The 288,358-nt window shown below is 44.6% G+C and overlaps 1 protein-coding gene and 1 long non-coding RNA gene across 2 annotated transcripts; one reads left to right on the forward strand and one right to left on the reverse strand.

Moving 5' to 3' along the window:
* Nucleotides 1-370: 370 nt before the first annotated feature.
* ELOVL6 (ELOVL fatty acid elongase 6) lies at nucleotides 371-148,238 on the reverse strand. Its single transcript, XM_040418372.1, has 4 exons — nucleotides 148,025-148,238; nucleotides 20,372-20,503; nucleotides 15,060-15,211; nucleotides 371-1,139 (listed from the first exon to the last, which is right to left on the reverse strand). Exons 1-4 carry the CDS (start codon nucleotides 148,111-148,113, stop codon nucleotides 715-717), a joined length of 798 nt encoding a protein of 265 aa, XP_040274306.1. The 5' UTR covers nucleotides 148,114-148,238; the 3' UTR covers nucleotides 371-714.
* A 99,957-nt stretch (nucleotides 148,239-248,195) lies between these two features.
* On the forward strand, nucleotides 248,196-268,485 carry LOC120991708. The gene is made up of 3 exons (XR_005776773.1): nucleotides 248,196-248,329; nucleotides 252,940-252,943; nucleotides 268,474-268,485. It is a non-coding gene; the product is annotated as an uncharacterized LOC120991708 (long non-coding RNA).
* The last annotated feature ends 19,873 nt before the right edge of the window (nucleotides 268,486-288,358 follow it).

Genomic DNA, 288,358 nt, shown 5'->3' on the forward strand with positions numbered 1-288,358 from the left:
GAGACTGATGAGGCTTTGATATGTGTATTCTCCATGCCAGCTGTCAATATGCAGCAGCTGTCCGATGGCAATCGAGCTAGACACAAAATCTAGCGGATATGTACAACAATAAAAGTCTAGTATTAATACTGTAGCAACCATCTTGGGAGAGTGGTTTGTTTGCATATCAATAAGAACTGCAGCTGCACACGACACACAACATTGGGCAAGCATCCTAAATGTTCCAATTAATGTTCTTACATAAGTTTGCTTTTAACTCGTTGACTTTCTAACATTATGAACAATATATTAATCCCGAGCCAAAAAAACACATGTTTTATCCTTTCTATCCTACTTTACTCAACCTCTTGCTCACCCTCATGTAACCTTGAAATAAATACCACTTTATGCAGAAAAACTTGTTTTTTGGGCAGTAGTAGCAACAGAGGTTATGATGGGAAACATAGTATGTCTCCTATATGACCTGTACTTATCACAGACCAGTATTCATCACATGGTTCCTTGAAATACCTGTAGTGCAGAATGCACAGATCAGCTTCATTTTTAAGACAATAATTAAATAGATCTTTATACATATTTCGTCTCTAGGATCTAAGTGCTTGAGATAAGGTTTTCTTTGTGCCTTTATATTATTTGCTTACTCCCAATTCTTTTTTTTAATTTTATTTCATTTTTGATGACCCTGAGGTAATGACTTGGCATTAGGTTCCACGGTTAGTCAGCCTTGGCAGCTTTCCTGGTTTTGGTGATATACGCTTCAAAGAAGAAGTGGCAGAAGAGCACAAAGTAGCTGAGGTACATGATGGAGGACCACACAATGTTTTGTACGTGAGATGGACACTGTCCTTGCTGCATCCATGAGAAGACCAGATAATTCACCACACAGCCAATGAGCATTTGAGTGATCTGGGATAACGTGATCAACATGGCAAATTTTCGTGATACCCTAAAGCCAGCGGCACGCAAGGCATAGTATGAATACATTACAGCGTGCACTCCGTAGTTCATGGTCATGAACCAGCCTCCACCAGCTACCATGTCCTTGTATGAGTACCATGAATAAAGTAATACTGTTATATGGTGATACCAGTGAAGAAAGATGAGCTTCTGTTTTCTAAGGATAATGAATATAGTGTCTCCTAAAAAAAAACAAACACAAAATGAAGGGTTAGTGTATAAACATTTGCCATGTCAATCATAAAAAATGTAAAGGGGATGAACAATTTCTGGCTACTGTTGACCAATGTATATGTAAGATGACTATATGGCACTTACTAATATAAACTTTTATGATATTCTGGGCTGTCTGCTATATCTTATAAGCTATGTCCCATTGCTGGGCAAATCTTCCGTGCTGCCCACATAGAGGTCTTGTCCTAGATGGCAGCTGATGGGAGGTCAGACACATCACTCAGCCCCCTCCATTATAAGACACTGAACCTGCAATAAACTCCCAACAGATGTATATGGCAGGTGCAGTGTATTTGAATGGAGGAGACATCACATGGGGGTGATTTGCCTGGTCACATGACCCTTCATCAGCAGCCATTTTATGGACAGAACCTCCATGTGAACAAAAGACAGCCAACAAGGGAGAACACCTTATGGAAATGGCACAGAATATCAACTATGGCTATTAGGCTTGAGCGAATTGCGCTTCGGATCATAGATCCGAATTCGATTCGTTCAAAAACTTCGCTTTTTTTTTTTGGTTCAATAGTTTTTATTGAGTGTTTCAAAGTACCATACACATAAAGCCTCGGGCATTCCCGATTGGCAAACAATAAAAGTATCAGTACACATACACCAAACGAAAAAAAAGCCTGTTATCAGCAGATGAATTATGACTTGGAATAGTTGGCTACCTAAGACTGAGAAATCACACCAATGGCTAGGTTAAAAACTTCGCTTTTAATGCTGTTTAATGGAGTTGAAGTATTAAAATATTCAATACCCTAAAGAGATCACCAGAGATTTAGGAATTAATCCCTTCACTGTCCAGGGCCACTAGGGATTTTAGTATTTATACCTTGACTACCCTAGACAACCAGGGTACTCTTGACCCAATACCTACCCTGGGTCACAGAGCTATTCTAACCACCCACTCACCCTCAGACCACCAGGCAGGTAACAATTAGGTGTGTGGTGAGGCATAGCAATACTAACGGTTAGGCCTAGTGCACACGATTGTTTTTTTGCGAGTGTACGGGCCGTTTTTTTGTGTTCCGTATACGGTCCGTTTACGGAACCATTCATTTCAATGGTTCCGCATTAAAAACGGAATGTGTTCCGTAAGCATTCCGTTTCTGTATTTCCGTTTTTCCGTTCAATTGAAAGATAGAACATGTCCTATTATTGCCCGCTAATCACGTTCCGTGGCTCCATTCAAGTCAAAGGGTCCGCAAAAAAAAGGAATGCATCCGTATGTCTTCCGTATCCGTTCCGTTTTTGCGGAACCATCTATTGAAAATATTATGCCCAGCCCAATTTTTTCTATGGAACGGAAACGGAAACACAACGGAACTCAAAAACGGAACAATGGATCCGTGAAAAACGGACAGCAAAAAACTATAAAAGCCATACGTTCGTGTGAACTAGGCCTTAGCCTAAATGATCTGGACGTTGTATGCAGTATTTACCTGAAAATATTTTTTTGACGCTGTACAAAATGATCTATCTGGACATTTATATCTGCCTGCTGAACGGCTAACTACTTTGGTCAATATTTTTCTGGTGTTATTTTCACTCTGCTTGGTGAGTACAGTGCCTAGGGACAGTGGGGTTTGAAAACACAATGAGTAAGGGTTATAGCAAATTGAAAATGATGTCATCAACAGCTAGGCATGTCTACATGTTGCTCATGGCCAGAACGGTGTTGCTTCATACTGCTGAATTTCAATGACCGGAGTTAAGAGAAACTATAGAATTACTACTTAAGGCCTCATGCACACGAACGTATTTTGTTTCCGTGTCCGTTCCGTTTTTTTTGCGGATTGGATGCGGACCCATTTATTTCAATGGGTCCACAAAAAATGCGGACAGCACACCATGTGCTGTCCGCATCTATATGTCCGTTTCGTAGCCCTGCAAAAAAAAAAAAACATGTCCTATTCTTGTCAGTTTTAGGCATTGTTACAATGGATCCGCAAAAAAAAAAAATGGATGGCATACGGATGTCATCCGTTTTATTTGTGGATCCGCAATTTGCAGACCGCAAAACACATACGGTCGTGTGCATGTAGCCTAAGTGGGAATAGTGGCTGGAATACTATATGATCAATTTTAGAACACTGTTGAGGAAGGGTTGAGACGTATGCATATATACCCATGCATGCATGAAAAGACGTGTGGGCATGTATGGTATATAGGCATACATTGACCACCATATCCTGGGATGATGTGCACAGCATCTGTGCACGTTTGCCCATGGGTGCCCACAGGGACTCATGGTGGCCCTTGTGGGAAATATGTGCCCCCTTAGTATATAGACTGTGGCCCCTTGTTCTATATATATGTCTATAATCCCCCTTTATAATATGTATAGGGCTGTGGCCCCTTGTATACATGTGTATACATATTAGGATGTATATACATGTATATAACTGTGCTCCTTATGCCCCCTGATGTGTATATATATATATATATATATATATATATGTTTATATATATCTATGTCCCTTATATTGGTGTATACATGTGTATGGATGTGCCCCATGCATCCATACACATATATATATTATACAATACCCCCCCCCCCCTCCTCCATACACCTGAAACCAGATGCATCGGTGTGAATGTCCCCCAAGCATTCACACAGATGCAATCTGGCTGATTGCATCAGAATGACCGGACTAAGGTCCGGTCATCCTGATAACTACAAAGCACTCGGATTCCACAGAATCTGAGCCCTTTGATATAATTGTCGCCAGCACCGCTGGAGACAATTATACATGATAGAAGAAGGGGAGAAGCCTCCCCTCCTTCTATTATGCGCATTCCGGCAGCGAAATTAACATCTCGCTGGCCGGAATGCAGAGTGCCACAGGCGGGAGATCAAAGGCTTCCCCCGCCTGTTGGCATGTAAGCGCGGTCCCGATGCACTCGTTCAGAAGACGCATTGGCCGGCACAGTGACATCATCTCACTGCGCCGGCCCACGTGTCTCCAATGGTGGTGCACGCGCGCGCGCCACCCTGTGGGCGGTGCGGCAGTGTGGGCCGCCGGAGATAAATATCCGGCGGACCCAGCACTAGGGAGAAGAGCCGTGCCGCCCCCCCACTGAAGGAAACAACCCCCTGGACGAACGAGCAACCCCTGGACGAACGAGCAATATATTAAGTATCACCCCCTTTATTATTCCCTATCCCACCAACGATCCTGATCCCCCTTTATTATCCCCTATCACGTTTATACATCTCCCCCCTTGTTAACCCTGCAAATCCCTGACACTATACCCCTACTCCCTGAATAACCCTATAGTGTCCTTGTTCGTGCCCCTGATTTACCCTTGCCCCTGGTTAACCCCCATCCGTGTCCCTGATTAACCCTTGACTGTACCTTGTTTGTACCCCTGATCCTGTGCCCCTGATATTCTACCTTTGTCCCTGATTACCCTTATATTGTGTTGTCCCTGATTCTGTACCCCTGATCTACCAACCCTTGTTGTGTTTGTGGTCTGCTTACACCCCTGTAAGATCACAGTTAACTCTTGTTGTACCCCATAGGGATAGTAAATAGAATCAGGTGGGTGGGCTGTTATTATTTGTGTGTGTATGGTATAGCTAGTTTATGGGTGGAATCCGGAATCGTGTAGTGTAGTTTAGTACTGTATATTTAGTGCTGTATTGTTAGTGCATTGCGTGCATAGTGTATTGTTTGATATTAATAAATACTATGTTTGGTTTATAACTATCTGTGTGGCGTGTAGTTATTGGTGATAGTTAGTCTAGTAAGGCGCATGCAGCTAGCTTAGTGATTAGTGTAAAGTATAGTGAAAATATTGTATTTATTATATAAAGGTATAAATAGGCGGAGTCATCAATAGACTGATATTTGCATAAATATTAGTAACGAATATTCTCCCTTTACAAGCACTAATTGCTCTGGGCGTCATCCTGTGACAATTTGTCCAAGGAGGCATATGCATTTGTCCTACAAAATGCCACTTACAGTGTTACAGTGGCACACTTGGGTGCTGACCTCATGACATCTGATTACACTGAGCATATGCCTTTCTGCTTTAACATTTTCAGCCCATATCAAGACAAAAATGGAGTAACTACAAAAGCAAATATAGTCAACAGTTTGTTGGCAGTGGCTAAGCTATTGCTATATACTCATATGCACATGACAACATTTCTGGCAAAATACTGTACATGTATGCAATTATGATATGCTTAACCTCTTCCATACAACACTATTAATATATTATCCCAATAATGAGAAGTTAGGCAAAATAAATGAAATACTAAAGCCACTAAAAACAAGCATCCTCATGACACTTCTCCATGATCTGATCCAAGCTAGATACAAGTCAGCCGAAGGTTTAAGCAGAGATTAAGTCATTTACAGCTTATAAAAGAACAGATTATGATTTGTCAGCATTATGATGGACATAATACAACCTCTAACTGTTCTTGTGGCAGTCTATGGCAGTTCTTGTGTACTACATGATTCAAAAAGCATACAGCATTTATGTAGATAATGTAAAATGAATGAAAAGGAAGTACATTTTCACAAGTGCCTTTTAAAGATCAGGAGGACTTTTCATTTTAAGTGCTATTATATACCGCACCTTAATAGCCTGGTTACTGGAAGATGGAGGAGCTTTACAGGACATGCCTGTACTACTTAGAAAGGTAGTTCTAAATATATAGATTTTACTCACAGCCACAGGACATCAGACCCTGTGATCATTATTATGCAGCAATATAGCCAGGAGAATAAGCAGTCAATTTCTAAAGGTGTTCTGTACAGTACTCCAATTTACTGCCAAGATATATAGTGCAAGCGACATATTCAGCATTCCACTTACTAGCGTGATATTTTACTAAATAATTGGTAAAGGGGCATCACAGCAGAAAACATTTATCCACTGGTGGTTCAGCATGTGTAGTGCTACGTCACATAACGATGAGCGCTACATAAGCAGCTGGGTGCTCTCCTAGTGGACTACCCCCACCAACCTAATATTTACACCATATCCCGTGGATAGGCGGTAAATAGTTTTCACTGGACTATCACTTTAAGGGAGTTGTTTCAGAGCACAGCAGTACAATGCAGAGCACAGCAGTACAAAAAAGGGAGTTGTTTCAGGAAGACATTTTCATCATATGCACTATTTGGACATATGGGTAAGGAAACTAGCTCATACTAAGTGCAACCATCTGTAGACTGTTTTGGAGCTTTGCCCTTCATCAGTACAGATCAGGGTACCGGTTAGCTGATGGGTATCACTGGTTTGCACACTTTTTCCAATGGAACATTGACTGAAAATAAGTATCTAGTCAGCTGCTGGCTTCAGTGAGAAACAGTATCTTCCCTTTAACTAGTACCTGCTATGTACTGATGAAGAACAAAAACCCAGAAACAGTGCTGTATGCAGAAGGATGTCTTTATGTTAACTGGTAATAGCTCATTTACATTCTTCTTTTGCCATGGAATATTGCCGGAAAAATAATCCTTTATACATCACTGTGTCTCGTCAATGAAAATGACACTCTCTCCCCCCAAAGTGGATATGGGTAACTGTAACGGGGTTCCGAAGGTGCACTCGGTCCCCCATTGCCCGCAGAACTGTTGCTTAGCTTTGGGAATGAGGATCTGTGTTTGACCTCATTCCCAGGGCGGCTTTACTAGCTGGGTGGCTCCCTGCTCCTAGTCTGCCTTGAGCGCCGAGCTGATCACTCGGTGCTCGACTGGTTGGTCTGTCGGTCATGTGACGCTGGCCACGCCACATGACCCTCACTCCCCACTATAAATACAGGCAGCCTGCTGGCCACAGGTTGCCTGTTAATTTAGGTTCCACCTGTGATTTGGTCTTTCCTGGCATACTTACCTCCTGCTGAATTCCTGACGATCCTCTGCCTGCTCCTTGCGTACTTTGCTACTCTCCTGGTATTTGACCCCGGCCTCCTCCTGACGATCCTCTGCTGACTCCTTTGGTACTTCACGTCTCTCCTGGTATTTATGACCCCGGCTTCTCCTGACAATTCTCTGCTTGCTCCTTTTGTACTTTGTAGCTTTCCTGGTATTGACTCGGTCCGTTCACGTCCTGTTGTTTGTCCGTCTGTCATCCCTGCACTTATTCCAAGTTAGGGATTGCCGTCCAGTTGTCCCCTGTCATTAGGACTCGCGAGGCAAGTAGGCAGGGCCAGGGGTAAGGGTGGAGGGCAGTGGTCACTTCCCTCCCCCCTGTGTGTGTGTGTACGCGACCGTTACAGTAACATAGACTAGGTTAGGACTTCTGAATAGGGATGAGCGGACCCGTGGATGTTTGGGTTCGGCCGAACTTCGGGTCAAAGTTTGGGTTCCGGACCTGAACTTGACCCCCATTCAATGGGGCCCTGAACTTTGGGGCACTAAAATGACTGTAAAATAGTCATAGTAAGGGCTAAATGGCTGCAAAGGAAGCAACATGGGGGTAAGAGCAGGACAGTTGCCCTGCAAACAAATGTGGATATGGAAATTACTTAAAATAACATAGAATAGAAAAAATATTAAAAAAAATATAATCTTGAACTAGGAGGCGGATGTCAAAGTGGAGTAGGAGGTTGAGGAAACGGTGGACGTGGCAGTGTAGGTGGAAGCGGCGGTGGAGGAGGAGGTAGCCAACACTGTTTTTTTGTTTTTTTTATAAATTTAAGCAGACCCCAAAACATTGGGAAATAGAAAAGAGAATGCAAAGAGAAAGTGCGCTGGAGTATAACAATGGCTGGGTGCGGCCGATTATACTTGTCTACTCAGCACAAGGTACGGACAAGTCCAGTGGGATCCATGCCTGGTTCATTTTAATGAACGTGAGCTTGTCTGTGATTACCCCCCTGCCGTGCTAAACACACGTTCGGACAATACACTGGCCGCAGGGCAGGCCAGCACCTCCAAGGCGTAAAGGGCAAGCTCAGGCCACGTGCCCAATTTTGAGACCCAGAAGTTGAATGGGACAGACCTATCAGTCAGTACGTGTAGCACACGTACTGTTCCACCATGTTGCTGAAATGCTGCCTCCTGCTAAGAAGTTCCATATCAGCTGATGGTGCTGGTTGTTGTGGCGTGCTGATAAAGCTTTTCCACATTTCGGCCATGCTAACACTCCCTTCTGAGGTGCTGGTGGTGCCCCAGCTGCGTTGGCGACTTCTTCCTCCTCTGCCTTCGCCTTGTGCTTCCACTGAGCCCCCGCTGTCAGGTGTGAATGCCATCAGCAGCGCGTCTACCAGCGTGCACTTGTACTCGCGCATCTTCTGATCATGCTCCAGTGACGGAATTAAGGACAGCACGTTGTCCTTGTAGTGGGGATCCAGCAGGGTGGCCACTCAGTAATCAGCACTGGTTAGAATGTGGGCAACTCGGCGGTCATTGCACAGGCACTGCAGCATTTTGTTGCTCATGTGTGCCAGGCTGCCCAGAGGCAACGACAGGCTGCCCAGAGGCAACGACAAGCTGTGGGAGGTGTACAGTCTGTGTCCTCTGAATCCCCTCAGCCACGCTCCATTGATGCCCATAAGCTGCTTTGGGTGCCACCCTGCTGTGAACACGGTTCCTTCTCCTCATAATCCTCCTCCTCCTCATCCTGCACAACTGTGCCCTGGCTGGACAGTTGTGTACCTGGCCTCTGTTGGTGCAGGAACCCACCCTCCGAGCCACTTGTGAATGACTGGCCTGATAACTGTGGAAATGATCCCTCTTCCTCATCCTCTTGTGCCACATCCTCTTCCATCATCACCCGAAGTGTTTTTTCATGGAGTCATAGAAGTGGGATAGTAACGCTGAGGACTACGTCATCGGCACTGGCCATGCTGGTGGAGTACTCGAAACAGCGCAACACGGCACACATGTCCCACATGGAGGCCCACTCGGTGGTGAAGTGGTGCCTTTCCGCAGAGCGACTCACCTGTGAGTGCTGCAGCTGAAACTCCACTATCGCCTGCTGCTGCTCGCACAGTCTCTCCAGCATGTGCAAGATGGAGTTCCACCTTGTGGGTACGTCGCATATGAGGCGGTGAGCAGGAAGGCCGAAGTTACGCTGCAGTGCAGACAGGCGAGCAGCAGCAGGGTGAGAAGTACGCACAGACGGCCCGCACTTTCTGCAGCAGCTCTGACATATCGGGGTAATTTTTCAGGAACCTCTGCACCACCAAATTCAGCACATGCGCCAGGCAAGGGATGTTTGTCAAACCGACTAGCCCCAGAGCTGCTACGAGATTTCGCCCATTATCGCACACCACCAGGCCAGGCTTGAGGCTCAGCGGCACCAACCACTCATCAGTCTGTTGTTCCATGCCCGTCCACAGCTCCTGCGCGGTGTGTTTTTTTCCCCTTAAACAGATGAGTTTCAAAACAGCCTGCTGTCGTTTCCCCCTGGCTGTGCTGAAGTTGGTGGTGAAGGTGTTATGCTGACCGGATGATGAGGCGGTAGAGGAACAAGAGGAGTAGGAGGAGGAGGCAATGAGAAATGTCCTGCAATCCTCGGTGGCGGTAGGAAATGTGCCAAACTGCTATCTTCCTCAGGCCCAGCCGCCACTGCATTTACCCAGTGTGCAGTTAGGGAGATATAACGTCTCTGTCCTCATCATCCTCCACATCATCTTCCACCCTCTCTACCCCTGCTCTCCTTGCCGGTCTGCACACGGCAGAAAGCTGCATCAGTTGGCACCTGTGTTTCCTCATCATCATCAGAGACGGTCCTCCCATGTCCACATCCTGAAAGATAAGTGGTTGGGCATCAGTGCACTCTATCTCTTCCACTTCTGGGGCAGGGCTATGTGGATGGCCCACGGAAACCCAGACAGCAGAGTCATCAAAAAGCATGAGACTACTGCATGACTTGGGGCTCAGACTGCTTGGCTGATTTGCAAGTGGGTGAGGTGAAAGACAGTTGCCCATGGGCTGCAGGTGCCAACTCTGCAGTTTCAGCAGAGGACCAGGTGGGAGATAATGTAAAGAAACTGGAGGCACTGTCAGCCATCCAATCTACTACCGCCTCTACTTGTTCTGGCCTCACCATTCATACACCGGTATTTGGGCCTACAAAATTACGCTGAACGTCCTGTCGCCTACATGCACCTGAGGAAGGTGTATCATTTGGACGTGTAGCTAGCACAGATAGACCACATCCTCTCCCTGCAACAGGAGCTTCACCAGCACCAGGACCAGGGCCACGTCCCTTATTTGATGCACTCCTCATTCTTTGAGGTCACCCACCGAACTAACAGACAGATTAACTATATTAATTTTCCTGTCGCGTATGCAGTGCAGGTGTGCCTCACACTAAAAATGGGAATATGTCACCCACCGAACTAACAGACGGATAAACTATATTAATTTCCCTGTCACGTATTCAGTGCAGGTGTACCTCACACCAAAAATAGGTATATGTCACCGACCAAACTAACAGTCAGATTAACTATATTAATTTCCCTGTCATGTATAAAATGCACGTGTACCTTACACCAAAAATGGGAATATGTCATCCACCGAACTAACAGGTGGATTAACTATATTAATTTCCCTATCACGTATGCAGTGCAGGTGTACCTCACACTAAAAATGGGTATATGTCACCCACCGTACTAACAGACAGATTAACTATATTCATTTCCCTGTCACATATGCAGTGCACGTGTATCTCACACCAAAAATGGGTATATTTCACCCGCCGAGCTAACAAACGGATTAACTATATTAACTTCCCTGTCACGTATGCAGTGCAGGTGTACCTCACACCAAAAATGGGAATATGTCACCCACCAAACTAACAGATGGATTAACTATATTAATTTCCCTGTCACATACAGTATGCAGTGCACGTGTATCTCACACCAAAAATGGGTATATGTCACCCATCGAACTAACAGACGGATTAACTATTATATTTTTGTTTAAAGTACAGAAATGGTGCATTGCACCTACAAAAAATCACTATACGTCACCCACAGAATTAACAGCCAGATTAATTATTATATTTCTGTGTCAGGGGTACAAAGATGGTTCATTGCACCCACAAAAAATCGCTATTGGTCACCCACACAATTAACAGCCAGATTTATTTTTATATTTCTGTGTCAGGGGTGCAAAGCTGCCTGCTTCCTGTCTCTGCACTACTCAGAGCTGATGGGCGGTGCTACACGTGATCCAGCTTGTATAGAGGCTGCGTCACATGATGCACCGGCCAATCACAGACATGCCATTACTAGGCATGGCTGTGATGGCTTCTAAGTGCCCACAGCTTAAAAGCTTGTTGATTGGCTGCCCTGCAGCCTTTCAAAAGCTTTATTAAAAGCCTGAACACCGAACTCGAACCTGAACTTTTCCGGCAAATTTCGGGTCCGGGTACCCAAACTCGCAAAGTTTGGTACGGACCCGAACTTTGCAGTTCGGTTCGCTCAACACTACTTCTGAATATTAGCCAGAGCAGAGCGCAGTTAAAGAGCAGCTTTTGCTCTAGCAAACTTGGACCAACCATAGCATCCATTAATTTGAATGTGTTCCATGTACATTTATATGTACGATGCATTCGGAAAGTCTTCAGACCCTTTCACTGTTTTTCACATTTTCTTATGTTGAGGCTAAAATAAAAAATATAGATTTTTCCCCATCAAAGAGCACTCAATACCCTATAATGAAAGTGAAGACAGGATTTTGAAATATTTGCTAATTTATTGAAAAGTAAAAAGTAAAATCTTGCATTGACCCTATACTCAGTTGAGTGCATACTTAGTTGAGGCACCTTTGGCAGCGATTACAGCCTCCAGTCTTCTTGAATATGATGCCACAAGGTTTGCACACATGGATTTAGGGATTTTCTGCCATTCTTCTCTTCAGATCCTCTCAAGCTCTGTCAGTTTGGATGGGGGATCGTCTGTGGACAGCCATTTTCAGGTCTCTCCAGATATATTTGATTGGGTTGAAGTTAGGGCTCTGGTTGGGCCACTGAAGGACATTCACAAATTTGTCCCTAAGCCTTTTTTGTGTTGTCTTAGCTCTGTACTTAGAGTGATTGTCTTGTTGGAAGGTGAATCTTTGGCCCAGTCTGAGGTCCACAGCAGTCTGGATCAGGTTTTCATTAAGAATATCTCTGTTCAGCTTTACTTCAACCCTGCCCAGTCTCCCTGTCCCAACCGCTGAAAAAAAAAAAAACACAGCATGATGCTGCCACTACCATGCTTCACTGTAGAGATGGTACTGTCCATGCTTGGTTTCCTCCACAAATAATGCTTAGAATTGAGGCCAAAAAAGTTAAATCTTGGTTTCATCAGACCAAAGAATTTTGTTTCTCAAAGTCTGAATGTCCTATAGTTGTCATTTTTGCAAACATCATACGGGCTTTCATGTGTCTTTTACTGTGAATAGTCTTCTTTCTATCCACTTTGCCATAAAATCCCATGTCCTATATTTGGCACTATGTTGCGGATCATGGACCTATTGAAGTCAATGAGTCCAAACAGCGATGCGGAGTGCACATGGCCGATGTCCGTGTTTTCTGGATCTGCAGTTTGTGGCCACTGTGCTCTTGGAAGCTTTCATAAATTGTACCTTTTTCTAGATCTGTGCCTCCACACAATCCTTTCTCTGAGCTCTACAGACAGTTTTTGTCTCCTCATTCCTTGATTTTTGCTCCGATTTGCATTGCAAGCTGTGAGACCTTATATAGACAGGAGTGCGCCTTCTTTACTAATCATGTCAAGTTAACTGAATTTATCACAGGTAGACTCCAGTGAAATGAATAAACATCTCAAAGATAATGCAAAATATTAGTTTTTCCTTTTTAATAAATTAGCAAACATTTTTAAAATTCTGTTTTCAGTTTGTCATTATGGGGTATTGAGTGCAGATTGATTGGGAAAAACTAGATTTTATTTTATTTTTATTTTTTATTTTAACACAAGACCACAACATAACGAAAAACTGAAGACTTTCCGAATGCTTTGTATAGTCATTTATGGCCAACAGTATATATGCAGAAATATGAGATGATTGGAGGTTCCAACAGCTAGTCGAGTGTTATGGTTGATCAACAGGGTCGCCATTCTATATTTAGAGAGACAACTGATTAAGGCTACTTTCACACTTACGGCAGAGAGATCCGGCAAGCAGTTCCGTCGCCGGAACTGCCTGCCGGATCAGGCAAAATGTATGCTAACTGATGGCATTAGTAAGACTGATCAGGATCCTGATCAGTCTTAAAAATGCCTGATCAGTCGAAAAAATGCATTGAAATGCCGGATCCGTCTTTCCGGTGTCATCCGGCAAAAACGGATCCGGCATTTATTTTTTCACCTTTTTTTCAGTCTGCGCATGCGCATACCGGAAGGACGGATCCGGCATTCCGGTATTCTGAATGCCGGATCCGGCACTAATACATTCCTATGGGAAAAAATGCCGGATCCGGCATTCAGGCAAGTCTTCAGTTTTTTTAGCCGGAGATAAAACCGTAGCATGCTACGGTTTTCTCTTTTGCCTGATCAGTCAAAACGACTGAACTGAAGACATCCTGATGCAAACTGAACGGATTACTCTCAATTCAGAATGCATGGGGACATACCTGATCAGTTATTTTCCGGTATAGAGCCCCTGTGACGAAACTCTATGCCGGAAAAGAAAAACGCAAGTGTGAAAGTAGCCTTAAAGGAAAGCTATGAGCTAAGTGCAAATGCAGTCATTGTTTAAAACAGTAGTATCCCTGGAAGACAGTAGCAGAAGCAGCAGTTACTCAAAGATGGCTGTTCCAGAATTATAGAATATTTTCCTGCCCCCTTCAATAATCTTCTATGTGGCAGGAATAGGAACATCCCAGGAGGAAAAACAGTTTAAATGGGTTCTCTGACTATAAAGAATGTCAGAAGTAACTGCACTAAGGCACTAAACCTATGGATACTTGAGCCAGAGAACTACACCTCTGAATGGTTAGGTAGATATGAAAATCACTATGGACTTCGTACCGAATGTTTGTAATCCTACCAATATCTTTGTTATACACCCAACATTAACATTTAAGATATTATTTATATTTAATGTAGCCTTAACCACCTAACTGTTTTGCCCGAGTCCAGCTCCGGCAGTGGAGAAAGTAGCTAAATGAAGGGGGAGGGTTGCTTTAGATGCTGCTATCTCCTGAATTGTAGCAGCTAGAAACAAGCTGACATACCAGGCTTTCATACAAGACCAAAATGACAGCTAAAGTCCAAGTAACAGAGGAGAAATCACTGTTAGAAATGGAGTCGGTAATAATAAAACCTCCTTTTACTTTCACTTTCAGCTGCATTCACAGCATCCCAATTTCTGTCAGTGATATCTTCTCATGTCCTGAACATATTGCTGTCATTCAAAAGATATCACCATCTAAAGCAGCCTTCCCTCCAGTTAGCTACTTTTCCCACTGCTGGAGCTGGACTCTGGCAAAACAGTTAGGTGTTTAAAGGGGTTGTCTCATCTCAGACAATGGAGGCATATCGCTAGGATATGCCAACATTGTCTGATAGGTGCTGGTCCCACCGCTGGAACCCGCACCTATCTCCTAAACTGAGCCCCGCAAAGTGGTGGCTGGAGGACTCCGGTACAGCCACCACCAAGCCCTCTCCCCATAGAAGTGAATGGTAGCACACAGCGCATGACTGGTCACCGCTCCCATTCACTTCTATGGGCCCAGGATTAACAAAATAAGATCTTTCTTCCTGCTTCATGTATCATGAATCAAAAACTGTGACCAGTGACCACTTCGCCAGTATGTATAGTGTGTAGGGATATGCATCATTTGGACAGCAGGGATAGCACTATTTTAGATGTGTAATATGGTGGAAACCCCCAAGCAGGCTCTGAATGTAGAAAATGATGAAAGTTTCTTACCCAACTCTGGTGCTTTGCTGAGTACAAATGCATAGGCCCAGAATTTGCTGACTGGTCCATAATAGAAACTCTGGTCACAAACTGACTGCTTAAGTCCTTTGGTCATCAAAATGTACAACATGTAAGCGCCTGTCCGGACAGCACCAAATATACTGAGGATACAAAAAAAGAATGATTCATATCTTACGGCTATTAGATTAAGTAGGTTACTAAATGAATTGTCAAACAAATAGGGAAAATATCTCCTATAAACACTTTTGGAGCCTGATTTCCTTGGATTTTTTTTTTTTACATTTTATCAAATATGAACCTAGTGGGCACTCACATAATGAAAATATGAAATGTCTTACACACCTTTCAGTGGTTCCGTACATTAGCATATAATAAGAAGATATAAATATATATATATATTGTAGGAAGGCACAAGGGTCCGTCATTGACGGAAGGTATGTGTCACCGAGGTTCCTGGCCTCGGTGAGGTAAGAGCCGGTAATTTCATGTGTCAGCGGCAGCTAGTGCTGGCTGACATGGTTTTGCTATTTAGTATAGCTGCAAAGCCGATCCGGGCCAACTCTTACTGGGAGCAGCCAAAGTGCAGGGTGGGTGGCTGCTCCCCATGTTCCAGGCCGGGTCTTAGTTTGGGCTATAAAAAACAGGCAGCACTGTCAGGTGGTAGGAATTTACTCCTCTCTGACAGTGAAGCTCTGTCAGTCTCTGTGTTGGGACCTGGGAGTTTGGGCCTGGGTAAAGGCCTGCTACCTTGTTGCCGTGAGAGCAGGTGGTTTCTGCTATGTCCAAGGACTTCTGCATTGCTGCATGGTGTGAACAAACACCAGACTCAAGGTGACTGCTTTCCTTGAAACTGACTTTTTGTTTTGCTTATCCTTATGTGTGAATAAACACCGAACTATTTAAGTTAAAGACGTTGTCGTTGCCTCTATACTGCGTCCGCAAGCCTGTCTACCAGAGCAAATCCCCACAATATATATACACACACATTCCAGTCAAAATACTTTTTATAAATACATTTTTAATAATTACATTTCAGATTAACATCTACCCTCAAAAGACATAATATATCTACACAAAGTAGTTATCAAATGACCATGTAGCTTTAACACATGCAAATATGGGACACTAAAGCATAAATATAATTAAATTAACTCTGTGGAAGTAATGATTTAGCTGCCGGCGCAAACACAGGAGATTCTGCTACTTGGATTTATTCATATGCAAAATGTAGCTTCCGCCATCTTGGTCAGCTATGGATATTCCGGTTGGTTTACATGCGTTGTCCAAGGGGGCTTTGGTATGAAGACTATGGTAAGACCTGAAGTGTTTCAGTGTTCCTTATGCCTTAGTGTGTCCAATATGTTTATCTTTGGAAGTGTGTCTACCAATGGTGTTAACTTTGGTTTGCAAGCTGAATACCCTACAACAGTTTTAGGAAGAGAAATCTCTTGCCCTGGGTTTCATTCAAGATTTTTGGTTTTAGGTAGAGATTCCATGGCTTTGCACAGTCCAGATCATGTAAAGTTGTAGGATGAATTTGGTATTAAAGGAGTTTTTCAGTTCTTCAGGATTTCACTATTGAGGACCTATCCCCCATGCTGGTCAGCTGTTTTGGGATAGCTTTGACACTGGAACTACACAGCTCCATCTACTGTGCAGTGGATGGAGTTGGTTTAAGGCAGGGCTGCTCCCACTCACTTCCCTCTACTACACAGTGCGTGGAGCTTTGTAGTTTTGGCACTGAACCTACCCTGAATCAGCGTATCAGCAGGGATGCGGGGTGACGGACTCTCGCCAATGATCAGGTAATGAAGACCTACAGTCATGTGAAAAAATTAGGACACCCTTTGAAAGCATGTGGTTTTTTGTAACATTTTTAATAAATGGTTATTTCATCTCCGTTTCAACAATACAGAGAGATTAAAGTAATCCAACTAAACAAAGAAAACTGAAGAAAAGTCTTTTCAAGATCTTCTGTAAATGTCATTCTACAAAAATGCCTATTCTAACTGAGGAAAAAGATAGGACACCCTCACATGTATTCCCTCTTAAATTGGCTCAGATCTCACACAGGTATATCACACCAGGTGCATATAATTAGTAGATCGTTACTCTGCATGTTGAATGAGGCTTGCCCTATTTAAACCTCAGACATTTAGTTTGGTGTGCTCCTGACTGTTGAAGTGAGAGTGAGCACCATGGTGAGAGCAAAAGAGCTGTCAGAGGACTTCAGAAAAAAGATTGTAGCAGCCTATGAGTCTGGGAAGGGATTTAAAAAGATCTCAAAAGATTTTGAAATCAGCCATTCCACTGTCCGGAAGATAGTCTACAAGTGGAGGGCTTTCAAAACAACTGCCAACATGCCCAGGACTGGTCGCCCCAGCAAGTTCACCCCAAGAGCAGACCGCAAGATGCTAAAAGAGGTATCCAAAAACCCTAAAGTGTCATCTCGAGAACTACAGCAGGCTCTGGCTACTGTTGATGTAGAAGTACATGCCTCTACAATCAGAAAGAGACTGTACAAGTTTAACTTGCATGGGAGGTGTGCAAGGAGGAAACCTTTGCTTTCCAAGAGAAACATCGAGGCCAGACTGACATTTGCCAGCGATAAAGTTGACAAAGACCAGGACTTCTGGAATAATGTTCTTTGGACAGATGAGTCCAAAATTGAATTATTTGGACACAACAGCAGAGGACATGTTTGGCGTAAACCAAACACAGCATTCCAAGAAAAGAACCTCATACCAACTGTGAAGCATGGAGGTGGAAGTGTCATGGTTTGGGGCTGCTTTGCTGCAGCAGGACCTGGTCAGCTCACCATCATAGAATCCACGATGAATTCTACTGTGTATCAGAAGGTGCTTGAAGAACATGTGAGACCATCAGTTAGAAAATTAAAGCTGAAGCGGAACTGGACCATGCAACATGACAATGACCCAAAACATACTAGTAAATCAACCAAAGATTGGCTGAAAAAGAAGAAATGGAGAGTCCTGGAATGGCCAAGTCAAAGTCCAGATTTGAATCCCATTGAGATGCTGTGGGGTGACTTGAAAAGGGCTGTACGTGCAAGAAACCCCTCAAACATCTCACAGCTGAAAAAGTTCTGCATTGAGGAGTGGGGTAAAATTTCCTCAGACCGATGTCGAAGACTGGTAGATGGCTACAAGAACCGTCTCACTGCAGTTATTTCAGCCAAAGGAGGTAACACTCGCTATTAGGGGCAAGGGTGTCCTATCTTTTTCCTCAGTTAGAATAGGCATTTTTGTAGAATGACATTTACAGAAGATCTTGAAAAGACTTTTCTTCAGTTTTCTTTGTTTAGTCGGATTACTTTAATCTCTCTGTATTGTTGAAACGGAGATGAAATAACCATTTATTAAAAATGTTACAAAAAACCACATGCTTTCAAAGGGTGTCCTAATTTTTTCACAAGACTGTTTCCTGAGCATAGATCATCATCAGTAATATTCTAAACAACCCCTTTAATAATCTAGAACCTATTGAATTACACTACCCAAAAACATAACTGTTTAATGGGTGGTCCAGTCCGGATGCAACTGAACAACACTGGTCTACTGCAAAGCTCCTTTACAAAGGAGACTTTAAACATCATAGAATTATCTAAGTAACTGAACTGTCTACTCTCTCACCATGACTTTTACACTTCTGGGAGGAGAAAGGGCAACTGTGATTTAAGAAGTTGGCCACTTTGTTGTAAAATATACAAAAAATCCATAAAGTATGGTGAAAAGTAACTTACTAAATAACATTTACAAACCATCTTCTGCTGTAAAATAAATAAAGCAAATCAGAAAGTGTCACTCCCTGTGTTATCAATTGAGACCCATGGCCCACAAAGTGCTCATATTATACACAATCGACATATCTGGTGCATACACAGGCATCATAAGCGACTATGTATATATGCACAGGGTTTGCCTACTGATAACACTGTTATGTCACGTGAATGAGAAAAACATGAACCTTTATTGTTCACATATGGAAGGGGACTTTTTGATTTACATTACATGATTTTTTCCAGTATATACATTTATCACCTAATGTACAGTATTTACAATATAAGTGATAAATGTATGATTGTTGGGGGAGTTTTTTAATGAACTGGCAGCAGACCTGCTCCACCACCGCTCCATTCAAACTCTTTCTCACTAAGGTTGTGTCAGTGAGGAGCAGGGGCGGGGTGCCCACAGACCCTAACATGAAACATCTTGATGGACATCAGCTCACAGGGCCATCCGAGCCCTTCTCACAGCAAATGACTGGGTACATACAGTAAGAACCTGATGCTCCCATCATTAATTAACACAGGGATCACTAGGTACTTGGCCTGAAGACTATAATGTAATGTATGAATGGTGCATGGTGTGGTGAAGCTATGACATCATCATGACCGCCTTTACCAGGACACATGTGGCATGATGATGTTAACATTACCCCCAGGAATTATTAATAACTGTCTATAGGAGCATTATTACTAATGGGGGCACTACGGGGGACTCTCCCCTCAATACTGTATAGGGTGTGCACAGTATGGCAGCAGGATGACACTGTTGGGGCACCAGGCTGGGAGTTTGTGTTGAGAAGGTGAGGAGAATGATGCAAGGAATCTAAGATGTCTGTGTGGCAAACACTGCAGAGACAAGAAATGACTGAAAGAAGTCATCAAGATTGGGAAGTCTGGACCAAATGGAGAAGATGAGAAAATAGAACGTCTGGATGTAATAGGTATCTAGTGCTGTAGTAAGTTTGGTAGCGCTGAAAGACCAGCCAACATGTTAAAGAGGGCTGGCTCGATGCTGTGGCTCATGTCTCACCTCCTGAACCCCCTACTCTATATTTTAATGAGAGACAACAAAAGGATGAGGAGGACAGAACGTGGTAGCTGGCATTAGCAACTACAGAGTCAGGGATATTTTACGCTTTATTCTACAGAGATATTTTGTGCTGCTAGTAGGTGCTGCTTGGGCAGTATTTTGTGCTGCACTGTTGTGTTTGGTTCTGCTGGGGCAGTATTTTGTATTGGCCTCTTCTGTCGATTTAGACTCACCTAGAACATGGGGCCACTTCTAGTTTTTTTTTTCGAGGGCCATTTTAGGGTTCATAGTCCATCCCAAATGAAGATTGTTGGGGCCCCAGCGGTCATAAAAATATAAGAAAAGCTAGTAATTAAGTTACATTTCTGTATACTTTATGCATTTTCAGCACATTTTACAAACTGACCAACCTCTTTAATATTCTGAAAAATGAGCCAATAATACTTTATGTACATGTTGTACCTAAAAACTGCAAGGCTGAGGGACCACAAGACAAGGGGTTTCCTTAGCTCAAACTTTTCTCGCTGTTTCATTAGGTGCCGGCCGCCAAATATAAAGGCAGCATACAATGCTGAAAATAGAAAGGATTTCTTCCTGAAACAGAAAACAAAAACACAAAATGCATTATATTTTACTTGTCACTTATCTCTGGTGCCAAGTTACAAAATTAAGAAATTCATTAAAAAACACATGTTCACATTTATAAATATGTAACAGTAGTACAGGGCAACTGTACATGGTATATTGTAGCAAGATATCCAACCATGGGAACCCTTTCAGGCCCAAAACTGATTCTTAAAACCAACAGCCCCAGCAAATTCGTCAGGCCTGAAGGTCAGCTAGTACATAGGACTAAATCTTTGTGTTTTTCACAACTGCTATTTATCTTGGTATTAGGAATATTAAATGGCCAGGACTGGAGTTTCCTCTGATCTTGGTCCCATTCACCGCGCAACAATGATTTTGCTACTGAGAGAAAAACATGTGATTTATACTAAAATGAGCGCACTGATTCCAAAGATGAACTCAGAATTTGCCTGACACATCTAGATTTTAAGTTATACATGCAAAGCCTATTCAGTTATAATATTAATGCATTATATTGGAGATATTCCAATGGACATGTCCAGACCTGTCCGGACGCACTCAGGCTGATGTCAGCAATAAGTATATAAGGCAAGCTGGACAGATTTTAATAAAGTGATCTGTTATAGTGCTATCAGTTTTGAAACTTAAGATGGATAAACACAAATGTGTTAATGATCCAGACAATTTCTGCTACATATGTGGCAAATACACTACTTATGATCAGCGCAAGAATCTGACAAAGTGAGTGCGTCTTACAAGTATTACTTTGACTGTAAAATTGGAGATCAAGATAAAAGCTGGGCACCTCATGTTTGTTGCACTGTGTGCTACTCTGGGTTAACGCAGTGGTTGAATGGTAAAAGGAAAGGAATGGCTTTTGCAGTGCCTATGGTTTGGCGTGAGCGGAAAAATCACCATTCAGACTGTTACTTTTGCATGACTAAAATCGCTGGATATTCAAAGAGACACAAGTCACAAATTGTGTATCCTGACTGTGAGTCTGCTCTTAAACCAGTACTACACGACGTTGAGAATCCAGTGCCTGCCCCTCCCACAGAAAGAATGGCAATTGAAACAGACAGTTCTGATCCTGATGAAGAACAAGATGTTGATTGTCACGATGTATTTCCTGATCCGGAACAACTGGAGGGTCAGCCGACACTTGCTGAGCCAATCAGATTTAGATGATCTAGTAAGAGATCTGTCATTATATAAAGAAAAATCAAAACTGCTAGCTTCTAGACTTCAGGAATAGAATTTGCTACAACGAGGCACCACAACTTCACACTTTCGTCATCGACACACCGAGTTAGCTGAATACTATGCAATGGAAAGTGATGTCTGTTTCTGTACTGATGTAAATGGTCTGATGATGGAGTTAGATGGTACACATGTTCTGATGAATAGAGGCTATTCATAGACTCTAGCAAAACAAGTTTGAAAGCTGTCTTGTTACACAATGGTAACGAAAAACCATCTGTTCCATTGGCTCATGCGGTTGGAGTTAATTTTGAAAATTATCAAATACTCAGAACATAAATGGAAAATTTGTGTTGACCTGAAAGTAGTAGCACTGCTGCTTGGCCTACAGTTAGGGTTCACAAAGCATATGTGTTTCTTCTGCCAATGGAACAGTCGTGATGACAACAATCATTACAAAATGAGACAGTGGCTTCTCAGAGTAGAGCACACAGTTGGTCAGTACAATGTACAACACAAATTACTGGTCGATCTACTTCAAGTTTATCTTCCACCACTTCACATTAAACTTGGTTTAATGAAAAAGTTTGTAATTGCACTTGATCGTGATGGAAATGGTTTCCAGTATTTGAAGGAGAATTTTAGCACACTGAAAACTGATGCTAAAATAAAGGCCGGAATTTTTATTGGCCCCGAAATCAACAAACTAATGCATCATGACACATTCAGAACAAAGCTCAACCCTCTGGAACTTGCAGCTTGGGATGCATTTGTGCTAGCAGTGCAGAACTTCCTTGGGAACAGACGAGTTGCAAATTATGCTGAATTAGTAGACAACATGCTTACAGCATTTGGCCAACTTGGCTGCCGAATGTCATTGAAAGTGCATTTCTTACATTCCCATCTTTTTCCCACCAAATTTGGGACACGTAAGTGACGAACATGGAGAGCGGTTCCATAAAGATATATCTACAATGGAGAACAGGTATCAAGGCCGCTGGAATCCCAACATTATGGGGGACTACTGCTGGTTTTTGCAATGGGATAATATGACCGTTCAGAAATGCAAAAGCAGATGTCTGAAGCACTTTTAACAGTACTGGTCCTTGCTCAAGTTAGACTTTTAAACTTAAAAACGAGACTTTTTGAAATTTTGTTATTCCTTTACATTTTCATACACTGTTTACTATGCAAACTTTGATGTTAGGTAATTGTTGGAGTAAAACTCGTTCTGTTCAAAATTATTCAATGCTTTCCAAGTGCTTTATTCATTTAGGCATACTTATGCATAGCAAAATTTTGTGACGTGTTACAACAATTCTGACTTTGGATTTGTAATCCGCACACTCGATTTAGTATAGGACAAATGTTTTTTGCCCAGTAGCAGACGAAAAGTTTTTTTTTGTTGCGTGGTGAATTGCAGTGCCATAAATATACAGCACTGAGGACCAATAGGCCCAATAGTAGAAATGTCTATTCTTGTCCCCAAAATGGACATGAATAGGACATGTTCTATAATATACTGTACAATATGGACACACAGATGATATCTGTGTGCTGTCCGCATTTTTTGCAGTCACCTAAAAATGAAAGGGTCCAAAAATAAGTTCTTGTGTGCCTTAGGAAGTTGTACTAAATGTATTATGAAATATTCTCGGTGTAAACTAATTCAGCACACAATATTATTGACAAATCTTCCCCATTTTCTCAAGATATTTTCACAATTTTTTCTAATAAGAATTCTAAAACATTTTCTCCTAAAAAACTGAAGCAATTAATTGAACCAACCATATGACTGCTTCTCCTTTTGCATATAGATGATATTCTATTTTATGCTTCCATTTACTAATATCCAATGTGGAATTGTTATTTAGTTGAGGGAAAATTACTTGTACCGAAGACAGTCTAATCATTGTTCAATTTCAGGGATCGGACATGTGAGAAAACCAAAAATACTGCAAACAAAAATCTAATAAATAGATTTAGGAGAATTAGAAGGAAAATTCTTCAAGCAGTATATATAGGGCACTGAAGATGTGAAGTTTAAGCCTCATTGCTAAATATTTGCAGTGTCAGTTTCTTGGCAGTTCTCCGCATGCAGCTGATTAGACACTTGGCATTAAGAGTAAGCGAAGTACAGTGCCAATAATGGTGTTTGTTGAACTGATAACAGCTGTGCACTTGGTTCATTAATAAAAGTGGAAATGGAGCTACCAAGCCAGACAACACTTTTATGCAAGAGTCTGAAACCACATTAATACCAGAGCAACATTTCCTAGAACGAAATGAAATCCAAATGTTAAGTGCAGATCAATAAGCATTACAAAACTATCCTACTTATATTTATAGCCCTGCAGTGATCTGCTCTACCTACGTCTCATTCCTGCACACCGTCATGGGGAATTCCCCATTGAAAAAGTAAACTTCCCATTCACATGAATCTTTGCAGTTACAACTGACAATATGCATGATCATGGGTCACAAGACCGCGGGGATATAATTATGTTTTTTTTCCTTCATATAGCATTTGATGTTTTTGAATCAGGTTAAAGCAATTGTTGGTGCAGGAACAAAAAAGGGTTTTTAACTGTAAAAATCTGTTAGAACAAGAAGCCCTGATTCCCCATTCTTGGCCTGACAGCAGATCAAGCAAATGCAGTCCCTCTCCATAAAGATGAGTGGCAAGTCAATAACAGCCTACTTGGCATATTTGACAGTTTCAGATATTCCCAATAATGTCAATGGATAGGGACGTACATGGCATGATCATCCTGCTCTCAAGTCGAGAACAGGCATTTTGGTTCCTTATTCTAGTAGGACCCCACGCCACCAGATTGACCGGTTCTTTGTACATACAGCGGTCTATACTGTCCAATATCTAAAGACTACAGAATAAAGAATCTTTTTGAGAGGCAACTGTATTTGCAAGAAAGAAAACACCCCACTTAGAAAAGATCCTCAAAGTTCTAGAAAACAATTCAGCATTTGACATCAGAAGATTTAGATTTTATCCTGTGGAGCCTCATCCCCATGGGACAGAAAGCTATATTCAGCAATGAGTGGAATAGCACCCCCTGTGCTGGCAAGATACATTATTATGCCTCATTCACACATCAGTGTTTTGGTCAGTGATTTCCATCAGTGATTTTGAGCCAAAACCAGGTGCGGCTCTAAACACAGAACAGGTGCAGATCTTTCCCTTATACCTTATGGCTGTTTAGCTCCACTCCCGTTTTTGGCTCACCATCACTGATGGAAATCACTGACAAACACTGAGGTGTGAAAGAGGTTTATAAGTATCCTTACAAGTAAGAGAAAGTTGGCCAAACCTGCCAATTTCGCCAGGGTTGGACAATTGTCTGATGTGTATGGGAGTGTCCTTTATCTCCTCCAACATCAGATGTCATTATCATAATCTTATACCAATCAATGTTGTCTTTAGGCAACAAACAAAATCTGAATTCAGATTTTTCAGAATGTCCTGTCCTTTTATTGCTTATTTTAATTTCTCATTGTTAGGCCTCATGCACACGACCGTTTTTTTTTTGAGGTCCGCAAAAACGGGGTCCGTTGGTCTGTGATCCGTGTCCGTTTTTTTCTTCCGTGGGTCTTCCTTGATTTTTGGAGGATCCACGGACATGAAGAAAAAGTCGTTTTGGTGTCCGCCTGGCCATGCGGAGCCAAACGGATCCGTCCTGACTTACAATGCAAGTCAATGGGGACAGATCCGTTTGACGTTGAAACAATATGGTGCAATTGCAAACGGATCCGTCCCCTATTGACTTTCAATGTAAAGTCAGGAGTCCCCATTATACCATCGGATCTGAGTTTTCTCCAATCCGATGGTATATTTTAACTTGAAGCGTCCGCATCACCATGGGAACGCCTCTATGTTAGAATATACCATCGGATTTGAGTTAGATCGTGAAAACTCATATCTGACAGTATAATTTAACACAGAGGCGTTCCCATAGTTATGGGGACGCTTCAAGTTAGAATATACTACGAACTGTGTACATGACTGCCCCCTGCTGACTGGCAGCACCCGATCTCTTACAGGGGGCTGTGATCCGCACAATTAACCCCTCAGGTGCCGCACCTGAGGGGTTAATTGTACGTATCATAGCCCCCTGTAAGAGATCAGGTGCTGCCAGGCAGCAGGGGGCAGTCATGTACACAGTTTGTAGTATATTCTAACTTGAAGCGTCCCCATCACTATGGGAACGCCTCTGTGTTAGAATATACTGTCGGATCTGAGTTTTCACGAAGTGAAAACTCAGCTCTGAAAAAGCTTTTATGCAGACGGATCTGCGATCCGTCTGTGTGAAAGTAGCCTACGGCCACGGATCACGGACGCGGATGCCAATCTTGTGTGCATCCGTGTTTTTTCACGGACCCATTGACTTGAATGGGTCCGTGAACCGTTGTCCGTCAAAAAAATAGGACAGGTCCTATTTTTGGGACGGACAGAAAACACGGACCACGGCCGCGGATGAACAACGGTGCATTTTCCGAGTTTTCAACGGACCCATTGAAAGTCAATGGGTCCGCAGAAAATCACGGAAAACGGAACAACGGCCACGGATGCACACAACGGTCGTGTGCATGAGGCCTTAAGGACAGTTGTAACACCCCAGAGTGGCATTACTACCTTTGCACCCCGCTACTGTCTCTATTGGTTAACCTCATGTAATCATGTGTATTTATTTCAGGTCCAAATGCTGTGTATTTCCTATTTTGTAACTGTTATGTTAACATGTAATGTGCCTGGTTCACCAGCAGGTGGCAGCAAGTATGGCAGAGCTACACTTAGGTAGAATTGAGCTTGACATTCCATTTTAACCCGCCTCTGTGGAGGAGTGGGCGAGTCCCACTTCCTGCAGGAAGGGTGGGGATTAGTTTCTAGGAGCAGTCTAGTGCACCCCCAGCTAGGGGAAGGGTGTGCGGCTGGGCACGTCTCTGCTGGACGTGCCCCAGCAAGCCAGCTAGAGCACCTTAAGCTCAGCTGGATCTGGAAGCCACAGCTTGGAGCCTCAGGAGCCAGAAGAAGAGTTCCCTGGCATGATCTAATTCAGAATCAGACTACAAGAGAGAAGTTGCAGCATACAAGAAGAAGCTTAGTTATACAGCTAGCCTGTCAGCACAGCAGAGCCAGAGAGCAACAGATGTAGCAGTGTTGAGTTTGCCTGCCAGAGTTTTAATGCTCAGGTTATTTCTTTCATCCCTTAATTACTACCCATTATTTGTCTGCTTCGGGGCCAAGGCTTGGGGCCGAGCATATCCAGGTAGGAGCACCGTGACACTCATACAACATAAAGGGAGCTTTTAGACCAGCCTATACCACTCGGCCATTCCTATACCTGGGTACCATCCCCATTACTAACAGGGGACCTGGGGACCAAGTCCGCTTCGTTGCAATGGATTTCTCAACCTAAAAGGGTTTAGATGAATTCTTGAAAGTAAATTACATTAATGCTTATAAAAATGTGTAGAAATCTGAGTCTCACTTCCTTCTGGGATTCGCTTCCCCACCTATCCCTTGGTTGAACTTGATGGACTTATGTCTTTTTTCAACCGTATTAACTATGTAACTATCCTCTCATAGCCTTGTGGCCTGTGAACTATAAGGCCATCCACTCCTTTGGTCCCCTCCCTACAGTATTTAACTGTATCGCCAGGATGGCAATATGTTTTAATGTGTCAGTGCGGGAACAACCAGCAATTAAATATTGCATAGACCCTGAAACACTAAGACAGTTCTGCATATCCCCTGTACCGCAGATTGAGAAGCACTGACTTAGACAATAAGTATCAGATTAAAAATGGTGTGTCTAGGCATTTTATCAAAGGTAGTTTTCAAAAACAGGCCAACTGCCAACAAGGAAAAACCACAGCCTTTGGATAATCAATCTCATTTACATGCTACTCTGAGCAATGGAATGGATTCAAGAACCACAGACTAAGAATTAGCAGAAGAATAAGATTACCTCTTTGATGCATTCTTAGAAAGCTAACATTTGTTTCGATTAAAGGCTTCAATTATAAAAAAAAATTGATTACCATGTTCATCTTCATAACATACCGTAACTCCAGCTTGTGGGGAGTAGTAGTTCTAAGAAATCTAAAGCGTGGAAAGGGTAAGTGCATTTTTCAATCATTTACTCTCAGGCCTAGGAGCCCCAAACCATATTTTAGACTGGAGCCCCAAAAATAATTTGCTATGCTTCATGCTTGCCGTGAATTTTACTATGGATTAACGGCAGGTTTCACCCTATACGCTGAAAGGGTGAAACCTGATGCTTCCACAACATGTGCATGATGTGGGTTTGAAAATCTGAAAAATGCTTATTTATCAGTGTGGAATTTTCCCTCTATATGTGGATGGGGTTTTGAAAACCCTAATCCACATGTACTGTGCCTTCAATTGCTGCAGATTTACATTGCGAAACTGCACAACAGAGCGGCTGCAGAACCTCATAGCACACACCTCACTTGCTGCAGAATACAAACACAGATACTTTAGGACCTTTCCTTGCGTACCACTATACATAAATGAACATACCTTACATTGCTCACTTTAATATCAATGCTTGACAAATTACATGAAGATTCAGAGTGGAAAGGTGATGTGAGCAATTTAATTGCTTGTAGAAGTTTTATTCCCACATCAAATAAGCATAGTCCTATACATTACACATTTAAACATGACTTACTCTTTTTTGGTATCTGCATTAAAGGGGCTATCCCATGACTAATGTAAAAATGAAAATCACATATCATATAGTGCATGACAATCTCTTTCTAACACAGCTAGAACTAGCCCTGTACCTCGCATGGATCCAGAAATCTCCACATTTATCGCTCTGCTAGATTTATAACAAGCTGACAGCTCAGGGGGCGTGTCTCAGCTCTCCCTATCACAGCTCAGGAGGTAGTTGAAGGATAAAACTGAGCATGTGCGGCCATCTGAGTGAGCAGGACAAAGAAATTAGAAAAAAACAAACAGCAGGTGGCGCTATACAGATACATTTTATAGAATACCTCAGTGGCTATGCTAAATTTTCAGTTACATGCAATTACAAAAGAATTCAGATCCATGTGCTGGTTTGAAAACTGTAGAATATTTTTCATGGGACAACCCTTTTAAGTACTTTTTGGTGCCTGAATTAAAGATAAAATATCTAGAACTCCTGCAGTTCATCCGATTTCGAGTTTGAACATCAAAACAGCACTCTCTGGAGGTCCGGGTGTTGTGTTTGTTATACAGACTTCAATAGGCACCTGTATTACAGCCACCTGAAAGTGGCTTTAATAGGATGCATAATCATTTAATTAACTGATCTGTGGAATGAGGCAGACGATTGTTGGAAAGTAAGCGTTCCTTCGCCGGCAATCACCTGCTTATCAGTGGAGGAGACCACTGCTATTACATACAGCAATCTCCTCCAAGGTACAGCTGCAGGATTGCGACTGCCTGATAAATGAGCATTTGCTTGTTCATCAGGCAGTTGGCAGCACTATTACACATTGCGGTTTATCGCTAACGAGTGTTACTACAAACGTGTGTCAGTGATGATCTGTCCGACAATCGCCTGGTGCAATACAGGCTTAAGGCTTCATTCACATCACAGCTAGATATTCTTTCTTTTTTTTTTCAGTTTTAGGTTTAGAACAACAGAAATAATGGCAATGCCAAATCCAGCATATTACTGACACTAAGGCCTCTTGCACACGAACGTTGTGTGCCCGTGTAGGGTTGCCACCTTTTCTTCAAGCCAAACCCGAACAGAAGGGAGGGAGGGCCCCCTTCCAGGCTCCACCCATGTCCCGCCTCCAGCCTCGCCCATGTCCCGCCTCCAGCCACACCCGTGTCCCGCCTCCACCCCTGGTCGCTGTCACACCGCGATCGTTACGCCCCTGAAGAGGCTCATTAGCATATTATAAGTCTTTATTTTAAGAGAACGGCGGCAGCGACAGGCAGGGAGTTATAAAACACACTGTTATGTACTGCTGACATCAGCCCATCGCTAATGTCAGTCAGCTACATAACGTAATGTTTTTTCTGATGATTGACAGATTCAGAAACCTGTTTAAAGGGTTTCTACCACCAGAAATACCGTTATGTAGCTGACTGATATAGCGATGCGCTAATGTCAGCACTACATAACAGTGTGTTTCTAACATTAGTCCCTGCAGCCGTTCTGATAAAATAAGCACTTGTATTATATGCTAATGAGCCTCGGGTGCTATGTGGGTGTAAAATCAGCACCTAGAGGCTCCGTCTACTCACGCTTTATCCCGCCCAGGTCCCCTGTTCTGCCCGCCCCGCTCCTCTTGATTGATGCCACTGTTCCCTGCATCGATGGCGAAATCCCGCGCCTGCGCCGTTCACTTCTGTCTTCGGTGCAGGCAGTGAATGATGCGCTCCTGGTGCCGGATTCCTCACTGTGCCTGCGCCGCCAAGCCACAGTGAGGAAGCCGGCATCCGGAGAGCGGCCTTCACTCACTGCGCCTGCGCCGAAGACATAGTGAATGGCACAGGCGCGGGATTTCGGCAATGCTGCTGCGAACCGTCACATCAATCAAGAGGAGCGGGGCGGGCAGAACAGGGGACCTGGGCGGGATAATGGGTGATTGGACGGAGCCTCTAGGTGCTGATTTTACGCCCACATGGCACCTAGAGGCTCATTAGTATATAATAAAAGTGCTTTTTTAGCAAAAACGGCTGCAGAGACTAATGTTAGAAACATACTGTTATGTAGTGCTGACATTAGCGCATCGCTATATCAGTCAGCTACATAACAGTATTTCTGGTGGTAGAAACCCTTTAAACACTGTTACATTTACACACTTCAAATGTTTTATATACCTTTTTAGAAGTGCCTAGGACAGGTGTCAGGACTGTCTTGGTCACACACAGGTTGAAAAACCACTCTGCAGGCAGGGCACAGTGGGCACTGGGCTGGGCACTACTTGGGCAGGCTGCTGGAGCTGGACTGGAGTCTGGAGAAGAAGAATGATTTCAATTCTTCCTCCCTGCCTCTCTCTCTGATGTCACTTCCTGTGTGGACTTCACTTCCTTATCAGAGAGAAGGAGGGAGGGACTGGGAGGCAGGGGAGGAGCGAGGAGGAGCGAGGAGTCCGGAGACTGAACAGTGAGTGAACACAGCGCTGCCTGGCATCACTGTAGTGTGCAGACTAGAGGAGGGAGGAGAGAGGCTCGGGAGGAGTGCTGGCTGCGCTCAGCTGATCACCCGCCGCAGTGAGTGACAGCAGCTAAGCCTATGCGATCGGAGTCTGTCTCACTCTCGGTCAGACTGTCTGCAGTTTGAATGAATAATCCTGTGCCGGGTTTAAGAAAGGCTTGTACCCGGGCACAGGATTACAAACCCGGACTGTCCGGGTCAATCCCGGACGGGTGGCAACCCTATGCCTGTGGCCGTATTGCGAGTCCACAGAACACAGGCACCGGCCCGTGTGCACTTCACGTCACGGATGCGGACCCATTTAATTGGATGGATCCGCAATCACAGAGATGCGGAACGGAAGCACGGATCGGAACCCCGCGGAAGCACTACGGAGTGCTTACGTGGTGTTTCTGTCCGTGCCTCCACACGGTGCAGACGGATCACGGACCCATTCAAGTTGAATGGGCCTCGATCCGTGCCGGCCGTGCAAATTGTGGTCCCCAATGCACGGAACGGATGCACAATGTTTGTGTGCAAGAGGCCTAATGGTGCCTAACAGAGGGTTTCTGTTAGGGAGTCATTTTGCAAGACCTTTGTACAATAGTTTTCATGGAAGCTGCGACAACAGTCTAAGAAGACTGTGGACAATGCTTGTCTCTGATGTATGCAGATGAGGGATCCATCAGAGGCGCCGCTCCTGCAGGCAGCCTATTTCATCAGCTCTCCATTCATTCTTGAGTTTTTCCTTTTTTTATTCTTTTTTAGACCTGTTGTGTATTTGTTTACTTGTTACTTAGTTTTTGCTTAGTGACAAGATGCAGTGGACTACATTTTGGTCAACCCGGTTTTTATTTTTAACTTTTTTAATGGTTTTTGCGTCCGGCGAGAGAGTGATTGATCAAGCTGCTATTGTTTACAGCAGGGATCAGCTGTTAGCGCTCCGTAGCTCTGCTGGTTAGTTTACCACACAACAAGACGATATTCCCCGCGAGTTAAGGAGAAAGAGACGCGGGACCCGGACTGGAAGAGGACGTTGGGACCGGAGGAATAGAAACGGACCCGCCATCTCTTCCATCATCATGGGAAATGTGAGATCGCCTCAAAACAAAGCGGATGAACGAAGCATCAGCGCGTCTATAGAGAGAGTAGTTTACTCATTCAGACTGAGACATGGCTGACAGGATTAACTCCGGACATGCATGTATACATGCAAGGGTTTCATCTGCTCTGGGCTGACAGAAGGAGAGAGCGGTAAGAAGAGAGGAGGAGGTCTGGCTGTGTTTGTGAATTATGGATGGTGTAACTCTGGGCATCTAAGTATCAAAGAGACACTTTGCTGTGAAGACATTGAGCTGCTAGCATGAGACCTCACTATCTACCACGTGAGTTTACACAGGTTATTGTGTTAGCAGTCTACGTGCCCCCCTCTGCCAATGCTTCAGCTGCCTGTGACATTATTCACACTGTGACCAGCAGACTCCAGACAAAACACCCCCAGGCTCTCTTTTTGATCTCTGGAGACTTTAATCACGTGTCCCTGTCTTCCACTCTTCCCACCTTCACCCAGTATGTTAACTGCCACACCAGAGACAATAGAACACTCGACCTACTGTATGCTAATACTAAACGGGCATACAGCTCCTCACCTCTCCCTCCCCTGGGGGGCTCGGACCACAATCTGCTTTATCTTCAACCTGTGTACAGACCCCTTCTATGCAGAGAACCAGCTGTGAGGCGCACAGTGAGAGGATGGTGGAGACTGAAGACACTCTGAGGGACTGTTTCAGCTGCACTGTCTGGGATGAGCTCTGTGCTCCTCATGGGGAGGACACCGACAACATTACTCAATGCATCACAGACTACATCAACTTCTGTGTGGAGAACACTGTGCCAGTCATGAAGGTACAGTGTTTTTCTAATAATAAGCCTTGGATTAACCCAGAAATAAAGGCTCTCCTCAAGGAAAAGAAAAGAGCCTTTAAATCTGGAAACAAGCAGGAGCTTAAAACTGTGCAGAAGGAGCTGAGAAGGAAGATCAGAGAGGGGAAAACCATCTACAGGAAGAAGATGGAGGACCAGCTGCAGCAGAATAACACACGCAGGGTCTGAAAAGGCCTGAAAACCATCTCAGGTCACAAACCGGGTCAAATCCACACTGCAGGTGACTTGGGGTGGGTTAATGAGTTGAACAAGTTCTTCAATAGGTTTGACAAGATACCCACCCCTCCCCTGACCCAATCCACCATGCTGCTACAAACATCCCCCCCATCTTCTTCCCCCACCACTACCATCACTGCCTGTTCACCTCTTAGCAACCTACCACTACTCTCCTCCTTTACACTAGAGGACTCCATCGTTCATCCCCCTCCCCACATGCCCACCTTGTCCATCACCACACTCCAGGTAAGGAAGGAACTACAGAAAATCAAGGTGCGTAAAGCTGCAGGACCAGACGGCATCAGCTCCAGGCTCCTGAAGTGCTGCTCAGACCAACTGTGTGGCATCATGGGTCACATGTTCAATATGAGCCTGAGGCTGGGGAAGGTTCCACAGCTGTGGAAGACCTTTTGTGTGGTACCAGTGCCAAAAAACTCACACCCGAAAGACCTCAGCAGCTACAGGCCGGTAGCACTGACCCACACTTGATGAAGACCCTCCCTCGAGAGGCTGGTTCTCAACCATCTTCGCCCCCTGTTGAGGTCTTCATTGGATCCACTGCAGTTTGCCTACAAGCCTGGTATCGGGGTGGATGATGCCATCATCTACCTCCTACACCGAGCTCTAACTCACCTGGAGAGGCCTGGAAGCACTGTGAGGATCATGTTTTTTGATTTCTGCAGTGCTTTTAACACCATCGAACCTGGACTTCTGAGGGACAAGCTGGAGATGGCAGGAGTGGACCACCACATGTTACATTGGATACTTGACTACCTCACAGAACGCCCATAGTTTGTTAAATCTCAGGGTTGTGTCTCTGACAAGCTGATCTGCAGTACGGGGGCACCACAGGGAACTGTGCTGGCACCGTTCCTCTTCACCCTCTACACTGCAGACTTCTCCATCAACTCCCCAGGCTGCCACCTACAAAAGTTCTCTGATGACTCTGCCATAGTTGGCCTTATCACAGGTAAGGACGACCCAGAGTACAGACAGGGGACACAGGATTTTGTGGACTGGTGTCAGCGGAACCATCTCCAGATCAACGCGGGCAAAACCAAGTTGGTGGTGGATTTTCACAGACACAGGCCCTCTGCTTTGGTTCCGGTGAACATACAGGGAACGGACATTGAGGTGGTGGACTCTTATAAGTACCTGGGTGTTCACCTGAACAACAAACTGGACTGGAGCCATAACACTAATGCTCTTTTCAAAAAGGGTCAGAGCAGTCTATCTGTTGAGGAGACTGAGGTCCTTTGGAGTGCAGGGGATGCTCCAAAAGACCTTCTTTGACTCAACGGTGGCATCAGCCATATTCTATGGTGTGGTTTGTTGGGGGAGCAGCTTATCTGTGGCTAAGAGACAGAGATTAGATAAGCTCATTAAGAAGGCCAGCTCTGTCCTAGGTTGTCCCCTTGATCCAGTGCAGGAGGTGGGTGACAGAAGAACTCTAACAAAATTAACATCACTGTTAGACAATGTCTCCCACCCTATGCACGCAGCTGTTGTGGAGCTGGAGAGCTCCTTCAGTGAAAGACTGCTGCATCCTAGGTGCACGAAGGAATGTTATCGGAGGTCCTTCCTCCCAGCAGCGGTTAGGATTTATAACCACCACTGTTCCCAGAAACCCAGTAGTTAATTTTTAAAGTAAATTCTGTGTTATGTTTTTCTTGTATTTTACGCTTTAATTTCTAATTACTCTTATTTTTGCTCCTGTTGTGAATGTGATTGCTGCCGTTATGCCAAAATTTCCCCACTGAGGGACAATAAAGGGATTTTCTTCTTCTTCTTAATAAAAAAAATATATTAAAAAAAAACATTCATATCAGACATTGGAGCCAACAATAAAGACTTGCTCCCCATCGTTGGTTAGAGAAGTGTAGAACCTAAAGTATGGTAAAAAGGAAATGTGGCAACTAGTATTGAAGGAATGCCACAATGCCAAAGTTCCTCGCGCTTTGTGGTAACAAATCATTTTTTCTAAATGGCGGCTAGAGTTGTCTTAGAAAGAACGGAAAAAAAACATCACCTCATCCACTTGCTCGTGCAGAGGTAGTCTGCTCCTCTCTTGAGTGGAAATGATCTGCCGAAGGACCTGCATTGAGCCTAATTACATCACGCTGGGAGCACAGTGACGTCATCACGTTCAGGTCCTTCGACAGGTCTTTTCCACTCAAGCAGACTGCCTCTGTGCGAGCAAGTGGATGTTTTTTTTTTTTTTACTCAAAAGGCCATATTGTACCAGCACAGGGATCAGCAACCTCCGGCACTCCAGACTGTTCTGAAACTACAGGGTGGGCCATTTATATGGATACACCTTAATAAAATGGGAATGGTTGGTGATATTAACTTCCTGTTTGTGGCACATTAGTATATGTGAGGGGGGAAACTTTTCAGGATGGGTGGTGACCATGGCGGCCATTTTGAAGTCAGCCATTTTGAATCCAACTTTAGTTTTTTCAATAGGAAGAGGGTCATGTGACACATCAAACTTATTGGGAATTTCACAAGAAAAACAATGGTGTGCTTGGTTTTAATGTAACTTTATTATTTGATGAGTTATTTACAAGTTTCTGACCACTTATAAAATGTGTTCAATGTGCTGCCCATTGTGTTGGATTGTCAATGCAACCCTCTTCTCCCACTCTTCACACACTGATAGCAACACCGCAGGAGAAATGCTAGCACAAGCTTCCAGTTTCCGTAGTTTCAGGTGCTGCACATCTCGTATCTTCACAGCATAGACAATTGCCTTCAGATGACCCCAAAGATAAAAGTCTAAGGGGGTCAGATCGGGAGACCTTGGGGGCCATTCAACTGGCCCACGACGACCAATCCACTTTCCAGGAAACTGTTCATCTAGGAATGCTCGGACCTGACACCCATAATGTGGTGGTGCACTATCTTGAAAAGTTTCCCCAACCATTCCCATTTTATTAAAGTGTATCAATATAAATGGCCCACCCTGTACAATTCCCAGAATCCTCCTTTAACTTCTGTGGGTGTTACAAGAAGAGCCGAGTAAGTTTTCATGCTGGGAGTTGTAGTTTCAAAGCAGCTGGAGTGCCAAAGGTTGCTGATCCCTGTACTAGAATATTAACGTTTTAACGGCTGTTAGATGGGTGCACTTCTGTCTAAGTGGCTGTTAAAAACAGCCCCATTGATTGATAGGCTGAATAGGGTTTTAACATAGTGATTTGTGCCGAATTAATTTGTAACAAATCAAATTTCTTGTCAAACTTTGGAGAAGCTGCCGAATCAAATTTTTAAAAACTTCGCTTATCTCTAGTGGTAACAATACTAATTCATACAACATTTTGAGCATTCTCTAAAGCAGTTTCTTTATGGAAATTAGTGGTGGTCAAAGATTACGGATTTTACCAGTGTGATTTCCACACATGTATCCCTTACATAGCAAAAGATTTGTCTTCCCTTTTAGGAATCATGTGAGTTGACAACCATGTATACGTATACCAACTGTATATACTGTACTATGTAATATTATGTATACTAGTATTATGCCTCATTCACACGTTAGTGTTTTGGTCAGTCATTTCAATATGTGATTTTGAGCCAAAACCAGGTGCGGTACTAAACACAGAACAGGTGCATATCTTTCTCTATACCTTATATCTGTGGAGGCTCTGATCCTGGTTTTGGCTCACAATCAATGATGGAAATCACTGACTAAAACACTGACGTGTGAATAAGGCTTTACTGCGTAATAATATTGTGTATGTCCACCCTTGGTCCACCAAAACAGTTCCGAACAGTCAAGGCATAAACTTCACAAATTCTCTGAAGGTGACCTGTCACCAAAACGTTAGCAGCAGGTTATTTAAGCCCTGTAAGGTTGGGGACTGGGCTTATTTTTGATGCACACCACACAAATGCTCGATTGGACTGAGATGGGGAATGGATATCTGGAGGGCAACGAAATACCATGAACTCTTGATCATGTTCCTCAAACAATTTCTGAACATTTTTTCATTGTGGTAAGTCACATTGGCCTGCTGAAAGGGGCCACTGCCATTAGGAAATAATATTGTCATGATGAGGGATGATCGAATCGACTTCGGATCTTTCATCCAAAGTCGATTCGCATAAAACTTCATTAGAATACTGTACGGAGTGAGCGCTCTGTACAGAATTAGAATGTATTGGCTCCTATATCACTTTGCGAAGTCTCATGGTACTTCAGATAATAACCACTTGGAACCGAAACCGAGTTTTGGCCTGTCTGTGCACTGTCTTTAAAGGCTGATTTTGCCTACTGAAATCTGCTATTGTCAAGACGGGCCTCCTTTTTTAATAGGCAATCAATGGGTAACTAGTGGAGATAGTGCTAGTGTTTCTGAATGAATATTAAAGGGGCTGCATCACTCCAGCCTCTTTAGTTTCATTGACCTGTAATTGATAGCAGTGCAGATAAGCGCTGTGAAAGATACTGCCCCTACTGTCCTAGTATGTACATAACAATATTATAATTAGACAATTAATAATCGAGGTATAAATATATCGCTCACTCCTCCTTTTTTTTTCTCTCTCTCTCCTCGTGCTCTCCCCCTTCCTTCTCTGGTCTCCCCGTCCCCTTCTCGCCCCCCTCGGGTCGCCCTCTCTCCCTCTGTGGTTCTCCCTTCGCCACCCTGATGTGTTTTGCCCACTGTGGATATGGGGAATAGAACACCACTTAATAATATGGAGAATAGATGCAGGTAGTTTCATGGAATGTTAGAGGTCTGAGGAAAGGAGTAACGAGAATAGCTGTGTTTGGCGTGATTAACAAATTCTTGCCTGCTATAGTATGCCTACAAGAGACCCATTTAACAAAAGAAAACTGTGGGTATATAAGGAAAACATGGATTCATAAGGCATATCACTCGGTATTCTCTTCATACTCTAGAGGGGTGAGTATACTGTGGCATAAGGATATTAGAATGCAGGTTAAGGAGGAGTTGGTAGATCCCGAAGGGTGTTTTGTGGTATTGGATTGTATAATTGCCAATAAGCCCTGGATTATAGCAAATGTTTATATACCTCCCCCATTTAAAATGGATGCCCTATTAAAAATATATGAGTTTTCACTAAACCGAGCTGATAGAGCATTACTAATAGTGGGTGATTTTAATATGGTAATGGATGAAACAATGGATAGGTGTAGGGAAAAAAATGGGAAGTAGCTCTAAAACCACTCTTAAAATCATTACAGAAGAAATGAATTTGGTAGATATATGAAGGTTGCATAACCCTATGGGGAAAAGATTCTCATGTTTTTCAAAAACACATAACAGTTTGTCACGGATAGATATGGCACCTATAGATTACAGTACAATTCACGAAATCACTAAGGTTAAGTATACACAGTGTGGTATTTCAGACCACAGTCCAATGGTGGTAAATATAAGGGATACAGGTGAAAAGAAAGAAGTTAGGATTAGAATTAAAGTAGGTTGGATGGATATTAATGGGAATCACGAAAAAATAAAAAATGAACTCAGAGAATATTTTGACACTAACGTAGGTACGGAGACACTAAGATTGTATGGGAGGCAGGAAAAGCTTATATGAGAGGGATACTTATGAAACACATAGCTATCTGTAAAAAAGAAAAAAGGCAACAGATACGAAAATTAGAACAGGAGCTAGATACAACAGAAAGGGAATATACCGCTAACCCAATAGAGGGAAACTTCCAGACATGGAGAGATAAACAAGCGGAATACTCAGATACAATGTTTCACAAAGAGTGAATCATATCCATGACTATTATACCCAGGGGCATACACCAGGAAAGAAGTTTGCCGCTATTGTAGCAGCTCAACGTAAACCTAATTATATCCAAGGATTGGTAAACAGATCAGGGTGTATAGTAGAAAAACAGGTAGAGAAAAAAGAGATAATAAGAGAATACTTTAAAGATATGTATAAGAGTAGATTAGAGGCCGATGTAAGGGAAATAGAGGAGTTTTTGGATAATATAAAATTGAACGTCCTGGAGACAGAAAAGAAAGGTAATCTTGAAAAAGAGATAAATATATTAACGAGATAAATAAGATAATGCAAAATGTAGGGAAAAATTCCTTTTGAGGGATATCAAGAATATAAAGAGATATATACACCTAAACTCCTGGATATGTGGAATGCTGCAAGGATAAGTAAAAGACTACCCGATTCCCTGCGGGAGGCCCTGATCACTCTTATTTTAAAACCAGGGAAGGATCCAACGTTGTTGGAATCATATCGTCCAATATCATTAATAAACACTGATTATAAAATCCTTGCAAAGTCTTAGCAGGTAGACTAAGAAGTATAATTAATATGATCATACATGATGATCAAACCGGATTTATCCCAGGTAAGACGACGTCCAAAAACATTCTGAGATGTTTTATGAACATGCAGATAATACCCAATAATAGAGGGGAACGGATAATAGTTTCAATCGATGCATCAAAAGCGTTCGATACTGTGGAGTGGCCCTTTTTATCAGCCACACTGAGGAGAATGGGGTTCGGAGACTATTTTGTCTCCTGGATTGAACTCCTGTATACTCAAATTAGTGCCAGAATAATAATAAATGATGAGCTGACAGACTCATTTCAAATAGGCAGAGGGGTCAGACAGGGTTGCCCCCTTTCTCCACTATTGTTTGCGATAGCACTTGAACCCCTCGCAGCAATAATAAGGCAGCATGACAGTATTAAAGGATTCGGATATGGGAACCATGAGGAAAAAATCTCAATGTATGCGGACGATATAATGTTGTTCGTAGGATCACATGATTCTCTGACGGATATATTGGCTCAGTTTGAATAATATGGTAAATTGGCAGGTTTGAAGATTAATTGGGAAAAATCCGCGTGTATACCGCTGGATCCCCTGGGTAGTTTTATACCTGGACCATTAGAGATAAAAAATGAAGGAGAGTGTATAAAATACCTAGGTATAAATATCACCGCAAACATACTGGATTATATTCGATTAAATGTTACTCCCCTTATAACCAAAGTTAAAAGTAAGAATAAGGTATGGAAAGGAATTTCTCTCTCTATGGCTGGGAGGATTACCTGATTAAAATGTGTTTATTACCTATGATAAATTATGTTCTCTAGAACTCCCTAATAGAAATCCCAAGAAGAGTCTTTAAAGGGAACCTGTCACCTGGATTTTGGGTATAGAGCTGAGGACATGGGTTGCTAGATGGCCGCTAGCACCTCCGCAATACCCAGACCCCATAGCTCTGTGTGCTTTTATTGTGTAAAAAAACAATTTGATACATATGCAAATTACCATAAAAGAGTCATATCTTACTTGTGTGACCAGAGAAGAGTCATATTTTCAAGCTCTGACTCATCTCAGGTTAATTTGCATATGTATCATATTGTTTTTTATACACAATAAAAGCACACAGAGCTATGGGGACTGGATATTGCAGATGCGCTAGCGGCCATCTAGCAACCCATGTCCTCAGCTCTATACCCAAAATCCCGGTGACAGGTTCCCTTTAACATTTTAGAAAATCTGTTGAGTGAATTAATATGGAGGGGACGAAAACCCAGAATTAAGAAACAAATATTGCAGTGTCAGGAAGAAAAAGGGGAAATGTCAGTCCCAGATTTAAGAATGTATTATTTGGCAGCACAGATAAAGAAGATCCAGATCCTTAATACCCTCCAGATTTATAGATCAAATATGATAAAGATAAATAAAAAACTACTGGAACCCAAAATGTGCCTAATATTGGAGTCAGGAATATTACAAAAGCAACAGTTCTCAGAAGTTCTAACAACAAAAGTAATGGGGAAATGTTGGCAGGAGATAAAATTCCTATGGCAAGAGAGTGCGATACATGATGACTCATTAATATGGTACAACTCTAGATTGGGTCAATTAGAAAAAATAGAAAAACAGATTTGGATGAAACGGGGTGTTCTAAGGTTAGGTCAGGTTTGGAGAAATGGAGAGATGATAAGTTATCAAGAAATCAAAGAAAGGTATGGATTTTTGGATAGGGAAAGTATTTATTATTTCCAGTTTAGACATGCTCTGGAAAAGTCAATAGGAAAGGGGAAAATAGAAAGGCTCCCCCAAATACTAACGAGAATAATAAATTTAACAATAGAAAGAAACCAGATATCAACAGTGTATAACATATTAATAGCCCAAAGATCGAAAGAAATAGGGATCTTAAATGCAAAGCGTAACTGGGAGGGAATAGGGGTTCAAATGACCGAAGAGAAATGGGGTCTGTTAATAGGGGCTAGAAGGAGAATCTCAAGAAACCCATCCTACAGAACGGCCCAGTTTTTCGTGCTGCACCAAAAAAGCTTATGCGGTTTTATACAAACAAAGAATTTAAATGTCAAAAATGAGGTGAAATCGGAGTAGATGATGTACATATTTTATGGGACTGCACTCGAATACAGGCATTCTGGGAGAAGGTACTCTTGTGGATAGAGAAAGAGTACCCGGTTAAAATCCCCAGAAATTTAGAATCTTGTATCTTGTGAGAGATAGGAGGGCAGGGAGATAGCACCACTCAGGAAACAGTGGCCAAATTATTATTTCAAGCCAGGCGTTCTATAATTAAATACTGGGTAAATAAAAGAGTTCCATCAATAAAAGAATGGGAGAATCAAGTCAAATGCGTGGTTAAGAGTGAACTATACAGTATTGGATCCTGCAGAAAAAAAGAGATTTTTGCTAGGCAATGGAGGAGGTAGCTGGAGTAGTTAGTGGCGGGGGGGGGGGGGGGGGGGGGGGGGATGGGGATGGGGAGATAGGTGACACTGCGCGAGGTGGGGAGGGAGGAATGAGGTGGGGAATGGATATCTGGAGGGCTACGAAAAACCATGAACTCTTGATTATGTTCCTCTAACAATTTCTGAACATTTTTTCATAGTGGTAAGTCACATTGGCCTGCTGAAAGGGGCCACTGCCATTTGGAAATAATATTGTCATGATGAGGGATGATCGAATCGACTTCGGATGTTTCATCCGAAGTCGATTTGCATAAAACTTCATTAGAATACTGTACGGAGTGAGCGCTCTGTACAGAATTAGAATGTATTGGCTCCTATATCACTTCGCGAAGTCTCATGGTACTTCAGATAATAACCACTTGGAACCGAAACCGAGTTTTGGCCTGTCTGTGCACTGTCTTTAAAGGCTGATTTTGCCTACTGAAATCTGCTATTGTCAAGACGGGCCTCCTTTTTTAATAGGCAATCAATGGGTAACATTTTTGAGGAGTATTTTTAGGCGAGGAGGAGTACGACACTTGAAGTAATAGAAATAACTAATAGTAGGCCTACATAATGTTAAAGGGTTTCTGTCACCAGAATTAACCCTATTAAACTAGCTGACATTAGCACATCGCTAATGTCAGCTGAACCTAACTAGTCTATTCCTATTTTTATGTACGCCCCCATTACTCCAGAAATATAACTTTTATAATATGCTAATTCGCCTCTAGGAGCAGGGGGGGGGCCTTGCCCCTGCTCCTAGAGGCTCCGTTCTCCCACCTCTGGCTACGGCCTGCTACACTAGATTGACAGGGCCAGGCAGCGTTGGTCTCCTACTGCCGGCCCTGTCTGCAGTGTAAATCTTGCGCCTGCGCAGTCCCGTTCAGTATTCGGCGCAGGCGCAGTGAGTGAAGGGCGACTGCCGGCTTCCTCACCGCGCCTGCGCCGGATACTGAACGGCGCGAGATTTCCCCAGCGCACAGGGCTGGCAGTTGGAAGTGAAGGCTGCCTGGCCCTGTCAATCTAGTGTAACAGGGTGTGGCCAGAGGTGGGAGAACGGAGCCTCTAGGAGCAACGCGCCCCCCCCTGCACCGAGAGGCTAATTATCATATTATAAATGTTACTTTTATGGAGTAACGGGGGCATAGATAAAAGTAGGAATAGGCTAGTTAGGTTCAGCTGACATTAGCACATCGCTAATGTCAGCTAGTTTAATAGGGTTAATTCTGGTGACAGAAACCCTGTCTTGTTCATAATTGCGTTTGAGGCTCTGTCGCAGATTCTGTCAAACACCGGACAAAAAAAACTTACATGCAGGACTTTTTTGTCTGGTAAAAAGACAGGAACAGAAACTGAATAGACTCCATAACAATAAATGGAGTCTGTTCATCTCAGTTATGTGCCTGATCCAGGACTTCTGTTATTTTCATTGTTCTGATCATCTAACGGAGCAGAACAACAGAAATAAATAGTGGTGATGTGAACAGGGCCTAAGAGGTGGGTATGCAGGGAACCGTTACTTGTCTTAATAACAGCAGGCAATTATAGCAAAGTGATAAAGTAAAGTCCAGTATAGTGGATCTTCTCTGTACTTTATGACAAGTCAGACAGGTCAGTCATAAAACTGACCGCTCCCCTGACAGAATCAGTAGGCCGCAACAGCCCTCTGGTTTTAGGTGGCATATAGCTGCACGTAGGTCTATGGGAGCTCCAGGCAGGGTCCCATTAGCACTGGGACCCTGTCCTTGTCACACCAGTGGATCCTATGACATGTTACATGGGAGTGAAGTACTGCAGTGCCACAGCTCTGTGCCCATACACCATGGATTAATACGTGGTGCCCCCCTCCCCACAGCACCTCTCACCACAACAGAAGAGGAGCTAACTTACTGGGCTCATCCTGAGCAGGAAATCGGCCCAGGTTTTGACTGAGACAGAACAATACCTTTATGTCGCCCAATTGCAGGAGGAAAAAGGGAAATGCAAAGTTTCATTTGTGTGGGTCCTTCTTTCTTCTGAAGGAACAGAGCTTGGTGCATGTGTGCAGATCAACAAGCTGAAGCTACCCAAGCTGTACCCACAATGCCCACACCACCTGTAATGAGAACGGAAGGAAAAGGAAGCGGGATGTAAGATCTTACAGTAGGACGGGATTAGATCGACTGAAGGGGTTAACAATGGGGAATGCTTTGCAGACAGCTCGGCACAGTCCGGTACTATACAAGTTCACGGCATCAGGTAAACCTCAGAACATTCCTTTGGCGCATTATCAGTGGCACACATTGTAGAGATGATACCTGGTGCCCCCCTACCCACAGCGCCCCTCACCACAGTAGAAGAGGAGCTAACTTACTGGGCTCATCCTGAGCAGCAGCTGGGACCGGAGGGCGAGCCCTGCTCTAGTTCCTGCACATGGTACTTCGGTTGCTGCAGAGTGTGGGCAGCACCCACTGCGAGCTCTGCCCTGTGCAGATGGTGTGTGCACATATAGTTAGATCGCAAGCTGCAGCTTCAGAGCGGCGTGCCGAATGGTCGGCAGCCCGCTCAAACCAACCAATAACAAAGCCTTTGCTGTAAGAAGCTTTGTTATTGGTTACTTCAGGCAGAAGCAGCATCCCTGCGCTGCCCGTGCTGTTCACAGTGCGGCCTTCACTGACGAATCATAGGGAAAAGTCTAAGGCGTACTGGTACGCCTTAGGGCACTTTCACACTTGCGTTAAACTTTTCCGGTATTGAGTTTCGTCCTAGGGGCTCAATACCGGAAAAAAACTGATCAGTTTTATCCCCATGCATTCTGAATGGAGAGAAATCCGTTCAGGATGCATCAGGATGTCTTCAGTTCAGTCACTGTACGGTTTTTGGACGGAGAAAATACTGCCGCATGCTGCGATATTTTCTCCATCCAAAATTCCGGAACACTTGCCGGAATGCCAGATTATTTTCTATTGAAATGCATTAATGCCGGTGTTCTGCCACTTTTCTATACCCAGACAAATGTCTATACCCGGAAGTGATGTAGCTGCACCGGAAGTCACATGGACGCATTGGAATCAGCTGGAGGAGGGTGTGTGTGCGCTGCGCAAGCGCATCTGGCTAAAGTATGTTAATCTGGCAGAACGCCCTTGCATTTTCCCAGCCCTCCATTTCTTTACTATCCATCTCTTTCTTTACTATCAATGGCGGTATAGAGATAGTTTTAGCAAATGCCGAGCAGATGCGTGGCGAGCGTACAAATTAATGTAGATTACGGGCTTGCGGCGTTCTGCCAGATTACTATACTTTATCCGAATGCGCTTGCGCAGCGCGCACACCCCCTCCTCCAGCTGATTCCAACGCGTCCACGTGACTTCCGGTGCAGCTACATCACTTCCGGGTATAGACTTTTGTCCGGGTATAGAAAAGTGGCAGAACACCGGATCAAGTGTTCTGGAAAAACGGATCCTGTTTTGGTGGTTTGCGCATGCGTAGACCTTTAAAACTGTAAAAAAAATGACAACCGGAGAGACGGATCCGCATCCGGATTCCTCTACAAATGGTATCCGTTTGCATACAGATTGCGACGGAACTGCCTGCCAGAATCCAACAACGCAAGTGTGAAAGTACCCTTAGACTTTTTCCAGGGAATAAAATGGCCTGAATAAGAGTCTATGACGCTTGTACAGGCGCTATTGCGACCTCTGGCTATACTCCATATAGTATGGGTATAGCTCAGATTGACACACCCCCAAGAGGAAGTGAGGCGAAATGTACGTGGGGGTTTCTAACCCTTCCTGGCTCTCGATCTGTATGTTTGACTCACCTAATGCTCTTTTGTTATTACTCGTTTCATTGTGTTTGGTTCATATGCCTTGATATTGTAATAGCTATATCACTGCTGGACCACATCTCTATATAATTTTAGGTAATGGCAAAGTACCGTGCACTTACTATATTTGATGATGTGGCCACAACAGGGAGACTACCTAAGGCAGGCATCCTCAAACTGCGGCCCTCCAGCTGTTGCAAAACTACAACTCCCAGTATGCCCGAACAGCCTACAGGTATCAGCCTACAGCAGGGCATTGTGGGAGTTGAAGTTTTACAACAGCTAGAGGGCCGCAGTTTGAGGATGCCTGACCTAAGGTGTAGCACTTGAAGGAGTGAGCGATATATTTATACCTCGATTATTAATTGTCTAATTATAATACTGTTATATACATACTTTATTTATGACTTTATTTATGAGGTTATGCAGACCTGGAGTCCGGTAGGGGCAGTATCTTTCACAACGTTTGGCCTCCTGCACACGACCGTATTTTTTTGCGGTCGTGGAGGATCCACGGACATGAAAAAAAAGTCGTTTTGGTGTCCGCCTGGCCGTGCGGAGCCAAACGGATCCGTCCTGAATTACAATGCAAGTCAATGGGGACGGATCCGTTTGACGTTGACACAATATGGTGCAATTTCAAACGGATCCGTCCCCATTGACTTTCAATGTAAAGTCAGGAGTTAATATACCATAGGATCTGAGTTTTCTCCAATCCGATGGTATATTTTAACTTGAAGCGTCCCCATCACCATAGGAACGCCTCTATGTTAGAATATACCGTCGGATTTGAGTTACATCGTGAAACTCAAATCCGACAGTATATTCTAACACAGAGGCGTTCCCATGGTGATGGGGACGCTTCAGGTTAGAATATACTAAAATAACTGTGTACATGACTGCCCCCTGCTGCCTGGCAGGTGCTGCCAGGCAGCAGGGGGCAGCCCCCCCCCTGTAGTTAACACATTGGTGGCCAGTGCGGCCGCCCCCCCCCCCTCCCCTGTAGTTAACTCATTGGTGGCCAGTGGGCCCCCCCCCCTGTAGTTAACACATTTGTGGCCAGTGCGGCCGCCCCCCCCTCCCCTGTAGTTAACTCGTTGGTGGCCAGTGGGCCCCCCTCCCTCCCCTGTAGTTAACTCGTTGGTGGCCAGTGGGACCCCCTCCCTCCCCTGTAGTTAACTCGTTGGTGGCCAGTGGGCCCCCCTCCCTCTCCTGTAGTTAACTCGTTGGTGGTAAGTGGGCCCTCTCCCCTCCCTCCCCCTCCTAATTAAAATCTCCCCCCCTATCATTGGTGGCAGCGGAGAGTACCGATCGGAGTCCCAGTTTAATCGCTGGGGCTCCGATCGGTAACCATGGCAACCAGGACGCTACTGCTGTCCCGGTTGCCATGGTTACTTAGCAATTTGTAGAACCATTATACTTACCTGCGAGCTGCGATCTCTGCGTCCGGCCGGGAGCTCCTCCTACTGGTAAGTGACATGACCTGTCACTTACCAGTAGGAGGAGCTTCCGGCCGGACGCAGAGATCGCAGCTCGCAGGTAAGTATAATGGTTCTACAAATTGCTAAGTAACCATGGCAACCGGGACAGCAGTAGCGTCCTGGTTGCCATGGTTACCGATCGGAACCCCAGCGATTAAACTGGGACTCCGATCGGTACTCTCCGCTGCCACCAATGATAGGGGGGGAGATTTTAATTAGGAGGGGGAGGGAGGGGAGAGGGCCCACTTACCACCAACGAGTTAACTACAGGGGAGGGAGGGGGGCCGGCCGCACTGGCCACCAACGAGTTAACTACAGGGGAGGGAGGGGGGCCCACTGGCCACCAACGAGTTAACTACGAGGGGGGGGGGCGGCCGCACTGGCCACCAATGTGTTAACTACAGGGGGGGGGGCCCACTGGCCACCAATGTGTTAACTACAGGGGGGGGGCAGTCATGTACACAGTTCTCAGTATATTCTAACTAGAAGCGTCCCCATCACCATGGGGACGCCTCTGTGTTAGAATAGACTGTCGGTTCTGAGTTTTCACGAAGTGAAAACTCAGCTATGAAAAAGCTTTTATGCAGATGGATCTTCGGATCCGTCTGTATAAAAAGTAACCTACGGCCACGGATCACGGACACGGATGCCAATCTTGTGTGCATCCGTGTTCTTTCACGGACCCATTGACTTGAATAGGTCCGTGAACCGTTGGCCGTGAAAAAAATAGGACAGGTCATATTTTTTTCACGGCCAAGAAACACGGATCACGGATGCGGCTGCAAAACGGTGCATTTTCCGATTTTTCCACGGACCCATTGAAAGTCAATGGGTCCGCGAAAAAAAAAACAGAAAACGGCACAACGGCCACGGGTGCACACAACGGTCGTGTGCAGGAGGCCTTATTCAGGGGCAGATTGGCCATAGACCTTACAGGGAAATTTCCAGGTGGGCTGATGCCCAGGGGCCGCCCAAGCCCCAATCTCTGCCGCTGGCTGGGTGCCTAAAAAATTATCAGTGGTAATTAAGGCCTCCTGCACACGACCGTATTTTTTTGCGGTCCGCAAAACGGGGTTCCGTTTTTCCGTGATCCGCGACAGTTTTTTCGTCCGTGGGTCTTCCTTGATTTTTGGAGGATCCACGGACATGAAAAAATAGTCGTTTTGGTGTCCGCCTGGCCGTGCGGAGCCAAACGGATCCGTCCTGAATTACAATGCAAGTCAATGGGGACGGATCCGTTTGACGTTGACACAATATGGTGCAATTTCAAACGGATCCGTCCCCCATTGACTTTCAATGTAAAGTCAGGAGTTAATATACCATAGGATCTGAGTTTTCTCCAATCCGATGGTATATTTTAACTTGAAGCGTCCCCATCACCATGGGAACGCCTCTATGTTAGAATATACAGTCGGATTTGAGTTACATCGTGAAACTCAAATCCGACAGTATATTCTAACACAGAGGCGTTCCCATGGTGATGGGGACGCTTCAGGTTAGAATATACTAAAATAACTGTGTACATGACTGCCCCCTGCTGCCTGGCAGGTGCTGCCAGGCAGCAGGGGGCAGCCCCCCCCCTGTAGTTAACACATTGGTGGCCAGTGCGGCCGCCCCCTCCCCCCTGTAGTTAACTCATTGGTGGCCAGTGGGCCCCCTCCCTCCCCTGTAGTTAACTCATTGGTGGCCAGTGGGCCCCCCTCCCTCCCCTGTAGTTAACTGCGATCTCTGCGTCCGGCCGGGAGCTCCTCCTACTGGTAAGTGACAGGTCATGTCACTTACCAGTAGGAGGAGCTCCCAGCCGGACGCAGAGATCGCAGCTCGCAGGTAAGTATAATGGTTCTACAAATTGCTAAGTGACCATGGCAACCGGGACAGCAGTAGCGTCCTGGTTGCCATGGTTACCGATCGGAGCCCCAGCGATTAAACTGGGACTCCGATCGGTACTCTCCGCTGCCACCAATGATAGGGGGGGAGATTTTAATTAGGAGGGGGAGGGAGGGCCCACTTACCACCAACGAGTTAACTACAGGGGAGGGAGGGGGGCCGGCCGCACTGGCCACCAACGAGTTAACTACAGGGGAGGGAGGGGGGCCCACTGGCCACCAACGAGTTAACTACAGGGGAGGGAGGGGGGCCCACTGGCCACCAAGGAGTTAACTACAGGGGGGGGGCCCACTGGCCACCAATGAGTTAACTACAAAGGAGGGAGGGGGGGGCCGGCCGCACTGGCCACCAATGTGTAAACTACAGGGGGGGGGACCACTGGCCACCAATGTGTTAACTACAGGGGGGGGGCTGCCCCCTGCTGCCTGGCAGCACCTGCCAGGCAGCAGGGGGCAGTCATGTACATAGTTCTTTTAGTATATTCTAACCTGAAGCGTCCCCATCACCATGGAAACTCAGCTATGAAAAAGCTTTTATGCAGACGGATCTTCGGATCCGTCTGTATAAAAAGTAACCTACGGCCACGGATCACGGCCACGGATGCCAATCTTGTGTGCATCCGTGTTCTTTCACGGACCAATTGACTTGAATGGGTCCGTGAACCGTTGGCCGTGAAAAAAATAGGACAGGTCATATTTTTTTCACGGCCAGGAAACACGAATCACGGATGCGGCTGCAAAACGATGCATTTTCCGATTTTTCCACGGACCCATTGAAAGTCAATGGGTCCGGGGAAAAAAATGGAAAACGGCACAACGGCCACGGGTGCACACAACGGTCGTGTGCAGGAGGCCTTACGCTGTGAAAATCAGGTACCCAGACATGCCCTCCTGAATTCAACTACTGTATTTTCCGCCCTATAAGACGCACCGGCCCATAAGATGAACCTAGGTTTTAGAGGAGGACAATAAGAAAAAAATATTTTTCATTAGACCTCAGCTAACAGCCCCAATCAGACCCCCAATGTTAATAAGACCCTAACAAAACCTCAGATCAGACCCACAATCAGACCTTAGCTCAGACCCCAATGTGAATGACCCCCAATCAGACCTCAGACCCCAATCAGACCTCATATCAGCCTCCAGCAGCCCCCACTGCCTCTCATATTAGCCCCCTGCAGCCCCCATAGCCTCATATCAGCCCTCAGTAGCCCCCATTGCAGGGCTCCAGACAAAAAAAAATATCAAGGAGCCATTGGCTCCTAACCTGAAAAATTTAGGAGCCAAATTAAAATTTTTAGTTGCCAAATTTAAAATACATATAATTACGGTTTAATAAAAAAACATAAAATAAAACACACATGTCCTACCTAGGGTTGTCACGATACCAAAATTTTGACTCGATCTCGATACCATAAAAAAGTATTGCGATACTCGATACCACGTGAAAAAAATAAAACACCAAAAAAGCCGCGTACATTCCAGATTTTATGGAACGTCTGGACCATAATAGAACAGTCCTAACCTAATTTTTGTCGGGGGAAGGTGACCAATAAAAAGGCAAATTGCAAGTTTTTTGTTTTGTTTTTTTTTCTGTTACGGCGTTCACCGCATAGGAGATATTTTTTAATATTTTAATAGTTCGCACTTTTTCAGGCGTGGCGATATGTAATTTTTTTTATTGTTTATATATTTTATATGTAAAATTAGGCAAGGGGGTGATTTATACTTAATATTTTGGTGTTTGTTTTTTTTAACCTTTTTTTTTTACTTTTTATTTAATAACTATTTCCCCCCTTAGGGACTAGAACCTGGGATCTTTCATCCCTTGTCCTATTCACCCTGATAGAGCTCTATCAGGGTGAATAGGACTTCAAACTCTCCCTGCTGCCCTGTGCTTTGTGCACACAGCAGCAGGGAGTCGACTATGGCAGCCAGGGCTTCAGTAGCGTCCTGGCTGCCATGGTAACCGATCGTAGCCCCAGGCTTACACTGCTGGGGCTCCAATCGGAACTGCCACTGTCACCAATGATTATAACACTGGGGGGGGGGGGGGGGGTTCGGTGCACTGTGCCACCAATGAATATAGTTTATGCTTAATACAAACGCAGGAAGTGCTGCGGGTGCCGGCCATATCCCATACCCGGCACCTGAGGGGTTAATAGAGGCGGATCGCAGCGCGCAGTCATAGAGGCTGGGTGCCGGGTATGGGATATGGCCGGCACCCACAGCGCAGCCTGCATTTGTATTAAGCATAAACTATATTCATTGGTGGCGCAGTGGCCACAGCCCCTCCCCTCCTCCTCGCTTCTATCAGCCCAGTTTAATGTAAAAAAAGCGGCAGAGCAGCGGAGGGTCTAGGCGCAAATGGCAACAAGACTAAAAAGTCTTGTCGCCATTTAGTAATTCTAAGGCGCATTGGCGACCATTTTGGTCTCCATCTGGAGTCCTGCATTGCCTCTCATATTGGCCCCCAGCAGCCCCCATTGCCTCATATCAGCCCTCTGTAGCCCTCATTGCCTCTCATATTGGCCCCCAGCAGCCCCCATTACCTCATATCAGCCCTCTGTAGCCACTGCACAGCCGACAGCCGAGGACCAGGAAGTAGTGAGTACAGAGCCTTCACCGCTTCCTGGTCCTCCGGTACTAAGGAGCGCTTCCATAATGGAAGCGCTCATTAGTATTCGCCCCATTAGATGCAGGGGCATTTTCCCCCACTTTTGGGGGAAAAATGCCTCTTATGGGGAGAAAAATACAGTATGTCCCACATCTCACCTCTTAAGCCCCCTGCTCCATATCCTAATCAGAGACAACTGGAAGAAGAGGAGAGAAAATGATCCTCTATTGATGGCCACCACAGAGGGACAGCTTTTGGGGCAATATATTGTGCAGCACTGTGGCGTGTGGTATTGTGCGCTATGGTATTGCTGGCTCGCCTACTTTTGTTGCCCCTCCTCCTGTCAATTTAGACTCTCCTACAATATGGGGGCACTTTTAGGTATTTTTTTTTCCAGGGCCACTTTATTGATATAATGTAATAACGAATGTATTTGTGGTCTTGTTGGTTTGGTGAGTTGTACATTCTTCCCACACATCTTTTTTTTAATTATTTTTCTTGTTGGGTTTTCATTGACCTGTGAAGATTATTTTGGTTGATCTGCAAACCCACACTGTTTGCACACCAAACGAAAATCCTGAGGTTAGACTATGCATAACTTGCATATTTAAGTCTTTGGATACACTGATGTATATGCCGAATGTATATCTCAGACAGGTGAATAGATCTTAAAGAGGACCTGTCACAACTCCTGAGAATCCTGTTTTAATAGCTTCATGCATTCCCCATGTAATAACAATTCTGGAGCATCCATTCTTATGTCTGTATGTTGTGCCATTCCTCTATTATTTATACTACAAGTTATGAATGAATTGCTATTAGCCTTCAGTAAGGGTACAGAGGGGAGGTAACCATTTGGGAGGGTGTACCTACACAGACTCACTCTATCCAATCAGTGCTGACATTTTCAGACTGTACAGGTACAGCCCCCCCAAAACTGGTTACCTCCCCTCTGTACCCTTACTGAAGGCTAATAGCAATTCATTCATAACTTCTAGTATAAATAATAGAGGAATGGCACAACATAGAGCCATAAGAATAGATGTTCCAGAATTGGTATTACATGGGGAATGCATGTAGCTATTAAAACAGGCATGTCAGGAGCGGTGACAGGTCCTCTTTAAGAAAAGTTTACAGCAGGGATGATTTGAAGACGTTCCTCTTGTGCTAGTTCTGGGGTCCCCAACACCTTGTTTTATGGTTTATACAACACTGCGACAGCCCATCATCAGCTCACTGCCACAGCATCTGATTTGACATTGCCGCAGCCAATCACTGGCTGTGGCAAAGACCGGAACACCAACACGTCCAGTGATTGGCTGTAGAGGGAGCCCAGAGGAGCATCACAGGGCTGAAAGAGAAGGAGTGTGGATCTGGCTGCAGAAAGCAGGGAAATCATGTTTGCTTTACAGGGTTCGGCTAAGTGGGGGGTTAGGGGGTTGCAAAAAATGTATATATGATTGTTGTGATATCCAAAATTTCTATGCAACTACACACACCCTGTTTTACTTCACAATAACTTGGAGACTTCACAACTGATGCAGTAATGTCTAAATAACAAACTAAGGGCTCTTTCACACCTGCGTTATTGTCTTCCGGCATAGAGTTCCGTCGTCGGGGCTCTATGCCGGAAGAATCCTGATCAGGATTATCCTAATGCATTCTGAATGGAGAGAAATCCGTTCAGGATGCATCAGGATGTCTTCAGTTCCGGAACGGAACGTTTTTTGGCCGGAGAAAATACCGCAGCATGCTGCGCTTTTTGCTCCGGCCAAAAATCCGGAACACTTGCCGCAAGGCCGGATCCGGAATTAATGCCCATTGAAAGGCATTGATCCGGATCCGGCCTTAAGCTAAACGTCGTTTCGGCGCATTGCCGCATCCGACATTTAGCTTTTTCAGAGTGGTTACCATGGCTGCCGGGACGCTAAAGTCCTGGCAGCCATGGTAAAGTGTAGTGGGGAGCGGGGAGCAGTGTACTTACCGTCCGTGCGGCTCCCCGGGCGCTCCAGAGTGACGTCAGGGCGCCCCAAGCTCATGGATCATGTGATCACATGGATCATGTCATCCATGCGCATGGGGCGCTCTGACGTCATTCTGGAGCGCCCGGGGAGCCGCACGGACGGTAAGTATACTGCTCCCCCGCTCCCCGCTCCTACTATGGCAGCCAGGACTTTAATAGCGTCCTGGGTGCCATAGTAACACTGAACGCATTTGGAAGACGGTTCCGTCTTCAAATGCTTTCAGTACACTTGCGTTTTTCCGGATCCGGAGTGTAATTCCGGCAAGTGGAGTACACGCCGGATCCGGACAACGCAAGTGTGAAAGAGGCCTTAAGTCAGTTACAGAGTAGTGATATAAAAAAAAGAATGATTCAGTGTAACATCACCAGCAATTCAATGAGCATCTCCAAGAGATATCCTTTCCAGTCATTAATAATAGATTACTAGGGAGAATGTTTGCTAAAACATGTAGTTACTGTAAGATGCGATAGACCAACAGCAACAGCTTTGTTAATTGCAATTAACACAGCATTAACAAGCAAAACTGATGTCAGACTTAAAGGGGTTATTCAACCCCTATAATGCCCCCCAAAATGCCCTTGCTCCTCACACAGGTTATACTTACCCCGCTCCCCGGCACTCGTGTCATTCCTGATGCCTGCACAGCAACTGCTGCATCGCGGGTGACGCTAGGGAGGCTTGTTCCCGTCATGGCCTGCTATTGGCTAATAGACCCCCCCCGTCGTTGGATGTTTTGAACCGCGCGACAGGGAGATATGACGGGCCTCAAAAGGGACGCGGGTGCCGCAGAGCAGGGTAAGTGTAACCTGTATGAGGGGCCTGGGCATTTTGTGGGGCATTAGAGGGGTTTGATAACTTCTTTAAAGGACATTTGTCATTAGAAAATGACCTATTCTTAATTTAAATAAAATTTTCATGTTTAAAATATTTGTAAGAAATTTTTGGTGATGCTATTTTAAATTTTTCATGTCAGTATCCATATTTTAAAAAAAACATTGAATCCTGCAATTTTCACAATGGTCACTAAGCCTAATAATTGGAGCCACTGAAAAATAATTACATGCACTTCATACGTTTAAAAGGCTTTTATCGACAATTACATGACATTTATGCAAAGAGTCATTATTTGCAGTGTTGGCCCTTCTTTTTCAGGACCTCTGCAATTCGACTGGGCATGCTCTCAATCAACTTCTGGGCCAATTCCTGACTGATAGCAACCCATTCTTTCATAATCACTTCTTGGAGTTTGTCAGAATTAGTGGGTTTTTGTTTGTCCACCCGCTGTCACGGATGGTGTTGCAGAAAGCTGGAACTTATAAATAAACATCCGACTGGCTTGATCCCAAACTAAGGAGCATATGGGTGAGCCCTATAAAACCCCTAGAGCTCTCCCTGACTGCTATGCCCATGCAAAGATCTTTATGGTAGAGGATTGCATGTCCACGTACCTTATACTATCTGACACCTGAAAACCCTATAATAGTGAGGGGACACGACCACCGGCTCCCTGCACTTAATACGGACGTAGTCAGGGTCACCTACAATCAAGCCAGCAAGTAAACACAAATAAAGGAAACAGACTTATCTGAGGAATCAGGAGAAGGAGCATCCAGCAGTAAACAACTCTCCAGGAAGAAGTATAAACCGCAAAGTGAGGCAGTATGGGAGGGAGTATAAAGGGAGACAATCAGTGCAAATAGATGACAGCTGGGAGAAGGAAAGGAGATGACAAAGTGAAACCAAAACAAAGAACTTCATGCAAGAGGTAGAGAAGAACGTCTAACAGACCTTCTCACAGAGCAGGCGGTGACAGTACCCCTCCCTCTACGGGTGGACTCCGGACACTCAGAGCCCACCTTCTCAGGATGAGACCTATGGAAAGCCCTGATGAGACGAGTGGCCTTAATGTCCGCCACTGGGACCCACATCCTCTCCTCAGGACCATAACCCTCCCAATGAACGAGGTACTGGAGAGAACCGCGGATAATGCAAGAATCCACAATCCTAGAGACCTGAAATTCAAGATTACCATCAACAACAATCGGAGGAGGAGGCAAAGAGGAGGGTACCGTGGGTTGGACATAAGGTTTTAATAGGGACCTGTGAAAAACATTATGGATCTTCCAAGTCTGAGGAAGATCAAGACGGAAGGCAACGGCATTGATGACGGACAAGATCTTGTAAGGCCCAATAAACCTAGGACCCAACTTCCAGGAGGGAACCTTCAGTTTGATATTCTTTGTAGACAACCACACCAGATCCCCCACATTCAGGTCCGGACCAGGCACACGTCTCTTATCCGCCACACGCTTATATCTCTCACTCATCCTTTTCAGATTACCCTGAATCTTTTGCCAAATAAATGACAAAGACGAGGAAAGTCTCTCCTCATCAGGTAAACCAGAAGACCCCTCTCCAGAGAATGTCCCAAACTGCGGATGAAACTAATATGCACCAAAAAATGGTGACTTATCAGAGGACTCCTGGCGACGGTTATTTAAAGCAAACTCAGCAAGGGACAAAAAAGAACACCAATCCTCCTGATTCTCCGCCACAAAACAGCGCAGATATGTCTCCAGATTCTGATTGACGCGTTCGGTCTGACTATTCGACTGCGGGTGAAAAGCAGAAGAGAACGACAACCGAACCCCCAAGCGAGAACAGAAGGCCTTCCAGAATCTGGAAACAAATTGCGTGCCCGTATCAGAAACGATGTCTGAAGGAATGCCATGCAATTTAACAATGTGATCAACACCAGCGTCTTAGCATTGCGCCAGCGTCTTAGCATTGGGTAACCCAGGAAAGGGAATGAAATGCGCCATTTTGCTAAAACGGTCCACTACTACCAGAATCACAGTCTTCCCCGAGGAACGAGGCAGGTCCGTAATGAAGTCCATGGACAGATGCGTCCAAGGACAGGAAGGAATGGGTAACGGGAGGAGAGAACCCGATGGCCGTGAATGAGGGACCTTGGCACGAGCGCAGGTCTCGCAGGCTGCCACAAAACCCTCAACCGTCTTACGAAGAGCCGGCCACCAGAATCTCTGAGCAATGAGATCCACTGTGGCTCTACTCCCCGGGTGCCCAGCAAGGACAGTATCGTGGTGCTCCTTAAAAACCTTGTGTCGTAAAGCGAGAGGCACAAACAACCTCCCAGGGGGACAAAGATCAGGAGCCTCTGCCTGGGCTGCCTAAACCTCTGCCTCCAAATCAGGATAAAGAGCAGAGACGACCACCCCTTCAGCCAAAATGGGACCCGGGTCTTCAAAGTTCCCCCCTCCCGGAAAACAACGTGACAGGGCATCCGCCTTCACATTTTTAACCCCAGGGCGGAACGTAACAACAAAATTAAATCTAGAAAAGAACAAAGACCATCTGGCCTGTCTTTGGTTCAGACGCTTGGCCGATTCCAAGTAGGTCAGATTCTTATGGTCTGTAAACACGGTAATAGGGTGTCTGGCTCCCTCTAACCAATGGCGCCATTCCTCAAAAGCTAATTTGATGGCCAACAACTCCCTATCTCCCACATCGTAATTTCTCTCTGCAGAGGAGAGTTTCCTTGAGAAAAAGGCACATGGTCGCCATTTGGCAGGAGAGGGACCCTGAGATAAGACCGCACCCACACCCACCTCAGAAGCGTCCACCTCAACAATAAAAGGTAGAGAGACATCAGGTTGTACCAAAATGGGAGCGGAAGAAAAACTCTTTGATACTAGAAAAGCGCATCTACCGACCATGAAGAAAAATCGACCCCCTTTTAGTCATATCAGTGAGTGGCTTAACAGAGGAATAATTCAAAATGAACTTTCTGTAGTAATTGGCAAAACCCAAAAACCGCATCAGCGCCTTCTGGAAGCTCCCAATCAAGCACAGCGCTGACCTTCTCAGGGTCAATGCGAAAACCAGAAGCGGAGAGAAGAAAACCAAGAAATTGAATCTCCCGAGCCGCAAACACACATTTTTCCAGTTTAACGTACAATTTATTATCCCGCAGAATCAGCAAGACCTGACGTAGGTGGTCTCGATGAGTCTTGAAATCAGGAGAAAAGATCAAAATGTCATCCAGATACACCAGTACAAATTTCCCCATTAAATGATGAAAAATGCTGTTCACAAAATGTTGGAAAACGGCCGGAGCATTCATCAAACCAAAGGGCATAACCAAATTCTCGAAATGACCCTCAGGGGTATTGAAGGCCGTCTTCCATTCGTCCCCTTCCCTGACCCTGACTAGGTTGTATGCCCCTCTTAAAGAGGACCTTTCACCTTGAAAAACATTGTGAACTAAGTATACAGACATGTACAGCGGCGCCCAGGGATCCCCCTGCACTTACTATTATCCCCGGGCGCCGCTCCGTTCTCCCGTTATAGGCTCCGGTATCTTCTCTCACTAAGTTATAGTAGGCGGGTCTTCCCTTGTCCTGTGGGCGTCTCCTTCTCCTAGGCTGTAGCGCTGGCCAATCGCAGTGCAGAGCTCACAGCCTGGGAGGTTTTTTTCTCCCAGGCTGTGAGCTGTGCACTGCGATTGGCCAGCGCTGCAGCCTAGGAGAAGGAGACGCCCACAGGACAAGGGAAGACCCGCCTACTATAACTTAGTGAGAGAAGATACCGGAGCCTATAACGGGAGAACGGAGCGGCGCCCAGGGATAATAGTAAGTGCAGGGGGATCCCTGGGCGCCGCTTTCCATGTCAGCATACTTAGTTCACATTGTTTTTCAAGGTGAAAGGTCCTCTTTAATTCCAACTTAGAAAAAACTTTAGCCCTAACAATCTGGTTAAACAGGTCAGGGATCAGAGGAAGCGGATATGGGTCACGAATCGTGATACGGTTCAGCTCCCTGAAATCCAGACAAGGACTTAAAGAACCATCTTTTTTCTTAACAAAAAAAAAACTCAGCGGCAACAGGTGACTTCGAGGGTCGGATGTGTCCCTTTCTCAGGCTCTCAGAGATATAAGTACGCATAGCGACTCTTTCAGGTTGGGACAGATTGTATAAATGTGATTTTGGCAGTTTGGCGCCTGGGATGAGATTAATAGGGCAGTCATACTCCCGGTGCGGGGGCAACTACTGGACACCACTCTCGGAAAACACATTCGAAAATTCAGAGAGAAAAGATGGCACAGTCTTGGTAGAAACCTCTGAAAGAGACGCCATGAGGCAATTCTCTCTGCAAAACTCACTCCAACCATTTATTTGCCTTGCTTGCCAATCAATGGTGGGGTTATGTTTAGTGAGCCAGAATAGCCCCAACACTAGAGGAGTAGGTAATCCGCTTAAGACGAAACATGACATATCCTCAACATGAGAGTCACCCACAGTCAAACGGATATTGTGAACTATGCCCTTTAACGATCTTTGAGAAAGTGGAGCGGAATCGATAGCAAAAACAGGTATATCCTTTTCCAAAATGCATACCTGGAAACCATGCGTTATTGCAAATTGATTATCAATGAGATTGACAGCTGCTCCACTATCTACAAAAATCTCACAAATAATGTTCTTGCTGTCTAGCGCCACCCTGGCAGGTAGGAGAAAACGGGAACTACAAGTAAATGGCAAACCTTCAATTTCCGCATCAACCTTGCCAATAGTAGCAAATGGAAAGTTTTTAGAGGGTTTTTTTCTTTTTGTTTTATTACCCTCAGAAAACTCCATGAATCTCCTAGAGGGGCAAACATTAGCCAAATAATTTATACCCCCACAACAGAAACAAACCCTCTTCTGAAAGCTGAATCCTCTACTATAAGAGGCAAGCAAACCCAGTTGCATGGCCTCCTCTTCAGAGGGGATTGAGAGAGACTGAGACCCCTTCGCACTGAATGAGACAGCCCCACTGTCCTTGGACTGAATATGACAGGAAGGAGTAGTCTCCTCTCTCTCTCTAAGACGCCTGTCAATACGAACAGCTAGAGACATAGCAGATTCTAATGAGGCTGGTCTCTCATGAAAAGCAAATGCATCTTTCAATCTTTCCGAAAGACCATGGCAAAATTGACTTCGGAGTGCTGCATCATTCCAACCAGTATCAGCTGCCCATCTCCGAAATTCTGAACAATATATCTCTGCGGACTGTTTACCCTGGCATAAAAGACGCAGTTTTGATTCAGCCAGAGCAATATGATCCGGGTCATCATATATCTGCCCCAGGGCTCCAAAAAATTCATCCACCGATCGGAGGGGCCGTGCCCCGGCCAGCAGCGAAAAGGCCCAAGACTGAGCGTTATCCCTGAGCAGCGAGATGATGATCCCCACCCTCTGCTCCTCATCACCAGAGGAATGGGGAAGTAGGCGAAAATGGAGTTTGCAAGCCTCTCTAAAGCGAACTAAAGTCTCACTACCCCCGGAGAACGTATCCGGGAGCGAGATCTTAGGCTCTGAACAAACTCCATGAACGCAAGCAGAACCGGTCACCTGAAACTGAGACACAGTTTTAGAGATCTTCTACCTCCAGTGAAAGACCTTGCATGCGGTCAATCAAGGCTGAAACCGGATCCATGCTTAAGACGGTTATGGCGGTTTATAATGTCACGGATGGTGTTGCAGAAAGCTGGAACTTATAAATAAACATCCGACTGTCTTGATCCCAAACTAAGGAGCATATGGGTGAGCCCTATAAAACCCCTAGAGCTCTCCCTGACGGCTATGCCCATGCAAAGATCTTTATGGTAGAGGATTGCATGTCCACGTACCTTATACTATCTGACACCTGAAAACCCTATAATAGTGAGGGGACACAACCACCGGCTCCCTGCACTTAATACAGACGGAGTCAGGGTCACCTACAATCAAGTCAGCAAGTAAACACAAATAAAGGAAACAGACTTATCTGAGGAATCAGAAGTAGGAGCATCCAGCAGTGAACAACTCATCCAGGAAGAAGTATAAACCGTAAAGTGAGGCAGTATGGGAGGGAATATAAAGGGAGACAATCAGTGCAAATAGATGACAGCTGGGAGAAGGAAAGGAGATGACAAAGTGAAACCAAAACAAAGAACTTCATGCAAGAGGTAGAGAAGAACGTCTAACAGACCTTCTCACAGAGCTGGCGGTGACACCCGCCTCTTGAGGATTGACCACAAGTTCGCAATGGGATTAAGATCTGGGGAGTTTCCAGGCCATGGACCCAAAATGTCAACGTTTTGGTCCCCGAGCCACTTAGTTATCACTTTTGCCTTATGGCACGGTAAAATGCATTGTTCTTCACCAAACTGTTGTTGGATTGTTGGAAGAAGTTGTTGTTGGAGGGTGTTTTGGTACCATTCTTTATTCATGGCTGTGTTTTTGGGCAAAATTGTGAGTGAGCCCACTCCTTGGATGAGAAGCAACCCCACACATGAATGGTCTCAGGATGCTTTACTGTTGGCATGACACAGGACTGATGGTAGCGCTCACCTTTTCTTCTCCGGACAAGCCTTTTTCCAGATGCCCTAAACAATCGGAAAGAGGCTTCATCGGAGAATATGTCTTTGCCCCAGTCCTCAGCAGTCCATTCACCATACTTTCTGCAGAAGATTAATCTGTCCCTGATGTTTTTTTTGGAGAGAAGTGGCTTCTTTGCTGCCCTTCTACACACCAGGCCATCTTCCAAAAGTCTTTGCCTCCCTGTGCGTGCAGATGCGCTCACACCTGCCTGCTGCCATGTAAGCTCTGCACTGGTGGCACTCCGATCCCGCAGCTGAACCCTTGTTAGGAGACGATCCTGGCACTTGCTGGACTTTCTTGGACGCCCTGAAGCCTTCTTAACAAGAATTGAACCTCTTTCCTTGAAGTTCTTGATGAGGTGCAATCTTAGTAGCCACAATATCCTTGCCTGTGAAGCCATTTTTATGCAATGCAATGATGGCTGCACGCGTTTCTTTGCAGGTCACCATGGTTAACAATGGAAGACCAATGATTTCAAGCATCACCCTCCTTTTAACATGTCAAGTCTGCCATTTTAACCCAATCAGCCTGACATAATGATCTCCAGCCTTGTGCTCGTCAACATTCTCACCTGAGTTAACAAGACGATTACTGAAATGATCTCAGCAGGTCCTTTAATGACAGCAATGAAATGCAGTAGAAAGTTTTTTTTTTGGGATTAAGTTAATTTTCATGGCAAAGAAGGACTATGCAATTCATCTGATCACTCTTCATAACATTCTGGAGTATATGCAAATTGCTATTATAAAAACTTAAAGGGTTTCTATCACTTCGTTTCACCTATTGAGCTTTCAGACACTAGCGATCCGCTAGTGTCTGCTTTATCTAACCATCCTAATATAAGAGCTTATTGTCCTGCCGTTTAGCTAAAAAAATAACTTATATAGATATGCAAATGAGCCTCTAGGTGCTATGGGGGCGTGATTAGCACCTAGAGGCTCCGTCTACCTTAACAAACTGCCGCCGCCCAGCGCGTCCCTCCAGCCCGCCCATCTCCTCCGGAATGCGATGCTCCTCGTATTCGGCGCATGCGCAGTGAATGTCTGATCGCTTCCCTGCTCAGACATCTCCACTGCGCCTGTTCCTCGGAGCACTATGACGTCATCGGCGCAGGCGCAGTGGAGATGTCTGAGCAGGGAAGCGATCAGACATTCACTGCGCATGCGCCGAATACGAGGAGCATCGCATTCCGGAGGAGATGGGCGGGCTGGAGGGACGCGCTGGGCGGCGGCAGTTTGTTAAGGTAGACGGAGCCTCTAGGTGCTAATCACGCCCCCATAGCACCTAGAGGCTCATTTGCATATCTATATAAGTTATTTTTTTAGCTAAACGGCAGGACAATAAGCTCTTATATTAGGATGGTTAGATAAAGCAGACACTAGCGGATCGCTAGTGTCTGAAAGCTCAATAGGTGAAACGAAGTGATAGAAACCCTTTAAGTAGCAACTTTTCCAATTTACAATATTTATGTAATTCTCAAAACTTTTGGCCACGACTGTACAATGACCTCTGCACAGGTCACAGAGCATGCCTAGAAAACTCTCCCATAGAAGTCAATGAGGTCCCTCCTGACCATTGTGTCTATGGCCCATGGGGCTGCCGTAAAGCAATTTTCTTAATGCTTTCTAAATGCTGTTAAAAACATCTCAGACAAGATCATGATCAGGAAATAGAATTTGGTTTGTCTTATCTCAGACAATGGGGCATATCGCTAGGACTGATAGGTGTGGGAATGGAGCCCCGCAAAGTGGTGGCTGGAGGACTCCGGTCCGGCCACCACCAAACGCTCTGCCCATAGAAGTGAATGGGAGTGATGAGTGAATTGATTTCGGATGAAACATCCAAAGTCGATTCGCCTAAAACTTTGTTCCAATACTGTACGGAGCAGGAGCTCCCTACAGTATTAGAACGGATTGGCTCCCATGAGCCGAAGTTATTACTTCGTGAAGTCTCGCGACACTTCGCATAATAACTTCATAAATTAATTTGTACTGTAAAAAACCTCGGGTTCAAGTTTCATCCGAAGACGATTCGCTAATTCCTAATTATAACTTATCTTCTATTTGTAGGCTTTCATTTTCTACACTGCACTGAAAAAAAAATCTCCAAGAGTTTTCATATATGGAACCCCTTTGTGCTTCAAATCCACCCCCCCACCCCAAAAAAAAAAAAAAAACTGATATTGGAAAACATCACTACAGGTGTTGTGACATAGATTAATAGTTTGGCTGCTACCTCCTGGAGTAGTCCTGGTGTAATTGGAAGCTAACTCACGGGGTCAGAAACACTAGTGGAAAGCACCAAAGTGGTCAGACAATACTGGTATTTAGTAAACTAGTCAAGGGTTAGGACAGGAAGGGTCCATGCGTATCCGTAAAAATGGTCCACTGTCGAGGCAGGCAGCAATTATAGAAAATGGTAAACAGAAAAGGCTCAGGACAGGAGGCATGGAACGAAATCAGTAGGTAGGAATTCGGTACACAGGTTGTCAGACTGATAATAACACCTTCACTTGGCAGACCAGCAACCTAAAGCTTAGGCACCCTCACCTTGGGGAGGCTGCCTCATATACCTAGGGATGTCCAGCTGTGCCTTCAGGACACATTTGGCTTCGTGCTGGCCCTTTAAGAGGCAGAGGGAGAGCGCGTGCGCCCAATAGAGCAGGCTATGTGATCTATAATACAAATGCAGGCTGCAGTAGAACTTAAAGGGGGGTTTCCGAAATTTAAATACTGATGACCAGATATGGATCATCAGTATCTGATCAGTAGGGGTCTTCTTGCAGCTTTTTCTAGGCCAGTGATGACACATTCTTCTGTCACGTGGCCTAGGCGCAACTCAGCCCCATAGAAGGGAATGGGGCTGAGCACAATACCAAGCAGGTGATGACCTGAGGATAGGTCATCAGTATTAAAATCTCGGAAAAACTTTTTAACAAGGACGCTGGTTGCCAGGAGCATCGGCGGCGGGAGCAGAGGTAAGCCAGTCAGACAATTATCCCCTATCCTGTGTATACGTTTTTGCACTAGGAAAACCCCTATAATTGCAATAATTTCATGTATCATGCATAAATATATATGATATTTGTCCACTGAACACCACTGCAAACTACCATGGAAATGCTACTCATCTACATTACAGCCCCTGTAGTCATGTTTTCCAAGATCAGAATTGGGGGGCAAATTAAAGCACAAAGAGGGCCTTATGTATGAAAGGTCTTGGAGAATTTCTTTTCAGTGCCTAGTAAGAAATGAAAGCTAGCCTTGTCCATACTAAGTACGATCAACAAGGCCACATTTTTCAGTTTTGATATGAGCTCTAAAGTACATCATAACCTTCAAGTGTGTCCTGTGCTCTGATACAGAGAGCCACTATAAGGATTTGGCTGGTCTGATGCATTCTGAATGATGAAACTCTACACCTGAACCTTCCTATGTTTTATCTAGACCAATGCAGATATGCAATAAGATCTGTTTTACTGTTCTCCAATGAACTTTGCTGAAAATCTACATACAGAAGACAAAGGCTCTTCTGCAAAAGAGGATGTAGGCACCAGGCCATTGTAAATCTATAAGCTTTACGTATAGGCATTAGAAGAAACGATATGTCAAATACAGAAGTATGGTTTATTCAGTATGTGGATTTTGTAAAAACTGTGCTAAAACTTTGTTGACCAAATGTACACTTCAGACACTTATAAAGCACATCTACTTTACCGTCATATGTTGTTTAGAGCTGTCTAACTTTGTCTTACAAGCACTGTCATTTTCCTGTCACATTAAAGTCATTGTCCCATCTTGGACACTGGGGGGGAATATCTCTAGGATATGCCTGCAATGTCTAATATACTTAAAAAGGGAGCCAAAAAGTGCCGGAGGGCGAACCGTGCATGCACAGCCACACACCATTCCTTTCTATGGGACTGCCGAAATGATTACTTCGTATATAGCCATTATTAAAGGGGTTTTCCGGGATTTTAATATTGATGACCTGTCCTCAGGATAGGTCATCAATATCAGATCGGTGGGGATCCAGCACCCAGGACCCTCGCTGATCAGCTGGTTGAAGGGAAGGCCGCTATCCATGCGAGCGTAGCCTTCCCTTCCTTGTTTACCTCCACACCGTCAATAGCACAGCGGTGAGCAAGTATAACTACAAGCCATACCATTCAGTTCAATGGGACGGGTCATTCCTATACAAGTGTATAGGAATGAGCCGTCTCATAGAAGTGAATCGGACGACTTGTAATTACACCTGCTCACCGCTGTGCTGTCGAGAATAAGCAGGTAAACTAGGGAAGGCTGAACTCGCACAGAGCGTGGCTTTTCTTCAACCAGCTGGGTGTCAGACCCCCATCTGATATTGATGACTTATCCTGAGGATAGGTCATCCCCTATCTGATATTGATGACCTATAGCAGTGATGCCCAACCTACGGCCCGCGCTGCAAACGACACAGGCAGCAAAGCGATGCTGCCTGTGCCTGCAATCTCCCCGCCCAGCGCCGCCTCCTAGCTAATTTATTCACTGCACTTGCCTCTGTGAAATTGAAGAGAAGCGCCGTAATCTCTCACAGGCGCACTGGCAGAGGCATCGAAGTGCGCATGCACCGTCTTCCTGGCCTCTGCCAGTACGCCTGTGCGAGATTACGGCGCTTCTCTTCAATTATACAGAGGCAAGTGCAGTTAATAAATTATTTAGGAAGCGGCTCTGGGTGGGGGGGGGGATATCTGTGGATGACACTGGGGGGGATATCTGTGGATGACACTGAGGGGGGATATTTGTGGATGACACTGAGGGGGGATATCTGTGGATAACACTGAGGGGGGATATCTGTGGATGACACTGAGGGGGGATATCTGTGGATGACACTGAGGAGGGATATCTGTGGATGACACTGAGGGGGGATATCTGTGGATGACACTGAGGGGGGATATCTGTGGATGACACTGAGGGGGGATATCTGTGGATGACACTGAGGGGGGATATCTGTGGATGACACTGAGGGGGGATATCTGTGGATGACACTGAGGGGGGATATCTGTGGATGACACTGAGGGGGGATATCTGTGGATGACACTGAGGGGGGATATCTGTGGATGACACTGAGGGGGGATATCTGTGGATGACACTGAGGGGGGATATCTGTGGATGACACTGAGGGGGGATATCTGTGGATGACACTGAGGGGGGATATCTGTGGATGACACTGAGGGGGGATATCTGTGGATGACACTGAGGGGGAGATCTGTGGATGACACTGAGGGGAGATCTGTGGATGACACTGAGGGGGGGATCTGTGGATGACACTTACAGGGGGGATCTAGGGAGGGGTGTGGGGATGTTGGGGTGGAAGGTCCTGGAGGGGTGTTTGGGTGGGAGTTCTGGAAGGGGTGGGAGGTCCGATAGGTATGTGGGGGTGGGAGATCCGGGAGGGGGGGCCCATACATTTTTGGGCGGGCACTGGAGCGATAGAGCGCCCTGCTGTAGGAGAAGCCGGCAGGAGACGAAAGGAGAAGGGGCCAGCTCCTGGTGGTGTCGGGCACACGGCGCAAGCATGGCGGTGGAGGATCTGACTGAAGCCTAAAGACCAGACATCAAGGTAGACCTGCAGAAGAAGGTGACATTTTCACAATGGTTACTAAGCCTAATAATTGGAGCCACTTATTGGTCTGTACAGATCACTTTACTGCAGTTATCTGCTTATCTATACACAGAGGTGATATCATTACAGGCAGGATTCAAATCACAGATAAGACAGGGTCCACCATTCACAATAGGTGATTGTCAAAGCTTATGTATGCTTTCCTTGTACAATGACCTCTGCACAGGTCACAGAGCATGCCTAGAAAACTATCCCATAGAAGTCAATGAGGTCCCTCCTCACAGTAGTTATACCCTGATATGTGCCCCCTCACAGTAGTTATGCCCAGATATGTGCCCCCTTACAGTAGTAATGCCAGATACGTGCCCTCTTCACAGTAGTAATGCTCACACGTGCCCCCTCACAGCGTTTGCATTTCTTTCTGGCAAAGCTAAATGGTTCCGGCCCGGGAAATTTTTACCAAGTCTAGTGCGGCCCTCAGACGAAAAATGGTTGGGCACCACTGACCTATAGGATAGGTCATCAATATTAAAAACCCGAAAAACCCTTTAATTTCCCTCAAATAAGTTTATTGTTTATGAAAATCTCAAGACAGCCAGTACATATGCAACACAGTCATGTTTGTCATGATTGCCTATCCCACAACACTGTATTCTTAGCAATGGTTAGTAATTTTCGTAAAGAAGCACTCCCACAAAAAGTTGTACTCTCTGACCTGTTAGGAAGGTACCTGATGTAAACTGTAGTGAAGGTAATCTTCTTACCAGTCACTGTATTGCGAGCTAGCATCTCCCTTCTGATCCTCAGCTGTGTCATGTGACCAGCGCTCTGGTCAACTGAAATACGACAGGAAGTCAGTTACTTCTCTATTCATTCCTTGGAGACTGACATTGAGGCTCCCATAGGAATACATAGAGAAAATGGATTCCTGTCCACACATAAGAGGCTGCGTTACTTTGAGGGTTAGAGTGACACAGCTAAGGATCAGAAGGGAGGTTATAACACAAATACAGTCACTGGTAAGAAAATTACATTCACTACAGTTAACATCATGTAACTTTCTAACAGGCCACAGAATAAAAATTTTTTAAACTTGCAAGACTTAAATGTAAAAAGACAAAAAACAACAACAACGTGGTTGAGGAAACAAAAGCCAGTTGCATGAATATAGCCTTGTTCCATACAAATGCTCATAATAAAAAGTGACAATAAATATGTATGATGCCAAATGCCAAAATGTTAATAGGATTCCACTATCCTGAGGATAGGTCATCAATATCTATTGCCGGACAATCCCTTTAGCTATTTTGAGGTGGAGCTGAGTAGAGTTGTTGCAAAACCAAATTTTTGATTCGATTTCAATACCATAAAAAAGTATTGCGATACCATTTGATACCACGCAAAAAAAATAAAACACCAAAAAAGCCGCGTGCATTCCTCATTTTTAAAAATGGCGAATTGCAGTTTTTATTTTTTATTTTTTTTCTGTTCCGGCATTAACTGCATAGATTTTTTTTATATTTTAATAGTCTGGACTTTTCGGACGTGGCGATATGTGATATGTTTATTTATTTATTGTTTATATATTTTATATGTAAAATTGGGAAAGGGGGTGATTTATACTTGGTGTGGGGTTTTTTTTTTACATTTTTTTTTTATAGTTTATTTAATAACTATTGTCCCCCTTAGGGGCTAGAACCTGGGATCTTTTGATCCCTTGTCCTATTCACCCTAACAGATCTCTATCAGGGTGAATAGGACATCACACTGTTCCTGCTGCGCTGTGCATAGTGCACACAGCAGCAGGGAGATTACCATGGCAGCCAGGGCTTCAGTAGCGTCCTGGCTGCCATGGTAACCGATCAGAGCCCCAGGCTTACACTGCTGGGGCTCCGATCAGAAGCTGCCACTGCCACCAATGAGAAGGGGAGGGGACCTTGTGGCCACTGCCACCAATGATTTTAATACTGGGGGGGGTTGAGGGGGGCGCATTGCGCCACCAATGATAATTAACCTTTAATACAGGAGGCGGGTGACGGCAACAGATCAGCGGCAGTTAACCCCTCAGGTGCCGCACCTAAGGGGTTAACTGCTGCTGATCGCAGCTCCCTGTCAGAGGCAGGGTGCCGGTGTTCTGCCAGATTCCTATACCTGGCAGAATGCTATACCCAGAAGTGACGCGGCCGCACCGCAATCAGCTGGAGGAGGGTGTGTGTGGATCTGCGCAAGCAGGATATTGGGGTCACCCTGAGTGCGCATGCGCGGAGTATGGTTTCGAGCATGCAAATGAAGTAGGTGCTTCTCCCGCGGCGGTGCAATTATTTTTACAAATCCAGTGGATCTGCACTTGCGCAGATCCACACACACGTTTTATTCCGGGTATAGCATTCTGCCAATGTATAGAAATCTGGCTGAACACCGGCTATGCGATTCTGCTGCCGGCACCTGCCTCCTGTATTAAAAGTTAAAGATGACCTTTCATGAGCGGGCTACATAGATCGCTGTCACGTTTCACACAGGCCAATGATCGGGAACGAGTGTTTATACAAACACTCATCCCCGATAATCTGCCAGATCATCAGTCAGTGTAAAAAGGACCTTTAGTCTGTGGGGGTAATGCACATCCTTGGGTGGCTCACTGCTTCTTGCAGCCTTTCTCTACTTGTGTGACAGCTTATAGCGCTGCACCTTGCAGCCAGGAACTGCAGACATAGCTATGGTTGGCTTATGGTGCACCCTTCAGCTGAGCTGAAATGTGAGGCTTAGAGATGTAGAAGGGTACAGCCACACAGTCAGGTTTCTTGAGGCAGTTTAGAAAGCCAAAATCAGGAGTGCATCATAAAAGGAGAGAAAGTTTAAAGAACAGATACGACTTCTCTTTTCTGAATTTACTCCTGGTTTTGGCTTCCAGCTGATTCAGGAAACCTGAACGTGTGGCCAGGCCATCAGACTACGACCACAGGGCGCACTGCAGTCTGGCACCGTGTGGCCGTACAGGCCCTAATTACACTAGGACTTCACTGTTCAGTCAGTCTACATTGTTAATGGCTGTGTGGTATTGTGGGTGCCGATGGCCATTAACAGTGCAGACAGACTAAACCGTACGGTTCTCGTTCGTTTAATTAGGGCCTGTACCCGACTGTGTCACAACAGTGACACTACCAGTTCATGTGATCATACCCTAAGACTTATATAATTTTGGAAGGCTGCACTTCATCCCACAGTTAAGGTTACTTTCACACTAGTGGCAGCCTTCTCGAACAGCCTGCCAGATCCGTGCTGCCGCTAGTGCACGCGTGCCGCCGTAGGTCCACTCCGGGCCCCATTGACTATAATGGGGGCGGGCTGGAGTTACGGCGGCAGCACGGCAAACATGCTGAGAGGCGGCCGGAATAAAACTACGACATGGAGAAGGCTGACGCTAGTGTGAAAGGAGCCTAAAGCAAGCCACAGATCAAAAGAATATTAAAATTTCGAAAAGATAAAAAAAGGGACCAGATCAGCAGCAGTGGATGAAGCAGAAACTTGTTCTTTTTTTAGCTGCACTGCAGTTTTTAAATGACTTGGGTACAGACATCCTCTAACAGCATGTCCATTCTTATAGTGGTTCACATCCTCAGCACAGCAGCATGGAACAAGAACACCTATTCATCATAAGGGGGCCTGAACTACAGTAGTGTCCATAGGGACTAATTAGTGAACCAAAAGAGGAATAAAATCAGGAGTAAAGAAAAGTTTCAACTTGTACAGCTTTAAAGGGCACAGCCATGGAGAAAATCAAATCAAAGATATCAACTCGTATACATGCTGATAATGATAGGGTATACCTCTTGTCAAATGCAACAGTATATAACTGTAAAATACTGTTTGTAATAGTAAGGGATAAAAACTCAGAAAATCGCTCCATCCTCAGGGCGTTAAAGGGCATCAGATGTAAAAGCACTGTCAAAAATAAAACAATAGGTTTTTTTTTGGTTTTGTTTTTTACTTTCTCTAATGTGTCTTTCAAACTATGTGTGCAGATGCGACCCCCATCTGAAATGTAAATGTGACAGATACAATCAGGAGACTTGGTGTGTCCGGTTTCCGAGGAGCTTTAATTGCCTCGGCATCAGGGCCACCCGACTTTCAATCATCCCACTTGGTGAGAAATGTGCACATACTTGTGGCTAGAACTATCCTATACAGCTTGGTCACTGAGTTTTGTTGTAATCATCCTTCAGCAGTCATCTCATTATCACAGCCAGGATTACAATGGAAGTTAACACTTCTATTAAAAGATGGAAACAGGATCCACCATTCATAATAGGTGATGTCACAGCTCACCTTCTCCCCATCCCTGCACAACGACCACTGCATAGGTCATAGAAGGTGCAAGAAAAACTATCCCATAGAGGTAAGTCAGTCATCTTTAGAGCATTATTTCCTATGTCCAGGTGTCTGCTTTAAAGCTAATCTCTGGAACTGTTGTTGCAGCAGCTCAGGTAAGATGTATGTAAAGAAATACAAAGCATGTAAAGAAATACAAAGCATGTACAGTTGTGTTCAAAATAATAGCAGTGTGTTTAAAAAAGTGAATAAAGCTCAAAATCCTTCTAATAGCTTTTATTTCCATACACAAAAATGCTATGGGAACACTACACATTCTATTCCAAATCAAAACATGAAGAAAAATATATCAAATGTGTGTTTGAAGAAAAGTGAATATTAGACTGTTCAAAAAAATAACAGTGTTTGTATTCTTCTTTACAAACTCAAACATTCACTATATAAACTGAAAAATGTTTGAATATTTTGCTTTCCTTTAAATCACTTAACTAATATTTAGTTGTATAACCAGTGTTTCTGAGAACTGCTGTACATCTGTGCTGCATGGAGTCAACCAACTTCTGGCCCCTGTGAACAGGTATTCCAGCCCAGGATGATTGGACTACATTCCACAGTTTTTCTCTATTTCTTGGTTTTGCCTCAGAAACTGCATTTTTGATGTCACCCCACAAGTTTTCTATTGGATTGAGATCCGGGGATTGGGATGGTCACTCCATAACGTCAATCTTGCTGGTCTGGAACCAAGATGTTGCACTTACTGGAGTGTTTGGGGTCGTTGTCTTGTTGGAACACCCATTTCAAGGGCATTTCCTCTTCAGCATAAGGCAGCATGACCTCTTCAAGTATTCTGATATATTCAAACTGATCCATGATCCCTGGTATGTGATAAATAGGCCCAACACCGTAGTATGAGAAACATCCCCATATCATGATGCTTGTGCCACCATGTTTCACTGTCTTCAGAGTGTACTGTGGCTTGAATTCAGTGTTTGGGGGTCATCTGACAAACTGTCTCCGGCCACTAGACCCAAAAAGAACAATCTTACTTTCATTAGTCCACAAAATGTCTCTTTAGGCCAGTCAATCTGCTCTTTGGCAAATTGTAACCTCTTCCGCACATGTCTTTTTTTCAACAGTTGGACTTTGCGGGGGCTTCTTGCAGATAGCTTGGCTTCACATAGGCGTCTTCTAATTGTAACAGTACTCACAGGTAACTTTAGACCTTCTTTCATCTTCCTGGAGCTGATTGTTGGCTGAGTCCTTGCCATTTTGGCTATTCTTCTATCCTTTTGAATGGTAGTTTTTCGCTTTATTTCACATCTTTCAGGTTTTGGTTGCCCTTTTAAAGAATTTTAGCTGAGCAGCCTATCATTTTCTGCACTTCTTTATATGTTTTCCCCTCTCCAATCAACTTTTTAATCAAGGTACGCTGTTCTTCTGAACAATGTCTGGAACGACCCATTTTCCTCAGAATTTCAGAGAAATGCACTGTAACCAGCATGTACAACATTTGCTGCCTTCCTTCCTTAAATAAGGGCAATACTTGCCACCTGTTTTTCAAAGAATGAATGACCTCACTCATTGAACTCCACACTGCTATTATTTTGAACATGCCCCTTTCAATAAGTTATTGAATTACAGAGAATCAGCAGCATGCATATGATGACTGTTGGGTCTGTTGGGTTTCTATTACTCTCCTACACCTGCTCGTAAATTATTTGCCATGTATAAATATAATTTCTACCAAAAACTGTGACAGATCAGGTTAGTGATGTCTGACTGCTATTATTTTGAACACAACTGTATATATATACACACACATAGAGTGTCTTGAAAAAAATATTCATACTCCTTGAACATTTCCACAATAGGACATTTTAGTTCACTGGTGCTGCGGCTGGGCACTGATGGCTAGGAGGGGGAGTGGGGGAACTGATGGAAGTGGGGGCAGCTGGTGGCATTGGGGGAGGAGCTGGTGGCACTGGGAGGGGGAGCAACTGATGACATGGGGGAGCTGGTGGCAATGGGGGAGGAGTTGGTGGCATTGGAGGGGGAGCTGATGGCACTGAGTGGGGGAGAGCTGAAGGAACTGGGGGAGTGGAGCTGATGGCACTGGGGGAGTGGAGCTGATGGCACGGGTGTGGGGGAGAGCTGATGGCACTAGGAGGGGGAGAGCTGAAGGCACTGGGGGAGTGGAGCTGATGGCAATGGGGGAGTGGAGCTGATGGCACTGGGGTGGGGGAGAGATGATGGCACTGGGGTGGGGGAGAGCTGATGGCACTGGGGGAACGGAGCTGATGGCACGGGAGGAGCTGATGGCAATGGGGCATAGTGGAGCTGATGGCACTGGAGAGAAGGGAGCTGATGGCACTGGGGTGAAGGGAGCTGATGGCACTTGGGGGGAACTGATGCACTTGGGCCGATCGCACAGGGAGAACGAAGGGTGTTAGGGACTGAAGGCAGGGGGTCTGATTAGTTTTTATAAAGGAAAACAGTCTAGTAATTAATTTTTTCTTATTAGAGTACTCAATTAATGGTAAAAATAATTGGTAGAATACTCGATTTCTAAAATAACCGTTTACTGCAGCCCGAGGCTGCACCTCAATGGGGAAGGAGCAGCTGTATTGGGGGAGAAGATGGCTAGAAGGTTGGAGGAGTGTTTAAACTAGGGACTGGGGGAGGGTAATTACGTTATAGGATGGGAATATAGTGCAGATAGAGACCGGGGGCAAGGAAATGGGACTGGGGGAAGAATGGAAGGAAGGACTAGAACAGCTCAAAAGGAAAGATGTAGGGTAAAAAATATACAGAAACCTCTTAAATGTATGTATACTAATGCCAAAAGCCTGACTAATAAAACTGGGGAACTGGAATTAGTGATGTGTGAGGAGGACTATGACATAGTGGGAATAACTGAGACATGGCTGGATGATAACTATGACTGGGCGGTTAATGTACAAGGTTACAGTCTGTTTAGAAAGGATCGCCAAAAACGGAGAGGGGGAGGGATCTGCCTTTATGTAAAGTCCTGTCTAAAGCCCACAGTCCGAGAAGATATAAGTGAGGGACATGAACATGTGGAGTTACTGTGGGTAGAAATACATGGAGGCAAAAATAATAATAAATTACTAATAGGAGTTTATTATAAACCACCTAATATACCAGAGTCCACAGAAAATCTACTACTAAACGAGATAGACGAGGCGGCAAATCATAATGAGGTGGTTATTATGGGGGACTTCAACTACCCAGATATAGACTAGGAAACTGAAAGCTGTACATCTCATAAAGGAAACAGGTTCTTGGCAATAACCAAAGACAATTACCTTTCCCAACTGGTTCAGGACCCGACTAGAGGAACGTCCATACTGGACTTAGTATTAACCAATAGACCTGACAGAACAACAGATGTGCAGATCGGGTGACACCTTGGAAATAGTGACTATAAAGTAATAACCTTCCAATTGTCATTCAAAAAAGTGTTTCTTCAGGGAGGAACAAAAATACCAAACTTCAAAAAAGCAAAATTTAGCCAACTAAGAGAGGCCATAGGTCTAACTAACTGGGACAAAGTCCTCCAAAATAAAAATACAGCCACAAAGTGGGATATTTTTAAAAGCATCCTAAAATCTAATTGTGAGAGGTACATACCTTATGGGAATAAAAGGTTAAGGAACAAAAAAAAAAAACAATGTGGATAAATAGAACTGTAAAGAAAGCAATAAAAACATACAACAAACAAAAATAAATAATTTAAATCACTAAAACAGGAGGATAGCGAGGAAGCACTGAAAAACTATAAGGAAAAAAATTAAATATGTAAAAAACAAAATAAAAGCAGCCAAACTAGAGACCGAGAGATTAATTGCAAAACTAACCCTAAAATGGTAAAAAGAGTAATGAGAGGGGCGAGAGGGGTTCATGTGGGCCCTTGGGCGATAAATCCCAGTGGGCCCCCTTGAGGCATTTTTTAACATTTACATGTCCCCCTGTGGCTCCCACATGGTATAATGTCCCCCAGTGGCCCTTCACACAGTATAATGACCCCCGCAATACCCCCCCCCCACACTGTATAATGACTCCCAGTGGCCCCACACACAGTATAATGACTCCACAGCGGCCCTCTATTCAGAATAATAAACCCCAGTCGTCCCCATTCAGAATAATGACCAATATACTGTATGGTGGTCACTGCGGGTCATTATATTGAATGGGGGCTCTAGGGGTCATTATACTGAATGGAGGGTCATTGGAGATCATTATACTAAATGGGGGACACTGGGGGTCATTATACAAACCGGATTCCAAAAAAGTTGGGACACTAAACAAATTGTTAATAAAAACTGAATGCAATGATGTGGAGATGGCAAATGTCAATATTTTATTTGTAATAGAACGTAGATGACAGATCAAACGTTTAATCCGAGTAAATGTATAATTTTAAAGGAAAAATACATTGATTCAAAATTTCACGGTGTCAACAAATCCCCAAAAAGTTGGGACAAGTAGCAATAAGAGGCTGGAAAAAGTAAATTTGAGCATAACGAAGAGCTGGAAGACCAATTAACACTAATTAGGTCAATTGGCAACATTATTGGGTATAAATTCTCAGAGTGGCAGTGTCTCTCAGAAGCCAAGATGGGTAGAGGATCACCAATCCCCACAATGTTGCGCAGAAAGATAGTGGAGCAATATCAGAAAGGTGTTACCCAGCGAAAAATTGCAAAGACTTTGCATCTATCATCATCAACTGTGCATAACATCATCCGAAGATTCAGAGAATCTGGAACAATCTCTGTGCGTAAGGGTCAAGGCCGTAAAACCATACTGGATGCCTGTGATCTCCGGGCCCTTAAACGACACTGCACCACAAACAGGAATGCTACTGTAAAGGAAATCACAGAATGGGCTCAGGAATACTTCCAGAAACCATTGTCAGTGAACACAATCCACCGTGCCATCCGCCGTTGCCAGCTGAAACTCTACAGTGCAAAGAAGAAGCCATTTCTAAGCAAGATCCACAAGCTCAGGCGTTTTCACTGGGCCAGGGATCATTTAAAATGGAGTGTGGCAAAATGGAAGACTGTTCTGTGGTCAGACGAGTCACGATTCGAAGTTCTTTTTGGAAATCTGGGACGCCATGTCATCCGGACCAAAGAGGACAAGGACAACCCAAGTTGTTATCAACGCTCAGTTCAGAAGCCTGCATCTCTGATGGTATGGGTTTGCATGAGTGCGTGTGGCATGGGCAGCTTGCATGTCTGGAAAGGCACCATCAATGCAGAAAAATATATTCAGGTTCTAGAACAACATATGCTCCCATCCAGACGTCATCTCTTTCAGGGAAGACCCTGCATTTTTCAACAAGATAATGCCAGACCACATTCTGCATCAATCACAACATCATGGCTGTGTAGGAGAAGGATCCGGGTACTGAAATGGCCAGTCTGCAGTCCAGATCTTTCACCTATAGAAAACATTTGGCGCATCATAAAGAGGAAGGTGCAACAAAGAAGGCCCAAGACGATTGAACAGTTAGAGGCCTGTATTAGACAAGAATGGGAGAGCATTCCTATTTCTAAACTTGAGAAACTGGTCTCCTCGGTCCCCAGACGTCTGTTGAGTGTTGTAAGAAGAAGGGGAGATGCCACACAGTGGTGAAAATGGCCTTGTCCCAACTTTTTTGGGATTTGTTGACACCATGAAATTCTGATTCAACATATTTTTCCCTTAAAATGGTACATTTTCTCAGTTTAAACTTTTGTTCCGTGATTTATGTTCTATTCTGAATAAAATACTAGAAGTTGGCACCTCCACATCATTGCATTCAGTTTTTATTCACGATTTGTATAGTGTCTCAACTTTTTTGGAATCTGGTTTGTACTATGTAAAGGGCCCTCACAGTATAATGACCCCACAGTGGCCCTCCATTGAGAATAAGGACCCCCAGTCACCCCCACACTGGGGGTTATACTGTATAGAGGGGGCACTGGGGGTCATTATATTGAATGGGGTTCTGGTGGTCATTATACTAAATGGAGGGTCAATAGGGATCATTATACTAAATGGGGGGCACTGGGGGTAATTATATTGTGTAAGGGGCCGTCACAGTGTAATGCCCCCCCAGTGGCCCCCTCACATACCAATCATTGATGGAGTGCAGGGGAGCCGGTGGCCCTGTCTTTCACTAACCGCAGCTCCCTGCGCTCCTTCTCTCCTCAGGCCCGCTGCAGCAGTGAGACACACGTCATGAAGTCACCCCTGGGCCGGGCCTGGAGGAGAGAAGGAGATGTGCAGTGATGTAGCTAGAACTGACTGGGCCCCACAGCAAATTTTAGTACCCCCCCCCCCCCCCCCCCACACACACACACACACCCAGTGGGTTCACATCACGTTTTTCCTATCGGTTTGATGTATACAAATGTGCAGCACGTTTTTGTATCCTGCAGAGTCCAGTAAAAAATGCATACGTTAACGTATATGTTTTTTTACAATGGAACTGTCTGGTGAACGGGCGCCACTGTACGGCATCAGTCTGAGGCATCTGTTAATGTATACATTTTTGGTATACATTAAATGGATGGCACAAATGGGATGTGAACCCAGCCCTAGAGTCAGAATAAGCACCCGTGCACAGCGGAGCAGCGTGGCGGAGAGGGGAGGCCACCATGTACTGAGAGAGCGCTACCTGGTCCTGGTGGTCAGGGATGAGGACTGTGCTTCCCAAGGATCATTTATCTATTGGGAAATACAGGGCACAGTATAATACACTAGAACCTATATAATATAAAGATATTAGCCCTACCCCTGAATAATATTACAATTAGGGGGTAATTTATTATATAAAAATACATCTATATTAGGCGTATTTCTGACACAGATGTGGCGCAAAGGTCCTTAGCACCGCAATCTGTATCTTTTCCCGCTCATGCCAGGTCTAAAAAAAGTGGCGTGTGCAGGAAAGGGGATACAGTTATGGCCATAAAGTTATTGGATACCACCGCCATACATTGACCGGATAACACCTCTGCACAGTGACCGGAAAACACAGCCATACAGTGATAACACCGCCATACAGTGACCGGATACAAGGGTATAAGAGGGCACAGTACAGGGAATCACTAGGGGCACTGTACAGGGTGTGGTAAGAGGGCACAATGCAGGGTATAAAGGAGCACAGTACGGGGTGAGGGGCACAGTACTCGGCAGTGCTCCAGACAAAAAAAAATACCTAGTAGCCATTGGCTCCTGAACTGAAAAATTTAGGAGCCAAATAAAAAGAATTGTCGCCAAATCGAAACCGAATGAAAATTTTGGTACCGTGACAACGCTACGCCAATCAGATCGGCGTAGGGTTGTTTCAATACCAAAATTTTGATTCGCTTTCGTCACCATAAAAAAGTATTGGGATACACCATAAAAAAGCCGCGTGCATTTCGCATTTTATGAAACGTTCGGCCCATAAGCTGGCTCTGTTGTTGTTGGGACTCGATGATCTGCCAAACAATTTCAGGTCAATAGTCGCACATATTGTTATGGCGGCAAAACTAGTCATAACGAGACATTGGAAATCGGTGGACACTCCCCATATAAAAGAAGTCTGGCAGGTTGTGAATAACACTTGTTCATTCGAACAAACTATTGCAAGGGTCCAGGACAAACTTCATACATACCACTATAGATGGGATGAGTGGTTGAACAGTACCTACTATTGCTCTCAGTCTTGAGGGCTGTTTCTGCATTGTTTTGATGTGTTATTTGTCTTTATATTATTGTTAGACTTTTCTATGTTACTATTCAACTCACTTATCATTTTTGTTAACTTCGGCGATATAAGTTTATTATGCGACTGTAATCAAGTCTGAACTCCTATATTTGATATTTTCTCTGTATCATGGAAAAGTATTTTTTGTTTTATTTGTTTTAAAAAACTTTAATAAAAAGAATTTTACAAGAACAGTCCTATCCTATTTTTTGGGGTGAAAAGGTGACAAAAAAATGGCAAATCGCATGGTTTTTATTTATTTATGTCTGTTACGGCGCTCACCGCATAGGAGATATTTTTTAATAATTTTATAGTTTGGACTTTTCGGACGCAGCGCTATGTAATATGTTTATTTATTGTTTATATATTTTATATGTAAAATTGGGAAAGGGGGGATTTAAACTTAATATTTTAGGGTACTTTCACACTAGCATTTTTCTTTTCCGGCACTGAGTTCCGTCACAGGGGCTCTATACCGGAAAAGAACTGATCAGGCATATCCCCATGCATTCTGAATGGAGAGTAATCCGTTCAGGATGCATCAGGATGTCTTCAGTTCAGTCATTTTGACTGATCAGGCAAAAGATAAAACCGTAGCATGCTACGGTTTTATCTCCGGCGAAAAAAACTGAAGACTTGCCTGAATGCCGGATCCGGCAGTTTTCCCTATAGGAATGTATTAGTGCCAGATCCGGAATGCCAGATCCAAAAAAATATATACAAGACAGATCCGTCTGTCCGCATGACAAGCGGAGAGACGGATCCGTCCTTGCAATGCATCTCACAAATGCTTTCAGTCACATCCAGATCGACCGACGACTAAACTGCTTGCCGGATCACACTGCCGCAAGTGTGAAAGTAGCCTTAGTGTTTGTGTTTTTATTTTTTTTACTTACTATTAGCCCCCTCCTATTCACCCTTAGGCCCCTTGCACATGGGCGAGATTTCTAAGCGGATGCAATGTGTGAGGTGAACGCATTGCACCCGCACTAAATCCGGACCCATTTACTTCTATGGGACTGTGCACATGAGCGGTGATTTTCACGCATCACTTGTGCGCTGCGTGAAAATCGCAGCATGCTCTATGTTGTGCGTTTTTCACGCAACGCAGGCCCCATAGAGGTTAATGGGGCTGCGTGAAAATCGCAAGCATCCGCAAGCAAGTGAGGATGCAGTGTGATATTCACGCATGGTTGCTAGGATGAAAGTCTATTCACTGTATTATTTTCCCTTATAACATGGTTATAAGGGAAAATAATAGATTCTTTAATACAGAATGCATAGTAGAAGGTCAATTGAGGGTTAAAAAATAAAAATAAATTAACTCTCCTCCAATTGATCGCGTAGCTGCCGGTCTCCTGTTCTTTCTTCAGGACCTGTCAAAGGACCTGTGGTGACATCACTGTGTTCATCACATGGTACATCACATGATCCATCACCATGGTAATGGACCATGTGATGAGCTCAGTGACGTCACCACAGGTCCTGAAGAAAGAACAGGAGATCGGCAGCTGCGCGATCAATTGGAGGAGGTGAGTTAATTTTATTTATTTATTTTTAACCCTCATTGGCACTGCGCCACCAATGTTTATTATACTGGGGTGTTGGGGGGGCGCACTGCGCCACCAATGTTTATTATACTGGGGTGTTCGGGGGGGGGGCACTGCGCCACCAATGTTTATTATACTGGGGTGTTGGGGGGGGAGCACTGCGCCACCAATGAAGATAACTGACCTGTTATGGACAGGAGGGGTGGACCCAGCAAGTAGGTGGAAGGGGCTCTGAGGGGGATTCATACAAGTAGTGGAAGGAGGTCTGTGCAGGGCAGCAATAGGAGATAGGAGGGTGGAATAGGAGCTCTGGATACATGAGGGAGGAAAGGAGTCAGCAGGGGCTCCAAGAGGATGAGATAGGACAGGATATGGGGGGGGGACAGGTGTCACGGAGGCAAACTGCTTAATGAAACAGTAAAACAACTAAATAGCAAGAAGCAGCATCCAGCAGCAGATCGAAGAGTCCACCCCCCCCCTCCTGTCCCAAAGAGAAGAGACAGTAACAGTGCAGATTCACTGACAACCTGTGTTCACACTTCTGCTCCAGCCCTTCACAGTGCAGACTCACTAACAGCCTGTGTTCACACTTCTGCTCCAGCCCTTCGCAGCCCTTCACAGTGCAGACTCACTAACAGCCTGTGTTCACACTTCTGCTCCAGCCCTTCACAGTGCAGACTCACTGACAACCTGTGTTCACACTTCTGCTCCAGCCCTTCACAGTGCAGACTCACTGACAACCTGTGTTCACACTTCTGCTCCAGCCCTTCACAGTGCAGACTCACTGACAACCTGTGTTCACACTTCTGCTCCAGCCCTTCACAGTGCAGACTCACTGAAAACCTGTGTTCACACTTCTGTTCCAGCCCTTCACAGTGCAGACTCACTGGCAACCAGTGTTCACACTTCTGCTCCAGCCCTTCACAGTGCAGACTCACTGACAACCTGTGTTCACACTTCTGCTCCAGCCCTTCCCAGTGCAGACTCACTGGCAACCTGTGTTCACACTTCTGCTCCAGCCCTGCCAGGCTCTCTCCTCAGGCAGCATGTCCTGTCTAGAAGGGACGTGTCTGAGTCTCTGCAGCAGCCGGCCTCATGTGACTCAGAGGGCCCACCAAAGGGGTACTGCATAAGTGAAATGACAGCAATGAGAGCTTCCATCTGTATTGATGGAAGTGCTCATAGCCTCTCAGTGGGCCCCCCCAGGAGCACTGGGCCCCGTCACTTGCCCAGGTTTGGCGGGTTATGACGTTGGCCCTGCAGAGAGTGATGAGGAGAAAGCAAAGCTATTAAATATTTTTTTCTCCACTGTATTCAGGAAAATAAACTGTCAGATGAAATGCAGAATGTAAAAGTAAATTCCCCATTAAAATTGCCCTGTCTCACCCAGGAAGAAGTACAACAGCGACTTAAAAATATTAAAATAAACAAATCGCCAGGACCGGATGGCATACATCCCTGTATTCTAAGAGAATTAGGTAATGTCATTGCCAGACCCTTATTTCTGATACTTAAGGACTCTATACTGACGGGGAGTGTTCCACAGGATTGTCGCATAGCAAATGTGGTGCCAATGTTCAAAAAGGGTCCAAGAGCCCGAAAACTATAGGCCGGTAAGTTTAACATCTGTCATGGGTAAACTGTTTGAAGGTTTTCTAAGAGATGCTATCTTGGAGTACCTCAATGAAAATAAGCAAATAACTCCATATCAGCGTGGCTTCATGAGGATCGGTCATGTTAAACTAATTTAATCAGTTTCTATGAGGAGGTAAGTTCTAGACTTGACAGCGGTGAATCAATGGATGTCGTATATCTGGACTTCTCCAAAGCATTTGATACTGTACCACATAAAAGGTTAGCGTAATGAGAATGCTTGGACTGGGAGAAAATGTCTGTATGTTGGTAAGTAACTGTCTCAGTGATAGAAAACAGAGGGTGGTTATTATTGGTACACACTCAGATTGGGTCACTGTCACTAGTGGATACCTCAGGGGTCAGTATTGGGCCTTATTCTCTTCAATATATTTATAAATGATCTTGCACAGTAAAATATCAATTTTTGCAGATCACTAAACTGTGTAAAGTGATTGACACAGAAGAGGACAGTATACTGCTACAGAGGGATCTGGATAGATTGGAGGCTTGGGCAGAGACGTGGCAGATGAGGTTTAACACTGACAAATGTAAGGTTATGCACATTGGAAGGAATAATGCAAGTCACCCGTACATACTAAATGGTAAAACACTGGGTAACACTGACATGGAAAAGGACCTAGGAATTAAGGTGAACAGCAAACTAAGCTGTAGAAACCAGTGTCAGGCAGCTGCTGCCAAGGCCAATAAGATAATGGGTTGCATCAAAAGGGGCATAGATGCCCGTGATGAGAACATAGTGCAACCACTTTACAAATCATTAGTCAGACCACACATGGAGTACTGTTTACAGTTCTGGGCTCCTGTGAACAAGGAAGACATAGCAGAGCTGGAGAGGGTTCAGAGGAGGGCAACTAAAGTAATAACTGGAATGGGGCAACTACAGTACCCTGAAAGATTATCAAAATTATGGTTATTCACTTTAGAAAAGGACAACTGAGGGGAGATATAATACGTATGTATAAATATATCAGGGGTCAGTACAGAGATCTCTCCCATCATCTATTTATCCCCAGGACTGTGACGAGGGGACATCCTCTGCTTCTGGAGGAAAGAAGGTTTGTACACAAACATAGAAGAGGATTCTTATCTGTAAGAGCAGTGAGACTATGAAACTCTTTGCCTGAGGAGGTGGTGATGGTGAGTTCACTAAAACTAGATGGTGCATTAAGGGTGTTGTGCAGTGTTAGTTTTCCAGCACACATAGCTTTTTGCAGTGAGGATATAAAGTTCTACTTTGGTCTCATCTGACCAGAGCACTTTCTTACAAGTTTTCGGTGTCCTCTACATGGCTTGTGACAAGCTGCAAATGGGATTTCTTATGGCTTGCTTTCAAAAACGGCTTTCTTCTTCACACTTCCATAAAGGCCAGATTTGTGGAGTACACGACTAATAGGTTTCCTGTGGGCAGATTCTCCCACCTGAGCTGTGGATCTCTGCAGCTCCTCCAGAGTGACATGGGCCTCTTGGCTGCTTCTCTAATTAGTGCTCTCCTCGCCTGGGCTGTCAGTTTAGGTGGACGGCCATATCTTGGTAGGTTTGCAGTTGGGCCATACTCCTATTTTCAGATGATGTATTGAACAGTTCCCTGTGAGATATTCAGAGCTTAGGATAATTTTTTATAACCCAACCCTGCTCTACACTTCTCTACAACTTTATCCCTGACCTGTCTGGTGTGGTCCTTGGTTGTCATGATGCTGTTTCATCACTAATGTTCTACTGAGAATAAATTACACACAGGTGGACTCTTATTTACTAATTATGTGACTTCTGAGGGCAATTGGTCACACTGGATTTTATTTAGGGGTATCAGAGTACAGGGAGCTGAATATAAATGCATGCCACACTTTTCAGATTTTTATTTGTAAAAATTTTGAAAACCACGTATCATTTTCTTTTCACTTCACACATACTTGCTACGTTGTGCGGGTCTATCACAAATAATCAAATGAAATGCATTTAAGTTTGTGGGTGTAACGTGAAAAAATTTGGAAAAGCCAGATAATACAGTAAGACCTCCACAAACGCTATACAAGAGAAGGGAGAGACTGCTGAAATCAGCCTCTGTCACTACTTTACTTTATGTTGCCCTCACTGGGCAAAGTGGACATCAGATTACATTTAAATTAATTTTTACATAAAATATTAAATTAAAGAAAACATTAAAATCCCTGAGTTCAGCAACACCCCCTCTATTCAATACAATGTAGATTGAGTAGCATAGGACATCTGACAGAGTCACTTCAAGACGTATTATGAGTGGAATCATTAGGCTCTCCCTAAGATATGCCATAAATGTTCAGTCACTGGTGGTCCAACTGCTTTGACCACCACTGATCTGTAGAATAAAGCGGTAGACATACTAGAAGCACACCATGTCAATTTGGAGGCTACAAGATTATCTCTTTATAGTCAATGGTTGACCATGTGGCCTCTGAAAAAAAAGAAAGCAAAAAGCTGGAAAAAAAAGGTAGCATAGTGCTTTCCTAGTGCTGCTGCTAGTTAGTTCTATCGATCACACATCGATCACTAAACTCAAAATTGCTCCGACAGGAGTTACAACAGCACAAAACTTTGATGTTTATGTGGTGCTCAAAAGGGTAAAATAAAAAAAAAAATTTTTTTTGTTTCTGATATCAGCAATACTGTCGAAGTGCAGCTGTAAAGCCCGCCACAAGTAAAATATCTGAGAACACTGAATAACCTAATTTCTTACATAAATGTAATAAAGAGTGAAGAACTTGGAGGTGAGGGGGAATATCTCCATAATACAGCATCCGACAGAACATAGCATGAAACTGGGGGAAACTCATAGTACTATGGCTCTATAAAAACCTTGGGCCAGATTTATCATTACTCTGACAGCTCACTCCCCTTTCACATATGGCTAAAGTCAGTTTTAGCCAAGTCAGATTTATGATCGGCCCTTTAAGACTGTAATAAATGTGGTTTGACGGTAGCAGTTTATCCGTCAGTAAGCAGCTTTACAAAAGTCGCACATCTTTACGAAAAAGTCGCACGTTTTATGAAAAAGTCGCATGTTCTATTAAAAAGTCTCATAAGATAAGCATGGTCCTCACTGGAGTGAAATTGGGACTTTTTTGCGACTTTTTAAATAGTCCCAATAGTAAATCTGTCTAGAGATTCATTTACATAAGAAAACACGCCCACTTTCAGAAAACTGGCGAGCCTAGTGCAGAGCAGAAAAAAGTCACAAATTTATGCGCAGTTTTAGCGTTTGGGACTTTTTTGGGACTTTTTCACTCCATTATTCTGATCTGAGCTAATGATAAATCTGGCCCCTTGTGTACTCTCAGAAACCAATTATGGATTGCCTATGTGCTGACACAGACCAGGTCGTAAAGACCAGTGAGGACTCAGGAAGTTTTGGAATGGGAGCAGCAGGGGATAGTTGATACGAGAATCACTTTTTTTTTATGCCATTCTCAACTTTTTTTTATATAAATAAATAAAAATGCTACTGGCCAAACAAACCCTTTCAATTCGTTTTACTCTCTAGTGATAGGTGTAAAGAGGTTGTTCAGCTTTGTGCACTTGTTTTAAATTCCATGCTTAGCCTGCTGAAAACCGTACTCACCTGCTCTCCGCTGCTCTGTTCCGGCTCCCTGACCCTCTTCACCCAACGTAGGAGCCCTGTCTTGGAAACTTCCAGACAGACGTGGTCACATCACCGCACGTCACACTATCCACCTGCAAGTTTACAGGATCAGGGCTACAAGACTGCAAAAGGGAATCGGAGACCCATTGAGCTGTTATTTCAACAGCTAGAGCAGGCTGGGCTTCACATTTTAAAAAATGTCACAATGCTGGAAAACCCCTTTAAGATAGTCTTTTGTAATGTAATCTAACATATCAATTTTACTTAATAGTGAAACCTTTAAGCAGAGTGTCATTACACTGTCTACAGTTAGCATCGCTTTTGGGAAGTAACGTTATTTGTGCCCTTCTGCGCTAGAAATGACAAAAATAAATGCTGACTTTCTCATCTTTTGAAAAGTACATCATGCTCCAATAATGTCAGAGTCAGCCTCTGGGTCACCTACTGGTAGGAACACAAATTTCTGCACTGTAATGAGACCATTCTTGCGGCTGTAGATTCAGCAAGCAGTACAGAAAAAGCTTAAACAAGCCATTGCATAACACAATGCTCCTACATTCCAGTTCCTGCAAGCACAAGTTTTTTCTTCTGCTGTGTTAATTATTGTTTTGCTATAGTTGTCATAATTTTAAAGAGGAATTTTATTGTACACTGTATAAGAAATGCTCAATTCTACTGTCCCATTAAATAGGACATCTGAGAGTTTTGAAAATCTTCAGAGGAGCAGATAAGCTTATAAAACAAAGAAAAAGAGCTTTACTTGCAGCACCTGATAAAGGTCCCTCCTTTCTAGCAGTAGTCCAGTCCCAATCGGACAGAAAGTGATAACTTTCCATCCATTGTTCTTGTGACCAGTCACCGGTCTAAGCAGTCACCTCATGCACATGTGACTACTGGCCCAGTGATTGGCTTAGTAGTGGACCCTCCAAGTAGTAATCCCATTTGTGCTGGCTAAACAGAGGTGCAGAGTCTAAAGGATGCCCTGGTGTTCACCCTTATACAAGGATATAGACTTCACTGCAGGAAATCTCCTTGCCACAGCACTTGGAGTAGTCTTGGATTGGTGGTGGTAGTGTAGCAGTATCGGAAACATAGACAAGAACCAACAGCAGGTAGTTAACAAGAAAATGTAAAGAGAGAATGTGGTCTAGAATAAAACCAAGATCAAAAACCTGTATAAGAACAAGTACCAAGTGAGAGTATAAAGAATAACAAAAGAGGAAAGTCAGTAGTGAAGCTGTGGTCAGCAACAAGAATAATACAGCTAGAAAGTCAGACAGCAAAACTTGCAAAGAATATACCAGTTTAAATAGTCCACTGGTGACGTAATCTTCTGGTAATGGTTGCCCTGGCAATCTGACACAACTGTGCAGGACAGTCAGTATGGAGCTCCTGGGCACATGGAGAGGAGGCAGGTACTGAAGGTTTCTCAGCAACCATCCATCTGAGATGGCCAGGGACAGGATTGTCCACAGGGATGTGGCGCTGGAACCTGTGAAATGTGAGTACTATACTGGTCAGAGCAGGGTTTATGTGAGAAAGTCTAAAATTCTGGAGGGTACTTTCATCCTTTTATATTGCTACAGCAGTTAATAAAATGAATAGCCACTAAATAACAACTAGCATCATTTCCAACTTCTGCATGTTCATATTACAAAAGGTTCCTAAAACTTGAATTAGATATTCCATCTGAAAATGACTAGAGAACAGTAATCAGATACATGATCATCCTTGCCAAGCTGTATTCATGTTGTACTTTGTTTTTGCTTGCTTGAAAATGTCCAATCAATAATGTAAACGAGCATGCCGAGGAACAAATTTGCCATGTTCACTCCAAGTACTGCGTGCATCAGCTGAAGCCTGATCTACATGAAAACTAGTCTCACCCTGACACGCTATACTTTCACTCTGGAGAGCAATGAGCATGGAACAGGAGTGCAATTATTTAAGACCCATTCTATGTATTACATGTTTTACAGTGCTATGTACAATGGACAACATCTATTTATGGGTCTCAAGAAGTGTTGCTGTTTGGATGCATGCATGTTGGATTTTAAGTTTTTAGTATGGATGAGCTTCCTGCATTGTTCTTCTTCAGATGTCAAAGTACACTCACAATAAAGATGCCACTACCTTCAGCCATACTTTATTTCTCTAGGTCCCTGATATTCCTCCCCTCAGTTTTCAGATCTATCGATCTGTCGACTTTATTTTCATGACTATGAAGGCATCAAAACTATTAATTAACACATGTGGAATTATATACATAACAAACAAGTGTGAAACAACTGAAAATATGTCATATTCTAGGTTCTTCAAAGTAGCCACCTTTTTCTTTGATTACTGCTTTGCACACTCTTGGCATTCTCTTGATGAGCTTCAAGAGGTAGTCCCCTGAAATGGTTTTCACTTCACAGGTGTGCCCTGTCAGGTTTAATAAGTGGGATTTCTTGCCTTATAAATGGGTTTGGGACCATCAGTTGCGTTGAGAAGTCAGGTGGATACACAGCTGATAGTCCTACTGAATAGACTGTTAGAATTTGTATTATAGCAAGAAAAAAAGCAGCTAAGTAAAGAAAAATGAGTGGCCATCATTACTTTAAGAAATAAAGGTCAGTCAGTCAACCGAAAAATTGGGAAAACTTTGAAAGTAAGGGCTATTTGACCATAAAGGAGAGTGATGGGGTGCTGCGCCAGATGACCTGGCCTCCACAGTCACCAGACCTGAACCCAATTGAGATGGTTTGGGGTAAGCTGGACCGCAGAGTGAAGGCAAAAGGGCCAACAAGTGCTAAGCATCTCTGGGAACTCCTTCAAGACTGTTGGAAGACCATTTCAGGGGACTACTTCTTGAAGCTCATCAAGAGAATGCCAAGAGTGTGCAAAGCAGTAATCAAAGCAAAAGGTGGCTACTTTGAAGAACCTAGAATATGACATATTTTCAGTTGTTTCACACTTGTTTGTTATGTATATAATTCCACATGTGTTAATTCATAGTTTTGATGCCTTCATAGTCATGAAAATAAAGAAAACTCTTTGAATGAGAAGGTGTCTCCAAACTTTTGGTCTGTACTGTAAGTCTAACCCCTGTCCACCTTATGAATACAGCAAACTGATGTTTTATAACCTGACGTAATCGGTCTTCTTTCTGCCCAAGGGGCGGCGTTTCAGCTTCACTTCTGCCCAGCCAGCCCCAACCGCCGTTTTGAAGCACCGCCCAGCTCATCAATAGTCACTTCACTGGGCGGCTTCTGCTGCCCCCGATGTCTTTGAGAGCAGCGCTCGCCCAATAGAAAGCTATGAGCTTCTGCGCATGCGCCCGGCACCCTCACTCGCCGGGATCACATCGCGCCTGCGTCCCCTCTGCTTCTTTGAGGCCGCTTCAGCCTCTCCGTTCTGCGCCTGCGCCGGCCACTCTTCTGAGCAGCGCTTCAGAGCGCTGCTCTCAAAGACATCGGGGACAGCAGAAGCCGCCCAGCGAAGTGAATATTGATGAGCTGGGCGGCGCTTCAAAACGGCGGTTGGGGCTGGCTGGGCAGAAGTGAAGCTGAAACGCCGCCCCTTGGGCAGAAAGAAGACCGGTTACATCAGATTATAAAACATCAGTTTGCAGTATTCATAAGGTGGACAGGGGTTAGACTTATATGTTTTTAATGCACATTAGAAGACCTGTGCATGCATATATATAGATAATTATGCTTATTGGGCCTGTCAGTGTCCCTTTAAATACACATTTTATCATTGCCCATAGTGGTAGTACAATCTACTTATAGAAGTAAATAGAACCTGATGTAGCAGATATGTAGGCATTCAGTTTTTTGCTGCACATTTCACTCTATGCAATGTGTGAATTACACAGCTAATTTCAAATGTAACACATTTCATTGGAGATTTTGGTGTGGATTTTCAAGCTTGCACCATGGCGTATTTGTGATGCTGCAGAAATGTGGCCTTGATGAACATACAGTATAAAACAATGACCAGAAATTAAGACCCAGTCATATTTTTTTTTACCCCACTAGTGGTCTCTCTAAAAAGACACAGTGAGGTCATTTATCAAGACTCCCTAAGCTAGTTTTTGCCATAAAAAAGTTGCATGGGCCGATTATGTGGCTTTTTAAACGGCCGTGCACCTAAATTTAGGTTTAACTGAGACGGCGGTAGTGTTTTGCGGTTTGCAAATTGTGGATCTGAAAAACATGGATACTGGCCCATGTGCGTTCCGCATTTTGTGGATTGCACATGGCCGGCACTATGATAGAAAATGCCTATTTTTGTCCACAATTGTGGGCAAGAATAGGACATACTCTATCTTTTTTGCAGGGTCGTGGAACGGAACTACGGATGCGGACAGCACACATTGACATTAATGGGTCTGCACCCGTTCCGCAAAATTGCAGAACGGATGCGGAACCATTCAGACAGTCGTCTGAATGAGCCCTAAGGCACATGCAGCATTTTTACACTGGCAGGGGAGGAGCGATCAGCCCTGGCAAATTCATATTTAATCTAATTAGTCAATCTGGGTGCACGGACTGGTGAAGGATGCACCTAATTTATGACAAGGCATGCTCCTCGCCATACATTAGGGGCATCCTCTTGCAGCACATGAGGTATCAAAGACTGGCGTAAAACGCTGATACGGGTGTTTTATTCTACTGACAAACAAACGTGTTCTCAGTTTAGAAAACAGATGGCAATGATAGTGGCAACGGCTGGTGATTAACGCCATGTTGAAATTCTGCTGATGTTAATAAATCCATATACTACTGGCAGAATTCCACTGAAGGCCGGATAATACAATTTGTAGCATCTGATCATTTGATTAATCATTCACATTTACTGCTAAACTTGGAAAAATGGGAGTCTTTATAGGATCAGAAGTGCAGTCAAACTCTCGTGTGCCATAGTAGCACAGGAGGCATCACAAGTAACGTTGTAAGAAAAAGAAAGGACAATGAAAACTTGATGCATCCTCTTCATGGTAAAGACTAAGCATTTCACACTAACATAAAATTACCAGGAAAGCTTTGAAAACTCTATGAAGCCTTTGGTCATTTAATTTTCTGGAAGAGATGGGAGATCCACCGTAAGAAAGTGGTCTTGAAGATCGAATGCGGCATGCAGAGGGGGGAACAGCTCTTTCCTTATAAAAATCAAGACTGGGTTGTATGAAGAAATTAAGCAAACTAAGGACTCACTTACATGGACAGATTATCAGGAACGAGAGCTTTTTCCTGATACCTGCCCTGTGTAGATGTGTGGCGCTAATCACATGGCAGATGAGCAAAACACTTGCTTGTTGGGTGATCCAATAACTTAAGCAGCACATTAAATCATTGTGGACAAAAGCTCACCCTGTATAAACGGGGATCTACTGCCGACAATGAATCTGTTCAAAGGATGTACATGTAGTTTTAAAAAGTGGGCAATGATCGAGTATGAATGGTTCCTTCCCAATTATTGCCTTGTGCATTGGCCTCTGTGTACAATGCTTCTTAATAAATAGACAGAGGTTAAAGGGGTATTCCGGTTATAACAAGTTATCCCCTAGTAACCACTCCATTCACTTCTATGGAGCGCTGGAGATAGCCGCACGCTGTACTACGACCAGCTGCTTTGTCCGGTTCAGGGAAGGAAGAGGGAGAGACACTAGTATACTATTACTATTGTGAGTTTCTCAACAATGTATATGCATTGTCTGGGGTTACAATACTCCTCATGCATATTTTTGTGCCCTCCATAAGAAGAAATAGGACTCCAAAAAAGGCCTCTTAGGCAGCCAAGCAAAGTTTCTTGGCTCAAAATTATTAAAGCGTAGTTACCCAGAAAGATCTTGATTCCTAGCATAAGAGAGTGTTCCTTTCCTTTTGGAAAGAAGACTAGCTTGCATGTCTCTTTTCCACAGAAGCATTATTTGGAGATGCAAGCACAGCAATAGATAAAAATCACAGTTTGAGACTACCATCGGGGGAAATCATATGAAAAAGTACTGATTGAACAGTTTGAAGCTACCACCGAAATAAAATACAAGAACATTGATCTATGAAACACAAGGACATATGTATAAATAAACATCCGAGAAACCTTGAGGGGCCTACAATACCCCACACATGTACTAGCCATACTAGGCTCTCTCTCTCTCTACAGTTTGCTCAAAACTAATCAGAAAAAAATTGTGTTAGTTACAATCTGAACTTTTTGGGAAATTAGGGATGAATTCCAAACAGGTAGAATCGATTTGCTCATTCTTAGTGCCAAAGTATGTCCCTGTATAGCCATAGAATGGAATACATGATCCATTGGCAACAATGTTAAAGAAGCACTCCCACAAAACACTTTATTCTCTGGACCGTACATGGTAAATCTTTCTGGAGGCTGTATTTTTGAGTTATCCACTTTCTTCTGGCCCTCAGGTGTGTCATGTGGCCAACAGACTGACTCGCCCTCTGCCACAGTGCCTTATGTGTGGACAGGAAGTCAGTTTCTCTGTTCATTCCTATGGGACTCACATTCAGGCTTCCATAAGAGTCAATAGAGAACTGACTTCCTGTCCACACATAAAATACTGTGGCAGTTGTGTTGGTGACATCATACAGCTGAGGACCAGGAGGGAGTGGATAACTCACAAATACAGCCACTGGTAAATATTGCCTTCACTACAACCTATATCATGTACCTTTCTAACGGGCCAGATAATGAACATTTTTTGTGGGAGTGCTCCTTTGAAAAAAGAAATATACTGCACGGTATACTTTTTTTTTGTAGAAATATACTGCACAGTATACTTTTTTTTTGTAGTGGCCCACTGTTTAAGAAAGCACAGTCAGTGCACTTTACTAAACAGTTGAAAGAATGTATATCCATGTACTGTATAACAGCTTGACGAGGCCAAAGGGGCGCAGAGAGTTCTAGATACATCTGATGTATATGAAGAGAGCTTTTCACAGTGCATGCGCCAAAGGTAGGGGGCTCAGGTGCAGTAATAACAAAATGACAAATTTTATCCATGGTTTTATCCATAGCACAATGATCCATCTTGCTAACTAATGAGAGATCCTGCTGACTGGTCATATGCTTATCCAGCCATCCGTGACACTGGACAAACGTCTTCAGTGAGCTACAGAATAAGAAAAAATGTGCACATTTGCCAGAACGAGTATTATAATGTATGCAAAAAAACATGGAAAGGCTTGTCATATATTGGCCATGTAATTGTGTGGAGCACACAGGATGTATCACTGCATTACGGGGAGTTCATAGGCATGCTCTATCCTCTGTACATACAGCTAGAATTACCAGCCTCCTTATTCAATGACTGCTAAACCTACAGGCTGGAATGACCTCCTGATTATACGGACTGAACTCCTTACATGCTTCTGCTGACCAGAAACTGCATTGCTTATGTGCTTCTGGTTTGGATTAGTTACGGTGACAAAGCAGATGGCTTTACAGCACGCATTACATCAGGTTATATATGCATGTAATTCCTGTGCTGCTCATCAGAGTGTGGAACTCAATCTTAAAAGGTTCTATCACTTAAAAAAACTTTTGTTGTCCTCAATTAAGCCTGTTTCTGGGAAAGTTGATATCTACCAATACTGCTGTCTTTATAGCATGAACAAGTCAGGCTACTTTCACACTGGCGTTTTGGTTTCCGTTTGTGAGATCCGTTCAGGGCTCTCAGAAGAGGTCCAAAACGGATCAGTTTTGCCCTTAATGCATTCTGAATGGAAAAGGATCCGCTCAGAATGCATCAGTTTGCCTCCGATCAGTCACCATTCCGCTCTGGAGGCGGACACCAAAACCCTGCCTGCAGCGTTTGCTGTCCGCCTGACGAAGCGGAGCTAAACGCATCTGTCCTGGCACACAATGTAAGTCAATACTGATACAGGTAGTGTAGAAAGAAAGGTTGTTCAGAAGCAGCACATCAAACGGCTAGTGTAGAGCGGTAATGGAGATCATGCAGCAGCTGGGCAAGGGACCACAGATCCAGAGTGATCCAAAGAACGTGTAGAAAGAGTAGAGGGCCACAGCAGCATATCCAAAAAATTCTTCTTTATTGATCAATTACCGCATGCCACGGCATAAAAAGTAGCAGCAACGTTTCGGCTAAGGTTAGCCTTTGTCAAGCATATCTTACAATTAAAACAACAGGTATATAACCAACATGTCAATGCCACCCACAATGTCAATAATCCAATCAACAGACGTTTCACTATGTTACACCCACCTAGTTAATATTCACCAAGCTGTTGTATCACATTCATTAACAATACCAACATACATGAACAAAGATCACACATTCACATAGTCACCTGCGTTGCCTGTCGGTGTATACACATCCTCATGGTGGCTGGCGTCTCAGAATGGAAAGTGCGCATGTCCGCGAGCGTCATCAAGAGGCGACTCACCCAGGGCAGCACCGCAACTGTTGATGACGAACTTCACAACGTGGTTGTTGGCGTCCCAATGTGCACACTGCGCATGTCCGCGAACGTCATCAGAGGGCGGCCGGCTAGCGTCACGACGCCGCACCATCAATAGACATGACAGGCAGTGCGGCAGGGGAGGCAACCTAGTTGTGTGACGGTAGAGGCAACGCAGCTACAGAAATCGAGCATGTCAGCGTTGCCTAGAGACCGAACAACGCGCACTGTAAAGGATACAATGACACATGGTATGAATACAATGCGTCACGTATCATCGTGAACACAGAGATCGCCCTACAAGAGGATGGATACAATGCCAACACAGGTGTATATACGTATAAAACGTCAGTATAAAGTATGGCACAGATATAACACATCACATATCATGGTTGGGACAAAGTTCACCTAGTGGCTGGATAGACACACAACCATCACAGGTATACACATGCGATGATGTGTATCCACACAGCAATGTACAACAAGTGTGCCAGTATAAAGTAACATAATAAAGAAAGAACATCCTAGTTAATAACTTGTCTGTTGAAAAGCAGTAATATGGTGGTTATCGATCATTAATCATACGGTATGGCATGGTCATGTATTAGATTGGTTTTCATATATAAAATGTAAAATCAAAGCTAAGTATACAGAGAAGAGTCTAACTAATTCCAGCCACATTGAACTCAAGATTGAGTCCCAGTGGCTGCAAGGACTTCAATGTAAAGATCCATTTGAGTTCCTTTTTTCTCAGTATCGCATCTTTGTCGCCACCTCTCCGAAGAAAACCCACACTGTCTATAACTCTGAAGCGAAGCTGGTTGACAGAGTGCCCAGCCTCAACAAAGTGTTTGGCAACAGGCTTATCCATGTTTTTATTGCGTATAGTGCTCTTGTGCTTATTGATGCATTCCCTCACCTCCATGGTGGTCTCTCCCACATAGGTGAGGCTACATGGGCATTGGATCGCATATACCACATCCCGTGACCTGCAGGTATAATAACCTTTGATTTTATATTTTTTGCCACTGTATGGATGGAAAAAATGATCTCCTTTAAGCACATTACCACAATTACAGCAAGACAAACACGGATAGGTACCATTCTTGCGTGGGGCAAGTAATTTCTGTGTAGCCATTGTTTGGTCACAAACATCAGTTTTAACCAACCTATCGCGTAGGCTAGGGTTCCTCCTGTATGCCATCATCGGCGGGAACTTAAATTCTTCTATATCTGGCAACCCCCGTTGGAGTATATGCCATTCCTTCCTGAGGACATGCGCAATATCGCCACTGTCCTTGCCGAAGATGGAAACAAAAGGAACCCTAGCCTTAGGTCTGGTCTTGGTGGATTGTCGAAGTGTGGAACCTCTGTCAACCAACTTCACCCTACGTCTAGTTCTGTCTAGAAGATGTTTAGGATAGCCACGTTCCACAAAACGTGTACACATGGCATCCACCCTTTGTGTACAAACATCTTCATCAGAAACTATGCGTCTAACCCTTAAAAACTGACTCCAGGGTATGGAATTAAGCATTTTGCGTGGGTGATAGCTATCATGCATAAGGAGGGTGTTTCTATCAGTGGGTTTCTGATAGAGGTCCGTTGCTAAAAGACCCTCCATCACATAAACCCGTACATCAAGGAACTGCAATTCACTTGTTGAAACAGTAGCTGTGAATTGCAGTCCTGGGACACCCGCATTCAAATGTGAGTGGAAACTGTCCAACTCATCAGTTGTCCCTGTCCAGATCATGAAGATGTCGTCGATGTAGCGCCACCAACATAGGAACCTCCCAACAAAGGAGGAGCGATACACCAGCTTGTCCTCAACCTCGGCCATAAAGATGTTAGCATAAGTTGGGGCCATATTGGACCCCATGGCCACACCCCGTTGTTGCTGGTAGAAGGTATCCCTGAAGAGGAAGTAACTCCTCCTCAGGACAACCTCCAAGAGGCTGAGGACAAACCGGCGCACCTCCGGGGAGAGTCCCATGTCGGCAAGGGCCACATCGACGACACCTAAACCATAAGTATGGTCGATAGATGTGTACAGGGACACTACATCAAAGCTTACCAATAAAAATTGGGAAGGTAACTGCAACTCATATAGCTTGGAAAGAAAGTGCCCTGTATCCTTGATATAGGATGGGGCGGAGGTCGCCCGGACCTGCAGCAACCTGTCAAGAAAGACAGACAATGGGTTAAATACAGAGCCCCTACCGGAGACAATCGGTCGACCCGGAGGGTTGTCCAATCGCTTATGGATTTTGGGGAGTATGTATAACATCGGGGTGATAGGGTGTGGCACCGTTAGATATTGAAGTAAACCATCATCGATGATTAAGTTAAGTCTTGCCTCACCTAATATCACCCCGATGTCCCGCATAATATCCCACTTGGGGTCCCCTGGCAACCGTTTGTATACTTCAAGATCACCCAATTGTCTGTCTATCTCGCAGGTATACATTGCAGTGTCCATAACGACCACCGCCCCACCCTTATCGGCAGGTTTGATGGTAATGCGGGTGTCACGTTCTAGTGATATGATAGCCTCCCGTTCTGATTTAGAGAGGTTATTCCTATCTGGAAAAGTGGTTTTCAAGGCATTGATCTGTCTGTGCACTATGTGTATATAGGACTCCACCACGTGGTTTGAATGAGGTGGTGAGAAAGTGCTAGGTTTCCTGAGCTGCAGCTCATTACATGTTAGCAGAGAATCACTAGCTTTGTCAGGTAACAATACTCTGCCATCAACATTTTTGGATGCAAAAAAACTTTTTAAACGTAAATTTCTAAAGAAACGCTGTAAATCAAGCTCTAAGGAAAAAAGGTCCCTCTCAGTGGTGGGAGAGAAGCTGAGACCCCGACTTAGTACTTGGATCTGTACAGGTGTAAGTGTCGTTGACGAGATATTCACAACGAGTTGTATTATCTCCTCGGATTGCGCCTGGTTGGCCTTCCAGGCATCGCCTGTTTCGTTGGTGGTTTCCCTTTTGTATGACCGGTGATGCTTCCTTCCGCCCCGGCGGCATCCCCATCGCCTTGCTGACCTAAAAAAGGAGCTGACGTGGAGGGTTCATCCGTAGAGTCGGAGTCAAAGGTGGAAAAGCCAAAGTGGCTGCGGTCAAATTTTCTATTGCGTCTTTTCCTGGGTCTACCTTGTGACTGTTGAGAGCGCCAGTTGTACACCTTGCCAGTTTGATAGTCCTCAAGGTCCCTGTGCCATTTCTCCCTTTTAACCCGTTCGGTTTCACTTCTATGGCGTTGGACCTGTTGTACAACTTTGTCAGTGTGCGCTGTAAAATCCTCTGTGCTGCTGAGGCCTTGGATTTGCACATTCAAATCAGTCACAATTCCTTTATTATTCTCGACCTCTCTGCACAGATAGTCAATATTAAGCAGGATCAGGTCAAAGGAGTATTTGTTACTCACTGCCTCAAATTTGGCACAAAAGTCCGTGTCATTTGGGAAAAGGTTCGGCCGCAAATGGGAGCGCAATCCCCTAGGAATGCGACGATTCCGATAGTACTCTCTCAAAGTACTAAGGTGTAGTTCCATGGTAGTCAGCCTCTTTGATTCCTGCTCACATTTGCGTCTGAGCAAATCAATGGAAGGAGTGCTGAGAAAGGAAACATCACTGGAATCTGTACCAATAAGTTTCTGTATCTCCTCGTCTGTATACATATAAGCCGTGTCATTTGGCAAATCAATGCTCTTACCGGAGCCTGAGAGGGGGTCCATGTTCACATATAGTGTAAGAAGGCAGGTCCACTCCCCGGTGCTCGCTCCCCAGATCAAGTTGTGTAGAAAGAAAGGTTGTTCAGAAGCAGCACATCAAACGGCTAGTGTAGAGCGGTAATGGAGATCATGCAGCAGCTGGGCAAGGGACCACAGATCCAGAGTGATCCAAAGAACGTGTAGAAAGAGTAGAGGGCCACAGCAGCATATCCAAAAAATTCTTCTTTATTGATCAATTACCGCATGCCACGGCATAAAAAGTAGCAGCAACGTTTCGGCTAAGGTTAGCCTTTGTCAACCATATCTTACAATTAAAACAACAGGTATATAACCAACATGTCAATGCCACCCACAATGTCAATAATCCAATCAACAGACGTTTCACTATGTTACACCCACCTAGTTAATATTCACCAAGCTGTTGTATCACATTCATTAACAATACCAACATACATGAACAAAGATCACACATTCACATAGTCACCTGCGTTGCCTGTCGGTGTATACACATCCTCATGGTGGCTGGCGTCTCAGAATGGAAAGTGCGCATGTCCGCGAGCGTCATCAAGAGGCGACTCACCCAGGGCAGCACCGCAACTGTTGATGACGAACTTCACAACGTGGTTGTTGGCGTCCCAATGTGCACACTGCGCATGTCCGCGAACGTCATCAGAGGGCGGCCGGCTAGCGTCACGACGCCGCACCATCAATAGACGTGACAGGCAGTGCGGCAGGGGAGGCAACCTAGTTGTGTGACGGTAGAGGCAACGCAGCTACAGAAATCGAGCATGTCAGCGTTGCCTAGAGACCGAACAACGCGCACTGTAAAGGATACAATGACACATGGTATGAATACAATGCGTCACGTATCATCGTGAACACAGAGATCGCCCTACAAGAGGATGGATACAATGCCAACACAGGTGTATATACGTATAAAACGTCAGTATAAAGTATGGCACAGATATAACACATCACATATCATGGTTGGGACAAAGTTCACCTAGTGGCTGGATAGACACACAACCATCACAGGTATACACATGCGATGATGTGTATCCACACAGCAATGTACAACAAGTGTGCCAGTATAAAGTAACATAATAAAGAAAGAACATCCTAGTTAATAACTTGTCTGTTGAAAAGCAGTAATATGGTGGTTATCGATCATTAATCATACGGTATGGCATGGTCATGTATTAGATTGGTTTTCATATATAAAATGTAAAATCAAAGCTAAGTATACAGAGAAGAGTCTAACTAATTCCAGCCACATTGAACTCAAGATTGGTTATTATACCTGCAGGTCACGGGATGTGGTATATGCGATCCAATGCCCATGTAGCCTCACCTATGTGGGAGAGACCACCATGGAGGTGAGGGAATGCATCAATAAGCACAAGAGCACCATACGCAATAAAAACATGGATAAGCCTGTTGCCAAACACTTTGTTGAGGCTGGGCACTCTGTCAACCAGCTTCGCTTCAGAGTTATAGACAGTGTGGGTTTTCTTCGGAGAGGTGGCGACAAAGATGCGATACTGAGAAAAAAGGAACTCAAATGGATCTTTACATTGAAGTCCTTGCAGCCACTGGGACTCAATCTTGAGTTCAATGTGGCTGGAATTAGTTAGACTCTTCTCTGTATACTTAGCTTTGATTTTACATTTTATATATGAAAACCAATCTAATACATGACCATGCCATACTGTATGATTAATGATCGATAACCACCATATTACTGCTTTTCAACAGACAAGTTATTAACTAGGATGTTCTTTCTTTATTATGTTACTTTATACTGGCACACTTGTTGTACATTGCTGTGTGGATACACATCATCGCATGTGTATACCTGTGATGGTTGTGTGTCTATCCAGCCACTAGGTGAACTTTGTCCCAACCATGATATGTGATGTGTTATATCTGTGCCATACTTTATACTGACGTTTTATACGTATATACACCTGTGTTGGCATTGTATCCATCCTCTTGTAGGGCGATCTCTGTGTTCACGATGATACGTGACGCATTGTATTCATACCATGTGTCATTGTATCCTTTACAGTGCGCGTTGTTCGGTCTCTAGGCAACGCTGACATGCTCGATTTCTGTAGCTGCGTTGCCTCTACCGTCACACAACTAGGTTGCCTCCCCTGCCGCACTGCCTGTCACGTCTATTGATGGTGCGGCGTCGTGACGCTAGCCGGCCGCCCTCTGATGACGTTCGCGGACATGCGCAGTGTGCACATTGGGACGCCAACAACCACGTTGTGAAGTTCGTCATCAACAGTTGCGGTGCTGCCCTGGGTGAGTCGCCTCTTGATGACGCTCGCGGACATGCGCACTTTCCATTCTGAGACGCCAGCCACCATGAGGATGTGTATACACCGACAGGCAACGCAGGTGACTATGTGAATGTGTGATCTTTGTTCATGTATGTTGGTATTGTTAATGAATGTGATACAACAGCTTGGTGAATATTAACTAGGTGGGTGTAACATAGTGAAACGTCTGTTGATTGGATTATTGACATTGTGGGTGGCATTGACATGTTGGTTATATACCTGTTGTTTTAATTGTAAGATATGCTTGACAAAGGCTAACCTTAGCCGAAACGTTGCTGCTACTTTTTATGCCGTGGCATGCGGTAATTGATCAATAAAGAAGAATTTTTTGGATATGCTGCTGTGGCCCTCTACTCTTTCTACTGATACAGGTAGTCACTGACTATAGCAAAGAGAAAGAGCTTGGAGTACAGTCACAAATAAGCAGCGGAACCCTTATCCAGGAGTAGGTTCAGTCTCCTTAAAACAGTCAAATCCACAAGCAATTTCAGGGACCGCGCTGATATCAGCAGTTTAGGACTCGGCACTCGATCCAACAGATGGTTGTTCCCATTCCACTCCTATGGACCTCTCCTGCAGCGTCTTGCCACCAACCGAAACTTTCAATACATAGCACCAATACCTTCACAAAGAAAAGAAGCACATGGCGCAATACCCAAGTGGTAAAGTAAGTATACAATTTATTGTACTTACAAAATTCAAGGAGTAAAAAGCATTTTATAACAACACGTCACTGACTATACTACTAGTGATAAATGGGGTCATAAAAGTCAGACCCCAGCAATTAGTCTTCGATCTAGGCTTGTGAAATTACAGACCAGCACCCACTATAGAATAATGCTTCATGAGAGCTGCACATACGTGAACAGATAAAATAATGGAGTTAAAGGTTTTCCAGGATTTTTGTACTGATGATCTATCCTTTGAATGGGGCTGAACTGCCCTAGGCCACGTGACACATTATTCTGAACGTGACATCACTCGGCCTAGGAAAAGGCCATGGCACTACTGCGAGAACAGTTGACAGTTCAAGAGAATATAGGTCATCAGTAAAAAAAAAAAAAAGAAAAAAAAAAAGTTCCCTTTAAAAAATAAAAATAATTTAAAAAAATCGCCCCTTTCTCCAGCACAGTTCTTTGGATGTATGTACAGTCATTCAGATAAATATAAGATCACTGGAAGTTGGACTCTCTCTGCACCGCCAGCTCTTTGAAAGGCCTCTTGCCAATGTTCGCCAGACACAACTCCATGGTTTTAGCAGTGGCTGCGCCTAGTCTTGCAGCTCATACTCATTCATTTGGGACTGAGGGAATCTATCCAAGCTGCAATATCAGACACATGCAATACTAAAAGTATGGTGATGTGCCTGGTAAACAATGAAGGAAATGCGGTGCTTGCTGGAGTACCGTGACCCCTTCACAGCGCTGATTAGCGGAGTGTCGAGAGTCAGACCCCACCTATCTTCTACTGATGGTCTATCCTAAGGATAGGCCATGAATTTTAAAGTCATGTTATAAGTTTCTAACCCCTTAGTGACCAAGCCTGATATTGGAAATCTGACATGTGTCACTTTTGCAGAGAATAACTTCGTAAAGGTTTTGCACATCAAAGTAATTCTGACAGTTTTCTCGTCACATATTGTACTTTACTTAGGTGGTAAAATTTTACCGATAAAATATGCGTATCTTTATTAAAAAACGTAAAATTCTATGAAAATTTGTAAAAATTGGCATATTTTCCTATTTTCAACTGCAATATTTCACATACATACATAAATACTAGTGGGTTGTAGTGGCTCACGTACAGGGTGGTGCTGCAAGCTCATATAGAGGGAATCACCCCACCCTCTGTTAAAAAGTAAATGTAACAATGAAAAATGGGCGAGCACTCATACACTTGGCAACTAAATTGACATATGCAGAAAATATTTATTATTAAATCCCCATAAAATTCAAGTAGTAAAAATAATAAAAACATGTATTATAGCAATGACATACAAAAACTACAATCACATAAACTATAGTAGATATAATAGTATAGTCGATATTGTATTGAATGCTAAAATATATGATAATAAAATATTCGATACTAGTCTATAGTCGATAAATTCACTGATATAAATCACACACCAAAAACTTCAAGTATTGTCCAGGTCTTATATATGCTGTTATTGTGAAGGGGGAGGTAATTCCTCTGTGAATCTATCTCAGATTGGGAAAATGAGTGTCACTTTAAATATTATAGGTGTATTTCCCCTGGAAACGTAATGTATTCATAAAATGTCCACAGGAATCCTGATAATGTTGGAATAAAAAGTCTCTTATGGTATTTCCTTTTAAAGTCGAGGTAAACTTTAAATCGGTATTTGGCTTACCGAAACGCGTATGGTGAAACAAGTGATGTACCTGTATTGAGAAGCCTCCGATAAAACTGTATGGCCATACAGAGAAAGAAAACATTTTTACAGTAAAGGAACAACTACTTTTATCGTCGAAAAGCTGTACCGAAAGAAATTGCGGAACAGAGTGTCAATTTCCGCAATCTTTGGAACTCCCGCGAAATTTGAACCAGCTTGTTGGAAGGAGCGATCAAATAAGCCGGCAGACATTTAAACCTCCACTCAAGCAACAGGGAGACAGCAGACACCAGACGGTAAGCCAAATACCGATTTAAAGTTTACCTCGACTTTAAAAGGAAATACCATAAGAGACTTTTTATTCCAACATTATCAGGATTCCTGTGGACATTTTATGAATACACTACGTTCCCAGGGGAAATACACCTATAATATTTAAAGTGACACTCATTTTCCCAATCTGAGATAGATTCACAGAGGAATTACCTCCCCCTTCACAATAACAGCATATATATGACCTGGACAATACTTGAAGTTTTTGGTGTGTGATTTATATCAGTGAATTTATCGACTATAGACTAGTATTGAATAGTTTATTATCATATATTTTAGCATTCAATACAATATCGACTATACTATTATATCTACTATAGTTTATGTGATTGTAGTTTTTGTATGTCATTGCTATAATACACTGTTTTTATTATTTTTATTACTTGAATTTTATGGGGATTTAATAATAAATATTTTCTGCATATGTCAATTTGGTTGCCAAGTGTATGAGTGCTCGCCCATTTTTCCATTGTTACACATACATAAATACTATTTAATATTTTTATTTTCACATCTTTATTTTGGCTGCAATTACAAAAAAGTTTCCTTTTTTTAATTTATTTAGGAGACTTGCCATTTTAACATTAATTTAAAAAAAATTTAAGTGAATTTTTATCTGCAACAAGCGCAGTTTAATATAATCCCCCCCCCCCCAAAAGTGACCCCATGTTGAAAACTAGAACCCTTAGGCCCCTTTCACACGAGCGAGTATTCCGCGCGGATGCGATGCGGGAGGTGAACGCATTGCACCCGCACTGAATACTGACCCATTCATTTCTATGGGGCTGTGCACACGAGCGGTGATTTTCACGCATCACTTGTGCGTTGCGTGAAAATCGCAGCATGCTCTATATTGTGCGTTTTTCACGCAACGCAGGCCCCATAGAAGTGAATGGGGTTGCGTGAAAATCGCAAGAATCCGCAAGCAAGTGCGGATGCGGTGCGATTTTCACGCATGGTTGCTAGGAGACAGTCTATTCATTGTATTATTTTCCCTTATAACATGGTTATAAGGGAAAATAATAGCATTCTGAATACAGAATGCATAGTAGGTGATCAATTGAGGGTTAAAAAAAAATAAAAAAATTAACTCACCTTCTCCTCTTGTTCGCGTAGCTCCCGGTCTATTCTTTACTTCTCAAAAGATGAACTATCGGCTAAATGACCTTTGGTGACGTCAGATCACATGCTCCAATCACATGGTACATCACCGTGGTGATGGACCATGTGATTGGAGCATGTGATCTGACGTCACCACAGGTCCTAGCCGATAGTTCATCTTTTGAGAAGTAAAGAATAGACCGGGAGCTACGCGAACAAGAGGAGAAGGTGAGTTAATTTTTTTATTTTTTTTTAACCCTCAATTGATCACCTACTATGCATTCTGTATTCAGAATGCTATTATTTTCCCTTATAACCATGGCATAAGGGAAAATAATACAATCTACAGAACACCGATCCCAAGCCCGAACTTCTGTGAAGAAGTTCAGGTTTGGGTACCAAACATGCGTGATTTTTCTCACGCGAGTGCAAAATGCATTACAATGTTTTGCACTCGCGCGGAAAAATCGTGGGTGTTCCCGCAACGCACCCGCACCTTTTCCCGCAACGCCCGTGTGAAAGAGGCCTTAGGCCCCTTTCACACGAGCGAGTTTTACGCACGGGTGCAATGCGTGACGTGAACTAATAGCACCCGCACTGAATCCTGACCCATTCATTTCAATGGGTCTGTGTACATGAGCGTTTTTTTTTCACGCATCAGTTCTGCGTTGCGTGAAAATCACAGCATGTTCTATATTCTGCGTTTTTCACACAGCCCTGGCCCCATAGAAGTGAATAGGGCTGCGTGAAAAACGCATTGTATCCGCAAGCAAGTGCAGGTGCGATGCGTTTTTCACTGATGGTTGCTAAGAGATGTTGTTTGTAAACCTTCAGTTTTTTATCACGCGTGTGAAAAACGCATCAAAACGCATCAAAACGCATTGCACCCGCGCGGAAAAAACTGAACAACTGAACGCAATCGGAGACAAAACTGACTGGACTTGCTTGCAAAATAGTGCGAGTTTCACTGAACGCACCCTGAACGCATCCGGACCTAATCCGTCACGCTCGTGTGAAAGAGGCCTTAACGTATTCATCTAAAGCCTCATGCACACACCCGTAAAACACAGACCATGTGATACCGGCCTGGATTTCTTCTGAGAGCAGGAGCGCACGGCGTCATTGGTTGCTATGACGCCGTGTGCTTCCTGCTGCCGCCGCAGTGCAGTAGTACACTGGTATGATCTATGAGCCATTTATTTTTATTTTTATGCTCTTCATTAAAATGTTTGGGGGCCATATGGCTCCGATCAGGGTGCTGGGGGACCCGATCGGGGCATAATTCATTACTCTCTCTCCTCAGAACTATTGTAAGAGCGGCAGCGGCCGGCATATAGTATGCGCATGTGCCGGGCCGCCATCTTAATTAAAGTACTGGGGGGGGGGTGAGGATCGGGACCCAGCTTTCCCTTATGGGAAGCTGGGGGACCCGATCCTCGCACCGGAGACTTTCCCCCTCCTCTCTTTCGGTGATTGCCTTGATACATTGTATCACGGCGATCACGTGATCAGAGACCGCTTGTCACGGTCTCTGATCACTTCCCCCAGCCCTCAGCTACCTCCAGTAGCTGTGCGCAGGGAGCTCCTGCGCTTTCTTATAGCGCTAGCTTGGGCTGAAGTGCCGTCGTAAACAGGGGGCGCTCCAGCTCAAGGCCCCTTAGTGATCGCGGTAAAAACACCTATGGGTGGTCACTAAGGGGTTAATCTTGAAACCATCACTACAAACTTTAAATTAGCAAGCATCACATTCTTCCCTAGTTAGAAGACAACATTTGGAAAGATAAAAAGGTGATAATTCACACTGGTTGAGTGGTGACAGAAAAGTAAGGCGAGAAACTAATTGCTGGGACAATAAACTGTGAAGAATATAATCAGAGAAAGCATGGGAACAAGTACAGAAAGAACTGAAATGCACAGCACATTACACTTTTTCTCAACTGTGAGTGAGGAAAAAAGTGAGGAGATAGTTGGATCCATAAGACAGGACAAGCCTCAACCAACCAATAAAAAAATAGGCCATTGTAGTCATTAAAAGGTGATCAACCCGGAGACACACCAAAGAGTGACGGAGCGCCACACCCAGAACAGTACAAGATCTTCTACTCCAGAGATCAGTTTTTCCCTCAACTTATGTGCAGCCACTCACTACATCATCTGATTTGTTTTAACCTTTTCTACCCCAGAGGTTTTTTTGTTTTTACATTTTCATTTTGCGCTCCCTGACATGCCAGAGCCATAACTTTTTTTTATTTTTCCATTCACATAGCCATACGAGGGCTTGTTTTTTGCAGAAAAAGTTGTACTTTCCAACGCCACCATTTAATATTGCATTTGATGTAGTGGGAAGCAGGAAAGAAAATCCAAATGGGGTGGAATTGGTAAAACAATTTATTTATATTTTTTTATTATTTACGTTCGATGTGCTTTAAAACTGATGAGTTAGGCCCCTTTCACATGAGCGAGTTGTCCGTGCAGGTGCAATGCGTGACATGAACGCATAACACCCGCACTGAATCCTGAACCATTCATTTCAATGGGTCTGTGTACATGAGCTTTTTTTCACACAGAACGCATTCGTGAAAAACGCAGCATGTTCTATATTCTGCGTTTTTCACGCAGCCCTATAGAAATGAATGGAGCTTCAGTAAAAAACGCATTGCATCCGCAAGCAAGTGCGAATGCAATGCGTTTTTCACTGATGATTGCTAGGAGATGTTTTTTGTAAACCTTCAGTTTTATATCACGAGCATGAAAAATGCATTGCACCCGCGAGGAAAGACCTGAACAACTGAACGCAATCGCAGACAAAACTGACTAAACTTGCTTGCAAAATGGTGCGAGTTTCAATGAACGCACCCTGAACGCATCTGGAGCCAATCCGTCATGCTCGTGTGAAAGGGGCCTTACTTTCATTCTAAAGATTAGTATGAATCTGGCAATACTCCATGGCCGCTTTCACACAAGCGAGTTTTCCGTGTGGGTGCAATGCGTGACGTGAACGCATAGCACCCGCACTGAATCCTGACCCATTCATTTCAATGGGTCTGTGTACATGAGCGTTTTTTTTCACCCATCAGTTCTGCGTTACGTGAAAAACGCAGCATGTTCTATATTCTGCGTTTTTCACGCAGCCTTGGCCCCATAGAAGTGAATAGGGGTTCAGTGAAAAACGCATTGCATCCGCAAGCAAGTGCGGGTGCAATGCGTTTTTCACTGATGGTTGCTAGGAGATGTTGTTTGTAAACCTTTAGTTTTTTTATAACACGCGTGAAAAACGCATCAAAACGCATTACACCCGCGCGGAAAAAGATGAACGCAATCGCAGACAAAACTGACTGAACTTGCTTGCAAAATGGTGCGAGTTTCACTGAACGCATCCGGAGCAAATCCATCACGCTCGTGTGAAAGAGGCCTATATGTATAGTTTTTCTTGCGTTTTGATACTGGTAAAATTATAAAAACCTTGGGGAAAAAAATCTGTTTTATTTTTTCGCATCCATATTCTTACTCCTATAACTTATGTCTTTTTTCCTTTTCACCGTTTTCCATATGGGGAACATATTTTTATAGTATGAGCATTTTCGCAAGTCGCAATACCTATGATGTATATTTTTTTACTTTATTTATATTTTGGGGAAAGGGGGGGTGATTGAATTTTTTGATTTTTAAAAAGTTCCCACAGACAAAGAAACACTACCCTGTTTCCCTGAAAATAAGACAGTGTCTTATATTAATTTTTGCTCCCAAAAATGCGCTAGGTCTTATTTTCAGGGGATGTCTTATTTTCCATGACACAGGGGGATCAGAGGGGGGAATCAAAATGGCACAAGAGAATCAGAGGGGAGGGGGATTACTATTTTACGGTAGTACCCCCTTCTGATCCTCCTGTGTCATTTTGATTCCCACCTCTGATCCCCCTGTGTCATTTTAAGTGATCCCACGCCCCTGTGCCAGTGGACAGTGGATTATTTAGTCTCTCTCCCCCCTCCCACCTTCACCAGACATCCCCCACTACTTTATCAAACATTTCCCCCCCACCACCTCAGTCACCCCTGTGTGTCTGTGCCAGCCAGATTCCACACAATGTGCCCAGCTCCTGCCCCGTGCGACTCACTGTCTAATCGCGAGTCAGCCAGATTCCGTCAGGGCAGAGCGAGCAGCAGGCGGCAGCTTGTCCTGGCAGCAGCGCAGGCTCTCTGATTTAAAGAGACCTCGCACCGCCTGAACAGCTCTGGATGCGCTGCGGCCAATCAGTGAGCTGCGCGGCGGCAGCCGCCGCTACAGTCCAGAGGATTCAGACGCCCTACGGTAGCCGTGATACAGGGGCCTTATATTCTGGCGGGGCCTTATTATCGGGGAGGCCTTATTTTCGGGGGGATGCCTTATATTACAGGGATAGGCAAAACTAGAGGTAGGTCTTATTTTCGGGGGATGTCTTATTTTCGGGGAAAGACGGTATGCAGCAGTCTCCTGTCATTCTCTATGACAGGGGCTGCTGCATACAAGCTCCGGCTCCTCCGAATGGCAGAATGGTAACACATGCACCCAGATATCGTGGTCAGGTTTGACCACGTTATCTGAAGTGTTAAAGAGAGTCTGTCAGCTACTTTGAGCGTTTTAGACCTCTCATATCACGATTTAGCATGCAAATTAGGGCCTGCAAATGCCCAGGGGTGGCGTAATGGTCGCAAGTGCCCAGGCCCCTCTATGATGTGCCCAGATAACCGCTCCCCTTGGATTCCTTTGGCCGACCCTCCTCTCCTTATTCATCCTCCTCCTCTGTTTTAGATCTCAAGTGAGCACCAGTCACCGCCGGGCCCGCGCATGCGCACTGTTAACATCAGCCAATAGTGGGCAGAGCAGTGTGCATCATTTTTTTCAGCAATGCGGGCACATATAAACATGGGACCAACACAGATGTCTTCAGCTGCCAAGCGCACAAGTACGAGGTTTGCCAGTTTCATAGGTACAAATCTGCTGACAGATATCCTTTAACCACCTAAGGCCCCTTGCAGACGAGCATGTCCGGATTAGGTCCGGATGCGTCCCGGTGCATTGCGGCAAACCCGCGCGAGTAGGTACGCAATTGCAGTCAGTTTTGACTGCGATTGCGTTCCGTTGTTCAGTTTTTATCGCGCGTGTGCAATGCATTTTGCACGTGCGTGATAAAAAACTGACTGTGGTACCCAGACCCGAACTTCTTCACAGAAGTTCAGGTTTGGGTTCAAGGTTGTGTAGATTGTATTATTTTCCCTTATAACATGGTTATAAGGGAAAATAATAGCATTCTGAATACAGAATGCATAGTAAAATAGGGCTGGAAGGGTTAAAAAAAATAATAATTTTTTTAACTCACCTTAATCCACTTGTTCGTGCAGCCGGCATCTCTTCTGTCTTGTTCTGTGAGGAATAGGACCTTTGATGACGTCACTATGCTCATCACATGGTCAGTCACACGATCCATCACCATAGTGATGGATCATGTGACGGACCATGTGATGAACGTAGTGACGTCATCAAAGGTCCTATTCCTCACAGAACAAGACAGAAGAGATGCCGGCTGCGCGAACAAGTGGACTAAGGTGAGTTAAATAAATAAAAATGTAACCCCTCCAGCCCTATTGTACTATGCATTCTGTATTCAGAATGCTATTATTTTCCCTTATAACCATGTTATAAGGGAAAACAATAATGATTGGGTTCCCCATCCCGATCATCACCTAGCAACCGTGCGTGAAAATCGCACTGCATCTGCACTTGCTTGCGGATGCTTGCGATTTTCACGCAACCCCATTAATTTCTATGGGGCCTGCGTTACGTGAAAAACGCACAAAGAGGAGCATGCTGCAATTTTCACGTGATGCGTGAAAATCAACGCTCATGTGCACAGCCCTATAGAAATGAATGGGTCCGGATTCAGTGCGGGTGCAATGCGTTCAACTCACGCACTGCACCCGCGCGGAAACCTCGCCCGTGTGAAAGGGGCCTAACTGTTTTGCCGGAGTCCAGCTCGGAAAAGAAGCTAACTGGAGGGGGGAGGGCTGCTTTAGATGCTGCTATCTCCTGAATGGTAGCAGCTAGAAACATGCAACTGGTCTTGTTTGAAAGCTGACAGTCCAGGCTTTCATACAAGACCAAAAGGCCAGCTAAAGAGGAAATCGAGTCGGGAATAATCGCGGGTAAAACCTCCTTTTACTTTCACTTTCAGCTGCATTCACAGCATCCCAATTTCTATCAGTGATATCTTCTCCTGTACTGAACATATTGCTGTCATTCTGGTATTGTCTGACAGCTTGTTGCATGTTTCTAGCTGCTACCATTCAGAAGATAGTAGCATCTAAAGCAGCCCTCCCCTCTCCAGTTAGCTACTTTTTCCACTACTGAAGCAAAACAGTTAGGGGGTTAAAACATTCCTGGAGATCCCCTTTAAGGACCCTTGCCATACATGTACGTCACAGCTGGACGTGACTTAAGGACCAGCGACGTACAAGTACGGCAGGCTGATCAGGCGGGTGCAGGAGCTGTGCCCGCCGGATCAGCAGCACGGACCCGGCAGTCACTGACAGCCGGGTCCCTGCTGCATATGCCGGCATTGGTGAAGATTGGAGCTTGCCTCCTACGGAAGCCTGTGAGATCCAGCCCTTAGACCTTTTCACATGACCGTATTTTGCAGTCCGTATTTCATGGATTCGTTGTTCCGTTTTTTGTTTCCGTTCCGTATTTGTGCAAAAATATCTCTGTATGGTTTCCGTATGCGTACGCGGATCGCAAATGGAAACAGGAATTTTGTAATCATCAATCTTGGACACATCTCCTTTTTCACTCCCCCTACTTAACTTGGTCATGTGATTGTTACTCCATTTTATGCAGCATGTTGCAGCATTGAGAGCTTAGTTGGAATCCTGTGTTTGGCAGACTTTGGTTTCTGGCTATAATTTTCTGTTGTATCATGGCTGACGATTCGGAGGAACTGGGTCTCTTGTGCTGGCTGCTTTTTCGGGAACAGGAACAGCAGCCAATTATGCTGAACGTGGAACCGAGGAGGAGGAGGTATTGGGTTCACCCAATTCTTTCTCAGCTGCGCAGGAAGGGTCATTTCCACACACTGTACATGGATCTGCGACAGCATCCTGTTAAATTTCATGGGTTTTGTCGTATGTCTGTGAACAGCTTTGACTTGTTGTTAGCGACTCTGCACCCTGGCCTCACATACCAGGACACAAATATGAGGCACTGCATTTCTCCTGAGGAACGGCTCATCGTGACATTGAGGTATGTATTTTTAACATTATTTTATATTTGTAGAATGTGCAAACTATGAAATCTTATATTTGTTTCTATTTTTCATATGTGTGTGTAGCTACAATGTGATAATGTGCATATGTATATTTGTTGTATTTTTTGGGTTTGAGAGTATATCTGTGTTGTATTATTGTTATTTTATTTGTTTTACAGATTTTTGGCAACTGGGAATTCATTTTCATCTCTGCATTTTGAGTTTCTGCTGGGAGTCTTGACGATTTCTCGGATAGTTCGTCAAACCTGTGATTTGATTTGGCAGCGGCACTCCGGGAAGCGGTGATGCCAGAGCCCAAGGCTGAGGATTGGATCCGAATTGCTAAGGGTTTTCATGTCGATGCGCAGTTTAACTGCATTGGGGCACTGGATGGCAAACACATATGTGTTAAGAAGCCGCCTCACTCAGGGTCCCGGTACTACAATTATAAACAATATTTTTCTGTAGTGCTTTTGGCCTTGGCTGACAGTACTTACAAGTTTATAATTGTGGATATCAGGGCCTATGGGAGCACTGCAGATGCGCACATTTTCAGTTCTTCTAGAATGTGTGAGAGACTTCGAGCCAACCAACTACCCTCCCAGAACCCAGAAGACTGCCAGGTTCTGCGGGACCACCGACTCCATTTGCAATTGTGGCTGATGAAGGGTTTGCTTTGGCACCACATGTCATGCGCCCCTTCCCCAGACGCAACGTGGATGACAGCAGACGTATCTTCAACTATCAGATGAGTAGAGCCCGTCGATATGTAGAGTGTGCGTTTGGAATACTCCACACACAAGTGGAGAGTATTACTGTCATCCTTACAGATGGCACCGGAGAATGCCACCTAGTTTATTCAAGCATGTGTGTTACTGCATAACTTTGTGAGGATTCATGATGCTCACACAGAATTTGATTTATTAGAAACTGGTACATCTTCTTGACCTGGAGGATTGGACCAGACCCTTCATGGACGACCTGGAACTGCAGGGCTGGCAGTTCGGGCCCTCTATGAAGAATATTTTTCAAGTCCTGAGGGTGCATTGCCGTGGCAGATGGATGTAGTTCATGGCAGACTATAAAGTGATCTGGACTCTGGTCATCATAGTTCTTTTAGTTTTCTAGTGAGTTTTGTTATTTTGGTGGGGGGTTATATGTAGATAGTGTAGGGACTCACAATACAAAAAGGACCCTTGATGTGGGCTTGGCCAAAAATAAAAAAAAATCTGTCTGTGTTAATTCATGTTCATTGTTGAAATGTGCATGAGTATGTTATTTTTTTTATTTTTTGTCTACATAAACCCTCTAATACCTCTTTATAATGATATGTTTCAGACCGAGGTTATGTTTAACCCTTTGGATACCCGAGGTTTTTTCGTTTTTGCGTTTTCATTTTTCTTCCCTATTTTCTGTGAGCCATAACTTTTTACATAGCTGTATGAGGGCTTACTTTTTTGAGGAACAGGTTGTACTTTCTAATGCCACCATTAATTATGGCATAAAATGTAGTGGGAAGTAGTAAAAAAATTCCAAATGGGGTGGAATTGGAAAAAAAAAACGCAATTCCTCCACCTGTTTACGGATTTTGTTCCCCCGGCGTTTCGTTTACAGCAAAACTGACCCATGCCCTTCATTCTCTGTGTCAGTACGATTACAACGAAAGCCGATATATGTAGGTTTTTTATGTCTAAATAGTGTAAAAATAAATTTAAACTTTAATTAAAAGAAAATTGTTTTTTACATCACCATATTCTGACCCACATATCTGTTTTATACTTATGTCTACTGAGCTGTAATTTTTTGCAGAACAATCTGTAGTTTTTATTAATACCATTTTGCAGTGTGCATTTTGATCACATTTTATTACATTTTTTTGTGTAAGAGAAGCAATGAAAAAAATGGCAAATTGGCTATTTTGACCCTTTTTTCCGTTACGCCATTCGCCGTATTAGAAATGTATTTTTATATTTTAATAGTATGGGCGTTTTCGGTCACGATGATATCCATGATGTTTATATTTATTGTTATTTAGGTATTTATTTTTTAATTATACGGAAAGGGGGGTGATTTAAACCCTTCTACCCCAGACCAGTTTTCACCTTCCTGCCCAGGCCATTTTTTGCAAATCTGACAAGTGTCACTTTATGTGGTAAAAACTTTGGAATGCTTTTATTTATCCAAGCCATTCTGAGACGGTTTTCTCGTGACACATTGTACTTCATGTACGTCATAAATTTGAGTCAATATACTTCACCTTTAGTTATGAAAAAATTCTAAATTTTTTAAATTTCTATTTTTCTGCTTTTAAAACACAAAGTGATACCTCATAAAATATTTATTACTTAACATTCCCCATATGTCTGTAAAATGCGCACCAGCGAAACGTACGTCGGGCTTCTGGCTCTCCCCAAACTGGTCAGTATTTTATTGTTTGCATTGTGCCACTTGTTGGCTTTGGTTGGTTATGCAGTGGGTTTCTGGCTTTTTATATTGTCAGCAACATCATTACTTGTATTTTGCCACTAATTGGCCCGGTGTGGGCTTGTAGTTATTCACTCTATGGGGTTTGATTATAATTGTTCTACAGCAACCATCTGGTCTCCTCCCATTACCTGATTTACTTATATCAGGCAATATTTTTATGATGGCAATAGCGGGTTTCTTCTATATAGGTCTACATTTAATAGATAGGGCGAGTTCACTAATTTGGGTGATCACCCTGTGGTAGCTCATAAATTTCATTGTCGCTACACCTTCCTTATTGGCATCATTTTGTCTGTAGAATAAACATATTATGTGATTTGGAGATCACATGGGTCACATTTGACTACCCCACGAATTTATATAGCTACTTATATTTTGTGGTTGTATACTTACCTATTGATTTATGACCATCTTCCTTTTTTTTGGGGGGGGCTCTTGTCTACATATCATATCAGTGTATTTTATTGTTATTGTAATTGTCTTTTATATTGATCAATAAAGATGTAATTCTTGTACTCTTGTGTGGCTTTGTAAACTATTTTTGGTTCTTTAGGTATGATCCCACACATGTTGCATAACTTTTTTGTATTGGAGGACACTGCGATATCCAACATACCTACTTTTGTATTTTTTTTATTTCACTTTAACACAATAATAATTTTTTAGTGTCTCCATTGTCTGAGAGTCATATTTATTTTTATTTTTTGGGCGATTGTCTTAGGTAGAGTCTCATTTTTTGCGGGATGAGGTGACGGTTTGATTTGTACTATTTTGGGGGGCATACGCCTTTTTGATCGCTTGGTGTTTTTTTGTGATGTAAGGTGACAAAAAATTGCTTTTTTGGCACTTTTTTTTTTTTTTTTACTGTGTTCACCTGAGAGTTTAAGTCATGTGATATTTTTATAGAGCTGGTTGTTACGGACGCGGCGATATCTAATGTGTGTGTGTTTTCTTTTTTTTTTATATATATATATAAAATCAGGGGAAAGGTGTTTTTTTTTTCTTTTTTTACTTGAAACTTTTTTTTTTTTTTATTAAAAACTTTTTTTTACTTCATTTCTGCCCCACTCTGGAACTTTAACTTTTCGGGGTCTGATCCCCTCTGCAATGCATTACAATACATCTGTATTGTAATGCATTGCCTGTTACTGTATTACACTGAGTAATACAGTAACAGGTTGCCTAGGAGACCCAGCCTAAGGCTGGATCTCCTGGGCACCCGTAGAAGGCAGGTCCCGATGCCGTGCAAGGCATCAGGCTGCCTTCTCACCCATCGGGTCCCCGCCACAGCAACGAAATTCCTTCTATGCTGCGGTCCACGCTGATCGCGGCATAGAAGGGGTTAATCCGCCGCCATCGGCTTGTACAGCGATGCCAGTGGATACAGCAGGGGCCCGGCTATCAGGGACTGCCGGGCCTCTGCAGTGATCGGGCGCGCACTGCTCCGGTGCCTGCCCGATCACCATGACATAATAGTACGTCAAAATGTGGGAAGCACCTGCCGCAATGACGTACTATTACGTCATATGTCGGGAAGGGGTTAAACATTATTTATTTTTTTTATAAATTGACATTAAAACCCTAATTTGCTCATTTCTAAGAATTGCAGCATGAATACTTTCAGCCTCGTCAGCGAGGCTGAAAGTATTCAGCGCAACTACCGATGCCCACTTTGGCCACCAGGGGCATCGGTAGCAAGTGGGTTTTTTCGCATTTAGATGCTGTGACTTCCCTTGGTCGCGGCATCTAAAGCATTAAATTAATGCGATCAGCATTATTGCCAGTCATGGTAATTAGCCGCAGGTCTCTGCTGTTTGAAACAGCAGAGATCTGCCAGCCATGATGCCCACTGCACTTGCGAGTGGGCGCCATGTTTACACATCGCTCCAGCGCCATAGCGAACGGGTTAATGACGTGCACACCTGTTTAGATATTTTTAACAAATTTTCTTTCTTTAGGCATGCAGAACACTTCAAGACGCTGTCCAAGGTGCCGGCTTTGGAGGTTATCCCAGCACTTTAGAACATTTGGAAAATCCTTCACCATATGTATGGTTGTCTTAAAGTATATGCACAGCCCTAGTTGCAATTAATAAAACAAAGTTTGCCAAACTATGTGTGTTATGTTTGTACTGTTTGCATTTCAATAAAAAACTAAATGTTGTCAATGTTTGAATGTTCTAACATATTGAATAAAAGGCCAGACATTTTCGTTTGCATATTTCTTTATATGATAAAAGAAAATAACAAATAAGAATGGCTTTTAATTCAGCCTGTATAAAAAAACAACACAACATAAATTAAAAATTACAAGTCCATAAGCTCCCTTATGAAAGGTGCAGGAAGGCCAGCCATATAACTTTGTGGTTGGGATGGCATTCTGTGGCCTTCATAATGAGCACGGGAGCCATATTTATGCTCATGTGAAAAGAGGGGCTGTGAATAATAAGAGCTGGGCCCAGGTTGTGGTCCTGTGGCTAACATTAAAGCGCGGTGCTTCAAGTTATCCACAGTCTGCACCACCTCTATTGTATCCATGGGGGTATCCATGATGGTGACCACATAAGCCATAATGGATACAAATATTTTTCTTTTTTCTACAGAAAAATTATCTAAGGGGAGCTAGCCCACTGACCATTCACTCTTCCTTCCCTTCATTCCTTCTCTGCCTCAAATACTCGAGCACCTGAGAATCAATCAGAGCTCGAGTATTTGAGGCAGAATCCAGAATGTCTCTAGCCCCCCTTCTTCGCTGTGGCTATTTCCTGGGTCGTTCTGGACTTGATGGACCTGCAGCAGTTCCCTCCAAAGCGGAAGACTCCTCCGGTCTCTCAGGACGACCCTGCTGTTCGACATTTTCTGACTCTTCTGCCACAGGACGAGGAGATTCCAGGGGAGCAGGACCTTGCTATTAGTCCGTCGAGCTAGTTCCATGATCCCATTGCTCCTCCAGGATGTCAACGGTGCTGTGAATGAGATTATTATGAATAAACAATGCGCGTATAAAGGGTATTACCTTACAAAACACATCTAAATACCCACACTGGAACACAGGGGTCCAGCAGCCTTTTACAATAGAGATGAACTATGTTGAGTATTGCTCAGGCTGGAGAACCTCTTAATATAGTGTTTATTTGGGTTCCAAAATTGCACCACAAATAAACCCTTCATATCTCATGTAGTGGAAGGTAATTTCTTGGTCCATTGTTCCCATTAGCAATGTGCTGCATTGCAGAGGGCAAGGTCTGTTTCAGTACTGCCAGTGATGTACTGTCCTTGTCCACTGGTACACACCTACCAATGTTGACGAGCTGTTGAAGGGACCTGCACAGATGGATGTTCCTTATCGATATCCTCTGTTTTTTTGTGTGTGCGGGTCATGACAGGAGAAACAACGCTAGATTGAAGTCTTCTTCTACCATGGTCTGGACAAGGGCAGTATATTACCGGCTGAGAACAAAGTGTACCAGGCATGTGCAATCCAGGCAACAAGTGAGACCATAGCAGAAAAAATTACTTCTATGCTGTTATCATTCATACACAAAAAAAATTGTGAATGTATACAATTATAACAACTACTAAATACATTTGGTACTCACGGCCTAAGATCCAGCACTGGTCGCAAAAACTGAAGCTGTTTTGTGTAAAGATAGGGCTTCTTTCGAAGTCCCCCATCGCCACTGTGTCCCCTGGAAATCACTGGTTCCCGTCGAAACTGATCGCGGCATGATTGCCAGCGGGTGCTCACTCGTTGTACTGTAGAAATATAACATACCAACCATTCTAGGTGTACATGTACACACACACACGTATAAATGCACATATGTACAAATGGTTAAACAAAATGTACACATGGAAAAACATTGATGTTTTAACCATTCCATGGTTGCGAACACCATGAAATCCAGCTGCAGTGATCACGCTTGCACAGTACAGGAAATAAAGCACGACTATCCCAGCTCCAGTGGTACCAGCAACCAGAGAGGGTGGCACTTTTTCCTATACTATGAAAGCAAGGCCGCCGCTGCTGCTGGATAGCTGGGTTGTTGTAACCAGGGAAACGTGCCAGTGCACAAACATTGTCAAACGTCATATAGTTAAAATAGAAGGATACACAATATGCACCTCAACGGCTGTTTACTAACTACAACTCCAAGCATGTGCAGACTTTTAATAAAGAGATCAGCGTACAGCAGGCCATGGTGGGAATTGTAGTTTCACGACAGCAGGAGAGCCACAGGTGGCCATCGCTGATGTAATAGATCAATGTATAGTGCTGTGGAAGGCGACAAGGAATGTAACTATTTTATAACATCCTCGGGGTGCCCCTTCACCAAAAAATTAGCTCCTTTCCCAACTTCCCCTATATATAGGCCAGTACATCAAAGGTAGACATAAACAATAAACATTTTAAGATCTAAAAACATCCGCATGGGTTGGCTTACCTAACTTGCGCCGTTTGGATGCATTCGCCTTCTCCCACTCTCTAGCCAGCATCTCGTCTGTGACCTCATCCCATGCCCGCTCTTTTGTAAGGCGATCGTGGTAGGCGTCGCAGCGGGTGTCCCACAGCTGGCGATGCTCTTGGATCAATAAAAATCATCTTCTCCACATCCATTGTGGCCTCTGAGGCTTGGCAGACACGCGGGGGCCTGTTTCAGCACCGTGCACATGTGCTCAGCTAATGTCTGTAAACACCAAACACATGGCCAAAGTGGGCTGGGCCCAGCATTTGTAAAACATGGATCCGCAAAGTATGGATGACATACGGATGTGTTCCGTATGCATTCCGTATTTTTTTGCGGACCCTTTGACTTGAATGGAGCGACTAAACGTTATTTGCGAACAATAATAGGACAAGTTCTATCTCTTAGCGGAATGGATAAACGGAAATTGGATTCACGCGGAGTACCTTCCGTTTTTTTGCGGAACTATTTAAATGAATGGTCCCCCCCACTGGCCGCAAAAAAAAAACGGAACGGACACGGAAAAAAAAATATATACATTCGTGTGCAAGAGGTCTTAGGCTGGGTCTCACAGACAGGCTGTCAGCATAAAAGCTGACAGCCAATGCATTACAATACAGGTTATATTGTAATGAATTGCAGAGGGGATAAGACCCCAGAAGTTGAAGTCCCATAGTGGGACAAAAATAAAAAAAGTCATGAAGTACAATATGTGACGGAAAAAACAATCTCAGAATGGCCTGGATAAGTAAAAGCGTTTTAAAGTTATCACCACATAAAATGACACGTCAGATATGCAAAAAATGGCCTGGTCCTTAAAGGGGTTTTCCAAGTTATATTTATTGATAAATCAAGTTTTAGGGCGAGCACTCAACACTAGCACCAATAGAATAGGGATAAAATATTTATTAAATCACAATTTGGAACACGTGTACATTTCAATAAAATAAAGGGATAAAATACATACAAAATACCACATATAGGGATAAGAGTCGTGCCAGTGACTAGTCAAGAAACTTGGATACTGTATGGAATCTAACACTTGTGGTGGAGCAGCTAATAAGTATTCAGCCAGCACAATAGAATGTGGCCAAGGGCATATAACCCATGTGCAGATGATTTGATCAATCAATAGTGCCGGCTTGTATCCGCGGCTCCAGTGTTAATAACGTAGCAGCAACTAAACGCAACAATTGTTCCTATGGTGTGAATACAGGCTACAATGTCCTTCAATAGCGATAGTAGATAATGATAGCTGATATATGCGGCTCCAATGATGATGACGTGATGGAGCGGCTAAGTTCAACAATTGCCGCTAGTGATTAAACACAAGTTTCACTGTCCTTTAACAGTAATAGTAGGGTCTAGTAGCCGTACACATTCAATAGTATGCCTGATCGCATACAGACTGCAACTGTAATGTTCCTACCTTCCTCTTTGATCAATAGCGAGGACGTCTCTGTGGACGTGTGCGGTGGGTAAGTTGCAGGTGGATCGTTCCGGCGTCTGGATAGTGACTGCTGTAATTCGTTGTCTCCAGATATCGCGGGATTACGGAAGCAGTAGGTGTCCTGGATAGCCCAAAGCGCTGTTCGGCAAATAATATGTTTGGCGTCCTAGAAATCCATATTCCTCCGATTTAAATTGATGTTTGCATGGCCATGCATAAGATGCGGAGGTACTTCTGTTACAGGTGTGCGGCCCAGACGCGTTTCGGGAACTCCTTCCCTTCGTCAGTGGTACTGCAACACCTGTCATACTCCGCCTTTTATATCTTCAACTTGCCTGAAATCCTGAATCACTTGATTACCTTTCAGCTGAAATAAATCTCCTGCGTTTCTTCTTGCGTTTTCAGTGCGGTTTTTTTGTAAACTTGTATGCGTTTTTTCATACTATATATTGTTCATGACATTTTACATGTCCTACAGAGATCCAATTTGTAGTTTCATATTGCTCAAGAGTAGTATACTCATTATACTGCATAAATGGCACAAATTGATATTATCTTACTTCATAATTAAACGCACTGGATATAATCTTACTTATGCACTATCATATATGGTGCACAATGCAAATAAATAAAGAAATAAAAAACTATAATCATACAAAATATATATACATATACACTATGTGTACACATATCTATGTATATGCATATCACACGTTTTTAAAATCCGATAAAACTACCAAGATACAAAGCAATGTGTAATCCATATTTTACATATTGTAAGTGGTGCAGCATCTTGATAGATAGATTACTAAAACGACTTATAAAAATATAAAATGTATAAAAAATAAATATACATAAAAAAGGTTGAGAGAGAGATCCAAGGGCTGTTTTATAAAAAGGCGCTCATTCAGGTAGATTTCAGATGTACAGATATTGATGGTTGGACTGTACCTCATTGTCTAGATGTATATGAGACTGGGGGCCCACACCCGAGTCCGCGACACAGTGTCGATAAACGACCAAACTGAGTCGCAAGAGTCAGAACGGGGGCACCCAGTCTACAGGAATCCAAAGATCTCCAAGTCAGCATTCAAACCAACTGGCAACAGAGATCCAAACTGGTATATATGTTTGGATTCTATCCTGGACATTTGTTTGATGTAATCTCCCCCACGCCAGTGTTTGACCACCTTCTCCAGTGCCGTGAATACCAGGCCGGAGGGATCTTTGTTGTGTATATCTCTATAGTGCTTTGATAGACAATGCTTATCATAGCCTTTCCTTATGTTAGCTATATGCTCGGCCAGTCTGGTTTTCAAGGGGCGTTTTTTTCTCCCTATATATTGTCTCCTACAGGGGCACTGGATAAGGTAGACAACTCCTGGCGTGTTGCAAGTTAGGCAGTCCTTAATCTCCCACATAAATTTATTTTGTGATGAGGAGATATTGGTGGTTTTTCTAGGTGTGGGGTTGACCTTACACGCCATACACTTCCCACACTTAAAAAAGCCTTTTAAATTCATCCAGGAGCCCAGAATTGTATTCTCCTTTTTCGTTATTTTGGATGTAATCCAAAATAACGAAAAAGGAGAATACAATTCTGGGCTCCTGGATGAATTTAAAAGGCTTTTTTAAGTGTGGGAAGTGTATGGCGTGTAAGGTCAACCCCACACCTAGAAAAACCACCAATATCTCCTCATCACAAAATAAATTTATGTGGGAGATTAAGGACTGCCTAACTTGCAACACGCCAGGAGTTGTCTACCTTATCCAGTGCCCCTGTAGGAGACAATATATAGGGAGAACAAAACGCCCCTTGAAAACCAGACTGGCCGAGCATATAGCTAACATAAGGAAAGGCTATGATAAGCATTGTCTATCAAAGCACTATAGAGATATACACAACAAAGATCCCTCCGGCCTGGTATTCACGGCACTGGAGAAGGTGGTCAAACACTGGCGTGGGGGAGATTACATCAAACAAATGTCCAGGATAGAATCCAAACATATATACCAGTTTGGATCTCTGTTGCCAGTTGGTTTGAATGCTGACTTGGAGATCTTTGGATTCCTGTAGACTGGGTGCCCCCGTTCTGACTCTTGCGACTCAGTTTGGTCGTTTATCGACACTGTGTCGCGGACTCGGGTGTGGGCCCCCAGTCTCATATACATCTAGACAATGAGGTACAGTCCAACCATCAATATCTGTACATCTGAAATCTACCTGAATGAGCGCCTTTTTATAAAACAGCCCTTGGATCTCTCTCTCAACCTTTTTTATGTATATTTATTTTTTATACATTTTATATTTTTATAAGTCGTTTTAGTAATCTATCTATCAAGATGCTGCACCACTTACAATATGTAAAATATGGATTACACATTGCTTTGTATCTTGGTAGTTTTATCGGATTTTAAAAACGTGTGATATGCATATACATAGATATGTGTACACATAGTGTATATGTATATATATTTTGTATGATTATAGTTTTTTATTTCTTTATTTATTTGCATTGTGCACCATATATGATAGTGCATAAGTAAGATTATATCCAGTGCGTTTAATTATGAAGTAAGATAATATCAATTTGTGCCATTTATGCAGTATAATGAGTATACTACTCTTGAGCAATATGAAACTACAAATTGGATCTCTGTAGGACATGTAAAATGTCATGAACAATATATAGTATGAAAAAACGCATACAAGTTTACAAAAAAACCGCACTGAAAACGCAAGAAGAAACGCAGGAGATTTATTTCAGCTGAAAGGTAATCAAGTGATTCAGGATTTCAGGCAAGTTGAAGATATAAAAGGCGGAGTATGACAGGTGTTGCAGTACCACTGACGAAGGGAAGGAGTTCCCGAAACGCGTCTGGGCCGCACACCTGTAACAGAAGTACCTCCGCATCTTATGCATGGCCATGCAAACATCAATTTAAATCGGAGGAATATGGATTTCTAGGACGCCAAACATATTATTTGCCGAACAGCGCTTTGGGCTATCCAGGACACCTACTGCTTCCGTAATCCCGCGATATCTGGAGACAACGAATTACAGCAGTCACTATCCAGACGCCGGAACGATCCACCTGCAACTTACCCACCGCACACGTCCACAGAGACGTCCTCGCTATTGATCAAAGAGGAAGGTAGGAACATTACAGTTGCAGTCTGTATGCGATCAGGCATACTATTGAATGTGTACGGCTACTAGACCCTACTATTACTGTTAAAGGACAGTGAAACTTGTGTTTAATCACTAGCGGCAATTGTTGAACTTAGCCGCTCCATCACGTCATCATCATTGGAGCCGCATATATCAGCTATCATTATCTACTATCGCTATTGAAGGACATTGTAGCCTGTATTCACACCATAGGAACAATTGTTGCGTTTAGTTGCTGCTACGTTATTAACACTGGAGCCGCGGATACAAGCCGGCACTATTGATTGATCAAATCATCTGCACATGGGTTATATGCCCTTGGCCACATTCTATTGTGCTGGCTGAATACTTATTAGCTGCTCCACCACAAGTGTTAGATTCCATACAGTATCCAAGTTTCTTGACTAGTCACTGGCACGACTCTTACCCCTATATGTGGTATTTTGTATGTATTTTATCCCTTTATTTTATTGAAATGTACACGTGTTCCAAATTGTGATTTAATAAATATTTTATCCCTATTCTATTGGTGCTAGTGTTGAGTGCTCGCCCTAAAACTTGATTTTTCTTTACACACGTCATTAGAGGAGGGGTGTTCCTCTAGCCTGGGCTAGCAGCACCTTCATCCAGAACCCCGCCTGAGGTGAGCCACCATCTTTGAGTTTTTGATTCCCTTATATTTATTGATGACCTATCCTCAGGATAGGTCATCAATATCAGATTGGCGGGGGTCCGACACCCGGCACCCCCGCCAATCAGCTGTTTGAAGAGAAGGTGCGCGCCGTGCCAGCGCAGCCTCCTCTTCGCTGTTTACCTTCTCGCCATTGCCTCTGCAGCGGTGAGCAGGTGTAATTACACCCATACACTTGTATAGGAACGATCCGTACCATTGAAATGAATGGGACGGTTAGGTGTAATTACACCTGCTCACCGCTGCAGAGGCAATGGCGAGAAGGTAAACAGTCAAGAGGAGGCGACGCTGGCACGGCGCGCGCCTTCTCTTCAAACAGCTGATCGGCGGGGGTGCCGGGTGTCGGACCACAGCCGATCTGATATTAATGACCTATCCCGAGGATAGGTTATCAATAAATATAACTTGGACAACCCCTTTAAGGTGAAAAATTGCAGGGTCCTGAAGGGGTTAAGAACAATGCAATGGTGTCCATTAGGGCTTAAAAACCTGTATACAGATTAGGCCTGGTTCACATAGGAGTTATTGAATTCCGTTATAGGTTCTGTTATAGCAGAATATAAGGGAATTCTAGGACAGAATGCAAAACAGAAGTCCTGTCGACAGGACTATTTTTTCCGTCAGGTATAATGGAAACAAATGGAACCGTTATGTGCCCCCATAGAAATGTATTAGGATGGAGCAAAACGGAATGCCCCTTAGGCGCCATTCACACGTCCGCAATTTCGTTCCGCATTTTGTTATAACGGAATTCAATAACGCTGACGTGAACCTGGCCTTAAAGAGTAACTAAACTTCTAAACTTTTGTAAAGCTTTCTTTTAAAATGCTCTAAATAGCCCAAAAATGATCTTTGTAATGTACTTTATTAAAGGGGTTGTCTGGGCTTTTAACTTCAGGATAGGTCATCAATATGGGGGCTCCTGTCTAAGCCTGCTCCTCTCAGCTCAAGGCTCTCTATAGCACATCGGTACAGGCATGAGCCCGCTCCGCTAAATCCTTGCATAGCAAATCTATACAGGGCACAGGGTACCGACATGCTGTGCCAGTTTAGCCAGGCTTGGAAGCACAGGCAGGAGCAGCAATGTGCTCACCGCGGCCCCCAGTGAAATCTATACAACAGTACAGCACTGACATGGCAGCGCTGTACTAGAATAATGACTTTAAAGGGGTTGTCACTTCAGTAAGTGGCATTTATCATGTAGAGAAAGTTAATACAAGGCTCTTACTAATGTATTGTTATTATCCATATTGCTTCCTGGAATCATTTTTCTATCACATTATACACTGCTCGTTTCCATGGTTACAGACCACCCTGCAATCCATCAGCGGTGGTCGTGCTTGCACACTATAGGAAAAAGCACTAGCCTATGTGAGCTCCCATGGTCCCGGCCACCAGAGAGGATGGCACTTTTTCCTGTAATGTGCAAACACGGCCACCACCGATGGATTGCTGGGTGGTCGTAACCATGGAAACGAGCAGGGTATAATGTGATGGAAAAATAATTCCAGCCGGCAAAGGAAGCAATATGGACAATCACAATACATTAGTAAGTGCCTTGTATTAACTTTCTCTACATGATGCCACTTACTGAAGTGAGACAACCCCTTTATGACAGGATAGGACTTTAGGCGTCTATTCGAGCAGGAAAACCACATAATTGATTAAGTACATAACACATTATTTGTGGGCTATTTAGAACATTTAAAAAGAAAGATGTACAAACGTCGTTACTCTTTAACAGGCATTGTTGCCCATAAGAACCAGAAGTTTCTTTTTCTTATATTAAACATGAAATCTGTGTTGTGATTTGTTAACTTGAGTTTTTTCTGTCAGTTTTTCTGCAGCCGAGCAGAGCGTGAGAAGTAAAATCACTGCACCCCACACCTTGCAATTCAGCACAATAACTGGAGGTACAAGTATGGCCAGTGTATAGAAAAGCGGCCGGCGGCGGCGGCTCTACTCTCCACGGCGCGCACCACGTGTTCATTCAGCAGCAGGCACCTACAGTACGCGGGACTAAGCAGCCCCGCCCCCCGTGACGTCATCCCGCACGGTTTCTATTCCAGCGGTCAGAACACAGCAGCTGCCTTACAATTGGCGCGCTGTGTGTCAGCAGACATCACAAGATGGCTCTGATTGGTCGGTCAGTCAGAGCGGCTGTAGTTGTCATTCAGCGCTGTACTATGCAGCATGAGGTGAAAACTCCCATTCAAATTCCTATATTCGCTCTAGGCGTTTAACAATGCGCCTTTCTGCATTCCACTAAATGCTGAATAGCTGAAAGCAGACTAATATCCCACACGGGTGTCTGCCCTCATGTAAACGTGTGGATAAAGCTTCACCACTCAACCGCCATACCTTTATAGAAGATGCAGAGACAAAGCCACAGTACCCCTCAAAAGCCACGTCCACCAGAGTGTCCCTCAAAAGCCATGTCAACCAGAGAGTCCCTCAAAAGCCATGTCCACCAGAGAGTCCCTCAAAAGCCATGTCCACCAGAGAGTCCCTCAAAAGCCATGTCCACCAGAGAGTCCCTAAGAAACCATGTCCACCAGAGAGTCCCTAAGAAACCATGTCCACCAGAGAGTCCCTAAGAAACCATGTCCACCAGAGAGTCCCTAAGAAACCATGTCCACCAAAGTGTCCCTCATAAATGGAACCCCTGCCAAAAAATGGTCATCAAAAACGCCTCAGCCAGAGACTGCCCTTCTAACAGCATGCCAGGCAGAAGTTGCCCTCAAAAACATTCAGAGCCCCCCAAAAAACATATGGGGGTCATTTATCAAACTGGTGTAAAGTAGAACTGGCTTAGTTGCCCCTAGCAAACAATCAGATTCCACCTTTCATTTTCCAGGAGCTGAAAGGAGGAATCTGATTGGTTGCTATGGGCAACTAAGGGTGGGTTCACACTAGCGTTAGGGATTCCATTATGGCTTTCCGTTATAACATGGTAATAATGGAATCCATGAGACGTAAGGACGGATCCGTTCTTCTGCCCATAGACTTTTATTATGGCGGAATGCAAAACGGAAGTTGTTTAAAGGCATTCCGTTTGCTCTCCTTCCTAATAGAAGTCTATGGGAATCAAAACGGATCCGTCTGGGTCCCGTTATGCAATCCTATCGACAGGACTTTGTTTTCCGTCTTGCATAATGCAGAGGGTTAAATGGAAGGCCTCTTTCACACGAGCGTCTCCCGGTGCATTGCGGCAAACCCGCGCGAGTAGGAACGCAATTGCAGTCAGTTTTGATTGCGATTGCGTTCCGTTGTTCAGTTTTTATCGCGCGTGTGCAATGTGTTTTGCACGCACGTGATAAAAAACCGACTGTGGTACCCAGACCCGAACTTCTTCACAGAAGTTCAGGTTTGGGTTCAAGGTTGTGTAGATTGTATTATTGTATTATTTTCCCTTATAACAAGTGGATTAAAGGGTTTCTATCACTTCATATCACATATTTAGGTGTCACACACTAGCGATCCGCTAGTGTCTGCTCTAACAAACCATCCTAATATGATAGGTTTTGGGGCAGCCGTTTCGCTAAAATAACAACTTACGGTATATCTATATGCTAATGAGCCTCTAGGTGCTATGGGGGCGTCATTAGCACCTAGAGGCTCCGTCTACCTTCATAAACTGCCGCCGCCCAGCGCGTCCCTCCAGCCCGCCCATTTCCTGCTGAATGCGATCCTCCCCGTGCGCGTCTCTGTTCGGCGCATGCGCAGTGAATGTCTGTCTGACCGCTTCCCTGCTCAGACATCTCCACTGCGCCTGTTCCTCAGGGCACTATGATGTCATCGGCGCAGTGGAGATGTCTGAGCAGGGAAGCGGTCAGACATTCACTGAGCATGCGCCGAACAGAGACGCGCACGGGGAGGATCGCATTCAGCAGGAGATGGGCGGGCTGGAGGGACGCGCTGGGCGGCGGCAGTTTATGAAGGTAGACGGAGCCTCTAGGTGCTAATGACGCCCCCATAGCACCTAGAGGCTCATTAGCATATAGATATAAGTTGTTATTTTAGCGAAACGGCTGCCCCAAAACCTATCATATTAGGATGGTTTGTTAGAGCAGACACTAGCGGATCGCTAGTGTCTGACAGCTAAATATGTGATACCAAGTGATAGAAACCCTTTAAGGTGAGTTAAATTATTATTATTTAAAATATTTTTTTTAACCCCTCCAGCCCTATTTTACTATGCATTCTGTATTCAGAATGCTATTATTTTCCCTTATAACATGAAATAATAATGATCGGGTCTCCATCCCGATCGTCACCTAGCAACCGTGCGTGAAAATCACTGCTCATGTCCACAGCCCCATAGAAATGAATGGGTCCGGATTCAACAGTGCAATGCGTTCACCTCACACATTGCACCCGGGCGGAAATCTCGCCCGTGTGAAAGGGGCCTAAGGCTACTTTCACACCTGCGTTAGGTGCGGATCCGTCTGGTATCTGCAAGGACGGATCCGCACCTATAAATGCAAACGCTGGTATCCGTTCAGAACGGATCCGTCTGCATTATTCTCTCCAAAAAAAAATCTAAGTGTAAGTCAAACGGATCCGTCCTGACTTTGAAAGTCAATGGGGGACGGATCCGTTTACAATTGCACCATATTTGTGTCAATGTAAACGGATCCGTCCCCATTGACTTACATTGTAAGTCAGGAAGGATCCATTTGGCTCCGCATTGCCAGGCGGACACCAAAACGCTGCAAGCAGCGTTTTGGTGTCCGCCTCCAGAGCGGAATGGAGGCAGAACGGAGCCAAACTGATGCATTCTGAACGGATCCTTATCAATTCAGAATGCATTGGGGCTAAACTGATCCGTTTGGGGCCGCTTGTGAGAGCTTTGAAACAGATCTCACAGGCGGACCCAGAAACGGCAGTGTGAAAGTAGCCTAAACTGACATGCTGTGGATTTAACATTTGCACCACTGGCCAAGTTATATGCAGAATCCATTGCAGACATTTTTTATGTGGATAAGATGCCTGTAAATACATGTCAGCACACTGCTAGTGAATAGACCTAAGGCACAGCTGGTGGCCACCTACTAAAGCGTTACCTACATGTATAACCTATGGCAATTTTGGCGAACTTATGGCACGGGTGCCAGAGTCAGCATTCAGAGCCCTCTCTGTGGGCACCCGCACCCTGGAATAAGTCTATGGTGTACAACTTTGCATTGGGCTTCTTGCACACGAACGTTGTGTGGCCGTGCAGGGCAAGGGCTTTTTTGTTTATGTTTCAACACTGCTAGACTGAGGCTTCCACCCAGCATTGTATTCGGTGACGTCACCGGCTCTGATGGGCGGGCTTTAGTGCTGCCCTAGCCGTTTTACAGGCTAGGGCAGCGCTAAAGCCGGGCCCATTAGTGTCAGTGACGTAACCGGGCTCACTGCTGGGTGCGGACGCCTCCGCCTAGCAGTCCCTATGGAGAGCCCGGTACGTCACCGGATTTCCTAAAAATACTCTTGTCCTGCGCGATACAGCACAGGGCAAAAGGAGAGAATCGGAGCATAAAATTCTCCGATGCTCATAACAGGGGGCTGCCTGGGTGAAAATGTGGCTATGTCCGGGTTCAGCTCTGAACTGGACAACCCCTTTAACCCCTTAAGGACGCAGGGCGTATCGGTACGCCCTATTTCCCGAGTCCTTAAGGACTCAGGGCGTACCGGTACGTCCTAACTTGAAATCAGTATTCCGGCGCCCGAGGGGTTAAACGGAACGGGATTTCGGCTGAAATCCTTCAGCCGGCATCCTGTGACAACGCCAGGGGGGGTCATGTGACCCCCCCGTGTCGGCGATCGCAGCAAACCGCAGGTCAATTCAGACCTGCGGTTTGCTGCGCTTTTTGCAGTTTCTGATGCCCGCGGTCCCTGACCGCGGGGATCAGAAACTTTTGAGTGCCTATAATCTATATTTTTCACCCCCCCCTGCACCCCTGCACGATTTTATGCCGGCGGGTGGTGCGGGGGGGGGGTGTCGCATGCGGTGGGGGCGTTGCGGGAGGCGGGCGGGATCGCGATCCCCCGCCCGCCTCCCCATGAATGATCGTTGGTGTCTAGTGGTTATTCCAGGGTGCCAGCACATTGCTGGCACCCTGGTATAAACGGCTGACATCTGTGCAGATGTCAGCCGTTTAACCCTTTCCATACCGCGGTCCGTACGGACCGCTGTATGGAAAAAGTTAACTGTCGTCGGTCAGGGAGCTCCCTCCCTCTCCATCGGGGGGCTGCTGTGCCTTTGCAGCCCCCCGATGGAGAGGGAGAGAGCCCCCCGACAGCCCCCCTCAGCCCTGTGCTTACCCTTCCCCGTCTGCGAAGTTCTGAGCAGACGGGGAGGGTTCCCATGGCAACAGGACGCCTGCTCAGGCGTCCTGCTGTCCATGGTGCTGAACAGATCTGTGCTAAAAGCATAAATCTGTTCAGTGTAAGTAAAATACAGTACAGAACAATATATATTGTTCTGTACTGTATTATACAGACATCAGACCCACTGGATCTTCCAGAACCAAGTGGGTCTAGGTCAAAAAAAAAGTGAAAAAAAGTGAAAAAAGTTAAGATAAAAAAAAAAACATTCATCACTGAATAAAAATTAAAAAAATTAAATACACTACACATATTAGGTATCGCCGCGTCCGTAACGACCTGATCTATAAAACGGTCATGTTACTTTCCCCGCACGGTGAACGCCATAAAAATAAAAAAATAAAAACTATGAGAAAATTAAAATTTTGCCCACCTTACTTCCCAAAAAAGGTAATAAAAGTGATCAAAAAAGTCATATGTACGCCAAAATAGTACCAATCAAACCGTCATCTCATCCCGCAAAAATCATACCCTACCCAAGATAATCGCCCAAAAACTGAAAAAACTATGGCTCTCAGACTAAAGAAACACTAAAACATGATTTTTTTTGTTTCAAAAATGAAATCATTGTGTAAAACTTACATAAATAAAAATAAAGTATACATATTAGGTATCGCCGCGTCCGTATCAACCGGCTCTATAAGAATATCACATGATCTAACCCCTCAGGTGACCACCGTAAAAAATAAAAAATAAAAACGGTGTAAAAAAAGCCATTTTTTGTCATCTTACGTCACAAAAAGTGTAATAACAAGCGATCAAAAAGTCATATGCACCCCAAAATAGTGCCAATTAAACCGTCATCTCATCCCGCAAAAAATGAGACCCTACTCAAGATAATCGCCCAAAAACTGAAAAAACTATGGCTCTTAGACTATGGAGACACTAAAACTTTTTTTGGTTTTAAAAAGGAAGTTATTGTATAAAACTTATATAAATAAAAAAAATTGTATACATATTAGGTATCGCCGCGTCCGTGACAACCTGCTCTATGAAATTACCACATGATCTAACCTGTCAGATGAATGTTGTAAATAACAAAAAAAAAAAAAAAGTGCCAAAAAAGCTATTTCTTGTTACCTTGCCGCACAAAAAGTGTAATATAGAGCAACCAAAAATCATATGTACCCTAAACTAGTACCAACAAAGCTGCCACCTTATTCCGTACTTTCTAAAATGGGGTCACTTTTTTGGAGTTTCTACTCTAGGGGTGCATCAGGGGGGCTTCAAATGGGACATGGTGTCAAAAAAACCAGTCCAGCAAAACCTGCCTTCCAAAAACCGTATGGCATTCCTTTCCTTCTGCGCCCTGCCGTGTGCCCGTACAGCGGTTTACGAACACATATTAGGTGTTTCTGTAAACTACAGAATCAGGGCCATAAATAATGAGTTTTGTTTGGCTGTTAACCCTTGCTTTGTTACTGGAAAAAAAATATTAAAATGGAAAATCTGCCAAAAAAGTGAAATTTTGAAATTGTATCTCTATTTTCCATTAAATCTTGTGCAACACCTAAAGGGTTAACAAAGTTTGTAAAATCAGTTTTGAATACCTTGAGGGGTGTAGTTTCTTAGATGGGGTCACTTTTATGGAGTTTCTACTCTAGGGGTGCATCAGGGGGGGCTTCAAATGGGACATGGTGTCAAAAAAACAGTCCAGCAAAATCAGCCCTCCAAAAACCAAACGGCGCACCTTTCCCTCTACGCCCTACTGTGTGCCCGTACAGTAGTTTACGGCCACATATGGGGTGTTTCTGTAAACGGCAGAGTCAGGGCAATAAAGATACAGTCTTGTTTAGCTGTTAACCCTTGCTTTGTTAGTGGAAAAAATGGGTTAAAATGGAAAATTAGGCAAAAAAATGAAATTCTCAAATTTCATCCCCATTTGCCAATAACTCTTGTGCAATACCTAAAGGGTTAACGAAGCTTGTAAAATCAGTTTTGAATACCTTGAGGGGTGTAGTTTATAGAATGGGGTCATTTTTGGGCGGTTTCTATTATGTATGCCTCGCAAAGTGACTTCAGACCTGTAGTGGTCCCTAAAAATTTGTTTTTTGTAAATTTCTGAAAAATTTCAAGATTTGCTTCTAAACTTCTAAGCCTTATAACATCCCCAAAAAATAAAATATCAATCCCAAAATGCTACAAACATGAAGTAGACATATGGGGAATGTAAAGTCATCAAAATTTTTGGGGGTATTACTATGTATTACAGAAGTAGAGAAACTGAAACTTTGAAATTTTGCAAATTTTTCAAAATTTTTGGTAAATATGGTATTTTTTTATGCAAAAAAATTTACTTTTTTGACCCAATTTTAGCAGTGTCATGAAGTACAATATGTGACGAAAAAACAATCTCAGAACGGCCTGGATAAGTCAAAGCGTTTTAAAGTTATCAGCACTTAAAGTGACACTGGTCAGATTTGCAAAAAATGGCCAAGTCCTTAAGGTGAAATAGGGCTGAGTCCTTAAGGGGTTAAGCTTTCTATAAACTGTTTTTTTTCAGCCCTCAGACAGGATACCGCAAAACTGGTGACAGATTCCCTTTAATGTTCTTCTACGCAGAAAGGAGGAATCATCACCTTAGACCTCATTCACACATCAGTGATTCACGGACTTGTGCTGTCCGCGTGCTCCACACAGGTACCCATTCCTTTTAGGCCTCATGCACACTACAGTATTTTTTCACGGTCCGCAAAATGAGGTTCCGTTGTTGCGTGATCCGTGTCCTTTTTTTCCCGTGTGCCTTCCTTGATTTTTTGAGGATCACCAGACAAGAAAAAAGTGAAAAAAAAAATCTAAGTCAAGTTTGCCTTGAAAATGATAGGAAAAAAACGGACACGGATCACAATCTTGTGTGCCTCCGTGTTTTTTCACGGACCCATTGACTTGAATGGGTCCGCGAACCGTTGTCCGTCAAAAAAATAGGACAGGTCTTATTTTTTTGACGGACTGGAAACACGGATCACGGACGCGGATGACAAACGGTGCATTTTCCGAGTTTTCCACGGACCCATTGAAAGTCAATGGGTCCACAGAAAATCATGAAAAACGGAACAACGGACACAAATGCACACAACGGTCGTGTGCATGAGGCCTTAGGCTACATTCACACGACCGTAGTGTTTTGCGGATCCACAAAACATGGATACCGGCCCGCGTGCGTTCTGCAATTTTGCGGACCACACATGGCCGCCGCTCCATAGAAAATTGCGGACAAGAATAGGATATGCTCTATCTTTCGAGGCCGCGGAATGGAACTACAGATGCAGACAGCACACTGTGTGCTGTCCGCCTCTTTTGCCTCCCCATTGAAATGAATGGGTCTGGACGCGTTCCGCATGATTGCGGAACAGATGCGGGCTCATTCATACAGTCGTGTGAATGTAACCTTATTGTGTGTAATCACACATCAGTGTTTTAGCAGGGTCCGTGGTTTTAGCATGGATGCATGCCCTATTTTGTATTTTACAGATCCATCACACTCATTATAGCCTATGGGTCCATCCTTGTTTCATCAGTGTTTCACGGACCATTAAGAGGAGATTAATTTTCAGCCGTTCAGTGTCCATGGAACACAGAGAACACACTAACCAAACACTGATTCTTCACAGAAATGTTCACGGATGAATGACTGACCATCTTATCACAGATTTCATCACGGACACATGTGTGAATGAGGCTTTAGCCACTACTAAAGGGAGCTGTGGAGCTGGAGTCAAGAACAGTATCGACTCCAGCTTAAAAAAAATAATCTATTAATACTGTGTGATTTATATACATTTAGAAAAATTCATATAAAATTTTGAAAAGTTAAGAAATGTTAATCATAAAAATATTTTATGTTCTGTCAGTCTAAGCCCCTTATTTATGCAGCACAGTGATGAGCAGGGTGTTCTGGTGGTGATAGAAAATCAGTTTTTCACCTCCCCTGTGTTCTCTCCTGTTCCTTATACTAGGTATCTTCATGCTGCTCCAAGGCCCTTAATTCAGTGCCCGAAACTATGCTGCACATGCTCAGTACTAAGGCTACTTTCCCACTAGTGTTTTTACTGGATCCGGCAGGGTTCAGCAAAAACGCTTCTGTTACTGATAATACAACCATCTGCATCCGTTATGAACGGATCTGGTTGTATTATCTTTAACATAGCCAAGACGGACCCGTCATGAACTCCACAAAGTCAATGGGGGACGGATCCGTTTTCTATTGTGTCAGATTGTGTCAGAGTTAAACGGATCCAACCCCATTGACTTGCATTGTGGGTCTTGCTCCACATCCCATGACGGAAAGAAAACCGCAGCATGCCGTGGTTTGCTTTCCGGTATGGGAACGCAACCAAACGGAACGGAATGCATTTTGGAGCATTCCGTTCTGTTCAGTTATGTTTTGTCCCCATTGACAATGAATGGGGACAAAGCAGAAGCGTTTTTTTTTCGGTATTGAGATCCTATGACGGATCTCAATACCGAAAAATAGAAACACTGGTGTAAAAGTAGCCTAAGTTCCTCATCTAAAGACTCAAGGAGAAGTGCAGTATAATGAGCACTAGGGGCATAGCTGTAGAAGTGCTCCAAGCGCTACAGCCTGCCCCTTGGTGCTCCAGCTGCCTGATTTGCATAAAGATAAAAATACTCATATCTCGGGAACACTGCAACCTACACTGTCCCCACCACTCTGACTGACAGGACCAGGCAGTGAAGACATACTCATGCCTAGCCCTAAAGTCTTCCGAAGTCTTATTACTGCTCGTTCACTTCACTGCCCGGCACAGTACCGTACAGAAGCTTGCTGGATGATGGATTCTGTAATGCGCCTGTGCTGAACAGTGAAGCAAATGAGCAATCAAGAGACTTCCAAAGACTTCAGGGCTAGGCGTGAGTAAATTTTCTTCTTTCTTACATAATAGCAAGAAAAAGCTTGAGGTTACCATTTTACTACAATAAATTTGTTATTACTAAATTATCATCCATTTATGAAGGAGACAGAGTCAGAACTTTGTCTTACCGACTCCCCAGCCCTGCTACTGAAGGCCACAAAGAAACACTGAAAGTCCCTATACAGACTCAACACACAAGAAATGGCAAGAGTTGACTCCCCAGCCAATCATTGGCTAAGTCATGTCACCACTGTGAAAAGATGCACGATCCACCAACGCAAATGTTCCACCTAAAAAACAGGGCAGAGGCCTCAGTGACTCACCACTACCCAAAGACCTACACAGTAGAGAAGGTCTCCTTTGCAGTCCTATATTACTCATATTTATTCCATTCAGTCAGACACTACTTAGTGCAGGTGTTCTTCACTGAAATCACAGCAATCCACACTGGAAGCCCAGCTACAGACCCAAGGGCGGTTTTATCATTCATGTTTAGGCTAGGGCTACACAACGACTTTTGTCGCACCAAAGTCGTGCGACAATTTTTCTAATGATAGTCTATGGTGTCGCGCTGCGACTGCGATACGACAGTCGCAAAAAAAACATCCAAAATGGATTTTTCTGCGACTGTCGCGTCGCATGTCGCAGTGCAACACCATAGACTATCATTATAAAAACACTAAACCAAATTTAAAAAAAAGACCCTAAAATGTCGATATTTATTATGAAAGAAAAAAGAGACCCTTCAATCAGGTCATATACAGTAAGATACATATCCCAGTCAGTGACGAAAGACATAAACACGGTTACACCATAGAGGGAGGTAATTAATGCATAGTCGGGTGAGTGCATCATCCTGCACAATCGATTCAGCCTTATGCAGGACGGGGGGCCGGTACACGTCTATTGGGGCATCTATCCTCCTTGGACATTTGCAATGTGTACTTCGTTTATCCCAGAGCATTAATCTGTGTAGTGGGCCATTTTACCATACCATATTATCTATTGTTATATCTGTGTTATATACCCTTTATGTATTGTTCTTTTGCCCATAGTGGCACTGTTTCCCATACTTACCCCCTGAGGAACCCTTTAGGGGGAAACGCGTTAGGATAGAGGGAAATCCCTTCATTAGGGTTTGTCTAGGGTATTTAGGGTAGGTACGAGGACGGAGGATCTTCACCGCTAAGAGATTCCTCCGTGCTTTAGGGTAGAGTAATAGGGTGTGTCCAGGGAAAGATACCCCCACCTTTTGAATACTCCCCTGACTATGCATTAATCTCTATGGTGTGACTGTGTTTATGTTTTTCGTCACTGACTGGGATATGTACCTTTTTGTATATGACCTGATTGAATCGGTCTTTTTAGAGGATCATAATAAATATCAACATTTTAGGGTCTTTTTTCATTTAGTTTAGTGTTGTTTAAATAATGGGACCTATGTGTATCTGTTTATAGAATCGTTTTGTCTGTTTAGCATTATAAAAATTGTCGTGCAACATTGGTGCGACATCAATGTCGTGCGACACATGTTGCAGTGTAGTTGTGCCCTATGTGTCACGCACACATGTTGTTGTGTAGCCCTAGCCTTAAGGATGAGCAAACTTGTGTTTCAAGTTCGGCGTACAAGGTTTGGGTTCGGGTTATCTAAGAAATCCGTTATGGATTCCGCTACCAGAATCCATAACAGTATTCTTAGATAACCCGAACCTTGTACGCCTGAACTTGAAACACAAGTTCGCTCATCCCTATTCATGTTATATTCCATATATATGCTGCACAGTGTGAATATTCCAAGGGAGCCGTGTACATCATCTGGGTCTGGCTTGGTTCTGTGGCAGTGCCACCAGTGTGGATTGCTGTTATTTCAGTGAAGAACACCTGCCCTTAGTATTTATAAATTATAGGTCACCACTGCGACCAGGAAGTGGGGACCAGCGATCACCCGGTAAGTATCAGAACTGCAGTGGCCCTGCTGGTCAAACCATTTAACATTCTTGAAAACTCCAGACAATTGGAGTATCTTCATTGCAAATCAGAATACGAATTTAGAAACATTAAACATATCCTTGCAAAACCCATAAGGGAATGGCATACAGCCTAAAGGGGTTGCCCAAGATTTTGATATTGATGGCCTTTTCTACATAAAATTGAAATAATTGTTGCATCGTCATATTCTGACACCATAAGATACGGGAAGGGCTTTTTTCCCCAAGCAATGTGTAGTTTTTATTAATACAATTTTTTGATTACTTTTTATTCAATCTCTTTCAGGGATTTTTTTTTTTAACTTTACTTTTAATCCCCCTAGGGGACTTGAACAGGTGATCATCAGATCACTTGTACCATAGACTGTAATGGTTTACCACTGCAGTCTATGGGAAAACTGCTATGTTAGGAAGTTTACTATGGCATGCTTGGTGTCCTTCACAAGGCTTCTGGCTGCAACTGAACGGCTCTCACAATCTCGTGGCATCAAAGGCAACCCACTCCTGGAGTTTTCTCCAATCATTAACAATGCTAGCAGGTGTCTGCTGTGCAGGGGTGTAACTATCGCGGTCGCAGAGGGTGCGACCGGGCCCTGCGGGGTGAGGGGGCCCGGCATGAAGTACAGTGACAATGCCGGGCCCCGTCAGAGCACTCTTCAAACATGTATAATATGCGCCCGGGTGCAGAGGCAAGGGAAGTGGGGGGGCGCGCGTACTCTGTTGTCTCCAGAGTGAAGCATGGAGCCCTCTCTGCTCCCTGCTTCACTTTTCTTCTGAGCTCCGGCACTCGCCCTGTAGGCAGCAGATCGCACTGCTGCATGTGGGAGGAGCGCTAAAAGCCCGGGAATCGGCCTCCAGCACAGCCAGCTGCCCAATGTGAGTGTGGGAGTGCGTCATCAGGGAAGAGGGTAAGTATGTGTTTTTTTGTTTTTTTTTCATAAAGCTGCAGACTGGATGCAAAAGGGTGCCACAACTAGAGTGAGCATCTTTACTGAGGGGGCACCTAATCTGGAATAACTAGTGTGAGGGGGCACCTAATCTGCCATAACTACTGTGAGGGGGCACATATGTGGGCATAACTACTGTGAGGGGGCACATATGAAGGCATAACTACTGTGAGGGGGGCACATATGAAGGCATAACTACTGTGAGGGGGGCACATATCTGGCCATAACCACTGTGAGGGGGCACAGATCTGGACATTATTAGTGTGAGCGGACACATCTGGGCATTACTAGTGTGAGCGGACACATCTGGGCATTACTAGTGTGAGCGGACACATCTGGGCATTACTAGTGTGAGAGGGGCACATATCTGGCATAACTACTGTGAGGGGGCAGATATCTAGCCATAACTACTGTGAGGGGGCACATATCTGGGCATACCTACTGTGAGGGGGCACATATCTGGGCATACCTACTGTGAGGGGGCACATATCTGGGCATACCTACTGTGAGGGGGCACATATCTGGGCATACCTACTGTGAGGGGGCACATATCTGGGCATACCTACTGTGAGGGGGGAATATATCTTGTATAACTACTGTAAGGGGACACATATCTTGGCATAACTACTGTAAGGGGGCACAAAAGTGGGCATAACTACTGTGACAGGAACAAAGGTGGCTATATCTGCTGTGAGGGACCACAAGGAGGACATAACTTTTGTGAAGGGGCCACAAGGTGGGCTTAATTACTGTGAAGGGCCAAAATGTGGGCATTAGTACTGTGTGGTAGCACTTAGGGGGAAATGTCCTAGATTACCCTGCTATACATTGGCATGGCTCAGACTTACAGGCCAGCACAGCGCCCCCTGCTGGTGATTTCACAGGGGCAGTCACCGTCCCTTTCTTATGTGATTATTCTTTTTTTCTCTATCACCACAGGGACCTTGTTCTGCATCCAGTGAACATTACACCAACGCCAGCAACACCCTGGATGAGGTAGGACCAGATTTTATTAGTTAGGACTGGGTGAGTGTAGCCATGCATTGGGCTTAGTGTAAAAAAAAATTGCCGCCTTTGTATAAATGGGGGGGAGGGGGCAATCCAAAGTTTGCACTGGGGCCCACACTCTAGTTACATCACTGCTGCTTGTAAAACCTTCCCGAAGAACCATTTCACACTAATCTTGGAATGTCAAATGGCATAATGCAAAATTCTGTTCTATAGGTGTTCCTCCTGTTGTACCAAGCTAACACTTATTCCAGTATTGTGAAGATAGACTCGTACAAAATGATATTCTACATGCCTAATTTCTGACATGTTTGTAGAAGCCCAATTAGTTTTGCACTGATCACACCATCCACTAGAGCATGGAGTCAGGATAAGATTTCTTTTTAATTAGTAAAGACAGCTTACTAAGGAGCATAATCAATGCCCACATGAATTCTATACCCAGGTGAGTACAGCAGTAAAAGGCTACAAACTTATTAATTATTTAAAGTAGTCAACAAAAAGGTAATATTTTGAAAAAAAAATCTTAACAAAATAGTTTGAGTTTCTATTTTTAGGAAATAACTAGCTGTGCATTTCATATTCCATGTAGTGAATACAATAAAAAAAAAAAACATTAATTGTGATGTTAAAATTATAAACTTTAGGTCTCACGTACATAGAAAGAAAGGAAGACAGCACTAGGCGGTCTGATGTTTCTGTATCATGAAGCATTTGGCCCTCCGTATACTCCAGTATGGTGGCTCCAGCTCTGTATTCCTGTCTAGAAGTAATGCCTCCGTAACATGGTACCTGATAGAACATACCGTGATTTTGTGTGCTTGTATACGAAATAAGGACGGGGGCAGACTGGAAACTTTATGTGGCCCCCATGTTGTAGGTGGGGCCAGATTGACAGAAGGAATGGGACCAACACAAGTAGGTGGGGTCAGCAATACCTTCCCAGCAGAACCAGATAACAGATTGCAGCACATAAAATCTCCCCAGAACCTGTCCTTCAGTGGTTGCCATGTTCTGTCCTCTTTCCACTCCAGTTGTCTCTAAAATAAGGAGCTTAGGAGTTGAAATGTGGGCCACAGCACCAAGCCAGCCCTACTTTTAGCACTTTGACAGCCCCTAGTAATGACCCCTTTAGTGCCCCCAGTAGTATGCCCCCTAAGTGGTCAAGGAAAGAAAAAAAAAACATAAAATACTCGAGTCCCATTCCAAGGTGGAAGCCTAAGGCTTCTTCCTGCCTCCGGCCTGAGACTCTGTCCCTGCTCCATTTGTACTGTACACTGCCTCATATAGTGGCCTGTGGCCTATGAGGGTGCAGTATTTAATTGTATCGTCATCCTGAGGATGGGGACACAATTGAATCCAGGAGGGCACCCATGGCTGCCAGGTAGGTATGTAAGAACCTAATGACCCCAGGGTTAAACAGAGTAAGGCTACATTCACACGTCCGTGGTGTGTTGCGGACCCGCAAATTGCGGGTCCGCAACACACCAGCCCGTCACCCCCATAGAAATGCCTATTCTTGTCCGCAAGCTGCGGACAAGAATAGAACATGCTCTATCTTTTTGCGGAGCTGTGGACCCAAAATCGGGGCCGCGCTCCGCAATTGCGGCTGCAGACAGCACACTGTGTGCTGTCCGCATCCATTCCGTCCCCATAGAGAATGAATGGGTCCGCACCCATTCCGCAAAATTGCGGAAAGGATGCGGACCCATTTTGCGGACGTGTGAATGGAGCCTAAGGCTCCATTCACACGTCCGTGGTGTGTTGCGGACCCGCAAATTGCGGATCCGCAACACACCCGCCCGGCACCCCTATAGAAATGCCTATTCTTGTCCGCAAGCTGCGGACAAGAATAGGACATGTTCTATCTTTTGCGGAGCTGCGGACCTGAAGATCGGGGCCACGCTCCGCAAATGCGGATGCTGACAGCACACTGTGTGCTGTCCGCATCCATTCCGTCACCATAGAATATGAATGTGTCCGCACCCGTTCCGCAAAATTGCGGAACGAATGCGGACCCATTTGCGGACGTGTAAATGGAGCCTTAAGCCTGTATTCGACTGGCCAATTAATGAGGAATGCTTATTAGCGATAATCTGTCAGTGTAATACTGCTGCCGATTACCCAATGAACAAGCTCGCACATAGGGCAATCCAGATTTTTAAAGATGATTAAAAATAAATCATCGTTTGCCGGCGGCAGATTGTGCTGTCTAATCACAATCTGCTGTTGGTAAACAACTAGTCAGTATGGGGATGAGCGATAGGATAACGATCGCTCCTCCTCATACTGTGGAGGAGATCGCTGCATGTAATAGCAGCGGTCTCCTTCGCTAGCGAGCAGGCGATTGCCAGGAAGGAATGCTTCCCATCCGACAATCGCCTGCTAGATCATTTAATCTAATACAGCCCTCAGATCACTCGCAGCCGAAAGGAGAGCTCAGGTGGCCTCCTGGACATCGGTCCTCATAGTATCTACGGCCAGTCTGCCCTGAGGGGCATGTGGAGCTACAGTATGGGCCCATATATGTCTATGGGTCCATATTACAGATCCATACACCATATACTTGAGGTTTTATTGTCATTTTGGTGATAAAAAATGTGAAAGGAAAACATCATGGGGCAGATGTACAGTGCCCTGTTAAAGTATTCACCCCTCTTGGTGTTTTTAAATTTTTTTTTTTACTACAACCTGGAATTGAAATGGATTTTCTGAAAATACTGGAAAATTGAGAGTGCATATATAATATATATATATATATATATATATATATATATATATATATTTACCCCATTTGCTATGAAAACCCTAAATGAGGTCTGGTGTTGGTCCATCCAATTAACGGCTCGAGCACACAAACTTATTTTTTGTCCACATCTGGTTCGCATTTTGTGTAGGTCGTATGCGGATCTATTCACTTCGATGGGGCCGCAAAAAATGCAGGCAACACACCGTGTGCTGTCCGCATCCATATGTCCATTCCAAGGCATCCGCAAAAATATAGGACATGTCCTATTCTTGTCCACATTATGTACAAGGAGAGGACTGTTCTATTATGGGCCGGAAGTTCCATTCCACAAAATACGGAACACACACGGCCGTATCCGCGCTTTGCGGATCCGCAATTTGCGGACCACAAAACAGGCAACGGTCGTGTTGAATAAGGTTCCCTGTGTGCAATCAAAGTGTCCCTTTATGAGTATAAATACACCTGGTCTGAAAGGCGCCTAATGCCTCATTCACACGTCAGTGTTTTGGTCAGTGAGTTTCATCAGTGATTTAGACCCAAAACCAGGTGCAGAACTTTCCCTTATACCTCATGTCTGTGGAGGCTCCAATCCTGGTTTTGGCTCACAATCACTGATGGAAATCACTGACCGAACACTGACATGTGAATGAGGCTTAAAGGGGTGCTCCGAGAATTAAGAAAATGAAAATACGCAAATATTACTTTATTATAAATATATTCCCAAATACCTTTCATTAGTTATAATGGTTCGTTTTGTATAGGGAGCAATGATTAGGAGAAACAAAATGGCCGCTGTCCTGTTAGTATACACTAAACCTGTCCTAATCACACAGCAGGACAAGTTACTTCACAACACTGAAAGAAAGAGCTGCCTCATCCTCCTCTCTGCTCTGCCTGTCAGGGATTATGATCCTGACTACAGTTTAATATGATACTTAGCTGAATCTTTGTGGGAATGGAGTTTATCAGGAGACATGAAGTACAAAGAGGACAGATTGCGGTAATGGAGACAGCACACAAGTGCAGTGCTGCTGCTTATTAGCTACATCTGCTCATGAACTCCATTCCTACAGAGATTCAGCTAAAGATTTTATCATCTGTATTCGGGATCATAATCCCTGACAAGTAGAGAGGAGGATGACGCAGCTCTTTACCTCAGTGCTCTGAAGTAACTTGTCCTGTTGTGTGATTAGGACAGGTTTTTTGGGTACTAATAGGACAGCGGCCATTTTGTTTTTCCAAATGATTGCTCCCTAGACAAAATGAGCCATTATAACTAATGTAAGGTATTTGGGAATATATTTATAATGAAGTAATATTAAAGTATTTTCATTTTCTTAATTCCCAGAGAACCCCTTTAAGTCTGCAATACTACTAAACAAACATGAAGACCAAGGAGTTCTCAAAACAGGTCAGAGGCAAAGTTGTGGAGAAGTACAGATCAGGGATGGGTTATAAAAAATATCGCAAACTTTTAAAATCCCATGGGGGCACCATTAGAAGAATATGAAAAGAATATGGCACAACTACAAACCTGGCAAAAGAAGGCTCCCGGACCAGGCAAGGGGGAAATTAGTCAAAGAATCAGAGACACTGACAATAACACTGAAGGAGCTCTAAAGATCCACAGCGGAGATGGAAGTATCTGTCCGTAGGACTATTATATGCTGTAAATTGGGCTTCAGGGTAACTGCACACTAGTGTGTATTTACAAACACATTCTGAGCAGATTTTCATGTGTCATTTGCGGTTTTTGTTGCGGATTTGATGCCAGTTTGCTGCAGATCTCACCCTTTGCAAGCACATCAGGTCAATTTCCACACAGAGGAAAAAAGCAAAGTGTACATGAGATCTGTCAAATCTAATTCACTTTGCTGGTACTGTGGTTTTTCCGCCTGGAAACCTACACATAATCCACCTCGAGTGGCTAAAAAAAAACTATTTCTCAAAAGGGTTGTCAAGCCTGGTAAATGAAGGCCTATCTGCAGGACAGCTAATCAGCGGGGGTTTTGCGTGTTGGATGTCTGTTTTTAAAGAAAAACATAAGAAGCCACCTTTGTCTTTGCCAAACAACTTGTGTCAGACTTCCCAAACACTTGAAAGATAGTTCTCTGGTCAGATGACACTAAAACTGAAATTTTTGGCCATCATGCGAAATGCTATGTGTGGCGCACACTCAACACTTCCAATGACCCAAAGAACACCATTCCCACAGTGCAGCATGGTGGTGGCAACATCATGTTCTAAGGATGTTACTCATAGTCAGGTACTGGAAAACTGGTCGGGATGAAAAGGAAAAGTGGATGGCAGTCAATACAAGGTAATTCTTAAAGAAAACCGGTTTCAGTCTGCCAGAGATTTCAGACAAGGACAGAGCTAAGGGTTAAGAGTGAAATGTCTTTGAATGGCCTAGTCAAAGCCCAGATCTCAATCCAAATGATAGTCTGAGCCATGAAGACTTGAAGACTGCTGTACACCAGCATAGCCGATCTAATTTGAAAGAGTTGGAGCAGTTTTGACTGGAAAAATGGGCAAAAAAAAGAGACTTGTATTTGTAGTTGCAGCAAAAATTTAATGGGAGCTTCCTGTATACCTTCTGTTAACTGACTGATATGAAACACCTTCATAAGTAATAGCAGTGGCCATGTTATGTTCTGCAGCATACAGTGCACAATAATGCACAACGCAGCTGCTGAAGAACCTCATTTGAAAGAGGTTTCTGAAATTACCAAAATTCTCTGAAAGCCCCCACAATGTCTTAAAATATAAAAACAATCTGGTAGCTAGAGCAAGATAGCTGTATCCAGTGTGGTTCTTTAGCCCTGTACGTATGTCCCGAAATCAGTATATTTCCCAGTGGTTTTAATATCTACCCTGCAATAGTTGGTTTGACCACAATTTTGGTTTTCATGGTAACCTACTATATACAGTACTTTAGAAAATGTTGTTTTAGCCTTGTGGTGGACTAAACCACTTGGCCTCCAAAGAAGCAATGCCGTTAATGTACTAGGTAAAACATGCTTCTCAGGTACACTTCACATTTAGGAGACATTCATCCTCCATACAAGACAAAAACGCAGGCACATTGTTTTATGCCATTGTATAGAGTTGCAGGTTCTGAACAGGTGTAAAAGCCTTGTCATAAATCAGGCGCTTCCGCTGACGGCAAAGGGAGGAAACAAAGACCAGCATAAACGACCCCTATAACCTTTACCACGCTTCCTCTCCCTCTTGGCGCCCCTAGAAACATGCTATGGCCCTAAGAGTACATTATGCAGGTCGTAAAGTGAAAAATCCTCAGTAAAATCTACATGGAAAACTAGTGGATTTCACCCTGTGAAGGTATTCTCTGGGATAATTTACGTGTACGCCAGGTTTTTGACTTGAAGAAGTCGCAAACGTTTGTGTAAATGGTATTTTGCAAAAAGAAATTTGCAACTTTTTGGGGTTTTACGCCTCTCTCACTACTTTCTTTAAAAGCAGTAGGAGCTAGGTAGACAGTGTGGGGCCACTGATGCCTGATGCATTTACTATAATTTACACTAGAAAACTAGTGCCAAATCTACGCTCCTAGCTCCTATACGTTTCAGTTTCTGCCACAGGGACATCAAAATTGTGACAAATTTACGAAGAGGCAGCCTCCTGTAAACCTTAGTAAATGACCCCTAATGCTTTTAGTGGAGAAGACAGTGCCTCGTTTATGCACCATGTGGCATCACATGGAGTAGCTATGGACCCCTCATACAGAACCATAGTGAATGAGCCCTCAGAAGAGCTAGACCCACAATGATCAGGAAGCCATATTGGAAGCACACTGAGATGCGTTTATCACCGACTGGTCTCTTTCACATGCCAGTATTTTGCATTACTATCTGTAAGCCAAAACCAGTACTAGGTCCAAAACACAGAAGAAATCCAAAGAGGTCCTTTTTCAGTCTGTAGATTCCACTTTTGGTTTTGGCAAATACTAATTTAAAATATCAAAAAGGGACCCTCTGTGCTGCCATAGAAGGTGCACACCAATGGCTTTGCCGTGAGCAAGAGCCATTAAAGGGGTATTCACACAATCCACCCTTATCACCTATTCAGGTAATGAATGCCTGATTGCTGGGAGCCCCCCAGCCACTATGAAGAGGAATGAGAGGCTTAGCACCCCCATTCTAGTGATCGTGGTGGTCCAAGCAATCAGACATTTATCACCTGTCCTGTAGATATGGATTGCAGGAATACCCCTATAAGACACCCATACCTGGCAAGATGGTAAGGACTACTGATCAGTGCCACTGCCCAGTATTGCCTTAGGTATAGCTGACTGTTATATCACCCTCTTTACACACGTCATTGTAATATATTGGGGATCATTTACTAAGATTGGTCTTTCAGACACCAGTCTTAGGGTACGGTCAGAGTAATTCCTGAGGGAGTTTTGGAAGTAAAAAATCAGGAGTAGATCTTAAGAGTAGAGAAAGTATAAGGGCTCTTTCACACTAGTATGTCCCTTGTGGGAATCATGCTCCATGTGAGAGAGAGTTCGTGCTTTCTGGACTTAGAAAGAGCACGGCATTACCATGATTGATAATGCTGTGTGCCTCTGCCTGACCTCTCTGTAAAGGAATCATACTGACATAAAGCTATCAGTATAATTCTGTTACAGAAGGGTGACGCAGAGGCACACAGCATTATAAATCATGATAATAACCTGCGCTTCCTAAGTCCAGAACGCACAATCCCTCTCTCACATGGAGCGATCCCCGCAAGAGACACGCTCGTGTGAAAGAGCCCTAAAGGGCAGATATGACTTCTCTTTTTTTAAATAAAATTCTGGTTTTGGCTTCCAAAACTGCATCAGGAAACTTGACTGTGTGGCCATACCCTAAGAGGTAGAGTGGCCTGACCTGGCCCCTACCACTCCCCATTGATGAGAAAGGTGTACAAACACCCGCCGCATGGACATTGAACAGGTCGCAAAACAGGGTCTTGCAAATTTTTTACGACAAAAAGTTATACGGACCCTTAGTAAGTAACCCCCAATGAACTGGTACTTTACATAGAAATCGAATTCTCTAATCTAAGGGCCTGCCCATGCTACCTATTATGGGCACCTACTTACCCCATCTTAAATGGTAAGCAAGTTCTCACCTACCATGCGCTTACCAAAAGTTCCCTGCAGGTTCTTTTTTTTAAATGACAGGGAATAAATTTGTCCACAAACAGGAAGAATGCCCTGAGGAAAGTGGTATACATGCAGAGAGATTTACATCATGGTGACACTTATTACAATCTGTCATGTTGAACATGGTGTCTGAGCTGCAGGCAGCAGGTTACAGAGCAGGAGGAGCTGAGCAGATTGTAATGATATATAGTTCTATGGGAAAAGAGTAGGTAAAACCTGTGGCTCATGCACACAAACGTATTTTCTTTCCGTGTCCGTTACGTTTGACCGTATGTGGTATTATTCATTTCAATGGGTCTGCAAAAAAAACGGAAGTTACTTTGTGTGCATTCCGTTTCCGTAGGTCCGTTCCGCAAAAATATAGAACATGTCCTATTATTGTCTGCATTATGGACAAGGATAGTACTGTTCTATTAAGGGCCAGCTGTTCCGTTCCGCAAAATACGGAATGCACACGGACTTCATCCGTATTTTTTGCAGATCTGTTTTTGCGGACCGCAAAATACATATGGTCGTGTGCATAAGGCCTGCTCATTCTGGGCTTTGAAGTCAATGAGGCAGTGCTATCAGTGATTGACAGCTATCTCTGTATACACAGTCATAGAAGGAAGCCTGTCAATCACTGATAGGACCGACTCCTGGACTTCAAAGCCCAGAATGGGCGGGAATATAAATGAATGAGATACAAGTTTTACTAAATCTTTTCCCACAAAACGATGTATCAATCTGCTCAGCTCCTCCTGCTCTATAGCATACTGCACTTTCATGGTGACAGGTTCCCTTTAAGTGTCTTCACCAATCACTGAATTTAGTCTCACAGATGAAAACTACAATAGTTCCGCCTATGGGTGTACAAATCTGAGCATCTTATTCTTCCATTAGATGCACAGTAACACGTGCTACATATGTCTGAGCCCAGCAAGAGGGGCGACTGTAGGTCAATGACTATACAGGGCGCCACAATGAGCAGGAGCTCACAATCCAGGGGGGCTCTTTTCTACAGTAAGTGGATAGAAAACCATTTTTTATGAGACCAGATAAAATGTTACAAAAGAGAGAAATACAAAATAACCAGCATGAGGTTACATTTCACGAATGGAGCAATCCCAGCTCCAATCAATCATTGAAGTGTGATGCAGAGCTGCACTCGCTCCTTCCCCAGTATTCCAGTGATGCCACCGCACTGTCCCTATGAGGCTGACAATCTAATCCTCCATCCAGTGAGGAGACCAGTTAACCCCAGCATACTACAAAGCGCGGAGGCAGGTTAGGGGTTAATGGCCATGAGCTTATTACAGCTGAGGCCTTCTCCCCCAGTATAAAGCCCTGTTGTGCACCCAGCAGGCACAGGCTGCATCCATTCACAGCCTCAGCGCTCGCCCATTCATTGCATGCACAGCAGGGCCCTGGCACCTCAGCATGCCCCCTGCACCCCCAGGAAGGCCTGCTCCCATCACTGATGGTGCACCATCATCTCACCCACATAATGCCCACCACAAGGAGACGAGGAGGGCACCTACCAGTTCTCCTGCATCCACTGGATAGCCGCATTCTCATTGAACTGCTTCTCGAATTCATATTCCTGCAAAGTCAACACTGACATGTTCATTGCTGGATGATACCTGGGAGGGGAGTGAGCCTGAGCTTTCCTGAGAGCCTCTTATAGACACACACCTCCTCCTCCCGATCCCCTGCCTTAGGTGCCTGTGTGCCTAACTGTACCCTTGATTTAGCATTGCTCTCTCCTCGCCCTATCCTCCTCCCGGGTCACAGGCTCTCCTCCTCCTTTCTTCTGCATCCACCCTGACAGCACTGCCGCGCTGCGGTCCTAAAGCCGCCTGCTAGCCTGCACTGGAGCACCTGACAGGCACACATCTCTGAGCACAGTGCTCCCCAGCACCTGCTCTCTTATAGCTAGCAAACAAGGGCTCATTTATTTCATCAGGAGAACTAATGATACACAAAGCAGTTATTATTATTATCCTCTTATATGACCAAGGTTCAAGTCAGTTTTGGACTTTAATACTTTTCTTTAAGATATATATATATAGGAACGAAGAAAGGACAGCACTCCAAGTAAAAATATACTGGTCTTTAATCACCCATGCAGATGGCAACGTTTCAGCTCCAAACAAGAGCCTTTTTCAAGCAATGAACACAGTGTATGCTGGGGTATATATAGTCCAACCCCCATTACATCATGATACAATCAATCAACAATAAAATATACAATTTAAAGTGCAAAAGTGCATATACAATCTCCATATGTAAATACAATTGTGTAATACCCATAAGTAAAAGATGATATAATAATACATCAGAAATATAATATATGGTGTACATATTATGACCTACAACGAGGTAATTGGTGATAAGAGACAGGTGTACACAATAGTGCAAGTAATAAAAATGATGATGCCGCAAAGAAAGAAAGAAAGTGTTGACATACCCAGCGCCGTCCACCGCATCAAACATGTCGCATATCAATCGAACTGGCGTTCGGAAACAGATAGTGCGCAGACGCCAACCGCGTCCAGTCACGGCATGACGTCACCAACAATAGTTGCGGAGACACGCGCACGGACATGCGCACTACTGCCAAGAAGCTCGGTCGGCCATATTGTAAAAGGTCATTGTGTCCCACCACTGTGTATGCGCATGTCCATGCACATAAGGACAGGACAGCGCAACACGGAAATACAAGCCGTGCTATACAACAAGTATATAAAGAGGGGGCAAGGAAGGGCACTGTATCTCAAAGGACACAGGTCCCACTATCCATGGGCGAACAGTGGAGACCGCAACACGAGTGTCACGATCCTCACCCAGATCACCCACAGATCCCCCCAAAACAAACATGTTTCAATATACCGCAGTGTGGACTGACACAAAATGTAAATCGAGGCGATGAAAAACTAGCCGAACCGAAATAACAAGTCACAATGAGGGCACTCATATAGACAAGTGAGGACATGTGGATACAGTGTATGTGCACCGGGTACGTCACACATCTTGATTCCGCAGCATCATTCAAATCTGTGAATATAAAAAATCTGTGAATATAAAAAAGAAAGAAAAGAATTAGAAACATGGCTTAGTAGTGTTCAAAATACAATATGTAGCACAAGAGAAAAGGCGCATATCACATATAAAACAAAAGAGGGCAAGCAACTTATTTAAACATAAATCCCCGGATTGTAATCCACATTAAGCCCATTTGGTCTCAAACTGTTGAGAGTGTAAATCCAGAGAAGCTCTCTCTTTTTAAGAATCCGTACCCTGTTCCCCCCACGTCTGGGCATGGGTACATGATCAATTGCCCAACATTTCAGATCTTTTTTAGAATGTTTAAATTCTGTGAAATGTTTGGCAACAGGGAGGTCCTTTCTCTTTTTACGTATGGACAAACGGTGATTGTTGAGCCGCGTCTTAAGATCGGTTGAAGTTTCACCCACATATAATAACTTACATGGACAGATCAAAACATAAACCACGTAACAGGAATTACATGTAAGGTGAAAACGAATAGGGTGTAGAACTCCAGTGGTAGGATGAATAAAAGCACTGCCTTTACCCATATATTTGCAGTCGGTGCAGCACAGGCAGGGAAAGCTACCCTTGCCTAATGTGGTTAGTGCAGTCTGTACCGACATAGATCTAGGGCCAATATCTGCTCTAACCAGTTGATCCCGTAGGCTTCTAGACCTACAATATGAGAATAGGGGGGGAGATCTGAATTCCTGAATCTCACTATGACAGCCTCCCAAAATACCCCAATGCCGTTTGATGATACAGTTAATCTCTGCACTTTGTTCCGTGAATTTGGAAATAAAAGGAATCCGAGTCAAGGATCCTTCAGATGACTTCCTTTTTAGAAGATTACTTCTATCCAAATCACGGACCTTGTTGATGTGAGAATCCAATAATTTGGTAGGGTACCCCCTTTTTTTGAATTTGTTAGCCATGTTGTTTAAAGAGGAGTCTAGATTCTTAGGCTCAGAAACAATTCGTTTGACCCTGAGAAATTGTGAAAAGGGTAAGTACTTGAGTGTGTTGCGTGGATGACCACTGTTGTAACAGAGGAGGGTATTTTTATCAGTAGGTTTGGTGTAGAGCTGGGTGTGTATCCCGCTCTCACCAAATGTAACAGTGGTATCAAGAAACTGCAATTCAGTATCCGAATGGACCAACGTAAATTGCAGATCCCTGTCAACACCGTTTAAAAACCGATGAAACTCAAGTAACTGGGTGACACTACCAGTCCATATGAGGAAGATGTCGTCGATGTATCTCCACCACCGCAGCAATTGGCTGCGGTGGTGTGACACATAGACGGCATCTTCCTCAAAGCATCTCATAAAGATATTGGCGTAGGTAGGTGCCACGTTAGACCCCATTGCCACGCCTCTTTTTTGTTGGAAAAAGGTATCCTGGAACAGGAAATAGTTATGCCTCAAAACTATCTGCAATAAATCAATGATGAGCTGCCTAGCAGCCATTGTATAAGGTGAAGAGTCAAGCATACGGGAAATGGCGTCAATACCTAAATCATGATTGATAGAGGTATATAGTGAAGTGACGTCAAAGGACGCTAAATGGACCTCATGGACACCGGCAAAATCAATCTCATTCAACTTGCACAGGAAGTCGGTCGTATCTTGTACATACGACTCAGCCCCTATTGCAAATTCGTGTAGAACCTTATCCAGAAAAATAGCAATGCAACTAAAGATGGAGTCCGAACCGGAGACGATAGGTCGTCCGGGAGGATCGATAAGGGACTTGTGCACTTTTGGAAGTATATATAAAACCGGGGTCACCGGATGATCTACAGTGAGAAAAGTGCACAAGTCCTCATCAATAGTGCCTGCCAACATGGCGTCTGCCAAACATCTCTGGATAAGTCTAGCAATCTCAAACTTGGGATCACATTGAAGAACAGAGTAGACATTGGTGTCATCCAGCTGACGCTGAATCTCAGCCACATATTTGCCGGTGTCCATGATGACCACTGCGCCACCCTTGTCCGCAGGCTTGACTGTTATGGAAGAATCTTTCCTTAATTTGTCTAGCGCTTCTATTTCAAATTTAGATAGGTTAGGATGTTTAAAGGCAACATTGTCACATCTCAATCTATAGGCAGAAACATCAGACTTAACTGCAGTAATAAATGCATCAATCGAGGCCTCGTTAATGTATGGAGTGAAGTTACTTTTCAGAGACAGATCGAGGCGGCCCAGGGAGAACTCGCTAACCTGAGGCACCGCGATCCGTGTCTTAGAGTTAAACCGCATATGCCCCCATTGTCTGATAGGTGCAGGTCCCACCTCTGCCGCACCTATACCGAGAACGGAGCCCTAAAAGTAGTGGTGGGCGCACTGCGCATGCACAGACGCCCTCCATTCATTTCTATGGGGCCAACGAATATAGCTGAGCGCTGGCTCGGCTATTTCCGTCAGCCTAGCAAGCGCAGTGCACTCCTATTTACAGCCAGGTCCATAAATATTGGGACATCGACACAATTTTAACATTTTTGGCTCTATACACCACCACAATGGATTTGAAATGAGACGAACAAGATGTGCTTTAACTGCAGACTGTCAGCTTTAATTTGAGGGTATTTACATCCAAATCAGGTGAACGGTGTAGGATTTACAGCAGTTTGTATATGTGCCTCCCACTTGTTAAGGAACCAAAGTAATGGGACATAATAATAATCATAAATCAAAGTTTCACTTTTTAATACTTGGTTGCAAATCCTTTGCAGTCAATTACAGCCTGAAGTCTGGAACGCATAGACATCACCAGACGCTGGGTTTCATCTCTGGTGGTGCTCTGCCAGGCCTCTTCTGCAACTGTCTTCAGTCACTGCTTGTTCTTGGGGCATTTTCCCTTCAGTTTTGTCTTCAGCAAGTGAAATGCATGCTCAATCGGATTCAGGTCAGGTGATTGACTTAACCATTGCATAACATTCCACTTCTTTCCCTTAAAAAACTCTTTGGTTGCTTTTGCAGTATGCTTTGGGTCATTGTCCATCTGCACTGTGAAGCGCCGTCCAATGAGTTCTGAAGCATTTGGCTGAATATGAGCAGATAATATTGCCCGAAACACTTCAGAATTCATCCTGCTGCTTTTGTCAGCAGTCACATCAATAAATACAAGAGAACCAGTTCCATTGACAGCCATACATGCCCACGCCATGACACTACCACCACCATGCTTCACTGATGAGGTGGTATGCTTAGGATCATGAGCAGTTCCTTTCCTTCTCCATACTCTTCTCTTCCCATCTCTCTGGTACAAGTTGATCTTGGTCTCATCTGTCCATAGGATGTTGTTCCAGAACTGTGAAGGCTTTTTTAGATGTCATTTGGCAAACTCTAATCTGGCCTTCCTGTTTTTGAGGCTCACCAATGGTTCACATCTTGTGGTGAACCCTCTGTATTCATTCTTGTGAAGTCTTCTCTTGATTGTTGACTTTGACACACATACACCTACCTCCTGGAGAGTGTTCTTGATCTGGCCAACTGTTGTGAAGGGTGTTTTCTTCACCAGGGAAAGAATTCTTCGGTCATCCACCACAGTTGTTTTCTGTGGTCTTCTGTGTCTTTTGGCGTTGCTGAGCTCACCGATGCGTTCCTTCTTTTTAAGAATGTTCCAAACAGTTGTTTTGGCCACGCCTAATGTTTTTGCTATCTCTCTGATGGGTTGGTTTTGTTTTTTCAGCCTAATGATGGCTTGCTTCATTGATAGTGACAGCTCTTTGGATCTCATCTTGAGATGTTGACAGCAACAGATTCCAAATGCAAATAGCACGCTTGAAATGAACTCTGGACCTTTTATCTAATCATTGTAATTCGGATAATGAGAGAATAACACACACCTGGCCATGGAACAGCTGAGAAGCCAATTGTCCCATTACTTTTGGTCCCTTAACATGTGGGAGGCACATATGCAAACTGTTGTGATTCCTACACCGTTCACCTGATTTGGATGTAAATACCCTCAAATTAAAGCTGACAGTCTGCAGTTAAAGCACATCTTGTTCATTTCATTTCAAATCCATTGTGGTGGTGTATAGAGCCAAACATGTTAGAATTGTGTCGATGTCCCAATATTTATGGACCTGACTGTACTTCTATGGGTAGAGAGCTTAGTGTTGGCCGGACCCAGCCACCACATTACTGGCTCCATTCTCAATATAGGTGTGGGTCCTAGCAGTGGGACCCTCCCTTATCAGACAATGGGGATGTATCCTAGCGATATGCCCCCATCATCTCAGATCGGCATCGCGCTGCCTTCCATGCCATCAGGTCCCCCCCACAGCCCCATGGGGATCCGATGGCACTGCTGCCGCCGCCCGCACCATGAAAAGCCGCAAACCGCAGGTCTGAATTGACCTGCGGTTTGCGGCGATCGCTGACATGGGGGGGGGTCACGGGACCCCGCTGCACATTTAGCCAAGGTGCCTGCTCAATGATTTGAGCAGGCACTTTGTTCCGATCACCACCCGCCGGGCGGCGGTGATCGGAACACATGACGTACCGGTACGTCATGTGTCCGTAAGGGGTTAAACATTAAGTAGATTAAAAAATTGGGCTGGGCATACATTTTTAATAGATGGTTCCGTAAAAAACGAACGGATACGGAAGACATACAGATGCATTCCATATGCATTCCGTTTTTTTTAGCGGAACCATTGACTTGAATGGAGCCACGGAACGTGATTTGCGGGCAATAATAGGACATGTTCTATCTTTGAAAAGAACGGAAATGGTAGGCATACGGAGTACATTCCTTTTTTTTTGTGGAACCATTGAAATGAATGGTTCTGCATACAGACCGCAAACGGAATCCACAAAAATGGAACGGAAACGGTCGTGTGCAGGAGTCCTAAGGGGTCTTTCACACGAGCGGATGCCGTGTGTGGAATCCGCTGCATGAAAGACAGCCAAGCCCCACTCCGGACAGCAGAGACACGGAGCATTAACATGATTGATAATGCTCTGTGCCTCTCTGTGACCTCTTTACTATAAAATCACGGTGACAACTTTATCTCACTGTGATTTTGTAGTAAAAAGATCACAGAGAGGCACGGAGAATTATCAATCATGTTAGTGCTCCAGGTCTCTGCTGTCCAGTGCGCAGCTTGGCTCTCATTCACGCTGCGGATGACACGAATGGCATCTGATCGTGTGAAACAACACTAAGGGCTCATGCACATTTTCTTTCCGCTTCCGTTCCGTTATTTTTTTTATAAATTTTTATTGACAGAAAATGATAATACAATATAAGACATGTCCCACCAGACAATCGATGTGGGAATAGTTTACATAACGGTACAAACAATAATCAACATCTGATCAAGAATCAATGGTATTTCCATTCTAAGATTGATTGGGGGACAAGGCATCAAAAACAATACATGACCATTTTCCCAATTTTTTTTTTTTTATATGTCAAACCCCCCCTCCCTCCCAAGATCAACATTCAACAAAATTCGCTCCTTGTGGTTCACCACGTGTGTCTCCTACTACAAAAACATGTTTTACAGATATATCTCCTCCCTCAGGCCAATCGCTGTCCAGTCTTCCAAGCGTGCCCTTTGTTTTCTCCAGAAGATACCACTGAGTACCTAGAAATAGGGTTACCAGTTCCTTTATCTCGTCTTGGGGCAGCACCTTTACTATGAATCGTCTCCATTAATGGAAAAAAGCCTTCGTGGCTCTACCCTTACAGTGCTCCGTATCTAACCTTTCCATATACAAGATCTGTTTTACTATGCCCAAAACCTCCTCAATATTGGGCACCGTGGGGTACAGCCAATGCCTCAGTATACTCTTCTTTGCGGACAATAGCATTACATGTATCCCCTTGATGCCGATCACCTGCGAGGTGTTCCCCTCCAGGTCTATCGGGATATAGTGAAAGACACATTGTTGAGGAGAGAGATCCAAATCAGTGTCTCATATCTCTTTGATCTGGGCGACTACTTCCCTCAGTAGCTGGGATAAGAAAGGACACTCCCAGAGACCATGAAGGAGATTGGCTTTGGGTAGTTGACATTTTGGGCAGGCTCTAATATAATGTGCCGGAGCATCCTTGTATGATAAATCAAAAGCATATATGTCGCCTTATGAAGAATTCTGAATTGCATCTCTCTCCAGTTCTCGCAACTCACAGCCTGTCTCACTCTCTCCAGTCCCGCCCTTAGCTTTGTTGTCAGCGAGTCATCCTTGAGTTTTCTCTCCCAGTGTCTAAACACCTTGTTGCCCAGCCCTATAGAGTGAGTACTTTGGAGTCTGCTGTACAGTTCGGACAGTGTACCAAGCCCTCAAACCAAGCAAGTCTGTCCGAGTCTCCCAAACTTTTCACTTGGCCTATACAATACGAACTAATTTGGGCGTATGCTAGAAAATGTGATGGCGGGAGCTGATTTTGGGTCTGGAGTTGGGTCCATGGGATCAGTTTGTGTTCCATAGGGGTTAGAATGTGTTTTAGAGTAGAGATTCCTTTCTCCTTCCATTTATGGAATAGCAAGGACTGTCTCCCTGCCAGAAAAGCAGGAAGCGTCCGCAAGGGTATATAAGGGGTGATGTACATAGGTAATTTATATATTTTCCTGATTGCTCTCCAAGCTGCTAATGTGTCTTTTATCAAGTTATATCGTTTTACTACTGGGGGCGTATCTCTAATTCTAGAGTGCAAGAGAGCCACCAAGTCCCACGGGGCAACCAGCTCTGTTTCTAGAGCCCTATTAGAGAAGAAGGAGGTATTCCATATCAAGTCCTTAATATGTCTTGTCAGGGCTGCCAAATTATGCCTTCTAATATCCGGTAGATGGATTCCACCCTCCAATTTTGTCAGAAAGCTTTTCATAACTAATTCTGGGGTGTTTTTTTTCCCCACAGAAATTGTATGAAGGCCCTTATAATTTAGTTTACATCTTGATGTTTTATGAGTAGGGGTATAGTTTGCATCGGATATAATAGTCTAGCAAAACTGATCATCCTCAGGAGGTGTGCCCTTCCGAATAAGGATAGTGGGAGGTTAGACTATCTCTCCAGCTCCACTTCTATTTTTCTAATCAGAGGGTCATAATTTAGTGAATAAAGAGAAGTTGGATGTCTCCCAATTTTGACCCCCAAATACGTCAGATAGTTTGGAACTAACTCAACTCTAGAGTTGAGTCTGGTCGTAGGTAACACCCTTGCAAGTAGAGGAGCTGGCTTTTGCTCACGTTTATTTTGTAGCCTGTGGCCTCTTCATAGTAAAGGAAAGTGTCTAACACCATATTTAGATGGTCTCTTGGGGAGTCGAGGAAGATTAGTATATCGTCAGCAAAGTATATTAATTTGACCTCTTGCTTTCGTGCCCTAATTCTCCTGAAAAAATTTGTCTGTATTAGATATCGAAACCAGCGGTTCCAGAGCCAAATTAGTGGGGAGAGAGGACAACACTGTCTGGTGCCCCTCATAAGCTGAAAAGCCTCAGACAGAAAACCCGGGAAGCTGACCCTTGCCTGTAGTCTCCTGTACAAACCTTCCAGTGCCTAGCGAATCTGGCCTTTAAAACCAAATGCGTCCAGGGACCATCGCAGCCATTGCCAGTTGACATTGTCGAAAGCCTTTTCTGCATCTAATGACAGAAGGGCCGGATGGTCCCTCTTGGCACTGCTCTGACCGAGATAGTCCTGCACAGTGAGCACCATTCTAATATTCGTTACTGCTGCTCTGCACTTGGTAAATCCAACCTGATGACGTCCGATCAGATCCGGCATATAATTTCATGATTTTCCTATTTTATGACGTAAAGTCATGATTTTATTAAAGACACGGAGGCGAGTATTGCTTTAACTTCCTTTACTGTTACCATAGCAGCAAAGAATGAATATGTCAATCAAAAGAAAAAACCATAGTAACCGACTCCTCCCCACTATCCCAGCATATAATGACTCCACGCTCTGGGATCATCCTCTTTCTTTGAGCAGCTACTCCAACTGCAGAACTCTTCCGGAAATTACGCCTCCCGGACCTCAACCGACAACTTGAACCTTTAAACCAAACTTTTCAACAGAAGGAGAAACGGTCTTTGACGATGTAACGGAATCAACCCCGTAATCTGAACCGGAACTGTAGAGAAAACGACGTCTCAGCCTGTAGGATGAAAAAACCAAGATAGACTCACAAGGCAATGGAATGAAAAAATCAAACCTAAATCTCAAATCAGAAATAAATAATACAGAAAAAATGTCATAACAAGCAATGGAAAAACATATCCACATTCAAGACAATCCAAGAAGGGGTGGGAAGGGTGGGCAATACTCGCCTCCGTGTCTTTAATAAAATCATGACTTTACGTCATAAAATAGGAAAATCATGAAATTTTATCACAAGACACGGAGGCTTCGTATTGCTAGTTTAAAGCTGAGAAATGACAGAATCAAAAGCATGTGTAGCAGGACGAAAATAAAATTCACGAAAAGTGGAAACCCTAGACCAGTCCGCCAAGCGCATAACGTCCTCCAGACGGGCCCCTGAGATTGACATGGAGGTAGCAGAGGCACTGCGGACGGAATGAGCCGTGAAGATATTGGTGTCAATACCTGCCTGACTCATGACTTCTTTAACCCAGCGCGACAGGGTCACGCTGGATACCGGAGCATAGGGTCTCCTAAAAGAGATAAACAGATTAGGAAAAGTAGGATTACGCAGGGAAGCAGTACGAGATTCATACTCCTGTAAGCATGTAACCGGACAAAGTTGTGGGGACTGCCGGAAAGCAGGATAAGAGACTGAACGAATGCCCGTCTTAGTACGTCTGGAAATGTTAAAAAGAACACCATCTGGGGTAAATGATCGTGCATCGTAGTCTAGGGCCCGGACATCCGAAACCCTCTTACAAGAGATGAGACATAACAATGTAACTAACTTCGCTGAGAGCTGGCGAAGGGACAACTGGTCATTAGAAGACCATGAGGATAAAAAGTTCAAAACTAACCCCACATCCCAAGTTGTAGAGAACCGAGGTCTGGGAGGTCTAGTCAGACGAGAGCCTTTTAACAAGCGACACATCAGAGGATGTTGACCCGCAGGACAACCCTCAAAACCCTCGTGCCGAGGATATCGCTGATCTGTAGAGGTTTATCGTACGATAAGCCTTACCGGAATCATACAAAGAAGACAAGAATGACAAGACTGAAACTACAGGGGCTCGAAGGGGATCCAGATCGCGTTCTCCGCACCAACGAGCCCAAGCGTCCCAGGCGGCTCGATAAGCCCGTCTGGTACCGGGAGCCCATGCGTTCTCCAATAGGAAAACAGTTGTGTTCGAAACTCCAGACAGTGAGCCGGAACACCCGAGATCCTGCAAGCGAGAAGGCGAAGTAAACCTGCTTGAATAAGGGGGTGGGCCTCCCCCGATGAGTCTCGCAGCAGAAAGGGGAGATCCGGCAGGAGGAGAGGAGGTTGCACCAACAGGTCCAGAACCAGAGGGAACCAAGGTTGAGATCGCCACAGAGGTAGAACTAAGACCAACTCCGCCGCTTGGCGCTGAACTTGAAGGAGAACCCAGGGAATCAAAGCAAATGGGGGAAAGGCATACATTAACACTCCCTTCCACTGTTGTAGGAATGCGTCCACTGCTTCTGCCAGAGGATCCGGTCGCCAGCTGAAGAACCTGGATATCTGGGCGTTCAAACGATTGGCAAATAAATCCACTGAGGGAAGACCCCAGTGAGATGATATAGCTAGGAATACCTCCTCGTCTAACTTCCAATCGCTGGAATCCGTGAAATAACGTGAATTCCAGTCCGCCAACGTATTGTGGAGGCCGGGAAGATGCTCCGCTATCACTACAATACCCTTGGCGAGGCAGAATTCCCAAAAGTCCTGAGCTAGGTAGGTGAGGACTGAGGAACGAGTTCCGCCCATCCCGTTGACGTATCGGACTGCGGACACGTTGTCCATCCGCAGTCTGATACAGGTAGTGAGCGTGCCATTGGCGAAACTGGGAATCACCAGAGACCCTGCCAGCAATTCCAGTCCGTTGATATGGAGACGAGACTCCTCGGAGGACCAGGGGGCCCCCGGTGGACACCCCATTGCAGTGGGCTCCCCAACCGCGTAAGCTGGCGTCCGACTCTATGATTAAGTCCGGTACCGGACCGAATAAGGCCTTGCCATTCCAGACCGATAGGTTCTGGATCCACCACCGTAGCTCGTCCCTCGTCTCTGCGTCCAGAGTGATCATGTCCGAGTACGTGGCCCCAGTCCGGAGATGGGCAATCTTGAGCCTCTGAAGGGCCCGGTAGTGCAAGGGAGCTGGAAAAATGGCCTGGATAGAAGCAGCTAGAAGTCCTATTAGACGTGCCAGGTGTCGAAGAGACAATTGAGGTAGGAGCAGCGCATGTCGCAATTCTTTGCGAATAGATTGGACCTTGTATAGGGGGAGATGAAGGGTCATGGAAGTGGAGTCTATTTGGAAACCCAGAAACTCCATAGACGTTGATGGAGTGAGACAAGATTTCTCCTGGTTTATGATGAAACCTAACCCCGAGAGGAGACTGGTGGTCATGGAGAGGTGTTTGTGGAGAAGGGACGGACTTCGTGCCATGATAAGGATATCGTCCAGATAAATTATCATGCGTACCCCTCTGCTGCGTAGCCAAAAAGAAGGCCCTGGGCATTCTTGCCCGCCTCAGATAAGGCCAGGTTGGAGAGTTTTGGCTCCACCTTCATCAAAATGGCTTTTCGCCTTTCTATCGCCAAGGAGGTATTAACATTGCCAGCAATGCAAATGGCCCTCTGGATCCATCCCCCCAATTCGATAGGGTCGACAGCTCTACCCTCTGTCTTGGCGGATTCCGCCATATCGAAGATCCTGGCTAGGGGACCCGTGATGTCCAGGAGCTTATCTTGAACGGCCCGTAGGGCCGAATCTAGCCCTTTCTTCGGGTTAAACCTTGTTTTGGTCAGGAATTGAACCATCTTCGGGTCCACCGTAGGCGTCTCACACACCTTATTAGGAATAATAGGGCGAGGGCATTCCGCTCGCAACTTGTTGCGGGATTCCTTACTTAAAGGAGTGCAGATTTTTGCTTCCAAATATTGAGCTACGTGAGTGGCGGGAAGCCATTCTGCGGAGCGTGGATGATGAAGCTCATCTGGGTTGAATAGGGGGGTGCCCAGGGAATCAACCAGAATATCATCTAGTGAGGACTGACCCTCTTGTCTAGTAGCCACCTGTGTGGGTGGTGTGGGATCGGGCATAAACTCTAGAGGGTCAACAGCCACGTCCTCGAGTTCGTCTACTGAGTCATAATGTGACTCGTTCAATGCCTCCTCAATTGATTCCTTATCTGAATCAGACAGTGGCTCAGGAAGAGTCCTGGCCGTTTTCCATGCGCGAGAGCGTTCTGCCTGTCGCGTGCAGGCTCTTTTTCGCGGGACAACCGCGTGGTCATGTGATGGATTACCATCAGTCATAGAGGTTCTGGAGGCTGATGGCCTGTTCAGGTCAGTAACTGACTGTGAACACAGGGCCTGGGATATAGATTGCGAGAGTGCTGAGGACATAGAGCCCATGGCAGCCATGATCGCAGTAGATATAGATTGCTGCAGTGCAGCGTTTTGTTCCTCCTGTGAGGTGTCATCCCCGCGGCTAATTAGCATAGAGGGCATAGGAGGGGTAGTGGGGACACCCTGTCTAGGGGTAGAAGAGGCACTGTGACGAGACATGAGAGTGATGGCAGGAGTAATTCACCCCAGACCACCAGAAACTAGCACAAGAGACCTAGAAGGAGAGAAAAACACATAATGAGGGGCTGACCAGAGAAAAAGGGGGTGATAATAGGCGCAGTGGGTGAACACTCACCGACAATACCGGCACAGAATGACCCAGAAGGAATGCGGTGTGGGCGCGAAAAGATCCGGTGTAAGACGCCGAGATCACGCGAGATTTGCAGGAGGTGACGTCAGAGGACGAGCGGTAAGAGACGCGGCAGCAGAAGCGCCCGAAATCTCGTGAATCGCGAGATTTCGGGCGAGGTGGACGTGCCGAGGCCTAAGAAGGCGGCCGAAGTCTCAGGTATCGCGAGACCACGGCCGGCCGAGCTGGTAATGGGCGCGCGAGGAAACAACCCGGCACAGGGAACGGTAAGCCCCGCGACAACCAACAAAAGGTGGGCCTAGACGCAGAGAGGTAGGGAAGGAGGAAAAATGGGTCGGCAAGGATAAGCTGAATGAGCGGAACCGAGGGGAACTAGCAAGCCAAAAACCAGGAAGAAACCTGGAGGCCGCAAAATAAATAGCAAAGTAATGAGGGCCTGCAAAGTAAAATTCCTAATACATAACAAGCAAAGTAATCTTAAAACCTTAAGGCAAAATTAAGCATTATCATTTGAGGTACTTATCTGCTATGGTAGCAGCAAAGAAAGAGGATGATCCCAGAGCGTGGAGTCATTATATGCTGGGATAGTGGGGAGGAGTCGGTTACTATGGTTTTTTCTTTTGATTGACATATTCATTCTTTGCTGCTATGGTAACAGTAAAGGAAGTTAAAGCAATACGAAGCCTCCGTGTCTTGTGATAAAATCAGTTAATCTATTAGCCAAGATCTTCGAGAAGATTTTCAGGTCTTGATTGATTAATGATATCGGCCTATAGGAGCCAGTTAGGTTGGGGTCTTTGCCTGGCTTTAAAATGACTTTGATATGGGCCGTGTTAAAGATGGTCTTCAGGGGCAAGGCGATTTCCGAGACCAACATCTTGTAAAATTCGCTCGGAAAGCCGTCTGGCCCTGGTGCTTTCCCATTTGACAAAGATTTAATGGTTCTTTTTATTTCGTCTTCTGTGATCTGGGCATTAATATTAGTTAGGGCTTTCTTTGAGATCTGGGGGAGTCTAAGTTTTGACAATAACTCTTTAGCTTTATTACTATCCCATGGGCCTTGCGAGCATAGTTTAGCATAAAATCGCGCGAAGCAATCTGTTATGTTTTTCATATCCTGCAATTTCCCACCTGTCTCGTCTAAGATACTGGCTATACTTAATGTACCTCTATGTGACTTTGCCAAGGATGCCAGCATCTTGCCAGCTTTATTACCAAATTTATAAAAAGTGGCAGCTTTTTGGTTTAGGAATAGCCTGGATTGCGCCTCCACATAGTGATCATATGTATGCTTGGCTGTCACCCAACCTGTTTTGTTTTGGTCAGATGGGTCCTCAATGAAAAGCGTATAAGCTTTTCGTACATGTTCTGATGCCAGTTTATATTGCGCCCTAATCTTCCTTTTGGCGGAAACATGGGAAATGATGCGGCCTCTCAGCACTGACTTTGCCGTTTCCCAGAAGAGGACGTGTTCCTCTACATGAGTTTTGTTATCCTCCGAAAATTCCCACCACCACCCCTTTAGTTTATCTAAGAAATCCTCGTCATAAAATAGGTGGCTAGGGAGTCGCCATGTGATATCTTGACCTCTGGGGATGGCATTTGCCAAATATATCATCACTGGGGTATGGTCAGATAGAACCATGACCAGGTGTCGATGGATCCATCTTGTCTGAAGACTCTTAAAGTCGCCAGGTATATCAGAGCAAACTTGATCTTCTCTTGGGCTAGTTGGGAACATATCCCAGAGAAGGCTCTTCTTTTTCTGGCTACGTCAGCCAAATAGTCACTGAACAGCAAAATTTTATGTCCCCGGATCTTGACGACATGTCCCGTTTTTCTATACTTTGCTATGAGAGATTCCTTCTCTGCGTAATTCAAGAATCTTGCGATCGTAGCCCTTGGTCTCTGGTTAGGGTCTGTCGCTGATGTCTCTCTCATCGGGCCAATACGATGAGCCCTTTCAACCGTCATGGGACCTAGCAGTCCCAGGGCATGAGGGAGATCCACTGCACATATTCGTGCAAGTTGGCCCGGGGGGGATCGCTTCAGGGAGGCCCACTATCCTGAGGTTGTTCCTTCTGGAACGGTTTTTAAAGTCATCAAGCTTGTTCCTAAGGTTTTGATTCGTCTGAAGGGTTTCTTTTAGCAAAGATTGTGCTAGCTCCAGCTCTTCCTCTCTTAATCCTACCCGCTCTTCAACCTCCTGTATTTGGAGGGTATGCTGGGCAACCTCGCCCTGGATCTGTTTCAGGCAAGAGGCAACTGTGGCTTCCAGGGACGCCTTGATGTCCGGCGCCAAGAGTGTTGCTACCTCTATGGCTAATGCCTTGCGAGATATTTCTGTACCCTGCGATTGAGGTAGGGGTTGGTGGAGGGATATTGCGGGAAGATCATTGTCTGGCAATGCGGGAGGCTGAGACGAGGATCACGTGGGCCGCCTTCTACTGTCCGCCGTGCTGTGCAGTTGTCGCGCTGTGGGAGCGGTGAGCTTGAAGCTGGGGATCTGCTTCGTACTAGAAATTTCTCCACCCGTGGTCTCCCGATCACGGGTTCTAATTATGGAGCTTATTTGCTCCGATTAAGCGGCGAAACCCCTTAGAATTTTCAACAGGGGCACGGAGCTTTAGCTACCTCAGTCTCCACATCGGCGCGCCGGAACCGGAAGTCTCAATTTCGTTTTTTGTCATCCGTATTTCGCGGATCCATACTGTAGAAATGCTATGCCCAGCCCATATTGCTAATGTGTTTGGTGATTAATAAGTTACTGTTTCCGCATACGATCTGCAAAAAACGGATTAAATACGGAACCCATACGGATATGTTTTGTGCAATAACAGAACGGAAGAGGACTTAAATCAGATTAAAAAAAAACTCAGATACAGAACAACGGACCGCAAAACAACAACGGTCGTGTGCATGAGCCCTATGGGAAAGATCTTCGCCTGTTCTGTGTTTAGAGCTGCGCCTGGTTATGGCTCAAAATCACTGACCAAAACACTGATGTGTGAATGAGGCATTAGAAGGGAACTGCTCATTGCACCCAGCAACCTGTTTTGAGGTAGCACCCTATGCAGTCATCAACCTTAGGGCTCATGCACACTAATGTATACAGGCACCGGCCATGTGTCCACTGTATCATAGATGCAGACCCATTTACTTGAATGGGTCCACAATCCACCAGATATGGAGTGAAGGCACAGAGCAAAAGGCCACGGAAGCACTATGGTGCACTATTCCGTGGCATTTCAGTCTGTGCATCCGCACCTTAAAAAATTAGAGCATGCTCTATTTTTTTGCAGTGCAGACGGATTGTGAATGGGTCTGCATACGTCAGCGCAGGCCACACGGATGGTACACAATGCACGTTCGTGTGCATGAGCTCTCTCTTACCTGTATAAACCTATTAAAGGGGTTGTGATTTCAGCCACTAAATATCTAAAATAAATAAATCCTTTTAACCTGCCAAAGTCACTCCAGTCATAGGCAGACTAGAAGATTCCACCCCAGTCTTTGTTTCTTTTGTCTTCTGATTTGCCAGTTTAGGAGTGAGCACAGACGGCAAAGATTCTTCTATAAAGAAAAATGGTTTCAACGGTTTGGAACTACAAGTAAACTGCTTTATTGGGACTAAAGTGCATGTGCTGCTGTTGGAGCTATCTTACCATCTCATAGACTAGAGTGACTTTGGCCCCTTTCACACGAGCGAGTATTTCGTGCGGATGCGATGCGGGAGGTGAACGCATTGCACCCGCACTGAATAACGACCCATTCATTTCTATGGGGCTGTGCACACGAGCGGTGATTTTCACGCATCACTTGTGCGTTGCGTGAAAATCGCAGCATGCTCCTCTTTGTGCCTTTTTTCACGTAACGCAGCCCCATAGAAATGAATGTGGTTGCGTGAAAATCGCAAGCATCCGCAAGCAAGTGCGGTTGCGGTGCGATTTTCACGCACGGTTGCTAGGAGACGATCGGGATGGGGACCCGATCATTATTATTTTCCCTTATAACATGGTTATAAGGGAAAATAATAGCATTCTGAATACAGAATGCATAGTAAAACATTGCTGGAGGGGTTAAAAAAAAAGATTTTTTTTTTTAACTCACCTTAGTCCACTTGTTCGCATAGCCCGGCATCTCCTTCTAGCTTCATCTGATCTCTGTGCAGCAACAGGACCTTTGATGACGTCATTCCGGTCATCACATGATCCATCACCATGGTAAAAAATCATGTGATGGATCATGTGATGACCGGAATGACGTCACCAAAAGTCCTGTTGCTGCACAGAGATCAGATGAAGCCAGAAGGAGATGCCGGACCACGAACAAGTAGACTAAGATGAGTTAAAAAAAATAATAATTTTGACCCCTGCAGCGATGTTTTACTATGCATTCTGTATTCAGGTTATAAGGGAAAATAATAATATTTACAGAACACTGATCCCAAGCCCGAACTTCTGTGAAGAAGTTCGGGTTCGGGTACCAAACACGCGCGATTTTTCTCACGCGAGTGCAAAACGCATTACAATGTTTTGCATACGTGCGTAAAAAACCACGGGTGTTCCCGTAACGCACCCGCACATTTTCCCGCAACGCCCGTGTGAAAGAGGCCTTTGGTATGTGAAAAGGACTTACTTCGTTTACATATTAAGTGACTGAAATCACAACCCCTTCAATGCTAAAGTCCTAATAGCTTTATACATGTGGTAGGGTATGACCGCATGGCGCAGTTGTGAGCGATTTGTAGCGTGGCCGTGCTATGTTCAAGTACCAGATGGCCAATTAGGCCTCAGCTGACTCATTAGCCGGTCTTCATTGTTAATAGCCGCACAGTATTGAAGATGTTGTGCAGCCATTAACAATGCACACTGGCTATAAGGCCTCATGCAAATCGCGGATCCGCAAAAACTGGAAGCCGCCCGTGTGCCTTCCGCAATTCGCAAAAAGGACAAGAATAGGACATGTTATATTTTTTTGCGGGACCACGGAACGGAGCAACGGATGCGGACAGCACACGGAGTGCTGTCCGCATCTTTTGCGGCCCCATTGAAGTGAATGGGTCTGCATCCGAGCCGCAAAAACTGCGGCTCGGATGTGGACCAAAACAACGGTCTTGTGCATGAGCCCTATAGGGCAGTCTTCATTAGTTAAATAAGAGACAGCTGCGGCCTAATTGGCCACGTGGTATTTGAACGCAGCTGTCTGGGTCATGAACAGCTCATGGCTGCGCTGTGAGGTCGTACCCTTAGGGCTCTTGCCCACGAACATAAGGGCTCCATATCCTTATTGTGGACCGTGAACAGCGGGGCCTCAATATACGGGCACCGGCCATGTGCACTCCGTGCTGCAGATGCGGACCAATTGACTTGAATGGACCCGTGATCTGCAAGATACAGCTGAAGAAAGGACATGCCCTATCTTTTGCGGGGTGGAGGCAGGGAACGGAAGCCCACGGAAACACTATGAAGTGCCTCTGTGGGCTTTCCAGTCCTTGCCTCACAAAACATGAGACATGTTCTATCTTTTGCCATATCTTGCGGATCGCGGACCCATTCAAGTCAATGGGTCCACAGCATGGAGTGCACATGGCTGGCATGGAGCCCTTAAGTTCATGGGCATGAGCCCATAGGGTACCTGTACAAATGTGGCTTTCAAAACAGAAATTCCACTTGGATTTTCATGCAGATTTCTCTTAATTTCCGTGTCAAAATCCGCATGTGTTACTTGCAGATTTTTTTGTGGGTCTGCCCCTCTCTCACTCTTTGCTTTGCAAAAGGTAAAATCTACACTAAAAATCTGCAGAAATAATTAATATGCTACAGATCTCAAAATCCACAAGGCCGGTCAATTTCCACAAAGAAGAAAATGCAAAGTGTACATGAAATTTGTAAAATCTCATACATTTTGCTGGTACTGTATTATGTTGCAGTTTTTCCACACGAAAAACCACACATGTAATCCACAATGTGTGCAGGTAGCCTAACTATGTAAATTAGAAAACCATAATGAATGATAAAGACAATAGTATTCCCATCTTTAGCTCAGAATACACTGATATGAACACATTAGGGACATTTAATGTAAATTTTAAAATAATAATTGAAACAAATGAGAAAAATTCAGAGACATAGGATCTTCATTACTAAGGGCTCTTTCACACTTGCGTTGTTCTGTTCCGGCATAGAGTTCCGTCGTCGGGGCTCTATGCCGGAAGAATCCTGATCAGGATTATCCCAATGCATTCTGAATGGTGGGAAATCCGTTCAGGATGCATCAGGATGTCTTCAGTTCAGGACCGGAACGTTTTTTGGCCGGAGAAAATACCGCAGCATGCTGCGCTTTTTGCTCCGGTCAAAAATCCTGAACACTTGCCGCAAGGCCGGATCCGGAATTAATGCCCATTGAAAGGCATTAATCCGGATCCGGCCTTAAGCTAAACGTCGCATTACCGGATCCGACGTTTAGCTTTTTCCTGAATGGTTACCATGGCTGCCAGGACGCTAAAGTCCTGTTTGCCATGGTAAAGTGTAGTGGGGAGCAGTATACTTACCGTCCGTGCGGCTCCCGGGGCGCTTCAGAGTGACGTCAGGGCGCCCCACGCGCATGGATGACGTGATCGCATGGATCACGTCATCCATGCGCATGGGGCGCTCTGACGTCATTCTGGAGCGCCCCGGGAGCCGCACGGACTGTAAGTATACCGCTCCCCCACTCCCCACTACTACTATGGCAACCAGGACTTTAATAGCGTCCTGGGTGCCATAGTAACACTGAACGCATTTTGAAGACTGATCCGTCTTCAAATGCTTTCAGTTCACTTGCGGTGTTACGGATCCGGCGGGCACCTCCGGCAAATGGAGTGCACGACGGATCCGGACAACGCAAGTGTGAAAGAGGCCTTAGGGTGGTTAGCCTTAAAATGATGCTGCATACTGCAAATAAAACACCCCTAATTAAAATATAAATTTATAAAACCCAACATATATATAATAAAGAACCAATACAACTTCACAGGACAGTGGAATATAAAGCCAGTTACTTACAGGTGGTAGAAGTTATTTCAAACCAGTGAACACATGCGTTTGTTGAGTCGTAGCTGTAGTCGGGAAAATTAGCTATTACTATCCCTGTACTTCCCTGCATACTCCCTACCTGGCTGTGGGGTAATCATCAAGGGCAGGGCACCCTTGACAATAAGGCCACCTGCAAGCGATGCAGAATACGCGCTGTTTTTCGGCGCTGATTCCCGTACTGAAAAACCGCAGTGTAGTACAGTACTAGCAAAGTGCATTCTGGCGTTCCAAATTTGCAGCATGTCAAATACGTTTGCAGTTTTAACTGTGGATTTAACCCTTTTTGGAAGGGTGAGCTCTGTGGCAAAAGCGCATCCAATCCACATCAAAATCCACAATTAGAAATTACAGATTTTGGTGTGGATATGCTGCAGAAGTGCACATAAATCCACACAGAAATTTGTGCGGATCTTATGTGCGTTTACCCGTACTTGTGTGCAGGTTGACTGAAGGTTCGGCTACATGTGCAAGTCACTCTGTGACTCCATTCATTTCTGTACTAGCACCACTGGACTGAAATCTCACTGAGATTAGTGTTGATCAAGCACCATAGTGCGTGGGTACTCGGGCCAAACACATCGGGATGCTCGGGTGCTCTACCGAGCACCCAAGTATAATGGAAGTCAATGGGAGAACCCGAGCATTAAACCAGGCACCCCCTGCTCTGAAGAGGGGAGGGTGCCTGGTTCATAGGAAAAGGTCAGAAATTGATGGAAACACCACCTAAATGGTTCGGGAACAGCATGGGGAGGATGTCTGGATGCATCTTGGACTCCCAGGTCGCTGCTGGGAACGATGTTGTCCGAGTAGTACGCCACTTTTACAGACTGTCAATAATACGCACAAAACCAAGATAAAATCAATTTTAGAGGAAAACTTGTTAGGAAACATTCTTTTCTGTATATTTACTTGTATATAAAGTGCAAGTGCTGCCAAAAATTACAAGGAAGAGGCCCTCTGATACAACCTGTATATCACATAAAGGAGGGCCTCATTCACTTTGTGGTACAAATGTTCAGGTAGTGGGACTCCTACACTCATAAAGCCTATGCACTAAGTGAAAGGGCTGCCAAAAATTACAAGGAACCAGCACTCCAATACACCCTTTGTTACACATAAAGGAGGGCATCATACACAGCCTTGAAAAATTATGATTGATGGCCTGCTGGTGACCCTCAAAAACATTTGGAGCCAAGGGCCTGCTGATCTGACCATCTAAAACATTATGGGCGAGGGCCTGCTGCCGATATGGTGACTCTAGATAACCTGGGCCCGATCGCACGTCCCCGTAGCGGCAACGATCCATTCGGATGTCTGCCCTATCAACTTTCAATGTTATTTTCAGCGCGAACCACGGTGACCATTGGTAACGGGGAATCAGGGTTTGATTCCGGAGAGGGAGCCTGAGAAACAGCTATTGCTACCACTTCAAAGCAAGGCAGCATGCGCGCAAATTACCTATTAGGTATAATTAGGCGAGGGCCTGCAGGTGAGCTGACCCTGTAAAAGAATGTAGGTGAGGGCCTGCTGGTGAGCTGACCCTCTAAAACATTATATGTGAGGGCCAGCAGGTGATCTTGTTAGTGGTGGAAGGGGTTCATGGGAATACAGTGTATTCAGTACATTATAAACAACACATTTGTAGTGCCTTTATGTTCATCAGCTTTCCTCTGGTGGAGTCGAGAAGTCATGGTCAATCCAGGCCTTGTTCCTTTTTATAAGATTCAACCTGTCATCATTTTCAGTTGACAGGTGGATACACTTATCCGTTATAATGCCACCAGCAGCACTAAATACCCGCTCAGACAAAACGCTGGTGGCAGCGCAGGCCAGCACCTCCAAGGCATACAGCGCCAGTTCGTGCCACGTGTCCAGCTAAGGGATCATTGAGGACGCTGACACAGTCTGCTATGTACTCCTTCACCATCTTTTAAAATGTTTCACTCCTTGTGACACTAGACAGCGCATGAGGGTGAGGGTGCTTGTCTCCCCTCCTCAGTTGGCCAAGGAACTACGGACTCTGCCGCCAGCGTTGTCAGCTGAAAATTTTTGGAGCAATTTTTCAACAAGGATCTTCTGGTATTGCACCGCATTGCTCGTCCTCTCCACCAGAGGAATAAGAGATGAGAAGTTCTCTTTGTAGCGGGGGTCAAGAAGGGTGAACAACCAGTAATCCATGTTGTCTAAAATGCGTATAACGCGCAGGTCGCGGGAGAGGCAGCCTAACATGAAGTCAGCCATGTGTGCCAGAGTACCAACAGGCAAGACTTCGCTGTCGTCATCAGGAGGATCACTCTCAATCTCCTCATCCTCTTCCTCCTCTTCTGCCCATCCACGCTGAACAGATGGAATTAAACTTCCATGGGTACTACCCTCTGTAGCGGAGGCAACCATCTCCTGCTCCTCCTCTTCATCGTCCAATTCGCGCTGAGAAGACGAACTGAGGGTGGTCTGGCTATTACCCTGTGTAATGTCTTCCCCCATTTCCACCTCTTCCACATGCAAAGCGTTGTCCTTAATTGTGAGAAGCGAGCGTTTGAGTAGACACAGAAGTGGGATGGTTATGCTGATAATAGCGTTATCGCCGCTCAACATCTGTGTTGATTCCTCAAAGTTTCTTAAAACCTCACAGAGGTCAGAACTCCATGCCCACTCCTCGCTTGTTAATAGCGAAAGCTGACTGGAAAGGCGACGACCATGTTGCAGCTGGTATTCCACTACTGCCCTCTGCTGCTCACAAAGCCTGGCCAACATGTGGAACGTTGAGTTTCAGCGCGTGCTCTTGTCGCACAACAGTCGGTGAGCTGGCAATTTCACGTGCTCCTGCAGCGTTAACAGACCGGCTGAAGCTGTCGATGACTTGCAGAAATGTGCACACACGCGGCGCACCTTCACCTGTAGCTCAGGCAAATTGGGGTAGGTTTTGAGAAACTTCTGAACCACTAAGTTTAAGACGTGGGCTAGGCATGGGATGTGTGTGAGCTTGCCGAGATCCAAAGCCGCCACCAAGTTACGGCCATTATCAGACACAACGATGCCTGGTTCTAGGTTGAGTGGCATGAGACACAGCTCAGTCTGGTCTCTTATCCCCTGCCACAGCTCTGTGGCGGTGTGCTGTTTGACACCTTGAAAAATAGTGGCGGCTGGGGACTGCGTAACACGTGACGGACGCCAACATCAGGCTGCGGAAGGCCTCAGTGTCCACAAGCCTAAATGGCAACATTTCCAGGGCCAGTAATTTGGAAAGCTGTGCATTTAGTGCTATGGCCTGTAGGTGGGTGGCTGGGTATTTGCGCTTGCGTTCCAATGCCTGGGGTAAGGACATTTGGACGCTGCGCTGGGACACTGAAGTGGATGTGGTCGCTGATGGTGCTTGCGAAGGTCTAGGTGCAGGGCGGGAGGCATCCGGGCCTACGCCTTCGACAGGGGATTGGCCAGCACGTAACAGGGGAAAAGGAGGCAGTGGTGTGACACGCAGACACAGATTGTGGACTCAGGCGTTCGGCCCACCTATTACGGTGCTTTGATGCCATGTGGCGGATCATGCTGGTGGTGGTGACGTTGCTAGTGTTCACGCGCCTGCTCATTTTTGTATGGCACAGGTTACAAATTACAATTCTTTTGTCGTCCGCACTTCCCTCAAAAAAGCACCAGTCTGCGGAACACCTACCCCTTGGCAAGGGATATTTCCGAAAGGGGGTGCTCCGGGGAACAGTTGCGGCCCTGTTTAGTGTGGCCCGCCTTCTCCCTTTTGCCACCCCACTGCCTCTTCCAGCCTGTTGCGGTACAGCAGATCCCTCCCCCTCTGTACTGCTGTCGTCGCTCGACTTTCCACCCTTTCAGGTTGGGTCAGTGACTCCATTGTCCACCATATCCTCTTCCACTTCCTCACTCTGCTCATCCTCCTGACTTGTTGACCTAACCACTACCTCAGTGATTGACAACTGTGTCTCATCCTCTTCATCAACCTCTTGAGACAGTAATTGCCGTTGAGTTATTGGCAACTGTGCCTCATCATCATCCACCTCATTAAACAGTAATTGCCGTTCCCCACCGTCATCTTCTTGTGACTGTGGATGCTCAATTGTTTGGGAATCAGGGCACAAGATCTGTCCCTCTTCAAGCGTGCTTGGCGAGAGGGCCAAATCAAGGAATGGCGCTGAAAAGAGCTCCTCGGAATATCCGAGTGTGGGATCACTTGTTTGCCCAGACTCTCCATGGTGGGAGGAAGGAGGATCAGGTTGAGGATTGGGTTGAGCAAACTCTTGGCTACTGAGACTGGACTTGCTGGAAGACATGAAGCTAGGTATCATGGATGATTGTTTTTCTTGTGTTCTGGCACAGTTTCACCACGCCCAGGGCCACGGCCTCCGCGTGCACCATCAGCATCACGGCCACTACCCCGTCCCTTACTACTCGCCTTATTCATATTAAATGTTATATATGATTGAAAGTCTGTTACACATACAGTAGTGTAGGCTTTGGAAGTGTATGCGCAAACAAATTTAAAAAGGTATTTGGGATGTGGAAACGTCACACAGGAGATATCCTGCAGATAATGTCAATGCTGTCACCAGCAGCTAAAATTACAGGGAATGTCACAAGTAATTGGGATGAGGGAACGTTATACAGGAGAGGTACCACCGGTAATGTCACTGTACGCAGCGTCTACGCAAAAAAAGTACACTGTATGTCACAGATAAATTTTTGAAGCGCACACGTTACACTGCAGATGTGGCCCTGGTAATGTCACTGTCAGAAGCGGACACCGTCTATTGACAAAGTACACTGTATGTCACAGATACATTTTTTAACCGCACACGTTACACTAGAGATGTGCCCCTGGCACAAGCGCCCCTGTCGGAAGCGGACATCGTCTATTGAAAAAGTACACTGTATGTCACAGATTTTTTTGGATGCGCACACTTTACACAGGAGATGTGGCGGAGCTAATGTCATTGTCCGCAGCGGACACCATCTACGAAAGAAGTACACTGGATGTCAGATATTTTTGGGATGCGCACACTTTACACTGGAGATGTGGCGCAGCGGCCTAACTATTGTACGCTATTTAGCGCAGGATGAGCTAAAAATCAATATTGCTGCCACACACAATAGTCCTTAGAAAGACTTTTGGGTGTGTAAAGTTTTAGATATTTAGCGCAGGTTGCGCTAAACATATAGATTGCTGCTGCCACACACAATAGTCCTTAAAATGACTTTTGGGTCTCTGAAAAGTTTTGGTGGTAATATTCTTAAATCACTCCCTACACTGTCTGTCCCTTCCTCAGTACAGCTCTGCCTGACTAAGAATGAGCCGAACATCCGATGATGCGTTCCAGCCAGCCAATCCCTGTAATGCCATTAACCAACATGGCTACGGCATTACAGTGAGGGCAGTACTTACCTGCACGTTTTTTGGCTGCGTAGCAGACAAGAAACGTGCAGGGCGAAGACTCGAGCATTGCGCTCAAGCACATGCTGTATTCGCCCGAATACTGCCATGTGCCGAGCATAGAGATGCTCGACCCCAACAGGTGTTTGGCCGAGCATGCACGATCATCACTGAGATCCTTGGGCATGATAGTGGCTGCGCGACCAAGATCACTGTGTAGCTGAACCCTTACCAAACAGCCTGTAACGGTCACATACACACACACACAGGGGGGAGGATAGTGACCACTGCGCTCCACCCTCACCCCTGGCCCTGCCTACTTGCCTCACGAGTCCTGATGACAGGGGACAACTGGACGGCAGTCCCTAACTTAGGATACGTGCGGGAAGGACAGACAAGACAAATAACGGATAGTGAACGGACCGGGTCAAAACCAAGAGGACAACGCAGTACAGAGGGATAAGCAAAGAATGGTCAGGAGGAGCCAGGGTCATAAATACCAGGAGAGTCGAGAAGTACCAAAGGAGTCCGCAAAGAATAGTCAGGTGGAAGCCGAGGTCAAAATACCAGGAGGGATGCGGAGTACAGGAGGAGCAGGCAAAGGATCGTCAGGGAACAGGATCAGGTAAGAATACAGGTATACAACAAACAACCGGAAACCTAAATTGACAGGCAACCTGTGGCCAGCAGGCTGCCTGTATTTATAATGGGGAGTGAGGGTCATGTGACGTGGCCAGCGTCACATGACCGACAGACCAACCAGTCGAGCACCGAGTGATCAGCTCGGCGCTCAAGGAAGACCTAGGAGCAAGGAGCCTCCCAGCTAGCAAAGCCGCCCTGGGAACGAGGTCAAACACAGATCCTCGCTCCTGAAGCTAAGCAGCAGGTCGGCACCCCGTTACAGTACCCCCCCTTTTACGAGGGGCCACCGGACCCAAGACTTCAGGCGATGGCCTTTCAGGGTGTTCTAAATGAAATTTTTGAACAAGTCTAGGAGCATGAATCTCCCTGGCAGGTACCCAAGATCTCTCTTCAGGTCCATACCCCTTCCAGTGAATCAGGTACTGCAAGGAATTACGCACCTTCCTGACATCCACTATTTTGGACACCACATACTCGACAGCATCATTAACAAGAACCGGCAGAGGCGAGGCTTTCGATGGTACTACCGGTTCAAAATATTTTTTAAGTAGAGATTTATAGAACACATTATGAATGTGGAATGACTCGGGCAGCTCCAACCTAAATTATACCGGGTTAATCACCTCCGTGATCTTATATGGTCCAATAAAACGAGGAGCAGGTTTTTTTTTAGAATCTACCTTAAGAGAGAGATTCTTGGAGGACAACCATACCTTATCCCCAACCTGAAAATTCACCCCCCTTGAACGTCTCCTATCGGCCTTGAGTTTCTGAGAACTTTGAGCCTTTTCTAAGTTCGATTGAACCCGGGCCCAAACTGTGCACAGTACAGAGGAGAGCCTATCCGCCTCAGGGTTAGAGGAGGAGACGGATGACCCAGAATGATAACGGGGATGGAAACCATGGTTACAAAAGAAAGGTGAAATAAAACCCAGCAGAAGAATTGACATGGTTATTCAAAGCAAATTCAGCCAATGGAAGAAATTTAACCCATAATTGCTGGTCATCAGCAACATACAACCTCAAGAATTGTTCCACAGACTGATTAAGGCGTTCAGTCTGCCCATTACTCTCAGGGTGGTAGGCAGAGGAAAAAGACAATGAAATTTGCCATTTTTGACAGAAGGCCCTCCAGAATTTGGACACAAACTGCACACCCCTGTCAGAAACAATATTTTCCGGGATACCATGCAATCGAACAATTTCTTTCACAAAAATAGACGCCAGGGTTTTGGCATTCGGGAGTTTAGACAGTGGAATGAAATGGATCATCTTGCTAAACCTATCGACCACTACCCAAACCACAGTCTTACCCTCCGCCGGCGGTAGGTCAGTTATAAAGTCCATCGAGATATGGGACCAGGGTCTACTGGGAATAGGTAGGGGTCGTAGGTTACCAGCAGGGCGAGTCCTAGGTGTCTTGGACCTGGCACAAACGTCACAGGCTGACACGTAGGACTTGACATCCCTAGTTAGAGTGGGCCACCAATAAGATCTAGAAACTAGATCCTTAGTGCCCTCAACACCCGGATGTCCACAAAAGGCAGAATCGTGACACTCACCCAACAGCTGGAGACGAAATTGTACGGGAACAAACAACTTATCTGTTGGGGTGGATACCGGTGCCAGATGTTGTCCAGACCTAATGCGAGCCGAGATATCCTGGGTTAGAGCTGCTTTGAAGATTTTTGCTGGTAGGATGGTTTCAGGTGGTACCTCAGTAGGTTGAAAAGAATGGAAGCTCCGAGATAATGCGTCCGCCTTCACATTTTTACTTCCCGGCCTGAACGTAATGGAAAAATCAAAACGAGTAAAAAACAGAGCCTATCTGGCTTGACGGGGATTCAACCTCTTAGCAGACTTGAGAAACATAAGGTTTTTATGGTCAGTGACAACAGTTACACAATGCCTTGCCCCCTCCAGAAAATGCCTCCACTCCTCAAATGCCCATTTAATGGCCAGCAGCTCCCTATTCTCTATGTCGTAGTTTCTGTCCGTGGGAGAGAATTTCCTGGAGAAGAAGGCACACTGTCACGGCCTCGGTGTGTGCCGCGACATTTTCGCTGCGCATTTTCGCCGCTTTCCCTTTTAGGATGTTTCCTTTCCTTGCTTTGGTGTGCACGAGGTTAAGGTGTGCTTGGTAGGTGTGGTGGGTGTGACCTCAGGCCTCCTATATGTTGGTGTGGTGGAGCCTGAGTGTCAGTTTGGTTGTTTGTCAGCTTGGTGTGGAGCTCTGCTCCTGGGCTGAATGATACTGTCTGTGTGAGCTATCCCTATTTGTTATTATGTCGCGGCGGGGAGTGGGGAAAACCCCCCACCGTGCAAAGGCAGAGACTGCAATGCCAGATAGGAAGGAACAGGGAGCAGGTCACCACCTAGCACAACCCTGAACTCACCTTAGACTCCTACCGCATGAGCCGCCTCAGAAGGTAAGGGGGCTCATGCTCACCAACCTTTGACCCTACTATCCCTACAAAGCCCTAGGCCTAATGACAGGGCAGAGACCACCCATTCATCCAACACCACGGATGAATGGTGTCTCAAACGGCCCAGTGGCAAGCAGGATAGAAGGCCATGGGCTAAACAGTACGGCAGGTAAGTTACACAGTAACATAACTATGCAATCCTCACTTACCTGCCATAGCCATGATGGAAGGTGGCTCCAAGCTGGAAAAGCCCACAGGCAAGTCTTCACTTAAACCCCTCCGAGAAAGCCCGCCCCTTTCGGAGCCGCATACAACAATCAAACCTCCAAGCAAAACCCGCACCAAACTACATACACCAGGTGGGGGGAGGAATGACAGAAACACACCGGAGGGGACAAAAGACAAAGCAAGAAATACAAAATAACAAATAAGGATAGCTCACACAGACAGTATCATTCAGCCCAGGAGCAGAGCTCCACACCAAGCTGACAAACAAACAAACTGACGCTCAGGCTCCACCACACCAACATATAGGAGGCCTGAGGTCACACCCACCACACCTACCAAGCACACCTTAACCCCGTGCACACCAAAGCAGGGAAAGGAAACATCCTAAAAGGGAAAACACACACACATGCATAAAAATAAGTTGCCACCGGCAACCAGCATGCGTGGCGAAAATGTCGCAGCACACACCGAGGCCGTGACACACACGGTCTCAGGTTAGTGAGGCTAGCAGGACCTTGTGAAAGGACTGCTCCTGCGCCATCCTCGGACGCATCCACCTCCACAATAAAAGGTATCTCCTGATCAGGCTGGATCAGAATGGGAGCACTACTGAATGCCTTTTTTAATTTTTCAAATGAAGAAATGGCCTCATTAGACCAATTCTCCAAATCCACCCCTTTCTTAGTAAGGTCGGTCAACGGTTTAGCAATTACAGAAAAATTCATAATAAATTTACGATAGTAATTGGCGAAACCTAAGAACCATTGTAAGGCCTTTAAGGATGAAGGTCTTACCTATTCCTTAATTGCTAGTACCTTACCAGGATCCATCTTGAAGGCGTGAGGGGTCAGAACATGCCCTAGAAACAGAATCTCCTGTACACCAAAGACACATTTCTCTTGCTTAGCGGATAGCTGATTCTCCCTCAACACCTCTAATACTTGTTTAACATGAGACACATGGGATTCGAAGTCAGGAGAGAATATCAAAATGTCGTCAAGATAGACAATAACAAATTTACCTAAGAACTCCCTAAGAATGTCATTCATAAAGTTTTGGAACACAGCTGGGGCATTGCTGAGTCCAAAAGGCATCACCTGATATTCAAAGTGTCCTGCCGGAGTATTGAACGCCGTCTTCCATTCGTCTCCCTCCTTGATTCGGATTAGATTGTATGCCCCTTTCACGTCAATCTTGGAAAACCAGGTTGTCCCCAGAACCTGATTAAATAAATCCGGAATCAATGGGAGGGAGTATCTATTCTGGACAGTGATTTTATTTAATCTCCAGTAATCGATACATAGCCTAAGACCACCATCTTTTTTCTTAACAAAGAAAACCCCGCCCCCATAGGAGAGACAGAAGGTCTAATATGCCCTTTACCAAGGCTCTCCTTAATATAATCTTCCATGGCCTTGCGTTCAGGCTTAGAAAAATTATAAATTCGCCCCTTAGGAAACTTGGCCCGCTCTACTAGCTTTATAGTACAATCATAAGGTCTATGGGGGGGTAGAACCTCCGGGGTTGGTGATGAGAATACATCAGAATATTCCCTAACAACAGTGGGTAAAGTATCAGACTTTACTGAGACCCCAGCCTGTACCACGGACAAGAACGAGTCACACTTAGGCCCTCATCTCACCAACTCCCCCTTGGACCAATCTATAGTGGGGTTATGTAGTCGGAGCCAAGGCAACCCTAGTACCACCTCAACCGGTAGGTTCTCCAGGACTAAAAGGGAACATCTCTCTGAGTGGCACACACCCACGGTTAGAGAAATCTCTGAGGTACATGAGCTCACCGTACCACCAATAAGAGGAGTAGCATCAATAGCCATGACATGAATAGGAGTTGGTAAAGCAAACATTGGAATACCCAATCTTACAGCGTACTCAGAGTCAATAAAGCTGGCCGCTGAGCCAGAATCAATAAAGGCCTTACCCGGCCATTTATCTACCCCCAGAGAAATCGTAATGGGTACCAAAAGCTTACATTTAGAAAAATCAGTCTGTACCTGGTCTTTAGGTTGCCTTGCCTTAGGAGACTTGACAGAGGGGACCTTCTTAGGACACTGGTTGATCCAATGGTCAGGATCTCCACAGTAAAAGCATTCTCCCCGTCTGCGGCGAAGATTCCCTCGGGTCATGCCAACCTGCATGAATTCCTCGGTGGAGACCTAAGCGTTGTCTCTGGGATAGGCCTCTGGCTGGACCACCATCTGGGAAGAGAACTGTCGTTCCTGTCGTCTCTCTCTAACCCGTCGGTCAAGTCGGACAACAAGGGTCATCATCTCCTCTAAGGTCTCTGGAAGTTGATAACTGACCAGAAGATCCTTTAAATCTCCACTGGCAAACTGTCTAAGTTCTTTGATTAAAGTCTATACATTTGTATTACTAAATATTCTTCTTTTCTCTTTTGCTCTCGAACTATAGAATAAAACATGTGACAACTTTTTATTTTCCCCCACAATGTTTGACCCCTAGTTTTTGTCTCCCTTTCCTCTCCCCTCCCCCCCACCCTTTCTTTTCCTTTCACCATTTTATAAATCAGCTTTGAACTGATATATATTGATATTTCTGTCAAATAAATACTTTGTTTAATATGCTTTCTTAAAATTAGGAAATGTTATTCCTGTGATGACTCAACAGGTTATAATATATGCTAACTTCCATGTATAATGGTGATGTTATCTCATTTTATATTTTTTGTTAAACTTGTATTATTTTGCTATTATATTTGTTAATAAAACAAAAATTTACAAGAAGATCCTTTAAATTATCAGACAGACCTGACCTGAACTGATTCTTCAGGGCTGGTTCGTTCCATCCTGAGGGGACACACCACCTACTGAAATGGGTGCAATAATCCTCCGCAGGTAGATTGCCCTGAACCAGTGCCTTTATAGCCGTCTCGACTACCAGAGCCCTGTCTGGTTCATCATAGAGGGTACCCAGGGCCTGAAAGAACCCCTCCACAGAAGTTAAACAACTGGCGCCAGCAGGTAAAGAGAACGCCCAGTCCTGGGGATCACCCTGTAGTCGGGAAATGATAATGCCCGCGCGTTGACTCTCGGGGCCAGAGGACACGGGGCGCAAACGGAAGTAAAGTCTGCAACTCTCCTTAAAAGTGAGAAACTTCTTCCGGTCTCCAGAAAAGGGTTCTGGGAGCTTAATCTGGGGCTCAAAATGCGGACTGGAGGCCTGAGGAGTGGAAGAACCTTGCCCTAACTCAAAAGAACAGAGTTTTTCCCCTAGCTCCTGCACCATCTGCGTCAGATTAGAGACATGGTCAGTCAGGGTCACCAGAGGATTCATTATACAGTGGTTATTGGGCCTTTTAATCTGTAACGGTCACGTACACACACACACTGCGCTCCACCCTTACCCCTGACCCTGCCTACTTGCCTCATGAGTCCTGATGACAGGGGACAACTGGACGGCAGTCCCTAACTTAGGATACGTGCGGGAAGGACAGACAAGACAAATAATGGATAGTGAACGGACCGGGTCAAAACCAAGAGGACAACGCAGTACAGAGGGATAAGCAAAGAATGGTCAGGAGAAGCTGGGGTCATAAATACCAGGAGAGTCGAGAAGTACCAAAGGAGTCCGCAAAGAATAGTCAGGTGGAAGCCGAGGTCAAAATACCAGGAGGGATGCGGAGTACAGGAGGAGCAGGCAAAGGATCGTCAGGGAACAGGATCAGGTAAGTATACAGGTATCCAACAAACACCAGGAACCTAAATTAACAGGCAACCTGTGGCCAGCAGGCTTCCTGTATTTATAGTGGGGAGTGAGGGTCATGTGACGTGGCCAGCGTCACATGACCGACAAACCGACCAGTCGAGCACCGAGTGATCAGCTCGGCGCTCAAGGCAGACCTAGGAGCCTCCGAGCTAGCAAAGCCGCCCTGGGAACAAGGTCAAACACAGATCCTCGCTCCCAAAGCTAAGCAGCAGGTCTGCGGCTGATGGGAGACCGAGTGCGCCTTCGGCACCCCGTTACACAGCCGTGCCTGTCCACTATTTATCCATTCCATATTCTAATACTTCTAAAGTTTTTCCAATGCATTTCTCCCTTGTTTTCCAGGTTCATTAAAGGGGTTCTCTGGGAATTAAGAAAATGAAAACATATTCTCAAATACCTTTCATTAGTTATAATGGCTCGTATTGTCCAGGGAGCAATCATCAGGAGAAATAAAATGGCCGCCGTCCTATTAGTACACACAAAACCTGTCCTAATCCCACAGCAGGACAAGTTACTTCACAACACTGAGCTACAGAGCTGCCTCCTCCTCGTCTCCTACTTGTCAGAAATTATGACCCTGAATACAGTTTAATATGATCTTCAGCTGAATATCTTTAGGAATGGAGTTTATGAGAAGATGTGAAGTAAAGAGAGGAGGGTGGGGATGTGGCTAATGAGCAGCAGTAGTTGTATGCAGTCTCCAGTACCACAATCTGTCCTGTCCATCCAAGTAACTTGTCCTCCTCTGTGATTAGGACAGGTTTTTTCTACACTAATAGGACGGCGGCCATTTTATTTCTTCTGGTGATTGCTCCCCAGACAAAACGAGCCATTCTAACTAATAAACAGTATTTGGGAATATGTTTATAATAAATTAATATTTACCGTAAGTATTTTTATTTTCTTAGACAACCCCTTTAAGGGTCTATTGAAACGTCAGTATTTTGTAATCCGCATCCATTCAGCGAATTTGCAGAACGGAATGCGGACCCATTGATTTCAATGGCCCCGCAAAAAATGTGGACAGCACTCAGTGTGCTGTCCACATCCATTGTTCTGTTCCGTTATGCAGATCCGCAAATAAAATAGAGCTTGTCCTACTACTGTCATGAACATATTTTCTTGTCCGTTCCTTTTTTTTGTGGACCGTATACGGAACCATTCATTTCAATGGGTACGCAAAAAAAATGGAAGGTACTCCATGTGCATTCCGTTTCCGTATATGTCCGTATTTCCGTTCTGCAAAAAAATGGAACATGTCCTATTATTGTCCGCATTACGGACAAGGATAGTACTGTTCTATTTGGGGCTAGCACGAAATGCACACGGAATAACGTTTTTTTTTCCTGCAAAACAAATGAAATATCCTAAAATATGAAGGCCTTAATCTTTCCATGGTACTATTCCTTCTTTTGCATCTGTTTCTGCAGTGTCCCACTATGTGATCGTGGGCACCGCAAACTAGTTTTATTGTGTTTTATTGTCATATATTATGCCTGTATGCTGTACTTAATCTCATGTCATATTCTCCCATGTCACTATGTGATTTTACATGTAAGATCCTTTAAACAGGCCTAGTTAGGGTGCACTACACTAGTTTCTCCACAAGATGGGGCAGTGTTACAGTGTATATATAGCTTAGCTCAGGCCCAAGTTAGGCAGTTTAGACTAGTTTAGTAAGTGAGCAGCCATGATGTAGCTGCCTGCTTGAGGGAGGCCTCCTGCCTCTCTACTCTCTCCCTGTTGGCTCCACAGCCCAGGGTTAAAGCCTACAAGATTCAGCCTAGAGGTGAAAAATCCACTTCTACAGCTCACTCCTCCGGGGTGGCCAGTGACAAGCTGCAACAGCAAGTTTTCAAGGGGATTAGTAAATTTTATTCAAGTCAAAGGATAGCAAACAGCCATACTCAAAGGCTTCCCAGGCACCTTTGCAATCAGGTGTAGGACACAGCTTCCGGCATCCACACCTCCAGTTTAAACCCTGAGGACAGTTAGGCCAACTGCCAGAAAAGAACTGGAAATAGAAGTCCAAGGATTCTTAAAACCACCTTTAATTCAGGTTAGAATAAGGCGAGAGTTAATACCAGCCTAAGACTTTATACTTCAAAAGCCTAGTCTGAAGCAGTAGCATATATATATATATATATGGACAAAGAGCCTGTTTTATCTGAGGACTTACAATACCCTATCCTCGTATGCGTGAGAGACTGTATTGCATATCTGGATGTACTAAAGACTGTATCGCATATCTGGATGTACTAAAAACTGTATTGCATATCTGGATGTACTAGAGACTGTTTTATACTTGGATGTAACCGTTACTAGGAGCAACATTCAGTAAAAGTTATAAGCTGGATTGCACCATCCTTGTCTCAGTCTCCAATTCCTCAGTTAACACTACAGTAAATGGTTGTACCACCAGAAAAGGTACTGGCGTCACGACTCCAAGGGACTTTGCCATAGGCACATTAATACAGACCATCAAGGGCACCTCAAATCACCATCTGGCCTGTGTCCCTTACACCAGAGTGTGCCCCAGAGAATTCTTGTGCCGTTCTCCTCATCAGTTATGCAGGCCTGCCCAGGGACAACATAACCGTGAGTAACCAGAACTGTATTTACCTCGGCCCACCTATTGCTTACACCTTCACCTCACGTATAATTCCCCTGTTGGTCTGATATACTGCATTTCTAGCTAAATAAAGCGAATAAAAAACACATATGTGAATCCAGATATATATATATATATATATATATATATATATATATATATACAGTACAGACTATGAAGGCATCAAAACTATGAATTAACACATGTGGAATTATATACATAACAAACAAGTGTGAAACAACTGAAAATATGTCAAATTCTAGGTTCTTCAAAGTAGCCACCTTTTGCTTTGATTACTGCTTTGCACACTCTTGGCATTCTCTTGATGAGCTTCAAGAGGTAGTCACCTGAAATGGTCTTCCAACAGTCTTGAAGGAGTTCCCAGAGATGCTTAGCACTTGTTGGCCCTTTTGCCTTCACTCTGCGGTCCAGCTCAACCCCAAACCATCTCGATTGGGTTCAGGTCCGGTGACTGTGGAGGCCAGGTCATCTGGCGCAGCACCCCATCACTCTCCTTCATGGTGAAATAGCCCTTACTTTCAAAGTTTTCCCAATTTCTCGGCTGACTGACTGACCTTCATTTCTTAAAGTAATGATGGCCACTCGTTTTTCTTTACTTAGCTGCTTTTTTCTTGCCATAATACAAATTCTAACAGTCTATTCAGTAGGACTATCAGCTGTGTATCCACCTGACTTCTCCTCAACGCAACTGATGGTCCCAACCCCATTTATAAGGCAAGAAATCCCACTTATTAAACCTGACAGGGCACACCTGTGAAGTGAAAACCATTTCAGGGGACTACCTCTTGAAGCTCATCAAGAGAATGCCAAGAGTGTGCAAAGCAGTAATCAAAGCAAAAGATGGCTACTTTGAAGAACCTAGAATATGACATATTTTCAGTTGTTTCACACTTGTTTGTTATGTATATAATTCCACATGTGTTAATTCATAGTTTTGATACCTTCAGTGTGAATCTACAATTTTCATAGTCATGAAAATAAAGAAAACTCTTTGAATGAGAAGGTGTGTCCAAACTTTTGGTCTGTACTGTATATACTGTATATCACATAGATTTCCTAGAGTCCTGTGTAATTATGCAGTGCTACATCTGTCTCTCCAATATCCCTAAATAACTAGGCAGGTTTACCTTTCAGTGCTAAAGCTTTAGCTGGGTGACAATCTCTGTGGGTGGTGTAATCATTTCATTCATACTGAGTTTCAGTTATTGACCCAAGAAAAAAAATTGCTGAACAAAATTTTTAACAGAAATAGAATGTCATGTGACAGAATAGGATGTAATGAAACGTGTTTATATCACAGTTTTCCCTCTTGTTATTGTTTGTACGTAACATAGTAGCATAGTTTATAAAGCTGAAAAAGACATTTGTCCATCCAGTTCAGCCTATTATCCTGCAGAGTTGATCCAGAGGAAGTAAAAAAAAAACAGGGAAAGAAGACAATTTTCCTGATCTTAGGGGAAAATAAATCCTTCCAGACTAAAATCTGGCAATCAAAATAACCCCCTGGATCAACGACCCTTCTCCAGAATTCAAGTAATTATAACCTGTAATATTATTAGGATATGACCACACGTTGAGGTTTCGTGATGCAGTTTTGGAAGCCAAAACCAGGGAATGAATTAAAAAAACATAAATGATATCTGGCCTTTATACTGTCTCTCATTTTATGATCCACTCCTGATTTTGACTTCCAAAACTGCATCAACAAACCTCAACGTGTGGTGGTACCCTAACACTCCAGAAATCCATCTCTGCCCCTCTTGAACTCTTTTAGTAAGTTACCCTTTGCAACCTCTTCTATGTTGGTGTAGAGGATGTCCCCTCGTCACTGTCTTAGTCTTGGGTATAAATAGATCATGGGATAAATCTCTGTACTGACCCCTGATATATTTATACATAGTTATTATGTCCTCCCTCAGCTGTCTTTTTTTCTAAACTACATAACCTTAATTTTGATTGTCTTTCTGGGTACTGTAGTCCACCAAATCCATTAATAACTTTTGAACCTACTGAAGCTCTGTTTTGTCGTAATTGTGCATTAGGTGCCTGACATTTTACACCATGCTCCATGTGCGGTCTGACTAGTGATTTGTAAAGTGCATCTCATGATCTTGTAGTCCTACATTTAAAGTTTACACTGTAATATTGGCTATCATGACTAGACAGCACTACCCTACAGAAAAGAGCCAGGAGGGCGCTGATAGCAGGAAATGCAGTCAATATTTGGCTAAAGCCACGTGTAATGCCAGGGGATCCTGCACAGATGCTGAAAAAAGAGGTGAGAGGGAGTCTGGCAGAGTGGGGGCATTGTGTGGACATGGGGAGAGAACCACAGGGTCATGGGCAGAGCAGTAATGCGGGCATACTATTTAATATGGGCAGTGAGGTGTAATAAGTGGGAAACCTTGTGTAAATGGGGCAGAGAGCCAGGTAACAGGTTATAGTAAAGAGGAGGATTATTAGATGAACTCCAAGCACCAGACTGATTGACATTGGTATAAGAAAACTACGTGCCACTTGCTTTTAACCTGTTCCTATGGATTACCATTTGATTCTGTTGTGGTGGCCACTTCATCTAGGTTGGATTGTTGATATGTGATGTGACTCATGCATGATATTATATCTCCCTGCACTTGTGTGTAATGTGTGTTGCAATCATGTTGGATATGCCATCTTTACTGTGCCTTTAAGCAAGATTACAGATGCAGCTAAGCTAAAATTGACTGTGATAACACACGTCTCAGTGTTATCTCCTGACAAAAGTCATTGAAATCCATAGAAAAAGTCAATTAACATTTTCTTGCCATTGTTTACTTAAAGGGGTTGTCCCACAAAAAATATTCTACAGCTTTCAAACCAGCACCTGCATCTGAATACTTTTGTAATTGAATGTAATTAAAAATGTTGCATATCCACTGTGCTATTCAATCAAATTTATCTGTATAGCGCCACCTGCTGTTTGTTTTTTGTCTTATTTCCTTGACCTGCTCACTGAGAAGGCCGCACATGCTCAGTTTCATCTTTCAATTGCCTCCTGAGCTGTGATAGGGAGAGCTGAGACACGCCCCCTGAGCTGCAGCAGAAAATACACAGAGCAATGATTTAGGAGATCTCTGGATCCATGTGAGGTACAGGGCTGGTTCTAGCTTTGTTAGAAAGAGATTGTGTCACAAGGGTGTCAAGAACCACGCCTGACTCCGTTATACCCGGGGTCAGGAAGTCGCATCGGTTGGCTGCGCGCTCTATGTAAGATAGGGCTGTTTCCTTATGGTAGCTTTCTGGGTTTGCTTTGCAACCCTTTTGGCTCACTCAGGGATCCGTAGCTCTTTCTCCTCAGCTGTTCCTTGTCCAGCACTCCCAACCTCCTTATATTCCCCTCTCACACTTCTCTGGTTGCCAGATATAGAGCTTCCTGCCTGGACATCTATTCTGACCCTCTGGAGCTGTGTTGCTGCGTTCTCTGGTTGTTGGTCCAGAACGCTACCCTCCGGATCCCTGTTGGACCTTTGTGGTCTGCTGTGGTCGCCCACCTGGGTGTATGTGTTTGTCTGTGTTGTCTGTCCTCTCCCTGGTGTTTCCCTCTTAGTGTCAGTGGTGCGCACTAGCGATCCCACCGGCCCGTTCACTATCTAGGGCTCATTTTAGGGAAAGCCAGGGTTTAGGCACGTGATCGCCGCACGGGTGAGGAACCCGTCTAGGGACGTCAGGGCAGTCAGGTGCCAGCCGCAAGGTGAGTCAGGGGTCACCACCTTTCCCTCTCCCTTGGGCAGGGCTTTCCCTTTTCCCTCCCTGTGCGTGACGCCGGTCATTACAGATTGTCATGTACTATATGATGTCTGATTCTCATTTTTTACATTAGTCATAGGATAACCCCTTTAACGTGTCAACCATCAAGTTTAGCTCTACATCTAATGTGGGTCAGGTACTGCTGTGGTACGACAGCGAGGGTACATTGAAAATGTATTACAATAGGGTGAAATGCCCTGTGTTCAGTGCCTAGAGACATACCCACATACTAATAGGAAAAGTCACAGGCAGCCCGCAATTTCTTGTCACCATTTAGGGGAAGTTATATTGGCTTGTGCAGAATGACATGAACATTGCAGGCTAGCCACACCGGGGACAGTGAGAAACACACTGCCAATAATGGACTGCACTGTGATACTCATTTACCATTTCTGAGTTGAGCATGGAAGCATTTCTAGCTCTGATGCTCCCCCTTGCCCTGTGCTGCATAGTGCAGGACATGGGCTATTTGTTTACGGTGACGTACCCAGCTTTTTCTCAGTATGCTAGGCAGAGGCTTCCACCTAGTAGTGATCCCAGTGATGTCACCGGCACTAATGGGCAGGCACTAAAGACTGCTAGGCGGAAGTGTCTACCTAGCATACCTATGTGAAGCCTAGTACGTCACCAGTAGTAAAGAAAAAGCCCTTGTCCTGTGTGATGTAAGAAGTGCTCTGATGCTCCACTCAGACATGGTACATGAGTGAAGGGGAATTTATGTCCAAGTTCAGCTCTGAACCCAGACAACCCCTTTAAGTTATGTCTGTGTCTGACTGTTTCCTTCTGTCATTCTAGAGTGGGGAGCAACTCATACCACTCAGGGCCAAAAAGATCCTATCTGTAGGGTTTGACCGTCTTACAAGTTTTAATGGAAACAGCTGCACAGGGAGTCTCTGAGTTTAGGCTGAGACTCGGAGGTTCAGAAATGCCAGAACAGTACCCAGTAGGAACAGGGGCGTAACTAGAGTTCTATGGGCCCCAGGGCAAACTTTGAATTGGGGCCCCCCGCGAGCCTCCGCCACCAGCCCCCCCCTGCCATCCTCTGCCCCTACCCGCCATCCTCTGCCCCTACCCATACCCTCCCCCCCTCTGTATGAAGCCATACATTTAAAAAAAATAATACTCTAGTCACTAGAGTATTTTTTATTTATTTTTGAATGTATGGCACACACTGGCTTCATATGAGGGATGGGGGGCACCACTGATAATCATTCATGTCCCCCCTCCGTCCCTCCGTATGAAGCCGGACGCAGGTGTGTGCCATTTTTTACATAAAAAAAAAAAAAAAGACTTCCTACTCTTGTTTGTTCTGCTCTCTTCACTTGAGGGCTGAGGCGGCCGGCGGGCTCGTCATTCCGAATCCTTACTGCTGTGATCCCGCGAGACCCGCCGCGGAGGTCACGGGTCTCGCGCTGACAAGTAAGCGCAGCCACACAAAATATAGGCGGGCTGCCGCACTTAATAAAAAAACACTTGCGGGCCCGCTTTACTCCATCTCTTCTGGGGGCCCCCCTGACTTAGGGGCCCAGTCGCAATTGCGACCGCTGCGACCCCTATAGCTACGCCACTGAGTAGGAAGGACAGAGTGTTGTCACAAAAGTGAAGCCAGTAAGCTGGTTGGGAGAAAGTGTCCTATAAGCTGTGTGAGACTTCAACCCTGAGCACAAGTGATAAGTGGAAAGTGGACCTTTGGCTGCCTTGTAGCCTGTAAAGTGAACAGTGAGTCCCAAATTTTGTGAGGCTAGTAGATTCGTGGAAGTTAAGAGGAGTTTTGAAGTGTAAGTCAAGTGAATAGATAGTATCCCTTTGGGGGAGGGGGAGTTGGTAGGAAGCTCAGTACAAATTTTGGACCTGGAACTCCTCCATAGGACCCAGTAGCATTGCTAGGGTCTATAAAAATATATGTCCCCCCTCCCAAGGCCGAGTTCACATCACCGTTTATTATTATTATTATTCTGATCCGTCAAAGGAACATAAAAAAAATGGATCAGTTATTTTAACCACCTCCGGACCGCTGTACGCACAGACGCGTCCTGGAGGTGGTTGATTAATTCCGAGTGGACGCGCCGGCGCGTCCTCTCGCGATGGCCGAGATTTCCTGTGAACGCGCGCACACAGGCGCGCGCGCTCACAGGAACGGACGGTAAGAGAGTTGATCTCCAGCCTGCCAGCGGCGATCGTTCGCTGGCAGGCTGGAGATGTGTTTTTTTTAACCCCTAACAGGTATATTAGACGCTGTTTTGATAACAGCGTCTAATATACCTGCTACCTGGTCCTCTGGTGGTCCCCTTTGTTTGGATCGACCACCAGAGGACACAGGTAGCTCAGTAAAGTAGCACCAAGCACCACTACACTACACTACACCCCCCCCCCCCCCCCGTCACTTATTAACCCCTTATTAGCCCCTGATCACCCCTGATCACCCCATATAGACTCCCTGATCACCCCCCTGTCATTGATTACCCCCCTGTCATTGATCACCCCCCTGTCATTGATCACCCCCCTGTAAAGCTCCATTCAGACGTCCGCATGATTTTTACGGATCCACTGATAGATGGATCGGATCCGCAAAACGCATCCGGACGTCTGAATGAAGCCTTACAGGGGCGTGATCAATGACTGTGGTGATCACCCCATATAGACTCCCTGATCACCCCCCTGTCATTGATTACCCCCCTGTCATTGATTACCCCCCTGTAAAGCTCCATTCAGACGTCCGCATGATTTTTACGGATCCACTGATAGATGGATCGGATCCGCAAAACGCATCCGGACGTCTGAATGAAGCCTTACAGGGGCATGATCAATGACTGTGGTGATCACCCCATATAGACTCCCTGATCACCCCCCTGTAAAGCTCCATTCAGATGTCCGCATGATTTTTACGGATGCACTGATAGATGGATCGGATCCGCAAAACGCATCCGGACGTCTGAATGAAGCCTTACAGGGGCATGATCAATGACTGTGGTGATCACCCCATATAGACTCCCTGATCACCCCCCTGTCATTGATTACACCCCTGTCATTGATCACCCCCCTGTAAAGCTCCATTCAGATGTCCGCATGATTTTTACGGATGCACTGATAGATGGATCGGATCCGCAAAACGCATACGGACGTCTGAATGAAGCCTTACAGGGGCGTGATCAATGACTGTGGTTATCACCCCATATAGACTCCCTGATCACCCCCCTGTCATTGATTACACCCCTGTCATTGATCAACCCCCTGTAAAGCTCCATTCAGATGTCCGCATGATTTTTACGGATGCACTGATAGATGGATCGGATCCGCAAAACGCATCCGGACGTCTGAATGAAGCCTTACAGGGGCGTGATCAATGACTGTGGTGATCACCCCATATAGACTCCCTGATCACCCCCCTGTCATTGATTACCCCCCTGTCATTGATTGCCCCCCTGTAAAGCTCCATTCAGACGTCCGCATGATTTTTACGGATCCACTGATAGATGGATCGGATCCGCAAAACGCATCCGGACGTCTGAATGAAGCCTTACAGGGGCATGATCAATGACTGTGGTGATCACCCCATATAGACTCCCTGATCACCCCCCTGTCATTGATTACACCCCTGTCATTGATTACCCCCCTGTAAAGCTCCATTCAGATGTCCGCATGATTTTTACGGATGCACTGATAGATGGATCGGATCCGCAAAACGCATCCGGACGTCTGAATGAAGCCTTACAGGGGCGTGATCAATGACTGTGGTTATCACCCCATATAGACTCCCTGATCACCCCCCTGTCATTGATTACCCCCCTGTAAAGCTCCATTCAGATGTCCGCATGATTTTTACGGATGCACTGATAGATGTATCGGATCCGCAAAACGCATCCGGACGTCTGAATGAAGCCTTACAGGGGCATGATCAATGACTGTGGTTATCACCCCATATAGACTCCCTGATCACCCCATATAGACTCCCTGATCACCCCCCTGTCATTGATCACCCCCCTGTCATTGATCACACCCCTGTCATTGATCACCCCCCTGTCATTGATCACCCCTCTGTAAGGCTCCATTCAGACATTTTTTTGGCCCAAGTTAGCGGAATTTTTATTTTTTTTTCTTACAAAGTCTCATATTCCACTAACTTGTGTCAAAAAATAAAATCTCACATGAACTCACCATACCCCTCACGGAATCCAAATGCGTAAAATTTTTTAGACATTTATATTCCAGACTTCTTCTCACGCTTTAGGGCCCCTAGAATGCCAGGGCAGTATAAATACCCCACATGTGACCCCATTTCGGAAAGAAGACACCCCCAGGTATTCCGTGAGGGGCATATTGAGTCCATGAAAGATTGAAATTTTTGTCCCAAGTTAGCGGAACGGGAGACCTTGTGAGAAAAAAATAAAAAATATCAATTTCCGCTAACTTGTGCCAAAAAAAAAAATTTCTATGAACTCGCCATGCCCCTCATTGAATACCTTGGGGTGTCTTCTTTCCAAAATGGGGTCACATGTGGGGTATTTATACTGCCCTGGCATTCTAGGGGCCCCAAAGCGTGCGAAGAAGTCTGGTATCCAAATGTCTAAAAATGCCCTCCTAAAAGGAATTTGGGCACCTTTGCGCATCTAGGCTGCAAAAAAGTGTCACACATCTGGTATCGCCGTACTCAGGAGAAGTTGGGGAATGTGTTTTGGGGTGTCATTTTACATATACCCATGCTGGGTGAGAGAAATATCTTGGTCAAATGCCAACTTTGTATAAAAAAATGGGAAAAGTTGTCTTTTGTCAAGATATTTCTCTCACCCAGCAAGGGTATATGTAAAATGACACCCCAAAACACATTCCCCAACTTCTCCTGAATACGGCGATACCACATGTGTGACACTTTTTTGCAGCCTAGGTGGGCAAAGGGGCCCATATTCCAAAGAGCACCTTTAGGATTTCACAGGTCATTTACCTACTTACCACACATTAGGGCTCCTGGAAAATGCCAGGGCAGTATAACTACCCCACAAGTGACCCCATTTTGGAAAGAAGACACCCCAAGGTATTCCGTGAGGGGCATGGCGAGTTCCTAGAATTTTTTATTTTTTGTCACAAGTTAGTGGAAAATGCTGATTTTTTTTTTTTTTTTCATACAAAGTCTCATATTCCACTAACTTGTGACAAAAAATAAAAACTTCCATGAACTCACTATGCCCATCAGCGAATACCTTGGGGTCTCTTCTTTCCAAAATGGGGTCACTTGTGGGGTAGTTATACTGCCCTGGCATTCTAGGGTCCCAAATGTGTGGTAAGGAGTTTGAAATCAAATTCTGTAAAAAATGACCTGTGAAATCCGAAAGGTGCTCTTTGGAATATGGGCCCCTTTGCCCACCTAGGCTGCAAAAAAGTGTCACACATCTGGTATCTCCGTACTCAGGAGAAGTTGGGGAATGTGTTTTGGGGTGTCATTTTACATATACCCATGCTGGGTGAGAGAAATATCTTGGCAAAAGACAACTTTTCCCATTTTTTTATACAAAGTTGGCATTTGACCAAGATATTTATCTCACCCAGCATGGGTATATGTAAAAAGACACCCCAAAACACATTCCTCAACTTCTCCTGAATACAGAGATACCAGATGTGTGACACTTTTTTGCAGCCTAGGTGGGCAAAGGGGCCCATATTCCAAAGAGCACCTTTCGGATTTCACAGGTCATTTTTTACAGAATTTGATTTCAAACTCCTTACCACACATTTGGGCCCCTAGAATGCCAGGGCAGTATAACTACCCCACAAGTGACCCCATTTTGGAAAGAAGAGACCCCAAGGTATTCGCTGATGGGCATAGTGAGTTCATGGAAGTTTTTTTTTTTTGTCACAAGTTAGTGGAATATGAGACTTTGTATGAAAAAAAAAAAATCATCATTTTCCGCTAACTTGTGACAAAAAATAAAAAATTCTAGGAACTTGCCATGCCCCTCACGGAATACCTTGGGGTGTCTTCTTTCCAAAATGGGGTCACTTGTGGGGTAGTTATACTGCCCTGGCATTCTAGGGGCCCAAATGTGTGGTAAGGAGTTTGAAATCAAATTCTGTAAAAAATGACCTGTGAAATCCAAAAGGTGCTCTTTGGAATATGGGCCCCTTTGCCCACCTAGGCTGCAAAAAAGTGTCACACATCTGGTATCTCCGTACTCAGGAGAAGTTGGGGAATGTGTTTTGGGGTGTCATTTTACATATACCCATGCTGGGTGAGAGAAATATCTTGGCAAAAGACAACTTTTACCATTTTTTTATACAAAGTTGGCATTTGACCAAGATATTTATCTCACCCAGCATGGGTATATGTAAAAAGACACCCCAAAACACATTCCCCAACTTCTCCTGAATACAGAGATACCAGATGTGTGACACTTTTTTGCAGCCTAGGTGGGCAAAGGGGCCCATATTCCAAAGAGCACCTTTCGGATTTCACAGGTCATTTTTTACAGAATTTGATTTCAAACTCCTTACCACACATTTGGGCCCCTAGAATGCCAGGGCAGTATAACTACCCCACAAGTGACCCCATTTTGGAAAGAAGAGACCCCAAGGTATTCGCTGATGGGCATAGTGAGTTCATGGAAGTTTTTATTTTTTGTCACAAGTTAGTGGAATATGAGACTTTGTATGAAAAAATAAAATAAATAAAAAATCATCATTTTCCGCTAACTTGTGACAAAAAATAAAAAATTCTAGGAACTTGCCATGCCCCTCACGGAATACCTTGGGGTGTCTTCTTTCCAAAATGGGGTCACTTGTGGGGTAGTTATACTGCCCTGGCATTCTAGGGGCCCAAATGTGTGGTAAGGAGTTTGAAATCAAATTCTGTAAAAAATGACCTGTGAAATCCAAAAGGTGCTCTTTGGAATATGGGCCCCTTTGCCCACCTAGGCTGCAAAAAAGTGTCACACATCTGGTATCTCCGTACTCAGGAGAAGTTGGGGAATGTGTTTTGGGGTGTCATTTTACATATACCCATGCTGGGTGAGAGAAATATCTTGGCAAAAGACAACTTTTACCATTTTTTTATACAAAGTTGGCATTTGACCAAGATATTTATCTCACCCAGCATGGGTATATGTAAAAAGACACCCCAAAACACATTCCCCAACTTCTCCTGAATACAGAGATACCAGATGTGTGACACTTTTTTGCAGCCTAGGTGGGCAAAGGGGCCCATATTCCAAAGAGCACCTTTCGGATTTCACAGGTCATTTTTTACAGAATTTGATTTCAAACTCCTTACCACACATTTGGGCCCCTAGAATGCCAGGGCAGTATAACCACCCCACAAGTGACCCCATTTTGGAAAGAAGAGACCCCAAGGTATTTCGTGATGGGCATAGTGAGTTCATAGAAGTTTTTATTTTTTGTCACAAGTTAGTGGAATATGAGACTTTGTAAGAAAAAAAAAATAAAAAATAAATCATCATTTTCCGCTAACTTGTGACAAAAAATAAAAAGTTCTATGAACTCACTATGCCCATCAGCGAATACCTTAGGGTGTGTACTTTCCGAAATGGGGTCATTTGTGGGGTGTTTGTACTATCTGGGCATTGTAGAACCTCAGGAAACATGACAGGTGCTCAGAAAGTCAGAGCTGCTTCAAAAAGCGGAAATTCACATTTTTGTACCATAGTTTGTAAACGCTATAACTTTTACCCAAACCATTTTTTTTTTTTACCCAAACATTTTTTTTTTATCAAAGACATGTAGAACAATAAATTTAGAGCAAAATTTATATATGGATGTCGTTTTTTTTGCAAAATTTTACAACTGAAAGTGAAAAATGTCATTTTTTTGCAAAAAAATCGTTAAATTTCGATTAATAACAAAAAAAGTAAAAATGTCAGCAGCAATGAAATACCACCAAATGAAAGCTCTATTAGTGAGAAGAAAAGGAGGTAAAATTCATTTGGGTGGTAAGTTGCATGACCGAGCAATAAACGGTGAAAGTAGTGTAGGTCAGAAGTGTAAAAAGTGGCCTGGTCATTAAGGGTGTTTAAGCACTGGGGGCTGAGGTGGTTAAGCATCAGTTATGATCAGTTTGCACCAGCTTGTGTCATTTCTGTCAGAGATCAATTATTTTTGAAGGGAGAAAGGCCTCCTGCACACGAACGTATTTTTTTGCGGTCCGCAAAAACGGGTCCCGTTTTTCCGTGATCCGTGACCGTTTTTTCGTCCGTGGGTCTTCCTTGATTTTTGGAGGATCCACGGACATGAAAAAAAAGTCGTTTTGGTGTCCGCCTGGCCGTGCGGAGCCAAACGGATCCGTCCTGAATTACAATGCAAGTCAATGGGGACGGATCCGTTTGACATTGACGCAATATGGTGCAATTTCAAACGGATCCGTCCCCCATTGACTTTCAATGTAAAGTCAGAAGTTAATATACCATCGGATCGGAGTTTTCCCCAATCCGATGGTATATTTTAACTTGAAGCGTCCCCATCACCATGGGAACGCCTCTATGTTAGAATATACCGTCGGATTTGAGTTACATCGTGAAACTCAAATCCGACAGTATATTCTAACACAGAGGCGTTCCCATGGTGATGGGGACGCTTCAGGTTAGAATATACTAAAAGAACTGTGTACATGACTGCCCCCTGCTGCCTGGCAGGTGCTGCCAGGCAGCAGGGGGCAGACCCCCCCTGCCCCCCCCTGTAGTTAACACATTGGTGGCCAGTGTGGCCGCCCCCCCTCCCTCCCCTGTAGTTAACTCATTGGTGGACAGTGCGGCCGGCCCCCCTCCCCTGTAGTTAACTCATTGGTGGCCAGTGGGCCCCCCCTCCTCTGCAGTTAACTCATTGGTGGCCAGTGCGGCCGGCCCCCCTCCCTCCCCTGTAGTTAACTCGTTGGTGGCCAGTGGGCCCCCCCTCCCTCCCTCCCCTGTAGTTAACTCGTTGGTGGCCAGTGGGCCTTCTCCCCTCCCTCCCCCTCCTAATTAAAATCTCCCCCCTATCATTGGTGGCAGCAGAGTGTACCGATCGGAGTCCCAGTTTAATCGCTGGGGCTCCGATCGGTAACCATGGCAACCAGGACGCTACTGCTGTCCCGGTTGCCATAGTTACTTAGCAATTTGTAGAACCATTATACTTACCTGCGAGCTGCGATCTCTGCGTCCGGCCGGGAGCTCCTCCTACTAGTAAGTGACAGGTCCGGCCGGGAGCTCCTCCTACTGGTAAGTGACAGCTTGTATGCAGACGGATCTTCGGATCCGTCTGTATAAAAAGTAACCTACGGCCACGGATCACGGACACGGATGCCAATCTTGTGTGCATCCGTGTTCTTTCACGGACCCATTGACTTGAATGGGTCCGTGAACCGTTGGCCGTGAAAAAAATAGGACAAGTCATATTTTTTTCACGGCCAGGAAACACGGATCACGGATGCGGCTGCAAAACGGTGCATTTTCCGTTTTTTCCACGGACCCATTGAAAGTCAATGGGTCCGCGAAAAAAAACGGAAAATGGCACAACGGCCACGGGTGCACACAACGGTCGTGTGCAGGAGGCCAAACTCCTGCAAAAACAAACTGATGCAAACTGATTATAACTGATGCTCAAATTAAGGCTTCTTTCACATATGCGATACAGCTTTCCAGCAGGCTGTTCCAGAATAGAATGCGGGGAATCGCACGCAGAGGTTTCTGTTCAGTCGACTCTCGCCATGTTTGCTGGGTTGTGGCAGGATCTCTGCTGGACCTCATTAAAGTTAATGGGGTCGGCAGGCATTCGGGTAGAATCCGGCAATGCCGTGTCCGGAGGACTCTGGCAGTGTGTTCTCTGTCAGAATGCTGAGCCGCAAATGTGAAACTAGCCTAATATATATTTTTTATTTTAGATTTTATTTTTCACTGATCCATAACAAATATTACAACCATACTGTAACTGAAAAAAACATTAAAGACAATATTACCAATAATAACACCACCAAAATATAGCGCCAGACCGTGAACACAATTACTACCACATAGTGACTGAATACCACTATACTGATACTGAATAAAAACCACTCTACTTAAACAAAAATTACAGTAGAAGATATCAGTTATACACATACGTAAGTGAAAACGATACAGCTATATCCAGTGACTTACCCTTTTCTTCTTCATTTAGGCCAAACCACCATAAAGACTTCCATCAGCCATGACTTATGTCTGCAGAGTTTAATACAAACACATCGTTGGCTCCTCATTATTCCAGTACTTATGCCCCTGTTGGTGCACTCATACAATAGTAAAGTCTTCCTCTATGCCCCCTGTACAGTAAGTACTGTCCCCCTTAGTGCCCATTATAGCAGTAATGTGCCCCTTACAATAGAAGTCTCACAAGTGACCATTAGGCCCCTTTCACACGGGCGAGTATTCCGCGCGGGTGCAATGCGTGAGTTGAACGCATTGCACCTGCACTGAATCCTGACCCATTCATTTCTATGGGGCTGTGCACACGAGCTGTGATTTTCACGCATCACTTGTGCGTTGCGTGAAAATCGCAGCATGCTCCTCTTTGTGCGTTTTTCACGCAACGCAGGCCCCATAGAAATGAATGGGGTTGCGTGAAAATCGCAAGCATCCGTAAGCAAGTGCGGATGCGGTGCGATTTTCACGCATGGTTGCTAGGTGACGATCGGGATGGAGACCAGATCATTTTGACCATTAACATGGTTATAAGGGAAAATAATAGCATTCTGAATACAGAATGCGTTCATCACATGGTCCATCACATGATCCATCACCATGGTGATGGATCATGTGATGGATCATGTGATGAGCGTAGTGACGTCATCAAAGGTCCTATTGCTCACAGATAAAGACAGAAGAGATGCCGGCTGCGCGAACAAGTGGATTAAGGTGAGTTAAATAATAATTATTATTTTTTAACCCCTCCAGCCCTATTGTACTATGCATTCTGTATTCAGAATGCTATTATTTTCACTTATAACCATGTTATAAGGGGAAATAATAATGATCGGGTCCCCATCCCGATCGTCACCTAGCAACCGTGCGTGAAAATCGCACCGCATCTGCACTTGCGTACATTTTGGCCAAAGCGTAATAAGCCACTCACCACGTCAAGGTTGCCTCATTTGAGTGGTCCCTAACACTAGTTCCTACCTGTTTATGGGCCATGACAGCCACACAAAGTCCAGGGAATGCAGGTCAGCATGCAAGCCAAGCACACTCTGCTTTTAACCCCGTCCGGTGCCATTACAGCTTTCATCGGATCCAGGGATGCAAGTACCAACATGCATGCTGAGCCCACCATATACTTCTCCTGGAGCCAAATGGCTACTGGTAGGTTCTATATAAGCAGACTCAGTTTTATACTGACTTTAAAACCAGCCTCCAGGACAGATTGACTGGTCAGGTGTGCATGACTCAAAGGAGATCGCCACGCCTCCAATATATACTACAAAGAAAAAATGTGGGCGGTTGAGTCAGCACAACCCGTATGTAGGTGCACATCTCTATGGCGAAATACATATACAAATGGAAAATGCAAATGTGATCGCACTCTACATCCAGCACTCTGCCCTGCCTCCATGCTGGATGAGACATTGGTGTACATTTTGGCCAAAGCGTAATAAGCCACTCACCACGTCAAGGTTGCCTCATTTGAGTGGTCCCTAACACTGGTTCCTACCTGTTTATGGGCCATGACAGCCACACAAAGTCCAGGGAATGCAGGTCAGCATGCAAACCAAGCACACTCTGCTTTTAACCCCGTCCGGTGCCATTACAGCTTTCATCGGATCCAGGGATGCAAGTACCAACATGCATGCTGAGCCCACCATATACTTCTCCTGGAGCCAAATGGCTACTGGTAGGTTCTATATAAGCAGACTCAGTTTTATACTGACTTTAAAACCAGCCTCCAGGGCAGATTGACTGGTCAGGTGTGCATGACTCAAAGGAGATCACCACGCCTCCAATATATACTACAAAGAAAAAATGTGGGCGGTTGAGTCAGCACAACCCGTATGTAGGTGCACATCACTATGGCGAAATACATATACAAACGGAAAATGCAAATGTGATCGCACTCTACATCCAGCACTCTGCCCTGCCTCCATGCTGGATGAGACATTGGTGTACATTTTGGCCAAAGCGTAATAAGCCACTCACCACGTCAAGGTTACCTCATTTGAGTGGTCCCTAACACTGGTTCCTAACTGTTTATGGGCCATGACAGCCACACAAAGTCCAGGGAATGCAGGTCAGCATGCAAGCCAAGCACACTCTGCTTTTAACCCCGTCCGGTGCCATTACAGCTTTCATCGGATCCAGGGATGCAAGTACCAACATGCATGCTGAGCCCACCATATACTTCTACTGTAGCCAAATGGCTACTGGTAGGTACTATATAAGCAGACTCAGTTTTATACTGACTTTAAAACCAGCCTCCAGGACAGATTGACTGGTCAGGTGTGCATGACTCAAAGGAGATCGCCACGCCTCCAATATATACTACAAAGAAAAAATGTGGGGGGTTGAGTCAGCACAACCCGTATGTAGGTGCACATCACTATGGCGAAATACATATACAAACGGAAAATGCAAATGTGATCGCACTCTACATCCAGCACTCTGCCCTGCCTCCATGCTGGATGAGACATTAGTGTACATTTTGGCCAAAGCGTAATAAGCCACTCACCACGTCAAGGTTGCCTCATTTGAGTGGTCCCTAACACTAGTTCCTACCTGTTTATGGGCCATGACAGCCACACAAAGTCCAGGGAATGCAGGTCAGCATGCAAGCCAAGCACACTCTGCTTTTAACCCCGTCCGGTGCCATTACAGCTTTCATCGGATCCAGGGATGCAAGTAAGAAACATGCATGCTGAGCCCACCATATACTTCTCCTGGAGCCAAATGGTTACTGGTAGGTTCTATATAAGCAGACTCAGTTTTATACTGACTTTAAAACCAGCCTCCAGGACAGATTGACTGGTCAGGTGTGCATGACTCAAAGGAGATCGCCACGCCTCCAATATATACTACAAAGAAAAAATGTGGGGGGTTGAGTCAGCACAACCCGTATGTGTACCGGACGGGGTTAAAAGCAGAGTGTGCTTGGCTTGCATGCTGACCTGCATTCCCTGGACTTTGTGTGGCTGTCATGGCCCATAAACAGGTAGGAACTAGTGTTAGGGACCACTCAAATGAGGCAACCTTGACGTGGTGAGTGGCTTATTACGCTTTGGCCAAAATGTACACCAATGTCTCATCCAGCATGGACGCAGGGCAGAGTGCTGGATGTAGAGTGCGATCACATTTGCATTTTTAATTCAGTTGAATGTAATCTTGTGAACTGCAGCTGCCACTCAATAGTTAAAATCAATCAGTTGCACTATAAAAAGTTGCAGTGTAGCTGTACCCTTAGAATAGTAATGTCCCCCTTAGCGTCTCTTACAATAGTTATGACCCCCTTACTGCCCCTTACATCAGTAATGTCCCTCTTAGCACAATAATTATCCCTCTTTGTACTCCTTTGTACATTAATGTCTTTATTGGTGCCCTTTAGTCCAGTAATTCCTCCCTTCATTGTGCTCCTAATTCCAGTTATGTCTCTTTTGGTGATCCCTAGTCTAGTAATTTCCCCCTTCATGATGCCCTTAGTCCAGTAATGTCCCTCTTGGTGCACCTTACTACAGCAAAGGCCCCTTCTTGGTGTTCCTTAGTACAGTAACGTCCTTTTTTGGCTCTTTAGTACAGTATTGTTCCCCTTGGTGCCCTATAGTCCATTAATGCCCCCCTTGGTGCCTCTGTGGCTCTTTAGTACAGTAATGCCATTTAGTATAATAATGTGACCTTTCATGGTTCCCTTTAGTGCAGTTATGTCCCCCATTTTGGTGTCACCTAGTCCAGTATTGTCTATCTTGGTGCTTTTCAGTCCAGTAATTTCCCCATGGGTGGATTGGCCATATATCCAACAGGGAAATTTCCCAGTGGGCTGTTGACTAGGAGGGCCACCCAAGCCATCCTCATGGCCACCAGTCGGGTTCACAATGATCTGATTTTTACGCAGATGGCCAGCAGCCGCAGGTGCCCTCCAGAATTCAACTTTATTGAAGTCCTCAAGACAGGGATACAGTTGAATAATTTGGTGCAGCAGTATTTTGTGCTGCACTGTGGTATTTGGTTCAACTACGGCTCTGCACTACGGTATTGCTGGTCCTGCTTACTTCTCTTGTTCCTGCCTACATACAGTGCCTTGCAAAAGTATTCACCCCCCCCCCTTGACTTTTTTCATATTTTGGTGCCTCACAACCTGGAATTAACATGGATTGTTTGAGGATTTGCATAATTTAATTTACAGAACATGCCCAAAACTTTGAAGATGTTTTTTTTTTCATTGTGAAGTAGACAACAAATAGGACAAAATAACAGAAAAAGTCAGTGTGCATAACTATTCACCCCCCTAAAGTCAATACTTTGTAGAGCCACCTTTTGCGGCAATCACAGCTCCAAGTCGCTTTGGATAAGTCTCTATGAGCTTGCCACATCTTACCACTGGGATTTTTGCCCATTCCACCTTGCAAAACTGCTCCAGGTTCTTCAAGTTGGATAGTTTGTACTTGTGAACAGCAATCTTTAAGTCTGACCACAGATTTTCTATTGGATTGAGATCTGGGCTTTGACTAGGCCATTCCAACACATTTACATGTTTCCCCTTAAACCACTAAAGTGTTGCTTTAGCAGTGTGTTTGGGGTCATTGTCCTGCTGGAAGGTGAACCTCTGTCCTAGCCTCAAATCAAGCACAGAGTGGTACAGGTTTTGCTCAAGAATATCCCTGTATTTAGCACCATCCATTTTTTCCTAAACTCTGACCAGTTTCCCAGTCCCGGCTGCTGGTGTTCTTTAGGTGATGTGATGTGTTGGGTTTGCGCCAGACATAGAGTTTTCTTTGATGGCTGAAAAGTAAAATTTTAGTCTCATCAGACCAGAGCACCTTCCTCCCTACATCTTGGGAGTCTCCCACATGTCTTTTCGAAAACTCACAATGTGCCTTTTTGTTTTTAGCTGAAAGTAATGGCTTTCTTCTGGCCACTCTGTCATAAAGCCCAACTCTATGGAGCGTACGGCTTATTGTCGCCCTATGTACAGATTCTCCAGTCTCTGCTGTGGAACTCTGCAGCATCTCCAGGGTTACCTTAGGTCTCTGTGCTGCCTCTCGAATTAATTCCTTCCTTGCCCGGTCCATGAGTTTTGGTGGGCGGCCGTCTCTTGGCAGGTTTGCTGTTGTGCCATGTTCTTTCCATTTGGTTATGATAAATTTGACGGTGCTCCTGGGTATCATCAAAGATTTGGATATTTTTTATAACCTAACCCTGACTTGTACTTCTCAACAACATTGTCCCTTACTTGTTTGGAAAGTTCCTTGGTCTTCATGGCAGTGTTTGGTTAGTGATGTCTCTTGCTTAGGTGTTGCAGCCTCTGGGGCCTTTTAAAAAAGGTGTGTATATGTAATGACAGATCATGTGACACTTAGATTGCACACAGGTGGACATCATTTCACTAATTATGTGACATCTGAAGGTAATTGGTTGCACCAGAGCTTTTTATGGGCTTCCTAACAAAGGGGGTGAATACATATACGCACATGCCAATTTTCTGTTTTCTATTTCTAAACAATCATTTTATCTATATATTTTTTCATTTCACTTCACCGACTTAAACTATTGTGTTCTGATCCATCACATAAAATTCAGATTAACAAAACATTGAACTTAAGGCTGTAATGTAACAAAATATGAAAAAAGTCAAGGGGGGTGAATACTTTTGCAAGGCACTGTTGCCCCACATTCTGTCAATTTAGACCCACCTGCAACATAGGGCGACTTTTACCTTTTTTTTCCAGGGCCACTTTTAGTTTCCAGTCCACCACTGAATTTCCCCATTGTTGCCTTTTAGTACAGTAAGGTCCCCACAGTAGTTTAATAGTAATGCCCTCTTTGCACCAATGAAAATATGAAACTCACCTATCCCTGTTCCCACGATAAGCACTTTCTCCTGCCTGCCATGAACTGCCCAGTGCAGACGGCACAATGCAGTGATGTAATTACACGGCCTGATGATCTATATCAAGTACTGTTACATCTCTACTATTCTAGGACTTACACTGAAACTGTGTTAAGCACTTGGTGGTCTGGGACCATACTGTATGTTTGCACACACAGTTGTGGGTGGTTGGAGGGGAATTCCATGAAAAATAGTGGCCTCCAGAAATTATTGCAAGATATGTTTAGGCTGGAATTTAATGGCAGAGAGTGACACTGTAGAATGGACTAAAAGCCAGCAGCCACTTTGGGTGCAAACTGACTCTTAGTGGACCTATGGAACAGCACACAGTCACCCAGCCTCGGTAGAGGCCCACCCAAGATTGGACGTAAAGGGGTTGTCAGAGTTAAATAAAAGATCAGGCAGCAACTATTAATGTTCTAATATAATAAAAGAAGCAATACTTTCCATTTTTTCCAGCTTTGTGCTGGTATCTACTGATATTACCTTCCTGGCTGCAGCAGTGACGTTCCATGCACACAGGTCACCATGTTGTCTATCACTGACCTCAGAAATATACAGGATGTCACTGCTGAAGTCAGTCAGTGACTGCAGCGGTGATGTGGCGTGCACCGAACATCACCGCTGCAACCATGGAAACAAACACTGGCACTAAGGACCAGAACGTGACACTGGAATCAGCAGGGGAGAAAAGCGAGAATTATTGAATTTTGGTTGTTTTATCCTATTTTAAGGTGCTAGCTAAGATTTTTATTAAACCAAACACTTTGTTCTGTACTACAAAGAATGATTTGCAATCACCAGGTATGTTCCTGTAATCATTAAGCATAGCATACCTTTCAAAACATATACATTGGTTGTCTCAATGTGGGTCATGCAATTTAATTTCACATTCACAGAGGGCATGTACTATTAAAACTTAACATTTAATTAATTAACAATGTAAAATCGGTTATACTGTATATGCTAATATCTAAAACCCAAGTGTTATAAAAAACACTACTTGATCAATGATTGCACAATGTAGATATTCCGATGCATAAGGGGAACGGAGTAGTGGGAAACGCATAGTAGGAATACTGTCCCTAGATGTTCCCTAGTTATGCCTCAGCCCAGAGAAGCGCCCTTATGGTGGGTGCACTCTGTCCGTGTACCTACCCCTGGTGTGCCCCTGTATACCTTGACAAAAATCCTGACGCGTTTCCCCTTATTTTCAGGTTCCTCAGGGGATAAATAGACAAAGAAAAGGGTAAACAAACAATAGATGAGTAACTTTAGATACTTAAGATCAAATAATCAACTGGTTACTATAAGGTTTGCCCGAATCCACAAGGGGACTCAAAGCTACAAAGGATACAACAACGCAAGTAAGCCAACCTGTGGATACATAAAGGTAAAGGTCCAAAAGGACCACACACGTGCGTTAACAGTAGCAGGGCTAAGGTAACTCCATTATGAAGGATAACAGCTTACCTTTCACAGCATCCTGCAACCAAAACACATTTGTGCCAATATTGTGAAAGAAAAAAAATGTGTTCTGTGACAATTTTCTTAAAGAGGAACCCACTAAGCAGGGCAAAGAATTATGGTAAGTAAGGTTGAGAGATCATTACATGTTATCTTTGTAGATTTTCTCCTAGGGTTACTGTTGCAAGACTGATGGCTGATGTTGTACCAGTATTTAGGAAGGGTAAAAAAAATTAGAATCAGGGTCTGACATCTGTGGTATGTAAAATATCTGATTTATTCAAAATTACCAACACAAAATGTATATAGGGGTAAATCATCTAATAACTGATAACCAACCTGGATTCTTGAAAAACGAACATGCTCAATTTCTATGAGGAAATAGGTCCAAATCAGGATGCTGGTGGTAATGTTGCTGATGCGATATATCCGGATTTTGCAAACCTATTATCCCTCACGATAGCTTTGTACTGAAGTGACAAATGCAGGACAATGTATGCACATAGGTAAAGATACGTTAAAGGGGTTATCCAGCCTAGGAGTTGACCAACCCAGTCCCTGGAATCTGGGCTCAGTTAGGCTGCATTCACAACTCTGTTTTGGAGATCCAGCAGCCTCATCTGGTGCAAATGCCGGCTGTTCGCAAATCAAACGGATCACCGCTGGACCTCATTGTAGTCAATGGGGATCTGGAGGTGAAGTAGAGGATCCAGCAGGCTGCTGTGTGCCGGAACAGCCTACCGGACCTCCAAATGGAGATGTAAATGAGGCCTTAGAAAAAAAAAAACACACTCACCTGTACACAGTCCTGCCACTCCTGCACCATGGTAGCCTATGCCACAAAATCGCTGTGGCCAGTAATTGGCTGCATGTTAAATAATATGTGATATAATATTAATTGGTATTTAATATAAAGGATTTATTACACTACACATTGACACCATATATAGTAATACACAAGGACAATGGGAGGTCTGTATGGGAACGTCAAGACCTATATTTGAAGTCTCAATATATGACAATGTAGAAGTACATACATTAGTAAGACACGCCTGTATCTCTGGTATAAATGACTGACAGAGACAGACAAAGTGGTCGTCTTCTTACTCTCACTCTGTTAGGGGTTGCTGTTGAATAAGATGGAAGACGCATGTGAGATGGGGAAACAGCTCTCCTTGTTTGAACACTTTGTAGATTCAATTAAATGATCTTGACTGACATTCTGCTGTTTGGCCACAAGATGCCGCTGTTTCCTAAACACAGCTACAGACTGCATATATGTCCATATTCATGAGAGGTGGAGTTACACAGAGCCTGGAGAGGAAGGAAAAAGGAAGCAGCAATCTTAGAGGGAGGTGAAACTAAGGAACTGTGTCAGCAGAGGATCTGACAGGATCCAGGTGTGGGAGCATCCCTCAGTGACCAGAGCTGCAGCTTAGTGAAGCTGATCGTGTCCAAGACCCAGTGGAGGCAGAGCAGACCCAGGTCAGTAAGATCGTGCACGCACCTCATTACAGTGTTGGCGCCTAGAGACTGAGACCAGGCCTGTATTTAGTTAGACAGGGTCTCTGTTTGTGTCAGGCCACAAGTTTTGCTATTGTTCATTGCAAGGACTCCATAATATAAAGGGACATTTCACACCGGAAAGCTGATAAATCTTCCCCCCCTTTGCTCAGAAGGAAAACTCAGGCATGTTCTACAGGACCAGTTATGGGAGGGGGAATCCTGTAGAGCACTGTAAGATTGTAAGCTGCTGTGCTGCACCGCAGGCTAGCCGTACCACACACCCATACAGTTATTCTTGTTTTTAGGGTAATAACAGGTAAGGTGTGGCAGTTTAGTTGTGCCCGCCAGTAGGTAAATTACCACGCTTTCCTCCTGCATCCATCGGAGTGCGCCGCGCTGTGCAGCACAAGGGTATCAGACTTCGGCTGGGTGTATGTAAATTTATTGCATGTTCCCAGCATTTGTGGTTGTGTTCATTACCACGTTTAAGTAAAATTCTGTTTTGGCAAAAGCTGGTGGTGGAGCTGTTTTCCTCGTTCGTGACTTCACTGTATCCTGGGGAGCCCACCCCGGTACACGGCTTACACCACACATGGAGGCTGAGATGGAGGTCCTACCCTTCAGCAATGATACTTTAAGGACATTCATATTTACGCATGGAAAATAGATTAAGACTTTTCCTAAACTATTTTTGTAAGTAATCAACTTCTATGAAGACCGAAAATAAATCGCATTATTCTTTTTTTATCGAATTGTTGAATCCTGGTTAAGAGTCCTCCGGGTGTTCCTTACTCCAAATAACGCTTACACTCTATTTGGAGAGGATTACCAAATTAGTTTTATATTTTTCATACATATTTATTACACTGCACCAGTATATCGTTTGTTATTCCGAACGATAAAGTACAAAATCCTCAGACGTTTAATAGTATTTTTTCTGTATCTTTTACCATATCCTGTAATATCTCCCCTCTACCCTGCATGACAGTGGGTTAGCAGACCAGAAGCTGAAATGCACTTGATACAATCTCATAATTTAACTGTTAGGACATTATAATTGAAAAGCTGAAGGGACTTTTCCTCAAATATCATGGATAACTATGGTTTATAGTTCTACATAATTTTCTATTTGATACTTGTTTGTGAATGAGTATCCTGCTAGGAACCCCCAGAAGAAGCATTTGCATTATGCCACTCTCACTGAGGGAAGCTTAGTATATTGACAGCAGTCTGTCACTTCTGGGATGGCAGTCAGTACTTTTAGAGAACCTACATGCCGAACCCCGCAGAGCGCACCAGCGCTGCAAGGGAGAAGAGTCTGATGAGGCTTGTTGTCTCTGCCCTCCCCAGCCTCCGGACGAGGAGTAACAGGTTTCTTTCCTGTTGTGCATTGTCCAGAGGCTGGGGAGGGTGAGGTAACAAGAAGAGATGGCCGGCTGAAATCAGCAGGTCTGTCAGTACACAGTGAGAGCAGCATAGTGCAGGTGACAGGTTCCCTTTAAGAGACATGTGTTGGGGATTTTGAACATCTTGTTTGATTTGTATGCCCCTGTTATTATTTGAACTTATGTCTATGTATATTTACTTAAGGTGCATTTACACGGCCCGAGAATCGGGCAGATTATCCAGTGAACAGTCGTTCCCGACAATCTGGCCATGTAAATGTGGCGTTGATCACCTGATGAATGAGCAAAACGCTCGTTCATCGGGTAATCCTGTTGTTCATGCAGACACCGCCGATCATCTTTTGTGGGCAGCTGATCGTGCTGTCTAAACAGTATAAGGACTGTTATAAGGACGAACGCTTCCTTCCTGACAATCAGCCGCTCAGTCGGCCCGTGTAAATCCGGCTTTAGTGCTATACTGTTAGGCCTCTTGCACATGAACATTGTGCATCCGTTCCGTGCATTGCAGACCACAATTTACGGTCCCCAATACATGGGCAACGTCCGTGCGGCAGCCGGGACAGATCGAGACCCATTCAAGTTGAAAGGGTCCGTGATCCGTCCACACCGTAGTGCTTCTGTGGGGTTCCGATCCGTGCTTCCGTTCCGCATATCCGTGATTGCGGACCCATTCAAGTGAATTCATTTGAAATCACGGGCACACAACGTTCGTGTGCAAGAGGCCTTAGTTTGTGTGTGAGGACATGCTTAGATTCATGTCAGTCATGCTGAATGCTACTGTCCACTGTTAGGGTGATGGCACACAGTGCAGTTCTGACATGCATTCAGGATGCAGTTTTCAATTTAGTCAAGTTAGCAGACTTAATGTTCTGCATAGTGGGAATGGTTTAAGTACACTGAACAAAAATATAAACGCAACACTTTCGGTTTTGCTCCCATTTTGCATTAGCTGAATCAAAATGCCATCAATAAAATGCACCTGTCTTTGTTGTCCATAACCTACGCCTGCCCATACCATAACCCCACCGCCACCATGGGCCACTCGATCCACAACGTTGACGTCAGCAAATCACTCACCCACACGACACTACACACTCTGTCTGCCATCTGCTTTGAACAGTGAAAACCGGGACTAATCCGTGAACAGAACACCTCTCCAACGTGCCAGATGCCATCGAATGTGAGCATTTGCCCACTCTAGTCGGTTATGACGACGAACTGCAGGCAGGTCCAGACCCCGATGAGGACGACGAGCATGCGGATGAGCTTCCCTGAGACGGTTTCTGAGGTGAACATGCTGGATGTGTGGTTACACGTGGTCTGCGGTTGTGAGGCCGTTTGGGTGTACTGCCAAATTCTCTGAAATGCATTTGAAGATGGCTTATGGTAGAGAAATGAACATTCATTGCACAGGCAACAGCTCTGGTAGACATTCCTGCTGTCAGCATGCCAATTGCACGCTCCCTCAAATGTTGCGACATCTGTGGCATTGTGCTATGTGATCAAACTGCACATTTCAGAGTGGTCTTTTATTGTGGGCAGTCTAAGGCACACCTGTGCAATATTCATGCTGTCTAATCAGCACCTTGATATACCACACCTGTGAGGTGGGATGGATTATCTTGGCAAAGGAGAAGTGCTCACTAACACAGATTTAGACAGATTTGTGAACAGTATTTGAGAGTAATGGGTCTTTTGTGTATGTAGAAAATGTTTCAGATCTTTGAGTTCAGCTCATGCAAAATGGGCGCAAAACCGAAAGTGTTGCGTTTATATTTTTGTTCAGTGTAATTTCAGCTTGCTACAATAAAAAACTGCATCCTGAATGCATGTCAGAACTGCACTGTGTGCCAGCACCCTTAGATGTTGTGGACATTATTATATAGAGGGTGTTTCCACCTTGCCAGATCCCATTGTTCTAGGTGTTCATCTGCTTTGATCTATTTTCGTACTGTATGTTTTATTCTGATTGACTATATAATAAATATGTGATTTAATATTTTGTGCTTTGTGTTGATATTTTTGTTCTGTGACATATGCTTATTTGCAACACTTTGGCCCAGATTTACTAACATATCTGTGCCAAAAATCGGTCTAAAAAAGGGGTGAAATTTGGAGTACCTAGGGTTTTTAGACAGATTTTTGGCTCAGACTCATTAGTAAATCTGGGCCTATGTCTATGCCCAATTTTATCGAATTGATAGCAGTGGCTTCCAGCTAGTGCATCCTGTATTAAACCAAAATAAGTCATATACTATTAAAATTGTGTACACATTGCATTTCACACTTCGGCAGTTTTTGTATCATCGTGAAAAAAGGATGGAAATAATGGATAAAGGGACACTACTTGCTCTGCACACTGAAGCCTGTATGTATAGGTCTGCAGTTGCAGCCTGAATGGAGTGATGTACGGAGTTTGTGCTGATGTTACTACTTGTGCTGTACAGCTGCAAGGTGATGTCACTGACTGTCACACCAATCAAGTTACTGCTGACTCTGCTGCAATGGCACATAGGACACAGCTGTTAATTACCAAGCGTGTGAGTGCTCACATTGTACTCTTCAGCAGTAAGGGCTCTGCCACACGATCAGGTTTTTTGATGCAGTTTTTGAAGCCAAAACCAGGAGTGGATTAAAAAAGCTGAGAAATTGTATCTGCCCTTAATACTTTCTCTCCTGTTATGATGTACTCCTGACTTTAGCTTCAAAAAGCCTGAAGTGTGGCAGCAGCCTTGGATTCACTTTTGAAATCATACCTATGCAGTCATGAGAGCCACTAACATGAACTCATTTCATTGCTCATGAGAATCCCACGATTGTCAATTTCCTCCTCAAATGTCATCCTTCAATAGTTAAAGAGGTTGTCTGAACTTAGAAAATGTTGTGCTTCCAGAATCAATGCCATTCCATCAACATACCAGACACAGCTTGTGGACAAAAGTGACGCTGTTTCTAGAAAACAAAGTGCATGTTTTTAAACCTGGACAACTCTTGAGGGATCTTTTTCTCCCTTGTGACAGACGTTGATACTAAGGATTGTGTGATTCCCTGTTCTTCTCCAAAATTCTGCCATGGGTTCGATCCCTTTCCTCTACACTTATACATAGCTTGTTTGATTCATCCCCTTCGCTATGCAGACTGCCTTGCATGTATGCTGTTCCCTTTTTATAGTATGATGCAGTACAGCTTGTGTGATCTGCCCTCCCTGAAACCTTAGATGCTCCCACTACAGAGTGCTTTCATGGGTTTTCTGTCAGTTCCTCTGCGCCCCAAAAAAGTAGTGCATGCACTACTTTTTTGCGGTGTGGATCACAGACCCCATTCAAGTGAATGGGTTCGCGCCTGCAGACGGCGGCTACACGACCGCGGTTTGCGTTCCACAGCACGAGCAAGGCTGGCTGTTTGTGTGCATGAGCCCTAACACTGATATAGGGAGAGCAGACATTAGACACAGCCTGGAGTCCGAGGCAATGGCCCACTGGGAAATTTCCCTGTAGGGTCTATGGCCAATACGCCCCTGTTAGTCATGGTTCTTAGCGTGCATGGATTGGCAGTTCTTACACAATGAACAGATTCCACAGATCTCATTGGTTACACTACTGCAGTAGCATTTAATAGGCTGTCAAAGTAGGGAACAGTAAACTTTCTGTCCCACTGTCCCTACCTGCTTGTGCAATCCGCCCTAAGCAGTAGCCTACAACTGGTCAATAGTTCCTTCTAAAATACGTGTAGGGGTCTATACAGGAAGGGAATAACAGGAGGAAAATAACAAACTAGTGACAGATCGGCAGCTACAAAAACAGGAGTATGATGGAAACAAACAAGCTGGGCGAAAACCAAGAGAGACAAAACCGAACCGAATCAGGAACTGTAAATCAAAGTCAGAGCCTCTCCAAACGTCAATACCAGGATATCAGACAGAGAAAAACATGGAATAAACAAATCAGATACGATACTAAGCCAGGGTCAAAACCAGTAAGAAAAGTCAGGGTCCAAATCGTCAGGCAAAGGTCAATGTCAGGGTCCAAATCAGAGGTCGAGAATCTGGTATTTAATAAGCAGAACAGGGCTAGTGACGTGATCCAGGAGAATGTGGCCAGCAGGTTGACTTGCTTCCTGGTCACGTGACACTGGGCGCGGTGGTGTTAACGCATCTGGTGTGGTGCAAAACATGTAATTGGCCGACGCTCCTGTACAGGGAGAGCCTGACCTAGTTGCCCTGACAACCGGATGCCGGCGGCGCTGCCTGCAGAGGAGCCTGCCCACTGGCCCCAAAGCGGTAATAACACGGGCCTGGTCTTTCTCTGAAACAATTTTTCTCACACTGTACTTTTCTCTAACGCCTAACCATCCAGAAATAGGGGTGCAACACTTCTCACTAGGCAACCACGTGACAGATCTCAGTGTCAGACTAAGTTCTGCACTTTTTTACAGGTTTTTATTATAAGTAGTAGTAGTACTTATAATAAATGTTTCTTGGCGGGATGTGGATTCTTAGCAACTTCCACAGTGCTTGTAAAGTACACTGCCTGTCCAAAAAAAATTTGCCACCTGGATTTAACTAAGCAAATAGTTATGAGCCTCCTATTGGATAATTACTGCATGGGCGATTACTTTCAGCTGGCAACAAGTTATTTAACCCCAACTGGTGCAATGAGTTGCTTCTCATTTCTTAATCAACCATGTCGAAAGACACATCTCGTGGTCGTGTTAAAGATGTTAGGGTGGGTTCACATCTGCGTTCTGGATTCCGTTATGGCTTTCCGTTATAAAATGGTTATAACAGAAAATAACGGAATCCATAAGACGGAAGGACGGATTCGTTATGCCCATAGACTTGTATTATGGCGGAATGTAAAACGGAAGCCTTTAAAAGGCATTCCATTTTGCTTTCCGTCTTAATAGAAGTCTATAGGGAATCATAACGGATCAGTCTGGTTTCCGTTATGCAGAATGGAGAAAAAAGTCCTGTCGACAGAACTTTGTTTTCTGTCTTGCATAACGGGACCCAGACGGATCCGTTATGATTCCCCATAGACTTCTATTAAGACGGATCAAAATGGAATGCCTCTAAAGGCTTTCATTTTGACTTCCGTCTTATGGATTCCGTTATTTTCCGTTATAACCATTTTATAACGGAAAGCCATAACGGAATCCAGAACGCACCCACCCTTAGTCTGTTTGAGAAGGGTCAAATCATTGGCATGCATCATGCAGAGAAAACATCTAAGGAGATTGCAGAAACTACTAAAATCGGGTTAAGAACTGTCCAACGCATTATTAAAAACTGGAAGGATAGTGGGGACCCATCGTATTCGAGGAAGAAATGTGGCAGGAAAAAAAATCCTGAATAATCGTGATCAGCGATCACTTAAATGTTTGGTGAAATCAAATCGAAGAAAAACAACAGTAGAACTCAGGGCTATGTTTAATAGTGAAAGTAAGAGCATTTCCACATGCACAATGTGAAGGGAACTCAAGGGATTGGGACTGAACAGCTGTGTAGCCGTAAGAAAATCACTAATCAGTGAGGCAAACCAGAAAAAAAGGCTTCAATTTGCTAGGGAGCATAAAGATTGGACTCAATGGAAGAAGGTCATGTGGTCTGATGAGTCAAGATTTACCCTGTTCCAGAGTGATGGGCGCATCAGGGTAAGAAGAGAGGCAGATGAAGTGATGCACCCATCATGCCTAGTGCCTACTGTACAAGCCTGTGCTATGATCTGGGGTTGCTGCAGTTGGTCAGGTCTAGGTTCAGCAACAGTATGTGCTCCAAGAATTAGGTCAGCTGACTACCTGAACATACTGAATGACCAGATTATTCCATTAATGGATTTTTTCTTCCCTGATGGCACGGGCAAATTCCAAGATGACAATGCTAGGATTCATTGGGCTCAAATTGTGAAAGAGTGGTTCAGGGAGCATGAGACATCATTTTCACTCATGGATTGGCCACCACCGAGTCCAGACCTTAACCCCATTGAGAATCTTTGGGATGTGCTGGAGAAGGCTTTGTGCAGTGGTCAGACTCTACCATCATCAACGCAAGATCTTGGTGAAAAATTAATGCAACACTGGATTGAAATAAATCTTGTGACATTGCAGAAGCTTATCGAAACAATGCCAAAGCGAATGCGTGCCGTAATCAAAGCTAAAGGCGGTGTGACCTTTTTTTTTTGGTTGTGACTTTTTTTTTTGGACAGGCAGTGTATGTTCAGGTACCATAAGACTTAAACTTCCTGAACATTCAGCTTTGGAGACTTAAAGGTCCTGTTCAGACAGCTTTTCTTCACAGAACATCTACAGGCGCCTCTTCTCAACACTGGCTTGCCTTGTAATGTTCTCTTTTGCTCTTTTCTCCACTTTTCTCTTCATTTTTGCTTCTCTGGCTGGTTCACACTGCAGGGATGTGTGTTATAGGTACCTCCTCCTCTCTCACTGTCTCAACGCTCACCTACTACTCTGACCTTGCTCCTCATTATGGGGAGAGATGTACTGTATAGCTCCACTTAGAAACTAGTTGTTACAGCCTGTTAACATCATACTTTCCTTTATACAGGAAAGTGCATAAATACATAAGAAAACACATGGTTAACCATTTTTGCCGTGTACACATTAGAGATGCACATAAAACCCCTTTTGCAGTGGAACACTGCTGTAGCAGTGGGACACTGCATGAGCACTTCTCTCCTTGTTCTAGCGATCTGTGGGGTCTAAGCACTCAGACCTCCCTATCAAAACATTTAATATATCTCTATAATGTATGAAACATTTTTGAAAGCTCAGTGACATTTAACTTTGCATTTAGAAATCAAATAAAGAAAACAAAACAGTGTAAAGGTGTCCATAGACTTTAACCCCTTCCCAACTGCCCCATGTAAATTTATGTTGGCGGTCAGGCATTCAAAAGTATGCCAGTAATGCCGATCACTGACTTTTACCTCTTCAGATGTCATGGTCAAATGTGACCACGGCATCTGGATATGCTAAAACCCGGGTGTGCTCCGGCTCCCCTTGGCGATGTCGGGAGAGCCGGATGCACTGTGCAGCATCTTCTGTCCTCCTGAATGATCAGAAGCTGCTGCACATTAGTTCCTATGGAGCCGCAGCCCCAAATCACTGCAGTGGGAGACAGGAGCCAAGGGCTCCCTGCCCTGCCATTCTCTCTCACAGGCCACTAGGCCTGAGGCCTATTAGAAGTAGGGCAGTACAAGACCCTGTGCCCGGTATTAGGCAGCAAGACAACCAAGACGCAGACAGTACCTTGACTTCAACACGCCATCTAAGCTGAGAAATCGGGTACTCAGGCCACAAGCGAAAGAGGTCTGTTGCCTGCATTGCTGACAGCAGTGGGAAGTCGGGTGAGTATCTTTTTTTTTTCTTTGTGAGAAAAAATTGTACTGGGCAGTATCGAGTGGGGGAGCACTGTAACTGCAGGGACCACTATAAGGTCTGGGGCACTACAGGGGGTACTAAAATGTTTGGGGGCACTATAAGGACTAGAGGCACTACAGGGGGCCTGTAAGGACTGGGAGCACTATAAGGATTGGAGGCACTACAGGAGGTATTATAAGGTCTGGGGTCACTACATGGGGCACCATTAGGTCTGGAGGCACTATAATGTCTAAAGGAACTATAAGGACTGAGGGTACTACAGGGGGCACTGTAATAACTGGGGGCACTACAGGGAGGCAAAATAAGGGGTGCATTTTAATACTGGGGGCACTACAGAGGGCAATTTTACCTACTGGAGGAACTACTGGGACTACTATAACTACTATGACACTATAGGGGCATTATACTTATTGGGGCATTGTAGGGAGCATTATACTTACTGGTACATTATAACTACTGGGGGCACTACAGGGGAAATTATACCTACTGAGGGCACTACAAGGGACATTATATCTACTGGGGCACTATAGGGGGCATTATAACTAGTGGGAGCATTATAACTACTAAAGGGGGCATTATACACTAAGGAATAAGGGAACTATAGGAGGCATTATAACTACTGGGGGCACTATAAAGGGGCCTTTAAGGGGTTATCCCATGACTAATGTAAAAAAATGAAAATCAGATATTATAGAAAAATTATGGTGAATCTTTTACAGACCGAGTGCCCAAAATGCAACCGAAAACCCATTGATTTATCGCAAAGTGCCAACACGGCAAGTTAACGTGAATACTACAGTCCAATATACTGTAGTATATTATCCAAGTACTTTATGATTTAGCTATAATATCCTGCCAACATTCAGTGCGCTGCCTGTGCCGTTCATAGTGCGCCCTGCGCTGATGAATGGCAGGAAAAGTCTAAGGCATATCGATACACCATAGACTTTTTCCAGGGCGTGGGTGCCCACAGAGAGGGCTCTGAGTGCCGCCTCTGGCACCCGTGCCATAGGTTCGCCATCACTGTCATAGAACATGACAATCTCTTTCTAACAAAGCTAGAACCAGCCCTGTACCTACATGGATCCAGATCTCTCTCCATTCATTGTTTAGCTAGATTTGTATCAAGCTGATAGCTGAAGGGGAGTGTATTTTCTGCTGCAGCTAAGAGGGCGTGTCCATTCTCTCCCTACCACCGCTCAGGAGGAAGTTGAAGGATTAAACTGAGCATGTGCGGGCTTCTCAGTGAGACGGACAAAAAAAAATTAAAAAAATGAACAAAGAGCAGGTGGCGCTATACAGATACATTTTACTGAATAACTCAGTGGCTATGCTAAATTTTTACTTACATGCAATTACAAAAGTATTCAGATCCAGGTGCTGGTTTGAAAATTTATAAATTTGTGTGTGGCCTAAATGGTGCTATTAATAAAAAATTTAATAAAAAAGCAAACACTCATACAGCTGCATTGATAAAAAAAAAGTTATGGCTTTTGTAATGTAACAATTGAAATACAAGAAAGAAAATCATTGCATTCTTAAAGGTGTTTTCCATTCTTTTACAAGTTATGAACTGTCCTCAGGATAGGTCATCACAATCTGATCAGTGGGGCTATCACAGCTTGTACACCCCATGATCAGCTGTTCTACAGTAACCACAAGTCAGTGCCAGACCTAGACAGCGCCTTCCATTGTGCAGTGGACTGAGCTGGTTACTGCAGTGCTGCTCCCACTGCAATAAATGGGGGTGGCTGCAGTAATCAGTTCTGTCCAACAAATGGAACTCTGTAGTTCCTTCACTGGTGCTACAAAAGAACAGCTAATCGGCAAGAGGTGCAGGGTGTTGGACCCCCACTGATCAGATAGAGATAGCCTATCCTCAGGATAGGCCGTCACTTGTAAAACAAAAAGTGAATAACCCCTAAAAATGAACGTCATATAGTCAATTTAAAGGGATTTGCCCTGGTGACAGACACCCGAGATGGCATAGATTTCACTTTAGGCGCATGGACCGCCTGGAGGATTTATGACGAGGTGTGCACCAGTCATAAATTAGATGCATCCTACAGCAGCGCAGGGGAAAACATACACTGCCATCAAATGCTGATCTATGATACAATTTTTCTAAGCATCGGCATTAGAGATAAGCGAATTTCCTCGCGATTTGTGGTGATCACCCATAATGCCATGCATGCAGCCAATCAGCAGCTAGCCAGCCCTGTGATGTCACAGCCCTATAAATAGCGTCAGCCATCTTGGATTCTGCCATTTACCAGTGTACTTAGTGCAGGGAGAGACGCCTGCAGGCGCTAGGGACAATGCTAGGAAAGACTTCATTGTGCTGAAAAAAAAAGATTTACAAGTGCAGGGCAAGATTATTCAAGGTGTAGGGAAAGGATACGGAGGAATCATTCCACAGCATTTATGTAGAACAGGGTTCAGTAGGGGAGGTTACAGCCTGGGTAATAGGAACAATCCGATTACACCTTGCTGCACTGACTGGGGACCCAAATTGCCATTATGCAGCTCTGTAATTCCAGCAAACTGTTCTTATTAGGGTGCAAGTGCTGTTTAAAAAAGGCATTAACAGGGTTTATTACAAGGAAATATTTATACGTCTTATTTGCCCTTGTGCGGTGCAGTTATATGTTCTAAAGCATTTTATGGCTTGTATTAGTGGGAAAAAAGGGCTTATTAGCTGTTGTGTGGTGGAGTTCGAAAATACCTTTTTGTTGTGTATTAGTGGCAAAAGTAAAATATATTTGCCGTTCAGCGGTGCAGTTATATGTTCTAAAGCCATTTTTGTTGTGTATTAGTGGCACAAAAAAAGTATTTGCCGTTGTGTGGTAAAGTGAGAAAATTACAGACTTTTTTGGGGTGTTTTAATTTCCTTTTTATTATTATTTTTGATCTAACAGTATGTCAGACAGAGAACTGCCAGGCCCTGCACAGGGGAGTGGCAGAGGCCTAAATGTTTCTGGCGCAGGCAGAGGTCGCAGCAGAGTAAGGGGGCGTAGCAGCAGGGGTTACTTCAAGAGGCCTGAGCTCCCAGTGTCAGCTAGCGGTCGTGTCTTGGCCAGCAACCCAGCGGTTCTTGAATGGTTGACTCGGTCATCCACTTCGTCCCAAGTGACATCAGACACCCCCAGCAGTCAGTGGGTTCATCAGACACAACCCTTAGAGTCCATTCACACGTCCGCAATTTCGTTCCGCATTTTGTGGAACGGAATTGCGGACCCATTCACTTCTATGGGGCAGCACGATGTGCTGCCCGGACACGCAATTGCGGACAAGAACAGGCATATTCTATTAGTGCCGGCAATGTGCGGTCCGCAAAATACGGAATGCACATTGCCGCTGTCCGTGTTTCGCGGATCCACAGATCCGCAAAACACGTTGCGGACATGTGAATGGACCCTTAGTTGGCATGGCCCGGGAGCAGGCCCTGTGCCCTCATCTGTCTTCAACCTGCCTCTGTCCTTTTCTGTTCCCTCAGCCAGAGAAGTATTATATGCTCTGGGCTCAGCCCCACTATTCAGCGAGGACGAGCTACTAGAGGACAGTCAACAGATACTGGCCAGCCAAGATGTGGAGGAGACATCCACCGCTTCCTTCGGTAGGCGGGCAAGTAGTGATGAGGAGAGTGGCGTGTGAGCTGGTGTTGGGAGCGGTGAGGCTGCTGACCCAGAGACGGTTGAGGAGGACATTAGGGACGTGCAGACAGTACTCGATGATGATGATGTAGCTGATCGCACTTGGGAGCCGGGAGACGAAGGGGCTTCATCATCGGGAGAAGAGGGTGGCTGCTTGCCCAAGAGGCAGCGCGCGGAGCCAGCAAGTCACTAGCGCGTTCGGGAGTCAGCAGGGTGGCAGCAGTGGGAGGTCGGTAGCCAAACGTTCCCGGGGTAGACCACCCGCTTCGCAGGAGCCTACCTGCCCAGGAAGTAGCGGTGCACGGGTTCACGGAGGCAGCGGCGATAGCAATCAGTCAGTGCGTAGTGTTGGGTCTGTTTTTTGGGGGTTATTGTTCTGATGGATCAATTTTTTTGGGGTCATTGTTTTGACAGATCAGAGGAACGTCCACACAAACTTACTGCTGACACCCTCTTCACTCTGTCGGGGGGCTCTACTTGTATAAGCGTTTAATAGAACAGGTTCTGTAGACATCTATGTGTTATCAACTGACGACGGTGTAAAAGGAGTGTGCTTCTTCTTGGCGCCAACATCGACCTGTAAGGCTGAGTTTATACTTGAGTTATTTGGTCAGTTTTGGCCCCATGACTGCCCAAAAAGGTGAAGTGTGCAGAGCTACGCCTGATTTCACTTTAGCAAAGTACAATACTTGGTATAGTGTATATACTCCTTCTGTACCATAATATACTCCTTCTGTAGCAGTTTGTAACTCGTCTTGTTTATGAATGATTAGTGCAATTGTCTGTATTATGTATGTGCACCGCTTATCATATGTACAGCGCTATGGAATGAATGGCGCTTAAATAATAAATAATAATAATAGTGTCTTCTCAAAGTGATGACTCCTTGGTTTCTACAAATGGCATCAGACTGACCCCAATGCACTTTAATCAATTTATATCCATTTATAGCCCATTGTACGTTGCCGTTCTGTGAGCGCATCTGACACAGGGCAGTTGGTTTCTGAAACATTATGCATAGCTAAGTGTTTTTGCGGCTTCTATTAATAACAATGTACTGTCTGTGCTACATGTGCATCATGTTCAAGACATCAGACTAGTCCCAGAAGACTCTTTTTTTTCATTGTGTTGTCACTGAATACATTGCAAGCAATCATTGCCACCTATAGGCAGTTATGATATTGTCTGTCGCAGATACAGGTCTGCTGCCTTTATATCTTTCACATGCATGGCTTTGTGCTAATAGGCTAGTGCAGACATAGTATGATAGATTGTAGCTCATATTATTTACTGAGAGAAGGGTAAGCACCACAGCCCATTCATTCTAGCATTCGGAGGTGATCTGAGTGCCTCAATGCTCCCATTACTCAAACGTCAGAGACTTTTGTCCAGGTAGTGGTGTGTTACTTTATACAATAAGCACTGACAGGGTTGTAATTATAATGCCCATTGAATCAGTACTTTAAAGGGGTTGTCCCACGAAAAATATTCTGTAGTTTTCAAACCTGCACCTAGATATAATTACTTTTGTAATTGCATGTAATTAAAATTTTGTATGATCACTGAGTTATTCATTATTATATCTGTATAGTGGCACCTGCTCTTTGTTCTTTTTGTTATTTCTTTGACTGGCTCACTGAGAAGACCATACATGCTCAGTTTCATCCTTCAACTGTTTCCTTAGCAGATATGGAGAGAGCTTCAGCAGAAAAGACAGACCTCCTGAGTTGTTAAAGCCTAACTTCAATATGAGCTAAGCCAGCATCTCATCTGCTAACAGCCCTTTATCAAAGCAGAACAGAGAGAAGTGGCTTAGCTAGTTAAGAGGTATTAGTTGGGATCTGGGGAGGTACTATTTCAGCTTTTGGAGAGTGTTTGTTACATGTGAGGAGTATTGTGGGCCAGACAATGCTCCACTGGGTTTCTGGCAAAAAAAAAAAATGCAAATTAGCATATCTTCCATCTGGTGGCATCACAGAGGCTTAGCTTTCTTTCCCTTTTGGAAGCTAGGCTAATTTGCATATTTTTGGAGTACTGGGGTAGGTATTGAAATTAGCTTTCCATCCAGAAGGAAAAGAAAGCTAAGCTTCTCTGATGCTACAGATGTAAGATACGCTAATTTGTGTATATGTTTCCCAGAAACCCAGAGGATGGTTGCCTGGCCTACAATACTTCTCACTGTACTAGGCGTTCTCCATAAGCAGAAATAGTAACCTCCAGACTCTGACCAAGGTCTTTCAGATAGGTAAGCCAATTCTCTCTGCTCTGATAAAGGGCAATCACCCTGAAAGGGCTGATTTGTATATTTAAGACCTGTTTTAAAAACTGAGCATTGACTTTTGGACAGCTACATAACATCCAGTTATGTGTAAGATGCTTAGTTTTATTTTCCTTTTGGGAGAAAAACTTCAGGTTGGATTCCTCTGGTCTGTAAAATCAGAGCAAGTCTGATTCTCCAACTAACACAGCATCTTGTGTATGTACAGGAAGTCAATATCTCTGCTCATTCCTATTAAAGTCTCAGTGTCAGGGCTCATGCCCACAAACATGTGCCGGCCATTGCCGTATTGCGGCCCGCATACGGCGGGTCCGCAATACACGGGCACCGGCCGTGTGCATCACGGATCACGGACCCATTAGCTTGAATGGGTCCGCGATCCGGGAGATGCGGAACGGAGGCACGGATTGGAAGCCTACGGAAGCACTACCGAGTGCTTCCGTGGGTTTACTGTACATGCCTCTGCACCGCAAAAAAGATGAATGGGGCCGCGATGCGCATGCGGCTGCCCCACGGTTGGTGCCCGTGCATTGCGGACCGCAATTTGCGGTCCGCAGCACGGGCCACACACGTTCGTGGGCATGAGCCCTCAGTCTCATAGGAATGAACAGAGAAACTGACTTCCTGTCCACACATAAGATGCTGTGGCAGTTAGGCCCCTTTCACACGGGCGAGTATTCCGCGCGGATGTGATGCGTGAGTTGAACGCATTGCACCCGCACTGAATACCGACCCATTAATGCATTATATTCTGCGTTTTTCACGCAACGCAGGCCCCATAGAAGTGAATGGGGTTGCGTGAAAATCGCAAGCATGCGCAAGCAAGTGCGGATGCGGTGCGATTTTCACGCATGGTTGCTAGGTGACAGTCTATTCACTGTATTATTTTCCCTTATAACATGGTTATAAGGGAAAATAATAGCATTCTGAATACAGAATGCTTCCTTGTCGTTAGGAGACACCCAGGAAGTAAAACCAATAGCTTAAATTGATATTTCCCATGTGATAAAAAAAAATAAAAACTTGCTTACCTTCCCATTGTGGTGCAAAGGATGTATATGGCAGGTTTATATACAAAATCGAATACTGATATTTAACCCTCATGGGTGCAGAGTTCCCAGCTGGAATATCTAGTAGATCTCATATTTTAATTAATCTCTATTACCAGTACCGATCTACACCTTGCCATTTTTTTTATTGATTAAATCGATTCCTCAAATTCTAAACTTTTGGGTGAACATCCATGTACCATTTTAAAAAGAGCAGATACGCTGTGGTTCTCTAAACCTACTTAAAGAAGTACTCCCAAAAAAATGTTATTCTGCAGTTTGTTAGAAAGGTACACGACGTATATTGCAGTAAAGGTAATCCTCTTACCTTTGGCTGCAGTTGTGAGTGATCTATCTCATTACGGTCTTAGGTAACTGACATTCTGAATCTCTTAGGCCTCTTTCACACGGGCGTTGCGGGAAAATGTGCGGGTGCGTTGCGGGAACACCCGCAATTTTTCCGCGCGAGTGCAAAACATTGTAATGCGTTTTGCACTCGCGTGAGAAAAATCACGCATGTTTGGTACCCAAACCCGAACTTCTTCACAGAAGTTCAGGTTTGGGTTAGGTGTTGTGTAGATGTTATTATTTTCCCTTATAACATGGTTATAAGGGAAAATAATAGCATTCTGAATACAGAATGCTTAGTAGGTGATCAATTGAGGGTTAAAAAAAATAAAAAAATTAGCTCACCTTCTCCTCTTGTTCGCGTAAGTTCCCGGTCTCTTCTTTACTTCTTAAAAGATGAACTACCGGCAAGGACCTGTGGTGACGTCAGATCACATGCTCCAATCACATGGTCCATAACCGTGGTGATGGACCATGTGATTGGAGCATGTGATCTGACGTCACCACAGGTCCTAGCCGGTAGTTCATCTTTTACGAAGTAAAGAAGAGACCCGGAACTACGCAAGCAGCTGGACTACAAACTACACAGGCACTGGTCATGTGAACTCTGTGCTGCTATGCGGACCCATTGATTTGAATGGGTCCACGATGCCCAACATACAGCAAAAGATAGGACATGTTCTGCACCGCAAAAGATAAGGTATGTCCTATCTTTTGCCATATGTTACGGATTGTTGTCCTATTCAAGTCAATGGGTCCGCATGACAGCACTGAGTTCACACGGCCAGTGCCCATGTATTGCTGATCCACTGTTTGTGGTCCGATACACGGGCATGTCTGAATGGGACCTACCTCAGATACTGGTATTGTAATTGTGAGGGTCAGAGGATACTGTGAGTGGGGATGTTCTACAATTGGGCGAGGAGATGTTGTGCTGCTGTACAGGGTGGAGACTGTGCTGCTGTGGAGAGAAAAAGATGCGCTGTTACGGGGGCGATGATCTGCTGCTGTATGAGAATAATTGTGTTGCTGACAGGATGATAGTAAGGGTCTTCTGGTGGAAGGGGATGGTAAGCTACAAAAGATAATGGGAGACTTTGCTGTGGTGGAGCAAAATGGGAAATTACATCGCTGACATTACAAGGGTGACAATATTACTACCTTGGTTGTGTCACCACTGGTGAAATCAACAGGATGGGGATTGCCAAGGACTTGGGCAGTTAGATCCCTTGTACAGTTGCAAGAATAAGTAAAACCCTTGGGAATTATATGGATTCAATTTCTGGATTTATTACTAATCAACTGTGGTTTGATATTTGTTATCTGGGACACAACTATAGATGAACAAAATGTAACTAAACTAATAACACACAAACAGTTGTAGCATTCTTGACTGTTTTATTAAGCACATTAAGTAAGCATACCCATTGCAGGGGCAAAAGTAAGTGAACACTAGAATTTAATATAGAATTTAAAGGCATCTATAGATACCTTTTTAGTAGCAATCAACTCAACCAGACGTTTTCTGTAGCTGCAAATAAAATTAGCAAAATGATGAGAAGGAAGTGAACGCTGCGCGCTGGCAGCAGGTAAGTATGAAAATGCAAAGTTAAGGCCCCTTGCAGACGAGCATGTGTCAGACTGCGAGTCCACAGCGCAGCTCCCGGCCTGACCTCCCAGCAATGACGGGGGTCACATAACATTATATTGATTTATGATGCTATATAACCCTTAGGTCCCTTTCACATGAGCGAGTTTTCCGTGTAGGTGCAATGCACGACGTGAACACATAGCACCCGCACTGAAACCTGACCCATTCATTTCAATGGGTCTGTGTACATGAGCGTTATTTTTCACTCATCAGTTCGGCGTTGCGTGAAAATCGCAGCATGTTCTATATTCTGCGTTTTTCATGCAGCCCTGGCTCCATAAAAATGAATGGGGCTTTGTGAATAACGCATTCCATCCGCAAGCAAGTGCGGATACAATGTGTTTTTCACTGATGGTCACTAAGAGATTGTGTTTGTAAACCTTGAGTTTTTTATCACGCGTGTGAAAAACGCATTTAAAAGCATTGTACCCGCGCGGAAAAAAATTAATAACTGAACGCAATTGCAAACAGAACTGACTGTTCGTTCGAAAGAGGCCTTACAGTTCTGGAATGTATTAGATGACACTGACATAATGCTGCCAGTGTTATCCAATAAATTACAGAACTGTAAGGCCCCTTTCACACGGGCATTGCGGGAACACCGGCGATTTTTCCGCGCGAGTGCAAAACATTGTAATGCGTTTTGCACTCGTGTGAGAAAAATCACGCATGTTTGGTACCCAAACCCGAACTTCTTCACAGAAGTTTGGGCTTGGGATCGGTGTTCTGTAGATTGTATTATTTCCCCTTATAACATGGTTATAAGGGAAAATAATAGCATTCTGAATACAGAATGCAAAGTAAAATAGCGTTGAAGGGGTTAAAAAAATATATATAATTTAACTCACCTTAATCCACTTGATAGCGCAGCCGGCACCTCCTTCTGTATTCTTTCTTCAGGACCTGGGTAAAGGACCTGTGGTGACGTCACTCCGGTCATCACATGATCCATCACATGATCTTTTACCATGGTGATGAATCATGTGATGGACCATGTGACGACCGGAGTGACGTCACCACAGGTCCTTTACCCAGGTCCTGAAGAAAGAATACAGAAGGAGATGCCGGGCTGCGCTATCAAGTGGACTAAGGTGAGTTAAATAATTTTATTTATTTTTTAACCCCTCCAGCGCTATTTTACTATGCATTCTGTATTCAGAATGCTATTGTCACGGCTGTATGTGAGCAACAAGAGTATACACAGTAAAAAGAGCTACTGACCGGACCCAAACTAGGGAGGATAAAGGGTGACCCCTGTCAGACCCTCAAAGCTCTCCCTATGCTGCTAAAGCACATGCCCGGATCCAAATGGCGGAACGAGGCATGCCCGCGTACCTAAGACTGATGACCACTGTAACCCCTACAATAGTGGAAGGGGCACGGCCACCGGTGCCCTGCTCAGTATATGGAGGGAACCGTGGCCACCTCAGATCCAGTCAGAAAATAACCAGGTACACAACAATGTCTGCACACTTAGCTGAAGGAGCTGCAGCCGCAGAGAAGACGGATCCAAGGACAGCTGGCAATATCCGGAGTGCTTGCTGCAGCAGAACACAGGTCCAGTGAACTGATAGCTACAAGTGAAGATACTCAAGCAAGAGCTACAACTGAAATGAGAAATATAATCCACGCCCTACAATAGGAGGAGGGGTGATTTAAAGGCAGGGAAATCAAACGCAGGAGGAACAGCTGGGAGGAAGGAAACAGAAAGTAAAGACTTCATCACAGGGGTGGAGAAACAGAGCAGTGAGAACTCCTCCAAGCTCTAGTAGTGACATCATCACAGGGGTGGAGAAACAGAGCTGTGAGAAAGTCTCCAAGCTCTGGTAGTGACAGTTCCCCCCCCCCCCCCTCTACGGGTGGACTCCGGACACCCAGGACCCACCTTCTCAGGATGAGCCCTATGAAATGCCCTGATGAGGCGAGTGGCTTTAATGTCCGACACCGGAACCCACATCCTCTCCTCAGGACCATAACCCTTCTAATGAACGAGGTACTGAAGAGAACCGCGGACAATGCGAGAGTCCACAATTCTGGAAACCTCAAACTCCAGATTGCCATCAACAAAAATCGGAGGAGGAGGCAAAGAGGAGGGTACCGTGGGCTGGACATATAGTTTTAAGAGAGATCTGTGAAATACATTATGTATCTTCCAAACCCGTGGAAGATCAAGACGGAAGGCAACAGGATTGATGACTGACAAGATTTTATAAGGCCCAATAAACTTGGGACCCAATTTCCAGGAGGGAACCTTCAGTTTAATATTTCTTGTAGACAACCACACCAGATCACCCACATTCAGGTCCGGACCAGGCACACGTCTCTTATCAGCCACACGCTTATACTTCTCACTCATCTTTCTAAGATTACTCTGAATCTTTTGCCAAATGGTAGACAAAGACGAGGAAAATCTCTCCTCCTCAGGTAAACCAGAAAGAGCCCCTCCCGAGAATGTCCAAAACTGCGGATGGAACCCATATGCACCAAAGAATGGTGACTTATCAGAAGATTCCTGACGACGGTTGTTCAGAGCAAACTCAGCAAGAGGGAGAAATGAACACCAATCCTCCTGGTTCTCTGCCACAAAACAGCGCAAATATGTCTCCAGATTCTGATTGAGGCGCTCAGTCTGACCATTCGACTGCGGGTGAAAAGCAGAAGAGAAGGACAGCCGAACCCCCAGGCGAGAACAGAAAGCCTTCCAGAACCTGGACACAAACTGCGTGCCTCTATCGGAAACAATATCAGAGGGAATGCCGTGCAATTTAACAATATGGTCGACAAAAGCTTGCGCCAACGTTTTAGCATTGGGTAAACCAGGGAAAGGTACGAAATGAGCCATCTTGCTAAAACGGTCCACCACCACCAGGATCACCGACTTCCCTGAGGAATGAGGAAGATCTATGATAAAGTCCATGGACAGGTGTGTCCAAGGACGGGAAGGTATGGGTAACGGGAGAAGGGAACCTGAAGGCCGTGAACGAGGGACCTTAGCGCGAGCGCACGTCTCACAAGCAGCCACAAAACCCTCCACCGACTTACGAAGAGCCGGCCACCAAAATCTCCGAGCAATGAGATCTACCGTGGCTCTACTCCCGGGGTGACCAGCAAGAACCGTATCATGATGCTCCTTGAAGAGTTTGTGACGTAGCTCAGGAGGCACGAACAACTTCCCAGAAGGACAACGGGTAGGTGCCTCAGTCTGGGCAGCCTGGACCTCGGCCTCCAAATCAGAATATAGAGCAGAAACAACTACCCCCTCCGACAAAATGGGACCCGGGTCCTCGGAGTTTCCTCCTCCCGGAAAACAGCGAGAGAGAGCATCAGCCTTCACATTTTTGATCCCAGGTCGGAATGTAACGACAAAATTGAATCTGGAGAAGAACAGAGACCATCTGGCCTGTCTCGGATTCATACACCTGGCCGACTCCAAGTATGCCAGATTCTTATGGTCGGTAAAAACGGTGATAGGGTGCCTGGCCCCCTCCAACCAATGGCGCCATTCCTCGAAAGCCAGCTTTATGGCCAACAACTCCCTATCTCCCACAGCATAGTTTCTCTCTGCCGGGGAGAGTTTTTTAGAGAAAAAGGCACAGGGTCGCCATTTGGCAGGAGAAGGGCCCTGGGACAAAACTGCACCCACACCCACCTCGGAAGCATCCACCTCAACAATAAAAGGTAAGGAAACATCGGGGTGCACCAAGACGGGAGCAGACGCAAAACTCTCTTTAATCTTAGAAAAGGCTGCAAGCGCCTCCTCCGACCAAGAGGAAAAATCCGCCCCCTTTTTTGTCATGTAAGTAAGGGGTTTGACAACAGAGGAATAATTCAAAATGAACTTTCTGTAATAGTTCGCAAAACCCAGAAAGCGCATCAATGCCTTCTGATTCTCAGGAAGCTCCCACTCAAGTACAGCACGGACCTTCTCCGGATCCATGCGAAAACCAGAAGCAGAGAGGAGAAAACCCAGAAATTGAATCTCCGATACCATAAAAAGACATTTCTCCAGCTTGGCGTACAATTTATTTTCCCGCAGAATCTGCAGAACCTGAAAAAGATGATCCTGATGGGTCTGAACATCAGGGGAAAAAATCAAAATATCATCAAGATACACCAATACAAATTTCCCCATTAAATGGTAGAAAATACTATTAACAAAATGCTGAAAGACAGCCGGAGCATTCATCAGGCCGAAAGGCATAACGAGATTCTCGAAATGCCCGTTAGGGGTATTAAAGGCCGTTTTCCATTCATCCCCCTCTCTGACCCTGACCAGGTTGTACGCGCCTCTCAAATCCAATTTGGAAAACACCTTGGCCCCAAAAATTTGGTTGAAGAGGTCCGGGATCAGAGGAAGGGGATAGGGATCGCGAATCGTGATACGGTTCAGCTCCCTAAAATCTAGGCAAGGTCTCAGCCATCTTTTTTTTAACAAAAGAAAAACCCGCGGCCACAGGTGACTTTGAGGGACGAATATGCCCCTTATCGAGACTCTCGGAGATATAAGTTCGCATTGCGATTCTTTCCGGTTGTGAGAGATTGTAGAGGCGTGCTTTTGGCAGCTTGGCGCCGGGAATGAGGTTAATGGGACAGTCAAACTCCCGGTGAGGAGGTAGCTCCTGAACACCGCTCTCGGAAAACACGTCCGAGAAATCAGAGAGAAATGATGGCACAGTTTTAGTAGACACCTCTGCAAAAGTCGCACTTGCTTGCGGATGCTTGCGATTTTCACGCAACCCCATTCACTTCTATGGGGCCTGCGTTGCGTGAAAAACACAGAATATAGAGCATGCTGCGATTTTCACGCAACGCACAAGTGATGCGTGAAAATCACCGCTCATGTGAATAGCCCCATAGAAATGAATGGGTCGGTATTCAGTGCGGGTGCAATGAGTTCAACTCACGCATCGCATCCTCGCGGAATACTCACCCGTGTGAAAGGGGCCTAAGGGTTACATAGCATCATAAATCAATATAATGCTATGTGACCCCGTCAGTGCTGGGAGGTCAGGCCGGGAGCTGCGCTGTGGACTCGCAGTCTGACACATGCTCGTCTGCAAGGGGCCTAAAATTCATTGTTCCTCCAATGATCACCAGCTGTCCAGGCCCCGAGGCAGCAAAGCTACCCAAAACCATAATGCTCCCTCCACCCTGCTTCACAGTTGTGATGAGGTTTTAATGTTGGTATTGCAGCAACCCAAAGGACTACTGCAGATAGGTTGATTTGCTACTAAATGGGTAATCTTCATTGTTGATAATAATGCACTTTTTCTATGCCATGTTTGTAATGCAAGAGCTGAAATGGGAACACAGCATAGCTCTTCTGCTGCCTGAGGCAAAAATTTTAATGGCGTCCCCCTCCCATTAAAAATAGTATGGAAGCCAAGTAGCCACCGAACTCCGAGACTGTCCTGCCAGATCTAGGGCGATAATGTGATATCACCTGCAATCCTATTTAACACCACAGGTAACACAGTGATAAATTTCTGAGTACAGATACTATAGTAGATGTTACTTGCAGTCCTATGTGACAGCACAGATAACACTAGTGCTGATAATGTGGTAGTGTTACCTGCAGTCCTATATAAAAACTACAGATAACACTGATGGGGTATAAGTAACTCCATTTTGTCCTTTCAGCAACGTGTATTACATTTTTTAGTGCACTTACAAAATCTCCCTTCTCCCTTCCCCCTTTTGGAATGTGTGAAATCTCCTGTGCGGTTTCGAGATACACGTACATTCCTTAGTTTGTAACAGTCCTACCATATAAGGTCATCTGGCTCAAGTGTCTGCTGGCCTATGTGTATATACCTGATTGGTCAAATGTTGTTACTATGAGTCATCTATTATGTTAATGCAGAGCTCATGTGTGATCATACCATAGGTCAAACAAATGCTAACATATGATTGGATGTCAAGGAAGCTCAACACCCTCTATTATAACTGTTTGCCAACTGTGAAATAAACCAGAATGGATTTTAACTAGACATGTGTTCAGTGTTCATCTGATTCATTCTCCCGGTACCGGATAGACTTAATTCAAGCTGATCACCAAAATCATGTGTCAGGGACACGTTAGGCAAGAGAGTATATTGCCCAACAGTTTTGGGGGCTCGGGTCCGTGATTGAGAGGGTCCTCTTCAGGTCTACAGTGAAAGACATCAATTCTTGTCCTCCTCTTGGACCTGGAGCAATGACCAAAATCTCATTCAAGTAAGTCGAACCATCTATTTATGATTTCGGTGGATTGCGGTGTCCGGGACACACAAAAGCTCTGGGAGCTTAAAAGTTGAATATAAGAAGCTCAGGGAGCTCATATCAGGGTGCACTATGAATAAATCTGTTTTAGGGAACAGACGGTTACAAACTTGGATTAACTCTTATGTATACACTGCGTGCAGAATTATTAGGCAAATAAGTATTTTGACCACATCATCCTCTTTATGCATGTTGTCTTACTCCAAGCTGTATAGGCTCGAAAGCCTACTACCAATTAAGCATATTAGGTGATGTGCATCTCTGTAATGAGAAGGGGTGTTGTCTAATGACATCAACACCCTATATTAGGTGTGCATAATTATTAGGCAACTTCCTTTCCTTTGGCAAAATGGGTCAAAAGAAGGACTTGACAGGCTCAGAAAAGTAAAAAATAGTGAGATATCTTGCAGAGGGATGCAGCACTCTTAAAATTGCAAAGCTTCTGAAGCGTGATCATCGAACAATCAAGCGTTTCATTCAAAATAGTCAACAGGGTCGCAAGAAGCGTGTGGAAAAACCAAGGCGCAAAATAACTGCCCATGAACTGAGAAAAGTCAAGCGTGCAGCTGCCAAGATGCCACTTGCCACCAGTTTGGCTATATTTCAGAGCTGCAACATCACTGGAGTGCCCAAAAGCACAAGGTGTGCAATACTCAGAGACATGGCCAAGGTAAGAAAGGCTGAAAGACGACCACCACTGAACAAGACACACAAGCTGAAACGTCAATACTGGGCCAAGAAATATCTCAAGACTGATTTTTCTAAGGTTTTATGGACTGATGAAATGAGAGTGAGTCTTGATGGGCCAGATGGATGGGCCCGTGGCTGGATTGGTAAAGGGCAGAGAGCTCCAGTCCGACTCAGACGCCAGCAAGGTGGAGGTGGAGTACTGGTTTGGGCTGGTATCATCAAAGATGAGCTTGTGGGGCCTTTTCGGGTTGAGGATGGAGTCAAGCTCAACTCCCAGTCCTACTGCCAGTTTCTGGAAGACACCTTCTTCAAGCATTGGTACAGGAAGAAGTCTGCATCCTTCAAGAAAAACATGATTTTCATGCAGGACAATGCTCCATCACACGCATCCAAGTACTCCACAGCGTGGCTGGCAAGAAAGGGTATAAAAGAAGAAAATCTAATGACATGGCCTCCTTGTTCACCTGATCTGAACCCCATTGAGAACCTGTGGTCCATCATCAAATGTGAGATTTACAAGGAGGGAAAACAGTACACCTCTCTGAACAGTGTCTGGGAGGCTGTGGTTGCTGCTGCACGCAATGTTGATGATGAACAGATCAAAACACTGACAGAATCCATGGATGGCAGGCTTTTGAGTGTCCTTGCAAAGAAAGGTGGCTATATTGGTCACTGATTTGTTTTTGTTTTGTTTTTGAATGTCAGAAATGTATATTTGTGAATGTTGAGATGTTATATTGGTTTCACTGGTAAAAATAAATAATTGAAATGGGTATATATTTGTTTTTTGTTAAGTTGCCTAATAATTATGCACAGTAATAGTCACCTGCACACACAGATATCCCCCTAAAATAGCTAAAACTAAAAACAAACTAAAAACTACTTCCAAAAATATTCAGCTTTGATATTAATGAGTTTTTTGGGTTCATTGAGAACATGGTTGTTGTTCAATAATAAAATTAATTCTCAAAAATACAACTTGCCTAATAATTCTGCACTCCCTGTATATAGTATAAGTATTCTAGAAGTATTAAGATTATCTGTCTGTGTGAGATGTTGACCGGGTGGTAAGTGTACGGTCACATCCCACTGTGAAATCATTCTGTTTCCATCACTGCCAACATGTAAACTTTATGTTGCACGGTCTAGTCTCCAAATTACTTCCTAGTTAACACATGGGTAGACAATTTGGCAGGATGTGAGAATTGGTAAATGCATCTGCAGATTGTGCAGATACTAACCTGATCTTCCAGACAGGGCTCTGGTATTGGATTAGATCCAATAATGTTTGCAAAAATAACCTTTCCAAATTGTATGTTCCGATGGTTTAAAATGTGCCTGCAGTGATTATGCTAATTGGAAGTGTCCACTTCTATCAATCTAAGGTTGCACCCATTCTAAGTCCTTATTCAGATATGAGTAAAAGTTTGAGGAACATTTGGGACAGTTGAACGTCCTGTGATTGATTGCTTTACTTCCCCTGTTTGAACATTCCTGAAATAAGAGACGCAAGGCAAAGGAAATGGGGGAAGGGTAATTATATAGAATAAGTGGCGATGTGTGTAACACTAAACTAAAAAACTACATGGCATATAAGATGATTTGAATTTTAACAAAATGACTGTATGATTATAACATGTTTATTGTCTTACAGCGACAGACCATCAGCAATTCTGGGTGTGGTGTGGCTATCTGTTTCCAGGAAAGCTGTGTTTGTCTGTGCTGCAAATTTTGGAATGTAACAAAATAATTTTGTGATTGGGTGAAAGATACATGATTCAGTGGAATGTGAATGGGTGTGGCTCTGAGTGGTATGTTTGTAGCAGAGCTGTGTGTGCAATTCATATTTTATGTGTAAGGGTGTGGTTATGAGTTGTTAATGAAAATGAGTACATGAAAAATGTATATGAATGCGTATGGAGTACGATATTTGTTTTTAAATATGTGCATTGAGAATTTTATTTTATTTTTCTTGGAAGTTTTTGGTTTTTATTGGTACCAACAGCATTGATCAAGCTGTACATTTTTATTTATTGAAGTCAATAAAAAGTTTTTATGGGCCCTTTGCGTGTTCATGTCTGTATTGTCAAATCTGTTCGTTTCAATGTTTGCAGTTACATGTTACATGTTAAGTGTTGTGCTTAACATCAGAGCTCTGTTCGTATGGACAGCTAGGATACTAATGGCAGAACAGAAGAAGGACCACAGCGTCTGACTAAAAGGGGTGGACTTAGATGACTCAGAGTGGGAGGAAGGAAGTGTGAGCCTTCTATGTGAATTAAAGGGGTTTTGGAAAAAATAAAATAAAACTTTCAAAACTGACTCACTACTACTCGAGACCATGGACAGGGAATACATTGTTGTGCCTTTTCATAGGTAAATGCATTGATATCCAATTCATTATTGTCAAGAGGGATGTTCATTGCCTTTAAGAGCCATGCTCGACTATAGTTACAATTTTGTATGTCTTGAGTAGGCCAAATTAAGGTCACACAAAGGTTTATACTCTTCAGTGTTATCCTTCTCATGAATGTACCAGTCCGAGAAGAAGCCTCCTTGTTTACTTTTAAATTTACGACGGTAGATAAAGATAAGCTCTATGCAGCTGGTGATAATTACCTATACAATTAGGCATTTATTAATGAAGCAAAATATATAATATGTATTCATTTATTGAGCCTTAGTTAGTCCTTAGCATAAGACAATCAGTAGGACATATATATATATATTTGTTTATATTATATTGTTATATGTTACGAAGACAACATGTATCCAGTATATATATATTTCTCATTAGGAATATCTGTCTCTAAAGGAGTGTCTGTGAAGATGTGTGTTTTGTAACAATTAATCACATCTTTGGTATGACAGGAGGTACTGATATCTCTGTGAGAAAACAAAGCCATTTACGATCCATAAATTAAGTGTGAGAAACGTTCAGAGAGACGCCTAGAGGTCTGTCTCTAATTGCTACAAGTGTCAGAATTAATCCCTATAGCTTTGAATTAAAGCTTCTAAGGTCAAAATGTATATTCAGACTTACATAAGTTAACCCTTTATACTATGATGCAGATAGCTTATACAGCAGTGCCCCCTATGTATCAGTAGGTGACATTACAACAGTAGCAAAAGTGCATTCTGGGTAAGGTTATGATGTCACATTTTTATCAATGGTCACGCCCATCCGACAATGATTGGAAAGTTCCAAACTAGGAAGGTGTGTCTAACTGATAAGTTTGGGATCATAAGCCATACAAAAAAAGGAGAAGAAAAGAGAGGAGAAAAGAGAGGAAAAGAGAGAAAAGGAGAAAGAGAAGAGAAGTTGAGCTCTCTAGAGGGGTTTATCAAGATGAAAGCCATGGTGAGATGCGCTATGATGGACCACCCAGCTTTCCTAGGAGCAGAAGTGAGATTCCTACTAGGACTTGGTAAGAGACACAGAAAATGATATTTCATTTTATTAAGACTAATTTGATAGTGTGGGTGAAATTATACCATCTAGATTGGCGAATAAATAAATGATTAAATTAATTGATCATCTCCATATTGAGATGTAGTCTTAGGATATTGTGAGGCTTCATTCTACCTGCAGAAGAATCTAGACTCATAATATATCTAGGATACGCATAATAAAATCTAGGATACGCAAACACATTTCTGATGTGCCCCACCATGGCAGTCGCAATGTGTCTGCAGCTAGTCTGCATTTTGCTGTCTGCCATGGTGGGGACACATCAGATATGATAGTACAAGGCATAGAAAAAGGTTTTCTGCCTAAACGTGGAGGAGACCATAGAAGAAAACTATTAAACAGGGATTCCTTTTGGATTTTTTCACTGAATACACGCCAACCTGAGGGGCTCAATAAACGCCTAGATCTGATTTTGCAGCAATAATTCTCATGCTAATAATATTTTGGCATGTGAATTTCTTCCTTTCCTGAGAATGCTACAACACATTTCTGGTGACCTGATTTCCATTACATTCCACCATGGTTTGCTAGAATATTGCTGTATATCCGGCTCATACCCCATGTATCCTCTATATATGTATACCCTTGTATGACATAGTTTTTTTCGTAGTGATTATACTTTTATTTTCTCTATGCATACATATGGTTATATATTTTTGTTTTTTCTTTCATTTAATTTTCATGAGAAGAGTTAACTGGAAGTGTGGCACCTTTTCCTGGGGGCGGTTACAGGCCTGTGGAAGCAATTAGTGAACACAGGTGTACCCTCCCCTTTAAAAGGTCTCACTTTTAATGTCTTTCTGTGTCATGAAGAAGGGCTGGAAATGTCTCTGATAGACCGAAACATGTAGACAAGACAAGACTGCTAAATTTTGTATTTCTTGGATGAGTTTTTAACCGCAAGCTGAATAAACGCAATTCCTTTAAAGTGGAGCTGGATTTTTCTCAACTTCTTTCTGCATTTGCTGCCCGCACCTGACACGGGCCATCCGTGCTCACAACTAAAGGAAGGGCAGGTGAGAGCTGCTACATTTCTCTTTTCCAATGTTTTGAGGCAAGCCACTCTGGAAGAAAATCCAGATTTGATTAAATGGTCTTCTGAAATGTACAATGCATTTGATTATCTGAAATGTTCACTCATGTCGAGTCCAGGGCTGGGCCTCCCTGACTATAATATGCCCTTCCACATGTTTGCACACCAAAATTGTAAAACCATGGCGGGTGTACTGACACAAGAAAACGGAGGCAAGTTGCGTCCTTGTGTGTTTTTCTCAAAGGTAATGCCCACCTCTGTTCAAGGGATGTCGGCATGTCTGTGTTCTCTTGCAGCCTGTGCTATGATGGTAGAGTTGACAAATTCTTTCACAATGTGACATTACACCATTTTGCACACCACTCATGATGTTGTAGGCCTACTCAAGGACATCCACACTCAACACAGCAGGCAGCTGAGCTCATTGCACTCACTAGGACATGTATTCTACATACTGATAGACCTGTCACCATCTATACTGACAGTAGGTACACACATGGTGTAGTGTGGGACCATGGTATGATTTGGCAGAGGAGAGGATTCACGGCAGCAGATGGTAAGGATCATGTCTCACAGGGCAATGCACTGGCAGTTAAGGTGGCGAAATGAGTGGCCAAATGCAACCTCACAGGTTTGTGTAACCATTGGGAGATGCCATGTTTGGCACCTTCAACCCCTGAGATGTTGCAAATGCTTACTGATCTTCAGTGGTATGCCACTGAACAGGAACAGTAAGACTGGTGTTATTCAGTATTGCAGAAAAATCCTGAGATAGGATTAGTCTGCGAAGAGGGGAAGCTATGCATTCCCCAACACAGTGCTTCCATCTTAATAGCACATTTCCACAGAGTAGGACATAAACAGCATTGAGATACTCATGGGTAGGCCTTTTCCCCACACCATGGGCAAGACGCCCCCTGGTAGTGCAGGAAGGGGACTTTGACCTGATCAGGGAGGAGTATGTTACTAATCTGATCAAAGTCCTCAGTAAAACTGAAGAAAATGTTGCTTGTAAGTCTCCTTCTCTTTCACAGGAACCAACCCATCCATTCCGGATAGGCGACCAGGTGATGATCACGATCTTAAAGTAGGGAAAGGAACCAGGAAGCTTCACCTACGGACCACCCACCGAGGTAGTAGCGATCACCAGAACAGCAGTCCTCACTGAACAGTCGCCCACGTGGATCCACGCCACAAGGATTAAGTTGGTAAAGAAAAGAGAGGTACTAACGGGGGCAGACAGCCCTGACCTCCAACGAGGCCCAGAGGTACTAATGGAGGCAGACTGCCTTGACCCCCAACGAGATGACGCAGTTGGGAAATTCCTCGAGATGGCTGAAATGTAGTGCTTTGATAATTGCAGTTTTGTGTCTCCTATTTACTGTCCCATGGCTGTGGAGCAGACAGATATACCTGAAAACAGAATGCAGAGGGGAAGACAATCTATGGAAGACAAAGGAGAACTTATGGCTGTACCTGGCCAAAACTCTGAACTTAACTGACTTTTGTCTCCGAACCACTTTATCTGTATTTAACATTTTGGAGACATGTTTGGTAGCAGTCCCCACCCCAGTAGATGTATGGACGGAGCTACTACGTTCCCAATGGAATGACACAGACTTGGAGGATCATGATGTTAAATATGGATATGTAAATCCTTATCATGCTTGTTATGACTGTCCTACATATGAGACTCTGCAGAGTAATATGATAGAAATAATTACAGGTCTTGTCACAGCAGCAGGAATATGTTATAACTTCACCTGTGATGAGACACTATTGTCTCCCTGCATACAAGCAAAAATGCAGAATAAGACTAAACCAAATATTTGTGATAGAGATTTAGGTAGTTGTAAAAAGATAGTATCAGGAAAGAATATGCAATGTAATATTACAAAAACAGTACCATCCCTAGACAAACATGTACCTCTACCAACAGGATGGGTATTGGCCTGTGGGAATACTAGCCACACATACATACCAGCCAATATTACAGAGGGACCCTGTACAATAGCTAGGTTGACATTAGCAATGATATCACTATTCCCAGCAATGCAGACACGACACACGAGAGACACTTCCCTACAGTTACCAGAAAATTGTGATTATAATGTGAATCTCCTCTCTAGATCAGAATATATGAGTTTAGGGATGTCTTTGATAGGAGTACCAGGTTTGGCCATATATAACCACAGGACAATATCAAAACTTGCCTGTTATATGGTAAAACAGATAAATGTCACTAGTGCAACTCTGCAAGATATGCTGCTGGATATACAATCATATAAAAAGGCTATCTTGCAGAATAGGGCAACTATTGACTATTTATTGCTCCAACATGGTATAGGATGCTCAGCGTTCGCAGGGATGTGTTGTTTCAATTTATCAGATCACTCCCGTGGAATAAAAGATAAAATAGGCCAATTAGAAGAGATGAGAAAACATATAAAACAAGATGTTGACCAAGGTTGGGGGGACTGGCTTTTTGGCTGGATACCGGACTTTGGTCAAATAAGATATGTTTTAGGAGTGGTACTCGCTGTGGTCGCTGCAATAGTGTGTCTCTTCTGTTGTCTACAGTATGTGCCCTCACTTCTAGCCATATGTCAAAAGGTGGCCGAAAGAGGGGTACACTCAACATTCCTCTATACTCCGGTAGAGGTAGAAAAGGCAAACACAACCCCAACAAAGCCTGAGGATTATACTCCTGAAGGGTATATGGAATACCTAAAGGCTTACAAGCAAACAAAGGAAGAGCAGAGAAAGAACCATATAGTATTAGGTATATATATAAGGTTCTTAGAGGGGATTGATGGGGTATAAGTAACTCCATTTTGTCCTTTCAGCAACGTGTATTACATTTTTTAGTGCACTTACAAAATCTCCCTTCTCCCTTCCCCCTTTTGGAATGTGTGAAACTTCCTGTGCGGTTTTGAGATACACTTACATTCCTTAGTTTGTAACAGTCCTACCATATAAGGTCATCTGGCTCAAGTGTCTGCTGGCCTATGTGTCTATACCTGATTGGTCAAATGCTGTTACTATGAGTCATCTATTATGTTAATGCAGAGCTCATGTGTGATCATACCATAGGTCAAACAAATGCTAACATATGATTGGATGTCAAGGAAGCTCAACCCCCTCTATTATAACTGTTTGCCAACTGTGAAATAAACCAGAATGGATTGGAACTAGACATGTGTTCAGTGTTCATCTGATTCATTCTCCCGGTACCGGATAGACTTAATTCAAGCTGATCACCGAAATCATGTGTCAGGGACACGTTAGGCAAGAGAGTATATTGCCCAACAAACACTACTGCTGATAATATGGTAGCGTTACCTGCAGTCCTATGTAAAACCACAGATAACACTAGTGCTGATAATGTAGTAGTGTTACCTGCAGTCCTATGTAAAACCACGTCCCGTTCCTGATGCTCACAGTCCTCTCTCTCCTGCAGACACAGATCACAATGCAGCCCTGAGTGGGAGGAGCTTAGTCAAATCCCCGGGCTGCAGGCTCCTCCAACACAGGCCGGCAGAACGATCTGTGCCTGCAGGCTGAATGGTGGAGCAGGGAGAAGTCTTCCTGCTTCACCATTCTGTGCACCGCCGGCCTGAAGAAGGGGAGGAGGCCAGGGAGCTGACCGATCAGTGAGTGACAGGACCGCAGCCTCAGCACTCCCAAGGGAGGGCCTGTTTGTTCTGTGCAGCTTAAAGGGAACACTGCCAGCATCCACCAGCAGTGTTTAACTGCTGTGTGGATGCCGCACCCTCAAAGATAGTCAAAATTGCCGTCTGAGGCGAGATTCTCATCTTGCCTCATGGCAGAAACAGCCCTGGCCTTACTCAGCAACAGAAGGCCGGCCCTTTCCCTCTGAGTGAGGAGCTAGTGAGTCTAGTCTAGACAGGCTAAAGTGCGAGGGATTTTCCGCATGTGCCTATGCAGAAGTGAGACCTGCTGCAGGAATCATCCATCCTTGCATGCCAAAAAACTACCACCAGCCTCTGAGACAAAAAGAATTACTGAATATACAGAGCGTTGAGGGCCATTGATTGGTGCAAATCACAGACAGTAAGTGCAATTGCTCATTAATGGCAACAGGCCTTACAGCTAGAGGAAAGGGTATATTGCTTCAGGTGCCCACCATTCTTTTACCCAGAATGCTATGCATGGAGGGATAAAATAAACACTAAACACCAAAACCTTCTCCCAACTGTGAAGCATGGTAGAGGGGGCATGGTTTAGGGATGGTGTTACATGATCTGAATAGTGCTGTGCATACAAAGCATTCCAGAAATATTAATAAACTGAAACACAATTGCAGAGAGGAATGTCTAAAAATTCATCTTTGAGATTTTTACTGTTAAAGGGGATCTACAATTTTTTAAGTGCAAGGATTTACTTATTGTGACGATGTCACAGCTAAAAGCAGGGTGCCCCCACTTTAAACCTATATAATGGGTGCTGAAGTCACTATTTTTCTGATGTAATTTAGGGATGTTTTCAGGGACACATGTTGCTAGTTCTCCTGAGGGACACCAGTGCATGTGATGATGTCATAGGGTGATGACATCATAGTGCTGGTGATGTCATAGAGGTGATTAACAGAAGAATGAATACCTTTTACAAATCCATATCTCATTGTAATGCCTTGTTCATACATCAGTGTTTTGGTCAGTGATTCCCATCAGTAAGGGCTCATTCAGACGGCCGTATGCTGTCCGCAAAAATACTGAATGCTATCCGTTTTTTTGCGGATCCGCAAAAAAAATGAAACATGTCCTATACTTGTCCGTGAAAATCAGGACATGGCCCCATTGAAGTCTATGGGTCCGCAAAAATACTGAATGCTATCCGTTTTTTTGCAGATCCGTTTTTTTTGCGGATCCGCAAAAAAACGGATAGCATTCAGTATTTTTGCGGACAGCATACGGCCGTCTGAATGAGCCCTAATTGTGAGCCAAAACCAGGATTGGAGCCTCCACAGGGAAATATCATCACCTGTTCTGTATTTAGAACCGCACCTGGTTTTGGCTCAAAATGGCTGGAAATCACTGACTGATGTGTGAATAAGGCCTCATGCACACAACGGCAGCACAGCGGTCCGGCAGCACAGCGAAATAGCGGAAGGACAGATCCGACAGGGTGAACAGCCTGTCGGATCCGTCCTGCCGCAAGTGTGAAAGTAGCCTTAGCTGTTTTTGCGGTCCGTAAAACACAGATACCGGCCGAGATTCTGCTGCCATTTTTTTTTTTTCACTTTTTCAGAAATGTCCTAATAAGGCATGTTCTAATTTTTGCAGGGCTGCAGAACGGACTTACGGATGCAGACAGTTGAGATGAATAGGTCCACATCTGATCTGCAAAAAATGCGGTTTGGATGAGGACCAAAACCAAGGTCGTGTGCATGAGCCCTAAGGCTTTGGAGATGGAGTCACTAGCCACCAGCCTAAGTTAGAGACATGGGCTTGTGGGTCACCTGTAGGTCATGAGTGCAGATGGTAACCTCACAGGGTTAACGATGCCACAGTGGTTGTAATGTCACAAAGGTGGTGAGATCGCAAGGGTACTGTAGTTATAATGAGTACAATCAGTGACATTACCAGGCATGTCACATTTAAAGCCAGATGGTGATGTCACAGGTGTAAGTGCCGATGTCACAAGGGGTGTCAACCCTATAAATTGTAGGTGAGTACGTAACAGTGCTAGATAAACATTACAGTTGTACCTGGACTGGGGTGGGCTATTATCAGTGAGTCAGACAAAAAAATTATAATGATAATTTTTATCTATATAGCGCCAACATATTCTGCATTGCTTTGCAATTCAGGGGTTTATGTGCAATCACTCATAAATAGTATAGCAACAGACAAGTCAATAATTAGAACAAGAGGAATGAGCACCCTGTTCGCAAGAGTTTACAATCTATGAAAAAAACAAACAGCAGGTGGAGCTATAAAGATACTTTTTATTTAATTAACTCAGTGGCTATGCAAAATTTTTAATTACATGTATTTACAAACATATTCAGATCCAGGTGCTGGTTTGAAAACCGCAGAATATTTTTTTCGTCGGACAACGGCTTTAACTTTTATCAATAATCCACTGGGTCACTGCAGATGACCTATCCTGTAGATAGATAATAGAAAAATCCACAGCAATCTTCAATTCAGGTGAAAAAAACTGTTACTTTGGCCTCATGCACACGACCGTTGTGTGCATCCGTGTCCGTTGTTCCGTTTTCCGTGATTTTCTGCGGACTATTGACTTTCAATGAGTCCGTGGAAAACTCAGAAAATGCACCGTTTGTCATTCGCGTCCGTGATCCGTGTTTCCAGTCCGTCCAAAAAATATGACCTGTCCTATTTTTTTGACGGACAACGGTTTGCGGACCCATTCAAGTCAATGGGTCTGTGAAAAAACACGGGGGCACACAAGATTGTCATCCGCGTCCATTATCTGTGTCCGTTTTTTTCCTATCATTTTCAAGGCAAACTTGACTTAGATTTTTTTTTCACTTTTCTTGTCTGGTGATCCTCCAAAAATCAAGGAAGACACATGGAAAAAAAAACAGACTCGGATCACGGAACAACGGAACCCCGTTTTGCGGACCGTGAAAAAATACTGTTGTGTGCATGAGGCCTAAATTAGTAACAGCAGCATACAGATAGCAACATTTCAACTATCTCTGGTCTTTCTCAAGCTATGAAATCATATAGTGGAATGTGCCTTTAAATAGTGGGTCAGTGGGTGTGTCTCTTGTGGGGCGTTACATCACATGATCTAAATTCTACATCTGTAGTGTCTTAAAGGGAACCTGTCACCAGTTTTATGGTGTCCTAACTAAGGGCAACATAAATAAGTGACTGATTCTCTTAGCAAAATGCTGGGTCACTTTCTTTAATTGACCCAGTCAATCTGCCAACATCTTGTATTGAAAAGCTCCAGCTGATAATGATGAGTTATGAATATTTATGAGCTCCTGACTCTTCCCGCCTACCTGCTGCTGATTGACAGTTATTTTCCATATGAATCAGCAGCAGGTGGGCAGGGGAGTGGCTATAGCTCTGAATTAAATATACGCTGGACTCAATGACATTACACTGGACTCAAATCAGCTCATTAGCATGCAGCATCTTTGTGTGTATATTATGAGGTAACCATCTGATTCTGTCACACCAGTAAGTGAATACATCTAAGGTACTTTTTAGTAGTTAATGATTGTATATAATTAGTTAGATTATAATCAAATATCCACATGACAGGTTCCCTTTAAGTGAAGTTAATTACATAATTAATCCATTGCTTATATTTAAAATGGAATAATACTTACTGGTGGAGGAGGGTCCATGTAAAAAACCAGCGCTGCATTCAGAAGTGAGTTCGCGCCAAAATCCGGCGTACTCTGAGTCTATATGCGCATGCGCCGAGTCCCCACACCCACAGGGGGAGGGATTCTAAGGCGGCCAATGGAAAAATCGGGCGCCTGTGAAGTCCGGTGTTGCCGAGGGCAGGGGGCAGATCCTGGTTAAGGGAACGCCCTCCGTCCGCAGCACCAATCCAGGGCACAGGCGTCCGTGACTTCTATTGTTGCTGAAGAGAGGGGGCGATCCCCAAAAGAGCGAGAATCGCTTCCCCTCTGCAGCAAATAAATAGTCCATATATACCAGCAGCTAAACGAGGACAGGGGTGATGATATAAAGTTGGCCAGGGTACATGAGGATCTCACCTGGCTGGGATCGTTGATCAGGTAATTCCAGCTGTGACTTGGATCTTCATGCTAGGCTATGGCCCCTACAGGGACATGATCAACAGTAAGTTGGCCATCAGTCCCTATAAAGGAGGGGCCAAAAGCCAACATTCATACATTCCCCATCTGACTAAAGTGTCAACCACAGAATTCCTTAAAGGGATTGGCCACTCTTTAACCCCTTAACGACTCAGCCTTATTTCACCTTCTGGACTACGGGATAGGGTGGCAGTATTGTTGGTACTAGTTTAGGGTACATATGATTTTTGATTGCTCTATATTACACTTTTTGTGAGGCAAGGTAACAAGAAATAGCTGTTTTGGCACTGTTTTTATTTTTTGTTACTTACAACATTCGTCTGACAGGTTAGATCATGTGATATTTTTATAGACCAGGTTGTCACGGACGCTGCGATACCTAATATGTATACTTTTTTTTTAAATTTAATTTATGTAAGTTTTACACAATGATTTCATTTTTGAAGCAAAAAAAATAATGTTTTAGTGTTTACATAGTCTGAGAGCCATAATTTTTTTAGTTTTTGGGCGATTACCTTGGGTGGGTATGGTTTTTGCGGGATGAGATTATGGTTTTATTGGCACTATTTTGGGGTGCGTGTGACTTTTTGATCGCTTGCTATTACACTTTATGTGATGTAAGGTGACAAAAAATTGCTTTTTTTACACCGTTTTTATTTTTATTTTTTTACTGTATTCATCTGAGGGGTTAGGTCATATGATATTTTTATAAAGTTATTACGGACGCTGCGATACCTAATATGTATACTTTCTTTTTATTTATGTAAGTTTTACACAAATGATTTTTTTTGCTTCAAAAATGAAATCAGTTTTAGTGTTTCCATAATCTGAGAGCCATAATTTTTTCCGTTTTTGGGCGATTATCTTAGGTAGGGTCTAATTTTTTGCAGGATGAGATGACGGTTTGATTGGCACTATTTTGGGGGTGCATATGACTATGAAGTTTTACACAATAATAGCTTTTTTAAAACCAAAAAAATGATATTTTAGTGTCTCCATATTCTGAGCCAAAGTTTTTTTATTTTTTGGGCGATTGTCTCAGGTAGGGGCTCATTTTTTGCGGGATGAGGTGAAGGTTAGATTGGTACTATTTTGGTGGGCAAACGCCTTTTTGATTCCTTGCTGTTGTACTTTTTGTGATGTAAGGTGACAAAAAAATGGTTTATTTAGCACAGTTTTTAATAAAATTTTTTTACGGTGTTCATCTGAGGGGTTAAGTCATGTGATATGATTATAGAGCCGGTCGATACGGACTCGGCGATACCTGATATGTATACTCCCCCCCCCTATTTTTTACCAATTTTTTTTTACTTAATTTGGGGAAAATGACGTTTTTGTTTATTTTTACTTTTATTTTTTTGGGGGAAAACTTTATTTTTTCAACTTATTTTTCACTTTATTTTTTGTCCCAATTTAGGACTTGAACTTTTGGATGTCTAATCCTTTACAATGCATTCCAATATTTCTGTATTGGAATGCATTGGCTGTATGAGTAAGGCCTCATGCACACGACCGTTGTGTGCATCCGTGGCCGTTGTTCCGTTTTCCGTGATTTTCTGGGGACCCATTGACTTTCAATGGGTCCGTTGAAAACTCAGAAAATGCACCGTTGTTCATCCGCGGCCGTGATCCGTGTTTCCTGTCCGTCCCAAAAATATGACCTGTCCTATTTTTTTGACGGACAACGGTTCACGGACCCATTCAAGTGAATTGGTCCGTGAAAAAACACGGATGCACACAAGATTGGCATCCGCGTCCGTGATCCGTGGCCGTAGGCTACTTTCACACAGACGGATCGCAGATCCGTCTGCATAAAAGCTTTTTCAGAGCTGAGTTTTCACTCCGTGTCCGTTTTTTCTTCCGTGGATCTTCCTTGATTTTTAGAGGATCCACAGACATGAAGGAAAAAGTCGTTTTGGTGTCCGCCTGGCCGTGCGGAGCCAAACGGATCCGTCCTGACTTACAATGCAAGTCAATAGGGACGGATCCGTTTGACGTTGACACAATATGGTGCAATTGCAAACGGATCCGTCCCCCATTGACTTTCAATGCAAAGTCAGGAGTCCCTATTATACCATCGGATCAGAGTTTTCTCCAATCCGATGGTATATTTTAACTTGAAGCGTCCCCATCACCATGGGAACGCCTCTATGTTAGAATATACCATCGGATGTGAGTTAGATTGTGAAAACTCATATCCGACAGTATATTGTAACACAGAGGCGTTCCCATAGTGATGGGGACGCTTCAAGTTAGAATATACTACGAACTGTGTACATGACTGCCCCCTGCTGCCTGGCAGCACCCAATCTCTTACAGGGGGCTGTGATCCGCACAATTAACCCCTCAGGTGCCGGACCTGTGGGGTTAATTGTGCGTATCATAGCCCCCTGTAAGAGATCAGGTGCTGCCAGGCAGGAAGGGGCACATCCTCCTCCCTCCCCAGTTTTAAATTCATTGGTGGCCAGTGGGCCCCCCCCTCCCTCCCCTGTATTGCTGTACATTCATTGGTGGCCAGTGCGGCCCCCCTCCCTCCTAATTAAAATCCCCCCCCATCATTGGTGGCAGCGGAGAGTTCCGATCGGAGTCCCAGTTTAATCGCTGGGGCTCCGATCGGTAAACATGGCAACCAGGACGCTACTGCAGTCCTGGTTGCCATGGTTACTTATCAATTTTTAGAAGCATTATACTTACCTGCGATGTCTGTGACCGGCCAGGCGCTCCTCCTACTGGTAAGTGAAAGGTCTGTGCTATAAGCAATGCGCCGCACAGACCTTTCACTTACCAGTAGGAGGAGCACCCTGCCGGCCACAGACAGCGAAGGTAAGTATAATGCTTCTAAAATTGCTAAGTAACCATGGCAACCAGGACTGCAGTAGCATCCTGGTTGCCATGGTTACTGATCGGAGTCCCAGCGATTAAACTCGGAACTCTCCGCTGCCACCAATGATGGGGGGGGGGAATTTTAATTAGGAGGGGGAGGGAGGGGGGACCACTGGCCACCAATGAATGTACAGTAATACAGGGGAGGGAGGGGGGCCCACTGGCCACCAATGAATGTACAGTAATACAGGGGAGGGAGGGGGGGCCGCACTAGCCACCAATGAATTTAAAACTGGGGAGGGAGGAGGGTGTGCCCCCTCCTGCCTGGCAGCACCTGATCTCTTACAGGGTGCTATGATACCCACAAGGTGCCGCACCTGAGGGGTTAATTGTGCAGACCACAGCCCCCTGTAAGAGATCGGGTGCTGCCAGGCAGCAGGGGGCAGTCATGTACACAGTTTGTAGTATATTCTAACTTGAAGCGTCCCCATCACTATGGGAACGCCTCTGTGTTAGAATATACTGTCGGATATGAGTTTTCACGATCTAACTCAAATCCGATGGTATATTCTAACATAGAATCAAGTTAAAATATATAATAGGGACTCCTGACTTTACATTGAAAGTCAATGGGGGACGGATTCGTTTGCAATTGCACCATATTGTGTCAACGTCAAACGGATCCGTGCCTATTGACTTGCATTGTAAGTCAGGACGGATCCGTTTGGCTCCGCACGGCCAGGCGGACACCAAAACGACTTTTTCCTTCATGTCCGTGGATCCTCCAAAAATCAAGGAAGACCCACGGAAGAAAAAAACGGACACGGATCACGTACCAGGACATAAGGGCGTACCTGTACGCCCTGTGTCCTGAAGAGGTTAAATGCTTGTTAAAATGTGAAACATTTTTCATGGTGCTTTTGGTGGTGGTATTTTTTGTGCCATTATTTTGTCTGGCATTTTTCAGGTCTAACAGAGAAGTCTATGAGAAAAACATCAGAAAAATCACCATTCTCAAAGCAACTGTAGAATATTTTTCGTGGGACAATCCCTTTAACTTTTAGCAATGATCCCCTGGGTCACTGCAGGTGACCTATCCTGAAGATAGGTCATAGATTTTTGAGTCCTGGACAATCCCTTTGAAGAGGTTTTCCTATCTCATAAAGTGATTGCATATCACAAAAAATTGTCATGAGAATGAAGCATCTGGGGAATCGGTGGGTGACAGGAAGTGCAGCCATATTACGATGTTATTGAGTGAACAAACTGAGTTTGTCAGTTTTCAGTTCCTGAGCAGGTTATTAAAAATGACAATTAGCATGGCTGCACTTGTAACACCCCAGAGTAGTGTTACCAGTCCTGGACCCTGCTACTGTCTTTATTGGGCTAACACCAATGCCATCTATGTATTTTTTCCAGGTCCTCCACAGTGTGCATTCCTATTTTGTTATGCAACTGTTATGTTCACCAGCAGGTGGCAGCAAACACGGCAGAGCTGTATGTAGATAGGATGGAACTTACCATTCCATTCTAACCCCCCTCTGGAGAGAAGTAGGCGAGCCCTACATCCTGCAGAAAGGGTGGGGACCAGTTAGCTTCAGTCTAGCTTACCCCCAGCTAGGGGAAAGGTGTGCAGGAGCATGTCTCTGCTGGACGTGCCCCTGCCAGCCAGAGCACCTTAAGCTCTGCTGGCCATGGAGGCCAAAGCTTAAAGCCTCAGGAGACAGGAGGAAAGTTCCCTGGCATCACCTAGAGTCAGACTACAGAGAGAAAGTGCAGCTTACAGAGGAAGCCAAATTACCTATTCAGCCTGTCAGTACAGCAGAGAGAGAGAGAGAGAGAGATAAAGCAAGCAGAGTTATTGAAGAAGCTTGCCAGTTTAATGCTAAAGCCTGCTTGAAGACTGTTTACGATTAACGTTCATTCAAGTAAAGCTGCTGTTCAACTACATACAAGGTCTGGACTCAATCTTTCTTTCAAATCCCTCAATTATTCCACCTATTTATTGCTTCGGATCCAAAGCCTGGGGTCCAGCGGTATCCAGGTAGGAGCACCGTGACACACATAAAGAGACATTTTGGCCGCACTACACCACTCGGCAATTCCTACACCTAGGACGCCTTATAGAGGGCCCTGTGGGGAGGTGCCCGTTGCACACTTTCCAATTACTTACTATAATGGCCAGTGCAAGCTAATAGAAGAAAGTCACTATCTCTCTTAGCAAAACAAACATGACCCCTGTACCTGACAACTGTGAGGATCATGGGGAGATGTTGACTAGTAATGGCAATGTTAAATTACTAGTTGTACTGGCTGAGGCCAGCAGAAGGCAGCATAACATAGGTGAGTCCACAGATTTAGTCAGGGCAGGTAAGTGGTGCCTGTCTACAGTGAATGGGTAACTGCAAGAAGGACTATGTGAGCAAGTCCATTATTTTTACAGGATCCGTTTTATTCCTTCATTTTTCTGTTCTTCTGACGGATCAGAAGAACGGAAAAATAAATGGTGATGTGAACTTAGCTTAAGCCTGTTTTTTGATCAGTCAACTCTTCCTGTTGTGACCACGTCCTGAGGTAGACTATTTCACAAATTCACAGTTCTTATGGTGAAGAAGCATTCTCATCTCTGGAGACTGAACTTTTTCTTCTCCAGTCGGAGGCAGTGCCCCTTGTCACTTTAGTAGATTTTACATAGAACAGCTTTTCACCATATATTTTGTACAGGCCATTTATATATTTATACAGGATAAGCTTGACCCACTTAGACACCTCTTCCCAAAACTAAATAAATGTAATTATTTTAATCTTCATCATAACTAAGACCCTCCATGCCCCTTATCAGTTTTGTTGCCCTTCTTTGTACTTTTTCCAGCTCCAGAGCATCCTATTAAATTTTGCCTAGAACTGAACTGAATATTCCAGATGAGTACGCACCAAAGCTTTGTAAAGTGGTAATAATGCATCCCTATCCCACGAGTTTAAAGTGCCACTTCGCCACTGATTACAGAGGGCGCAATCATGGCCACATTTGTGGCTGTTCACCCTCATTGGCTTCAGGCCGCTAGACCTGCAGCCTATGAGGGAGTAGAGTGGCGCAACAGGTCGCAATGACGCCACCACAACCTCCTATGACCGGTCTTGCGTGATCACGTCATAATGTGAGACCCAGCGTAGGAGTGAGGATGTCATGTGGACTACCTGCACTAGGATGTGGCAGCACAGGCAATAGATTGGAAGAGGTCTGTGGCCTTCAGCGCAGATGGTGGCGGTGGAACGGTAGTGAGGTAAGTGTGGCTAAGCAGTGGCATACTGGGGCCACGAAGGAGCATTATGTACTGGCACTGAGGAAGGAGGAGCATTACATACTGGTACTGGGGGGCATTATGTACTGGTACCAAGGGGGGGGGGGCATTAAATACTGACACTGGGGGGAGCAGTATGCACTGGCACTAAGGGGGGTGCATTAGACATTAAATACTGGCATTGGGTTGGGGAGCATTATATACTGGCACTAAGAGGGAGAATTATTTACTGGCACTGGGTGGAGGGAGTATCATATACTGGCACTAAGAGGGGGGGGCATTATATCCTGGCAATGGAGTGAGGGGCATTATATTCTGGCACTAAGGGGGGGACATTAAATGCTAGCACTGGGGTGGGGGAGCATTATATACTGGCACTAAGTGGGAACATTAAATACTGGCACTGGGGTGGGGTTAGCATTATATACTGGTACAGGGTGAGAGAGAGCATTATATACTGGCACTAAGGTGGGAGGGAGTATTATATACTGGCACTAAGAGGAAGAACATCATATACTGGCACTAAGGGTGGAGGGCATTAAATACTGGCACTGGGGGAGCATTATATACTGGCACTAAGGGGGGAGCATTATATACCAACACTAAGAGGGAACATTATATACTGGCACTAAGGGGGAGAATTATACATTGGAACTGGGGGGGGGGGCAGCATTTTATACTGACACTGGGGGGGCAGCATTTAATGCTGGCACTGGGCGAGTAATATACAGTCGTGGCCAAAAGTTTTGAGAACTACATAAATATTGGAAATTGGAAAAGTTGCTGCTTAAGTTTTTATAATAGCAATTTGCATATACTCCAGAATGTTATGAAGAGTGATCAGATGAATTGCATAGTCCTTCTTTGCCATGAAAATTTACTTAATCCCAAAAAAAACTTTCCACTGCATTTCATTGCTGTCATTAAATGACCTGCTGAGATCATTTCAGTAATCGTCTTGTTAACTCAGGTGAGAATGTTGACGAGCACAAGGCTGGAGATCATTATGTCAGGCTGATTGGGTTAAAATGGCAGACTTGACATGTTAAAAGGAGGGTGATGCTTGAAATCATTGTTTTTCCATTGTTAACCATGGTGACCTGTAAAGAAACGCGTGCAGCCATCATTGCGTTGCATAAAAATGGCTTCACAGGCATGGATATTGTGGCTCCTAAGATTGCACCTCAATCAACAATTTATAGGATCATCAAGAACTTCAAGGAAAGAGGTTCAATTCTTGTTAAGAAGGCTTCAGGGCGTCCAAGAAAGTCCAGCAAGCGCCAGGATCGTCTCCTAAAGAGGATTCAGCTGCGGGATCGGAGTGCCACCAGTGCAGAGCTTGCTCAGGAATGGCAGCAGGCAGGTGTGAGCGCATCTGCATGCACAGTGAGGCGAAGACTTTTGGAAGATGGCCTGATGTCAAGAAGGGCAGCAAAGAAGCCACTTCTCTAAAAAAAAAAACATCAGGGACAGATTGATCTTCTGCAGAAAGTATGGTGAATGGACTGCTGAGGACTGGGGCAAAGTCATATTCTCCGATGAAGCCTCTTTCCGATTGTTTGGGGCATCTGGAAAAAGGCTTGTCCGGAGAAGAAAAGGTGAGCGCTACCATCAGTCCTACGATGCGAGTCATTTGTACCTGAAGAAAGGGTATATCCCCGAAACGCGTTGTACCGCTTGCTTAATAAAAAAGAACCCTCATTCTATTCCAACCACTGGGTGGTTCTTGCGCCGTGGGATATTCCTTTTCTCTATTGAACTACTGGCTTTCTGAGGGATTCCAGGCGTCCCTGAACAGAAGCACTCATCCCGGGCTGCATACCATCCGCCGTGAGGGGCTTATGCCAACCTGACATACGTCTTCATTAGAGTTGTGCCTAATTTAGCACAAATCTACCAGGTGAGCCTCCATTTTTTGGAGATACTACTTATTACCCATCTAAAACGTTATTACCCTATGGTGCGCCATTTTTTTGTTCTACAGCTGAACGAAGCCTGCTTTTATTACCATCAGTCCTGTGTCACGCCAACAGTAAAGCATCATGAGACCATTCATGTGTGGGGTTGCTTCTCATCCAAGGGAGTGGGCTCACTCACAATTTTGCCCAAAAACACAGCCATGAATAAAGAATGGTACCAAAACACCCTCCAACAGCAACTTCTTCCAACAATCCAACAACAGTTTGGTGAAGAACAATGCATTTTCCAGCACGATGGAGCACCGTGCCATAAGGCAAAAGTGATAACTAAGTGGCTCGGGGACCAAAACGTTGACATTTTGGGTCCATGGCCTGGAAACTCCCCAGATCTTAATCCAATTGAGAACTTGTGGTCAATCCTCAAGAGGCGGGTGGACAAACAAAAACCCACTAATTCTGACAAACTCCAAGAAGTGATTATGAAAGAATGGCTTGCTATCAGTCAGGAATTGGACCAGAAGTTGATTGCGAGCATGCCCAGTCGAATTGCAGAGGTCCAGAAAAAGAAGGGCCAACACTGCAAATACTGACTCTGCATAAATGTCATGTAATTGTCGATAAAAGCCTTTGAAACGTATGAAGTGCGTGTAATTATATTTCACTACATCACAGAAACAAAGATCTAAAAGCAGTTTAGCAGCAAACTTTGTGAAAACTAATATTTTTGTCATTCTAAAAACTTTTGGCCACGACTGTATATATATATATATTGGCACTACAGGGGAGTTATAACAGCAAGGGGGCATTATAGCTACAGGGTGCACTGTAGGCGGGGCATTATAAATATTGGGGGCATTCTACTAGGGGTACTGTAGGTGCACTATTGTTATTGGGCACAATATGTAGGCATTGCTACTAATGGCGCACTCTTGGGGAGTATTATCACTATTGGGGGGCACTATTACTAATGAGGGCCGTCTGAGAGCACTATTAATATGGGAGTATAGTGTTTCTGGGCATGGGGGAGCACAGTGGGTGCAGTATTGGAAGGAGCAGCAGGATGACAGTGGCCTGTATACATTTGGGGACTGATTTGCAGAATCTGTAACAGCCCTCCATGTGCCATATAGTAATGCTGGTGTCTTCTTACTCTTGTATGGCAGACTTACTCGTCTTGGCCCTGCATGAAAGTAATTTGCTGGCCTTAGAAGCAGCTGATTGACATTGCCAGGGCCGGTTCTAGGTGAAATGGGGCCCTGGGGCGAAAAACAATAAGCCCCCCCAATGACACTTGATGACTTTTACAGAAGAAACTGTATATTGTGGGGCACAGTGTATGCTATATGTGTATAACATAAACATATTTCACATGAAAACTTACAATTACTTGGCTTGACCCTTGGGGATCTCGGACACCACTTCAACACTTTGGCCGGGGGCTCGGTGGAGCTGATGTTGTGTTTTATCCTAATGAGAAAGATTTCATAATAAAGATTTGGAGAAGGGGCAGAGGAATAGCAGAGCAGGGAGAGGCTGGTGCTGCTACTAGGGGGCTCATAACGTGGGGGAGTAATAAAGCCCACCATAATGCCCCCCCTAGTAGAAATAATTCTCCTTATAATGTGACAGTGCAAAAAATACCCCCTTGTAATGCCCCCAGTTGAGCTAATGTCCCCATAGTGCCCCAATAATGTGCCAGTATAAAATACCCCTATATAGTGACCCCAGTAAATGCCCCCAAAGTGCTCCTCTCCCCCCTCCCTCCTAGTGCCCCCCATAATGTACCAGTATAAAATGCCCCATATATAGTGCTCCAGTAGATGCCCTCAGTGTCCCTCATAATTTGTAAGTATAAAATACCCTTTCTCAGTGCCCCCGTAGATGACGCCATAGTAGTCCTCTCCCCCCTTCCCCATAGTACCCACCATAATGTGTCCCAGTATAAAATGCCCCTATACAGAGCCCCATATAAAATAACCGTTCTTTGTGGCCTCAGTAGATGCCCCTATAGTGCCCACCAATAATGTTCCAGTAAGAAGTGCCCCCATAGATGTCCCCCAATAATGTGCCAGTACAATGTGCCCTCATAGCTGCCCCCAATCATGTGCCAGTAACAAGAGCCCCCCCATATCATGTGCCAGTAGCCAGAGCACCCCCTAAATCATGTGCCAGCAGCCAGAGCCCCCCCTATATCATGTGCCAGTAGCCAGAGCCCCCCCTATATCATGTGCCAGTAGCCAGAGCCCCCCTATATCATGTGCCAGTAGCCAGAGCCCCCCTATATCATGTGCCAGAGCCCCCCTATGTCATGTGCCAGTAGCCAGAGCCCCCCCTATATCATGTGCCAGTAGCCATAGGCCCCCCCCTATCATGTGCCAGTAGCCATAGGGCCCACCCCCCTATCTTGTCCCATTAGCCAGAGCCCCCCCTATCATGTACCAGTAGCCATAGCCCCCCTATCATGTGCCAGTAGCCATAGGGCCCCCCTATCATGTGCCAGTAGCCATAGGGCCCACCCCCTTATCATGTCCCAGTAGCCAGAGCCCCCCAATCATGTGCCAGTAGCCTGAGCCCCCCATCAACATGTTCCAGTAGCCATAGCCCCCCCTATCATGTCCCATTAGCCATAGGCCCCCCCCCCCGATCATGTGCCAGTACCCTGAGCCCCCCATCATGTGTCAGTAGCCACCAGTATTGTACACAAAAAAAAAAAACACTTATATTTACCTTCTTTGGCAGCGATGCAGGCCTCTTCCGGCCTGTGTCCCGCGCTGTACGGCTCAGGGCTCAGGCGGCGCGATAACGTCATCGCGCCGCCTGCGCCGGCTTCTGATGGGCTGCAGGCACATACCTCTCCCTCCCCTGCCCTGCTGCACAGCCATCTGTATCGCTGTCCTGAGGACAGCGATACAGATGACTATGGAGATGAGCGCTTCCACAATGGAAGCGCTCATCTCCGTGTGACACTGACTGTCCTGCCTGCCTATAGTTAGTTGCGGGTCGGCACGGGGGGGGGGGGGCCCTAAGGACTCTGGGGCCCGGGGGCAATTGCCCCCCTTGCCTCTATGGAAGCTCCGGCCCTGGACATTGCATATTGTTATATTGTCAACAAGTACACCCAAATCCTTCTTCTCCACAAGGTGCTTTCCCAGTGATTTGCTGCACCAGTCACGTGCCATACATCTGCACATCACAGTATTGGTAACATGCACAGTGACATGCAGGTATATGACACATCACCACTGCAGTTTGGAAACTAGCAGTGCCTGGAGGACAGGGCCAGCAGAACAGAGAATGGAGCTGGAGAAAAGGGTGTGTATAGATTTTTTATTTTAGGTGATTGGAGTTGTTGTGAGATATTTTAAATTATCTCAGACAATCTCTTTAATCCCAGCCTCTATATAAATTATTAATTTTAACCGAACTTTGTGGTTCACAATTTATAACTTGGGACCGTTCAGAACAATTACATATTATACTTTCAAAGCCTATAGACCTTATTTTACCTATTAAGCATCTATGAGGGTCAGTATCAAATGTCTTTGTGAAGTTCAAGAACACTGCAGCGTACTCAAGTTGTGTGTAGAAATGTGTTCCTGGGTGTAGTAGTGCAATAGACACTAACCTGAGACGGCTGACTCTCTGCATAGGCAGGTGATGGTAGGAAAATGTTCGTGACGCCAGTGCCAATTAAACGGTGGCACGCCGTTTGCTGATAGCAGGAATAAATGAGGAACACCGTGATGTTAAAAAAGAACTCCAACTTTAGTAGTTTTAAATATAGAGACATTCACGGAAGCGCAGTTCCTTTGCATACAGTCAATTTTTCAATACGGTCGATGCAGGCAATACAGATTGAGCAAGGTGACTACAGAGTGTTAAACACACAGGACTTGCAGTACAGGAGCTTGCACTCTATCTCTGACTGATCCTGGAACATAGCAAATCTTCTCCAAGGCCCAATACCTTAACTCTGGCGTATATCCTTGGTTTTAGCTTTATAAAGTGTCACGGAACCATGAACCAGACGTACAACAAGAGATAAATGAAAATAAGAAGGCTTTATTGAAAATAAAGCTGTAAAGCAAAAGTCCAAACGGATGGTGAAACCGAGCAGAGTCTTTGCGAAGCCAGAGGTCAGGAACCAGAAGGGTAGTCAGACGAAGCCAGGATCAGGAACCAGCAGGGTAGTCAGACGAAGCCAGGATCAGGAACCAGCAGGGTAGTCAGACGAAGCCAGGATCAGGAACCAGAAGCAGCAGCAGTCTTAGAAGCATGTGAACACAAGAGGACCAAGCAAGGAACTGAAGCCACAGACCTCCTATATATATGAGCTAGGCATCCAGCTCCTCCCAGGGGAAGGAGGAGCCGCAGGGTGGAAGGCTACAAGAAACCCAGGACCCAAGATGGCCGCCAGCACATGTCAAACGAAGGAGAGCAGCAAGCAGGTAAGACCATGACAGTACCTCCCCCTCAAGGGCCCCTCCTCCGCGGAGCACAAAACGGTTTCTGAGGGAAGCGTGCGTGGAAGGCTCGGAGCAAGGCAGGAGCATGGACATCTGCGGAGGGAACCCAGGAACGCTCCTCTGGACCATAACCACGCCAATGGACCAAAAACTGCAACCGACCGCGGACCAGGCGTGAGTCCAGGATATTGCTCACCTCATATTCCTCACGATTGCCCACTTGGACCGGACGAGGCCGAGGAACCGAGGAAGTGAAACGATTACACACCAGTGGCTTCAACAGGGAGACATGAAACACGTTGGAGATCCGCATGCCAGGAGGAAGCGCAAGGGCATAGGCTACCGGGTTTACCCTGCGAAGCACTCGGAAGGGACCAACAAAGCGAGGCGCCAGCTTGGGAGTGGGCACTCGAAGGTTGAGGTTGCGGGTGGACAACCATACACGGTCTCCGACCTGGTAGGAAGGAGCAGGCGCTCGTCTGCGATCAGCCTGGAATCTCTGGCGCTGCGCAGAGACCTCAAGGGACTTCTGGATCTGTACCCAAGAAGCACGTAGGACGGAAAGGTGATCCTCCACAGCCGGAATATCCTGGGGAGAGAATACCTCCGGTAACACGGCAGGTTGGAACCCATAATTGGCCATGAAGGGAGACGTCCCAGAGGAAGAGTTCACCGCCGTGTTCCTGGCAAACTCAGCCCAAGGCAGGAGGTCAACCCAATTGTCTTGGTGATCGGAGACATAGCAACGAAGGAATTGCTCCAAGGCCTGATTGGATCGTTCTGCGGCCCCATTGGACTGAGGGTGGTAGGCCGAGGAGAAGGAGAGATGAATCCCCAACTGGGAGCAAAAGGCGCGCCAGAACCTGGACACAAACTGACTCCCCCGATCCGACACAATCTCCTTAGGCAAACCGTGCAACCGGAAGACCTCCCTGGCAAAAATCGTGGCCAACTCTTGTGCAGAGGGTAACTTCTTGAGAGGAACACAGTGGCACATTTTGGAAAACCGATCCACAATCATGAGAATGACCGTATGGCCTCGGGATGCAGGGAGGTCCACAATGAAATCCATCCCCAGGTGTGACCATGGGCGCTCCCCGGTGGCTATGGGTTGCAGAAGGCCCAACGGAAGGTGCCGAGGGGACTTACTCTGGGCACAAACGGAGCATGCCGCTACATATGCGGCGATGTCGGAACGTAGGGAAGGCCACCAGAACAGACGTGAAACAGCCCAGGACAGCTGATTCTTTCCAGGATGCCCCGCGGTCTTGGAGTTATGGTAGGTTCGCAACAACCGAGTGCGCAACTCCTCAGGCACAAAACATCTGCCGTTGGGTCTCCCAGAGGGAGCACCAGATTGAGCCGCCAAAATCTGCTCACCCAGGGGAGAGGTCAGGCTGGTGCGAATGGCGGCCAGGATCTGATTCGGAGGTATGACCGAAGTCGGAATCGACTCCTCCCTGGACAGCTCGGAGTACTGCCGTGATAAGGCATCCGCCCTGATGTTCTTGGAACCGGGTAGGTAGGAGACCACGTAATTAAAACGTGACAAGAACAGAGCCCATCTGGCCTGACGTGGTGTCAATCTCTTGGCCTCAGAAAGGTAGGTCAGATTCTTGTGGTCCGTCAGGATGAGAACCGGAACCACCGAACCCTCGAGCAAGTGCCTCCATTCTTTAAGGGCCTGCACGATGGCCAATAACTCCCTGTCACCAATCTGATAGTTGCACTCCGCGGAAGACAATTTCCGGGAGTAAAACCCACAAGGAAGCAGAGGACCCTCTGGTGTTCTACGCTGAGACAGAAGGGCGCCTACTCCCGTCTCAGACGCGTCCACCTCGAGGACAAAGGGCAACCCAGGGTTGGGATGCGACAGAATCGGAGCCGACACAAAGGCGGACTTTAGGGCCTCAAAAGCTCGGATGGCCTCGAGCGGCCAGACCTGGGAATTACTGCCCTTCCTGGTCAGATCCGTGAGAGGCTTGGCCAGCATGGAAAAGTCCCTGATGAACTTCCGATAATAATTGGCGAAGCCCAAAAAGCGCTGCAGGGAACGAAGACCACTGGGCTGGGCCCACTGTAAGACAGCCGAAACCTTCTCAGGATCCATGGAGAACCCCTCAGCGGAAATGATGTAACCTAAGAAGGTTACCTGGGATCGGTGAAATTCGCATTTCTCAAGCTTACCGAACAGCTTGTTCTCTCGTAACCGTTGCAACACTCGTCTGACATCCAGAATGTGGGCCTCCATGGATTCAGAATATACCAAGATGTCATCCAAATAGACTACCACACACTGCTGCAACAGGTCACGGAAAACATCGTTGATGAATTCCTGAAAGACTGCGGGCGCATTGCACAACCCAAAGGGCATAACCAAGGATTCGTAATGACCGGTCCTGGTGTTAAACGCGGTCTTCCACTCATCGCCCGCCTTGATCCTTACCAGGTTATATGCCGCCCTCAGGTCGAGTTTGGTAAAGACCGTGGCCCCTTTAAGGCGATCGAACAGCTCGGAAATCAAGGGTATCGGGTAAGCGTTCTTGATCGTGATGCGATTGAGACCCCTGTAATCGATGCAAGGCCTCAACTCACCGCCCTTCTTTTTCACAAAGAAAAATCCAGCCCCTGCCGGGGACGAAGATTTGCGAATGTGTCCGCGTGAAAGCGCCTCCCTCACGTACTCCTCCATGGCCTGATTCTCCGCTACCGACAGTGGATAGACTTTGCCACGAGGAGGAACGGCACCAGATTGTAACTCTATGGCACAATCGTATGGGCGGTGCGGAGGTAGGGCAACCGCGCGCACCTTATCGAATACATCCCGGTACTCCTCGTATTCAGGAGGCAACAGAGAGTCCGAGGAAGTACACAGCAACTTGACAGACCCATGGATGCAACTAGCCCCACACTGCGGTGACCACGAGAGGATCTCGACCGATCTCCAATCGAAAGTCGGATTATGCTTCTGGAGCCAGGGGTACCCCAAGACCACCGAGTAGTGTGGAGACGAAATAACCTGGAGGCAGACCGACTCTCTGTGAACGGCACCAATGGCTATCCCCACTGGAAGGGTCTCATGAGTCACGTGTGGCGGCAGAAGGGGTCTGCCGTCTATCGCCTCAAGAGCCAGTGGGGAACCTCGAGCCTGCAGAGGAATGGAATTGGCGGCAGCGAACACACTATCAATGAACAAACCACCAGCACCAGAGTCCACCAACGCCTGGGTCGTCACCGAGCCCCCGACCCAGGAGAGGACAACAGTGATCAGTGGTTTGTCAACACGGGAAACCGGGGACGAGGAGACTCCACCCAAGATCTGCCCCCGACAGGATCTCAGGGTACGAGCGTTTCCCGGACGGTTCGGACATGCCAACCGAAAATGCCCACCGAGACCACAGTACATGCATCGGCCCTCGCGTCTCCGGAGTGCCCTCTCCCCCGCGGACAGGCGAGCAAACCCCAGCTGCATGGGTTCACCCCCAGACAAGTCATCCCCAGGAGGCGTGGGAGGAGAGGGAGGCACGGGTGGGACAGCAAACGTAGGCACCAATCTGTTAGAAGACCTCCGCAGGTTCTCCTTAAAGGAAGGTCTCTCCCTGAGTCTGGTGTCAATCAAAATCAGGAAAGAAATAAGAGACTCGAGCTCAACTGGTAGGTCCTTAGCTGCAACCTCATCCTTCAAGGCATCCGAGAGACCATGAGAGAAAGCAGCGACCAGAGCCTCATTATTCCAGCCCACCTCTGCTGCCAGGGTACGAAACTCAATGGCGTATTCAGCTACGGATCGTGAACCCTGTCTGATGGACATAAGGAGCTTCGCAGCAGAGGCAGCACGAGCCGGCACATCGAATACCTTCCGAAGAGAAGCAACAAAACCGGAAAACTCGGCAACCACCGGATTGTTGTTCTCCCATAAAGGGCTGGCCCAGGCCAAGGCCTTGTCCGAGAGCAGCGAGATCAAGAAGCCCACCTTTGATCTCTCAGTAGGAAAGGCATGTGGCAGCAACTCGAAATAAATGCCCACCTGGTTAAGGAAACCTCGGCACTGAGTTGGCTCTCCCCCAAAGCGCTGTGGAAGAGGGGCAGAACCGGTCATACCCCGAAATACCGCAGGCGCAACAACAGGTGTCGGGGTAGACTCTGGCGCAACAACCGGAGCGGCAGTAGGAGCGAGCCCAGGAGCGACAACCGACCCATCGGCAACGGGAGCGAAATGAGCCGTGCGTTCAAGCAGGGTTTGCAACGCCACAGCGAACCGACCCAACAGGTGATCCTGCTGATCAAGTCTGGCAACCAGCGTGGGTAGCGAGGATGGCCCTGTACCGTCAGAATTCATGGCTTGGTCCTAATGTCACGGAACCATGAACCAGACGTACAACAAGAGATAAATGAAAATAAGAAGGCTTTATTGAAAATAAAGCTGTAAAGCAAAAGTCCAAACGGATGGTGAAACCGAGCAGAGTCTTTGCGAAGCCAGAGGTCAGGAACCAGAAGGGTAGTCAGACGAAGCCAGGATCAGGAACCAGCAGGGTAGTCAGACGAAGCCAGGATCAGGAACCAGCAGGGTAGTCAGACGAAGCCAGGATCAGGAACCAGAAGCAGCAGCAGTCTTAGAAGCATGTGAACACAAGAGGACCAAGCAAGGAACTGAAGCCACAGACCTCCTATATATATGAGCTAGGCATCCAGCTCCTCCCAGGGGAAGGAGGAGCCGCAGGGTGGAAGGCTACAAGAAACCCAGGACCCAAGATGGCCGCCAGCACATGTCAAACGAAGGAGAGCAGCAAGCAGGTAAGACCATGACATAAAGTACCTCCTCTGTTATCTTGAGTACCTCTTGCTTTCCTGCGCTTTGCCTCTGTCTCCCTCTCAGCTTCCTCAGGCTCTAGAAACTTCTGAGCTCTAGACTAGACTGCCTTTTGCTTCCCTGTCTGGGCCTTATATAAACTAGGGCTCTCTAGCTCCCTCTAGTGACTAGAAGCTGGAATGACACCCCTAGCAGGCCTGTACATGCAAGTGTCATAGTAACAGGGAAATACATAACATTACATTACATGACAATTTATAAAAATGACATATACCAACTTCCCCATAATTAAGGGGGGACGACAGCACACCAAGTGACACTTTTGTAGTGACGGGCATTACAGTCCCCGTACACTACATACCCCACTGCTTTAAGCTGAGTACGGCCTCGTACTCCATCAGGGCTCGCCCAACTGGAATCTCTACCTGAAACAGAAAAAAGAGACATGCAGGCATACATACATGTAATTCATCTGCATTTACATTCATATAAGGTCCAATTGGCAAAGGTGAAGGGTAGTGACAAGGGGCGTCGTTCTCTTCTCTCAGGATAGTGAATGGAACTGGGGCGCTGACCTGGCACAGCGTAACATTATAACCAGGATAGTCCATGACAATGAATAAGTCCATAATAGAACAGCACAATAGGTAAAACAGTATAAAAGTTCTTGGAGGCTCAAAGAACAAACATGAGTCCGTACCCAGGTTATTTTCCTAATAAATCACAGAGGCTCTCATGCGGTGGAGTCCATCTCTGGGCACATTTCCTTTTAAAAGAGCAAAAATCTCAGAGGCTCAGGTTCTTTTGAGTCTGTCTCTGGGCACGGTTCCTTAGTATCAAGTTGCACAATAAAATTGTAGAATATAAAACAAGTGCTGTAATACCCCTGATCAACCTGAAAAGGGGGTGAAGGGTAAAAGGTGCAACTAAGGAACAGGCACAACTTGGCGTGGGGTAGCAAAAGCAGGCAGGAGGTCCTGGAAACAAACTTGGCTTTGTTGACTTTAATACTTCAGTGGTCAACACCCACCACTGAGCCGTGGATAAACTGGCAGCAGCAACAAACGACCAGGAAACATAGGACTCCTGTCCTGGAAGGGTTAATACCCTCATTCATTGATGAAATAAATCAAAAGGCCTAGCAGGCTGATTTACAGAGGCATATCATAATCACTTGACCCTGCTGGCAAATATGGCCTGTAGTAGTCCTCTACAGGAGGATGGGCCCACATAACGGTGTTAGGGGGCAGCTGCAGAGTAAAGGGGCCCCTAATAGGTATTGGCCCCATGGGCCTAGGGGTAAACCCTTGGGTGGACCGTACCGGTCCCGGCATGATAATGGTGGGACGGATTGGAGTGGATACCGCCGCCGCAAGCGGTCCAGTGGGCTCTGTGCAGCAATTCACAGCAACAGGGGGTCTTCTTTGGGGCACTGGCGGAGCGGTGGCAGCAGAAGGTAGTCTACGGGTGGTGACAGGCACCCTTACCTCGTCCTTCTTCGGCGGCGTCTGGATCCTGGCGGTCGCGATCTTGCGCAGCTCCCGCAACTTCTCCTCCAGCCGGACAATCTGCTCACCGATGCTCTCCGTGTCAGAGTCGCGGTCATCTGCTGGCGCCGCCGGCGCAGGTACAGTCACCGATGGCGCGGACTCGGCCTCTGCAGGTTCTGGTGATGCATCGGGTCTCCGACCCCTCCGGATGTTCTCAAAGGTATTTCGAAGTCCCTTTAGATTTTCCATCTCTTGCATGGTCTTCTCCCGACGAGGCAGCTCGGGGGAAGGGTAAGGGCTCACCCATTTTTCCAACACGGTTGGCTGCCAGAAGACGTTAGGCCCAATGAAGGAGCTCCACTCCTAGAAGGCGTGATGGGCCGGCTCTGGAGAGCGTTCCGGTTCCCGCTCGCAGCCAGAGTAGTCTTCTTCTTCTGCCTCCCAGTCCTCAGGTTCTCGCTTGGGACGGGTCACGGCAGTGGCATAAGGGCCTCTCAGGCTCACGGCAGGGGTGAACTCCACTTCCTCTCCCTCGCGGAGGCTGTGCTGATAGGAAGGGAGGTAGTCTCTCTTGACAGACCTTCGGTTAACATATAGGTCTCTGCCAGTCAGGTAATCTTGGATGAACCCGTAGCCACGGGTTTTGTCAAAGGACACCACCACTCCCTTTCTCCTTTCCAGGCGGGGTTGGGTGTTGGTGTGTCGTTCATGAATTGTCTTGGTCAACTCTTCATAGTAGATCTTGGTCTTGGTATTTCGCTTTATTGCGGCCTCCCGGATCTCCGCCATGAGTGAGGACCATTTGAAAGAGGGCTGAAAGAAGTCTCTCCACGAGCCATAGCAGGGCTCTGGTTCTTTCTCCCTTGGGCGGCAGGCGGGTTTCTCCGGTCCCGGAGAGTAGGCCGGTGGAGCCTCCTCTGGCTCTACACCAATATCAGACATCTCTGGTATGTCAGGCGCGGACGCTGCAGCAACGCTCTGTTCACTTTCCAACATGCTCGATCCTTCTCTGGAGAGCGATAGGGTCGCGTCAATTAAATCAGCCAGCTCCTCCCCTTGCACTGGGAGGCCGCCCCCCAGGTATTCCAGTATATGGAAGGCGGTGTCCATGCTGGCAGACATGCAAATGTCCAGATAAGCAGTGGCGCCTGACCTTGAACTCCTTCCCGCTATTTCCTCAGAAAGGCGCCAATTTTTCCCGCCTTTTCGGGATGAAGATGACACAGCAGTTATTTCAGCAAGCTCAGCGGCCATCTTTAGCAAGAAACGCTGTCTATTCACTGACAGCAAGCAGGATGATGAAAAGTCCACAAAACCACACTCCGATGTGGCGATTTCCTTCCTCTTGATAGCGCAACACTGCACAGCGCTTTTTAGAGGTTTTAGGAACACTTTTGGTATGATTTTCAGTTCACAAAGTCCACTTTAAATAAACAGGCAATTTGTCACTTTGGTCACAGGGCAACTGTATAAGGCACAAAGTTCACGCTTCTTGCACTAGAAAGCGTGCGTATCCTGTTCGTGACGCCAAAAGAGAGGTGCAGCGTACTCAAGTTGTGTGTAGAAATGTGTTCCTGGGTGTAGTAGTGCAATAGACACTAACCTGAGACGGCTGACTCTCTGCATAGGCAGGTGATGGTAGGAAAATGTTCGTGACGCCAGTGCCAATTAAACGGTGGCACGCCGTTTGCTGATAGCAGGAATAAATGAGGAACACCGTGATGTTAAAACAGAACTCCAACTTTAGTAGTTTTAAATATAGAGACATTCACGGAAGCGCAGTTCCTTTGCATACAGTCGATTTTTCAATACGGTTGATGCAGGCAATACAGATTGAGCAAGGTGACTACAGAGTGTTAAACACACAGGACTTGCAGTACAGGAGCTTGCACTCTATCTCTGACTGATCCTGGAACATAGCAAATCTTCTCCAAGGCCCAATACCTTAACTCTGGCGTATATCCTTGGTTTTAGCTTTATAAAGTACCTCCTCTGTTATCTTGAGTACCTCTTGCTTTTCTGGATTTTGCCTCTGTCTCTCTCCCTCTTTCCTCAGACTCTAGAAGTTTCTGAACAGTGGTCTTCCTGCTTCTGCATATATATATATTCAGGAGGGGAACCTTCTCCTTGGATTCGGAACCCGGTTACAGGGACTGCAATACCCTCTCCTGGTCCGCAGGCTTCAGGCCTGGACTTGTCTCTGACATAGTCTAAGCTCCAGCTACAGACTACAGGCTGCAGCTTTAGACAGACACTTAGACTAGACTGACCTTCCTTTCCCTGACTCGGCCTTATATAAACTAGGGCTCTCTAGCTCCCTCTAGTGACTAGAAGCTGGAATGACACCCCTAGCAGGCCTGTACATGCAAGTGTCATAGTAACAGGGAAATACATAACATTACATTACATGACAATTTATAAAAATGACATATACCAACTTCCCCATAATTAAGGGGGGACGACAGCACACCAAGTGACACTTTTGTAGTGACGGGCATTACAGTCCCCGTACACTACAACACTATGGGGAGATTTATCATCTCCCTGCACATGATTTCTGGCATAAAAAATTCACAAACACTGTTTACGGGAATTTATCATGAGGGGAATATTTGAAATCAGTTTTGTTTGAGTCTGTGTTGGTGTACTTTATGCCACATTTATCAAATGTCTCATGTTGTTTGATAAATTTTTCTAATCGTTAAACCTAAGGGTATGGCCACACGGAGCGACCGTGATCTGCTCAGGTTGCGGCCGTTCTGCGGTCATGAACCACACGGCCAATTAGCCTGCAGCTTTATTTCATTTAGCTAATGAAGACCCCACTTTTTAGTCGGTCTGCATTGTTAATGGCCACACGAATTTGAATGAGTGAGATTATGACTTCTTGAAAAAAAATGATGAATGATGAAAAGTGATGAATCTGGAGTAAAACTCATTAACATATCTAACTAGGCTCACTTTACCACCCACATTTCAAAACTGGAGTCAGTGGTGTAACACAGTGGCCTTGTAGTGGGCGCTGCTAACAGGCAGAATTCAATGTCAATGTTTCAATGATGTGCGGCACAAATAACTACTAATAACAGTGATCTGAACAGAGCAAGAAGTGGCTCCTATTATAAGGCTTTAGTGGCCAGTGCGAAAACTGCAGGATTTTAACCACTTGCCGTCACGGTAACGCCGATAGGTGTCCGGACGGCAGCGCTCTCAGGTCTCAGTGACGCCTATTGGCGTCATCTCGTGAGACCTGAGATTTCCTGTGAACGCGCGCTCACAGGAGCGCGCGTTCACAGGATTGCGCAGAATACAAGTTTAACTACAGCCTGCCAGCGCTGATCATTGGCTGGCAGGCTGTAGATTTTTAAAATAACCAATGAAATAGGTATGTCAGATGCTATTTTGTAAATAGCGTCTGATATACCTGCTCCTCTGGTGGTCCCTTTTGCTTGGATCGACCACCAGAGAACACAGGCAGCTCTGTAAGTAGCACCAAGCACCACACACACATTACACCCCCCTGTCACTTATTAACCCCTTATTAACCCCTTATCACCCCCCTGTCATTGATCACCCCCCTGTTAGGGTCCCTTATCACCGCCAGTTAGTTAGCTACTTGTTAGGTATTTAGCGCCCAGCCCACCGCACCGCAGTCACTGATTAGCGTCATCGCTGTCGCTAATCAGCACTAGTACTATATAATATCTGTAAGTGATCAAGATTGATCGCAATCAGATCTATATCAGTACATTAGGGTCACCTTAGGCTCTCCAAAAAACGCAGTGTTCGCCCGATCAGGCCTGATTTTGTGCCCACACTTGCGTTCAGTCCGCCCCACCGTAGTGACAGAATTTATTTTTTTCTGATCACTGCAAAAACACTGTAAAATCACTGCGGCGCTATAAAGATTACTTTTGAGCTTTTTGGATCTTTATTAGCGATTGCAGCTTTACTTCGCAAGCACTCCTTTTTACTAGGCAGGTGTTCTCTTTTTCCTGGGTAGTCTCAGAGGAATACCCCCTAAATTTAGTTTGCCCAAAATGTCAAAAAAGGGGTACTGCCCTGGCACTTTAGGGGCCCTAAAGCGTGAGAAGTAGTTTGGAATTCAAATGCGTAAAAATGCCCTGTGAAATCCTAAAGGTACTCATTGGAATTTGGGCCCCTTTGCGCATCTTGGCTGCAAAAAAGTGTCACACATGTGGTATCGCCATACTCAGGAGAAGTAGGGCAATGTGTTTTGGGGTGTATTTTTACATATACCCATGCTGGGTGAGAGAAATATCTCTGTAAATTGACAACTTTGTATAAAAAAATTGAAAAAGTTGTAATTTACAGAGATATTTCTCACACACAGTATGGGTATATGTAAAAATACACCCCAAAACACATTGCCCTACTTCTTCTGAGTACGGCAATATCACATGTGTGACACTTTTTTGCAGCCTAGGTGCGTAAAGGGGCCGAAAGTCCAACGAGTACCTTTAGGCTTTACAGGGTTGCTCACAATTTAGCCCCACCCAAAATGCCAGAAGAGTAAACACACCCCACAAATGACCCCATTTCGGAAAGTAGACACCCCAAGGTATTCACTGAGGGGCATAGTGAGTCCGTGGGAGATTTTTATTTTTTTTGCCAGAAGTTAGCAGAACTGGAAACTTTATTATTATTATTTTTTTTTTCCTCAGAAAGTGTCATTTTCCGCTAACTTGTGAAAAAAAATTAAATCATACATGAACTCACCATGCCCCTCCGCGAATACTTTGGGGTGTCCTCTTTCTAAAATGGAGTCATTTGGGGGGTATTTATACTATCCTGCCATTCTAGCACCTCAAGAAACATGACAGGTGCTCAGAAAGTCAGAGCTGCTTCAAAATGCGGAAATTCACATTTTTGTACCATAGTTTGTAAACGCTATAAATTTGGCGCAAACCAATAAATATACACTTATTGGATTTTTTTTTATCAAAGACATGTAGCACAATAAATTCTGACACAAACCTGTATAGAAATGTAATTATATTTGAACAATTTTATCAGAAAAAGTTAAAAATACACTTTTTTTGAGAAAATTGCGGTCTTTTTTGATTAATATCAGAAAAACGAAAAATCTCAGCAGCAATCAAATACCACCAAAAGAAAGCTGTATTTGTGAGAAGAAAAGGGGGTAAAATTAATTTGGGTGCCAAGTTGCATGACCGAGCAATAAACCGTTAAAGTTGTGAAGTGCCGATTTGTAAAAAAGGGCCTGGTCACTGGGGGGTATAAACCTGTGGTCCTTAAGTGGTTAAGATTTAAAAAATATATATATTTACAAACTTAATTCCAAAAAATTTGTGTCGCTGTAAAAAATGTAAATTAATGTAGATATAAACAGAATGCAATGATTTGCAAATCTCATAGACCCAGGGGTTTATTCAGAATAGATCATAGAACACATAGCAGATGTTGAAGGTGAGACATTTTACCATTTCATGAAAAAATTAACTATTTTAGAACTTGATGGCAACAACGCATCTCAAAAAAGTTGGGACAGGGCCATGTCTACCCATCACCTTACTTTTTAACAACATTCTGTAAATGTCTAGGAAGTGAGGAGACCAATTGCTGGAATTTTGGTAGAGGAATATTGTCCCATTCTTGTCTGATTCGAGCTGCTCAACAGTTCTGGGTCTTCTTGTCTGATTTTTTTGTTTCATGATGCGCCAAAAATGTTTCTATTGGTGAAAGGTCTGGAGTCAGGACTGCAAGCAGGCCAGTTAAGCACCCGGACTCTTCTTATGCAAAGCCATGCTGTTGTGACAGATAGTGTTGATCGCGAATATTCGAATCGTGAATTTTAATCGCAAATATCGCCACTTCGAGAATTCACGAATATTTAGAATATAGTGCTATATATTTGTATTCGCGAATAGTGTTGATTGCGAATATTCTAATTGCGAATTTATCGCAAATTTATCGTGAATATCGGCACTTAGCAACATCCCTATCAACCAATAGGAAAGTTGCCTACCCCTTAGTGTTGATCACAAATATTCTAATCGTGAATTTTTATCGCAAATACATTACATTGCCGATTTTCGCAATCAAGTAAATAATGACTGGAGATCACGAATTCTCGAATTTGCAAATTTATGGTGAATATTCGGCCAAAAATTTCAAAATATTGTGAATTCGAATTTTGCCTATGCCGCTCATCACTAGTGACGGATGCAGTATGTGCCTTAGCATTGTCTTGCTCAAATATATAATGCTGTCTGGATAGGAGCATACATTTTTCTAAAACCTCTATGTACTGTTTAGCATTATCAGTGTGCCTCACAAAGCTGCCCATACCATAGGCACTAATGTAACCCCATACCATCTGAGATGCAGACTTTTGAACTGCGTACTGATAACAAGCGGATGTTCACTCGCCTCTTGAGCCCCCAGAACACGACATCCTTGGTTTCCAAATTTTGATTCATCTGACCACAGAATAGTTTTCAATGTTTCTCAGTCCATATTAAACGAGCTTTGACCCCAAGAAGATGGTTTCATTTCTGGATTGTTTTGACATATGACTTTTGCATGACACAGCATTTGTGGATTGCATGGTGTACTGAGTTCACAGACAATGATTCCTGGAAGGGTTCCTGAGTGCATGCAGCGATTTCCAGTACAGAATCATATCTGTTTTTAATGCCGGGCCGCCTGAGGGCCTGTAGATCATGAACATTCAATACTGACTGTTGGCCTTGTCCCTTGCATACACATGGATTTCTCTAGATTTTTTTGATGATATTATGTACTGTAGATGGCGGGCTATTCAAAGTCTTCACAATTTTGCGATAAGGAACATTTTTCTAAAACTGTTCAACAATTTTTAGACACAGTTTTTTACAGACTGGTGAACCTTTGCTTCTGAGAGAATCTGCCTCTCTAACATGCTCTTTTTATACCCAGTCATCCAGTCATGTGAATTAGTAGCCAATTGCTCCTCCCAATGTTTTTATTAGTACCACTTACTTTTTTTAACATTTTGTTTCCCCTGTCCGAACTTTTTTAAGATGTGTTGCTGCTTTCAAGTTCTAAATGAGTTAATTTTTATTTTCATGAAATGGTGAAATGTCTCACTTTCGACATCTGATATGTGTTCTATGTTCTGTTCTGAATAAAATATGACATTTGCAAATTATTGCATTCTGTTTTTATTTTCATTTATTTACATATTATACAGCTTCCCAACAGTTTTGAAATTCGGGTTTTAGATAACGACATAGAAAATAGCATCACCAAAGATTCTTTAAACATATGATTAATATAAAAACCTTGATTTAACCCCTCCCTGACCGTCCAACAAGAATTTGTTGGCAGTTGGGTATTTAAATATGGCGCCCGCTCGAGAGCGCAGCAGGCACCATAGACGCCGCTTGTCTGCTGTTTTAAAAAGCAGACACACAGGGTTAATGTATGCGATCGACAATAACATTGATTGCAGACATTTAACTCCCCAGATGCTGTGGACAGATGTGACCACGGCATCTGGGAGCTCACAAACCCGGGAGCGCGCACTCCCGGAAGTGTGACGGCTCTCCTTTGCGGTAATCGTGTAGCTGGATAGTGTGTGTGGCAGCCTCCATCCCCCTGAATGATCCGTAGGTTCCCATGAAGACCCTGTCTGTTGCAATTCTCCATAGGAACACAGTGAAATTCTCAAAAACTCCACTTCTAATGCATTGAAGTCTATGAGAGAAGCAATCTAATGACTGCATGTTCAAGTTCCATAGGGGAACTATTAAAAAGTGTTAAAAAAAAGTTTTTAAAATATAAAAGAAATATAAAAATTCAAATCACCCTCCTTTTCCCCAAATTAGAATAAAAATAGACAAGTAAAAAAATAAACGTCATAGGCACTGCCACATGCAAAAATGCCTGTACTATTAAAATATAAAAATATTTATGCCATATAGCAAATGGAGTCATGGAAAATGAAACATCAAAATCAGAAATTCTACATTTATTTGTCACTTCACCTCCTCAAAAAAACTTGAACAAAGAGTGATCAAGTCATACACACTCCAACATGGTATCAATAGAAACTACAGATCATCCCTCAAAAAATCCCTCACACAGGTCAGTACACATAAAAATAAAAAGTTATGGCAATTTTTGTTTTTACATTTTTTGGTATTAAAATCATACTAACCCAGAAAATGAAGTAACAGGTCAGTTTTAGCGCATAAGAAAGGCTATAAAAACAAAACCCATAAAACTGTGGGGTAATTGTGTTTTTTTAATAATTCCGGATAGGTAAGGAGACGCTAAAACTGCAACTTTATTATGTATGCACTAAAAAACCTTCTAAGGAAGGGAAGGAAAAGCTTATCAAATCCCTATAATGAAACTCCCTAATGGCGGCAGAGCTATCCTCCGCTGTGTACAGAGGAATTGAATGGATAGGTCGTGAACCAGCGGGGTGGATACAGTATGATGCTAGTAGGTAACTGCCACCATTGCTATTGCTGCCTGGGAGTACTTCTTTATTTCACTTAACCTGGTTGTTATTGGTAAACCACTGAACGCAGGGTGTGTAGTACATCAAAGCACCCAATACGTATGAAGATTACACCAAAATAACAATCAGGTAAGAGAGAAACAATGTGACTTCACTCAACCCCTGTATGTAGGAAACAACAGAGGAGGAAGATGTGTAGGTGATTATGCACACCTGAGGCGGAACTAGCTCAGTGAGCACACTAGACAAGTGGCAGTAAAATCCACCAGGGATCCCAACATGCACCATGGAAGGCCGAACTAGCGCCGGAGGCTGTCACCACGTCGGTGGGACAGCGGAATCTGGGCAAATGTATTAATCTAGGCAGCTGTGATAGCTCCTGATGACTCCTTTCAGAAGAAACGCGTCGAGCATATACATCCTGCTTTGAGTTTAAGCTGAGTTAGCGATATAGCTCCAGTGTGCAAGTGACAGTCAGGAGTGTCGTCCTACACCCGGTCTAGGGATTTATTAGTAGGCAGATGGTGTAGTGCTCCTCTAAGTTTTTCACCTACAGGGTAACAAATCGAATCCCATGGTGCATGTTGGGATCCCTGGTGGTGGATTTTACTGCCACTTGTCTAGTGTGCTCACTGAGCTAGTTTAGCCTCAGGTGTGCATAATCACCTACACATCTTCCTCCTCTGTTGTTTCCTACATACAGGGGTTGAGTACTACACAGTACTACACACCCTGCGTTCAGTGGTTTACCAATAACAACCAGGTTAAGTGAAATAAAGAAGTACTCCCATGCAAGAATAGCAATGGTGGCAGTTACCCACTAGCATCATACTGTATCCACCCCGCTGGTTCACGACCTATCCATTCAAGTCCTCTGTACACAGAGGAGGCTAGCTCTGCCGCCATTAGGGAGTTTCATTATAGGGATTTGATAAGGTTTTCCTTCCCTTCCTTAGAAGGTTTTTTAGCGCATACCTAATAAATTTGCAGTTTTAGCGTCTCCTTCCCTATCCGTGATTACATTTTTCCATTAGACGTTATCATTTCTCACATCAATTATCCGTGAATATTCTATTTTTAATAATTCCAACCCATTTTCAATTTTTCCAGCTTTCCACTACATCGTATGCAACAGTAAATGGTGATATTAGAAAGTACAACTTGTTTTTTGCATTGGATAATTATTTGGGGTACCAAATGGGGGACAACTGTCTAGTAAGACAGAATTTTGTAATACAATACTTGGAAATGGGTTAACAAACACCAAATAAAAAGTGCTCTCAGAATTTAACTGGAAAAGGTGATAATAAAGTTTAAGACTCCATTCCTAATGGACATTTGCAAAATCATATAAAAAAATATTATAGGGGTTTTCCCAGGCTTATATAATGATGATCAGATCAGCAGTGTCACTCCCACCGATCAACTGCCAGCAGGAGCCGCTGGACCAGAACAAACAGTGTATGGAGCAGAAAGCAGACAGCTCCATGCACTGTGTAGTGGCCGTGCTGGGTTACTGCAGTTCAACTTCTAATCTAGTGAGAGCATCCAGAAACACTCCGTAGGACCTTACACACATCACAGATTTGCCATTGAGAAAGGTCCTTGTGGGCCAAAATGCCCTTGGCATTATCTAGATCCTGTCTATACCGGAATGTGAATAAAAATTCCACACCATTAAATACTAACCTTGTGTGTGCTGTTGATTCGTTATTGAACTATTGATGACTACTTAGTCCTCTTCTGGCACTTCTACAAGTTAAAAAAGATGAGGTGTGCAAGCCTCATCTCTCTTACCTTGTAACCAGAATATGTCATCATCAGGGTCCTGAGAAAACCTTTTAAAGAGGACTCATCACCAATTCAAAAAAGTGAGATTTTTTATATACTATAGTTGGCCATGCTTCCCTGAGCATGGCATACTTTCACTTATGAATGGTCTGAGTAAGACGCCGTACCTTCAGAATATATAGTACAGCGCAAGAAGCCGTGAGACCACACTGCATCAGGAGGCTGTGTGATGGAGAACGCCACAGCAGGAGGAAACCTTGCCTAGCAAAGAAAGAAGTGACTAGCCACACCTTTTGGGGAACATTACTGTAGAATGGAGGGGGGGGGGGGGCATACTCATAAGTGAATGTATGCTATGCTCAGGGGAATCATGTCCTACTAGAATATACACTCACCTAAAGAATTATTAGGAACACCATACTAATACAGTGTTGGACCCCCTTTTGCCTTCAGAACTGCCTTAATTCTATGTGGCATTGATTCCACAAGGTGCTGATAGCATTCTTTAGAAATGTTGGCCCATATTGATAGGATAGCATCTTGCAGTTGATGGAGATTTGAGGGATGCACATCCAGGGCATGAAGCTCCCGTTACACCACATCCCAAAGATACTCTATTGGGTTGAGATCTGGTGACTGTGGAGGCCATTTTAGCACAGTGAACTCATTGTCATGTTCAAGAAACCAATTTGAAATGATTAGAGCTTTGTGACATGGTGCATTATCCTGCTGGAAGTAGCCATCAGAGGATGGTACATGGTGGTCATGAAGGGATGGACATGGTTAGAAACAATGCTCAGGTAGCCCGTGGCATTTAAACGATGCCCAATTGGCACTAAGGGGCCTAAAGTGTGCCCAGAAAACATCCCCCACACCATTACACCACCACCACCAGCCTGCACAGTGGTAACAAGGCATGATGGATACATGTTCTCATTCTGTTTACGCCAAATTTGGATTCTACCATTTGAATGTCTCAACAGAAATCGAGACTCATCAGACCAGGCAACATTTTTCCAGTCTTCAACAGTCCAATTTTGGTGAGCTCGTGCAAATTGTAGCCTCTTTTTCCTATTTGTAGTGGAGATGAGTGGTACCCGGTGGGGTCTTCTGCTGTTGTAGCCCATCCGCCTCAAGGTTGTGCGTGTTGTGGCTTCACAAATGCTTTGCTGCATACCTCGGTTGTAACGAGTGGTTATTCCAGTCAACATTGCTCTTCTATCAGCTTGAATCAGTCGGCCCATTCTCCTCTGACCTCTAGCATCCACAAGGCATTTTCGCCCACAGGACTGCCGCATACTGGATGTTTTTCCCTTTTCACACCATTCTTTGTAAACGCTAGAAATGGTTGTGCGTGAAAATCCCAGTAACTGAGCAGATTGTGAAATACTCAGACCGGCCCGTCTGGCACCAACAACCATGCCACGCTTAATCACCTTTCTTTCCCATTCTGACATTCAGTTTGGAGTTCAGGAGATTGTCTTGACCAGGACCACACCCCTAAATGCATTGAAGCAACTGCCATGTGATTGGTTGACTAGATAATCGCATTAATGAGAAATAGAACAGGTGTTCCTAATAATTTTTTAGGTGAGTGAATAAACATCTCCATTAGAGTTGAGCGAACACCTGGATGTTCGGGTTCGAGAAGTTCGGCCGAACTTCCCGAAAATGTTCGGATTTGGGATCCGAACTCGACCCGAACTTCGCCCCGAACTTCGCCCCGAACCCCATTGAAGTCAATGGGGACCCGAACTTTTCGGCACTCAAAAGGCTGTAAAATAGCCCAGGAAAGGGCTAGAGGGCTGCAAAAGGCAGCAGAATGTAGGTAAATCCCCTGCAAACAAATGTGGATAGGGAAATGAATTAAAATAAAAGAAAATAAATAAAAATGAACCAATATCAATTGGAGAGAGGTCCCATAGCAGAAAATCAGGCTTTATGTCACCCACCACTGGAACAGGCCACTGTCAGATATTTAGGCCCCGGCACCCAGACAGAGGAGAGAGGTCCCATAGCAGAGAATCAGGCTTCATGTCACCCACCACTGGAACAGGCCACTGTCAGATATTTTTAGGCCCCGTCACCCAGACAGAGGAGAGAGGTCCCATAGCAGAGAATCAGGCTTCATGTCATAGCAGAGAATCGGGCTTCATGTCACCCACCACTGGAACAGGCCACTGTCAGATATTTTTAGGCCCCGGCACAGAGACAGAGGAGAGAGGTCCCATAGCAGAGAATCAGGCTTCATGTCATAGCAGAGAATCGGGCTTCATGTCACCCACCACTGGAACAGGCCACTGTCAGATATTTTTAGGCCCCGACAAAGAGACAGAGGAGAGAGGTCCCATAGCAGAGAATCAGGCTTCATGTCATAGCAGAGAATCAGGCTTCATGTCACCCACCACTGGAACAGGCCACTGTCAGATATTTTTAGGCCCCGGCACCCAGACAGAGGAGAGGTTCATTCAAATTTGGGTTGCCCCGCAATATAATGGTAAAATTAAAAAAAGAGGATTGAATGAAGAAGTGCCCTGGATTACAAGAATATATGGTTAAGGGGAGGTAGTTATAAATGTCTAATCTGCACAAGGGATGGACAGGTCCTGTGGGATCCATGCCTGGTTCATTTTTATGAACGTCAACTTGTCCACATTGGCTGTAGACAGGCGGCTGCGTTTGTCTGTAATGACGCCCCCTGCCGTGCTGAATACACGTTCAGACAAAACGCTGGCCGCCGGGCAGGCCAGCACCCCCAAGGCATAAAAGGCTAGCTCTGGCCACGTGGACAATTTGGAGACCCAGAAGTTGAATGGGGCCGAACCATCAGTCAGTACGTGGAGGGGTGTGCCTCCTGCTAACACGTTCCGTATCAGGTGGTGGTGCAGTTAGCTGTGGCGTGGTGACAAAACTTTTCCACATCTCTGCCATGCTAACCCTGCCCTCAGAGGAGCCGGCCGTGACACAGCTGCGTTGGCGACCTCTTGCTCCTCCTCTGCCTTCGCCTTGGGCTTCCACTTGTTCCCCTGTGACAATCGGGAATGCTCTCAGTAGCGCGTCTACCAACGTGTGCTTGTACTCGCGCATCTTCCTATCACGCTCCAGTGCAGGAAGTAAGGTGGGCACATTGTCTTTGTACCAGGGATCCAGCAGAGTGGCAACCCAGTAGTCCGCACACGTTAAAATGTGGGCAACTCTGCTGTCGTTGCGCAGGCACTGCAGCATGTAGTCGCTCATGTGTGCCAGGCTGCCCATAGGTAAGGACAAGCTGTCCTCTGTGGGAGGCGTATCATCATCATCCTCCGTTTCCCCCCAGCCACGCACCAGTGATGGGCCCGAGCTGCGTTGGGTGCCACCCCGCTGTGAACATGCTTCATCCTCATCCTCCTCCACCTCCACCTCATCCTCGTCCTCCTCATCCTCCAGTAGTGGGCCCTGTCTGGCCACATTTGTACCTGGCCTCTGCTGTTGCAAAAAACCTCCCTCTGAGTCACATCTAAGAGACTGGCCTGAAAGTGCTAAAAATGACCCCTCTTCCTCCTCCTCCTCCTCCTGGGCCAACTCCTCTTCCATCATCTTCCAAGTGTTTTCTCAAGGAGACATAGAAGTGGTATTGTAACGCTGATAATGGCGTCATCGCCACTGGCCATGTTGGTGGAGTACTCGAAACAGCGCAACAGGGCACACAGGTCTCGCATGGAGGCCCAGTCATTGGTGGTGAAGTGGTGCTGTTCCGCAGTGCGACTGACCCGTGCGTGCTGCAGCTGAAACTCCACTATGGCCTGCTGCTGCTCGCACAGTCTGTCCAGCATGTGCAAGGTGGAGTTCCACCTGGTGGGCACGTTGCATATGAGGCGGTGAGCGGGAAGGCCGAAGTTACGCTGTAGCGCAGACAGGAGAGCAGCGGCAGGATGTGAACGCCGGAAGCGCGCACAGACAGCCTGCACTTTATGCAGCAGCTCTGACATGTCGGGGTAGTTGTGAATGAACTTCTGCACCACCAAATTCAGCACATGCGCCAGGCAAGGGATGTGCGTCAAACCGGCTAGTCCCAGAGCTGCGATGAGATTTCGCCCATTATCGCACACCACCAGGCCGGGCTTGAGGCTCACCGGCAGCAACCACTCGTCGGTCTGTTGTTCAATACCCCGCCACAACTCCTGCGCGGTGTTGGGCCTGTCCCCCAAACATATGAGTTTCAGAATGGCCTGCTGACGTTTACCCCGGGCTGTGCTGAAGTTGGTGGTGAAGGTGTGTGGCTGACTGGATGAGCAGGTGGAAGAAGAGGAGGAGGAAGCCGAGTAGGAGGAGGAGGCTACAGGAGGCAAAGAATGTTGCCCTGCGATCCTTGGCGGCGGAAGGACGTGCGCCAAAGAGCTCTCCGCCTGGGGCGTAGCCGCCACTACATTTACCCAGTGTGCAGTTAGGGAGATATAGCGTCCCTGGCCGTGCTTACTGGTCCACGTATCTGTGGTTAGGTGGACCTTGCCACAGATGGCGTTGCGCAGTGCACACTTGATTTTATCGGATACTTGGTTGTGCATGGAAGGAACGGCTTTCTTGGAGAAGTAGTGGGAACAACATACTGTGGGACAGCAAGCGACATGAGCTGTTTGAAGCTGTCTGTGTCCACCAGCCTAAATGACAGTATTTCATAGGCCAGTAGTTTAGAAATGCTGGCATTCAGGGCCAGGGATCGAGGGTGGCTAGGTGGGAATTTATGCTTTCTCTCAAATGTTTGTGAGATGGAGAGCTAAATGCTGCCGTGTGACATGGTGGAGATGCTAGGTGACGGAGGTGGTGGTGTTCGTGGTACATCCTCTGTTTGCTGGGCGGCTGGTGCCAATGTTCCTCCAGAGGCGGAGGAAGAGGCCGAGGCAACAGCAGAAGAGGTAGCAGGGGGAGCCTGAGTGAGTTCCTTGTTTTTAAGGTGTTTACTCCACTGCAGTTCATGCTTTGCATGCAGATGCCTGGTCATGCAGGTTGTGCTAAGGTTCAGAACGTTAATGCCTTGCTTCAGGCTCTCATGGAACAGTGTGCAAACCACTCGGGTCTTGTCGTCAGCACATTGTTTGAAGAACTGCCACGCCAGGGAACTCCTTGAAGCTGCCTTTGTGGTGCTCGGTCCCAGGTGGCGATGGCCAGTAGCAGGCGAACTCTCTTGGCAGCGGGTGTTCTGCTTTTGCCCACTGCTCCCTCTTTTGCTACGCTGTTGGCTCGGTCTCACCACTGCCTCTTCCTCTGAACTCTGAAAGTCAGTGGCACGACCTTCATTCCATGTGGGGTCTAGGACCTCATCGTCCCCTGCATCGTCTTCCACCCAGTCTTCCTCCCTGACCTCCTGTTCAGTCTGCACACTGCAGAAAGACGCAGCAGTTGGCACCTGTGTTTCGTCATCATCATAGACGTGATGAGGTGGTATTCCCATGTCCTCATCATCAGGAAACATAAGTGGTTGTGCGTCAGTGCATTCTATGTCTTCCACCGCTGGGGAAGGGCAAGGTGGATGCCCTAGTGAAACCCTGCCAGCAGAGTCTTCAAACAGCATAAGAGACTGCTGCATAACTTGAGGCTCAGACAGTTTCCCTGATATGCATGGGGGTGATGTGACAGACTGATGGGCTTGGTTTTCATGCGCCATCTGTGCGCTTTCTGCAGAAAACTGGGTGGGAGATAATGTGAACGTGCTGGATCCACTGTCGGCCACCCAATTGACTAATGCCTGTACCTGCTCAGGCCTTACCATCCTTAGAACGGCATTGGGCCCCACCAAATATCGCTGTAAATTCTGGCAGCTACTGGGACCTGAGGTAGTTGGTTCACTAGGACGTGTGGCTGTGGCAGAACGGCCACATCCTCTCCCAGCACCAGAGGGTCCACTAACACCACCATGACCATGTCCGCGTCCCTTACTAGATGTTTTCCTCATTGTTACCGTTCACCACAATAAGAAAAAAATTATTTGGCCCAATGTATTGAATTCAAATTCAGGCCTTTTTTTACAGGCACCTAACACTATCTGGCTATCTATTTAGGTACCGTATTACACTAATACAGGCACAGCAGTAACCACAGATTTAGCTGAATATAAATTGTAGGCCTAGTATTTAGGCGCTGGATGAAAGGTTTCCTTTTACGGACATAATTACACTTGGAGATGCACGGTAGCGTGTGAAGTTATTGAGGATGACCCTATCAGCACTTGAATTTGCACCTTGAGTGTAATATACCCTTTTACGGACAGAAATACACTATGAGATGCACAATAGTGCATGCAAATTTAAAGGCTTATGCTATCAGCAATTGTAATTTAACACTTTGTGTAATATACCCTTTTACGTAAAAAAATACACTTGGAGATACACGCTGAGTGTGATATCCTCTTTTACGGACAGATTTACACTTGGCCTGCAACAGCAGAAACCACTGCTTTAGGGTATTGCTATTTTGGGAATTGAATTTCAAGCCAGAACAAAAATTATGCTTTGACGGACACTATAAAACTTGTCCTGCCACAGTTGGAACACCAGATTTAGGGTATTGCTATTTTGGCAATTGAATTTCACCCCAGAAAAAAATATATCATTTGCCAGACAGCAGACAGTATTGCAGGTGGCTGAGTGTGGATTGCAGCAGAGATCATTGAAAGTTAAGTGTTTGTATTTTTGTACTTGCATTTAAAATCGTTTTTTTTTTTTTTTTCTCTGCTTAATTAAGGCGAGTGCCTTGGGCAACCAGGTGCTATAAATTGAGCCACTTATACTCTTCAGAGCCTGCTCTTTCTGAGGCTTGCTCTACTAAGTGGCTTCTTATTAAGTGGAGTTAAAAAATAAGGAGTTCTAGAGCTGTGTGTGGTTTTGTGGGAGTGATTGCAGGTGGCTGAGTGTGGATTGCAGCAGAGATCATTGAAAGTTAAGTGTTTGTATTTTTGTACTTGCATTTAAAATCGTTTTTTTTTTTTTTTTCTCTGCTTAATTAAGGCGAGTGCCTTGGGCAACCAGGTGCTATAAATTGAGCCACTTATACTCTTCAGAGCCTGCTCTTTCTGAGGCTTGCTCTACTAAGTGGCTTCTTATTAAGTGGAGTTAAAAAATAAGGAGTTCTAGAGCTGTGTGTGGTTTTGTGGGAGTGATTGCAGGTGGCTGAGTGTGGATTGCAGCAGAGATCATTGAAAGTTAAGTGTTTGTATTTTTGTACTTGCATTTAAAATCGTTTTTTTTTTTTTTTTTCTCTGCTTAATTAAGGCGAGTGCCTGGGGCAACCAGGTGCTATAAATTGAGCCCCCTCCCCACAGAACCTCCAATATACCTACCTCCCCCACAGAACCTCCATTATACCTACCTCCCCCACAGAACTACGTTATAGGAGGGGAAGATAGTGCAGATAGAGACCGGGGGCAAGGTAATAAGAATGGGGGAGGAATGGAAGGAGGGACTAGAACAATTCAGAAGGAAAGGTGTAGGGTAAAAAATATACATAAACCTCTCAAATGTATGTATACTAATGCCAGAAGCCTGACTAATAAAACTGGTGAACTGGAATTAGTGATGTGTGAGGAGGACTATGACATAGTGGGAATAACTGAGACATGGCTGGATGATAGCTATGACTGGGCAGTTAATGTACAAGGTTACAGTCTGTTTAGAAAGGATCGTCAAAACCGGAGAGGGGGAGGGGTCTGCCTTTATATAAAGTCCTGTCTAAAGCCCACAGTCCGAGAAGATATAAGTGAGGGACATGAACATGTGGAGTCACTATGGGTAGAGATACATGGAGCTAAAAACAACAATAAATTACTAATAGGAGTTTACTATAAACCACCTAATATACCAGAGTCCACAGAAAATCTACTACTAAACGAGATAGACGAGGCGGCAAATCATAATGAGGTGGTTATTATGGGGGACTTCAACTACCCAGATATAGACTGGGAAACTGAAACTTGTATATCTCATAAGGGAAACAGGTTCGTGGCTATAACCAAAGACAATTACCTCTCCCAACTGGTTCAGGACCCGACTAGAGGGACGGCCATACTGGACTTAGTATTAACCAATAGACCTGACAGAACAACAGACGTGCAGGTCGGGGGACACCTGGGAAATAGTGACCATAAAGTAATAACCTTCCAATTATCATTCAAAAGAGCGTTTCTACAGGGAGGAACAAAAATACCAAACTTCAAAAAAGCTAAATTTAGCCAACTAAGAGAGGCCATAGGCCAAACTAACTGGGACAAAGTCCTCACAAATACAGACACAAAATGGGATATCTTTAAAAACATCCTAAAAACTCATTGTCAGAGGTACATACCGTATGGTAATAAAAGGTTAAGGAACAAAAAGAAACCAATGTGGATAAATAGAACTGTAAAGAAAGCAATAAATGACAAAAAGAAAGCATATAAAATACTAAAACAGGAGGGTTGCACGGAAGCACTGAAAAACTATAAGGAAAAAAATAGAACATGTAAAAAACAAATAAAAGCGGCCAAACTAGAGACCGAGAGATTAATTGCCAAAGAGAGTAAAACCAACCCTAAAATGTTCGTCAATTATATAAATGTTAAAAAGTATAAAGCTGAAGGTGTTGGCCCTTTAAAGAGTAATGAGGGGGGAGTCGCAGAGAGCGACGAGGAGAAAGCAAAGCTGTTAAATATTTTTTTCTCCAATGTATTCACTGAGGAAAATAAATTGTCAGATGACATGCAGAATGCAAAAATAAATTCCCCATTAAAAGTGTCCTGTCTGACCCAGGAAGAAGTACATCAGCGGCTTAAAAAGATTAAAATAGACAAATCGCCAGGACCGGATGGTTCACACCCCCGTATCCTAAAGGAATTAAGTAATGTCATAGCCAGACCCTTATTTCTGATATTTGCAGACTCTATACTGACAGGGAATGTCCCACAGGATTGGCGCGTGGCATATGTGGTGCCAATATTCAAAAAGGGGCCAAAAACAGAGCCTGGAAACTATAGGCCGGTAAGTTTAACATCTGTTGTGGGTAAACTGTTTGAAGGTTTTCTGAGAGATGCTATATTAGAGCATCTCAACGGAAATAAGCAAATAACGCCATATCAGCATGGCTTCGTGAGGGATCGGTCATGTCAAACTAATTTAATCAGTTTCTATGAGGAGGTAAGTTCTAGACTTGACAGCGGCGAATCAATGGATGTCGTATATCTGGACTTCTCCAAAGCATTTGACACTGTACCGCATAAAAGGTTAGTATATAAAATGAGAATGCTCGGACTGGGAGAAAACATCTGTATGTGGGTAAGTAACTGGCTGAGTGATAGAAAACAGAGGGTGGTTATTAACGGTACACATTCAGATTGGGTCACTGTCACTAGTGGGGTACCTCAGGGGTCAGTATTGGGCCCTATTCTCTTCAATATATTTATTAATGATCTTGTAGAAGGCTTGCATAGTAAAGTATCAATTTTCGCAGATGACACTAAACTGTGTAAAGTAATTTACACTGAAGAGGACAGTATACTACTACAGAGGGATCTGGATAGATTGGAGGCTTGGGCAGATAAGTGGCAGATGAGGTTTAACACTGATAAATGTAAGGTTATGCACATGGGAAGGAAAAATGCAAGTCACCCGTACATACTAAATGGTAAAACACTCGGTAATACTGACATGGAAAAGGACCTAGGAATTTTAATAAACAGCAAAAACCAGTGTCAGGCAGCTGCTGCCAAGGCCAACAAGATAATGGGTTGCATCAAAAGGGGCATAGATTCCCGTGATATGAACATAGTCCTACCACTTTACAAATCGCTAGTCAGACCACACATGGAGTACTGTGTACAGTTCTGGGCTCCTGTAAACAAGGCAGACATAGCAGAGCTAGAGAGGGTTCAGAGGAGGGCAACTAAAGTAATAACTGGAATGGGGCAACTACAGTACCCTGAAAGATTATCAAAATTAGGGTTATTCACTTTAGAAAAAAGACGACTGAGGGGAGATCTAATTAATATGTATAAATATATCAGGGGTCAGTACAGAGATCTATCCCATCAGCTATTTTATCCCCAGGACTGTGACTGTGACGAGGGGACATCCTCTGCGTCTGGAGGAAAGAAGGTTTGTACACAAACATAGAAGAGGATTCTTTACGGTAAGAGCAGTGAGACTATGGAACTCTCTGCCTGAGGAGGTGGTGATGGTGAGTACAATAAAGGAATTCAAGAGGGGCCTGGATGTGTTTCTAGAGCGTACTAATATTACAGGTTATAGCTACTAGAGAGGGGTCGTTGATCCAGGGAGTTATTCTGATTGGAGTCGGGAAGAAATTTTTTATTCCCCTAAAGTGGAGAAAATTGGCTTCTACCTCACAGGGTTTTTTGCCTTCCTCTGGATCAACTTGCAGGATAACAGGCCGAACTGGATGGACAAATGTCTTTTTTCGGCCTTATGTACTATGTTACTATGTTACTATGTTAAGCCACAGCTGGAACACCATATTTAGGGGATTGCTATTTTTGCAAGTGAATTTCACCCCTCAATAAAATATAGAAAATTCTATCCTGAGTTTCTAGGGGTGACAATAAGCACAGCCAAGCCCCTGATGTAGGATATAGCAAAAAAAAATTAAAAAACTACTATTGATGGTTAAATGGACTTGGTGGCAGCTTGTGCTGGCGCACCACAAGACGCAAAATGGCCGCCGATCACCCCAGAAAAAAGTGACAGAAAAACGCTCTGGGCAGTCTAAAAACAGTGAGCAATTAACTAGCAGAAGTTGAATGATTCACAGCTGTAGATCGATCACTTCATTAAGTGTTTTTGCTGAGTTAATCCCTGCCTAATCTCGCCCTAACAGCAGCTGCATCCTCTCCCTACACTGATCAGAGCAGAGTGACGTGCGGCGCTACGTGACTCCAGCTTAAATAGAGGCTGGGTCACATGCTGCACTGGCCAATCCCAGCCATGCCAATAGTAGGTATGGCTGTGGTGGCCTCTTGGGGCAAGTAGTATGACGATTGTTGATTGGCTGCTTTGCAGCCTTTTAAAAAGCGCCAAGAAAGCGCCGAACACCGAACCCGAACTTTTACGTAAATGTTCGGGTTCGCTCATCCCTAATCTCCATTTTTTATATTGGTAAAAAGGTCTTCTTTAAAGGGAACCTTTCAAGGGCTTTTTGCACTCCAAACTGCCACTATAGCAGACTATTCTTGTTTTTCTAAAGGTGTCCATATTAGCCAAAGGAGATACAGGATGTTGTTAAAAAATTACTTTATTCTTTATACTGTATGCAAATTATCTTTTTTAGGAGTCAAGGAGGTGGAGATATGCAGGAGAGAGGTCAAACTGGCAGGGTCCTAATCCTGACCAATTTGTCTTGAAGGGCTTCAGCTGTTTGAGAAGGAAGCGGCGCTCCAGCAGCGCCGCGGCCTTCTCGCTGTTTACCGCTGGCCCAGTGACATCACGACTAGTATCAACTGGCCTGGTCGCGGTTAAGCTCCGTTCACTTAAATGGAGCTTAGCCGCGCCTAGGCCAGTTGATTCTAGTCGTGACGTCACTGGGCCAGCGGTAAACAGTGAGAAGGCCACAGCGCTCCTGGAGCACCACTGCCTTCTCAAACAGCTGATCGGCAGGGGTCCCGGGGGTCGGACCCCCGCCGGTCCGATGCTGATGATCTATCCAGTGGATAGATCATCAGTTTAACCTCTTCAGAACACATGACGTACCGGTACGGCATGTTGTCCTGGTACTTAAGGACACATAACGTACTGGTACGTCATGTGTATTTCCGATCACCACCGCCCGGCGGGCGGTGATCGGAACAAGGAGCCTGCTTAAATCATTGAGCAGGCACCTTGGCTAAATGTGCGGGGGGGTCCCCATGTCGGCGATCGCCGCAAACCGCAGGTCAATTCAGACCTGCGGTTTTGCTGCTTTTACCTGCGGTTTGCGGCGGCGGCGGGCGGTGCCATCGGGTCCCCATGCGCCTGTAGGGGGAACCCGATGGCATGGAAGGCAGCACGATGCCTAAGGAAGGCATCGCGCTGCCTTCCGGTGACGAGCCTGTGAGATCCAGCCCCCTGGATCTCACAGGCCGGAAGCTGTATGAGTAATACTCACTGTATTACTCATACAGCCAATGCATTCCAATACAGAAGTATTGGAATGCATTGTAAAGGGATAAGACCCCCAAAAGTTCAAGTCCCAAAGTAGGAGAAAAAATAAAGTGAAAAAAAAGTTGAAAAAATAAAGTTTTCCCCCCAAAAAATTTAAAGTTTCAAGTAAAAATAAACAAAAACGTCATTTTCCCCAAATAAAGTATCCGTATCGACCGGCTCTATAAACATATCACCTGACCTAACCCCTCAGATGAACACCGTAAAAAATAAAAAATAAAAACTGTGCTAAATAAAAAATTTTTTGTCACCTTACATCACAAAAAGTACAACAGCAAGTGATCAAAAAGGCGTTTGCCCACCAAAATAGTACCAATCTAACCATCACCTCATCCCGCAAAAAATGAGCTCCTACCTGAGACAATCGCCCAAAAAATAAAAAAAAACTATGGCTCAGAATATGGAGACACTAAAACATCATTTTTTTTGTTTTAAAAAAGCTGTTATTGTGTAAAACTTACATAAATAAAAAAAAAAAGTATACATATTAGGTATCGTTGCGTCCGTTTTTACCGGCTCTATAAAAATATCACATGACCTAACCCCTCAGATGAACACCATAAAAAATAAAAAATAAAAACTGTGCTAAATAAAACATTTTTTGTCACCTTACATCACATAAAGTGTAATAGCAAGCGGTCATATGCACCCCAAAATAGTGCCAATCATACCTTCATCTCATCCCGCAAAAATCATACCCTACCTAAGGTAATCGCCCAAAAACTGAAAGAATTATAGCTCTCAGACTATGGAAACACTAAAACATGATTTTTTTTGCTTCAAAAATGAAATCATTGTGTAAAACTTACATAAATAAGAAAAAGTATACATATTAGGTATTGCAGCGTCCGTAATAACTTGCTCTATAAAAATATCATATGACCTAACCCCTCAGGTGAATACCGTAAAAAAATTTAAATAAAAACGGTGTAAACAAAGCTATTTTTTGTCACCTTACATCACAAAAAGTGTAATAGCAAGCGATCAAAAAGTCACACGAATTCCAAAATAGTGCCAATAAAACTATCATCTCATCCCGCAAAAATCATATCCTACCCAAGGTAATCGCCCAAAAACTGAAAAAATTATGGCTCTCAGACTATGCAAACACTAAAACATGTTTTTTTTTGCTTCAAAAATGAAATCATTGTGTAAAACTTACATAAATATAAAAAAAGTATACATATTAGGTATCGCAGCGTCCGTAATAACTTGCTCTATAAAAATATCACATGACCTAACCCCTCAGGTGAATATCGTAAAAAAATATAAATAAAAACGGTGTAAAAAAAGCCATTTTTTGTCACCTTACATCACAAAAAGTGTAATAGCAAGCGATCAAAAAGTCACACGCACCCCAAAATAGTGCCAATAAAACCGTCATCTCATCCCGCAAAAATAATACCCTACCCAAGGTAATCGCCTAAAAACTGAAAAAATTATGGCTCTCAGACTATGGAAACACTAAAACATGATTTTTTTTTGTTTAAAAAAATAAATCATTGTGTAAAACTTACATAAATAAAAAAAAAAGTATACATATTAGGTATCGCCGCATCCGTGACAACCTGGTCTATAAAAATATCACATGATATAACCTGTCAGATGAATGTTGTAAATAACAAAAAATAAAAATGGTGCCAAAACAGCTATTTCTTGTTATCTTGCCTCACGAAAAATGTGTAATATAGAGCAACCAAAAATCATATGTACCCTAAACTAGTACCAACAATACTGTCACCTTATCCCGTAGTTACTAAAATGGGGTCACTTTTTTGGAGTTTCTACTCTAGGGGTGCATCAGGGGGGCTTCAAATGGGACATGGTGTAAAAAAAAACAGTCCAGCAAAATCTGCCTTCCAAAAACCGTATGGCATTCCTTTCCTTCTGCGCCCTACCGTGTGCCCGTACAGCAGTTTACGACCACATATGAGGTGTTTCTGTAAACTACAGAATCCGGGCAATAAATATTGAGTTTTGTTTGGCTGTTAACCCTTGCTTTATTACTGGGAAAAATGAATTAAAATGGAAAATTTGGCAAAAAATTGAAATTCTTAAATTTCATCTCCATTTGCCAATAACTCTTGTGGAACACCTAAAGGGTTAAAGACGTTTGTAAAATCGGCTTTGAATACCTTGAGGGGTGTAGTTTCTTAGATGGGGTCACTTTTATGGAGTTTCTACTCTAGGGGTGCGTCAGGGGGGCTTCAAATGGGACATGGTGTCAAAAAAAACAGTCCAGCAAAACCTGCCTTCCAAAAACCGTATGGCATTCCTTTCCTTCTGCGCCCTGCCGTGTGCCCGTACAGCGGTTTACGACCACATATGGGGTGTTTCTGTAAACTACAGAATCAGGGCCATAAATATTGAGTTTGGTTTGGCTGTTAACCCTTGCTTTGTAACTGGAAAAAAAATATTAAAATGGAAAATCTGCCAAAAAAGTGATATTTTGAAATTGTATCTCTATTTTTCATTAATTCTTGTGGAACACCTAAAGGGTTAAAAAAGTTTGTAAAATGAGTTTTGAATACCTTGAGGGGTGTAGTTTCTAGAATGGGGTCATTTTTGGGTGGTTTCTATTATGTAAGCCTCGCAAAGTGACTTCAGACCTGAACTGGTCCCTAAAAATTGGGTTTTTGAAAAGTTCTGAAAAATTTCAAGATTTGATTCTAAACTTCTAAGCCTTGTAACATCCCCAAAAAATAAAATATCATTCCCAAAATGATCCAAACATGAAGTAGACATATGGGGAATGTAAAGTAATAACAATTTTTGGAGGTACTACTATGTATTATAGAAGTAGAGAAATTGAAACTTGGAAATTTGCAATTTTTTCAAATTTTTTGGTAAATTTGGTATTTTTTTATAAATAAAAATTATTTTTTTTAACTTCATTTTACCAGTGTCATGAAGTACAATATGTGACGAAACGATCTCAGAACGGCCTGGATAAGTCAAAGCGTTTTAAAGTTATCACCACTTAAAGTGACACTGGTTAGATTTGCAAAAAATGGCCTGGTCCTTAAGGTGAAATAAGGCTGTGTCCCAAAGGGGTTAAATAAACTGCAGAACCCCTTTAAAGGAAAAAGTCTCCAGGATAATCGCTATTGAAGTAAAGCCATAGCCTAATAGCACTTAGTACCTTATTTCCAGATGTGCCTTTGTTTCAGCAATAGATATTTTTTATCCTGTGAAAATCCAGTTTATTTGGTATGCAAATGAGCCATTAAGGTGCCCAGAGGGGCGTTATTCTTGCAGGAAGAAGCCCAGGGGCGCCTCCCGCCACAATGTGTCCACCCACCCCTCCTACATAACATTCAAGCCATAACTCTGCCCCCTTTTTCCTGCTCCCAGCATGAGGGTGGGCTTGGGCACTAGCAGGAGGCGTGCCTGGACTCGTTCCTGAAAGAGTGACGCCCCTCTGGGCACCTTACTGGCTCATTTGCATACCAAATTAACTGGATTTTCAGAAGATAGAAAACATATGTTGCTGAAACAAAGGCACATCTTGAAATAAGGTACTAAGTGCTATTAGGCCATGGCTTTACTTCTATAGTGATTGTTCTGGTGATAGAGTATATTATCCCAAGCCCATCCAAAATCCTGAGCATGTGCCATTCTCTTCTATTTCCACAGTGTGCAGTTGAAGCTAAGGCATGGGGATTAATGTTCTTTTTAACAAAATTCTTCATCTGCTTTTACTAATAAAGACACTTTTAGAAAGTCCAGGAGTGGAATAGTAAGA

The sequence above is a fragment of the Bufo bufo genome, chromosome 2 (assembly GCF_905171765.1).
Source record: "Bufo bufo chromosome 2, aBufBuf1.1, whole genome shotgun sequence".
Taxonomy (NCBI): domain Eukaryota; kingdom Metazoa; phylum Chordata; class Amphibia; order Anura; family Bufonidae; genus Bufo; species Bufo bufo.

Excerpts from the sequence above, each read along its gene's own strand:
- ELOVL6 (XM_040418372.1), bottom strand. The coding sequence starts at position 148,113 with ATGAACATGTCAGTGTTGACTTTGCAGGAATATGAATTCGAGAAGCAG. Across the intron at positions 15,212-20,371 it reads CTCAGCCTTGCAGTTTTTAG|TATATTTGGTGCTGTCCGGA; the intron begins GTACAACATGTA and ends TTGTATCCTCAG. Across the intron at positions 1,140-15,059 it reads CAGCAAAGCACCAGAGTTGG|GAGACACTATATTCATTATC; the intron begins GTAAGAAACTTT and ends GTTTTTTTTTAG.